Here is a 288358-nt window from a genome sequence, read left to right as displayed (position 1 = left end):
GACATTTCAGTTTATGCAGCAGACACTGTACTTCAGCAAGTACTGGAGTTTTCATCTCACAGGAATCCCTCCAAAACAAATGGGTAAGAGGTAGGCTTCATCTTATAGAATTTTGCACACATCTCATGACAGCTACAGGCATTGTTTTACTCACAGCCTCAGTCAGCTCCAGTTGATCTGGGGGTTTGACTAGAGCCTTTCCTCCTGTCCCTGCATCTGCCACATCTCCTGCTTCAGTGGAGACATCGTCATCCTAGCAAAGGAATGACAAACACATTAGTACACCTCCCAAAGCAGCACTTCTCCAGGCATGGAGCAAGGAGATAAAAATAGCATCCCCCCACCTCATCTGTACTTTGAGAAGAGCAGATAACCTCAAATGGCAGGCCCAAATCTGAAGACTGTTGAATGGCTACGCTTGACAGCAAGAGTTCAGCAATGAGGAGCTGCTGCCTGAAGATAATTCCGGGCCAGTAACAAAACTGGAATAACTCCAATAACAAAACTCAAGTAACTGTACTTCAATTTTGACTTAAAAGTTGGCACTTCTGTTTCTTTTGACCATAAACACCCAAATGAGTCATACCTTAGGACTACTCAAGGGCACAAGTCAAGGATCTGCAATTACTTCCAAAGTGCTATTCTATAAAATACACTTAGAAATTAGTTTGAGATACAAAGCTGCAGCGACGGGGCTCCTGCAGGAATGTTAACCATTTTCTCATGAAGGCCAGCAGGTCTGCATTCTCCCAACACAGAGAGCTGCTCTCCTTAGGTTGTGGTTGGGTTGATGTCATGGTATGATATCCTTAACAGGAAAATGAATCACTGCGGGGATGAATTTCAATTAATTGTCATTACAGATAAACTACCAGAACACAAAGTCGCTGATTAAAGTATTTAACTGCTCCAGGCAAAATTTATCCCTCAGTTAGAAATGTGTAATGGGTTGATTTAAAATAAATCAATCATTCTTTTAAATACAGTTCTCTCAGGTCTGCTAAACATTATAGAGCTGGCGGTGAGTCCAGGGTATAAGTGAAAGCTGGTTGCAGGTACAGATACTGGATCCAGCAAAGCTTTGCTATCTGCAGAGTGCCACAAAGGTAAATAGCACAATGATGTGTAAAACCATGCAGTGGCTGAGAGAATTCTGCATATGCCAGGCATCCAGGAAAAGTCACAGACTGCAGCTTTTTTTGTCCCTAAGGGAGCTGAAATGAGGCAAGCTGTAAGGAAGGTCAGGCGCTCTAGTACATGAGAGATTATGACGGCAGAACAGTTGTTTGTGATTTAATGCTCCTGACCTGCTTGTAGGACATTTATCATTCACAATTCGATGCCAATTAGATCAGTGACTGTTTTCCCTGGTGAATCACATAAGAAGTGTTGTGGGTTTAACGTTTTTATTTATGATTTTCATTTAAAAGTAAACGAAAAGGGTCAAAAGAGAAACGTTTAACAGGACTGTGATTTCTTTTAAGAAAGTGAAAAGCTGTTTATTACCATGTCTGTTTAAAGACACGTAAACTGTCCTTCTTCCATCCATGCCAATATAGCAAAATAAGGGGAAGGTAGATTAAATACGGCTATTCTAAGCGTTTATTTGCCCAACAGTAAAAACATTATAATAAGTATTATAGTAAAAAAGTTTGTTGGTTTTTTTTTTTATGTTTGTATTTCTATGTTAATTAAGTGAATATGGGATATGTTTTGATTTTTCTAAATCAAGCAGTCAGCTTCCTCACAGCCTACATCAGCTGATATTTTGGAATTTACACCCCATACATTTTATTTTAATCTTTTCATATTGCAAGTTACCTATATTGCACCTTTGTTTTAGCTGCAATTTTTATTCTAAAGTGCCAGTGTAATTCCCTTCTCAGTGGAAATCTAGAGCTTCCTAACCTTACTGCTAAATCAATTGGAATGTTACCAACTTCATAAAACAGGCCATTGTTCAGACTGCACCTAATTTTCACCTCATAGATAAAGAATGAAAAAACACTTTTTGAGACTTGTGGATTTGTGGATCTTACCCGTTTTTTAGATGCCGCTCTTGAAATCTTTGGTAGTCCTGCCCTTCCTCCTGAAGGTCCACCTTGGCCCTGAAGCAACAACATACCAAATGTAAACCTTCAAAGCACCTTTTTTTCCTAATTTAACCAAAGCAGAATAAAAGTTCAATGTGTTTAATAATGTTTGCTCCAATGGTATGTTTCAAAAGCCGAACATTCCAGTATTTTGTCTATGAATAATTTGATTGAAAGGCTGTCACTTTAACAAGACAGCAGTTTTCAGGATGAAGAAACGCTAGGCTCTCTCCTTGTTACTGCCTATCTGTGATACCCCTAAATGTCACATACACAGAGGGTTCTAGTGCCTTGCTCAAACACACAGAAAAGCTGCTTTTCTTCAAATGCCTGCATGTCACGGTGAGCCTGGAGACAGCAGATACACACCTACAAATACACAAGTGCTAAAAAAACATGGAAAACACTGATGAGCAGCTAGAAAGTTAACCGCTGCCAACCTCCCCAAGCACAGAAAAACATCTATGACAGGCTTTAAGGAAAACAATGAAATAGTTGTTTATAGGGAGCCTGATAGAGTTTAAGGAATAACAGAAGGGTACGACTGACAAAACTTTATGAAAACTTTACAGAAGGTGGGAGAGGAAATGAAGAGGATCCTTTTGAGAAGACACTGAGAGATAGACAGGACCAAAAACCCAGATGGCAGAGGGAGGGAGAGCTGATAAATCAAACAAAGGAGACAACATTCAAAACCTGGGCAAGAACAGGTTTCAAAATGGATCCCAGAAAAACACTGGATGGGATGGATGGGAAAAGCAAAGGAGGTACCTGGAAAAAGCATTTGTCTTTGTGACAGAAAAGAAAAGAAACTAGAGAAGAGGGAAGGAAAGTGAAGGTGTGGAAGAGCAAGCTCCCAAGGGTTTATTGATTTTCCTTAGAAGAATGTTAGAGTATGCCTTTCAGCTCAGATTAAAAGTCGAACTAGCCAAGTATCTCCCTCCAGCAGTATTCAAAGCAGATATCTATGGAACTTTCTCCAGGATACCCTCTCAGCTTGCCACAGGGACTTAAAACAGAAATGCTGTCTTTTTTATTTCATACCAGTGAACCTTTTTCTCCACAAATTTATTCAGTCCTTTTGGAATCCATGCACATTGTTAGCATGCGCAGCTTCCACAGCAAGGATTCCCATGGTACAACTACATGCAAATGCGAAGAACCCCTGCTTGCTTTTCAAGTTTGCCACTTGCTGTTTTCATCTGGTTTTCCTAGTTATTCTACTCACAATCCCAGCTTTATCATACTATCCATTTTTCATCCCTTTTTCCATACCTCTTATGAACACCTTAAGGAGCATGGTCTCTACAGAGATTCCTAGATGCCTCTCATAGTTCCCCTTCATTAGGAAAATTAAATATTCATTTCTACCATCTGCTTCCTACGTATTAAACAATTAAGCAGCTATAATGACTTCGACCCAGGATCCCCAAGCCTTTTTTCTAAAGTCTTTTTACTTGTTAAGACATGACAATAAGAATTCAGAAAAGAAACATTTTCAGAGAAGAAGAAACAGTAGCAGGGATGTGAGGCTGTGTCTTTCAGTACTACTTCTCTTTGTACCACCTAAGCCACCTAAAACTGCATTTACTTTTATTCTGGAAGATACATATTAAAAGCGATGAAAAATGAAAAGACCGGTACATTTATATGCGTAGAAAATGTGCCTTGCTTTGAAATACAAATTGTTATGACTCAAGTGCAGAAAATAAAGAGTTATGACATTTCCCTTATAATCCTGCAGTGGGCTGGGAGCAGAGCAGATCAGAGAGCCTAAAAGCCCCCACATCACAACCACTGCTGAGACTACTGGATTACACAACTGTCCTGCGTCCCCAGTGTGATTGCTTGGCAACAGGCAATAGCACATCCTAGAGAGCATGCTACATGTGAATTAGAGGTGATTTAAGCAACACAATTTAAGCAACAGATTTTCAGAGCAGAGTTTTATTCAGATCCAAATCAAAATCAAACTCTTGATTTTAAACATGAAACAAAACCTACTCACTATTACCCTTTGTAAATGAGTCTATAAAAGCATTTATCCTGCAGCAAAGGCATTGACAAGGCAATCTGAGAGTAATTGGCTTTGGCAGTTGCAAAGATTTCAATTAACATAATCTGAAAAGCCACCTGTGAATACATATATGCAACAGTATTAAAACACAAAAGTGGCACTGAAGAAAAGCTAGAGTGTACTGGAAGGAGACAGCACAAACACTGCCCTGCTCCCTGCATTGTAGAGTTTGTAGAATAGAACATGAGCAATTTTTCTAATCAACCAGAGGCCTATGGCTAATTTGCTTTATTTCTTTTGTCTTCGTACAGTACCATCATGGTTTTAAGACTGTAACTTAATGATATAATACAGGCCTGATATAATTGGGAGACCCTGAGGAGACCCATGGTGTGGCATAGAGTAGTACAGGCAGGTGATAATAAGAGATGGGGCACAGGCTTGACACAGGGAGACCCCACAGGTGTAAGCATCTCAGCACTGGCCAGTTAGAGAAATGTAGATCTGCAGAGGGAAGAACTGAAGAAAATTGGGTTTAGGGGTAACAAAGAAAACAAAATAATAGCATCTAGCACACTACTATACATCAGGTAACGTCAGGTGTAATGTGAACACCATAGCAATGAAGAAACATGTGGAACTGTGTTAGCTAACACATGAAATAAACTCCAACTGGGTCTAGAACTGTTGGAATCCAGCTGGAAGGTGACACAAACACGAAGAAATGAGATCCTAATATTCCGGCAATATTATCACTAGACAACATGCATCATAACTAGTGGATCTCTAAAATTATTACAGGGAGCAAAATGGGGATCAAACATGATGCTGGGGAGGGACTCTTCATCAGGGACTATAGTGATAGGACAAGGGGTAATGGGTTAAAACTTAAACAGGGGAAGTTCAGGTTAGATATAAGGAGGAAGTTCTTTACTGTTAGGGTGGTGAGGCACTGGAATGGGTTGCCCAAGGAAGCTGTGAATGCTCCATCCCTGGCAGTGTTCAAGGCCAGGTTGGACAGAGCCTTGGATAACATGGTTTAGTGGGAGGTGTCCCAGCCCATGCAGGGGGGTTGGAACTTAGGTCCTTTCCAACCCTAACTGTTCTATGATTCTATGTGTCAGCCAAAAATATAAAGCGTTTTACATCGCCTCCAAACTCAGGAAACAGCACAAAGCCTACTGCTGTGCCACTTGCTGAAAAGGGCAATCCTGACATTCCTTTTTATTGGTGTGCCTGTGCTTTGTCCTTTTGCTATCTCTTTTGCAAGCTCCTGCTCCCTGTAAATCTTTCCCCAAAGCCTGCACACTGTCCTTCTTCACACCTTTCATTAAAACTTCTCTGCCACATCAGCTGTAAAGAGTACTCAACAGCACCCAGGTAGTTGATGACCTTCCACCACAGCTCAGAATGACGGCCATTGCTTCCTTATTCTTCTTTTTAATGTATCCATAAGCTACTATTCAAGATGTAAACCTTTTGCTCTAAAAGCCATTTCTTTGTTCCACGGCACAGCGTTTGTACAACAGGGAGGATGTCACAGATGCACCCACAATACAAATAAACAATAAAGGATAACTGTGAATTAACATAAGGATTGTATATTCACTATCAGGATGCTCACAACAACCAGCCTTCATATACATCTGTAAAATTCAAGCACATTTTTGCTGTTGTTAGCTACAGAAAAAAAAAAAGAAAAGTTAACAGACTATTATCAGCATCTGAAAGAGAAGCATTTCAGAAGTTAGAAAATGTGAGAATTCAGGTTGCTGGGGCAACCTTCAATTCATCCCATAGGGGATAGGCATGGTACACAGCTTAATTCCATAACCATACACTTGGTTTTTTTAAGTTCCCTGCCTCATTTAAGTTCCCCCAGGCTTACAAATATGGACAGAGTTCAGACATTATGTTGCTACTAGCACTTTGGTTAATGTTGTTCAGCATCTAGAATCTTTTCTTTTTTTTAATGCATAGCCTAAATCAGACACCCAGCAAAGAACACTTCAATCACAAGCCAAACACTAACATTTTAGTGAATTCTATATAAACCGAAGATGATTTTGCTACAGAAAAAAATTAACAGTCTTCCCAAATCTTTCTAATAAGTGGTGCTATTATCCCTGCCTTTAATAATAATTAACAAGAGGAGGAGTGTGAATAATTATGAGAGATTTATATTAGGAAAAAAGAGACATTGTTGCTAGGGAACTAAGGAATGGGTAGGAGGCATTAAGGAGCTATAAGGAATTTCTCACCTCCAGGTCACCATCATAACTTTGACCATCCTGGTCGGTGCTCAACTGCTACAGCAAAAAATTCCAGAGTAAGAATTTATGCATGCTAAACATGGTTTACCCTGATGAGCATCTTGCATTGAATAAATTAACAGATTATCATCTTTCCCATAACAGTCACAATATTTAAATTAAGGATATAGAAAACTGAGGTGACTTCTTTTCTGGACCTTTCTTCCAGGACGTGTTAATGATTGCAGCAACTAGAAACTGGGACAGACATCGACTATGCTACAAGACAAATTGACTATTGAATATAGCAAACATACAGTAATACAACAGGATGATATAGATTAAGAGCTGAAAATTGATGCTTTAAATGCATTTAATTTTCCTTCCCCTTGCCACAGCTCCCTTTTACACAGACAAGCCATCAAGAGGTGCAAATAGCTGCAAAATCAAGTCCTTCAGCAGGAAGCTTTCCTATTGCTAAACTATCCAACAAGCATTTCTAATCATATTTTTAGGTTGGATATTTGGGTTGTCTCCAAATGAAATTCTTCTATTTATTTATTTATTTAAGTTATAAACCAGGAAAATAAAAGAAGCTATTGGCTACTTTCCAAAGGACATAGCTGTAAATGAAAAAAGCTCTACCAGGCTGGCATTTCCTAAAAGCTATCTTGTTTCTACATCACAGAAACATGGGATGGAAAGCATCTAAGAGATGCAACGGCTGGTGGAAGTTTTGCTCTCAACACCCTAGCAATTTGAGTCCAGCTTGTCCTGCAATGAGGAAAACAATCACACCCAACCATTCATTCTAGTCTTGTCCTTGTTCTCTCTATCCGCAGTGATTACTACTCTCTTTTTGTTGGCAATGTGACAGCCACAAATAGCTGTTCTGAGACTCATTAACTGAATTTGTACAAAATAGACAAGGACTATCAGTACCTGACTTTTTGACTGAATAGCAAAAGCTCTGAAGCTTTTCTATATCCTGGAACAATCATGTATAATTCTTTTTTAACAGCTATTTTCTACGGCCCAGTTTTTCAACTATTTCATCCTCCACTGCAGAAAACCCCTGATTTGTCAGTGGCAATGCTGATGGCAAATAAATCATCTTAGTGTCCTACTAAGCAGAGATTTAATCTCAAGTGTTCATTCAAGAACTGGATTGAATCCTGACTTTGTGACCATAGAAATCTTTCAGGAAAAAATGTATCCATCCCTCACATTCAGATCCAACGACAAATCAAGTAGGAGACACAATGATGCTACCACATGTGTAGTCCTGCCATCCAGAGTAAGTTCTTCACTACAGCCTTTGCTGGGTGGTACATCTTTCTCCTATACTGTCAGATTAAATTGCCCCTTCCAGACTAGCTCTTGCAGCTTTTCATTATAGTGAGGACCCAGACTCACCACTATACAGTAACTCCTTGAGTAAAGTGAAGTGAAACTAAATGCTTAAAGCATAAGCTGGGCTGAATAGATCTGGATTTGCAGATCCAATCTCAAATACCAGGAAATTCAGGAGGCAGGGATGATGAAGGTTGATTAGTCTGCAAAGCTCAACTGTCAGTTCATATTAAGCAAATTTTCCAAGGCCTGAAAATCAATTACAAAGTAATGAAACACTCGTCAGGGCAACAACAAACCCAAACTATATTTTTTAGGACCATTTAAGAGACATTCCTGCACCTTTCTGCTCCCCATACTAGCCATCACCATAAGACAATCAGACTACAAGGCTGAGCAATCACAGAACACTCTTGCTAAATTTATTTCATCTCTCTGAGAAAAGACATTATCATTCCCACTTCTTCTGAAGCATAGAGGTTAGCATATAGTCCAAAAAGAAGAGAATACAGCTGCTTGAAGGATTCTAAAGTGAAGCAGGAGAGACATTAAGAGCTAAGCCTGACGTTTCTGTAAAACCATTTAATAAATTCCTGCTAGCTTTTTATTCTTGTTTTGGTTATTAGCAGACTACATACCAAACCACCACACAGCACAAGGAGCAAATAACCACATAAATGGAAACAAAGCCAAAGGAAACAAAGTGACTTCCAGCTAGCCCTGCAGTAGACATCCATTTACACACACTAGGGATGCCAACTGAAGAGCTATTTGCCAATACATCTTATAATCTGTTTTCTGAGAAACACTAAACTGTTTATTTTACATTCCGTGGATGGTTTAATGCATGCTTAAGAGCCAGTAAGCACCTTAAAAGCCTTGGCTGGAAAAAAGTAAAATGTGGCCAATTGTTGACTGTGTTTGGGGGGGGGTCTCTGATTCTCTTTGACATCTTGCTGAACGGCAAGGAAGCTGCTGACAGGTCATTGGGTGCAAGACTGTAAATCAAGTGTAACAAGAAACATTTGCTGTCCAAATTCAGATGCTTTCTTAACACTGCATAAGTTATCTGCTGCTGACAGAGGATTTGACCTTAAGTGATAAGACCAGCCAGCCTTGTTTTGCACACAGTAAATGTAAAGAAGTGTGTGCAATGTCAGCTAAGAAACCATAACCAATCTTGCTTCTGCTTGGTGGGAGTTCAGCTAGAGAGGTACACAGCAGCACAGAGCACTCCCCACAGCTCAAAAAAGCCACAAAGCAAAGACAGGGAAATCTGGAACCAACACCTTCAACAGCACACCTGATACCCATGTTTAAAATAATCTCAGGAGCATTGGCCACTTTCTCTCACTGCCCAGGACCACATGGGGGCCTGACACCAGGTTAGGTGCTAATCTCTGCCCTATCAAAAACTTTTTGCATGTCCATGCACATGCCACAAAGGTCAGTGTTTTTAAAGCATACTGCACTTCTCAGTGTCCTGTTTGTCCTAGTCAAGTCGGGAGAGCTGAGAATCTAATTCTCCCATTCCCTTGAGTCTGATGCAGGGATATTGGCTTATGCCTTTCCAAAATCCCGCATCTTTCCAAAATGCTCTGGAGCTCTGTTATTGTCCATAACACATTTCAGACCTGAAAGGAAGGATGTTATGGAAGAACAGAGCATAAGAAAGCTACTTACAAAGCTGCATTGGGAACACAAAGATCCAGGCATACAAATGCATTTCTTATTTATGTACACAAACATGCAAAAGCCTGAAGATGCTTCCAGTCAAGGCTTAGATCAAGTTAAAGATTAATCTGGAAGCCCACAGTCTTTGTCTCTGATGGTCTTTGACATATTTTCACCCAGGAAGATGGGAGATTTCTTTCAAAGAAAAAGACATCCACATGGCTGGAGACTGAACTGGAGGCTTAAGTTACTCAGATAAAGAAAAAAAAAAAGAGTGAAATAAAGCAAGAAACTGAAGTCAGAGAAGAAGGCAGATACAAGACAGGCACAGAAGAAGGGCAAGCAACCACCACCTGTAAGGGAAAAGAAGATGACAAAAAGAATTAATCACAAAGCATTTGAAAAATACACAACCACGAAAGCAGAGGAGGGACTGAAGTGACAGACACTAAAAGAGAAGGACCTGATAGTGTCCAGGTAACTATCTCAGCTTTGAGAACAACCTCAGGAAGAAAATTTTCAAAGTGAAAGCAGTCAGCATTGAAAAAACCTAGGAGGCAAAGCAGAACAAAGCTATATACAGAAACAGAGGAATGAAAAACAGAGGACAGTGGAAAAGAGCAGTAGTAGATGGGAATTAGCAATGAAAGGGACAAGGATGGAAAGCCTAGGGAAATTATGCAGAAAAAGCAGCCTCAGCAGCAAATAGCAGGCTTGTTTCCAGCCTTACTGCAAATACTGGCACACAGAAGGAATGTGTATGAGGGAGAAGTGCAGGAGCTTACATATTTTTAGAGATTTTCTTGTCAAGAACTGGAATCTAGACCCTAACTTACCAATTAACTTTATAGTGGCCATTATGGCTCGGTAAATACCAATCATCAGGCCCTGAGTGGGTAGTAAGAAGCGCAGAGGCACTGCTGTCCACGCCCCGAACTCCCAAATCCACTGAGATGTGGGCTATATTTTGGCTCAGGGAAAACAAAGCAAAAGCCTATGGACTCCAGAGCCAGTTAGTCAACTACAGAATTCATCCACTGCAAGAATATTCTGGTAGATAAAAGGAAATGAAACAGCCTCAGATTTAACAAGCTCAAGGCAAATATAGGAAATGCAGTACAGGAGAAGCTAAAATTACTGTCTTTTAAGTTACTGTAATGAAAGTTATGTGAAAAGCCAAAAATCCTAAGAATTTAAACAGTTTATAATGTTCCAAGATGTTTAAAATAAAATTAATGCCTTCATAGCACATTAATTAAGTTTTTCAAATAACTCATTAATCAAAGCCTCTCTGTTCCAGAATATTTGAGATAATGGCTACTGAAAATGATTGAAAATATTTATGTGGAAATCTAAAAATAAAAGAAACTGAAAGTCAGAGCAAGCATTTCATCTCGTGTTTAGCTTGTGTCATTATTATTATTATTAATGAAGTTACAATTTTAGCATAACATCATAATCTAGGAGTGGATCTGCTTTATGGTTCTGAATTTGTGCCATTTGCAAACTTTATAAAGCCCTTTGTAACATGAAAATTGCTAAATCTCTACTTCTTAGTACAAAATTAGGAATGTTACAGTGACCCCTTCTTTTATTCTTGCCTGCTTTAAAGCCCACAAGCCCTCCTACTACATGTGCAGAAACACCCAGATGGCTCCCAGAGACCTCAGAGACCATGAGGAACTATTTCAGTACTTTTGGATTTTGTGCTCCAACCCTTGGCTGCAGGAGCAAAAAGATGTCTTCAGGCTCTACAAAGCCAGCTCACATTAGTGAGGTTTATTAGCGCAAGCTTCAGAAGTCGCATGGGTCTGTAAGGTCTACACAGCTGCAGCACGGATAGACTGACAAGATGAAACACGCTTGGGTAACTGGAAGGAGATCAGATGATCAGCAAGGGTTGTTGTTCTCTCCTTGAAAGAGCTCCTGCTGTGCAGATCCTCTCGCAGATCACTGGGAGTTGCCCAGGGATCTCAGTTACCATCTCACAGCTTTGGACCATCACGTTGGTCCCTCTTTTTTTCTGCTTTCTTTGATCAGTTACGGCTTTCTGGCACATGTTCTGGACAGAGGAAGGAGGCTGCTTGTTCTCCGTCACTGTGGGCCACCACTGCTAATGCTCTTCTCCCCACCCCAAAGACCAAATATTTTCGGATTGACCTAATCCATTTGTGAATCATAGAATACCAGGTTGGAAGGGACCTCATCTGGTCCAACCTTTACAGGCAAAGCATGAGCTAGACTAATGTTCCAGCACCCTGTCCAGCCAAAACTTAAAAGTGTCCTGTGTTGGGGAATCCACCACTTCCCTAAGGAGATTATTCCAATATCTGACTGTTCTTATTGGGAAAAAATTTTCCTCTTTTGCCCATTCGGAATCTCCCTAGGATAACTTTTGCCCATGACCCCTCATCCTTTATATCTGATTGCTTGCAAAAAGGGAGTCTCCATCTTCTTTGTAGCCACACTTTAAACACTGGAACCTGGTGGAAAGTTCTGCCCTAAGCCATCTTTCTCTAGGCTGAACAAACCCTGTTCTCTCAGCCTTTCCTCCCATGGCTTCCCAGTCCTTTGATCATCTCTGTGGCTCTTCTCTGGACCCACTCCAGCCTGACCACATCTGTTTTGTTTAACAGGGATCTCAACTGAGCACAGTATTCTGGGTGTGGCCTGAAAAGCGCTGAGTAGAGTGGGATAATGACATCTTTGTCTCTGCTGGTGATGCCCTTGTTGATGTAATGTAGTCTCGTGGGATATGAAAAGGGTTTTATCAGCCAGGTCATCTTCTGCTTTTAAATCAAACACTTTGCAAATCCAGTAGATGAGATCCAGAAATTAATCTGACTGGGCCGTTCATCCTGTACAGGCATGCACACAGACATACCCATGCACAGCCTTGAAGGCAGACAGTGAGGTCTCACAGATACATCCCACACCACTACTCCCAGAGTAGGGTTACAGCCCCAAAGGTTAGGACACAACCTCACTTTATTGTCTGAACTGAGCAAAGACCAAATAGTAAAACAAAAGGAAAGCAACAAAACTCACAGCTAGGCGTAATTGAAAGAATTTTTACAAAAGTTTTTAAAAACAGGGATTTCAACCTGTCTACTCAGTGTCCCTGAAAGATTCTCTGGCAGACTGGGGATACCTTAAGTGCATTAAAACCTGCCATGAAAGGAAGTGTCATACGCTGTAACAGTGATGAAACAGCATGAAAACGATCTCAAGACTTTGTAGGGTTGCTATAGTAGTGACACAGAGCTGGGTGCTGCAGCTTTGGGACATGCTGGTTTGCCCGGTGTGTACAATAATACCCAGTTTAGACTGGATATTAAGAAAAAATTCTTTACCAAGAGGGTGTCAGGCATTGGAACAGGCTGCCCAGGGCAGTGGTGGAATAACCAACCCTGCAAGTGTTCACAAACAGTGTAGATGAGGCCCTCAGTGACATGGGTGAGTGGTGAACTTGGCAGTGCTGGGGTAATAGTTGGGCTTGATGATCTTTCCCAACCTTGTTGATTCTTTGATTCTATGAAATGCCACAGAACACACAGATGTCCTGCTGGGGTGATGATGCACCTCAGTGCTGGGACAGTGATGCCACACGGTGTAAACACCCAGTAAGCAGGGTCAAGCCTTGGTGCCTCACCCAGCCCTGCGGGGTTACAGGTCTGCAGGGCACTCTTGGGTGTAAACAAGCCGGGCTACACATGATGACATAACACGCAGTAGCTCTGGGAGCAGCCATGTCACCCTTACACTGTGGCACCCTGTCAGAGCAGGAGCTGAGGGCAGCAGGGCTACAGAAGGAGCTGCGGAGCGCCGTTCCCTCGTGTGAACCGCTGCCTCCCGCTGCACGAGGCACTGCAGTGACGCCAGTCGGGGTGGGCTGACGTCACTCGGCGGCGGTGACGTCACACCGGCACCGCCCTACTGCGATGCCGACACGGGACAAGCCCTTACCTGCCGGTGCTTGTCGGCCGCCTTGGCTGGCATCGCGACTGCCCCTGCGGCTTCCCGACACCAGGCGCTCCTCACCACAGCTGGACGGAAGTTGACAGCTGTAACTATGGCAACGTACCGGAAGCGGCGCGGCCTACCCGGCTGCAGAGAGCCGACGGCCTCAGCTACTTCCCCCCCTCCCCTCCCCTCACCCCAAGTGCCCTCGCTACCTCCCCCGACGTGGGGGAATGGTACGCCCCAGCGGCAGCGGGGCTGGGAGCCTCGCGGAACCGAGCATCCGGGCTCCTGGGGTGCTGACAGTGCCACGCCCCCTTCATGAATATGCAGATGAGGGGTGGGGCGGCGGAGGCCGGACCCGGAAGCGGCGCGGCTGAGTCACCGCGGCGGTGGCGATGAGGCAGTAGCCGCGGCTGGTGGCGGTATTGTCGGTGTCGTCCTTCGGCGTGTAAGGAGCCTCCCTGCGCTTTACCGTCCGCCCGCCTTCCGTCCGCCCGCGCCGCGCCCCAGCCCCGCCGCCACCATGATGGAGGAGATAGACCGGTTCCAGGTGCCCGCCGTGCGCGCCGAGATGCAGCCGCTGGTGAGGGGAGGGAGGGGCGGGCGGGGCCGCGATGTCCCCGGGAGCCGCCGCCGCTGTCTCATCGCGGTGTCCGGGGACGGAGCGGGAGCAGCAGTGCCAGGAGGAAGAGGAGGGGGGGCAATGGGTGTCAGTGCTGGGGTCGGGTCTGCGGGCCGCGACCGTTATGTAACTGCCGTCCCCTCAGCGCCGGCGCCATCCCCGCCGGGCCCCGGGGCTGTGCCCAACGGCGGCTGCTGCTGTGTCATCCCGTGGTCACCGCAGGCACGGCTGCCCCTCCGCTCCGATCGTCCCGTCCTCTTGGCGACGCCGGTAGCTACGGCAGAACCCGCCTGCGGGGAGGGCGGCAGCAGCTGCGCTCCTGCCTCGGTGCAGACGTCGCCTCTCCGGAGCATCATCCCGGCCTGGCTGGCGATGGGGCGGGTGTTTGCCACCGCCTTGGCCGGGCTGCCCGGGGAAGGACGGGCGGCCAGAGCAGCAGGGTGCGCTGGGGACTGCGGGGTTTTAGTTGGCTTTCACAAGATACGTGAGATCTGGGGTGAAAATTAGGTGATGTTTGCGCGCAGCGCGGTCTGGGAGCTGCGGGGCGCGGTGATCCCCAGGGACTGGATTAGCCTCCCGGGATGGGTGTGAAATAAGTGCGGTGCGAGGCGGCAGGACCTTCCCCGTGGCTGGTTTTACAGCCGCTGCTCTCAGTACGGAGCTGCTGTTGAATGCTCGTCGTGTGAAAAGTCCAGGTGTTTTGGAGAGAAACAGCTCTGGAAATCCGTTTTGCTGACAAAATAATTTACATTAAAAAACACACCCCAATCTGCGAGTGCTTGATTTCCGCTCCTTCCCCCCTCCTTCCCTTTGCTAGGGCGTGTGTTCTTCATATCAGGATGTTTTTTCACTTCATAGACGCAATTATACTCAATTAATGAGCTCTGAAGGGGTTGACATAATGGTTACACTACTACATGGGACCCTGGGGAATGTTTGCAGCAAAGGAAGTATATGGCTCATGGGGCTTCACGACTGTGTAAATGGGCAGGTAGAGTGGCCCTGGGCGTTTGGTAGCTTCTGAAATGACAGTTATGAAGGAAGGCCAGCTGGCTGGCAGCCATAGGAGATGCTAGACTAAGCACTCAAAAGACTTCTTATGAGCACGTAGCTGCTTTGCTTTGATGCTGGAGGCTTGCCTTTGTATGATATTGTGCCCCAGCTGCATGCCACAGAACATCTGAATGTTTCCACTTCTGTTTCCCATCTGGGAAAGGTTTTGGTGTGTGTTCCTTTGCTCTTACTCCGGTCTGCCTCGCTCTCTGCTTGGTGTATTATTATGCATAACCTGGGACCTGTTGAAATACAGTTCACCTTGGCATTAAACTAAAAGCTGGATAATGGGCTGACTCACTCAAGTTGCTGATTCCCTTTGGCACCTGAAGTAAGCAAATTCCATCTCAGCCTCTGATTGTGTGAGACAGGAATATGAAACATTTGAAGAGGTGGAAAGAACTTTAATGAAATACTTGCACAGATCCATTTGATAGCAGGTGAGGATAGGTTATTGGCAGGTTTATGTTACCACTGAAGACACTACTGAGATTTCCAGTATATCAAACTTTACATTAGAGTTATCTATCTATCCTTGGTTTCTTGTTGCAGCTAGTGTTTGTAAAAAGTTGAGAACACTGTAATTGTGTCATGAACAGAAGGACCCTGTGAAGGTCTACAAACTCAAATTACCCCTTAGTGGCAAGAAAAAACACTTTTAATGGTGCGAGTGTTGGCAAATTATGAACATGTATTTTAGCTTCATTTTTGTTGTTGTTTGGTTCTTTTCTCACCTTTGTGGTGGGAAAGAAAACTGTCCATTCAAGCTGATACAGACTTGTTGCATGCGCTACTTATTGGCTGAGTTTTTATCAAGCAGAGACAACGGATCACTCTGAACATCCCCACTTCCTCCTTCTTTCCCCAGCTCTGTATGCCGAGCATGACTCCATTTGGTATGGGATATCCCTTGGTTCAGTTGGGGTCAGCTGTCTTGTTTGTGTCCACTCCCAACATCTTGTGCACCCTCAGTCTGCCAGTGATCTGTCTAGAAGCCATCTGACAGACAGGTCTGCTAATCTGCTGATGTTCGAAATCAAGAGACAGGTACAGCTCTTAAATGCTGAAGGGAAGTCATTCTTGCAAGGTAGTCTGAAGCTTTTCTGAGCCCCTCAGCCTCCAAACCTGCCATTGATACTGGCACTTTTGATGAGCTGTCTGTCAGGGATGATAGGACGCTAATATCTGGTGTCCATTGAGTACATCCTGACAATAACCAGTATTGTATTTACTGAACAGTGACAGAGAACTTGACATATCCATGCCTTCTTGCAAAAGTAAGTTCTTTAAAGCTCAAATGTGTCTGGTGGGAGAATCTTTTCTCCTTGACAGCCTTGACCAACCAAGGGGTGCAGTGGCATCACACTGCAAGGCTAAAGGCAGTATCTAGATAGTACAGACAGGAGCTGTGTGGAGTACTGCTTGTTCCAACAAAGCCAGCGAGATCTCTCTGCAGTTTTCTCTCTGCTAATAGCAAGTAGATGGGGATTGTGTTTCTGAGCCATGAAGCATTTGGTCTGCAGTCTCAACGTTGGCCAGCTCTGTCATGTGTGACTTTCTTACCCTACCTACCACTGCATTGGATGCAGTGATGTGAAGTTAAGAAGGTGAGCAACCATTTTCTCCTGTCTCCAGCCTGTTTGGATAAGCATAAGCTGTCTTGATTTTGCTTGACCTCTGCAAATATGTGTAATGAGAACTGTGTACTAATGCAGACCCAGGGAAAGGTTCAGCGCAGGACTTAATGAAGGGGAGTTGCTGTGGGCAGGTGGACAGAGTGGCATATGGACCCTGGTTAAACACTGACAGGCTGTAGGATAGGATGAAGCCTAGTGTTTTGTATCTTTCAAAGACACGTTACTTTGCTTATTTTGATATTGTGGCACAATTCTGTACATATTTGTCAAGGAAGGGAAGAAAGGCTGGTAACCATCAGTTCGCTTTGTTCATGTGGCTCCTTTCCATGAAAATGGGATGGTTTGTTCTGATTCCTATTTCCTCTCTTGGATACTGGTGACTCTTGGCTTCCATCCCAAAAAATGCATGCTTCTTCAAATTAATACAAACTAATTTACAAGGGGTTTGTTTACTCTGAATGCGTAGTGTCACGTCTTCCTTATCAATGTGATGCAATCTCCACTGTGGAAATTCTTAGTTCTGCTTGGTTTCTATTTGATCTTCAACTCAACTTGTCATGATCATTCTGCACTCACAAAAGGGACTCTCTCTTTCTTAACTGCTGGGTAGTGGGTTTGTAACAGGCAGTCCATTCCCAGGATTTCAGGGATGCATGGTGTGATGAGGTCTGAAATTGACTATTTCTGTGACACTTATACTTGGTAGATAGCTGTCTTGGCTGATGGGGTTGGTATTTGAAGTGTTAACTTCAAACTTATGTTGTTGGTGGTGCATTATGATGATTTGTGTTGGTTTTTTTTCTCTAGGTTTTTGGTAGAGTTTTTTTTGTCTGGAAGGTTTCCTAACACGTAATTCTGATTACAGAGGTATGTACATCTTTGAGAGAGAGATGAAGGGACATTTGCACAGTGAGGATGCTGCAGAGAAATAGAATCAAAATACTTTCTGAAATAGGAATGGCAGAGTCTGCAACTATATGTGGACCCATCCTTTCTTTAGCATTGGAGCCTCACTGGATGCTCTCCCTGAGATTTCTAAGTCTGTATTTTGTGATGTTAGCTAAACTCTTGCAAAATCTGTAGTATTTTTGTTGAAATAAAATGTACTGAGCACAATGCAGTGGGGTTGTATCTTGAATTCTGCTGGAATCACACACCAAGTACTTGCTGGCATATGATGGCAAACTGAGAGATGACAGTGTTGGATCACACGTTGCTCCCATACATTGATGCAGGCAGTTTCTGTTCTTAGCACAAAAATGGAATTCAAGTAAAAGTGTGTTTGCCCACATGGCACCAGTATGACTTTTCCTAAGAAAAAGCACCTGTCGAAGTGCAGTAGCTTCTGAGGAGCTTTGACAAAAAACTCCTGAGGCTTTGGCTCATTTCCTGAAGGCAGCAGCTGGAATGCAGCATTTTGGTTTCCCATTTCTCTGCCCACATGAAAAATGGGAACTCTTTCCAGAGAAATTGGGCTTATGGTTCTTTTATCTCATTCTGAAGCATTGTGGCCAGGCTGGTTCCTTGCAGAAGTTTGTCAGGCTGTGGGACCTCAGACTAGTAGCTTTAGTTGTGATGATGACAGCCAACCTAAGGATTTTGGTAACCACATCCTACAGTGATGCTGTAGGCTTTTTAGCTGGGATGCCAAATCTACACTGGTCCTGAAAGTGTAAAATTTTCGGAAACTTTGAAAATACAGAAGATGCATTTCTAGTCTGAATGCTGCAGAGCCAAAAATGTTAATATTAGAAGAGAAAAACAGAAAATAAAAATATGAGATTATCTATTGGATATTTAATTTTAAAAAAATCAAACAAACCAACTATTATTTTGTCAGTGGACAGTGTAAGTGCTCAGCATGCTTACATAATTTGTATTCTTTATTTTTGGAAAATATTGATTATCTCATCCCAAGTAAGTGTGTTATGATCTCTTTGTTTTGTCTTCTGCATCCCTAAAATGGGGAAAAACCTAAAAATAGAAAACTGAAATTAACAAAGAGGTGAAAAGAAAGGTTATACCTCTAGGGCTTAGAAATAGTGGATTAATGTAACATTAGGTCTCTAGTGTAGGTACACAATACGCTCTTCATTTTGGAAGGAAAACACTTCTAAAATAAAAATGTCTGTATGTATATTCATTGTAATGTAGCCCAAGGGTTACACAGCTATATGTTTTGTAAGTGCTTACAGTACATGAGATTTGTAATGTCACAAGACTATGGGTTCTGAAACAGAACTATTTCAGATAGTGCTGCCTTTAGTTATACAACCAGTTTTGATGTGCTGCTGTGTCGTCTTTAGCGGTAGTCTAAGCATTACCTCCCTGAATACTTCAGTTCATTAGGGTTCTCTCATTTCCCCTCCCTGTCTTGTATCAGACCTTCAGGGCAGAGATACAGGAGCACTTCTATTGCCACCCTATGCCAGTCTCAAACTCCAGCAGTGATCCAGCACAGGCTCCCAAATAGCCATGGTGAGGGATGTGGCGGCTATAGCTAGAGGGTGACCTGTCATGACAAAGGAGTGTGTTGTGGCTGGCACTTTCTCTGCAGGCACACTGTTTTGTCTTCTTCACTTTTTTGCACAAGCTCTGACTATGGTTGTTTTGTCAGTCATGTTTGGAAATCGCTTCTTGAATGAAGAAAGATGATTAAAATGGGGCACTGTACTCTTACGAGAAACTCAACCTGCACAGTGCCCTCTTGGGATTCTTCCATGACTCCCAAAAGCTCATTATCTGTATGTAGCTTGATATTAATATGTACTCAGACACCAATTTCTGCTATTGATAGAGCTGTATACTCTTCATGCCAATAGGTATTAGCAGGTCCGTAAAGAGTCAGACAAGATGAGCAAAATGCCAGGGTGAAAGAGGAGAGCAACACGTCCTCAATTCTGCAAGCCTTCATTCAAGAAAAGCCCTCAGCTTACCAGTGAGGCTGTAGGGAATACGTGGCCTCTTTGGAGTTACGTATTCATTGCTGTGAAACTGAAGACTGAACTTGATCAGATTAGAGGAGGAACTCCATCTCTAATCTTTGATTAGAGATCAAACCCCATCACTGGTTCGATCTATGGGGCAGGGGATTAAGAGTGGAGCTGGCTAACATAAGACTGAGAGTTTGTCAGTCATCATGGTGTACCTTTTTTTTCCAGACATTTAAAACCTTGGCTGGAGTAGTTGCCTTTTTGCTTCTACATAGATCAATTATGTGTCACTTTCTTCAGCCAGATAGAAATTTTACATAGAAATGTGTCTATGCCTTCCATTCACAGTTGCTCACGCCGTGCATCTTCGGTGAGGTCTTGTGCCATTTTGAATATAAGGTCCCTCTGGAGTTATTCTTTTATCTGTCACTATAAAATTGACATCATAATGATGCAGCCACTTGCAACTAGTAAATCTGTCAGTCCAGCCTGAACCCTGTGTAGTCTTCTTGGCTGTTATTCTTTCGGAGGTTTAAAGTGTAATCTTGTGAAATGGATGGGTGTCCATTTTGTAGTATGCAGTAGAAAGCAAACGCTTGACTGGTTTGACTGTGAAGGTAGTGAGTTAGAATCAGAGAATCATAGAATAGTTAGGGTTGGAAAGGACCTTAAGATCATCCAGTTCCAACCCCCGTGCCATGGGCAGGGACACCTCACACTAAACCATGTCACCCAAGGTTCTCTCAAACCTGGCCTTGGAACACTGCCAGGGATGGAGCATTTACCAGTTTGGACCACCTGTTCCAGTGCCTCACCACCCTCACAGTAAAGAACTTGTTCCTTATATCTAACCTGAACTTCCCCTGTTTCAGTTGAAACCCATTCACCCTTGTCCTGTTGCTACAGTCCCTGATGAAGAGTCCCTCTTCAGTATCTATTGTATCAGTGAATGGATGTAGTTGGAGTGAATGAAATTGTAGGTGGAAATTTTCTTCATTTTGAACAGTACTTGCTAGGGAATCTGCTTGGCTGTTGAACACGTCTGTCACTGATTGACAGGACAGCAAGGTTTATCACTTTGGGAAAGTCTTTAGAGAAATGCTCTCTTACATACATGCAGAGTATATTGGTGCATCTCAACAGCTTTTACTAGGTGGGTTGCGGTGTCTTGCCTCATACCTGTCTGGCACTGTTTTTCTTAGTTTCTTTCCAGTATCCTTCCTGAACTAACATCCATTAATATGAGTAGCTCACCATTTGGGCTCTGCAGCATTCAGTCTAATAAATCCTGTAGACAGTCCATTTTCCTAAGCCAAGCACAGCAGCGGTATTCTAATGATCATCGTTTCTCTCTCTTGGTGTTCTACTGATTGCATGGGAATGTAGGTTAGTCGTTTAATACACCCATATTCAATTAAAGTGTTTACTTAGGTTATGTCTTGTTTCAGGTTTTTATTATGTGGTCCCAGCTGAAAATAAATCTTGGTTCCTGTTTCAATGTCAGAGATGTTTATGCTAACCTAATTAATATTTCCTTCCCTACCCCCCAGTGAATTTGCGGTGTGTTGCTGTCTACAAAGTTTGCCACAGGCATGGAAAGAGCTTTTGAGCTGGGATGAGGTAGCCTCTCCTGCTCAAATCCTAATGTTTGTGGCCACGGTAGAAATCTTTGAGTATAAAGTAAAGGCTTTTGCCTGCAGCTGTTAATGCAGTAAGGGAATATACCTACTATTAATACTAAAGGTGCTTAATCTTCATTGGTAGTGACTCGACTGTGGGGCTTAACTTTTAATCTCAAACGTGTTTTGTGGTCAGTTGTTGCAAGTAGCTTAAGGTGTAGTAAAAGACAAATTTCAAGATTTATGAAGTCTGCAGGACCTGAACATCCACGGATCAGAGCAGGCTGACCTGAGAAATGGGAGAGGGAAGGAGAGAGCTCTGCATTGCATGGGGTGCCTATTGTTAATGGAAAAGAAAAAACAAATAGGAGTGTTCCTGGCATTGCAGAGCTTTGGTCTGGCAGAATCTTGTGACTGACATGTCTAACAACAATACGCTCCTTTGTGTGAAAGCATGATTTTCTTCCCAACCACATGCACGTGATGCAAATGGAAAATATATTGCATGTGACGGGCAGAGCAAACCCTTCAGTTGAGCACCACATAGATGTTCTGCAGGCATCTCTTTGTCAGCTGAGGCATGGAAAAAGGTGATTGCACCGATGGACCAAAACTAGTGAAGGGTCGTCGTTCCAGGCTCAACTTGTGTAGTTTGGAGTAGGGAGTCTTGGTGTACAGAGAAATGTGCAGTGCAGGGACCAGCGAGGTTGGTACAGCCTCAGCTCTGCAGCAGCACTTCCAGAGCCACACTTCTGTGGAACAGCTTTGCTCCAGTAGGAAAACGGGCACAGTGTAAGTGCAGTCTACATCGTGGAAATGGTGTAGTGTCTTCTGAATTGTAACATTGACCCCTAATGGTTGCAAACATGGATTTATTTTGAAAGCACAAGGGAATGCACAGTACCTGAACCTTGGTTCTTGTAGCATCTAGCTACGGAATACATGTGAAGTAAGAGAAAGCCAAGCACAATATCTCTTGAGACAAGATGGAGGGGTATGAGCACGATAGGGATGTGCAGCAGGATTTTTATAGGATCTATGTGATATGGAAGTAGCAGGGAAACCTTTTTTTCCTTAAGCTTAGGATTCTTAAACTTCAAACAATCTTGCAGCAAAACAGTGTTGTAGTCCAGGGAAACACTTAACCATTCCTGTCTCTCCCCCTGCCAACATCTGTTGGGTCTGTGGATCTATCTAGATACCTAATTTTAATTTCCCATAATGTAAGGGTTAGAGAAAAAGTGAATAGCAGTCACAAGAATAGTTACAGGAACAGCATGTTCACAGGATTTGAAGATGGAGGTCACCTGGCCCACTGGAGCATGTAAAAACTGCACTGCACTTTGTGTTGTTGGCAGTTGATAAGCCTAGGAGAAACTGCTGGCAAATGATTCCATTTCTGTAAATGTGTGTGTCAAAAGTTGGATTTAGATTCCAGTTTTGACCGCTGTGCTAGGATTAAGGGGAATGGGTATGGTAAAAAAGTTAAAAGAAGTCCGACTCTTCTTGAAAATGAATTGTGATGCATCAGTATTGAGGTTTGTCTTACAGGAATTGTCACTTCTGGATGTAATGCAAAGCCTGAAATAGACTCTAGAATTCTGCAAAGCAATAGCAATTCCTCTGCTGTTCTGATGGAGTAAAAAGTAAAACCACTCCTGTCTTCATCTGTTCCAGCAGAGTGAAACCGTCCCTTCGGTGTATATACTTCAGATAGCATATCACAAAAGTACTTCTCCTTGAAAAGAGTATCTTGCAACCCTTGCAAAAATTAGGGCAAAGTGATTGTGAAAATAACTGAGATGATCCATGCTGTGCATGTAAGAATTATTATAAAGAGATTATCTGGTTATGGGAGGATGCTTCATTTGGATTACGTAGCTACACAGAATTTGTAATCTGTGCTTTCTGCAGAAAAGTTTCCTTGTGCTGCAGTGGAAATGTCAAATACACTCTTTCATTAACTCTTAGTTCCTTGTTTTCAACACTGAATTCTTAAAGATCAGTCTCTGAATTTGAGGGGTAAATTTTTTCAGGTAGAAACCAATCCAGCAAAAAAAGTTTGTCCCATGAGGTTAACTGGTAGCAGATGTTAAATCTGGAGGTGCTTATATATTAACTTGCAGAGGTGTGAAATTTGCAGTGCTTGGTACTTGGTTTGTGACCATAGGCTGTGCTCAATTTGACAAATGGAGATGCATGAATTAGGTGCACGTTTAACCTCTTTTCAGTAACAGGACCCTGCTTGTTTTTCAGTCTGCTTATGAGATGGAAAAAGAGTGTGTGTGTTGCCAAGACAGCAGCTTATTTCATCTCTGCTTTGGATAATAGTAGTCCATGATATAGACAGCGCCAAATTTTTCCCTTGCTTGTCCAAATGATTAACCCTTGAAGCAGTGTTTAGTACTATGTGCCTGTGTAGCAGTACTGCTTTGAGTAGCTGGTAGCTAACAGCCTAGCATCCGGCTGGAGAGGCACAAGGTCCTTTTTCTGGTGTTGAGGTGTGTATTTGGTGCTGGCTTACTTAATTTCCTCATCCGTTTTATCATTTTGTGTTATTAGCAAGCAATTTTACTCTTCTTAGTAAGCTTTGGTAGTTTGACAGTGGCTCTGATGGTAAATGGCTGTTGATAACTCTGTAAAAAGTAGAAAAAATCAATGTTAAGTCTTCAGACTTCTCAATTTCTGCATCTGTTAGGTCATTCTAGTGTTGCCAATTCACTTGATAGCACAAGATCCTGACAGCTCTTGTAAATCCTAGTCACCTTGAGGATCAAACACTTCATACTTGGCTTCTGACTTGTCTTTTGTAGAGATTATTTAGAATTATATGAACATATGAGCTTTTTTTTAATAGTTATGTAGGAATTCAGAACCAGTTCTGATGTTTTTGTGGACTCCTTCGAGGCCAGTTGATTTTGGGGTTTTTGAAAGATTTTTCAAATGGCCACTGAAGTCTGGCATGCTATATTAACAACTGATTGAAAGCTAGATGCTTTTACCGTAGGTATCCTCTATTGGTATGGCAGTTGGTAGGTATTGCGGAAGAACCTGCCAGGAGACTTTGCATAAATTCAAAACTCATTAACATCACAGGGAATTGACAGCAGTTGGTTGCAATGGTGATAACATTTTCATGCTGATACGCAGACAGCCAGGAGGCACGATTGAGGCAGGCCTATTAAATGCTGCTCCAAGCTTGACCTTCTGAAGTGTATTAGACTCTTGCTGAGATTTTATTCCCTTGATGTCACAAACTTGTTCTTTTGGTTTAGCAGGGCTGAAGAACTTGCTCTTAATAGTCTGAAGCTGTACTTCAGGCTGTGGTCTTAATTGATAAACATGATGAATCCTTTATTTTTTCAATGTTAAAGTCAGTTCATCCTTTTTATTATGTAAAGATAGAAGTGCTCTTCCTTGGTCATTACTAGGGGCATGGGACTTAATTCCGTTGATTGCCAATGATAAAAACCCCTTTAGCTTAACTGCTAAATCTAAAAACCTCAACGGGAATCACATCCAAAGGAGTGTTCTGATAATTGCTGTTGTCCTCATTCTGTCTTATCTTTTGGAATGACTCCTTAATGTGCCTAAAGGTTAGCTTTTAGATGGACATATGCCTGCTCTTCAAAGACAGGGCTGCTTCCCTGGCAGGTTGCATTGCTCTGCATCCTGTAGTACAGTGAATAGTGAATGTCATTATGGATTTGTCACTGTTACTAGAATCTTCTCAAACTTCAAAATAGTGTTATGCATGTGGAAATACCATTCTTTACTCAAACAGCCTGCTGATAGCAACGTCAATTTCTGTTTTGTACTGCCTGGTCAGATTTTTCAAAAGCTACCTGTTATCTTTCCCTGAATTTCCAGGTAAGTTTTGCTGTATTGGTCATCATGACCTTTAGTTAATACCTCAAGTGCCTGCCCACAGCCAAAGTCTATTGAAAGCAAACACTGTCTGAACTCAAGTTTCATTTTGGATTAACTTGTGCAGGCAGTGCTCATGTGGTGAGCACGTATTGCGCTCTAAACCAGAGATACTTACTTAGTTTTCAATAAAGTCCTGCAAATATGTGCTGCAGCCCAGTCCTCTGTACATATGTTATTGTTTGAAAGAAACAATTGCACTGTGATTTCTTCCAGTGCTGGTGCAATATATCATCCCCTTCACAGGGCAAGAGTCACTCAACAGACATGGCTACTTATGATCAGGATTCAGACTAAACCTTCCTTAAATGTCAGCTATCTCATAACTGTCTCCTAAGTGTCAACTGTTCAAGTTACAGACTTCTTGAAGGCTAGAGCAACCAGATGGGAGTCTTCTGGAGTTATTTTAAAACTACTTACTTTTGTCTTGCAGAAACGTTTGTTGAAAACTGGAAAAACAAAATCTTAAAAAGGAATTGTTGATGATTTTATCAGTTTAATTAGCAGATCTGTCTGAATTTGTCCTGTTTGTACCTGCTAATATTTACAGGTGTCTTGGTAATTCCTCTACAGTAGGATGGAGAAAGGGCTAATAAACCACTGGGGTTTATTCAAAATTGTTTTACTGCTTGCTGAAGTGTAGGAAGTGGTTCTGTAAATCTGGTCATCTTTCAATTTGGCAGAGCACCTGGGAAACTACCAACCGTGTCCAGCAAGTTATTTCAGCCTAATTTATGTTTCCTGAGTTGGGTTGCTGCTCTGAAGTTTGGGTTTGTACCAGGAAAGAGCAAAACCTTTAGGGTTTCAGGCAGAGGGGTGTGCTGAGCAATAAATGTATATCAAAAAGCTCTAAATTGAAAGTAAAGGTGTCTCTTGGGATAGAAGAATTGATCCCCGAGATCTCAGCCGCACTGATGGGGGCAGAGAGAGAATAGTATCTTAACGGAGATTTAAGGAGCTGTTGCCTTATGGTGTGCCTCCAAGTCAGTGGATGTCTTGGTGACATGCTTGAGAACATCATACCTATGAGTCACTAGGTGGAAAGCATTTTGCTTGTTACTGAAATTGGTCTCTGTCCTGTCTTACATCGCTAGGTTGTGCTCTATGGAGAGCTTACAGAGTTGAGGGCCTAAAGAAGACCATCAGGGTGACTGGTACCTCAGGGATAGAACATATGTTAAAAATCTCTGTTAGAGCCACAAAGGAGGACCGTATTAGCCTACAAGTAGCAGATTTTTTCAGAGCTGTAAGAAGGATGGTCTGAGCACAGTGAGACTCATGGCAGGGGAATCCTCCAGCTGAAGGTGAGGAACTGAAAGGAGGTGTAAGGGGAGAGTGGATTGGAAGGAGGATATAGGTATATTCCTCCTGATGAAGACTTTTGCAGCAGTAGGTTGTGAGTGTAGTATGAGGCAAGACAGAGGGCTTAACATGTTTCAATCTGTAATATTCCAAGTACAAATATCATCCAAGTCCTAAGTCCTGTTTTCAGCCTTTAAAAATATGCATGAACACTAGGTTGTATACTTACAGTGCAATGACCAGTCTTTAGCATCCTCAGTGTGTTAAAAGTTCTGTTTACACAGATGTGTAAACTTAGCTGCCTTCCACCCTATGTGGTATTGCTGCGTGCTTCTGTCACTTGTTCCACAGCAAGCTGTATGGTCACAGTCTTTCTTGTATGTTACAGCCAGAGATGAGTTTGTGACCTTATGTGCCAGGAAGCGTCCTAGGACATCAACCAGCCCTAGTGTGTCAGGCTGTGCCTTGTGCTACATATAGAGTGACTTGTGCTAAGCTAGAGTGAAGCTGTGCTAAGCTACAGCTTTTGAAAACAAATCCAGGATGGTGGGTTAAAAGTTGCTGGTAAAGCAACTAGCAGGGATTCTTTATGATCCTCCAGAAGACCTGCACTTTGAAGTCTTTATCTCCTTCTCCATAGGTCAGAGAAGGGTTTCTACAGATTTAGCAGTGTTTGTGGTGATAGGACCTTCCTCCCTAGAACTCAGCCTTTACTATGCTGAATGTCCCTTGAATGCAGAGACCAGGTGGCAAGAAGAAAAGCCAGTATTACTTAGATTGCTTTCTTAAGAAGCTTTTTTCCAGCTTGTACAAAATGCACCAATGGCTCAATGAGCCACGTTCTATTTTTAATACAAACAGCTCCCTTCTGGATACTAATGTTATCCGGAAAATGGGCAAGAGATATAGCAGATTTCAGGGTTTGGTATTTAGACTGGAGAAATTACGCTACATTACAAGATTCACTGAACAGGAATATGGGCTGTCTTATGGTGGCTATGTTGGTGGCTTGCCATCTGGCTGATTAGCCAATGGATAGTGGGGAGGTATATGAGGCAGGTCCTTTTCTACCTGTACTTCAGGGCTGGCAAGGTAAAGCCTTCTTGTAAACTGTCATTTTGCTGTTTTGGCTTAGCAGGCACACACTTAGCTGTGTAAAGAAATCAGAAGATTGTAGACTACTCCAAAAGCACGTGTATAGGACTTGGGATGTAGGCAGTGTGCATCTGATATATGGCCACCAGCTAAAACTATCATACCTGCTCGTGTCATCTCCTATATTGGCTTTGCCTACACTTCTATTTCCATCCATCTGGCCTTGCCCTGAGGAAAGGTTCTTCCCTGGTTAAGGTGAAAATTGTACTCAAGCTCTGTGCATGGTATTCTGTTGAAGGGAGGAGTTTTAAAAACAAAGCAAAATCTTTCTTCTCTGTTCCAAATAGTTCAAATCTGTCCTATCTGTGAACTTGTCTCTGCTAAAGAGCTATTGAAAAAGGGACAAACCTGGACAACTGGTGGTGGAGGGTTTTAGTTCTGTCTATATAGAATCATAGAATCATATAGAATAGTTAGGGTTGGAAAGGACCTTAAGATCATCAAGTTCCAACCCCCCTGCCATGGACAGGAACACCTCACACTAAACCGTGCCACCCAAGGCTCTGTCCAACCTGACCTTGAACACTGCCAGGGATGGAGCATTCACAACCTCCTTGGGCAACCCATTCCAGTGCCTCACCACCCTAACAATAAAGAATTTCTTCGTTATATCCAATCTAAACTTCCTCTGTTTAAGTTTTAACCCAAGAAGGTGGGTAAGAGTCACAGAAACCTGATGAGCCAAAATCAGTAACATTTTCTGGTCACTGAAAGAGACTTTTTGCCCAGACGTCCATGAAAAAAGCTTACGGTCTACTTAGGATGATGTGCCCTCATATTGTGAAAGCTGGTTTCAATATAGTGGGAAAGCCCTCCTGTACCACTCTTTGTTGGCACACTGGACTTCTGTGGGTCCTTATATCTCTAAAAAGAGCTGTAGGGAAGAAACTAGTGACTTCTGCTCTTCTGCTTTCCTGAGGAAGGAAATGGCAGACAGTAGAAACCTCACATGTAAAGTATTTTCTGTAGAATAAAAGAACGTTCTTTGTAAGGTTTAAATTTTCTATATGCAATGTTGATTAAGAAAATGGTCATTCTGTGGTGCTCTACCACTGTATCTTTAAATATTCTCATAAACAGGTCCGGGTGTTAGAAAAATAGCTCTTGAAATAGAAAGTTGTACTTAAATGTCAGCTATGTGTCACGACAAAAATCGGTGATTGGATGTGCACTTAGTTAATATTGATTAAAATTGCAGTCTCAGTTAAATAGTGTCTGGTGATAGTGCCCTTGTGTTGCTATAGGCAACCAACACGTTGTAAACTTACTTAATATTAGATTTATGTTTAATGTTTCCATTGTCTTTCTGCTAAAAACAAGGTTTCTTCCCACAGATGAAGAGAGCTCTGACAGCCCTGTGAGTACACAGAGCCAGTGCTAACAAGATCAGGGGTTTAGATGCCTGCTCTCAATTGATTATTTTTTAAATGTCTTTCCACTGTAGAACAGGTTTTCTGTTTAAGTCTGTCTTTGAATCCTGGGTGGTCAGGGGCAAACACACTGGAACCACACAAAGCTCACCCTGCACGTCTGAGGCTAAAAAGTGAGTTTTGATTTTACACTTAAACAATTGCCTTTGAGATTCTGGCAGGTCCCTCGCAGCAGGTAGTGACTGCCTTCCTAAGAAACTAACAAGGCAGATGAGGGTGAAACAGGGCTAAATGAATAGACGGTTTGCATTAAATGTCCTTCGGAGCAAAGCAGCTTCTGGCTTTCCTGGAAGCAGTGGGGATTCTCCCAACAAAAACAACCCAAATCAAAATTAATCCTATCCTGCCAATGAAGCAGGGTGGGGAGCTGTACGGCTCCTGCATGCTAGGTACTTGTGTTCCACAGATCTCTGTGATCCTGCAGCATTGATTTTTGTCTTTATGCCTTCTGGTTGTTCTCACTGAAGTCAGATGGTGGTCAGCAGCCATCGTAGGCTGGAAACCTCCCTCTGTGATGAGTGTGATGTCCACATCCCCTCTTATTCCTGAACAGCCACCACTCATCTTGTTTCTACAGACAGGATGTTACAAGCTGGCTTAAGATAGGACCTACAATTCTGAAATGGTTTCACTTTTATATAGACAAGAAGTATATGAATGTGCGTTTACCAGAAATGAAAGATATTTCTATACCAGCTTTCATGTCTTACAGCTTAATGATTTGGCCATGTCTTTCAGCTAACTGGCATGAGATGTACCTATCCATTTCATTATGAGTGATGTATCATTTTCTCCTAATGGGTTTCTTAAGTCTCTTTCATGGAGGGAACCTCCTGTCCAGTATAGAACAGGATATTCTGTAAGTGGATAGTCCTTAGTGATGGATAGCCATCACATGGTGGTGCTGGCTGTTAAAACCACTTGGGAAAATGAATGGGTATGTGGTACTGTTCTCCATTTTGAGGAACTTCTGAGGGTGCCTCTCTGCTGTAACCACGTCAACAACTCCAACATGGTGTAGAGATTCCTGATTTAATGCTAAACTAAGTGTCTTTGTCCAGGCAAACCAGCATAGAGCCAACAGGACTGCAAGGTCTTTCCCAAAAGGCAGGTAATTTAGCCTTCAGTGAGCTTTGTGCTTTTGAGATGAAAATATACCTCAGGTAACTTGGTTAAAGCTGCCGTTCAGCTGCACTGCAGTAACCTAGATAGTATCTAGTCCCTCAGAGCACTGTAATTTTCTTAGCCACATGGAAAAGATTTGCCTCTAAGCTATGCAAGAGTGCATGCCAGTTATGCAGAGGTTGTATTGCCTCTTGGTTACATGTCGCCACTTACCAACATATTTAAGCAGCTTCTGGTGAGGTTACTTGTGGACAGAGAGTCTGGAGGGAGATTTTTTTGATGTTCACTGATTCAACTTTAGTTTTATGGGCCTAAAGGATGTTTTTTATAGGTAACTTTCCAGGGGTGCCAGCATGGAAAGCTGAGCACGAGTGTCTTTCCTTAAAGAATATGGGAGAACGCTTGATTTCTCTCATCAGTCACTTTCATAACTCAAGCGTAGTTAAACTTCTTGGAAGTTACTCTTGGAATAATTTTATTCAATAAAACTTTTTCAATAGTTCTAGTGATTTCCGTAGGTGACCCCTATACTGCCATGTTATGCTAGGCTCTGGAGGCAACTGGAAACCAAGGAAGACCTCTACAATGCCCCTGTGACAGCCATAAAATAAGAGTTTTAAATTACCTGAAAGCTTGGGTGTGCCTATAAAATAAGTAAATGCATGGGTGGGCAGATGGAGATTCATGTGAAGATTCCTCCAGCTCCTTTCTGAGGGCTGTGTTAAAAGGAGCAACTACGCAGGACCTTTACTTTAGTAAGAATTTGTTTCAGAACAATCATGTCAAATATAGTAAATGTGTGAGCTAAAATAGAAACTTCTGTTAGATGTTTGCTGGGTCAGTGTGTTGAGTGGGAAAAAAAGACTGATGTAAAAGGTTGGTGCCAATTGATTGTAGTATGGCTGTGCCTTGGTTCTGGCTTCAGGCTGCTTTGCAGGGCTTTGTCTCTCTCAGGCTAGTAGTGCCAAGGACTGAATGTGCAATGTTTCCTGGCCAGTGTGTAAGGCATGAAGCTCTGTGACGCAGCCCTTTTATTCACGAACATCCATACCTCAGCAGAGATGTGAGGGTTTTCTGTGCAGGGGATTGTTTGAGTTGAGACTTTCTCTTGATTAAGATGTCAGCATTTTGCATGACACAGTTCTGCAGATCAGCTAGTTTGCTTTCAAAGGTATCGCTAAACGTGCCTGCCTTAAGCAGTCCTCCTTGCTGCGAGACCTCCTGTTGTTGTGCCCCACCATATTACTTCACATTGCTGTGGGGTCAGATCCTACTTTAAATACTGGGGCACTGCCAAGTGTGTTTATGTGCAATTTGCGGGTTTCTGTCCTGAATGTGAGAGCCACTGAGCTTTATGTGTGCCTGCAAAGGACTGCAGATGAAGCAGCTAAGGAAAGATGGCTTGCAGTTTCCCAGCAGAGGTCTGTATGGGGTTTAGCTTGAGTGTAGCTATTGGCAAGGAGTGACAGCAGACACCAGCAGATAGGTCATGGGACCACCTGAGATGTGACACAGGCTGTTGCATCTCTAAGTTGTAGCAGATAAAAGGAAAAGAGCCCCTGGAGAACTTTTAAAGCAACAACCTGTCCATCAGTCCAACACGCAGAAGATGGATCCACAAGCTTGTCTGGTGTTCAATGGGATGGGATTTCTGCCATGAAAGCAGCAAATAAGCTGTATTTAGGTAGCAGTAAGGCTGATAAAGAAATCCCAGAAGCCAGTGTCCTCCAACAAGGCTTTTGATGGGAAGGCACAGCCCTTGAAAGTCAGATCTTTTCCAAGGTCAGAATTTCTGAAACCTTGGTAGACATAAACCTTCCACCAAAATCTGGTGGGATGGAGGGAGCTTTTTCCACGGGATATTAAATACAATACTTTGGTATATGCATTGGGAGTGGACTTCTGGCTGTGGCTGATGGCTGCAGTGGTCCTCTCAACACAAGCCTCCTTTTTTAAACAAGTCAAGATAAATTTAACAGCCTTTTCAGAATTTACATGAGAAGAAGCGTTTGTTTTCTGCTAGACCCATCATATCCACAAGTCCATGGGACCTGACAAAATCCATCCGCGGGTCCTGAAGGAGCTGGCGAATGAAGTTGCTAAGCCACTGGCCATCATATTTGAAAAATCGTGGCAGTCAGGTGAAGCTCCCAATGACTGGAAAAAGGGAAATATAACCCCCATTTTCAAGAAGGGGAAAATGGATGACCCGGGCAATTACAGAGCAGTCAGTCTCACCTCTGTGCCTGGCAAAATCTTGGAGCAGATTCTCCCGGAAGGCATGCTAAGGCACATGAAAAGCAAGGAGGTGGTTGGTGACAGCCAGCATGGCTTCACTAAGGGGAAATCCTGCCTGACCAATTTGGTGGCCTTCTGTGATGGGGCTACGAAACTGATGGACAGGGGCAGAGCAGTTGATGTCATCTACCTGGATTTGTGCAAAGTGTTCGACACTGTCCCACATGACATCCTTGTCTCTAAATTGGAGAGACATCAATTTGATGGGTGGACCACTCAGTGGATAAAGAACTGGCTGGATGGCTGCACACAAAGAGTTGTGGTCAATGGCTCGATGTCCAGCTGGAGACCGGTAACGAGTGGTGTCCCTCAGGGATCGTGTTGGGACTGGTCTTGTTCAACATCTTTGTCGGTGACATGGACAGTGGTATTGAGTGCGCCCTCAGCAAGTTTGCCGATGACACCAAGCTGTGTGGTTCGGTTGATACGCCAGAGGGAAGGGATGCCATCCAGAGGGACCTTGACACGCTTGTGAGGTGGGCTGATGCCAACCTGATGAAGTTTAACCATGCCAAGTGCAAGGTCCTACACCTGGGTCAGAGCAATCCCAGGCACGGCTATAGGTTGGGCAGAGAAGAGATTCAGAGCAGCCCTGCAGAGAAGGACTTGGGGGTGTTGGTCGATGAGAAACTGAGCATGAGCTGGCTTCAGTGTGCGCTCGCAGCCCAGAAAGCAACCATATCCTGGGCTGCATCAAGAGGAACGTGACCAGCAGGTCAAAGGAGGTGATCCTGCCCCTCTACTCTGCTCTCGTGAGACCTCACTTGGAGCATTGTGTGCAGTTCTGGTGTCCTCAACATCAAAAGGACATGGAAGTGTTGGAACAAGTCCAGAGGAGGGCCATGAGGATGATCAGGGGACTGGAGCACCTCCTGTATGGAGACAGGCTGAGAAAGTTGGGGCTGTTCAGCCTGGAGAAGAGAAGGCTGCGTGGAGACCTCAGAGCAGCCTTCCAGTATCTGAAGGGGGCCTACAAGGATGCTGGGGAGGGACTATTCATCAGGGACTGTAGTGACAGGACAAGGGGTAACGGGTTCAAACTTAAACAGGGGAAGTCAAGAAAGATTTTTGGGAACGATCCTGCAAAAGTAGGGAATGTAGTGGTTACTAAAGGCTCTTTTTAAGAATAGAGGGAGATGCTTCAGGATCTAGTGGAAGAAAAATTGCAAAAATATGTGCAGACACAGTGCTTTGCAGGAAAAATTGGATGATGATATTGCTCATAGTTGCAGTCTCAACCCAGTGACATCTATCTGGTGGTAAGAGATAATCGTATGGAACTTGCCAAGCATTTCATTGCCTAATGTAATTGAATTTGATTTTAAATCAAATCAGCTATTTTAAAATTCAAGACAAATAGTTATTTCAGAATCAACCTGTGTGAAAGAAACTTGCTACTATATAAATAAAACATTCAGAAGAACATGTAACAAAACCGCTTCATGGTCAAACTGGCAAACTGGAAAAGTCACTAGCTGAACACCTGGTGTCTAGGTTTGATGTGGAAAGCCCCACCTTCTTTGGTAATCATCTCTTCAGGGGCATGAGAGAGATTTTTCAGGTTATTAAGCTGAACTAGTTGAATAATAATTTCACAGTTGAGAAATCAGTTGAGAGTTAGTAAAAGTCTTTCCTTTCCTCAAGCTGTGAAAGACCTGTTTATTCTGAAATTTTGTTGGATCTGTGGTCAGAGATTTTATCAATTTTGCAACACGTTGCTTCAAAATGTGCATTTATAATCTTAGACAATGCAGTGGGGTTTAACACTTTTTACTGCTGTTTAAAGTTGGATTTGTGCACTTGCCCTCCAGATCTATTCAAACGTAGCTTCAACAGAAAAGTGGGAATTTGGGGGGAGGGAAATCAGATTAATTTATCATGACACCAGAGACTTGATAAACATATCAGTGAGTGATTACTTTTGTATGCAGACTGTTACCAGTAGCAAAAATAATACTATGATGTAAGGCTAGGTTTAGTGGCAAACTGAAAGTCAACCTTGTCTGAAAAACGGATAGACATCAGTCATCAGAGTGAAAACTAATGCATAAATAGACAGTTAGTGACTTAAAATTATGTTCCGTGCTTGCTGATTTTATTTATAAGTCACTGATGTTACGAGGGTATGAATGACTTACATCCTGCTACCTTTACCATGCAGTTCAATGCAATGAGAACAATCAGTGCTATAAAGAATATACTGGCAGGAGAAAAGACGCGCTTTCCTTGCCAGCACTGTGTACCAGGTTATTCTAACCTGTTGAAACCCTGGATCTTCATGCTTTTCGGAGTAGTACAGCACAACCAGATCTCCACTCTAATGTTCTGTAAAACTTTATGGAGCCCTTATTTCAACATGTTCTGATTTTCTCATTAATAAATGTTTATTTACATCACTTGCTGTTTCATAAAGTTGCTAAAAACTCAACTGTTCTAATACAAGTTTGTTTTTCACTGAAGAAGCATGTATGCTTATGGAATTGCTGCAAATAAACTTTCATCCAAGGAACAGCTGCCTGTGGACTAACAATCATTGTCTTGTGTCTTCATTCATTAGCTTTGGTCCTAATCTTGAGGCATAAAGTTCATGAGTCCTGGCCGTGGAGGGCATGCTGGGAGAACATGCGGGATTTTCTGATAAGACTTAGGTCTGAAAATCCTTCCATTAGCATCATCACAGACACAACACAGTGCCCTATGTAGAACTGGGACAAAGGGCCACAAGGAAGTGCTGCTTTATGCAGTTGCGCATAGGGTAGGCACATTATTCCAGGAAGCTTCCCCCCTCTCTCTGGGCCTTAGTGAGTCAATTAATTTTTTACCACTGACATTTGTGTGATTCAAAGGATGGTTTACTTGAGGAGGTGAGACCTTACTGGGTTTTGTTCTCTGTAAGACTGAAAAACTTCAATGTTTTGGGTACAGAGCACATAAGGAAAAGAATCCAGCATAAAGAGCTGGAACTCTAAACTCGGAAGGATGACTTCAACCTCCAAAATGTTCAACCAAAGAGTGGTCCTGATTTGTATTACCCTTCCATGTCTGGTGGTTGTCTCCTGCATTGGTAGGAAGATGCTCTTTTTATAAGAGCAGCTCAGTCCAGAACTGAATGGCCACAAAAGGTCATCATGCTGCTTCATGCAGCATCACTTATGATGGAAGTGGTGCAGGCTGAATCACGCGCTCCCTGACGCTAGCAGTTCTCTCTTGGCAGTGTATGATTGCTAGTCCTTAAAAGCATTCAGCACTTCAGTTCTAGGTGAGGGAAAGGTTCCTGCCACAGGGTTACACTGCACACTGCTCACCAGGAAAATGTTCCTAGAGAACGTAAGTGGAGTGTGTTTCATCTGGGCCATTTAGATTTGCTAACTTTGAATTCTGCAATGGTATTTTTAGAATTGGTTTCCAAATGTAGAGCCATGCTTTAATTTCTGTGCAGGACCAGAATACCATGTTGGCTGACCCTTATAAATGCTTGAGCGGGTTTGGAAGAAGCACATCTGTGTCTAATGGGTCTAATTAGAAATTAAAAACTTGCTGCTTTATAGCTTTGGGTGAGTAGAAGAGGATTTTAATAGAGAGACTGTGTCTTGATATACACATGGTGGGGAGAGGAAGGAGAAAAGTGACCCTGGGAAACCTCTCACTAGTTTCTTCCAGTTTTTGAGGCATGTGCACAAGAGCCCAATATGTTTCAATCTTTAAATAATGCTCAGATCTCTAGAGGTAAATGCTATTACACACTTCATCTTGGTTAAAATGTAGGTGAATGCCATTGATCTGCCCTGCTTCTTAGCTGTGGTAAATGCTGCTTTCAAGCACTTGTGTCACACAAGAAAATGACAGCATGTTTTCAGCAGCACGTGGAAACATGAAGGCGTATCATAAGATAATTATTGAAGTGTAGAGCCTGCCTCCATAACATAGTTTGGTTGCGGAAGGATAGGAGGCTTATGCGACAGTGAATCTGTCCATTTTCCTCTGGCATATGTTTTTGTTGGCTGATACAAGCCAATTTTATAGCTTTTTTCCGAAGATAATTAGGACACCATATTTCAGGTTCACTGAAAAACAGCAGAAGGTAGAAGAGACCCAAATGAATGCCCCACTGTGGGAAGCACGGATGGAATTCAGGCAGGCTGGGGTCTGTGTGGCATCTGCCTGCAAGCTGGGCCGTGTTCTAGCCTGATCCATGTGATGCTTCCTAACAGTGATGATCTAGAAGGTATATTGCAGAGAGCGGAGGAGAGGTTGGTTAAAGAGCAAAATAAAGAAATCTTAGTGTAACCAAGATTCATTAGTTTTCCTGATTATGGAACAGCCTGTTACTTTTTTTTAGAAGAAAATTAGAAAGGTTGATATTTAGAGAAAAATCTGGCTATGGATCAGTGTAATCTAACAACTTGTGAAGTACAAAGCATGCTAATGAAAGGTGAGCTTTGACCACACGGTAGCAGAGCACCTTGGGGTCAGGACAGTATGAGCTGATTCAGAAAGGGCCCTCTGAGCATCATGTTTTCTTAACTTTAGTCTTGTTTCTGAGGCTGTAACCTTAATTCCTTCCACCCTGTGCTTCTGTTTCTTTGTTGCTGCTTCTGTGATGCATCTCCTATTGTCCCCAGTAGCCCAATGTTCCTCTATGTATTGTTTGGGGTTTTGATGGTTGTGGATTTTTTTGTTGTTTAAATGATAAATCATGATTTCCTTCAGGCAGAAGATGGAAGAAAAATAAAATCTAAGTAACAGATTGAATTGTTCTGTGAAAACCTCAGTTACAATAATGCTGGCATTTCCCTCTCCCACACAGTCTTATATAGGGAGATGTGATTGGGAGAAACCTGCACTAGTGTTTCAGATCCTTTAAATGAATTGGCTGTCCATGACATCACAACAGAACATAGCCACTCAAGTCATGCTGCAGTCCATTTTCATTAGCAGAGTTCTTTTTGCTTGTGCAAATTCATTTCAAAATCTAAGTAAAAATAAAAATTAATCCTTTTCTGCTGCTCTGATGTTCTGGGGCAAAGTGCAAGCACTGTGCTCTTGCACAAAATCATCTGTCACTCAACTTTGGTAGCCTTCACATAGTGCGTATCCCATGTGAGTGGAGAGCCTTGGCAGCCTGGCATGGGCTAGCCTACCAGCCAGATTCAGTGCAAACCATCTGCCCTTCACAGCAGTGCTGGGTAATGATCTCGGCGTGTTTTATGCCCTGGGAACTTTGTGCAAACACTTCCTCATATGGTGGATAGAAAGGAAGTCCTAAGCATTTCCAGCCTGCAGAGAGTCTGAGAAAGCAGTCGCTGAATCCGGCGTGGGTCAGATGCCAGGGGTTAGCAGAGATGGTGATGCCGTGTACTAAAAATAGTCATTCCACCACACACAGCGCTGACAGATTGAGCCCTGGCACACTGAGCTGCTCTTTGCACAGCCACTTCTGCAGGGAAGGCAGTTCACTGCGCTGCTTGTCCCTGTGGCGACAAGCTGTTCTCCCTGCACAGCCCAGAGCATCTCTCCCAGCCCTCTCCTGTTTCTGCTACCAGGCTGCAGCTCCAGAGGTGGTTTTGCTAACCACTAATCTTTTGTTTAATTCAAACAGGGAAGGAAGGGTCTTGGTGGATTTGGCTTTTCTCCCACTATCTTAGATTTCAGAGCTGCTGTCTCTAACATTGCACTGCAGGGGAGGATCATTTTGTACTTTTCAGACGGAGCTATGACATGTAAGTCATCATGACCTGTAAACCCTCATCCTCCTGGGGTCCTCCTTACGGGCTGTGTGTAGACAGAGTGGGGCAGTGTCCTCCAGACTGGCTGAGGATGGTGGAAGATGAAGAGAGAGCACAGTGCTGGAGGACAACAGAGCTGCTTCATTCTGCCATAAATCTGTATCCCCCTTCTCCAAGATTGCACAGTCTGACCTTCAAAAAAGAGAACAAGCTTCATGAAACTCAGACAGAGGCTTTCCATGTGGCAAAGCGCTGGTTAGGCGGAGTAGCACAGCAGTTCTGTAGCTCATATAGGGCTCAAAAGACATACTTATGCACCTCTGAATTCTCAGAGCTGGGACAAAAGACTGGGGGAGAGACATTGCATTGTCTGTCACAGCTGCTGCTGGAATTAAAAGATGTCACAATTCCTGATAAAGTGGTCCTGCTCTTTAGTATGATGGAGTCCCGTTTAGTCAGCACCTGCAGAAATTGAGGTATCTGAGTTGGATCTTCAGTTAGTTTCATTGCTGGAAAGGAGGAGTGTTACATATTTGAAGTCGTGTTTCAGTTGTGAACAAGAGAGATTTTCCATTGGCTTTTCCCCCATCCTTCTTTTTGTTTTTTGACGTTTTTAAATAACAGATAGTTGCTAACCAGACTGTTCCAAAATCAGCAGAGTGAAACAGAGCTAGTTTTGTTAAGTTTTACTGCTCATGATCCTTTTTTCTTCCCTAACAGAAGTACGTAGAACGTCTGTTCTCGCTGTGCTGCTGGTGGGCAAAGCACAGACAGCCGCAGAAGTCCTGTCCATCTGCAGCCGAAAGGCAGCATCACGTTGCCTCACATGTGGAAGCAGTGGGGTCAGGGTTTTACTGCTTTCCCAGTTTGCTTTTCCATCAGGTATGGTCATCTCTGTTAGGGACTGAGTCCTGGGCTGCTGTTCTGTGTTGGCTACATAAATGACTGCTAATAAAATCTACAATTTAAACCAGAGCACCGAGGTGAAAAGTTCTGTCTTCTTTCATCAGCGCCTTACAACATTAAGTCATCAGGGTCAATCTTATGACAGGAATTGACAAATTGACAAGTCATTCTTTTTTTTAATCTAGCTGCCTTTGGATTGTGATGATCAGTTGGATCCACTGACACTTAAATGAGTCAAAACCTTCAGATCACTGTCTTGGACAGTAAATACCTTGACATAGTTTCCAAAACCAATTATAAGCTACAGTTTAAAGGCTCTTTTAATTATTGAAAACACCCCTGAGATAAATACACCTTCAGCATGTTAGATGCCTCCTTCTGAAACTTCTTGTATGTGAGCTGGGACAAATACAAGAGGAGAAGTCAGCTGTAAAAGAGGTAAATCTACTGGCTGCCTTCTAATCTTGTGACTCCCATGTGGTGTTTCAGGCTATGTTCTGATTGGCAAGATGAGTGTACTGGTCCTAAAAAATTTAATAAGCCTTTTGTAAATGAGTTTTAACTTAATTAAGAATTTCTAGCTATGGTTATGACCTGCAGGGAAATGTTTAATTGGCTCTTTTCCCTAGCTGGTTAAATGCCTTCTTACTAGAAGTGTGTATGCTTATGGGATTTGAATGTTTCAAACCTAGTGTAAGCCAGGATTCCTGTACTTAACGCTGCTGCCAAAATTTTCACCAGTGACCTCTGCCAAGTGAACTATTCACTTGAGCACCCACTTGCCTGCCTTGGTCTGCTTTTCCCTCAGAGATGATGCAGGTAGTGGGAGGCAATAAAAACATACTCTGATGAAAGCATGGGCAGAGGTAGAGTTTCCCACAGAGGTGGAGTCTCCATCCCTGGGGATACTCAGAAGCCATCTTGTCATGGTCCTTGAGCAGGGTGGGAGTTGGACCAGATGACCTGCGAGGTCCCTGCAAACTTCAGCCAGCCTGTAGTCCTGCTTGGTTGTGGCTGAAAACAATACGGAGCTTGAATTCATATTTCAGTGGATTGTAGCCAAAACCTGGAAATCTAGTCACGTCTGTGTACAGCCATTATTGAGCTTAATGAGAATTGTGTATCTGCAACAAATGGCTCCCTATTTGTCTTCATAAAATCCTCCACTGCTAAAGTAATCTCAGACAATTTTTGTGTGAATCCCTGGTAGAAAGTAACTGTCTTGTAGCAGTGGCCATCTGGAAATGCCTGTTACAGCATAGCTATGAAGGGTGAAGACAATCTCTCTCATTTCCCATATAAAACTCTAAGTATTGTGTTTCATTTGAGAGAGCAGCCACATGGTAGTTACCACTGTTGCAAACTACTGCACTGATTCAGATGCACCGAGATGAGCAGACAGTGTGAAGAAGTGGATAGAAAATGCCAGAGGACTGTGCGTGCAAGAAAACCTTTAAAGCAAGTGCTGCTGGAAGAGTGAGCAATATTCTGCTTATTAATGTAGATTGGAATTTCCTGCTAGTGCAGAATAATGCAAAGGTCAGTCACCAGCTGCAAGCAAACAGCGTGTGGTTGATTCTGAAATTAGTTAATCTCTAGCATTTCCATTTCTCTTCCCTGCATTCCTTGTTCTACCGTAGGCCTGAGAATCGTGTTAAAGGTACCACAGGATTGAAAGAAAATTCTTTTTTTCTTCTCTGTAAGCTGCTGTAGTTGAGATAACTAGGTGCCTGTTGCATATCGTTATGACCGGGGTGTTATTGTGGCCCTAAAACATTTTCCATAGGCTCAGTGACATGATTTTAACTCTAGAATGGCTTAGTTATCCTTTCCTCCCCATTGGCTGGAGTCTGCTAGCACAGCTGTGCTATCTGCAACCATTTTACCCTAACCTTTCTAAACTATTCTATTTTATCTCTTGAGCCCAGAGATAAGCTCAAAGAGAACCTGAATAATGGCCTCGGGAAACCCTCAATTACTTTCAGCTGATGAGCCAGGAGCTAGTGTGATGATGCAGCACTATGGCCAGTCTGGAGGTGGGAAAATTTTTGGAGCCTTGGATGGAAAGGTGGACAACAGCACTGCAGGCATAAAACTGCCCCTGTGTTACCTGACATGCAAGGCAGTGCTAACTACTGAAGAAAATAACTCCAGAGAGCACCTGCCTCTGCTTTAGGGCATCTTGCAGAATGGTTTTTAACCTGATTGCTGTATAAAATAAACAACTTCAGAGCAGAGGCACTGTCTTGGGACCTGTGTGTGATCCTTTGCCTACAGAGCTAATTTGTATGGCAGAGAGGTAGTGATCCTTAGAAGGACTGTGGCCAGCCAATAACATGGGAAGAACTTGTCACATTCAAGTGAGTCTAAACACTTGAGAGCCATTTGTGCTGTCTGGATATAATAAGCCAAATCCTTCTTGCTGCAGAATATTGTTGGGAAGATGCTGTTTAGTCGGATACACATAGCAGATAATGAATGGATGGCCACTCAGCTGCTGTTCTGTATATGAGCATTGTGTATCTAAGCCTAAGGTGAGACTTGGCACCTCTGTGTTGAGGTGGATCTCACTGCTTTTTAGCATAGATAAAAGTCTCATTTTTTAACGCCCTTGTGGTTGGGAGAACATGATCTGGAATGCTCTGCATCCAGCAAGCACTGCGAACATGAACACTGCTCAAATGCTCACATGAACAAAGCCTTGGGTATCTTTGCTTTTTTCCCAGCCTGTCCATCCGCTGCAGCCTGTTTAGCGGGACAGGCAGTAATATGTTTGATACCTTCTCTGATCTTCTTATTTATGCTGAAACTTGCAAGAATTTTAATTTTAGTCTCCTTTTAACCTTACCTAATCAACAGTCACAGAGTTTTATCAGGTTGTCTAATTCCTAGCTTACTTCCTTAGGCTGGAGGTAATGTTTCCTCAGGTTGCAAAGTCAGAAATTTGCTTTCTTTTCTGTAATAAATGTAAATACAGTTTTAGGATTCAGACTTTCACGCTTTATATACATAAGAGCCAAGATAGCTGCCTCCTGTCATCTCTTCAATATTCTGTGTGTTTAAACAGATCACCTGGCTAGGCAGCCTGATGTGAATTTAATACAAAAGACATTAAATGCAAATATACATTTTAAATGTTGATTGCATAGAGACATTCATGTTCTTATATACAGAAAGAGAAGAGCTTCATCTTAGATGTTACGTTCTCTCGTAATTTTTTTACAGCGATGAAAGTGCTTAACAAGGCAATGGGGGCTGCAGAAGCATGCTGTTATACTAATGTAAAACTTAAGCAATGCCTTTAAAGAAAAGGTTGTTTTTTCCAGTTTCTTTGGTGGACTGCAAGCAGAGTACAATCTACACTCTTTTGTAGCATCTTAAGCATGGAAGTCTTTGTACTGATTGAAGTTACAAAGCAGAAAACCCAGCCATTAGCAATGTGTCCACTTATACAGAGCGCCCGAAAAATAGCAGCAAAAGGGAAAGAAAACCCCCCAAGCCATGTCCCTGTGCTTACTGAACATCTGTGCAGCCTGGATGGGGTGACCCCAGGTACTGCTGGCATCCAGAGCTGCACTCACAGCACTGGCTATGTGTGGCACAGGGTGGGCTGGAGGATGTCGTTTGTTTGTACAGGTTGTAGCGATGCAGCAGGAGGATTTTGCAGCCACACAGAGCTTCTTGGAAGAGGTGGTGTCCGATCTTGTATTTATGTCCAGCTCTGCTTGCTTTATTTAGTAGATTCCTGACCTCCTTTTTTTGATTGATGGGGTGTTGATTGATGAGAAGGTCAACATACACTGGCAATGTGCGCTTCCAGCCCAGAAAGCCAGCCCAGTGCTGAGCTGCATGGAAAGGAGTGTGGCCAGCAGGGGAGGTGATTCTCCCCTTCTACTCTGCTCTTGTGACATACCCCCTGCAATTCTGCATTCAACTCTGGGGCCCCCAACACAAGAGGGCTGTGGACCTGCTGGAGCAAGTCAGAGGAGGCCACAGAGATGCTGCGAGGGCTGGAGCAGCTCTGCTCTGGAGACAGACAGAGGGAGGTGAGCTGGTTCAGCCTGGAGAAGAGAAGGCTCCTTAAGGGGAGACCTTAGAGCAGCTCCAGTGCCTAAAGGGGCTACAAGAAATTTAGAGAGGGGGTTTTTTACAAGGGCAGGTAATGACAAGGACAAGGGGGAATGGCTTTAACCTGAAAGAGGGAAGATTTAAGATTAGGCATTAGGAAGATGTTCTTTCTCTGAGAGGCACTGGTACAAATTGCCCAGAGAAGCTGTGGCCACCCCATCCCTTGCAGTGTTCAAGGCCAGGTTGGACGGGGCTTGGAGGAAGCTACTGTAGTGGAAGGTGTTCCTGCCCGTGACAGGGATTGAAACTGGATGATGTTTAAGGTCCCTTCCAACACAAACCAGTCTGTGATTCTGTTCACAAGATATTTGTGACACATGGCCTTAAGGAGAGCTTATCTGTATCACCCATGACATTCAGGATGCTTGTAGCAACATTCAAACCATGCTAGCAGGGGAAGAGGGAGAGAGTCTTCAGAAGAGTTGATGTGTGGTGCTTGCTTGAATATTCTGGAATGGCAGCCATAACCTTAAACATTTTAAAGCAAAAATAACTCGCCTTGATACAGTTCAGAAAGTAAAGCAATAAGAAATGCTTGCTGCTGAGCATTGTTCAACACCTCGTTTAGGGGCAACAGTAGAAAAGCGTTAAGTCTTAAATTCCGTTCCAAGTTAAAGAATACTTGTATTTTCATTCAACCACCTATTTATAACCCTTCCACTAATCTTGGAACAACCAGCTCAGGGCCTTTTAAATTCAAGCTTCTGTCTTCTGTGTCTTCCCTAGTGTAGTTTTCATAGTCCTTCTCAAGGAGGCAGATTACTGAATCAGAGAACTGATGAGATAGTAGGAAACCTTTCACATTTAAACTGCCAATTCCAGCCCAGTGAAGACAATAACCAAGATTTTGTTACAAAGCTTTTTGGATGGAAAACCACAGCTTTTCGTTAAGACCAAGTTCTGCTCTACCAGAGCCCATGTGAAAAATTACTTATGAAACACATCTTGTACTAATCTCATTCTTGGTCTCACCAAACTAGCTGCAAAGGAAACCAGTGTTGGCCATCACCCCAGGATAATGAATTTGCTGTTTCTTACTAGAAATAGATATGGTTTCACATGGTTATGCTTAACTTGGAGAGACTACAAGGCTCTTCAGGATGTCCTGCCTTGCTCCCACCACTACAGACTGCTATCAGACACTTTTCCCAGGAGAGGCTGGGTTGGTGCCAGTCTGGAGTGTTAGAATTAACTGAGTCTATGAAGTAGCTGGAGGAGCACCTCTAGCTGTTCCAGTGTGTAGGAGCTGCCAGGTTACGCTAGGGTGATGGCTAGCAGTGCACAACATTCGCATGTACCTTTGAAATCTACTGATACACCTATTCACATCTCATAGGTGGGCAAATGGGAACTGATTTCCATTGTCACCTTCTGCTTAATGGACCTCCTGGGAATCAAATGCAGATGCTCATTGTCTGTCCTCACTCCTACGGGTAGATGCTTTGCTTATAAACATCCAGATACTCTGTTGTCTCGGGTTTATTCAGACTCCTCCTATGTAATTGCTTTCTTCCCTGTTTCTTGCTGTACATGTGAATCACTGCGGTTTGTCATAATTTATTTTTACAGCATGCTGAAATGTATAATAGCAAACTTACAATCATGCTAGGGATAAGCCACCTAAAATAGCACATGTTTCTAATTATAAAGTTAAAGCTGCCTTTCTAAGCTATTTGGCTCTTTACTATACCTTGAACAACCCGAAAATGTACTTGGCTACAATTAGACCTCCAGATACAATAGGGGAATTGTAAATGAAAATCATCCAGTGGAAAATTACACTATTAGCCTGGAGCAGTAGCCCTGATCTTTACAGTTTATGATGCTGCACGGCCTACACATCCCATAATGTTCAGTGAGTCCATAAAGTTGAGAGGACAGTCTCTTGAAAGCAGAACAGTTTAATTTTTTGAAAGAATTCTTTTATGATGGGTTTGTTGTGGTATTTTTTTAACATGCCCAGGCTTTTGCACATTAATCTTTTTTTAAATGGAAAATAATTTGTCCTTGCCTTACCAAGATCTGTTAGGCAACGTTCCTGAAAGGGCTACGTTTAATTAGTTTTTCAGACATGGTTTTGGTACCTGCAGGGTAAAAAATCAAAAAGAAATAAAATAATTATATGTAGATTTCTGTACAGGGAAGAGTAATAGTAATTGTAATTTAAAGTTTGTGTGTTCTGCGGCTGTGCTTGGACTTCAATTCCATGTGCAGAGTTGCATCCTGATGGTCCAGGCTGGCTGCTTTATGAGAATGCTTTGCTGACTGCTTATTAAAGGCTGTGGTGCACACCTTCAGCCATCACTGATTCATCACAGTGATCATGGAGAAACAAGAGCAGCAATGTCACAGCTGGCAGAAGAAGAAACAAACTAAAGCTACAAAGGAGTGAGTAGGGATTGGGACCACATGCATCTAGGTTCCAGAGAGCAGTGAATAATTCAGGGTACTCACTGTCTAAAGCTGTAATGTCCTGGTCTCTGAAAGGAAGCCATCATATTGGCTGAGATTGACTTCTGGAGCTAGCAGTCAGAATACAGACTCTTCTTCATCTGCTCACTGCAGTGGGAGCCAAGGGCATTTCAGATGCCATTAGAGATAGTTGGGTAGGGTCTTAAGTAATTATGTTCGTTGGCTTGGGGCACAGGACATTAAAATTGACATCTTGTCCTCCTGCAGGATTTTAATAGGTGCCAGTTTGCGTGAGGCTTGCCCTAGTTGTTCATCAGCAACAGGAGAGGAGCTTTCACTTGGCTAAAAAGAAGAGCTGTAGCTAAGCAGTTCTTGTGCTAGGGAAGAGGTTGGAGATCCTTATGTTTCATTTCGCTTGCTTCCACCTCTGTTTGTAGGTGACATAATATTCGGGGCGTTCCGTTCTGAATGTATCTGTACTTTGGGAGGTATTCTTAGCAGACAAGATCAATACTTTAATACGGTTCTCAAATGTTCTGTTACAGGATGTAATATGTGTTAAATGAAACTCCTTGGGTTATAAGATATAGAAGACCACTGGTGTGTTTCAGATTAAAGTGATGTGCTTTGTTGTTTTCTCCTGAGAAAAAAGAGAAGTTTGCCAGTGGCATTTCCCTTCTTGTTTTTCTGAAATGCAGCAAAAAGAATTATAGTCTTTTTAACCATCTTCTGAAACACACATGATTCTTTCAAATTTGTACTTTTGTCTTCAATTCTTAGAGAACAGCTGTGGAATTGTTATCCAACAACATAAGTGAATGTCTTAGCAGATGGCTGTCACACTGGGATGAAAGCAGCATATTCCATTCTGGTGTAGCTTGTTTGTTCTTAGGCCCTGGTATCTTGACAAGGCTCGAGTAAGACTTCGCTGCTTTCATTGCAGTGTAACTATAGTGCTGCCTCTGTAATTCTGCACTGAAGTCTTGCCCCTCTCCCCATTAATTTTTTTCTTCTAAAACAAGGGAACAAAAGTATTGATATATTTCCTTAAATCTCAGCACTAGTGCAACCTTTCAGTTAGAGAGATCTGAATGGAAATGTAAAGCTCCTCCAGGTGGAAATAGTTTTACAAGGCAGATACTGAGCCAGTTCTGTCAAAGACACTTGTTTTAGCCCTTGAAATGTTCTTCTCCCCATTGCCTTACCTGAGGAAAGTTTATTAAAAAGAAGAGATGGTGTTTGGACCATGTAATACTTTGCATATAAAATAGTAGCTTTGCTCAGATACCATTTAATCTCCTGTTTCTGAAGCAGGGATGAGTCTTCACATTGCAGAGACGCATGCACACTTACCTCACAGACTTACACAGATGTGGGAGTCTTAGAGGCTATTTTTTTCACCTGCGGCATTTTTGACAGTCATCTTGAATATGACATGGGAGGCACCAACCCTCTCCCTTTGATGTGCCAGCAGAATCTGTGAATCAGTGTAGCCCAGCTGCAGTGGCTTCACAGAGCTGGATCCTACCAGTTGATGCAGTCGTGGCTCCAGCAGTAAGCACTTGGGCTGCATGCATGAGCAAGGAGTGATGTGATCCCAGCCTCATTCCGTCCCCCCCAAGGACTGCAGCAGCTGCTCAGGCTGGTGAGCACCACAGCTTTGAGGAGACGATCAGATGATAAGGCAGCCTATGCTGCCAGAAGAGCCATACCTGCCCTGTTTCAAGGAAAAAGCAGCATACCAGCCAGGGCTGCCAGCTGAACTGTGCAGTTGTAAGTGATGGAGGAAATACAAAAACATACTGTGAGCAATGTCACAATTTGTGGGTGAACGACTTGTCAGCTTGGCAGCTGATTGCAGTTGGAGGGGGAATGCGTTGCATTTGCAGTACAAGGCTCTGATTGAGGTTGTTACTGTAGACTGGTTTGTGTTCACCTGCTCTGTTAGTTTGTGCTGTCTGTGGGGATGTGACTGGAAAGTGATTTTCCAAACTTTTCTTTTTGTCCATCATCTGCAGGCGGAAGTCTCAAGGAGTCACACTGACAGAAGGAGCAGGAGGTCCCTCTTCCAGGGGCTCAGTAAGAAACCCTGTTTGCTCCCATAGGAAAACACCTTCACTGGGGTAAAAGCCTTCAGTCAAGTGTATTGATGGTACAAGACCCAGGCTACTTCTGGACCCTTTTAGGAAATAATATTCTTCAGGAGAATCCTTACGGCTGCTACTGGGTATGGCAGGAAGAGAGTGAGGGGTTAGACTGAAGCAACTTTAGCATCCGTGTTCTCCACATGACAACGCTCTTGTGAAATACATCTTGGCTCTGTATGAACCACAATACTAGCTCCTGTTCTACTTGGGGTATTTTTAATTTCTAGATTTAAAACATAACGTGTTAGTGCAGTTGGATGCCCACTGGTGTGATGGAAATATAGAACAATTATTGAAATGTTTATGGAGGATGAACAGGAGTGTTCATGAGTTCAAGGTGCTGGGCATGATTGTAAATGAAAATCTGTTTGGCATGGCTCCTGTATAATTAAGATGCCACACGTTGCCTCTTTGTGCATGTGTCACTGTCAACACCTCAGGATTATTGTGGGGATGATGGCAGGAGGCACCTACCTCCATAATTTACTTGATATAAAAGCTGGACCTAAGAACTTGCAGCTCAAACTGGAGTTCAGCCATTCATATGGTTTTGGAAACTTCAAAAGCAGTCACAAATTCCTTGAACCCTGCTCCATTACAGCTGTGGGAGTAGTTATATCTGAAAACCCTTGGAGCAGTTGGAGTAAATGGCCCTAAACTGTACTGTTTGTGCAATTTAATATCCATTTCTGTTCAAAGCAATTCTGCAGGGATTTCACATAGTGTAAGAGCAGAATAATTTAATTTTGCTATGTTAAAGTCTGTTAGCTCTCCTGCAAACAGGAAAGAGTTCACAGCTTCTTGATAACTCTGAAATGACTGAGGTGGGAAATTTGAGAGAATTACATTTTCTCTGTGTAAGCACAGGTGTATACTCAGTGTTGAATATTGCTCTACTTCAGATGCTTGCAAATTCTGCAGAAGTGGAAGCATAAAAGGCAGAAACAGGGTAGATATACACCGTGCCCTGATGGTAAACATAATTCAGTCTTAATGTCATTCTTTGCATATGATGTTTATTTTGTGGCTGTGCAAACTTGGTAAAACACAGATTACAGCTAAATTATTGATCCTCCTGCCACAGGTGAACCACTTGAGATGTTTTCTGATCGTGACCCGTTTCTGTGACCCTGTTCTGCCCAGGCCACCTCTGTGTGCTGTCTCAGGATCACCCCACATCACACCCCTCAGTTAAAAACTATGTTTCTGCAAATGCTTTACACAAGCTCTTGTGATGATGCCCAGTTTCCAGATATGATAGATGGTCCTGTAGCTTAGATTGAAAACATTGCTTTGAAGTAAAGTAGGTACAAGATGGAATTTTCCTTTGACAGTTGTAGAGATGAAGAAGAGTTGAAGTGGAAATGTAATCAGTTTAAAGTAAATTGAAAGCCTCCAAAGTTTTGTCAAGTTAGAGCACACATTACAAGTAAGGTAGAGGCTGACTGCTTCATGGGAAGTGAGATGTCTCACCCAGGAATTATTATCTCTTTACAAAAGACCCTCTTCAAGACTAATGGGCTCCCATTAGTGAGTGAAAATAAAAGGTCTGGGAGTACGGAGAGGAAAATGGTAAGAGCAAAAGAAGGTATGTGAAAGAGCAGTAAAGAACAAGCCAACCTAAAATCATGTCCTAAGGTAGCTGCACTTAGCTTACAGGCTAATCATTATGATTTGTGTTGTCGGTACATCCTGTGATTATGCATTGTAATGGGCCAGGACTCTGCTGCCTCTTTTGAAGGTCATTACAATGCACTTAGGTATCTTTTGTTTGTACAACATGAGCATCAGCTTAGATCTGTGTGCAGTAAAGTATGCTGAAGATACACCCAGGGGTTAGGCTATATGTAGATGAGCTTTTTAAAACGTGCATTTCATCTAAAGCATCTGAAGCTCTATCTGAGCTGTGGTGCTGGAGGCAGGGACCTAATGAGACTGCTTTAGTACAGCTCTAACATACACATTAGGTAGCGGTCAGAAAGACAGTCCATCTTTCAAGGTTTAAGCAGCACTTTCTGAAAGTGCCTTCAATTATTGGCTAATGACAAGCTTTCTTCCCTGATTCTCTTGTTATCTTGTATAGCCAGATAATGAGAGTGATCACCCAGAGAGACATCAATTTATTTGCCATTTTTTATTTCATTGGGAGGCTTCGGTATATTTGAGCCAGCAACGTTCCTGATTTCTACCTCCTAGATTCGTTCCTCCATAAGTCAAGTGCCCGAGTTCAGCTTCACTATATCATTACTCTGAAGATTTACATTTCAGATAGCTTTTTCCAGCAGCATAGGTGTTGCAAACCTTAAATTAATGCACAAAACTGCTTCTACACCACATAAGATGGAACTAATAGGTAAGGAAAACAGTATGTCTTTCCCATGCCTGTCTTCTTAATGATAATGGCATTTAAAAGATCTACAAAGGGCTGTTTCAGCCAAATATCTTATGTCCACCAGTATTTGAAAAGAGAATAATGAACTGAAAGTGTTTCTGTGCCCACCCATGTGTTAATTGAAAGCTGTGAAGACAAAGAGGTAGAACCAGGCTCAAGGGACTTTCCTTACATAAAGTTTATGTGAACCATCTCTCCTGTGTTTTTCTAAGCTATCCTCATTAAGCTAAAAGGCTTCAGTGGTCATAAGAGGTATCACACAGTATGTTAGAGATTGGAGGGGACCTCAAAAGATCATCTAGTCCAATCCCCCTGCCAGAGCAGGAACACCTAGATAAGGTCACACAGGAATGTGTCCAGGCGGGTTTTGAATGTCTCCAGAGAAGGAGACTCCACAACCCCCCTGGGCAGCCTGTTCCAGTGTTCCGTCACCCTCACTGAGAAGAAGTTTCTTCTCAAGTTTAAGTGGAACCTCTTGTGTTCCAGTTTATACCCATTACCCCTTGTCTTATCATTGTTTGCCATTGAGAAGAGCCTGGCTCCATCCTCATGACACTCCCCCTTTATATATTTATATACACTAATAAGGTCCCCCCGCAGTCTCCTCTTCTCCGAACTATAGAGACCCAGCTCCCTCAGCCTTTCCTCATAAGGGAGATGCTCCACTCCCTTAATCATCTTTGTCGCCCTGCGCTGGACTCTCTCCAGCAGGTCCCTGTCCTTCTTAATGGTCTTCTTAATGCTTCCCCTTGTATTAATTCTATAGTCAACTTACAAACCAGATTGAAACTCTTTGCAGAAGATCCCATGCTTACATTTTGTTGACTCTTCTCTAGTCTCTTCTTTTCTCACACTGTGCACAGCAGAAGAAACAGACACAAACATGGACCTAGCCTCCAAACTTACAACCAAGAAGGCACCTTAGGAGGGTAGCTGTGCATTTTTGCTTGCTTTTTAAGGTCATGTGTTGCTCTTCCCCTTTTAATTGTAAGATCACTATATGAATGAGAACCACAGGAAGAAGAAATATTCAGATGTGACAGATTGGTAGAGAGGCAACTCTTTACATTAATCAGGGATGTGTGACATTGGGGAGCTCTGTCTGCATTACAGTAGTTTGGATGATAATGAGAGTAACTTCCTGAGAAAATTAACTAAGCAAAGAGCATGAAGTTGTTCACAAGGCAATTCTGGAAAAACATTTTGCTGGAAAAGAAAGATGATTGGATGAAGAAAAAAGCCTGTATACTGAGACCAGCCTTCAAAATGTTTGGGGAACAGTCTGGCCTGTGAGACTTGTGATTTGTTTATGTAATTTTCTACTTAATATCAAGTGCTTGCAGGAAAGGACCGCTTTTCAGGATTGCAATACAGCCCTGGAACTGAAGCTCCTGACCACTCTTTTTTTCCCTGCAGTGTAGTTAGAAGTGTAATATTGGTACTTACTGCCTTCTTGTGTACTATCAAATGTATTCAGTAGAAATGCATTTATGAAGATGCTCAGTCACAGGGGCCAGAACCCTGGAGGAGGACCCAGCTCTCTTGATCCTGTGTTGAACAGCCTCACTTTTCTGGATCTCACTTTACCCAAATATAAAATAGGGGATGATTCAGACCTCTCCTGCAAGAACACTTTAAAAGATGACAAAGAGGGTAGAAAGGCTGAGATGCGGGGAAAATAACTTAGTGTCACTGCATGGAACACCAATGAAGCCATCTGTGCATTGTGGTAACAGAGACAAAAGGCAAACAAAAGGTCATGAAGATTAAAATGCAGACAAAATGCCATGAAGTCATTCTAGATCAGTAATGTATTGCTTGGGAACTAAAAAGGATATTGTGGAATCAGGAAGAGTTTGTCTGTAAGAGAGAAAGAAACAATGAAAATACTGAGATTGTTTCGTCTTGAAGAAGCAAATCGTAGGAGGCATTCTAGAGAAAATAATCAAGGAGGTAAAAAAAGAGCTAAGGGGTTAGGAGATACCTGAACTTCTGCTCCAAAATACAAACTGGAACACAAGAGGTTCCACTTAAACTTGAGAAGAAACTTCTTCTCAGTGAGGGTGACGGAACACTGGAACAGGCTGCCCAGGGAGGTTGTGGAGTCTCCTTCTCTGGAGACATTCAAAACCTGCCTGGACACATTCCTGTGTAACCTTATCTAGGTGTTCCTGCTCTGGCAGGGGGATTGGAGTAGATGATCTTTTGAGGTCCCTTCCAATCTCTAACATACTGTGAAAATACAAGATACTAAGACCTTAGTGGGACTAAAAGACACTGATCCCAAAGCTGAGTCAGTGGGGGGAGTGGAGTGGAGGAGGCCGGGGTGCAAATTCATTCCTACAGCTTATGGACCTGCTGGCACAAGATATCAGTTAATGGATAAGGAGGATGCAGGGTTCTACACAAAGTAAAAACAAACAGTCTGAGAAGGAATGCACATTCTCTATTCAGTATCTCTGGCAGCCATCTAATTACTGGAGCTCGAAAGGGAACTTTCCCAAGCACCGTGTCATCCCAAAGACATTTCTTACCTTATCTGGGGTCAATGAGCACAGGCCTTTGGTAAGATGGAGGTAAAGATCAGGGCTGCTGCTCTGATTTGTTATAATTGTTCTCTTGCTCTTACTTGGAGTACTCCCTCTTTCCCAACTCTCAGAGGAGAATGGCTGTGCAGGCACTGGGCATGTTGATGGCAAGAGAACTGGCAGGGTTGCAAATAAGGTTGCAAGACATGCCGGTGCGTTGGGGCAAGGATGGGTCTGCCAGATACAGAGAGACATGGCAGAGCTATGTATACACATGATGAAGGCATAACACCAAAACTCCCCTGGCACCCAAGTAAGTAATTCTGTGGGCTGTTCCATGGCATTTGGTATGACAGATAGTGTCTGAGCACTTCACAAAGTCCTTGTTCATCTCTGCAGCCCTACTGCAAGGTGAGGGATTGGAAAGCATAGATCCCCCTAATCCTTTTAAAATCCCTTCCCTCTCATAATCGTGTGACTGGATGAATAAGGTCTTGAGACAGAGACCTATTAAGGCCTAATGATTTTTTGCCCTCTCCAGAGTTATATCTTTTCACCTACGCAGAGTGCAGCTCCCGCTCACTTTGGTAGCATTTGTTAAGTGCTCAGCATATCACACTGCAGGGCTGTGATCCAGGAGCCCAACAGAGGAGGGAGACTTTATTAGTGACCTTTTGTGGAAAACCTGGTTTTAGAAACTTGGCATATTTCATGTAAGAGCATAAAGCTCCCAATTCTCAAGGACAGCCCCATGTTGTATAACCACATCTTTCCTTCTCTGCGCTTCACTCCCCTGTCCCCTATGTGACTTGTAACTTACACAAGAAACCACATACTTGGGCTTCTGTTCCTTCCTTGTGTAGCCCTGATTCATCCCCAGTGTGGGACCATGCTGGCTTCTGAATTACCAAGGGGAAGGGTTTATATGAATGTGTCTTTAAAGACCAATTTTTAGCATATAGGTTGCAGGGGCTCAAATTAGGCGGCAGTAGATATGTTTGAGAGCTTGGCAAACCAGCCCTGCGAGTGTTTTCTAATATCAGTTCCCTGCAGTGTTAACAGGGGGAAGTGAACCACAAGGGAAACCCAGCGTTGCCCAGCACATCACCTCTGAGCACATTGCTCTGCCACCAGCCTTAGCTGAGTTCAGGCTACAGAGCCAGTTAGGTTCCTAAATGCCTTCAGTGCAAGAACGCTTCTGGAGCTTCACTCAGAGGTAGTCTAGGACCGGCTGGGGAAGTGACGGCTATGGCTGGTTGTTGTAATTCATGGGCACAAGCCCTGGCAGAGCACAGAGGTGCATTGTACCACAGATGTCTGACAGCTATGTCGTCTTAACCCTGGTAGCCTTTCACTGTCCCTGCCCTGTCTCTTCCTTGTCTTCTTGGACCTGTTCTTCTAGCAACATTATTCAGCCATTCCTATTTCCCCTCCTGGCTACCTGTCTAGCCTGTTTCCCTTTCTCCAGTCAGCTCTACTCCTCTTCGCAAAACATGCCTTTCTTCCCTGCTCATCCCCTGTTAGTCCCCTGGCCTCATCAGCCTCAGCCTCAGCCTGCAGATGCTCAGAGGGATATTATTTAGAGGGGAAGGCTCAGGGTGGCAAACTGCGTTCTTAGCACCTCACATCAACAAAAAATAGAAATATATATATAAAAATAAATTATTGTCTATGTAATGTAAAATAATTTTTATATATAATATAAATTATGTAAAAATACATCTATATTTCAAATCAGTCAGAGAGAAGTGTCCAGAATGCAAAATTTCACCCCAAAGAGTAGACATTTGGCAAATGTCAGAATGCAGAGGTTTGTGCAGTCACACTTGCTGAGCAAAGCAGGCAAAACCCTCCATGGCTCACAGCAATCTGCCTTCCAGCAAGGCCTTTGGGAGCCCCAACACACAGTTTTGGGACTGGTCCGTACCTCTGCAGCAGAAGCAGCAGCAGTGCTGAGGGAGCCAAATAAAGAGCAGGAGCGGATGTGCATGTGCCTGAGCCAGTCCCAGGGAGCACCGATGCTGTGGCCACCCTTTCATCTGCCTCCCCAGCTCTAACAGGGATCTGGTTTGGCTTTTTGTGTGTGCAATGAGCTCCCTGGACCTCCTGTTCCCACCTCGAGTGGTGCTTCCTCCCATGCGCTGCAATCTGCTGCGACTCCTCGAAGGGGGCCAGGGACAGATGGCTTGTTTTCGGCTGATAAAGGGGCTGCCTGCAAAGGAGAAGTGAGGCGGAAGCCGTCTGGCCTGATATCTCTTTCTGGTGCTGTCAACAGGAGGCCTAGGAGACAAGCTGGAGCCGGATGGAGATGAGCTCCATTACAAGGAGCACCAAGGGGAGACAAATTCTCCTCTAAAAACCCTCTCCTTGTGCTGCTAAATGGTGTCTGCTTGCCTTTATTTCAGACAGCTCCTGCTAAGCCCAGTTTACCTTAATATTTAAGGTATGCTCTGGTCTTTTCTCAGCCTGATATGCTACGTGAAAGATAACAGCGCTGAGTATCTTCATCCGCTGTCAGGGGATGGCTGGGAATGCCGCTGGGATTTTGTGTGCCGCTGACTTTTAAGTTCAATGTGATAAAATGCTAACCAGGTTTGTCACTGCCCATCTGCAGTATATGGCAGCACTGGGGCTGTCAGACACCTTGCTGACCCCAGCCCCAGCAGATAGCATGGGGCTGGCAGGCTGTCCAAGACCTAAGCTGCAACCCTGCAATAACCGAGGGAATTGGGAGCAAGCTTAGCGAATAGGAGAGATGATAAATCTGCCACTTCTGGGCATAAAAATAGGTTTTTCTTCAGGGTCCTCAGTTTTGCACTTTTTTCTTCAGGATTGGGAGGGCAAGAAGCATCCTTGCCCTTTGGAGACAGAATAATTTATAAGCCATGCTTATAAAAATTAACCATTTCCCTTTAAGTCAGCTCCTGTGCCTTTGTCTCTGCTTCCCTGATTAGTCACATAATGAGGATATTTCTAATACAACGTGTCAGGGGAGAAGGCAGCCACACAGCACTTTATCAGAGGAGAATCTGTATCCCCCCAGATGCCAATTAGCCATGGAGACACAGGCATGGGGAGCAGGGGCAAGGCAAGCTCTTATTTTAGAAGCCCTCACAGTTTTTGTGCCCTCACAGTTCCTTGCGCCAGAGCTGGAAAGCTGTGCCAAGGTAGAGAGTGACTTGAGATCTCCCTCGGCTTTCACATCCCCACCCCTCAGACGTGTTTGCCATGCTGCTGCTCCTGCTGCTGTTTGCGGGGTTATTTCTGTCACAAGCTTGGCTAAACAGAAACTCTCTCCTTATAAATATGGAAATCTGATGATTGAGCTCTCTGTCTCTTGGGACAAGTTGAAAGCATGCTAAAGAGAAAAAGGCTGCTGAGCAGTCAGTTTGGTGGCTTTATTTTCTGTACTAGTGGAGAAAAAACAGTACGGTTTTAATGCTGGGATCCAGTTTTTCAGGATGGACAAATGACTTCTCAGGCCGTGCTCACAGCAATGTGCTGAAGACTTTGAACTGGTGGCCACACTGATCATGGCAAGATGAGGACAAGAACAGTCGTGCCCAGGGCTGCCCTTTCAAAAGCATTGGTGTTACCTACCATGCTCCTGGCTGAACCACTCAGCCTGGGCTGTGGGGTCAGGAGGCAGCACTGGGTAGGTATGAAAGCATGGCCTAGGGTAGTGTCCACCACTGAGATCCCCTCCTGTCTGCAGTGTGACAGATATGCTTGGTGTGTGAGCCTTGAGCAGCTCCTCATCTTTTGGGTTGTGTTGGAAGAAGCTTTGGTTTTAGATTGGTTGAAGATCTTTGGACGCCACTGAGAACCCATTATTATTCCTGAAAAATCTCTTGAAACCTCCATCCTAGGATGGTGGGCCCTCACAGTGCTTCTTCAAGCATTTGTTTGGATCCTGCTTATAGCCTGTCTCCTTTCATTGGTTTTCTCAGCATCCTTCTTTCTTGGGGCTAGAAGTAGCTTTGATCTTGGACAAATGCACAGGTGTTTGCTCTTCCTTCAGCATCCTGACTACATTCAGCATCCTTCTTTCAACATCCTGACGCAGTATTTGCAGATCTTCATCGTCCCTAGCATGCAGGGTGCTGAGTCCTTGAGATTTCCATGCTGGTGACTCTAACTCTTTCCTGACCTAATTTTGGCTGAGCACTCAAGGGGAGATGCAGTGATTCCTTGCTGATAGCACTTACAACATCCATCCGTGCCCTTGATTGTGAGTGCAGGCAAAGTGCAAGTGTACAAGCTCAGCTTGTATAGACAGCAAACACCCTGCTGAGGGTGCCTTGGGTTGAAGGCAATAGACCTGGCAAACATGAAGTAGGTGTGCGATGAGAGGGCATCCTGTGGTTTTGACATGAATCCAGAGGCTGAAAAAATGCTCTGCAGTCTGCACACATTTTCATTCCAGAAATGTCTGACATTAAGCTAACAGTCAGTGGGTGGCATTGTCCATTGTGGGGGTCTCGATGACTGGAGACCTCAGTCAGAGAACCTGCAGAGCCGGATTAGCCCTGCCATCTGGGAGAAGGGAGATTTACTAGGTGCAGGAGAAAGGCAGGATCAAAAATGATTGATGGAGAAGCAGTGAATAGGAGAAGCAATCAAACAGCACAGAAAAGGATCCTGAGGCATTGGATTAAAGGTGCCAGGTGAATTCCAGTAACAAAAAGCAAGACCTCATTCATCATACATGTATAGGAGTTGAACGCGTAAAAATCAGCCAGCTTGCTTAAACTAAAGGTCCTGACTGCTAACTGGAAAAGGACAAGTGGCCCCAGAGGAACGCTAGTAATAGCTGTGATATTGAACCACAGATTGGAGACTTTGGTCTATTGAAAGGTATGGATGTGGAGCTTCTTAGCTTTTCCTGCTATTATTCTTACAGCCAGAGGCTTCGAAAGCTTTGTAACGTCGTATTTGCTACACTGGATCTAGTCCGTAGCTTATAAAAGCTATTATCCAATTTCCAGAGTTTTGGAGGGCACTTGGATCACTGGAACAAAACTCTCCTGCTATTATTTATATTGTGCTGGGATATTTTTGTCAGAATATATCATTTCTGCAATATCTGCCAGAACCAACCAACATTTTTAGTGTTTCCTTTGGGCAGACTTTGATTTCATCTTTCATGTACAGCTCGAACAGCTTAGCTGCATGTGGAGAGGACCTGTAAAGCATTTTGTATATGCCCATGACCATGGCATTTCAGCAGAGATGGCACTGCTTGTCTCGCACCTTCTCAGCCAGTTTCTCCAGATGTCGGAGTTGCCCGTGGGAAGGAAGCACAGTTCCTCTCTGTTACGTGGGGGAGTCTCTGATTGTCTTAATTTCAGCTAGAAAACTCAACTTGCTCTTTGAAAATAGACTTTTCCTCTTGGTGAGGCTCCTTTAAAGCCTTGAAGGAGTAAAGATGGGACACAACTTTGAACGAAGGTCTAAACACTAACCAACAAGCATGAATTCAAATCACTACAAGATCCTGCTGTGGTCCCTTATGGGCAGCACTAGGACTATGTAGAGCATTGAAATTTTCTGTAGGATTCAGCTACAGTTGCCAAGAGCCTGAGCTCCAAATACATCTTGACTTTGTCTCTGACATGCTTCTGAATTTTCAGTGATTTTGAGGGTATCCTTCCTTATGAGTCAAGTTTTAAGAAGCAGTTGTAAAGTTGTTTGGGGGTTTTTGAGATCCTGGTTTGGCCAGATGCCGGTTGCTAAACTGACTCTGACAATAGCTACCAAGGAATTTGTGGTGCTTTATTGCCTTAGATGCTCATATGTCTCCCAAAGTGGTACAAAAGGAAAGGTGTAATGTCCTCATGTATATATCCTTTATAAGGAAGGAAATGTTTTGGTATTGAAGCATCCTGAAAACATACCTCAGTTAATAGCTGGTTTTAAATAGTAATTGCATGCCAGCTGCCTGGCAAGGGCTGCAGGGAGTTAGGGGAGTGCAGTGTGGCATTTCTCTAATTTGCAATGTTAATGATCCAATTTAAGTAATGTAAAGTTAGCACAAGATACCAAACCTATAAAAGCATGTGGTAATAGCGATGGCTTATGTGCGTGAGAAGAGCCTGGAGGGGAATACGGTCTTAAATATACTCTATCATGATTGAAAGGAAAGGACCGGGGGCTGCTTGTGCTGCTGGTTTCTTGGAGGGAAATCTAACAGAAATCGTGTAATTACTCCCATTTTTCTTTGTCACTCAGTTGCTTTCCCAAACCGTTCAGTCTATTTACTGAACTGGTGCTTCCTCTGTTACCGTGGACTCCCAGGATTAGTCATACATCATCATCTAAAAGAACTTTCTTCCCTGCGCTGTGTATGTCTGGTTTGATTAGGAAAACAGACCCTCTGAAACATCTTGTTCCCTTTCCACAGCTTATGCCTTTCTGTTTGCTGCGGTTTTTTCAGCTTGAATGTGGCAGTCAGGCAGACCCTTCGTAGCCATGGCTTCAAGGGAGCATTTCAGCACAAGCGGTGTGGCTCACACAGGCAGATTAGCACTTCTCCTCTGCTCCCATTTGAAACCAAGCTAAGATCTGAACTTACATGCCAGTGAGTCGAGCTACCCCGACTGCAGGTGTACACAGTAAAAGTGTACACAGTAAAAAGTCACTTCAGTGGCGTTCAGTTTAATTGATACGACTTGACATCTTAATCATGCAGAAAATTGATGCTGCTGGCTTTTGAATTGCTGAAAGAAATGGCTTCAAATACCAGTTTGTCTTACAATTATAAATGAATCAGTTTCGAAATTCGGATCTTGTAGGGATATTGCAGGCCTAATTTGTTACTGCTAAGTAAGATCTGTTCAGCGGTTGCTCGAAAGAACAGCAGTGTTGTAACTTGTGCATTGGCAGAGCTGGTAGAAAGTCGATAAACAGTTGTCGTTTATTGCTTTGTTGAAACTGAGTCAGTAGCTATCAGGATGTATTTCAGTGCACCAGTTGCTGTGTCACCAAAATGCATTTATTTTCACTTTGGTACAGGGTGGTGATGCTGAGATGAGCAGTCAGTGCTCTGGATCCAGCAGCACGCACAATGGGATATGAAGTGACAACCATGTCTTCCCAGGAGCCTTCTGCTCTGGTCTCTGTGTGATTCTGGATGTCCTTTAACATGCGAGACTTAGAAAAAAGGTGGTTTTCTTCAGCTCACCCAGAGAGAAGGTGAAGGCCAGCTATGGTCCTTGGCAATAGGTAGGGGAGTTTGGAGAACCTCTCATTCTCAGGATAAACTGATCTTCTGCCTAAATGAGTCTGGCTTAGAAGCAGGCTCCTCTTCTCTTAAGCCAGATGGGGGAAAGGGACCTAAAAAGATCAGGGATCTCATCACCTTGTACCAAATCTTGATCAGGCTGCCTCAAAACCAGATCAGCTCTGTTGACTTTTCTGTGTGACGGATTATTTTCTGATCCAGTCTTGCAGCAGCAATTTCACAACTTCATCGGGCAAATGTACAGCTCCTTACCCTTACCTCTGCAGTTTGCTCTGAAATTGCCTCCCAATCCTGCTGCAATTTAAAGTAATAATTTCTTACTCTGATTATAAGAAATATGAAAAATAAGTATTACTCCCTTTTTCACTGGGGCAGCCCTTTCTGTGTCTGAATGCAGCTATTGTATCTCTCCTTAGTCTTCCCCTTTCTTCTCTGAACAACCCAATTATTCCAGTGTTCCTGTATGGTTGTAGCTTCAAGTTTTATCTATAGGACTGCTGAAGGGATTACATCTTCCATGAAATAATGAGGTCCAAAACTGTATGTTTAAGCATACAGTTGTGTTGAAGCAGAAGCCCAAAGGATGCAGTGAAGAGCATTACAGAGTCTTTTGTGAAGCTTGCAAGTTCAATTCCTGCCATTCATCCACCTGTGACGCTTTCCTTTCTCCTGCTGGACATGCCATTACTGACCATTGTTCATCTGTATGGTGGGTTCAGCTTCATCCACTATAAATCTGACAGCCTTTGAGCTTCTCCTTTTATGGAGTTTCTTACACAGGCAGATGATGCATATCTCGGTTCCCAGTGGTGTTGTTCACAGGGGTTTTTTTAAGCATTTTATGTCCATAGATGTTTGATGCCTGTATTGTAGTGATACCTGGATGCTGCAAAGGTCTGTTGTCCAACATACTGGTGAGATACTGCTTTTACCCGCCTGTGCACATCAGGCTCCCCAGAAGCTTGCTGCCTATAGCTGCATTTCTCAGGATAACCTAGTGCAGTACAGCTTGAGACAGAGGAAATCTGCAAAGGGCATAGGATTTTCTGTTCCCAGGGCAGAGAGACTGAAGGCATAAATATTTATTAGCAGGAGCAATGTTCTTGCCTGAGAGTCTTGGATGACAACATGGGAATGATAGAAACTGCTCAGTGACCTGAATGTACCCCCTGTGTTGGGGATGCATGCAGTTTCTCACTTGTTTTCCTGCGCACTAAGTCTCCCATGCACAGAACATCTATCAGTTTTCTCCAAACTCAATATTTGATGTGGAAAAGAGGCAAAATGCTTGGGCTTGTCCTTTCTTGTTAGCATTTGTTTGCAGCGAGTGAATACACATGGGCAGCTTCAGAAAGCAGGAGTCTGCTGAGCTGCAAGCACTCACTGTAGACTGTCACACATGTTGGTCCTGAGAGTACCGGCGTCTTTAAGTTAGAAGACAGCAAGCACATCATTGCTTGGTAGTGGAGAGAAACAAAGATAGCTGGATGATACTCCTGAGCAGTCAGCTCATACCGGTTCAGTTGATGATCAGAGCAAGATCTCTGAACTATGGAGAGAAGTGGTAAGTAAACCTCTGTATATTGTGTCTTTCCTCAGAATTAGGGGATAAGGGCAATTGTGCCCTTCTGGTTTTTATCAAAAAGCAGAGCTGCTTTAATGATCATAGAATTTCCCACAGACAGCAAAGTGGAGAACATTTTCTTAGGGCTGTAACAGTGACTGATTTTTACACTTGGCAAGGGTGGGCTGGTACAGACATCTCAGTTTCCAGTTATAGAATCAGAATAGTTAGGGTTGGAAAGGACCTTAAGATCATCCAGTTCCAACCCCCATGCCGTGGGCAGGAACACCTCACACTAAACCATGTCATCCAGGGCTCTGTCCAACTTGGCCTTGAACACCGCCAGGATGTTTCTAAGGGAGCTGAAGGGCTCAGAAACTGTGTGTGCCCATTCTCTTCCACATGCACTGGGGTCCCAGAGGATTTGCTGGATGGAAAGAAGAGGTTTGTTAAGTGACTGTCCAGGAAGGCAAAGGAAGCTGCATTTTCCAAGGTGCTACAAAGGTGTGTTTGTACTCAGCACCCAACTCCATTGATCAGGGTGCAACTGGACAGTTTGCTGGCTGTTTGGTACTGTTTCCCCCCTGTAGTCAGTGTGGGTTATTGAGAGAGGTAGATGATTAGAGTAAAAAGGCTACTGACGTGGTGCATTAAGGCAGATGTTGTGGTTTTTGCTAAGTACTGCAAAAACAGAAGCAGGGATTTAGAAAAGGAGGAAGAATAAAAACCCTGCTGTGTGTCATCCTCCTTAAACTCCTGATTTTGGTTTGAAGTGTTTTCAGCTTCTCTCTGTGCTCCTGTATATTGAGGATTCACAGCACTTATGCTCCATGAAGGTTCACTGGAATATCAATTTCTGTTGTTCAGAAACAGCACGTGGTACACACAGAGTAAGACGTGGCCGTACTTAGCAGGAGAGCAGTTTTTGAGGTCCATTTTGTCAAACCTAGAGAAAAAAACAAGCTAGTAAGGAACCATCCCACCGTTTGAATGCTGTGGTTGTGCATACCCAATTAAGCTGTGAGCATGTGGGATGTGGGGAGAAAACTTCGGTTAAACTCTGGTTCTGGCCAAATATTCATGAAGTGGCCTCATTTAATGTATTTTCCCCCTAGGAATGAAATTATAAGGAGGCCTCAGGAACAAAAAAGTCCCTTGAAAGTATTAAATTTCCATTGCCATTTGGAACCCCTGCAGCTACATCTCAGCACTTGCCTTTTGATTGGGAGGGTACCCCCAGCAAGCAGAGAGAAATCACATTGTCTGGCCTGGGACTGGTCTCACCATGTAGCTGAGATTTTGATGTTGGGGTCAGTGCTGAATGCATCAGCCTGGAGAGGCTTGTAAAAAATGACAAAATCACCAAGTTTTGCAGTAGCAAAATTGCAGTAGCAAAAGCCTGCAGTGAGTCTCGGCGTGCTCACAGGCATTCCAAAGCAAGAGGCTAATTAGTCAAGTAAATGTTTCTCTGAGTGGATGAGATACAGAGAAAGAAATGCACCCCTTCCGTATGCACAGAAGAAAAGCGTGTTTGTGCAAAGAGGCAGCTCCAGCCGAGCTGCGTGGGAATGCTGTCGTTCTCGCAGCCAGGGTTGTTACTATGGAGTCTTGTGCGTTGCTGCAGAACATATATGAAGTGATGGATGGGAAATACGACAGTGCCTTGGCACTCCTGGGATGGGGATGGATATCCGCCGTCACTGGGGATGCTGTCTCTGGCCCAGCTTGATTTCCTTTTCAATACATTTTGCTCTCTGGAAAGAGCAATCTTGCCTATGTATACAGTGGTGCTCACCCAGAAGCTTCTGGTGCTTTGTGATCCTTCTGTGCAAGTCATAGGTCTGTTGTGTGGCCGTAACATGTTGCCTTGCAGTTCTGCTGTAGAGATGCCATGCTGCTAGGGCAGAAAAGTGTTGTTCCAAACCTTGGAGATGAATTCCTGGCATGGACTGGCATTACTGTGGACTCTGCTGCTGTGTCCTTCATCTGTCCTATGTCAGAGGCAGGGATGCAGTCTCCACCAGTTGCCAGGCCTCCTCTATAGTCATAGAATCATAGAATAGTTAGGGTTGGAAAGGACCTTAAGATCATCTAGTTCCAAACCCCCTGCCATGGGCAGGGACACTCCACACTAAACCATGTCACCCAAGGCTCTGTCCAACCCAGCCTTGAACACCGACAGGGATGGAGCATTCAAAACTTCCCTGGGCAACCCATTCCAGTGCCTCACCACCCTCACAGTAAAGAATTTCTTCCTTATATCCCCTGTTTAAGTTTGAACCCGTTACCCCAAGGGTTTATTCATCTCCTTTTAAGATGAGTGTTAAAACATGATGGAATGAATTGCTCCTTGAAAATCAGCTGTGTTTTTTTCTGGAGTTCTCGCGATCCTTTCCTGTTTGTTTGGTCTAAAGCCCAGCTTTGAGATTGCTCCAGCTGAGTCTTCTGGTCCAGGACCAGAGTCCAAATCATCACAGGCCCCTCAAAATATTTCTCCTCTCACTCTGTTCATGCAAAATGGATGTCTAATCTCACTGGCAGGTCACCCACAAGGAAAAGCTACTGTCAGCACGTCAGCTTCTGGGAAAAATAAGGTCTGGGTTTGGTTTAAAGAGTTCAATCATGATTCTAGCAATGTGAACCTGAGCTAGTCTGGGTGGCCAGGTTCCTTCTCTGCCATATGAACTGCTGGTTGTGAGCTCACCTGGCTCTATACTGGACTGCACCATCACAGTATATGGTCATCACACCATGTCCTTAACTGTAATATGTCTACTCCCATGCCTTCCTGCAGCCAGCAGATTAGGGCTCCAAGGACTTGTTTGTGTTCAGTAGCACTAAAGAGCATCCACCTCTTGGAGTCATGATTCTTAAAAATGGCTATATCCTGTCTTTTCCCAGACTATTGGATGTAAGATTCTCATCCAGGAAAGCCTGGACTCAGGTGGTGCCACTTATCATCTTACACATTCCTCTAGCAGAGTTTCTAGCATGCCTGGGAAACAGCCATACCCTTGACATTATCTGGCTATTCCCATGAATATCCTTTCCTAGAGCTTGGATTCTAGTCTAGCTCCTATGCCTAGGTGTGTTTGAGACCAATCCCATGCTCAAAGGATACCACATACCACATACTCAGCCTCTTTGGCTGAGATATATCATAGAATAGGTTCTAACACAGAAAATAAGGATGGCTATTTCAAGTCGGATGAAAGGTCTCGCCAACCCCTTTATCATGTCCCCAAGAGTACAAGAACATCATGAGCCTGTGGTGATGCCTCCCTGGTTCTCTCCCTCTGTAGATCTGTGCCTATTATCTGATGGAACCTGTCATCCAAGATCTCTTCCTTGAGTGGTACTAGCTAGCTACAGCTCATAATTTTAATTTATAAAGTTGGGATTGTTGTTCTTTGGTGTACCACTCCACTTTTAGCTTCATTTAATTTCAACTGCTGTGTTTTTGCCATTCAGCTGCTTTATTTTGCTGTTTAGTGTGGTAAATCCAAATTTACATACTCATATAGGTGTACGTATATGCATGCGTGTCCAATTTAGTTTCTAGCTTTGTGTAGGGAAGAAGTGAACTTGTTTGAAAACATTTTTAATTGTCGTGATGGTGCTGAGTAGAGAGAGTTCCAACAGGTGTGAAGTTTGTTTGAAGGGACTTTAAATATTCTTAGATACTGGTAGAACTGCTTGAATTGTTAGTTTGTCTCTCTCTGAACCCTTTGGTGTGCTGTAGCAGAGACTACCTGGATTAGGTTGTGTGTAAGTAGGCCTGATGGGGAGCTTTGGGTTTTGGGAGCATTTTAGTGACAGAGAATGATGCTGTGCTTCTGACAGATAACTGAAATTAAATCTTCCCAGTTAGCCGTGAAAGCGATTCAGAATTGGAAGTACAGGTGTCTTTATTCCTCTCCCAGGAGGACTGGAGATTGAATTCTCCCACTCATTCAGTCCTCATTCCTTCTGAGCTGGACTGTCACAAAGAGCTGGTCACAAACGTTTTAGTTTTAATCATGAGGTTGACTCGTCCACCTGGGACTCGGCTGAAACTGTAAATGCGCGTCATGCAACACCCCAGAGTCATCGCATGAAAATGGTTCAGGACTGTGGCCAACCCAGGCTGAATTTGAACTGGTGACCCACCCTCCACATTATATTCCCAATATCATCCATCATGTAAGTCTGATGTTGAAATCTGGCTTTTCCAGAGGTACTTTTAGCATTCTAAATGTGCTTCCAAAGTCCTGTGGTTTGCCTCTGGGTTTCAGCCATTCAAAACACTAGCATGTTCTTTGTTCACTCTGAATGCGGGTGGGGATGGACTTGCCTAACAGCAAGTTAGAGAAGAGACTTCATAACTTTTAGCTAAACCATTCTGTTTTGTTTCCTTTTCTCTTTCAACAGGATCCAACAGCTGCATCTATTTCGGACAGAGATTGTGATACAAGGGAGGGAGATACTGTAGCCATGAACTATAAGCCGTCCCCACTTCAAGTGAAATTAGGTGAGTCTGCTAATGGAAAGTGAAAAGACTGAATCCAAGGTCTGAAATACAATGAGGTGCTCATGGGATCATATGCAGATCTCCACATATGTGGCTGAGCAAGCCAGCTTGGATCAAACAACTCTCAGAGCAGTTTTATCATTGTGATTCTGCTGGTGAAGGAACTGACCTACAAACATGTAAGGACCCTGTACATTGGGCTGTGGTAGAGGAAGAAAGCTATTCCTTGAAAGGAAGACATAGCTTTTTAAACCCACAGATTTTTATCAAGCTAAGATCAAGGCTTGGCCACATAAAGAATGTAGATAATATAGAGGGACTGTAAAAAAGGAGAGAAGACAGAATAACTGCAAACAAAAGGGAAGGGATCAGAGACTTGGCCCACTACCAGAAAAAGATAGAGCTTGTTACTGTGAGATGGAGGACTTGTAGGTCTGTAAAGGTTCACATACCTCATTCTATTTCTGAGCAATATTTTTTAAGTTCTGGAAGCAGAATCATCCAGTGAGCACAATACACTGCTTCCTTGCAAGGCTAATGCTTACAGAAGGACAGCAGTCCATACACGGCTGTTCTGCCTCCAAAACCTGGGCCACTGTTGTGCCACAGAGCCTCAAGAACCTGATGAAGGAACAGTGTGCTTTTTGCTTAGAATGTGGATCTTAAATCTGAAAAATTTTGCAATGGGATCAGGAAGCAGTGCCCTGGTTGTCCTTCACATCAGTACAAATGACACTGAGAGGATGCTGCTGGAGCTTATTGAGGGTGACTGTGCCATGTTGGGAAGGCTTTGAAAGAAGTGGGTTCCCACATGTTCAGTGGAATAATTTTGGCCCCTACCAAATGAGTGATAGGGAAGGTTATCAGACAGCTAAGATTTGAAAAAGATTGGGGAAAGTTTGGGCATTGGTGTGTGATTATGAAGAGATGTTCTCAACAGATAGGTTTTATCCAAGCACCTGCAATACTACTGCAAACATTAGTGTTGGCCTCATTTTTAAGAGCAGCCTTAAAGGAACACCAGGAAAAGGCTGAGGAGCACTTGAGAAGTCTCAAGGCTCTGCCTGAGTATGTGGTAAATGGAACAGTCAAACAAATGTGGTCATAGCAGTGCAGAAAGAAATGTCACAGAGTAGACCCGTAGACAGCACAGGAAAATACAGTAGTTGAATCGGCAAGATCTCGCTGCAAGTGTGACTAGGAAGGAGAAGACAGGAAGTTGGATATGCAGATGCAGCAAGATTATGCAGCAGAGAGGAGAACCTTGAGCTACTTATATAGGTATGAGCAAGTGCATTGGAACAAGAAGACCTGTCCTGCAGTTGCAGTCATGAATACTCTAAAGCCAGTGGCTGCTTCTCAGGAAAAGGCAGGGAGCAGCACTCTATGTTATTGACAGCACAAGTCACAGTTTGGTTAAGGATTATCACTGCCAGCGTGCCATATGCCACCAGGATCCTTTTTCACTGCCAAGAGAGTTCTGTAATGTTATTAGAATGATAATTACTGCTGCAATAGTTGTTTTAGGTAATTTAACATCAAGAATCAAGTTGGAGAGCAATTGATTCTATTATTGGTAAGTCTGAGATAGTCTTGCATTTGTAGGCAGTAAAAATATCCTCCAGAGATTTGCTGACGTGACTTGGCTTTAGTTAGTGATGAGGACATTATAGGTGATCTGATCATGGGAAATAGATTTGGATTCAGAATTAACAAGTTCAGTTCATGCAAATTAAATGAAAAAGTAATTTGAGGTAGATCTCTAAGTGTTTTAAGCAAAGCCAGTAGGTTGAGAAACCCAGGAACTTAAAACACATCAGATAATGTGTTTTGAGAAGGAGAAAGTATCAGATGAAAGGACATTGCTAATGGAGTGTTTATTAATGACTTTGACACAAAATGCATGAGTCTGCAATGAAAATTTAGTCATAGTGTATTTGGGAGACAGAAGTACAACAAAGACTGTGAAATGCCACAGAGAAAACACATGAAAACTAGAATAATAGAAATGAAAAAAAGATGACAGGGAAAACTCAATCTGATGTAAACTGGAATTTAGCAACTGGAGGTGACTTAAGAGGAAGCCTGTTACATTAGCTGAGTGCAAGACAGCTGATTACTACAATGGATTAATATATGAAAATATGCCACAGTTACATAGCTTACCATATTTTTTCCTAAGCTCAGATACAGTGGAATGATTAGTCTTTCTTCCAGAACTTCTGCTTTTCCACACAGGGAAGATTTTATTTCACTTATCTGCTGCTGAATGCTGCTGTTCATCAGTAGAGAGGCAAAAGGAGATGTTTTTGCTGTAGATGGAGGTGTAGTGTTACCAGGACCTCATTTCCAGCTAGTGATCCTGCCTGGTTTACACTCAATGCACACCACTATGGAATCATAGAATAGTTAGGGTTGGAAAGGACCTTAAGATCATCAAGTTCCAACCCCCCTGCCATGGGCAGGGACACCCCACACTAAACCATGCCTTCCAAGGCTCTGTCCATCCCGGCCTTGAACACCGACAGGGACGGAGCATTCACAACTTCCTTGGGCAACCCATTCCAGTGCCTCACCACCCTTACAGTAAAGAATTTCTTCGTTATATCCAATCTAAACTTCCCCTGCTTAAGTTTTAACCCATTACCCCTTGTCCTATCACTACAGTCCCTGATGAAGAGTCCCTCCCCAGCATCCTTGTAGGTCCCCTTCAGATACTGGAAGGCTGCTATGAGGTCTCCACACAGCTTCTCTTCTCCAGGCTTCTCATGAAGGTAATAGTGGAGGAAACCTACGTGCTTAAGAGGAGTTGTCTTGCAAGGCTGCCAAACATCATCTTGCCTTGTCTCCAGAGAGAAATCTGCTCAAACACCTCTCTCTCTGCCTGTGGAGACAGCATACCTTTTTAATTAGGTGAACACATATCTAGTGGCATTTGGATTGACACTCTACTCTTAGCCATACTCAGATGAGCTCTGAGTTACCTGTGGCAAAATGAGACTAACGGTATTGTCTGTAGCCAGTGTAGTGTGCCTTTAATCCACATCAGCTCTTGCTGCTGTTATTCTTAAAATCTGCCCAGCCTTTACAATTTTCAAGCAGTTTAATGGCTCGCATCTCCTAGCTCTGGCCCCTGCTCCTCCAACTAGACTTTTTTGTCTCTTCTGCATTAAACTTGTCAGGATTTGGGTTGTTTTTTTAATCTCTTTAAAGCTAGAAAAAGTTAAAGTAATACATAAATGTTTGATAGCTTAACTAGCAGAGCCATTATTTGGGATGGTAGCAACTAGGGGTTTAATCCTATTGTGGGTTTTCCATATGGGTAGTGGCATTTTTCACTGTTAAATCAGAATCAATTGTTCAAATGTCAAATGCTCGGATGGAAGGTTGATAAATGTCATTTTTCACCCGTGAAGATTCATATATAAATCTGTCACATGTGCTTGCTGGAAGGTTGGTTCAAGTGAGCTCAGTTAAATACCAACCCAGCATGAATACAACTTTTGCTTCCAGAGGCTGCAGTGATTGAAGTGTGAAAGAAGGAATTTGCTGTGCTGCATGCATAGAACACAGATTCATCCTGCTGCTCGAATGGTCTTTTCCTCTGTTGTTTCTCCCCCTCTGAATAAATACATTTGGCCATGTGTTTGCTTTGGAGGTCAGTTAGATACAAGAAGAATTTTGCAGGTGACTTATTTCTAGTGCATTCCTAAGGATTACACCTGGTTTATAAATGGATCAGTAAAACATTTAGCTTGCTGCTGGGAACATGACAAAAAAGAGGAGAGCCTCACACCCACTGGAAATAACATCTCCCAGTTCATGTAGTTCATCATCCTAAACCTTTATTGATATTATGTCCCTATTAATTATGCATTTCTTACTTTTCTAACACTCCCGTTTCATCTTTCTGTCAGGAACTGCTTCTTTCTGTCTTTAAAATCACTTGATAAAGAGGCTCCTGGCACAGGGGAGAGAAGGAGGGAAGTCTGGGTGTACATTAGTGTTTAGTGTGGATATCTCCAGCCCATCCTTATTAGGAGGCATGTCCAGATGGAGCATATACCACAAGCTTTGTGAAAACAGAAGAGAGTTGTGATAAGGAGAGATGGAGGAACAGAATAATCCCCAAGTGTAAATCTCAGGGGCACCATATCCACTAGAAAGCAATGGATCCTCCTGGGATCCCCAGGAGATGAGATATTATTTTAATGAAGCTTATGCCATCTGTTTTTCTATTTTGCATTTTTAATTTCTCTTCCCTGTGCTGAAATCCCCATGCAGACAGTCTGTCTTATCTAGCAATCAGTGACATTACAGATTGTGTTAAAACAGAATGGGCAATGTGGCAATTGGTTGGAGTGCTGCAGAACAAGCTACGGTGGTGATGAGGGTTTGTGGCAGTGGCATCTTCATCACACCAGGAACTTGGCTGTAAATCCTAACTACCGTTTTGTTCCCCTCCAAGCTTAGATCTCATGCTGGTACTTACCTTGCCAAAAATACTGGAAAGCACAGTGGCTGATTCTGGTCAACCCCATAAGGAGAAGCAAGTGTCATAAAGTTGCTTTTAGTGTAAGCTGCTGTGGATCAAGTATATAATCAATCCACCAGCCTAACCAGGAACTTTCATTGCTTCAAGAGGCAGGAAGCTATTGTAACACTAACAGAGCAGAGCTATTTCACTAATTAATAGGGTATGAACACATTCCTCTTGCCAGCTGCATTGTAGGATGTTGATTTTTTTCTCTAGGAGACACAGTGCAGGTCAGCCACAGCCCAGCTACTGCTAGGAAGGAAATTCTACTCACCAGGAGCCTCAACCTATTGCTAGGGTGAGCATAAAAGCCTCTTGAGTCGCCCCAGTCTGGCCTTTTGGATTTTTGTGTGGCAAGAAGGAGATGAGAGCAAGTGAACGGCCATAGTGGGGCCTGAGCCAAGTGGATGGCTCAGGGAGAGGTGAAGGAAGTCTTGTTATTCACTTAATCTCTTCTCCACCCAAGCTGTAGCTGTGCCTGGGATTGCGCCAACCCAGGTGTAGGACCTTGCACTTGGCATGGTTAAACTTCATAAGGCTGGCATCAGCCCACCTCACAAGCGTGTCAAGGTCCCTCTGGATGGCATCCCTTCCCTCCAGCGTATCAACTGAACCACACAGCTTGGTGCCATCGGCAAACTTGCTGAGGGTGCACTCAATCCCACTGTACATGTTGCTGACAAAGATGTTGGACAGGATTGGTCCCAACAACAACCCGTGAGGGACACCACTCGTTACTGGTCTCCAGCCGGACATCGAGCCATTGACCTCAGCTCTCTGAGTGCAGCCATCCAGCCAGTTCTTTATCCACTAGGTGGTTCATCCATCAAATTGATGTCTCTCCAATTTAGAGACAAGGATGTCATGTGGGACAGTGTTGAATGCTTTGCACAAGTCCAGGTCGATTGACGTCAACTGCTCTGCCCCTGTCCATCACTTCTATACCCCCATCATAGAAGGCCACCAAATTGGTCAGGAAATGTAGCATGTTGTTCTGTGGTGTGCATGATTTGGACAAAACTGAGAATCTGATTTATTTCTGGGTCCCGTCTTGGTGGAGACTGAAGTGGACAGAGGAGATAATCAATTTAGAGACAGAGGCTGATGACAAATCTGTGGTATTAGCTTCTACCCTCCAGCCTGCTGCTGGAAGGTGGAATATGAAGTGGACAGAGGAGATAATTGATTTAGAGACAGAGGCTGGTGGCAAATCTATGGTGTTAGTTTCTACCTTCCAGCCTGCTGCTGTGTATTCATGGCAGATATTGAATTGCTGTACAATCAGGGAGGAGTAGTACTGGGAATATCATTCAATGAGCTGAGAACTACAAAGCCCTCAGGGTTCAACGTAACAAAATTGGTGCATTCCTGGTTGAAACTTTACAGATGGTCTCTAATCCTGGTAAAGAACAGAATGCCTTTATCTCCCTATGTGGCTCATGAGACTGATCTTTCAGTTGATGTAGTTATTTAACCCTCTCCTAGGTTTGACTGTGGGTTCAGAGCTTGCTGTAAAGCATCTCCATTGAAAAACTTAAACAGGTTAAAACTTAAACAGGGGAAGTTTAGACTGGATATAAGGAGGAAGTTATTTACTGTAAGAGTGGTGAGGCACTGACATGGGTTGCCCAAGGAAGTTGTGAATGCTCCATCCCTGTCGATATTCAAGGCCAGGTTGGACAGGGCCTTGGGTGACATGGATTAGTGCGAGGTGTCTCTGCCCACGGCAGGGGGTTGGAGCTATGTGATCTTAAGGTCCTTTCCAACCCAAACTATTCTATGATAAAAGCCACAAAGCACACGACAGAGCATCCTATCCCAGAGCTGTTCAGAAGGATGCCTCGCTCAGAAATCCCATTCCAGGGCTGCTCTTGCAGCAGGTCAAGATGAAAAACTGGCACTGGGAGATGCACCCCAACCCCCAGACTTCTAAACTTTTCACATAGAAGACAGAATTAGTAAGGGGAGGTTGTAGCAGGCTGGACAAATCAATGCCATTACTGTATCCTTTTGTCAGTACCTCAAGTACTGTCTATTCCCAGTTGCGTTTCTGTAACAAGGCGATTAATGCTAATGAGGTATAGCATCTGTTGTTTCTGGGAAGAAGCTCTGCAGGTAAATTAGGGATACGTTTTATAAAAAGGCTCCCACTCTTAAGCTGGGTCCCCGGGTTCCACGTCTATGGACAAAACTGCAGATTTCCATATCCGTAACTGTTTACATGGCGACCTCAAGTGACATCATTACCCTAAGTGCACAAAGCCGTGTTCGTCCCCTAGGAGCACCCATTTCCTTGAACAGAGTCTGTATTTTGTATTGGGGGGAGGTGGATGGTAGTGTGGAAGCCAGAGTACAGTGGCAGTGTAGCACTGCTATTGATTTTCTTCATGAAGATGGAAGTGTAGCCTACCACTCAGAGGCCTCCTGAGGCTTGGGAGGAATTTATTTAAACATTATTTCATGTGTTATTACTCTTCCCATTTATAATAGCAATTGCGTTCACAATTTATTGTAGCATCCTTCCTGTAGGGTATCTCCAGGGTCTTTTTGGAGGGGATGAGAGAATGAACAGTTGCATCACATTAAGGGCAGTAGGGCTGTCTGCAGACAGAACAGCAAAAATGAGGGCAGGAAAACAGTTGTGGCAGGCATATTATTGCAGGTCAGTTAGAGGAGAAATAGAGGAGCAGAAAGGAAAAGGTGTGTGAGACACTGCAGCTGACATAGGCTTGGGTAAACAGTAAAGCCATTAATAGAAACTGGAAGAGAGCAATTCACTGAAGTTCAGCAGAGTGCTCTGGGCAAGAGAATGTTAGTGAGTGAGACAGAAGGAAGGGAGGTACCAGTCAGCAAATCCCAGGAGCAGAGCATAAGTACATGAATATGATGAGCATGATGTGGCATGATGTTCACCAAACGAGCCTACTATTTCTGTCACTACAATTTGTTTGCCACCCCACCAGTATTTTACTGGTCTTTCCCATTCTTCCATCATCATATGTGCACTTCTCCAGTGACGTGTTAGGGGGAACCCACAGACTTAACAAGCCAGTAGACACACATCTTATGTTGTACACATCACTCTTGGATAATACGCATTCAGATAAAAGGTCATGAAGGAGGAAGCTTCAAGTTAGCTGAATAATTTTGTTGGGCATTATAGAATTACAGAATAGTTAGGGTTGGAAAGGACCTTAAGACCGTATAGTTCCAACCCCTGCCATGGGCAGGGACACTTTGCACTAAACCATGTCACCCAAGACTCCGTCTAACCTGGCCTTGAACACTGCCAGGGATGGAACATTCATAACTTTGTTGGGCAACCCCTTTCAGTGCCTCACCACCCTCACAGTAAAGAACTTCCTCCATATATCTAACCTGAACTTCCCCCAAACTTAAACTTATCTGGCCATCCTTTAGCCACTCCAGCTTTTTACAGTACTTACAGGTCTGATGGTCCAGGAAAGAGCTAACCCTGAAGATCTGCTTCTACACAAATTATTTTACTTTGTAATGAGAATAGGCCAAAGCATCTGGTGTCTGAGTGGGGGTTTTTGCCTGAAGCAGAAGACCGGAGCTGCAAATCACAGGTTTTCTGTGTCCTGACCCACCATAATCTGCCACTTTACATAGGAGGAGCAGCTCAGAGGTTGTGAGGCAAAACAAATCAAGTGGATTATTGAGATTCTCTGACAGAAGGAAGGAAAAATTCTGTAATTAAAGTAGTGATGAGAATAAAAACTACCTGGTCTAGCAAAGCCTAACCCCAGCAGGCAGCACCACAGCAGTGATAGGCTGATGGTCTGTTCAGAAGTCTCATTATGCTTTCATCATTGTTCTCTATCAAGTACTTAGAAAACTGGTTTAAAGGAGAGTGATGTCCAAAAGGTGATCTTCATCTTGTGCCTGAAATTAAAAAGTCTAACACCAGCTGAGTTAACAAGTCTGCCTGCTCAGGTGTTGGCATCTTTGACAAAACAACACAGAAAATGGCACTAGTACTTTTTTCTGGCTTCTCAGAACCCTTTGTCCTTAAACGTAGGTTCCACCTGATCCTCTGGCCCACTGCAGGGGAATATTTCCCTGATTCCGAGTCAAGGAATTATCCAGGATATCCGGGAATATCCAGGATTTACTATTTCTGTAATTTCTTTTGATGTCTCCATAGGTAGATGAGTTTAGGCATAGCACTCAATGGAAGCAAGTAGAGCCCAGTGTAATTAAGGTAAACTCGCTCCAGAGCAGATCACAGCATCTGTGGACAGTATTGGATGATAATATTTTTTAATGTGTTTGACTTATTAATGATGAGCCTTAAACTGTAGCTGGTGGTTAATTGAATTTGTTCTGACTATTCAGTGACATGGGCTTGTCCTTTGTCTTCTCTGTGCTGCACACTCAGCTCTTAGCCAGGAAAGGTTACTGTCTGCTTACTGAATGTTGGAGCTAAAGTGCTCCATCAGCAGATAAGGCTCTGTTAAATAGAAATAATACACAGAGTTTTGCTCGTATAGGAAGTTCACTGCAGTTCTTGTTTATCCACTATCCTTACATACAGAGCATGCTCACAGCACCCTGTTAAACTTCGTGTTGCTTCTCTGAGATCTTAAAGGATCCTTTGGAGCTCAGAAAAACACAAAAACCTTGGTGTGACACAGCAGGAGAGCAGAACAGGTGAGGAGGTCTGCAATAGTATGTGTCCTGTCAGTAACAGGGTCCTGGTTAAGTGAGGGTACTGTTGTGGTCTTGAATGGAGAGCTCAGCTGAGCATGACCAGAGAAACACCCAAGGAGCCCTTCTCTGAACCCAGGGGCAGTCGTGGCTCCAAGTATAGCTGACAGCATTACTGGCAGACAGAGCCCAGTATGCCAGGCCCAGCAAGTGATGCAGCTAAAGCACCACCTGCATGGCCAGGTTCTTAATGTGGCAGTTAGGGAGATGAATTACATGAAATAGTGGAGAAGAGGAAGGATGGAAGCAGCAGTAACAAACTAAGAACAATTTTTGCCCAGTTAGTAACTGTCAGACTTCATCATATCCATCATTTTTGGTTCAGACGCCTGGGGAGGAGCAAGTCCCAAAAGCAGGGTACAGCACAGAAGAAACCACAAAGGTTTCATGGAGTGAGGACTGACTGAAGCAGGTCACGGAGCGATATGGATCTATGCTGGGCACATGCAAAAGAGGCTGTTGCCTTGGTCAGCTGACTGTTAGAAGCAACTCTACTGCAACTTCATCTATTCTCAGTATGTCAGCTTCTGGTCAGGCATACCACCAGCCTCTTATACCAACCAACACCACTGCTTTATGGAGTTTGAGGACCAGGAATTAAGCTGCAGTGCAGATGATGGGACTAGTTGTGCAAAGAGGCTTCTGGATCTGTGGGTCTTGGGTGGGATTAAGAGAGACCTTTGCCTGTTCCCTGACAGTTGCTTCACTCCTGGCAGTGACAAGGAAGTGGCTTCTCCAGGGAAGACCACAGCCCGTACCAGTCACTGCCTTTGGGCTCTGCTGTGTGCAGCACCTCTGGCACTTCTCCTCCTTATCTTTCAAACCTTAAACTTTTGGCACTTCTCTTTTTCTGTTCCGGTTGGCAGTCATTCTCTATAAAACAGGTCACTCCGAAGGAAAATAAAGCTGGTTTTATAGATGCCATATATTTACCAAGACAAGATTTTATTTAAGAAGTTGTAAAGTCACAGCAGTAATTGAACAGACTAATCCCATTTCTCCAGGTGTTAAACATAACTATCTTTCAAAAAGCTTTAATTACTGCTTGAATCGTGGCTGAAAGCTTGTGCTGGGGGTAAGCATTTATTGCATCGTCATGGAAATGAGATGTCATGGTCTGGTGCTGTGCAAAATAGCTGCAGTTTGAATCTTCTTCCAGAAGAAGAATTGGGAATTGTTCATCAGATTTTAAAACATTTGAGCATTCCCCACAGCCTTTTTCTAAACTGACCTAAAGAAAAAGCATGCCCCATAAACAACCTTTGCATCCACTCTCCAAGTCCAGTTACAAGGGGAGAGGAAGGGAAACAAATACATTCCTGGCAGGTAGATCCAGTCTTCATATATTTGCTGAAAGAATCATCTCCAGCTTCTCCTGTGTAGCCATTGCAATCCGTTCATCTCTACCTCCAGCCTCAGCACAGGGCCAGTAGCAGATTCATGTCCTCTCCACTCTGCTTTGCAAATTGCTCCTTTTCCAGGCTTCCTCCCACTTTCCATATCAGTGAAATCAGCCATCATCCCCTCCCCTCCCTGTTCGCTGCTTACCTTGAGAAGAGCTTGAAGTGATTCAGCCTAAGCTGTTGCGAATGGGGAACTGTATTGTAAAGTACCACTGTTTATAGCACAATGAAGTAAATTCTCTATGGGGTTTTAAGGCAGTTCTACTGTAAACCCAAAACTATCATGTTATGTTTGCTATAACTGAGGTTTTCTACCTTCTGCTCTAAATGCAAGACACTACCAAATTTTTGCAGGCAATCTACATGCCTCTTTTTTGCTCACTGGTATGAAATTGGTACAATCAAGTCAGCAAGTACTGATGTCTTTTGGAGGAATGATGCAGTTCTCCTGTCCAGCACATGAGCCATGAGTAAACAGTGATCTGGCTATGAGAATGAAGTTTAATCACATCAGGTGTTTCAGAGCTGCAGGTTGCTGGCAGCCCCTTCACTGCAATGGAGCTCCCAAGTAACGCCAGCGACTCCATGCCTGAAAACAGCCCCTCTATCCCCTCTCACCACCCAGCCCAAAACTAAGAGCAGGTTTTCAGAACAGAAAGATTTGCTATGCTTTATTTTAAATATTGGTTGTAGGACTAGGGGCTTGAGAGAAGAGATGAATAGTACAAGTGAGACTATTGTACTTTGTATAAGTTCATCTGAGAAACCGTGTTTGACATATTAAATAACGCTGTGCTAAAAATATATCTTGAACAAGGCTAGCATATTTAATATTTAAAGTGATGCTGTCGGGCATGGGTAGTTTGAGTCCAGAATAGAGGCCACTTTTCAAATTAAGATTTTTTCAGGTTTTGCTTACAATTTTCGAAGAAAAAACAAGTATCTTGGGCTTAAAAACTCCCTAGTAAATCTTAGCACTATTCTTTTAATTATTTGTAATTTCACTTAAAGAATATTTAATTGGGCACAAAATAGCTGTGCCTCTTTGAGCTACTGATTTTCAGCCAGAACATGGATGATGCAAGTTGAATTCCTTCTTTCTGCCTGAATGCTTTAACCACCAGGATGAAATGTGGCTTTACGCAGCCTCTGATCTGTGGGGCAGGGGGTGAAGCAAAATATGAAAGCAAATCTTCAACATAGTTTTTTCTGTGCAGGCAGATGTTATGTTTTTAGTTCCTCTCAGCTCACATAGCTGACTCACTTCTGCCTATGTGCAGAAGAGCTACAATACGTAACAGTCCTTGAATCTGGCTTTGGGTTCTTTGGGCAGTCCCTTGGGTATTTCTCTTCTTGGAATGAGGATAACCAATAACACAAGGAGGTGATCCCAGCTCCTTTGTTGCCAGCGTTCTTCTTTCTATCTGCAATTAAACATCCATGGGTACATGGGAGTTTCCACCTCCCTAGAAAGCAGTGTCATGACTGCATTAGAAAAGGCTATGACTACTTTGGGTCTTACTGAGTTGGTAAATTAAAGCATCCCGGGGGGCTAGGGGACATGCATCTGACCTAGAACTGAGCTGTAATTCCTCTCCTTCAGGGCAGAAAGAGAAAGCAAAAAGGGCAGGAGTAAAGGAGGCAAAGACAGTGACTGCTGTCTGCATTTATCTGGTAATGACCATCAGATAGGAGATAACGAGGGTAATCTGCAGAGATGTAAGAAGAGTGGAAAAGCTTCGTGAAGCTTCATCTGTGCTAGTGAGGAATGATACCAACATGCCTGATTTGGCAGTAAATTGTCTGTAGTATCTATTAGGTGCTTCATTCCCAACCTGTTCCTTTTCTCACCTTTATCACTATAATAACATCCTTTTTCACCATGAGATCAGTCAAGCACTGGAAAACTTTTCCCAGGGAGGTAGTGGCATCTCCATTCTTGAAAGTTTTGAAAACTTGACTGAATAAAGCTGAGTCTGATCCTATAGCTGATCCTGCTTTGAGGAGGACAGGGGCTGGAAAGGTCCTGAGGACCCTTCCAAAGGTCCCTGAGTATCCTGTGAACTTATTCCTAGTTAGGACTGCAGTTATATAAATGTCGTATACTTTCTACTTGCTACTGAAAAAGCCTATCTAAGTCCTGTCTAGTTACTCTCTTCAGTTCCCAACACAAGCATCGTAGGTAGTAATTTCCAGAGGTAAATTTAGGTAACCTGCATACATTTGCACAAAGCAGTCCTCTTCCATCAGCTCTGGTATGCCCACTGGTAAGCAAGAGAAACCCAATTGCTACTTGATTTTCACTCCCTTAAAAATGCTCCTTCTCCTTAACTCACCCTCCTCGATTGTACAGTGATTGAATTTTAGAGTATATTAGAACTAATTTTCTCCTTTGCTTGTATCTCTGGTAAGACTCCACTGTACAGACAGAGAAATTTGTTCTTTTAAAGACACGTTTCCTTACTTGCATTTTGTCCGTAGTTCTTGATGCTGAGTGCTCTTTTAGTAGCGGGAAGCAGCTCATTTCTTGTACCCACTATGTCCTAACAAAACAAGGGCATTCACAGAATGTACCAATGGAATATTACAAAGCAGAACCAAATTCCAGGTGGTTGTGGACATGTTTATGTGAGGTGCAGCACAGGTGACAATCATGCAGCTGCTAAGGCAGCTGTACAACACCGCCCTTTCATAGGACAATTTGTGCTGTTCCTGGCATTGGTGATGTCTCTGCCGGCCAATTGAAAAATGCACTTCAATCTTAGATTGGCAGAGAGGGTTATTTCTGGTGTAATTTGGGGCTTTAAGGGGACTTTACAGGAAAAGATAATGACCCAGAGGCTGGCTGTCAGAGACAGATCCCTACCTGCTGCATGCCAACAATAATTACAAGAAAGAATCCTCCTGAATCCTCCCATCCCATGTTTTATTCTCATTTGCATCCATGTATTTTTTTCTGTAGGGCAGGTGAATGAATGGATTTTAAGCAGAGAAAGTTAAAATCTGTCCTGGAGAATGAGGTCTACTTAATAACTTGAAAAACACTGTTTTGATCTTCTTATAAGGATTTCAGGGCAGGAGTGGAGGCAGTGGGCAGATGTTCAAGATTGCTAAGGGTGTGGAGGTTGCCTTGGGAAAAACTGTATGCTGATGTGTCATCTGTAGCCAAGAAGAAATAAATTCTCTTTCATGGTCTTGGAGTTTGGAACAAAGAGGTGCTTATGAAAAGCTGTTTGTTACATCTAACAAGGTTATAGAACAATACTGAAACTTTTCAAAGGCAGGATACAGCAATAAAGCAACTTGTCATGGACCAGCTCTATTATCCAGAGGCAGAATCACATAATTGTGAAAAACTAAGCAGAGGATATTTGAGGTTCTAAAAGTGAAGATTCGTGGGTCCTTTATCTCAACAAATTATCTCCAGCTTCCTGAGTACTCATCATGTAGCTAGTGCTCAAAAGGGCCCTTAGCAGTGGTTACCAACAGGGCTGTTGAAAAGCTGAGTGCTCTTGAGCTGTGTTCTGTGGTGAAAACGTAGAAACGGGGTTATGTTAGGTGGAAGAAAAGCATAAGTATTGGCATTTGTAAACAACTCCGCTGTAAAACCTGTTCTTCGGGGCAGTCCTTCAGAGCCGCTGTCGTTTACTGCATACAGATCCATGTGCGAGTCCAGCAGAGCTGAAGTCACCCAAGTGACTTCAATTGATAGCCTTTAAGTGGTGGTCCTCAGAGTTTTCCAAAGGGAGAGTGCCCCTCTGGGCACCATCTGCCCAGGCACTGCCTTTTGCTTTCTTCCTTCCCCTGGAGACTGCCAGGCGACACCTGTCGCAGGGTGATGCCTTGCCAGGTCCCCAGCACCTTGCACACAGGTAGATGCTGGTAGACCTTCGTGAGGTCTGTTGCAGATGATCAGGTTATGGACCCAGTGGCGAATCCTGAGTATGATTTTTCACAAGGTCAACCAAAGTAAGCAGAGTGCATTTAACACTGCAAGTAAAGTAAGAAAACCAGTCACTGTCCCAGCCCGCGGGGACAAAGTGTGGTAGATTTAACTCCCAAATTTACCTCTCTGTGTTTGCTGTTGCAGAGCACCCTCATCAGCACAGAACCAGCAGGCGCATTTTGCTGGAGTACTCATTTATTCCAATTCTCTCCTTTTAAGCATCAAATTGATGCATTTACAGAGAAAAGACTTTCTGCCTCTGGTTTCCAATACCATCCTCTCCAGAGATACATGGAAGAGCGATGGCTCTCTGTGCCTTTCCCACATACTCTGCTGCAGAGGTGACACTGTCAGAGCTGCTCTGACAGCTGTGTCACAGTGCGGTCTGGAGAGGAGATGCAGCTTGCCTTCCTGTATATTTTACAGGACCCTGGTGACCTGGTAGGAAGAAAACTTGTTTCTGTCATTGGGGTGAGCCAATGTGACTTAAGGCTCCCAGGGAACAGATGCAGGGGATAGAAAAATGCTAGCTTGAATTGTTTTTCTGTCTCTCCTCATTTTTTATCCTGTGAGCTCCAAGTCAGAACACATCCTCTCAATCAGATGGCTTTGCTGAGTCGTGTGATTGGGAAATGATTCCTCCTCTCATTCCCCCAGTGGACATGCTGCCCAAGGAGAGACTCAGTTGAAGACAGCTCAGCAGGTCCTGTTGCCCCCAGATTTTAGCTTAAGTGCCATCCCTGGAAAGGACAAGGCAGTCTGTCCCTGGGATTCCTCCACATCTCCACTGGTGCTGAGCTGGAGAGAAGTTAAAGGAGTTTTATTCCCTGAAGCTTGGCATCACATTTCTGTTCGCCTTGCAAGCACAGCTATTAGCAGCCACGAAGGCCTATTGAAAGCAGAGACTATTTTCTGCCACCCTTTCCCTCTGTTCATGGCATTTTCCAGTCCTTTTTGAGCACCGAATGTGCCAGCATCGATGGGGTGGAGGGACTATCAGGAAATCTGTTACTGCTATTCCTGTTTGGGTCTTGGCAAAAGACAGGCTCTTTCCAGAATATTGTGCCTGAGAAAGAGGTTACAGGCTTGCGATGAGTCACTGAATGTGTGCGTGTGTACACACCACGGCTCCTTCCTCCTCCCTGCACTTGCTTGAACTTCTTGCCTTAAGGGAACCAGTATCTCGTTCCCACTCCCAGTCTCCTGCAGATGCCCTAGCCCATGCGTTCCGGGAGTCTCTTATGCTGCTTCACACTGAATTTGTCTTCAGGACACATGATCCCATCACCTTCATGTACTGTCCCCCGGGTAATTTGAGATACAGTGTGAGCTAAAAGTTGCTAGTGTTTGTATGGAGAGAAATAATGAGGAAGAAAAGATGACAGTTGATACTAATAGCCCTGTGTGCAGTCGGTTGGCAATGGAAATCTGTGTTCTTGATTCAAACCAGATTATGAACAGGAAAATAAGTTTCTTTACAAAGATGCATAAGGGAGGAAAAAGGAAAAAACTAAACACCAACAACAAAAACCAAACCAATAAAGCAAGCTTCTATCTCTGCAGAGGCTCTCTGAAATCCTGCCATGCCTTAAGATAACAAACCGTGCTCTTCATGTCTTTGGCTCTAAATTGGAGTCTGTAGGGTTTTGTTCCTTGTGCATCCTGCTGCCTGCTCCTTTGGCAGACATGGAGTATCCAGCCAGCATCTCCCCACTGCATCCCTCCCCTTCACCTCTGCAATGCCACTTGGCTGAAGGGCAGGTGGGTCATTTCTTATAAAGTCCCTTAAAAAGGATTGGAATTAGCACAGACTCTGGCGAAGTTTTTTATGAGGGGAAAAAATGCCAACCCTCACTCCACTTTTTCGTCATTAAATTCAACCCGCTTTCACTGTGCTTAAATATCTGTGTGTACAAGTGAAGGCCTGTTGTAAATCTTAAGTATTGAAAGATAATTCAATCTGAAGTTGGAACCAAGAGGTACATCACTGAAATGCCCACCATTTTAGCTGTTTGTACTCCTTATGCACAGTCTGTTTTCTGTCTTGATTTCCTCAGGCAAGGAACTACACGTCTTCTAAACTCACTCACTTGTCCCTTAGCACTTACTGCAATAAAGCCTTGCTTGTTGAGACCCTTAGGCTGTTTCTCTACTCTTTTATTCTACTCTTATAATTCTTTTGTTCCTGTCATCTCACCTCCAGCTCCAGTTAGGTAGCCAAACAGGTAACTGTACAACAATAAGCCTTATGTTTGAATGCAGTTGGCTATTTAGCTCACAAATACGTATGTGGCAAGTGAAGCTGAGGATGTGTACTCGTGGCCCAACACTATCTTGACCCAGGCGTGCAAGGGGCACAGAAATTATGATAATTCTTGTAATTGCTTTTGCTTATCTCTTCCTTTTTCTCTTAGAAATGCTGTAGAAAATCCTTAGCTAATGGTCCTCAGATAAGCAAATCGAAGCTGGGATTTTTCCTTCCTTCAGTGCATACAGCTGGCCATTGAGGAGGGAGGTAAAAATCTGCCAGGGTTTCTGCCTCACTGGGTCATTTAGGAGAGTGGGTCAGATAGGAGGGACTTGGCAGCTGCAGCGTTTCCAGCAATCCCATTTAGTGTTATAGTGTTAAGAGCTGGCAGCTGGGAGGCAGTCAGAAACCTCCCCTGCCTGCTGTCTCCAGGAGGTGGGCTCATTTGCCAATCAGTGGGATCTCATCAGGCATTTAGCTGCAGCAAGACAGGAAAGGGTAAGTCTGTGCAAGATTAGGAACAAGGTCTGACACTCAGAGTACAGGGTATACCAGCCTCCCCTTTGCCTAGACTCCCTTTCATAGTGCCCTTAAAAGCAGCATTAAACCTTGCCCAGGCCATCAGTGCTTTAGCAACCATTCTCTGTCCTTGCGGCTGCCTCTGGTCCAGCAGTGAACGGCGCTGGGATGGCAGTGCCAGAACCACAACCCTGAATGCACACACCAGCACCCAACAGCTTTTGTTAGCAAATCACTCCTGGGAGCGCTGCCCTGACAAAGGGTAACAAAAATGTAAAATACATCAGCATTAAAATACTAAATCATGTTTCAGTGATGTTAGAACTCCATTTTAAGAACTATCATCATCTTTACCTGTATGATACAGCTGCCTTCAGTGTGAGTCAGGTGTTCCCTGAGCCCATGCCACCATAACTGCTGCTGCTTTGACAGAGGCTTCAGCTCAGCAATGGACACATCTGATTTCCAGCTGTGGGGCTCTGCAGTTTGGGTTGACATCTCTCATCCCCCAGCCCTGCTTCCACTCTTGCAGCACTCAAAGCAGATGCAGCCAGTAACCTTGTCTTTCATGTTGTCTTGCAAGCCCTGTTCCCAGGGGTTTCAGCAGGGACACAAATTTTCCCTGGCCAGTCCTGTTTCCCTCTGCCATTTGAGGCATGGCTGTGTTTTGCCACCAGCCCCTTTGAGAGGTGGAAGGAAAAGGCAGTTGCCGAACCCTCAGCCCTGCATCTGGAAGAAGGATGTTATGGAACATAAAATAGCGGGCAACTGCATCATAGCATCCCTTCCACCATCCTCTACTGGCTGAGACTGACAGCAAACCTACCTGAGAAAGGAGACAGGGCATCCCTTGGGGATAGGAAAAGGTTTAATCGTTTAAGATAGATTTGCACTAATCTCTGAGCCTAGTTCTGGTTTCTTTACCAAATCAGGGTCCTAGCTGGAGGAGAAAAGTGGCAACAACCTGCCCCCTCTGCTGAGACACCCTACAAGGAACAGATTGCAGCACCCGGTGAGCCCTATACTTCAGAGCATGTGACAAAGGACAGAGCCGGAGATGAAGCCATCAGCTTTCTCTAAACCCTTTACAAAAAAAAAAAAAGGAAAGGAGTTCCTGCTCTTCCTTGGGGGGGGCCACCCACCCAGACCCCCATGAGAGCAGCATGGGTATCAGAATAACAGCGTAGGCTCTTTGAAACTGTACTTGTGAGGTCTGCGGCTGCCCTAGATAAACCCTGCCTGCCTCTCTCCACACTGTTTGGTGAGACTTCAGAAGAGAGGAGCAGGAATCTTCAAGCTGCATCATGTGTAACAACCAGGCTGCAATGTCAAGCTGCCCCCAAGGGCCACCATGCCCCAGTGACGGCCCAGGCGCCTCCAAACAACTTTTGCAGGTACTGCTGCAGCAGGAGAGAGAATTGCCAGGATACGCTGTACACAGGGACCCACAGAGATCCCTGACCCTGCTCCAAGAGAAAATGTATTAAATTAGGGGCCACTGTCCCTCTAAATAGAATTTCTGCCAACCTAATTAATGAAAGTTTAATCAGCAGATTGGTTAATCATAAACTTATTAAATAACTAATAGAGCTCTAAGGCTGTTCGTCGAATTTCCCAGACAATAGCAGTCTCACTAAGGGAGAGATCAGGTCAGTAATCCTCTTAAGGGAGCAGGTTTGCTGTGCAGGATGGCTCTTTGGCTGAGCCACTGCTGATCCAAGTACTCAGAACTGGGCTGATAAATTGAATAGCAGGAAGAGGCACGCTGGGCTGTACATATCCTGTTCTCCCATAGAGATTCATAATAAACAGGCAATTCATCTAGTGAAACAATGCCTGAAAGTCCTCTTGTGGGGAGCAGAGTTAATAGCACTCTTTCATTCTCTTTTCCAGGGAAGAAAACAGTAGGTATCATACTGCAGAGCAGGGATTTCTCACATTATGGTGGGGTGAGGAATATCCATCCATTCACCATGTTAAGCAGCCTCATTGCCTTTCTCTGTCCGCTTTCATTTTATTCAATAGAAAATACAGAATTTCGTTTCAAATGCACAGGGTTGTAGAAACCCCGTGCAGCAGGTGATGAAGAAGAATGAATCAAATATATAACTTTTTGGTGCTAAATCAAAGGCAGAAACACAGCTGGGAGCATCAGCTGCAGTCCAGTTCTGGCAACAAGAATAATTCCAAGGGTTCTTTCCAAGCAGGAAGCTGGAGTCAGCGACCTGTGAGTCCCTTCCAAGCTCTTTGACTGCCTGTGGCATTAGCACTGCTGTCCTTATTTGTTTTGGCTACTAGATGGGAACTCAACAAGTCCTTGCAAACAGTGGTATCTGCTGGCCAGTGAAAGCTTTCACCATTACAGTATATTTCAAATGAACTAAATCTGTAGTTCATATAGGCTATAAAACAGATGCTGTCTGCCATAGATCAGTTACTTAATGCGCATTTTAGACTCATGCAAGTGTGGACATTTGACTAAGTGTGCATGCCGTTCAAGCCTACTTACGTCAGACTCTATTCAAGTGTTTATTATACAGATATGCACTATATGATGATCTCCTGAGTAACCAAAGGCTCTGAATATTCAGCTAAGCAAGTCTGTATTGTTACTGTCCTAAATATACGCCATACTTAACTACATGCCTCAATGACCTTAATGCTTCTTCAGAGAACATTAGGACCCACAACAAATGTGATGTGGGCGCTAATATTAACTCTGTTTATCTGGCAGATTATGCCATTAGCATGTGATGTTTTAAATGATGAGCGCTATTTAAATGAAGACAGTAAAATGGCACATAATAGATGTTCAGCAGGGTCCAGCAAATGGTTTTGACGTAAACCTCTGTTCAGTTGGGTAGAGATGGGGTATTTGCAGAAGTTTCTTTCTAGATGAAATAACTTCATTCTCTCTGTCCCTTTAAAATATGTTAATGGACAGAGTAGCTGAGCTTTATGGATTACATCTTGTAGAGTTCAGTTTATAAATGGAAACCTTTTAGCTGGGTTTGTCAGGATGCAAACACTTCCCCAGTTATCTAACTTTGTGCTTATTGCTGGTGGGAAAAATATTTGAAAAGTACATGAAAATACCAAATAAATCCCTTTCTGAAGGTAAATGTGAAAAATGAAAAAAAAAAATTAAACTGATTTCATATATTCCAGTTTGACAGTGATAAATGAAATCTTTATATGCAGTATTTTGCAGCCATTAGGAATAAATGTCTCAACCCTTAAAATTATGTGAAAAAGCACAGGTCGAATCACAACAGAATGTCCTTGTGAGCTGGGAGCTGCAACAGTAGGTGCGTTTGAAATCAGTACAGAGGGATGTTCAGAGATGAAGAGAGATGAATTGCTGCTGGCTGCTACATAGTCACAACCTGTCTAAAATGGCTGCAGAGACAGCACAGGCAGAGGACTGGGAGCCAGGAATCCTGGTTTTGTGCTTCCTTGCTGCCACAGATGCTCTACATGGCTTTAAGGTAAAGCAGTTAAATACTTTCTCCTGGCAGTAAAACACAACTTACTGTGTAAGAAAGATGGTTTGTGATTATGTTGTGCCTTGAAGAGGTAAAATGCTCTTTAATAGTGTTCAAAATAGTGATGATTATTTTTTTTTTTTGCCTAAGGGGAGAAGCCGTAAGATTTTCTTTGCTAGATGGCTAATTGCACAGATGCCCTGCTGTCCTACACACTGAAGTCCAATAACAGAGAAGTCACTCCTTCCTATAATCACATGAGGGTCAGATAAATGAGCTTTAGGGATGGGATAGCATGGCTAGGAGATTGGAACATGCTTGCTAGAACATAAAGCCACTTCTGGAGTTGCTTGTAATATAAGTAGGTGATGGCTTTGGTCAGGACCAAAGCACTTATTTACTCATCCTCCTCTGTGCTAACGAATAGCATGGCGCTTCAGTTTGGTGTGTTTTCTGAGGGCAAATGCAAAAAGTAACATCAGCCAGGCCATTATAAACCTCTCTGTAACTTGTGCAGGCAGTGCTTTAGGTGAGCACTGACCCAGTATGAGCCCTGTGTTGCTGTGCATGCAATGCGCTGAGCCCTTGTTGTAGTAGCTCCTGTAGAAGCTAAAGAGCTGTATCCTTGAATAAGAGATGCAAACATTACCCTTGTACTCCCTATGTCATTTACCAGTTCTTTATCTGGTCAGGCCTTCTTGGAAGCTGAAAGGAGCTAAAGCCACCCAAAGCCCATTGTTGTTTGTGCCACTATCAGCCATGCCAAAGGGACAGAACAGCAGCCAGATCAACAAAACGTAAGGAAATGCAGCTACTTGGATGTTTAAAACCTGGTCCAAGAGAGACCTTGGCAGACAGACTTATATGCCTGCTAGCCAGGTCTCACAATTAAATGTAGTTCACTAATTACCCCAAGTTTGGATGGGTCAGCAAAAGTAATGTACTTAAGCTAAAAATACTATGTCTAGCCCAAGTTGAGAGTTGGATAACTTAGCTATCTGACCATTGTTATAGTTTAACCACAGCCAGCAACTAAATACCATGCAATCAGTTGCTCAGCCTCTCCCTGAGGTGGGATGGGGAAGAGAATCAGAAGAAGGTGAAATTAATGGATTGAGATAAAAACAGTTTAATAATTGAAATTAAGTAAAATATAATAATAATAATAGAAAAAATTACAACAACAACAGAAATAAAATTCAGGAAACCCAAGTGGTGCACGATTGCTCACCATGCACTGGCCAGTGACCAGCCCAGCCCCAAGCAGCAATTGGTGGCTCCCAACCAATTCCCCACAGTTTATATACTGAGCAGAACGTTGTACAGAATGCCCCTTCGGCTAATTCAGGTCAGCTGCCATGGCTGTGCTCCCTGCCAGCTTCTTGCCCCCCTCCTCACAAAATGGGAAAGGGAAAAGTCCTGGATTTAGAATAATCACTGCTTAGCAACAGCTAAAACGTCCGTGTGTTGTTAATATTATTCTCACACTAAAGCCAAAACAGCCCTGTACTATCTACTAGGAAGAAAAGTAACTATATCCCAGCTGAAACCAGGACATACATCTCAACAGCTTTTTCTGAAACTAGGAGAAACCATCCTGATTAAGACTCAGATTCAGATGACCTGTCCTGAATAGTCAGCACTGACACCCAGTATCTGTCAGCTTGAAACCATATTCCCTATATTGAGAGCAGAAAGCTGGCCACAGAGAGGTTCCTTCTGCTTCTGCTACCCCTGTTTAGTAAGAATAACTTTTATTTTTCTGTTCTTTGGGATGCGGGGGGCACAGCCATCAGCTGCGCTAATGCCACGCATGTGGTCACATATACACTCTCCAAATCTCCTCAGGGAGTGCAGCCCTCACCAGGACCAGAATGGCTCCAGCACACAGCTTTCTTATTACCTCCCTTTCTATACAGCCTGCAGGCAAAGCTCCTATTGATGTACGTACCCTGAAATCTCTCCAAGAAGTGACACAGTCCTCACTGACAAATACTCTCTGTTAGAGGTGAAAGTTATTGCGGGTTTGAGTGTTAACCAGATGCATGCTAATGTCCCTGCGCTAAATGATGCAAGTGAGCCGAAAGCAGGATTTGGGTTTGAAGAGGAAGTTGTAGTCATCACTTTGTTCTTTTTCCTTCTGTTTGCTCATGACTGTTCATCACTCAGTGGGATCTGAACAGACAGATTAATTTTATTTACTGTGTCATTTAAATTCTCAGCTTGCTTGAGAAGGTAGAATTCATGGGGGAATCGCTGCAGACCTCAGCCTCTGAAACAGTTCGACTGACCCTGGGGAACAGAGGGGCAAATACATCCCCAAATCTCATCTCACAGACCTTGAAGATGGAAAAATACCACTCTGTCACAACAGATTAATTTCTCTTTGTCTTCCCACTGCAGCAAATCCCATGGACCCACACTGCAGTGTCCCCATAGCAGGAAGCTCCATCTCCTCCTGGTCAGGCAGGTCACAAGCAATTGAGTTAGCGAGATTCAGCCAGCAGCTTTCAGCAAAGAGACAGGAGCAGTCAGCATCTGCATGCTTCCAACCCCCAGTGCAAAGGAAGCAAACCAGCCTCGTCTGCCACTGAATGGCGTTTGTGCTGATGAGGCTGCCTCAGTTGAAGGGGATGCACATAGTCAGGGAGCAAAGTGAGAGGCAATGGCATCCTAAAATGCTCTCCACCCACCACTGTCTCACCTTAGCCAGACACTCACTATCTTGGGACAAATGAGAACCATAGATTTGAGGGATCTAACCCTCCAAATAGCAATTCAGCATAGTACAGGGTGATGTTGACCAAATTCTGGGTTGTCTGCTTTGCCTCATATCGCAAAAGAAGCAGGAGACTGAAGCATGTGGCTACTTTTGCCATTTCTGTTTCATGGCAGAATGTAGGGAAAATCAATGCCCCCTCTTCATAGTAACATGTACCAAAGAAGATGTTCAGGTTTTTAAAAAACACGAAGATGTTATTAGAACTGGTTGTGCTTTTGTTTAAACACTGAAACTAAAGGAATAATTTTAAGTATTTATTCTAGTCTGGTTTTCGACATAAATTCATCCATGTTAAGTCCATTCTGCTTCACATACTCCATTACTATTTTCCCCCATCATAAAGTAGCTAGGCACATCCAGCCAGCTGAACAGGTAACCATTTTAAATTGCACTAAGCAGCAGTGCTTGAAATCATCCATTAAGGCTGTAGCTGTTCCCAGTGGTAAGGGGAGAATTCAGCCCCTCTCAACGTTATTTTCTGTAAGAGAGGTTCCCTGTGGGACCGTGCTTAATTTGTCAACATGCCCATCCTCTGACACATCCTGAATCGGGTAGGTGAAAGCACACTGGGATGGTTAGCTGAGTGCTTACCATGCTGGGGCGTCATCTTAATGAGGATCTTTGCGTACAGCTATAATACGAGACCTCTTCCAGACAGGATGAAAGGCTGGGACAGTTGTGATCCTGATTACGTCTGTAAAATGAATTTCCTTTGCTCTGCTATACACAGGTATTATTGCTGCCTTACTGAAAGGTTTTTGGGCTTCTCTGGCTGTGTCGTGTTAACCTGTAGAGCTTACGTTGAAACAGCACTCGGAACAGATGCTGAATGACTCAGATGGGGTCAGGCTAGCTTGAGGCTAGCACAAAGGTAGCAGCTTGCTCATTGAGCAGATTCATGTTCTTTCTTTAGATTATTTTAATGTCATAAGGGGACAAAGTGTCTTAAAGTGGACAAGAAAGGAGGGGCACGATGTGATGCAGTTGCAGGTCCAGACGAAACGCTGCCCTGTGTGCTGTTCACAGCAGTACTGTGGTGTCAAAAGGACACTGGACCCCCTCCTCACATACAAACACACATGTACACACATATGTGTTCCTCTTCTGACACAATGTCCAGGAGTAGCTTAAATAGAACTGATGCAGCTGGATTCCCGTGCATCATGCTGACAGCACAGCTGTCTGTGTTCACAGAGCTCTCCACTGGAACAGAATCATAGAATAGAATCATAGAATAGTTAGGGTTGGAAAGGTCCTTAAGATCATCCAGTTCCAATCCCCTGGCGTGGGCAGACACCTCACACTGAAAGAAGCTAATGCTGCTTCACTCCACTCAAGCACGGAGCAGGTAGATTACCTGTGCTGGGTTGACTCTGGTTGGATATCAGGTGCCCACCAAAGGAGCTCTCTCACTCCCCTCCTCAGCCAGACAGGGGAGAGAAATGAAAAGCTCATGGGTTGAGGTAAGGACAGGGAGAGAACATTCACCAACTGAACATTCACCAATTACTGTCATGGGCAAAACAGACTCAGCTCAGGGAAATTAATTCGTTTTATTGCCAATCAAATCAGAGTAGGGTAATGAGAAATAAAATCAAGTCATAAAAACACCTTCCCCATCACTCCCTTCTTCCTTGGCTCAACTTCACTCATGATTTCTCTACCTACATCCCCACCAAGTAGAGCAGGGAGATGGAGAATGGGGACTGTGGTCAGTTCAACCAGCCTTGGCGCTGGTTGGCGTTGGCTGTATCAGACATGGGGGAAGCTTCTAACACTTCTCACAGAAACTCCCTCTGTAGCCCTGCTGCTACAAAAACCTTGCCCTGCAAACCCAATATATTACTCAACACAGCAACCCTGCTAATGATAAGATAGAATGTTCAGACTCCTAATTGAGCATACTTCCTAATGTCAAAGCCACACACAGGCTGCTTCATGCCCTTCCAACCTCCTCTGCTTTATGCTGCTGCTTCAAAGAAGTGTCTGTCTGGAAAATTAGTGGAAAGCCAGCAGGAACCTGGATTTGGTTAAAGCTTTCGCTCCCCCAGCTGTACCAGCACTGCTGGTATTGCTAATGATTGCCTGTTGGCTCTGCAAGCCATCACACATGTACTCACAGTGTGCTTGGTCACCCATAATCATTTCATGGGAAGGGGCGTCACAAGAGGGTGCATATTTCGCTAGGTACAATGCTAAAAAGTAGAACAGCAAAGTAAAATGAAAGCTAATCAACTTATTTCAAATATTGCAATTGCCATGTAAACAGCAGTATTGGAGCTCTGCTGTTGCACTGCTCTTTTAGTGCCAGTTATTAGTAATTTCTCTGAAGCAGCTGAAGAGCAGCCTTGTTTCATTCTGGCTTCCCCATCTCTAAGTCTCTATACTTCACCTTGTATCTCTGCTGTATTAGCTTTTCATTGATCAGCAGCAGCCAGCTCACTGAACACAAAATAACTAGTGGCTTTAAATCACAGTCTTTTGGTTTTTCGGTTGTTCTTTTATGTCCCATTTTCTCTGTATTTGGCAGGAGTGCCTGTTAACCCTTCTTCATCCTTCTGGTGCCCAAAAGTTGTACAGAATTAGGCAGTTTTGTAGGGCCAGCATCCATTTTCCATCAAGCTGTGTTGCCTTCCCAAAGTTCACTGTGAGTACTGGAACACTGCAGGCAGCACAAACATGGAAACCCTTTCCACACCCAGCACCAGAAACCACCAAGTGCTGAGGACAGACTATGCCTATCCCCTCTGGTGGGATCATGCTCTTAGTGTTTCAAGCTAAGCAGTGGCTTTGAGGCTGGTGGAGACACATGGGAGCACAGGTCTCATCTAAGTCCAATTCAGAATGCTTGACTACCATATCGGAGAGTCTGATATGACCCAGAAGGAAAGAGCATCTTGGCTTTTCATTCCCAGTGAATTGCCCATATACACTGTTGCCAGGTTTCATACAAAGCTCAGCACAACTGGGTCAGTGAGGGGTAGTGAGCTTAGGATTCATGCTTACGTGGGTGTAGCATCAGCCAATATGGGACACATTTTAAAGAAAAATGCCATTTGCGTATCAAGGGTAGGTTGCTGTTCCTTCTCTCACCTTGTCTTTTCTTTCCTGGGTGTGTGTCTGATCACAGATGCTATGAGAAAGACTAATTTGTGAAATTATGGGAGTTTGTTAAGATGCTGGACCTTGAAAGTAACATCTTCAGAAGTCACATTTCTAAAAGAACAGAGGGAAAGAGCTCACTGCCTAGAAATAGGGTTTGCAAACTCCACCTGCTACACCAGAAGGAAGCACCATGCGGAAAACAGGCACTGAAAAACTTCCTCCTTTTGGATGGACCCGAAGGTTGGTGTGCAAAGCTGGAATGTATAGTCCAGAATTACTGCAAGAGATGGGCACCCAAAAGCTCCCTTAGGTGATGGTGGAAGTAGCAGTAGTTCCTGATACTTGTAAAGCTCAAATACTAGGTTTTCTTGCCTCAAAGCCTGACGTGACTCGTGTATCCCCACCATGTTAGGAACTTTTCCTGACACACCAGGGCTGAGCAGGCCTCCCATCTACCCTGGAAGCAATCATGTTTTAGCCACTAGGGCCTCAGGATTCATAGCATCCAAGAGGGAGATGAACTGTTGATTCATGCTTAAGAAATTTGTCTGGGGACACAAGCATGGATGTTCCTACTGCAAATACAGTGCATTGGGATTTTTCACTCCAAGCCACTAAATAAGCGAAAGAAAGGGTTAAATAGGAAATCTGATGCTGTTCAGACCCACATGGTGTGACAGGACTCAGTAATAGCACAGAAATAGTCGTGGAGAGACCTACTGAAGGAAAAAGGCGCTTAGCAAAAGCCCTGATTGATCAGCTGAATGAGTAATCTGAGTTGGAGAAGAGCGTTAGTGCTTGTACCAGGCAATCAATAGACAGCAGAGAGTGCAGCTCCATTTAAAAGGATCAGATAGGCCTTAACTGCCTTGACAGGAAATGAAACCTGTAACCTTGTTTTTGAGTCAGGTGCTCTATGTGATATACACCCTCTTGAAACATTGGCATGTTGTCTCAGCACAGTGAATTTGTGATCAGTGATGGAGCTTCTGGTGTGAATGGGTGGAAGTTGCTTTGTATTTAGGGCTGTACGCATTTGCCTCCATGAATCTCCCTTTATCCCTCTATGTCTGAATACCAAAATTCACATGCCCTGCAAAATGCCAGCCTTTTATGCTGGAGACAGAGATAACCAATGAATTTGCAAGTTCCAGTCCAGAGAAATTACCCAGATTTAAGGTTTTGACTTCAATCTTATATCAGTCTTTGTTGCTCATGCCACAGAGAGTTATTAATCCAATCCTTTTCCTGCCAAGTTCAATGAGCATTTATTCACCTCTGCTGTCAGCAGAGCTGAACATGTTTCGTAGGAGTATGTACTCTTCTCTGCAGGTTCCTCAGCCACTCTCATCCTCATGAGGCATCTCTGCAGCTTATTTGTCCCTCAGAAAAGGCAGCCTTGGACATGTGCCCCCTACTCTTGCCTGTATGGTAAGGGGGGGGGGACATAGACCTTGCACTGGCACACCCTGGTAGGCATGCTGCTTTTGTACCACAAGTGGGGAAAAAGTACTCTTTTTTGCCTCTCCAAGGCAAATGAGATCTGCAATATATCAGCATATTCCACACACCACAGGGGAAGCAAAATGAATTCACTGTTCAGGTTCCTCACCAAGCAGTCTGGTAAACCCCTATTATTCAGGCATGCCACCAAATTAGTCACCAACATTTTCTCAACACCCTGGAGAATGTTTTTAATTGGTCCCTTTCCTGCCTTACTGGCTCCACGCTCAGCTTTTCCCTACAAGCCTTGGCTGGTGTTGTGGGATGAGACTGGGGCAGTTAGCTCCACTTTTGCAACTAATTGCTAACTCAACTCAACTGACTGCCCACAGGAAACAAGGAAAGACTTTGAATCAGAAAACTGAATGTGAGTTTATATGAAAGCCCCATCACCCGTGGGCTCCTATCCCTGCTGGAGTCAGAGCTGTATTAATAAGAGAACAGACACTGCATACCTATTTAGCTTTAGGACCTGAATTCTAGTTGTGATCCTGTGGTAAGAAGTTAAAAGAAACAGTCTGTCCTAAAAGAGAAGCTAATTTAAATCCCGTTTTACACTGAATACATAAAGTTTGCCATACTGTTGGCTTTAAGGTACATTTCAGCAGTAAATAAAACATATCTGAAAATTTATGCGAACAATATGCTGTTTAAAAATACAGTTGCAAAATGTTTCGCTTGTTTGTTTGGGTTTTTTTTAGTGAAGAAAGCATGTTCCCAAGAATCAATGTGAGATAAAAGAGAAAGCCACACAGGGCACATCACATATTGCCCGGAGGAGAAGCAGGAAAGGCAGCAGCACTTTCTGCTGTAGAGTGTGTTGGTCTGGTGAGTTGCCATCTAGGGAAACAGTGGTAACTCAGGCATGGTGTCAAGCTGGGCTGGACTAACACTAAATGATGGTGCTGCTTTTCTATCCCCACTGGTCCTCTCTACAGCAGCCTCAGTAGGAGAAAAGGTAGAAGGATAAATTCCCTTGCCTGGCACAAAGCACAGTCTTCTGGTCCATACAGCATCTGGGTGCAGGTTCAAAGTTCTCTGTCCTTCCTCTGCCTCAGCTGGGTCTCATCCGGAAGCTCCATGAGCATCTTCACGTGGCATTCTCAACAAGCTAGTGTGAATCAAGGTACATGCGTTTTACCCCTAGTGACTTTGGACACAGTGGGACACAGCTCATCCTGCCCTTGCAGTGTCCCTCCTTAGGAGGTGGATAGCTTACATACTTTGCTAGTAATTCTGCTATGCCTTTTGCAGCTGTCAGATCTGGGTTTCTCCAGCTGTATGATGGCCAGTCAGGCTGTTGCCCTGATTTTGCTTTTCCCTTTGTATCCCATATGCAGAGAAGCAGAGAGAGCTGGCTCGAAAGGGCTCCCTGAAGAACGGCAACATGGGAAGCCCAGTTAATCAGCAGCCCAAGAAGAACAACGTGATGGCACGAACAAGGTAAGGGACTGGAAAAGGACGCAGCTGAGCTCTAAGCTGCAATCCCTAATAGACTTAGAATGGGCAAGGTCATGTTCATCACTATTTGACTGCCGCCAGACACACTGGGAAAGCAGTGCTGGCCCTTCCTGGAGCTGGCAGGCCCCAGTGCTCTGTGCTGTGTTGCATCCCATGCCCTGGGGATTTGCAGGGACAGCTGAGCCCGGGACCAGTGGCAGTGCAGCCCAGCCTAGTCAAAGTCAGGGGTTTGATACAGCTGTCTTGCATGTTTTGGGTAGCCTCATGTAACACAAAAACCTGCCAGCTGGAGAGGGCACAATGCTGTTTCATGTAACACAAATTGGTTTAGAGCTTAGTTCTGCTTTGGCTGCTTTTATCACAGTAGTTCCCCTGCTCCTTTTTGATGTGACCCCATGCTGATGGACTTCATTAAGGCTTGTAAATAATCCATGTTTTTGCCATATGACTTTGCCATATACCTCCTCCACACTTTGAATAGCATGGCCATACTTTGCTGGAGCTGCTTTGACACATTTCTGTATGACAGTATCAAACAGTGCTGCAGACCACTGTGAACAAAGAGATTCCTAGCTGAATACTTTGTTTTAGAGTATTTCTATTTTTTTTCATGCAAGCTCCAGTACCCCAGTGTATGACTTACCTGCATTCAGGAGGCAGGAACCCCCCTGTGCCCATGGGACTGCATGCTTTGCATGCAAGTTAGAAAGGTGGCAAGTTTTAGTACAGGACCTCACTTAAAAAGACAGAACAATCTGCATGAATGCTGGGTGGTTACTGATGAATGGGAAAGTTGCATAGATTACCATGTATTAAGTAGAACAGGAGCTGCAGGTCAGACCCTCTCTGCATGCAGCACATCCAACAGATGAAGTTCCTTGTTCCCATTAATTCCCCAAACCCAAACTAGTAGTCATAAATCATGCCAGGACTTTGTCAAGTTTTATTCTGTAAGCCTCTGCAATGTTGGTAGAACATACTGCATTGCTTCCGGCTCTGAGTTTAGTTTTTGTGACCATACAAAGGAGCCAGGTGCTTCGCGGCAGCAAGAAATTCAGCAAATGCAGGGTTTTCCATGCCCACTGTTCCTCCTTGTCTTCCAAATACAAGCTGGAAGGACTTGGCTTCTTTTGGCAATAGGCTGTGTGCTAGCTTCCCAAGAGAAATCATAGCAGACTTGTCACTTGAGAGATTCAGAAGCACTGAAATTAGCAGAGGAAGATGGTAAGGGAGAGAAGATGGAATAAGAACAGCTGCCTACCTGTAAAATCAGTGACTTCTGCTTGGAGAGGCTGTTTCCGAACTGCTGATGAAAGAAGTGATTTGAGTGGGGAAGAGCAAAGCAGTGACAGTGACACCTATTGACCAAAGCTTTCCAGCAGGCAGCTAAGTTTTACTCCACTGGGGACATGTGAGCACTGTTCAGAAGACATGTAGACCCCTCCATAGCCAAGCATAGCCTCCCTGCACTAGCCTTGCTTTTCTTAGTTACTTTTCACACATCTTTTTAGAAGCATCCCTTGAGATCTGCAAAACAGAGGTTTGCAGCTACTGCTTTAGCCAGCTCTATTGTTCCCATATGGCTGGGAGGTTCTGGCACAGAGTCTCACCAGTCCAAGTACCTTCATCCCTCAGCTTCCTTGGCTTTCTGGGAACCAAGCTGTACCATGAGCACAGCCCTAGTAATACCTGGGAATGGTTCGGTCTCTCTTGCCACAGACAGGGCCACCCAAGGAATGCAGAAATGGCACAAGTTTGTTCAAGCAGCTTCTTTTCACAGTGTAACGGTTGCAGTATAACAGAAGATACACTGCAAAACATCCAGGTTATGTTTCAAGTCTTAACTGTTGGCCTTCTCTGGTCTCTGCAGGAGGAAAATAAAATAAATAAATATATAAATAAAGCCATTTCCGCCCCTGTAAGAATTCTGCTGTTCTCATCAAATATGTTTTCCTTCATTCAGGCAAACCACATTGCCTCTTCTAGTCTTTACTTCACCGCCTCCTCCTTCCCCAGGGCTTCTGTTCTTCTGTATTATCTGTATGGATTTCTAACATCCAGCCTCTAGTTCCAGGTTGACTTCACTATTCGTTCTTCTCCTGGAGCAAGTGCACAGCCAACCTTAGAGGTGAAAGGATCTGGATCAGTAACACACTCAGTCTCCCTAAAAGCAAATAAAATGTGACCAAGGTTGGGGTGATGCTGACACACATGCTTTGAGCACAGGCAGAGCCCGCACCACTTGGGCACAGCCAGATATTGCAGTCTACTCTGAGGATAACCTAAACTCAGATATATGTCATATTTCATGTTAAGTGAGCAAAGGCACTGAAACAAGGAGCTCATACTGGAACAGTTGCAGATGAAAGCAGCTACAACTGCTACCCAGCTTTGTTCCAAGGACAGTGGGAAATGAAAATAAGGACAATCAGGATGTGAGGGAAAGAAACATTATCACAGTTTTTGTCTGTTGCAGAAAGACTGAATTTCTGGGTTACTGAGGAGAAAAAAAAGATATTTCTCAACAAAAAGATGTAGTGATTTATTTATTTTATTTTATTTTTTTGTTAAATAGGTAGCATCACAAAAGGTTCTTCTCTTCGATCCCCTGATAGTGCTTTGTTCACTGTTGGTATAGTAACAATCATTAGTGAGTATATATGGACCAGAGACTTCAAAACTGGAGAGCAAGAATGGAAGTCAATACTTCTGATGATTGTATGGAAAGGCTGCTGCTGCCAGGTCACATCTTCTGTTTCACTCCTCTGTGCTTCTTGAGTTCCTTCCTATGTGCTTCAAGAGCAGAAGAATCATCCCAGTGCTATGAGAAGGGGTATTGAATTTTGCAAGTGGGTCCCATTTTCTTCAGCCCCCTGGTGCAGCAAGTTGGAAATAATGCATCAGTTTTTAAATTGATTTCTTTAGTCTTGTGTTTCAATCAACACAGTAAGAAAATACAAGTAGTCGTGAACCTATATATCTGCTTGGTGATAACACTTGATATATTGACTCTCTCTAACTTTACTCCTCTTCAGTTCCTGGCAGGCCTTTGTATTGCTAAGATTGTAATGGCTTCCTGAAATTTTCTGAGCAGAAGCAGGAAAACATTTCAGGTAGTTAGAGAGCAGTTGGAGCATGGACGAGATGGATTATCATCTTTAAATTTCTACCTCCCAAACTAACTGAAGCATCACTGTGCATCATTGTGTGTTGTTAAAGATCAGTCCTTCATCTGAGAGAGAACCCGAGTTAACCCACTTGAGTTGATTTTCATCGCTTTTGCAGTTCCCACCTGATGAACACAGAATGTTACTCCATTTTGTTTGTTTGATCTTATGTTAAATATGAACCGAAGTCTTTGTGCATTTCTGTGGGTCAAAGAACCCTGTTGTGATACCATAGATACCTAGATACCATTGTATTAATGTATTTTCCTTATCCTAGAAGCTCTGAAGCCTGTATTCCATTTTACACACTCTCTCAGGCAATTAAAGGTGCAAAGTCATTGTCAGCCTTTGTAACACTCCTGGTGAAGTGAAAGTCATTATAAAATAATGGGATTTGAAAAAGTGCTAGGCTGAGTGGGCTCTTATGCTGCACCCACCAGCTCGTATGTCTCATGTTTCTAAACTTAGGACTGAGACCTCAGAAGAGTTCAGTTGTGGGAGGCTAGATAGGGACTGAGGCAGAAAGACTACATCCCTGATTTCCAGCAGTAGAATAGCAGGAGCACTGAGCCTATGCCGTTCCCTAGGCAGCCTCCTTCTCCTATTTACTTATTGCTTGTGTCATGTACTCATTGCTAGAAAAAAATAACAACACAAAAACCAGCAATCTGATAAGACAGGCAGTGCTAGCTAGTTCACCAGAATGAAGAGTGGAGTGTCCCAATGTTTTATTTAACCAGGGAAGAGCACGTTCTCAGCGCGTATCCAGCATTCATCTGTGGGAAATTGCGCAAAGCTGCGCAGAGACACAGCTTGCTTTCTCTGATTTACACCTATTTAAACATCTTCGTTGATAAGGGAGGGCCTGCAATGAAGTGGGATGGGAAAAGCCTAACTATCATATAGCTTTACTGTAGACTGTGTGTGGGTACAGAGCTTTACTGTGTGGTTAATGGACATTTAATTGTTTCAGGCTCGTCGTTCCCAATAAAGGCTATTCGTCATTAGACCAGAGTCCAGATGAAAAGCCGCTGGTAGCCCTGGATACGGACAGGTAGGCAAAGTGCTAAGAAGACACTATACATTATGGGGCTAGAAAGTTTTCATGCCAGAGTGCAGCACTGAAGCCAACTCCTGCAGTTACCGCTTTTGTGGACCACTCATTTTGTTCCTTGCTGTGCCCTCTGACATATGCCATACCTGGTCTGTATGTGTAAACAAGTAGGAAGAGATGTGAGTAAGGAGCACTGTGATGAAAACATGAGGGTCATAGATGAAAGTTGCTTTCCAGGCCCCCTTGAAGTTGCTTTCACCCCACCTTGAGGTAACTTCTCTATGCCTCAAGGACAGTTTCACATGAGACAGATAGGTCTAACGAGGGAATACAGGTTTCTTTAACTGTTCTCTTCTGTGCTCTATCTTGTCCTTCCCTGCAGTGATGATGACTTTGACATGTCTAGATATTCCTCCTCGGGATACTCATCAGCTGAGGTGAGTAACACTCTCCTATGTATCTTTGCCATGAATGATAATAGTAGAGCATCCAGAAACAGCCTAGAGTGGCCTCGTACTTCCAGAAATGGCTACACAACAAATTTACCAGCAGTTGTAGACTGTGAGTCTGGAAGGGGCCATTGCAGAAACTGTGTCATGTTTGTTTCTTCCCTGGTGATCCTGTTGGCTCCATCCCCACACTTCTGTGGCACAGAGATCTGCCTGTTGGCTGTTTTCACAGCTACCTTTGGCTTCACTCAGGCTTTTCCCAGTTCTGCTTAGTCCTGTGGTGTTGGTTCGTGTGGTACAGAAGCATCAACTTGGCTGTCATGCCAGCTTAGCAGCCAGATGCTTGCCAAGGATACAAATAAAGGTTCTGAGGGTGTGCTGTGATTTCTAGTTCTTGGGGCAGTCAGGGTCACCCAGTGTGTGTTCATCCAGAGCAGAGACCAGATCAAATGATCTGGGCTGACTGTGGGCCCTGATAAAGTGTGGTTCACCCGGATCTGGTTAGACAGCTCTTGAAACTGAGATTACAAAGAGGCAAAAGGCTTTACCATCTTTCAAGTGCTATAGGGTGCCCCAGGCTGTGAGACGGGTGCCTCACTGCCAGTTGGTTTATTAACATTACTATTACATCAGTTTAAATCGAGGTTTGTCTTCGTTAAAAGATTATCCCACAATATAATAGTTTATCAACCTCTAGATTATCTCACTCTAGACATAGACATTCCTATTCTGGAAGAAGCTAGAATAGAAGGCAGCCTTCACCTGTGGTCAAAAACTGGAATTCTTTCATTGGTGGGGCAGCTGCTAATGATGTGGGAATACATTCCAGAGTAAGGGAGCTCCTTCATCTTCACCTTTTGACGATCAGAAGTCTCAAGTGTTTGACTGTTTGTCCCTTTGTCTGTAGCAGATCAACCAAGACTTGAACATCCAGCTGCTAAAGGATGGGTATCGGTTAGATGAGATCCCAGATGACGAGGACCTCGACCTAATCCCCCCTAAATCGGTCAACCCTACCTGCATGTGTTGCCAAGCCACCTCCTCCACCGCCTGTCACATCCAGTAGTGAGGCCGGCAGGCTGTGATCAATGCTTTCCACTATAACTGTAAAACTTAACAGCCATTGCTTCCTCCTATGGTAGGACGTGCACCTCTTTGTGTTCATGGAGCCAGGAGAAACCAAAAAATTCATTTTATGATTGGTTGATAAGTTATTTTAAATTATGGCTAAACAAAAGTTGCTCAAAGCGCCAGGCAGTGCCTGGCAAAACTGACTGGTCTGGAGAGTGAATGCAGAGTTGTCCAGAGATACCTCCTTGGTTTGTGTAGGCACTGGGGATGTTTTGTAAGGTGTCTGTTACAGAATGGGAAGGGTCAGATGGGGCTGCAGGTAATTGCCCCACCAAAAATAATCCATCTGCAAGATCAGGGGTGAGACTGAGGAGTCAGGAGGTTTTACTAGTGAGAGGATGTCGGATTTTAGTTCACTCACTAACCTTGTTTCACATGGCAATGATACTGGGGCGCAGGAATGAGCAGAGCATCCTTTCTCATGGCAAGGCTAGCCAGGACTAGCATGGCACAATTTGTCCACTTGTAAAGAGGACAAATAGGTAGCATTTCACTGTGAGTCAGTACTAACTGTCGTGTCACATATCCAGTGCAATCTACCCTTAGCTTCACATCAAATTATCACCAAACACATGCAATTTGATTTGCAATCCTTTGGGGAATCAGTCCTTGCCTAGGAACACCATACTCCTGAGTTCAGTCCAGTCACGTATACTGACTCCAGCCTTTAATTCCCATGAGACCCATCTGTTTCCAAAAATCTTAAACTTCATTCGACTAAGAAGAAGTGAGTCCTGCATGAGACAGGTCTGGAGCTGGACAGCCTGAAGGCCAGTGCTGGAAAAGCTACTTAAAGAAAGCACACTTTTACAGTACTCATCTATTGATATTCTCTTGATTCAAGCGCCTCTTGGTGCCTGTGGGAGAGATTTGTTAAGGCTGAAGGCATCTGTGTGCTGGCTTCAGACTTTAGGGGAGTTTTCAGCAACAGCAGGATTATGAGCAGCTTCAGCTGAAAATAAAAACCCATGAGAGGAAACTACTGTTTATCCATTTCTGCCCACCTGTGAGCCAGGCTTGCTCTGTGTTAGAGCTGTCCCATATCAGGAGCAATTGTGTTTACTTGTTGCTGGAATAGTCAGGAGACTTGGCATTACATCTGCTGGACTGGATTGCCAGTTCACCAGCAGATTGTTCTGGATGCAGCATAATTTCTGGAATTAGGAAATATATCCTCTCCTGGCTGGTCTTACACTGCTGGCTTCAGCATGTGTGGGGCTCAGGCAAGGGATGGGCTGGTATTTTTCTCCATGTTGAAATCTTTTGCCACAACTGTGTGATTTTCTGCCCTGCCAGGAGGAAGGACTGCCTGCCTTGGGTCGTCACTTGCTTTATTGCCTGGGGAAGGGAAAAAGCAAGGGCAATCCTGAGCTTCCCATCAGAATTCCTGAGTCACAAGGCAGAGCCTGAGCTCCATCCCTGCAGACAGATTCCCCCATCTGAAATCTGCATGAAGTGAGCTGAGTCTTTAAGAAGTCCTCTTCATGGTTAGGAGAAGATTTATTTGACATCCTGTGGTTTCAGTCTGTGCGGTGTGAAGCACAACACCATCCACCGTGTGAGCAAAAGAGCAGGCACACAAGATTTCTGGGCTCTGTTGTTCACTAGCTGGTATGGAAAACTGTTAAAGCTATGTTTGGCCCCCCATCCCTTAAATAGCATGCTGCCACCCTGGCTCCACAACACAGAAAGAGGACTCAGTGGTGCTGTTTACCAAGCATCCCTGCCTCCTCATGCAGAAGTGCTGCTTAACTTCCCAGCTCCTCTAGGAAGGGTGTTCCTCAAGTAAATTCCTCTCCCTTTCACACCACCTGGTAATGCTGGGGGGAATATATAATAGGTTAGGATGAGGTTAACAAGTTGTCTGGACTTGGGGGGAGAGCTCTAACAACACTGTGTAGAGAGAAAAGATAAAAGAGAAAAAACATTCCTTAAGGAGTCTTTTTAATGGGGATTGTAGTCAAAACCTAACAGAAACACCATGGTCAAACCAAACCCTGTAGGACGTGACCGAGTCTGTTTAAGTCATCACTCCTCTCAAGAAGGACTCTGCAGTTCAGCATTGGTACCATGCAGTATTTTACATCACATTTATCCTTCTAGGTCAGTCTCTGTGCCTTCCAGCCGGGCTGCACACACTGCGCCTTTCCCACAGCCCTTGCTCAGGAGCATTTCGGTGTGCCTGCTAGAGCAACAAACCATCTGTTTACATGGGTCAGCCATGGAGGGCTGCAGGTCCCACAGGTCTCTGTCACGCTGCCATTGTGTTTGATCTAAGACAGAATGAGGCTTGCTGACACTGTATCTCCCAGGGTTAACACCTCCCCTCCGACGGACAGACCTTCCCTGATAACCCCATGGCACAATGACCAAGTCCTTTTAATGCCCCCATTGCTCGTTTTTGCCTGCCGTGTGCCCTGAGGCATTCCTCAACCCTGCGACTGCCCTCAGCCCTTTGCATTGTGTAATGTGCATCTACTTCTTGCACAACCCTTTAGGGAGGGAGATGAATTTAAATGTTACAGCCAGTGCTTTCACCAAATACAGACCAAAGCACAGGCCAAGTGTTTTTCCGTGCACACACAGGAGTTGGTTGCACAAATAGCTGTTTTGGCATGACAGTACAGGACCATAAAATGGCAATTTTTTGGCTTCTCCTCTCTATGCTTTGTGTTCGTATATTTTATCAGGGGGATAAAGTAGAAGGGGTGGGGAAAAGTAGTTACCTGTGTAGGGTTGTTATCAGGAAGGCTGAATGGATTAAGGCAATGCACATGTGGCTATCATAGAAAATTGAACACTAACCCTTCTGAACCACAGCCCCTTAAGCAGGTTACAACCATGTGGCATGTTTGTTGGCTCATTATGGAATGTGGTGGACAGCCTGTCAGTCTGTATTAATGGCAGATAAGGCTGGCTCTCCCTATCTGGTCTCATCTCATGTTCAGACCTTTGCTTCTGCCAGGTTTTCTGTGTGCCCTCAGTGCAGGTTATGCTGTAGTGACTTTGTGGGAAGGTGTACAGATACATGGCCATTCTGGCGCTGCTCTCCTTAGACCAGTCTTTGCTACCTTGGCCTGGAAAAACAGAGTATAAGCCCTGACTCTCTGACATAGTATTATAAAGACCTAAAATCTGCAGAGCTGCTAGGCACTCTCCTAAATGCAGGTTGCATGCAAAAAAGCAAATTATTCTGTGTTCCAGTCTTTGCACCAAACCATATAGTCTTCTCAGGCCCCATTTTCAGGCCAAAGTTGTACAGAATACCAAGGAGAGGAGCACAATGAAAGACATTGCTGTCCATCTAAATTACCATGCAAATAGGACTTAAGGATATTGATCTGGTGTCTTCACAAAGGAGCTTGCATTTGATTCCTGCTAAAGCCAGACTGGCTTTTTGTTAGGACTTTATGTAATTTCAGTCACGAAATTACTCAAGTTTAAGCAAAGTTCCTTTTATCACATGATAATTTTGCTCTTTAATGTAAGCTGGCTTTGAACTCCAGTGTCTCAGCACTTATCTCTTGTCCACAAACTCCCCATTTCCAGATGTCTGTGTGAGGAGGAACATCCTCCTAATGTTGAGGAAGGTCTTTAGATGTCATGGTTTAGTCATGGTGGTTGTAAATAAACTTTGGCTGAAAGGAGGCTGATGTTCAGGCAACCACCCTTAAGGCTCGCTTGATGTCTTACTGGACATATCTTGAATCCAGCCCTTGGAAGAGCCACTGGATCATATCTGATGTTGCTACACATCTACCCCCAACATGTATGCTTGGTCACTGTGTCTGCTATGCTATTCTGGATGTCTTGCCTGCAGATGCCTTGTGACTGCAAAAACAGGTGACCAAGCCTGCTGCATGAACTTAGAAAGGGACTTCAGGATGCTCCCCCATGGGCAGGATGGACTCAGCTGCTTCTGGTTTGTCTTTCCAGCTCCTTTCCCAAAAGGAAGCACCCACTTGGCTCAGCTGCGTGCTGGCTGGCACACTGGTCCATGATACTGAGCAGAATCATTTCCTTTCCATGCAGAGTATGTCCTCAGGCTGGCCTGCAAGATGTACAACAGCAGGCAGGAGGCTTGAAAAGTACAGCTCCCTATGTGTGACTCAACAGAAACATGAAGATGCTTTTGAAGAAAGGAAGGACCCAGCTGGGCACCAGATGGAACAACAGGAAAGGGAAAACAAGCAGTAACTAGAAAGGTTGCCAAGTGCTGTCTTGGCCTAGGGCAGATCCCAGTTGTCCCAGTTAATCTATCTCAGTGCAGTGCTGAAACCAGCAGGGAGAAAAGCTCACTTTCAGATGCACACACCAGAAACACCATGTGCCCGAGCCAGCACTGCAGCCAGATACAACTGTGGAGAGTCTGATGGACTGTTAGAGCACAGGAATGAGATCTGGTGTTCCTTGCTGCTGTTGGCACATGGTAAACATTTGCTCTAACCACAGGCAAGTCACGTACCCTCTTGATGTCTGTTCCCTTCTACAGCACAGAAGGGAATGGACAGGAAACCTGCCTTTCGAAGATGCTACCACCACCCTGCATGGATGTTGCCAAATGTGTGACAGGAATCACTGGTAGGATAGCTCTGCCAGATGTAAAAAGCATGCTATAGACATTTTATGGATATTTTCAAAGCACTAATTTGCTTTCCTCTGTTTATCAGCTTCTGGTGTTGCTTGCATGTGCCAGAAGGCTGCAGGGTAGAAGTTAGTAGAGAGATTAAATATTTGGCATCATGTGTTTCCCAGTTATCTGGAAACTGGCTCTTGCACAACTGGCTTCTTAAGCTCCATGATGGCACAGAGAACATGTAAGAAGATTTGGCATCCCAACAGCTCTATCCCTTGCTAGTAGAATTAAGGAATTTAGGAGAACAACTGGGATAGAGAGTGCTCACAAGAGGGAAGAGAGCATTGAAGGGCTCAGTTGGCAGTTTCACACTCTTACTTTTAGCATCCATGTAACCATCTGAGGGTATAGACTGGCAGTTTTGCCTACGCTCCTTCACTTTTCCATTCTTTAAGGCTCACATAGGCTCACATCTACATTGATGGGCAGTGCCACAGGGCAAGCTGGGCTAGGTTGAGTATAAGGGGAACGCGTGGAAAGGTCTTGATTTTAAGGTGTTTTTCACCTCTAGGAGGACACTGCATCCTTGTCACTTCCTTTCACAGCTCTCCTGTGAGAGGACTTGCTCCAAACCTTGGATATCTCATTAGACAAAGCCACATCTGTTACAGAGCCACACGAGCCCTGAAGGAGAAGGACCAGGAATTTAGCATAGAGGAAATGGTTGTGACCTGGAATTACCTACAGAAGATTAATGCAGGTTTCTCACAGGTGCTGGCATCCATATTTTAACTCCCTGTATTATGCAGCTGAGCTGAGGCATTGCTCCCAAAAATCTACAGCTACATCCCCTCTTTTGCCTGCCTTGACATTGGTGGCAATCCCAGGACCACAGCAGCTAAATGGTGGCTGAGCAGTCCTTTGACAGCTTGCAAGGGAGGCAAAAGCCAGGGACTAATTGAGATTACATGGAGCAGAGCATCATGGTCCATGCAGACAGTGGCAGGACAGGTTGCAGCTTTTGCTGATTGTGCCTGGTGTGTGCAGCCATTTCTATAGTAAAAGATGGTGATACAGGTGGTGGTGGGACTGCAACAGGGAGTGGAAAGTACAAAAGAGGCCTCATTATGTCACTGGAAACCAGCACAGTAAGCACCAGGAAAAGAAAAGGCCAACAAAATGCCATGCTGAGATAAGTCCAGTTACTTGCTGAGATGTTTGCCCTCCTGGAGCAGCATTCCCATGCTAGTTGCCCATCCAGCTGCCCCAGGTGAGCTCATTGGAAAGCACTGCTGTCCACCCAGGTTGCCTTCTTGCTTCTGCACCCCAAAAAATGCTGTGAGTCCATTTGTTACCCACCTTCCTCAAGCCTGCATGATTTGGGGGACGCAAAGATGTAATACAGACACATGGAGAGGGCTGGAAAACTTAGACAACCTCTTCACAGCAGCCTTTATAGGTTTTGTCATCTTCACCTCCATCCCCAGCTCACTGACTTCTTTGCTCATTTTTTTACGTGGAAAACCTGCAGTAGCAGCTGTGTTCATCTTGTAGCTGAGACAAACCCAAACATCAGACCAGTGGGAGATCCAACAAGCGTGATGGTGGGTGAGCCAGGGAGCAAGCTGGGATTTTCTCTTCGCCCTCCTGAAGGCTGTGGAGCTGAGGGTTCACCAGGCCCATGTGAAGACTTGGTGTGATGCAGCAAACTGAGCCAGCCACCTTCACCCTCGACGTTTCGGAGATGCAGAAGGTCTGGGACCCACAAACCAGGTCCCAGTGATGACAGTGCATGTACTGTCATGGTGCAGGCTGCAGACCTGCAGCAGAAGCACGGGAGGGATGCCTGTGGGCTGTGCTGAGGCCCACAGGATGCTGTAAGGCTCGCTGGTAGGGCTGTCGTTCTTTAGGGAGAAAGACTCTTGCAGAGGATGAAGTCTTTGCAGTGGAGTAAGTTCAGAAGGTTGCTCTTTTTCCCCTCCCTTTTTGCACATTTTTAAACCATTTTTACTCCTTCCACAGAGGTTATTGAACCTTCAGTTTAATAAGGGAAACGAGCCACCATTAAAAAGCTTTTTGAAGGGTCTGAAAGCAGGTGCTGCTTGTATGCAGAGCTGGTCTGTGCTGAACATGCAGCTTCCAGACCTCACTCTACATCCTGTAGCTGAGTCACCACGTGTGCTGTGCAGTGTTGGGGTAGGAGAGTCAGTGCTGGCCATCATGCCAACCAGCCACAGCTTCCCAAACTGAAGAAGAATCAAACCAAGAAGTGGAGGAAGGAGCAGCAATGGTAGGATAGCTAGTTGTCACAGGTAATCTTTGGTATCCGTGTCCAGTGGTTAGTCCTAGAATTGCAAGCCTTGTTATATTGCACATGTCCTTCCCATCTCTTTTCTCAAAGCAGCCATTGCCTTTCCTCCTCCCTGCCACATGCACTAGTGATGAGCATCAGAGGCAGTTGCACCAAAGTGACTCAGTCCAGTTCTGCATCCCCCTCTCCCATCCGAACCCAAGGCAGCCTCAAGTAGTTGTTGGCCATCATCTAGTAACCCCGCTTGGGTTTCTTTCCTTGTGTACCATAGCTTCATGCACACCCTAGCAGGGCAGTACAGGAGGCTCTGACCATGTCCCAAGAAGCTTCCTTGCCCCCTGACAGCACCTTGCAGACATGCACCTTACTGGGAATGTACTGGGTCGATGCTGATGAGATCTTGCACTGCTCATCTCGTGTAGTTGGCAGCTGATGGGGATCCACTGGGGGAAGCTGGCAGAAAGTGGCTGCTGTCCTTTTTCTTTTCTTTAATGAAGAAGAGGGGGATTTTTCTGGCATTGTGATTATAGTCCACCTTTCAGTGGCCAAGTTCAGGGCTGCATTAATAATTGGGGATCATTGGCTGTCCAAGCAGGTATGGAGCTTCACGCCAACCTTAACGGCAAATGTTGCGGCTGTATCCAGGGCCTGGATACAGGCAGGGTTTCTCTCATGCTGGCAAAGTGCTTTCAGGAGGCTCCAGACAGACATTTACGGGAGGCAGGGAAACTGCACTCTGAGTCCGGATCAAATCTGCACCTCCATTTCATATCCTCAGCTTGGGAAGAATTCAACCCAAGCAAATGCTTCCCAGGTCTCCTTTCCCTGTGCAGTGCCCAGGGGAGGGGGTGGTGGGATGCATTTCAGGATCACCAAAGGAGAGATCCTTTTTGGATGTGTTGAATGGAAATATCTTTCAGGAGGAGAAACCTTCTGACCTTTGCGTTAGTATCAAGAGCAGGAGATGGATTTTCGGCTGTCCTTGCATATAGTGAAACATAGCTGAAACAGCCGAATGCAAAGTAGAGTTAAATGTAGGGTTTGACCTGAGTAACCTTTTAATTAGGAAGATAAATTTGTCGTAGCTTGACCTTAGTCCGTGTTAGGAACCTGCTAATCATTTGACATGCAGAGCGTATTAATGCTGCACTTAACTTGGCCATTGGTTTTATTAGCTGGTTTGGGGAGATTTTTCACTCCCCAAGCATCAGTCTGCATCTTGTAAAGGTTTTCTTTTCTCTCTTTCTTTCTCATTCAGAACATGTAGCACACTGTTGTACTTCTGTTCCTGTCTGCGTAGAGTATTGCCTTAAACAGATCATTTGTGTTGTGGTTTGTTTGGGGTTTTCTTTTTTTCTACCATCAGTTTTATGCATTAATTTATTTTTAAAAATGTGGGTTGGTTTTGGTTTTTTTTTTCCCCAAAATCATGAAACATGTATAATATTTTTTTTTTAACATTTCCATTGCAGTATTTATCATTGTTACTGGTTGTGTGTAGTGTAACAGAATTAATGATATTAAAAAGCATACATATGAAAACCAGCCTGCCAGCCTTTCTCATTGGAGCGAACCGCGGTTAGAGGATACGAACTGCACCATCTCCCTTGGCCCCTGGCAGTCACGGATACTGAAATCAGGGGGTGCCAGCCCTCATGCCTGTGTGTCTGGGCTGTGACAGAAGCAGAAGTGCTGTATCTATATGATATCAATGGGTAAAATAACCTTTTCTCCAGCATTGAAGCCATTTTGGTCTCCCAAAGCTGTTGGCACAAAAGCCAAGCGCTGAATGTGAAGTCCAACACCTGGAAACCCCAGGAGACAGCCATAAGGGAGGCAGTGGCGCATGCTGACAGTCTGTGCAGTGCAGGATTAATCCCTCCTCAACAGGGAGGCTCGGAGACCACATCTCTGCAGAGTGGTGCTGCCCAGATAATAGAATCGTAGACTTACAGAATGGTTTGGGTTGGAAAGGACCTTAAGATCATTAAGTTCCAACCCCCTGCCATGGGCAGGGACACCTCACACTAGACGGTGTCATGGTTTAAGCCCAGCCGGTAACTCAGGATCACACAGCCGCTCGCTCACTCTCCCTCTTCTTCCTCCCCCCTGCTACCAGAGGGATGGGGAGGAGAATCAAAAGAATGTAACTCCCATGGGTTGAGATTAAGAACAGTCCAGTAACTAAGGTATAACACAAATCACTACTGCTACCACCAATAATAATAATGATAAGGGGAATAACAAGGAAAGAGAATACAACTGCTCACCACCCACCAACCAATACCCAGCCTGACCAGAGCAGTGATCCAGCCCGTCTGGGTAACTGCTCCCAGTTTCTATACTAGGCATGACATGCTGTGGTATGGAATACCTCTTTGGTTAGTTTGGGTCAGGTGTCCTGTCTTTGCTTCCTCCCGGCTTCCCCTCCTCCCTGGCAGAGCATGAGACTCAGAAAGTCCTTAGTCAGAGTAAACATCACTGAGCAGCAACTAAAAACGTCGGTGTTATCAGCGGTGTTCCCAGGCTGAAAGTCAAAAAACACAGCACTGCACCAGCTACTAAGAAGGAGAAAAATGACTGCTATGCTGAACCCAGGACAGTACCCAGCTGCCCAGCTCCACCAGCAAACAGAGCAGGGCTCTGCAGCCCTTCAAGGGGGTAAAGGGGTTGGCATCCAGCCTGCCAAGATGGATGGTCATATCCAAGGACATGCAGCAGAAGGGCCAGACGCATGAACAGAGCAGGGCTCTGAGTTGGCATTGTGTGACAAGCCAGGTTTCTGCAGGGGATTCCGCTCCACTCCCTAGCTCAGGGAAAAGCAAACCCACTTCATGCACATCCCTCCCTGGCATAACCCAGCTGCCTCTCTGCAGCTGAGGTGGATGAGGATCGCTCACTGACTGCAGAACCCATCACTCGGGACACAAGAGCAAACAAACCACACAGGATCGCCTGAATTCAGCTTTTTAATTAAAAAGGAGAAACACAGCAGGCAGTAATTCCCCTGTCTACCCCAAGAGCCATGGGTACCACTGTGCCTGGTGATGTGCCCTGGCATTGGTGCGGTGCTGTGTGCATGGAGCTGGGTTGCTGCAGTATTTCCAAGGAAACATGGAAGAGAGGGGCTGGAAATGTCACAATCACTGTTTGTGCACCTCCCAAAATAAAATTATCTTGACTAAGACCAGCTGAAACAGTTTCCTACCATTGTTAAGGTAATCGCCTGCAGGAGGGGAGGAAGCAGGGGCCAGAACAAAGCCAGGACGGTGCAGCCTGTGGAGGGCTGCAGACGGTAATTGCTGTGCCCCAGGCTGGAACCAGCACGCAGCCATAGAACTGACACAGACACCAAATACCCCTGCTCCTGTGTTATGACATCACTGATGACACAAGCACCACCCTGGGCTGGCAGAGCACTGAGTGCCACCAGCCCCATTCCCTCTCCTGCATTGGCTGCAAGTCCCCAGCCCCGTGCAGTGCAGCACATCCAGGCGGGGCATCTCCTGCACATTCTGGCATTCCGAGAGCTCCCACCCTGGCAGGCTGCTGCACCATGTTCCTCTTCTCCAAAAAGCACAAGACCCCCGTCAGCACTTACACTGACTCCTACCGCCCACCATACTCTGTCAAAAAGGCCATATGTGACAAGGGGCTGCTGGAGGCCAGGAAAGAAAACAAGTTCCTAACACAGGTAAGAGCTGTATGAGGAGGAAACCTCAGCATTTCTGCCCCTGCGCAGCTGTGGATGCTCAGGGCCAGGCAGGACAATGGCTCAGGGACTCATGGGGTGCTTTGCTGCATGTGTGTAATGGGGGTGGGAGGGTTGTGCTCCCTGGTTAGGACAGAGTTTGACACTCAGAGTCTGTGCTTGCTGCTGGCTCCTTGTCTCCTGGAGCTGCACCCTGCAGTGGCTTCAGGCTCTTCGGGCTGGCTGTCACCTGTGCAAGCTCTCACACTGCCCATCGGTGGGTTTCAGAGTGAACAGTGTCTGTGGGACATGTATCTTTCCCCACACGTGTCAGTGCCTGTAGTTGTACAATGCAAACTGGCTCATCTGTTGCAGCCTCCTTTGCATGTGCATTATGATAAGGGAGCCAGCAGAGGGCACAGAGAGGGATGCCACCACTGTGCAGGGACAGAAATGGCTCCTTGAAACCGGGCACCCATCTGCCCAGCAAGACCCCAGTCCTCTTGGGCTTGCCAGCTGTAGGACATTGCTTTGGCCCTGTAACTCCCTTCCCAGCCTCTGCTGGCCATATACTTATCAGTCCCAGTACGCCCACACCATGTCCCACTCTGCAAAGTGCCCGGATGCCTATGGACACCCTGGGTGCAGGGGGAAAGGACTCAGTGATGCCAAGCCGTAGAATCATAGAATGGTTTGTGTTGGAAAGGACCTAAAGATCCTTCAGTTCCAACCCCTGCCATGTGCAAGGACACCTCACACTAGATCACGTCCCCAGTTCTGGGGAGCAGGGATCCTGGGAGGTGGGATCACAGTGTTGCTATGACCCCCGTATCCACCACTGTGAAGGGAGTCTTGGTGCTCGGATCTCCATAATCGGCTTCACTGTGTGCCCTGACGTGTGAAGGCAGACGCTGCCGCACGGCCGGGGTGCCTCTCCTCACTTGCTGCTGTCTGCAGGGATTAACGATGCCTCCGGAGCCAAGCCCCACAATCCAAGTTCCGCCCGATCTGAGGGCAGCTATGCGGGAGTACTACAAGAGCACCATGTACCCTGCTGCCTACAGTCCTGGGAACTTCACATCCAAAGGTACTGCCAAGGTCACAGCTGTGCCCCAGTCACACAGGGCACATCCCCATTGGGTCAGGGGGATCAAGGTGCACACAGCGGCTCTGTTCATCCCCTTTTTAGATCTCTCATCCCCTCCCGCAATGGGAAAGGGATCCATGCTCAGCATCTGCACTTGTGGCTTTGTCGTAGCCGCCTGTTCCCATCACTGCACTGAGACTATCCCTGTCCCAGCCATGCCCACAAGTACCCAGGGTTCTCCCCTTCTATAGCCCCTAAATACCCCCTGCTGGTAGGTGCTGCTTGGGGGGACCCCCTCTTGGTATCCCACAACCCCCAGGGACCAAGGCTGTCCCCAGCACCACTGGACACTGCTGTCTGTCACTTCCGCATTGCAGAGAAGTACAGGCCAGTTTTTGTCAATGAAAACAAATACATGTCCTGGAGAACAAGTCCGAGCACTACAGCCTGGAGTATGGAATCTTCTTCCCTCCCTCTCCTGCCCAAGGTAGAGTCAACTCCTCCTGAGTCCACAAAACTGGAGCCACATCAGGTCTGCTGGACCTCAGGCTCTGCAGCAGAAGGGTGGCAATCCTGACAGGGCTGTCATTGCTCCTTGCAGGAGACAAGGATGAACACCTTGCTGTACAGCATACCCGTGATGTGCCCCCTGAGACCCACCTGCCTCAATCAGTATGGTAATTACCCTCTCCCTGTCCCTGTACTCCGGCTGTAGTTGTGCCTGTACCATGCCAGTGTCCATTCAGCTGACAGGCTGGCTGCTGCTTCTACCACTCACCTTCCCTCACCATCCCCCTGCTTCAGAGAAGGTGGTGGTTGCTGACATGCTGCACAGGGTGCCAGTGTACACCGTGACAGGGAGGATACCCTTCCAGAGCTACTACATCCCCTGCTCTGGGCGCCACTGCTGCCTGCGAGGGATTGACTACTACCTTGATGGGACACCCATCACCAGAAGGAAACTCTTTGCAATAGAAGAGGATGCTGTAAGGTTTGGATGGCTTTGCTTGGGATGGGATGGGATGTGATGGGATGGCTTGGGGTAGGAGGGGATGGGATGGGATGCCTTAGGATGAGGTATGTTAATCATTAAGGGGGCTGGAGCATCTCCCATACAAAAACAGGCTAGGAAAATTGAGGCTGTTCAGCCTGGAGAAGAGAAGCTGCGTGGAGACCTCAGAGCAGCCTTCCAGTATCTGAAGGGGGCCTACAAGGATGCTGGGGAAGGACTCTTCATCAGGGACTGTAGTGACAGGACAAGGGGTAACGGGTTCAAACTTAAACAGGGGAAGTTTAGATTGGATATAAGGAAGAAATTCTTTACTGAGAGGGTGGTGAGGCACTGGAATGGGTTGCCCAGGGAAGTTGTGAGTGCTCCATCCTTGGCGGTGTTCAAGGCCAGGTTGGATGAGGCCTTGGGTGACATGGTTTAGTGTGAGGTGTCCCTGCCCATGGCAGGGGGTTTGGAACTAGATGATCTTAAGGTCCTTTCCAACCCAAACCATTCTGTGCTGCCTTGGGTTTGAATGGGTTTGGATGGACATGACCTCCCTTGTTCTCAGGGCCACCGCTCACTCTGTTTCCTCTGTCTCTTGCAGGACCATCCCGTGCCACCATCAGAGGCCCAGAGCAATTTTCTGTGCCAGTGCTCATTGCCACCAGCCGTCCTCGCAGTGCAGGATACCTAGGTGCATACAGCTTCAGTGGGGCACTGCTCCATGCTAGTTGCCCTAGGGAAAAGCCTGTCATTTGTAACCAATGCCAGCCAGCCACTATCTCTCTCTTCATTAGGGTTTCACACACAATTCCTCAGAGGGTTATTCTGGGGACAATGACGCAGACTGCCTAGCCTGAGTGGTAGCAGGTCTCACCACGGTGTCCATGCAGGCAGCAATGCAGCCACTGCACTTCCATTTCTCACGCTCAGTGGATGTGAGCAGGGAGGGCAGGACACCCTGGTGCTGGGCTGTGGACTGTATGGCACCCCAAATCTTGCCTGGCTGCACATAGCTTTGCATCTCCTTGGTTTTGGGACCACATCAATTTTTCTTGCGCCATTATTGTATTTTCTGTTGTCACTGTTTGCTCTTTTCATCCAAGAACCTGTTCCCTGCTCATGCTGCTCATTCCATGGTAATCAGCCCTGTCCTTTACCCCTGCAGGTCCAGCAGCACCTTTTAATCCTTGCATGTTTACCTTTAGGATGTCTCCATTGCTGAGGCAGCTATTTCAGCACTGGGAAAGCAGTGAAGGAAGAGAGGAGGCTGTTCAACCATCACTCTGCTACTGCGTCTGTACCCCAAGGGCAAAAATTAGGCCTCAGGCTTTGCAGAAAATGTGATTGGCTTTGAATTCGTGTGCCCAGAAACTAAAAGCAAATGAGAACAAAAAGGAAGCACTGAGTTCTCCAAAGCTGTCCCTCAGCCTGAGACTCAGAGAGAGGTTTCTCAAGGTCTCCTCCACTAAGAAACAGGAAGATTTTCCTGGACTCTATCCCTGGTGGTGTTCAAGGCCAGGTTGGACAGAGCCTTGGGTGACATGGTCTAGTGTGAAGTGTTCCTGCCCATGGCAGGGTGTTGGAACTGGATGATGTTAAGGTCCTTTCCAACCCTAACTATTCCATGATCCTATGACTGGCATAGCTTCTTTTTTCTTCTTCCTCACTGGAGTTTTTTCCTCCCATGGCTGATAACATTCTCTGCTTTCCTAGGTGGAACTCAAGCTTCTTCGCACATACAGCAGGAGTCCAGAGAGCCAGCTACACCATCCACCCCGAGTTTGTGTCCGAGGATCTGTATATTCCTGCCTATTGAAGAGCAAAGAGGAGCTTTCATTAAAACTGGCTCGAACAGGAGTTCCCCTCTTGCTCTCTCCTACAGCCTGGGCAAGTTCCTAGGAATGAGGGATAAACTTCAGGGAATGCTTCCACAGCCCTCAGGGGCTGGTACCTGCCACCATTCGCAAGCTGGAGACCAAGAAAGCACGCACAGAAAAGCTCTCAGAGCACAGTAACACAGACAGAAAATAGCAGCAGTCAGGCACTGTCATCCGTGTTTGTCAGCTTCATGCTGAGCTGCTCAGGACGTGCTTGCTTTTGCCAAGTTATCCAGGAAGATCTGCCATCCATCTGGGATACCGAGCACGGGCTAAATAAGGAGGGGGATTTGAAAGCAGCACATAATTAATGAAGCCATGAAATGCCCTTCTGTGACTATGATCTGGGAGCCCAGTCTCGACAGGCAACACCACCCAGGGTTTTTCACATGTGCTGCACATCATACCCTCACAGGCTGCGGTACCCACGGTAAGGAAGATCCAGCACAGAGCCATCTGGGGCTTCACATTCCTGCTTGGAGCAGGGAAAACCCCAGGAAAACCCCATCTTGACCCAAAAATGTCCTGGCAGAGCCCCACCATTGCCAAACCCCAAGTGCCCCCAGCAGAGCCACAAGGGTAGCCCCATCTCCAAGCTCCTCTGGGCATTCCCAGTGGCTCCAACAAAATAGAAAACAAAATACTCAACTACTAAAATACTCTATGAAAACACTGGACTTGTTAAACAAACAGTGAAGACTACACCTCCTCTTATAGTTCCACTAAACAGCTCAGAAAAATGAGAGGACTTAAATCTCTATCCCCAACTCCCAAAGCTGGTATTTTACATTAAACTATTTCCTGTTCCTCCTTCCCTCCCATCCCTAAACTGCCCAAATAGCTCCAGGAGATAAACCTCGCACAAGCTCCAGCACGACAAACTGAGTTAACAACAGGTCTCACTCTGCCACTAAAAGTATTCCCACTTCACGTGATTAAAATACAGCCACCCCACTAAAATCCAATGGAACAAAAAATATAGCTCCACTATCAGCAGTACTAACTTTCCATTCTCAATAAGCCCCCCAGTAATGACTCCCACAAGAAGCATGAAGAGCTACACCATACCCCATGTCAATCTCCCCAGGCTTGTGGAAAAGGCTCGGTTGCCATGAGAAAGAATAAACACAACCCTCCAACATGCCATCCAAATGAACCATAAATCATGCTACAGATATAAAAAGATACAGCCTTCCAGTATGTAAAGGGGGGCTACAGGAAATCTGAAGAGGGACCTTTTACAAAGTCAGGTAGGGACAGGACAAGGGGAATGGCTTTAACCTGACAGAGGGGAGATTGAGATGAGCTCTTAGGCACAAGTTCTTCCCTGTGAGGGTGCTGAGGCCCTGGCACAGGGTGCCCAGAGAAGCTGTGGCTGCCCCATCCCTGGCAGTGTTCAAGGCCAGGCTGGACGGGGCTTGGAGCAATCTGCTCTAGTGGAAGGTGTCCCTGTCCGTGGCAGAGGGCTGGAGCTGGATGAGCTTTTAAGTCCCTCCCAACAAAACCATCCTGTGATCCTATGAAAAGAAGCCCCCAAACTCAATAACCACCTATATCCCGCTGTAGATACCAAAATCAAACCACCCACCCTGTAACAGGGCAAGGGGTTAGATGCAACAGGGAACTCACCCAAAACAAAACATACCCCTAAAAATAAAGTACAAATTAGGTCACATCAGTTCCTGCTCGGCTTTTCCGCAAGGTCTATGGCCTGAAAAACACATCGTCACAGCCCCAGCTACAAGAACACAAACAGAACGTCCCCCCGCTATTAACCTTAACGTGACCGGCCGCCGGCGGGTGGCGGGCACCGAACTGCCGGTCCCAGCGGGGAGCTCCGGGCCGGGAGGGGGCCGGTCCGTGGCTGAGGGGCCGGTCCGAGGCGGGGCGGGGCTGCGCCGCGGGGAGCGCCCAACCCCGGAACCGCTGCGGCCGCCGCCGGCAGCGCCCGGCCCCGGTACCCCGCTGCCGGTAAGTGCGGAGCCCCCGGCGCTGCGCTCGCGGTGGGGAGGATGCACCAGCCCCCGGGGGGGTTTAGGGTGCGCCTCCCCGGGGGGGTGAGCGGTGACCGGGGCTGGAGGCAGAGACGGGGGTGCCCCGTCCCGCAGAGCGCAGGTAGTGGGGTCGGGAGGGCCCGTGGGAGCGGGGTGTCACGGTCACCCTGACGCGCGCACTCCGGGGGTTAGGAGCTGCACAAGCGTTTGTCGTGGTGGGTAGGAGGCTTGCCGCCTGGGGAACGTTAGCAGAGCCCGGAGACACGTCCCCGGCGCCTCTTGCAAGGTGCGGCTCCAACTTCTGCCGCTAGACAGATGCTTGGCAGCGAAAACTTGAGCAGATGGGGTTTGCAGCGCGTTGTGCAATGTACTGGATTGGGTTTGGAGTGCTTTCTGGGGCGGCCCTGCCATCAGCAAGTGCTGGCAGAGGCAATGAATGGCCAAAACTGGTTTAGGAAGCACGAATCCTTCCTTCTCTTTCCTTCTTGGGATCCCCTTGTTATAAAAATTTCGTCTCAGTCTTAATTTGGTTTAATTAATTTATTTACAATCGATTAATATTTAGAGGCAATAAGCAAGCAGCGCCGGGTGCGCCGGGGAGTCTCTGCTCCACCAAAGATGCGCACACCCGGGTCCTTGGGAGGCTGTCTTTTATACTTCCCGGTCTTGGACTTCAGCCAATTCTGTTGTCTTTTTTGCTCGGATATTAACGTGGCTCTCGACCGTTGCTTCCCTCTTGTTGCTGGGGTCTCATCTCCGAGTGAAGAAACATCTTCGAGAAGTTTCCAGAAGCGTCTGTCAAGCCTAACCACCATCTTAACCTCTACCCCTCATATGGCCATTTGTTCAACGCATAGATTTCACTTTTTTTTTTTTTTTTTTTTTAACAGGATATAACTCTAAATTACCTCCCCCCCCCCCCCCTTTTTCTCCCTAAAAGCATTTAAGCAACTTTAACAAAGTGTAATCCTTTGCACAATAACACGGTTGACCAAGGGAATTATTCCCTTGTTTCTTTCCGCCCCTCACAATGGCATTGACAGAGACTTTCATCATATTCTTTGCACAAAGTACAATAATCACAAAAGATTTTAGTTCCACACAAAGTACAGTAATTACTAGGACTTCTTTTTAGTTGTTGACACGAATCACTTCCATGTAACTCACACCCCAAAGGGCACCTGGTGCAGCAGGTGCCCACAGCCCAATGGGGGATGAGGCCTGGGGGTTGTGTCTGCATGGCTGCATCTGCACACGAAAGAGCTACCAGGGGGAGCACTTTAAGGGACTGATGATTGCATTGGGCCTAAGGTTGTCCAGCATCCTTGACTGTTGTATACAGATGCAAATTTGGAGTCCTGGGTCACCAGCTCAGCTCCCTTGCCACTCTCTGGAGCTGGAGTTTCATGGTGATTCAATGTCTGGAAAATCGCAGGGGCTGTGCCACACCGATGTGCTTAGGTTTCCATTTCTTCCCCATATCGCATTGTAGCACTTTGATGTTGAAGTGAGCTTGTGTTTCAACTTGCCTCAGCATCTGAAATGTTGAGTGCTCCCAAAGCACTGAATCAGCTCTTTAAAGAAGGGATCTGGGGAGAGTAAAATGGGGCACCAAGCCCCACTGTGGGGTGGTTTTGTGTTGGAGAATGGAGACAACCAAGAGTGAGATGAATGCTGGCGGCAGCACTTGGGAGAAGGCTCTTGGAGTGATAGGGTGGTAGATGAAGCACATCTCGTAGCATCAGAAAGTGGACTGGGGTAACAAAAGACACCGAAATTTTCATGGCTGTGTATCATACACAGCACATGTGGTAAATGAAATAAGCTAATAGAATCATAGAATCATAGAATGGTTTGGGTTGAAAAGGACCTTATGATCACCCAGTTCCAACACCCTGCCATGGACAGGGACACCTCACATTATATCATGTTGCCCAAGGCTCTGTCCAACCTGGCCTTGAACACTGCCAAGGATGGAGCAGCCACAGCTTCCTTGGGCAACTTGTTCTAGTGCCTCACCACCCCCACAGGGAAGAACTTCCTTATATCTAACCTAAATCTCCCATTTAAGCTTGTACACATTATCCTATGTACTATCGCTACAGTCCCTGATGAATAGTCCCTCCCCAGCATCCTCATAGGCCCCCTTCAGATACTGGAAGGCTGCTCTGAGGTCTCCACGCAGCCTTCTCTTCTCCAGGCTGAACAGCCCCAACTTTCTCAGCCTATCTTCATACAGGAGATGCTCCAGCCCCTGATCATCCTCATGGCCTCCTCTGGACTTGCTCCAACAGTTCCATGTCCTTCTTATGATGGGGACACCAGAACTGCACACAGCGCTCCAAGTGAGGTCTCACAAGAGCAGAGGGGCAGGATCACCTCCCTCAACCTGATAGTCATGCTTTTTTCAACAGCAGACTGATGCTTTGCGCTGGGGGTTCATAAGCCTGCCTGCTGGACCAGCCCTACTGGGCCACAACCTTGCCTCATCCTGTCTCCTTTGATGGGAGCAATGAAATTACACTGCAGTTACTGCTTTTCTTTCTTTTTTGGGTAGAGATTTATACCATCCCAGTATGCTGGCAGGTAGAACTCCTTGTATTTGATGTTTCACCACTGTCAGGTGCAAGCTGGGTGGGTTTAGTTGATGCCTCCCCAAGAGCCGCTGGCCCCACAAGTACCTAGGAGCTGGCTGCTGGGCTCAGGGCTACCCTGTGGATAGCAGCTTTGGGGCCAGGCTGCCTCCTGCTTCCCCAGGCACTGTAGGACATCTCCGAGGTGGACACAGATATGTCCTTGAAGGGAGAGCACTGAAGCTTTCTCTCCCACATGTCCAATGCACTTTGGACCAGGAGAGCTGTCTTTGTTTTCAGTCTCCACAAATCCTTGCAGCTCAGACAAGCTGATGTGCCTCCAGGCAGGGCAAAGCGGGAGCCCTTGGTCATGGTTTAGTCATGAGCAGGCAGCACTGCAAGTGGTGTGCAGGGTTAAAGTGAAAACCCAGCTGATTAAGACTTCATCTTGCTAATTAGCACAGGGTGAAGAACAAAGTCGGTGTTGTAAAGGGGGAATTGTCAAGGATCTTAAATATTAAGTCATCTGCTGCCACAGCTGACTCCAGCAACTTTCATGTATTCATGGCCAGACACTAGACGAGGTGTCTAAATGGGTTTGGAGCATCCCTTGACATTGGCAGCTTTAAGGAACATAACTGGGCTGTAAACTGATGATTCCTACAATATAGGTGGATGTATTTAAGGCTGGGCAGGGCTGATACCACAGCTTCAAATCTCCTGTCTGCTCTTGCAGACAGAGCAAGGTGCTGTCAGCCTGTCTGCACTTGCAGATGAGCTCTGTATCCACGTGGCCACCTCGGATTTGGGGTTTATCCTCTGGGTGCCCGATGCTGTTTACTCCTGGCTTACAAACCAGCCAGCAGCAGCGGGGGCTGCTTGTTTCCTTTCACTCAAGGCACCCTCGTTACCCTGCTGAATCATGACTCTGCTTAAAACCACAACACTTGAGAAAGGAAAGAAGGAAAACCCCGGGTTGGTTTTTACTTTGCTTTCTGATTCCGGAGAGCCTGTGAATGCAAGAGGGGACGAGCCTTTGCCAGTTCACCTGGCAGGAAGGAGAGATGCCATCCTGAATCCCACATCTCCGAGTGCTCATGCCCTTTGCATCACAGTGATGTCTGCGGCAGCCGCCTCTTGTCTGGGTGTCGCTGCCTCAGCACATCCCAACCGGAGGGTTGGCTGCTCAAGCATCCGTCACGGTGCCTGAGGAAACACGCCGGTGACGTGCTGGTCCCCTCCTCCTGCCCAGGACACACGCTGCTCGGGCCGCAGCCAGCTCGTAGCCCCGAGACACCCTGAGATATGGAGAGGACGGAGCTGGTGGGGACGTGGAGACGTAGCAGCAATCAGTTTTTGTGTGCTTAAAAAGACATCCGTGTTGGACACAGGCAGCAGGCAGTGATCCCCGGGAGGCAATGGATGGGTGAGTACCAGCCCCAGGTCCCCAGCGGGATGAGCTGCCTCCTCAGGGCTCTCCTTAGCCAGCACCTGAGTGATATGCAAGCAGCAGCCCCAAAAGCAAGCATGGGTCACTTTGCAGGAGTGACCCCACTGCACCCCTAGCACAGCCTTTTAAACCAGGCAGTGTCATTCCCTGCTGCGACCTCAGCAGGGACGGTGAAGGTGGGGATCCCCTTGGAAGGGGGCACTGTATCCCCCACACTGTCCCTGTCCTGCTAGAGCAGAGTCACTGCCGTTGGCGCAGGGACAGGGGTCTCTGCCACCCACATTAACCCCAGGGTGGGTTGTGTGCTGCAGGGACAAACCCAGGGCCCCGGTGTGATCCTGTGCGGTACTTGAGGAGATCCTTGTGGTTGGCTGTGTGGGGCTGGGGGAGGAACTGGTGTCTCTGACCCACGGTGGGAGCTCATGGGGTGTATATGGAGCAGTGTGGGGATCAGCCCTGTGCCCTGTTCTGGTACCGGGTACCCCTGCCTGTTCTACCCGTTCCCATCAGTGACAAGCGGCTGGAATGGTGATTTCACACTTCATCACTCCAGAAAGCCCTACAGAGAACTCCAGTGGTGCTAGAGACCCTTCAAAGGGAAATTAAACCCATGGGGAGTGTTTGCTCATCCCCCATCTCAGGTTTCCAAAGTCCCTTTTGTAAGGCTCATACCCCGTGGCAGATTGCAGAGTGGGCACGTGGAAGTTTTTCATCCCCACAGCTGTTCTGCAGGGAAGTAATTTCCCCTTTAATTTGCCATCCTAATTCCCTGCTCTTTTATGGAGTTGGAGATGCCTCCCTATGAAATCTGAAGCGTTTCCTCAGCTCAACTCCTGTCAAGATGTTTGGGGAGGAGGTGGCAGCACCTTGCACCAGACGGGAGGTTTTCCCAGCATCCCGGTGTGCAAAATGCATATGAGTCCCTGGCACAACCATTACCCCAGCATGGTTCAGACCTGACCCTGCCAGGGCAATAGGGACCAATTACATGTTATTGACCCTCTTTAAACGCATGTCCTAATTGCAAAGTTGCTGGTTAGTGGTGCTGTGGGTCTCACAGCCTGTGGTTAGCAGCAGTGTTGGTAAAAATAGAAGCGGTCAAAAAATGGAGTTTTATTTTTACTCCTTAAAGTGTGTCCTGCTCAGATGTGTTGCTTTCACCTCGAGCTGAGGCAAGATGCCTCGCTGCTCCCACAGAGCAGGAAAAAAAAGCTGTGTTTTGGGTCAGCTGGGACGCTCCAGCGCAGCAAGCTGCAAACATGCTGTTTGGCTTTGAAACCCTCCCATTTTCTGTTTTATGGTTTTGTTTCCTTGAGGAGCTAGAGGTCACCGCAATGTCATCTTGGAGCAAAATAACACGTTAGCATTAAGGATAAAAGGTGTTGAAACAGGCTTTGCATAAGCAAAGGCACCTCTGCGGGCTGCAGCTCGTGAGTGTGAAGCAGGAGGCATCTCCAGGGAGCTTGGGACTGGGAGACTTCCCAAATCACCAACTGGAGAACATACATTTTGTTAACACTGCAAAAAAATAGAGGGGCTGGATGGGTATAAAGCAGATCTGGGGTTTGGAGACCTCCCTAGTGCATTGGTGTGCTGGGTGATGCCTGCAAATACCCTTCTCCGTGTCTTTGCTGGGGTGGCATCCAAGTGGGTGACATCCATCAGCCCCGGGCAGCCACAGGGGTTTGATCCTGGCCCAGACAGCAACAGGAGCAGGATTAAATCCACCAGCTCAGACACCCGGCTTGCACATCCCTCTGAGCAGATTTGTGCCCAAGAGCCACACAAAACTGCAAAACCTGTCTTAAAAAACGCATTACTTCTCTACTGGCAGCGCCATTGACAGCTCCTTCTTGCATGTCAGGAGCTCCAGCCCATGGCAGGGAAAAGAAAGAAACAGCCTAAAAATAGAGCAGCTTTGAAGCAGTTCATAAATAATAAACTGGTTTCTTGAAAGGGAGAAGAATATCCAGAAATCTTACATGGAGTGAGGAGGTGGCTGCCCCCACAGTGCCAATATCGGCCATTTTGGGGGCTTACAGTCCTAAATGAGAGCTGGGAGAGAAAACACCACTTATTTCCTCCTTTTTTTCTTGGAAAACTTGAAAACTTTAAAAAATTATTTTCCCAAATAATTTGCAAGTCCTGCTCGGTGGGGGCTGCATTTTACATATTCCTCCCTTGAGCATTGCAGTCCCCAGATATCACACGCATGAGACAGAGGCGTAGTGACAGGTATTTGCATCTCCCTCTCCAGCATCCCAAAAATTCCCAGTGCTGAGAGGGAGGGAGCTCATTTGGGATCAGCATACCCGTCTGTATTTCCAGAAGCATCCTGCTACTTGCAGCTTTGCTCATCTGTGCTGAATCTGGCCAAGACCCTTCTTCAATTATTATGTATGTCCCATTAAAATAGTAGTATTATGCCCCTTAAATTATTATATATGCCCCATCCCTGGGGCAGGTTGGATAGGGCTTGAAGCAACCTGGTCTAATGGAAGGTGTCCCTGCCCGTGGTAGGAGATTGGAACTGGGTGAGCTTTGAGGTCCCTTCCAACTGAAACCACTCTATGATTTTATGATTCAATCCTTCCTTCCCGCCATCACTGGTACAATCCTGCGCTGCTTCTGGTTCACTCTAAATGCCAAAGTGGGGTTAATAGAGGGGATGAAGGCTTATCCCAATCACAGCATCTTCCCACCACCATCTCTCCTTGCCTTTATTGCCCAATTCTTGCTGGGCTCAGCTGGCCTCGCATCACGCATGCTGGTGGTGGGGGCCCCGTTCCCCTCCTGGGGGGCAGGATCCTGCTCTGGGTGACACAGTTGTGACACAGGGGTGACTGGAGCTGACCCCATCCCATGCTGGAGCTCACTGCTGGCGAGTGAGGGCTCTGTGGGACTTGGACACGGGACAAGTCATTTAACTAAACCTATCGCCTGTTCAGGCTAATCGCTTCCTAATGCCACTGTAATCCCATTTAAAGCAACTGGCAGTCTAGAAAGTTACCAGCTCCCACGGGAAGGTTAAAGTGACACTGCCAGCAGAAAAAAAGTATCCCCAGCTGCAAAGTCTGGCCCAATATATGGTTCAAGATGAATATAAAATACTGTATGTTTTGTTGAGCCTGTGCAAAGATGTCATGCTGGGTTTACACTGGGGCATACCCACAGTGGAGTAGGAGCCCTTTCTGCTTTAATTGTCTTGTTTAGGGGAGACAGATCTGGTTTGAGTTACAGGGTAAATGTGCTCCAGCTTGTCACACCTGTGGCAGGGAGAGGGTTCAGTATTTCATTCTGGATCTTTTTCTTCTTCTCTTTTAAAAACCACAACCCATTCAGAGGGAGTGGCTGCAACCAGGATCGTTTGTGCCCACATAGAGTGGGTTTTTTCCTCCTTTTTGCCCTGAGCTGACAGGCTTATGGCCAGGTACTGGCCAGTGTGTCTGCAGCCATACAGCTCCTCTCCTTCCCCTGCTCCTGCAGACAGGCTCTTTTCTCACTCCTCTCTGTCCTTACTTTACTTTTCCCCTCTGGATCCCAGGCTCTGTGCTTGGCTGAGCCCAGCCAGCCCGAGGCCAAGGAAAAGCCATTAGGCTCCTGGCACAGCCCGCTTCCCTGGGGCCGCACAGGGGGAGCAGACTGGAGCCGAAACACAGCACAGAGCCGTGCTGGATAGAGGAAGAGCCCTTTGGAGGCCCTGCGCCACTCACTCCCCAATACATTAGCTTTTCTCTCATCTGGAGCCATTGCAGGGGTCTGTGTGCATGGCAGGAGCAAACCATTCCAATGGTGGTGCAGTCCCCCCCCCCACACCCCATCCATGCAACCCCCAAACCGGCGATGAGCCACCAGTTCCTCAGCCCCATCTGGCCATCCTGGAGCTGTGGAGATGCAGGGATTTACCTACCTTCACTGCAAAGCATCAGCAGACTGGAGCAGCTAGGACATGCCGGGGACGGGGAGGGGATGGTGCTGCGGATAAACTGAGTTAAATCTGCCAGGGAGGCAGTTTGATTAAAATTAGGCGTGCTGCCTGGAATTCATTATATGGTGTCTTTTTCCATGGCTCTTAGTTAGCCCTGTCCCTTAATCTGTCAGTGGGGCTGAGGGATCTGTTCATCCTCCTTCTGCCCACTCCCTGTCTCCACTGAAAGTCTTCCCAACAAAACAACAGTAATTATGGCAATGATTTGGTCCTTGTTGCCCTGGGGTTGTTATACGTGTGCGGCTCAAGGCTGTTCTTTGCACGTGTCGTCTGACCAGGGTTACTGGAGATGGTATCTGGTACTCGGCGTATAGCTACAGGCAGTGAGGGGACAAGGGGAGCTAGTGAAATTGAGATGGCAAATGGATGACAAGCCATACCTTGATTCAGAAGTTCTGCTGAGACTATTTATATATCCTCTTCTTTTTCAGAGACAGGTGCTCTGGGACTCAGTGGAGGTGGGAACTTTCCTAACAACCCGTTTTCTTCTGAGAGCACCAGGATTGCTGCAAAGAGATCTTCCTTCCCACACCTCTGAAAAAAGCTATAGGGAAAAAGGGAGCACAATGTACACCTTCCTGCCTGAGAACTTCACACCAGTGAAGCAGAAGCCGTCCAAAGAGCTGAGGCCCATGCTCGGGGCCGTCTTGCTGGGCCTCATCCTGTTCATTGCTGCGGTGGTGGCCTGGTGCTACTACACGGTGTCCCTGCGGAAGGCGGAGCGGCTCAAGACGGAGCTGATGGACCTGCGTGCGGACGGCTTCGTCATCAGGAACCAGCACGGGGAGGTGGTGTTCCGGCTGGCGTTCCGCTCGGGCAGCCTGGACCTGGAGTCGTGCTCCAAGGAGGGCGAGATCCTGAGCTGCACGCGCTCGGGCCGGGGGCCGCTCAACTTCTTCATCCAGACGGTGAAGCCCAAGGACACGGTGATGTGCTACCGCGTGCGCTGGGAGGAGCTGGCGGACGGCCCCGCCGTGGAGCACACCATGTTCTGGGAGGACGCGCACTGGTACGGGGGCTCCGAGATGAGCACCCAGCACTGGCCCATCCGCCTGGCCGGCTACCAGGAGCCCGTGCCCTACGTGACCAGCGACGTCTACTCCTTCCGCGACAGCTTCGGCGGCATCCTCGAGCGCTACTGGCTCTCCTCCAAGGCGGCCGCCATCAAGATCAACGACTCCGTGCCCTTCCACCTGGGCTTCAACGCCACCGAGCGCACCCTCTTCTTCCAGGCGCGCTACAAGGACTCTCCCTACAAGCCCCCGCCGGGGCAGAAGCCCTTCCCTGAGCTCAGCTACCGCGTCTGCGTGGGCTCTGACATCACCTCCATCCACAAGTACATGGTGCGCAGGTACTTCAACAAGCCCTCCAAGATCCCTGCCGAGAACGCCTTCCGATACCCCATATGGTCCACATGGGCCCTCTACAAGAATGATATCGACCAGGATAAACTCTTGCGATTCGCTGAAAAGATCAGAAAGTACCGTTTTAACTGCAGCCACATAGAAATTGATGACATGTACACACAAGCCTATGGGGACTTTGACTTTGACCCTGCCAAGTTCCCCAATGTGACAGAGATGTTTGCAAAACTAAGGGAAGATGGGTTTAAGGTCACCCTGTGGACTCACCCTTTCATAAACTACAATTCCTCCAATTTTGGGGTGGGAATCGAGCGTCAGCTCTTCATCAAGGAGCCTTCAGGGCGACTGCCGGCCATGGTGGAGTGGTGGAATGGCATTGGGGCCATCCTGGACTTCACCAACCCGGCAGCCCGGGACTGGTTCCAGAGCCACCTGCGCCAGCTCCGACACAAGTACGGCATCTCGTCCTTCAAGTTTGATGCGGGCGAGACCAGCTACCTGCCCAAGCAGTTCAGCACCTTCCGCCCGCTCTCGGACCCCAGCATTTGGTCACGGCGCTACACGGAGATGGCCATCCCCTTCTACGAGCTGGCCGAGGTGCGTGTGGGCTACCAGTCACAGAACATCTCCTGCTTCTTCCGCATTATTGACCGTGACTCTGTCTGGGGCTATGAGCTTGGCCTCAAGTCCCTCATCCCCACCGTGCTCACCATCAGCATGCTGGGGTACCCCTTCATATCTGCTGACATGATTGGGGGGAATTTTTTCCCCAATAAGACAGATGGAGCGGTGGAGATCCCAGACCGGGAGCTGTACGTGCGGTGGCTGGAGCTGTCGGCCTTCATGCCCTCCATGCAGTTCTCCATCCCTCCCTGGCTCTATGACAAGGAAGTGGTGGAGATTGCACAGAAGTTCACGGAGCTCCATGAGTCGCTGGTGGCCCCGCTGCTGCTGGAGCTGGCCGGGGAGGTCACCGACACGGGGGACCCCATCATCCGCCCCATCTGGTGGATCTCGCCCCGCGACGAGGCCACGCACAGGATCGACTCCCAGTTCCTCATCGGGGACACCCTCATGGTGGCTCCTGTGCTGGAGATGGGCAAGCAGGAGCGTGACGTCTACCTGCCGGCGGGCAAGTGGCGCAGCTACAAGGGGGAGTTGTTTGAGAAGACCCCGGTGCTGCTCACGGACTATCCTGTTGACCTGGATGAAGTCGCCTATTTCCTCTGGGTTTCCTAAGAGCTTTCTGCATCACTTTTGGGGATCACCATGCCTTACCTAGGACTATGTCATACATAACAATTCTAATTGCACATTTAGTTTGAAACTGGGGATAAGGAATGGAATTAAATGGACTCACTGTCCTTGGGGTAATTTTTTTATTTGAAGGGGGGTGAATTTTCCTATCAATTCGGTTCACATGGGAGACTCCAGTTGGATTCTGGTGGGCAGAATTTTCTCTGTACAGGTCAAGAAGGAGTTGTCAGTCTGTCTGCAGGCACATAGTAAACCCAATTCCTTTTCAGTTCCCAAGGATTTCAAGAGGTGGAGGTTGGTTAGTGCCAGTGGGAATGTTTCTTATCTCGTGGGAAGGCATGGGAGTGTGTGACGTGGGAGGGTTGCTACAGCAGAGCCTGCCATAAGTTTTATAATAAGGCAAGTATATTTAAAAAGGCCTTTTTAAGAGCAGAAGACAAACTAGAGATACACATACATGCACATTTTTTCCCCCTTTTGGTCTAGTGTTCCACTGGACTAACATTGCCCCATGCTCCTGCTTTCCTGGGTACCAGGCAGGCCAGGTTACTCGCATGATATCCAGGTATTAATTGTACAGGCTGCGTGTTGCTTCCTGCACCCACCTCCTTGCCCGTTTAACCCCAGCTGCCAGGCACTTGCCTTTGTGTTTTGCCTCGGGTGTCAACATTGCCTTTCCTAGAACAGCACCGTCCCTACCAGCATGCCCCATTAGTCTTTATAAAGCATTTATGTCCCCGCGTCATTACATGATTATCCTGCTGATACCATCCGCTTTGGTTTTTAAGGACAGATGAGCTTTCAGGTTTGTTGCTGGCCAGACTGCCTGGAGCAAAGCTCTGCTCAAAAAGAACATGCGGCTCTTCCCTGGCAACAGCCGGTTCCCGCGAGGGAGCGGCACACGCCTGGGGTTGGTGGTGACGTTTGATGCTAGCCAGCTTGCTGGTGGGTGGAAAACACCGGCTTTGAGCTGATGGGTCTGTGCCAGCAGGTGTTCTCACTGCACCCGTGGAAATGTCCTCATCTACCGTGAATTTAACCTAATATCCATCTCCGTCTCAGGTTAGAGGTGATCATTATGTTGAGGTTTTCTTCTGAAGCAGCCCTCCTCTCACCCTGGGAGAATTAGGAACCTTCGTTAAGCAGTGTTTGTGGTGCTGGAGGCGGCGTGGTTGTCAGAGTTGCTTGAGGGGACATGGGGTGATGTGGTCCTGCATCCCAAGTCCCTGCAGCCAGGATGGAGCTGCAGAGATGTCTCTTTTCCAGCTTTTCCATTTTGTTTTTTACGGGAAGATGCATTTACAGAGAGCTGTGGGCAATCTCTGAGACAAAGAAAACAGGAGTGAGATCTGGCAGCCTTCCTCCCCAGGGCAGGACATTCCCAGCTGTGCCCTGTTTGGGAACACGGTTCAGCCCCTGAATTTGTAATGAGCCTCTGTATAATTGAACTGTGTTGGGTAGGAAGGTTTGGGGCACCCTGCCCAGGCTGTGGCCAGCCAAGAAGAGTTCAGCATCTGTGGGGTCTCCCATGGGATTGTGTCTGGGGTGAACATGGGCCTGGTCTGAGTCTGCCACTCAGGGAGGTGGTGCTGTGTTTTGGCTAGGGTTGGGTACCAGTGAGGATTTTTCTCAAAGCCCTTCTCCTGCCACTGGGCTTTGTAGGAGGCAGAGAAGGAGATGCATTAAACCTAGGGGTGAGTTGTAGTGGGGTCCAGGAATAGAAATTTAGGTGCTTGTTTGGGGAAAAATATGAAGTGCTTTCATAGTTAGAAGTTAGGAAGTTAGTTAGGAAGTCCAGTTTGATGGACTCTTCAGAGCATCCCTTGAGGTCTGAATCTGCCCTGCATCATTCAGCGTTTCAGCCTGAATGAGATGCAGGGCAGCCCTGTAGTCCCTGCCCAGTTGGAGCACAAGCATGTCTCAAAGACACTTTCTTGTGGCTTTTAACTATGAAGGACTCAGGTTTTTCCCTGCCACCAGTGCAAATAGTGGTTATATTACAAGCTACAGACAGCCTCTGCCAAAGAGTTCATCCTGGAGCCCTACCATCAGTCGTTAGGGCACTGGCAGAATTTGGCCATTGGACTGGAGTGTGGAGGTGAAGGTGAGGATCTCCTGGAGGTGAATCTGACCACATCCTCCAAGGACAGGGTGGAGAGTAGGCTTCTCCAGTCACAGAAATGCATAAAGGCCACACTTTGAGAGGCTCCGGCTTTTCCCTTTCCAACTTTGCTTGTGTAATACATGTCCTCTTTTGGCATGGGAGTCACTGGATGGAGGAGATGTTGTTGCATGGCTCATCTGCCAGTAAAGAAGTGGGATCCTTCACACAGGACTTCATGGGAAGGACCCCAGTGTGACCAGGAGATGTTGCATGTCCTCTTCTGTCTCTGCTGTGCCACCTTTTGCATCCCTCACTTATAAGGCGTGAGGCTACGTGAATGAAAACAGCATTCCTGTTAGTATGCCTTTATCATTAAAATGATAAGAGCAGTCAGACGAGTGCCTTCAATCTCCTCGCAGTGATTTTGGGCACTGGCAGGAAGGTCGTGGAGGAAATTCTCCGTTAGACACACCATCTTCCTTCCCCTCCCCTCAAAAGAAAGGATTTTATTATCAAACTTTTCATTTTCTTTTATTTAACTGTATGAATAAATGGGTAAGATTATGGAGTACCCTTATTTTTCTTAATGCTGTAGTTAGGGCACATTCAGTGTTCCAGCTACGAGAAAGGGAAAGAGGTGACAAAAGACGATGCTGAAAAATGGGTGGCTCTTTGTGGGTGCATGGCACGAAGCCTTCCCTGCATGTTGGACAGAGTCTCAGCAGTGGTGCCTCAACAGCAGGCTTTTAGGTGCCCTTTCCATCCAACTCTACCAAAACCACTGTTTCTAACACTATGCTGTAGCACTGCAGGACTTGAGAACCTCTAGGACCTCACAGACCACAAGCATTCTGTGCACAGACACCTTGGGAACTGCTACTAGGGAGATTTCTGTGATTGCCACTATGAGTCACTGACCAAAGCAGTGTTTAGTTTGACTCGGCCAAGGAAAAGGCTAAAACAGTTTTGGGAGCTGATTCAGTCTTTTCCACTCCAGCCCACTGAGCAGCAGGCCAAAGTGCTGCCTGTGTGATTGAAGGTTGAAGCTTGCAGTGTTGTGTATCGAGTTTTCTGGATGCTTGTGTTTGTACGTGCTGTTGTGTGTTGGACTGTTATGCTGGTGGGTTTGTTTTTAACCACTTTTCTAATTCTTAATTGTCATTAAGACAGAACTGTAACATGAATTGCCTTGACTGATATAAAATTTTGGAAAACAAAAAGCAGTTTGACTGTGTCCATCTGTACCAAGTACATGGGTCTGGTGGTGCAGGCAGATTTGGGGCTTTTTTCACCATAGACTTCATTGAAATCAGAATTGAGGTTGCTGGTTTATTTAAAGCTTGCATCTTGCAGCTTTGGTGTGTGTTTCAAAGGGAGGAGCTGGCGGCCACCCCACTCTTGTGTCTGCAGTGGTGGCAGGAGATGAGAATCTGGAGACAACCCACTGGATCACCCTCCTTTGGGTACCAACAGCAAAGGGAATAACTGTTCTTTGGGGCTGGAGAATACCATGTTCAGGCAAAGCCCCATGTTGCAACTGCCCCCAGGAGTGGGGACCAGACCGTCACAACCCTATTTCTGCTGACATCCACCCAAAAAAGGCCCATTGACACTGACTGGGGGGTTTGTAGGTGCTGAAGAAGAGGAGCCCACTCTTGGCTTCCCTTGGGCACTCCAGGAGTGTCCACCCAGGCTCTGCCTGTCCCCAGTGCTCCTGGTGTCCCCCTTACCAGATGGTGCTGATGGTCAGGATAGAGTAGACATTTGAGGCCACGGCAGTGGCATAAAAGGAGTGCGTGAAACTCATTTGTCGCCTTGACCCACACTACCCACTTTGCCCCACACAATGTTTTTCTTGCCCTTCACAGAATCACAGAATCACAGAATATTAGGAATTGGAAGGGACCTCAAAAGATCATCTACTCCAATCCCCCTGCCAGAGCAGGAACACCTAGATAAGGTTACACAGGAATGTGTCCAGGCAGGTTTTAAATGTCTCCAGAGAAGGAGACTCCACAACCCCCCTGGGCAGCCTGTTCCAGTGTTCTGTCACCCTCACTGAGAAGAAGTTTCTTCTCAAGTTTAAGTGGAACCTCTTGTGTTCCAGTTTATACCCATTACCCCTTGTCTTACCATTGGTTGTCACCGAGAAGAGCCTGGCTCCATTCTTGTGACACTCACCCTTTATATATTTATAAACGTTAATGAGGTCACCCCTCAGTCTCCTCTTTTCCAAACTATAGAGACCCAGCTCCCTCAGCCTTTCCTCATAAGGGAGATGCTCCACTCCCTTAATCATCTTCCTGTTGTTACGGCACAAACCACAGCCTGCCTAGTGTTCGAGGAGGTGCCTATGGGTGACAGCAGAGCAGTGGCTGCTGACCCATGAGATCCTGGCGAGGAGCATCTCCATCCCTGCCCAAAATCATAGTTTTTATTAAAAGTAAGAAAAAAAACAACAGATCGGCAGGCAGAAACCAAGGCTGGGGAGCACTATGGTGAAAGGACAGCCTGACAGCAGCAGAGTCCGGTTATCCTGTGCTGTTGGGCACATGGCCAGGCTGCCAGCCTCAAGCAAAAACCAACCTCCTCAATCGCAGCTCATCCTGAGCTGGGTGGAAGCTGCCAGCCTGCAAATCCCTCGCACTGGGAGAGCCATAAAGATGCAAAATCCCAGAGGCCAAGTAGAGAAAAGCAGTGATTTTAAGTTATTCTGTTATTATTATTTTTGTCAGTAGGGATGGATGATTTTTTTGTTCAGCGATCATTAAAGATTTAAGGGCAATATACACTCCCTTCACTAGAAAACAGGCAGCCTGTGCTAAGCAGCGGGCTGGGGAGAGTCCCCTCTCACCAGCACCTCCAGGAAACAGCCTTTGCTTAGTGCTGGGAGTGCAAAAAACCAACCAGGACTGAAGCTAGCAAGGCAAACAAGATGTCCTTCTGGCAGCACACAGTTGCAGTGCAGACAGGAGGCCACGGTGCCACCTGCACACAGAGTGCTTCTGGCACTGGTCCCCTGTGGCTCCCTGTGGCTTGGCTGGCCAGGAGGAAAAGGCACTGGGGGAAAGATTGGAAGGGATGGTGATTTGGGTGAGATATTTTTCAGCCAAAGGGTACCAGGCAGCTCGAAACACCCCTGGAGTTTGCAGGAAGTCTCTGTGATGCTTGTTTAATTCCCCCTAGCCTGTGACGCAGGTGGGTGGAAGAGCTGTGTGTTTGCGTACAGAGCACACTGATTATAGGACAGACATGCGGTGTGATGTGGCTGAAGCCTGGCTCTCCCATCTCTCCCCACACCGTGACCATCAGCTTTCCAGGAAGCGTTTTTCTTGCTGCAACAACAGCCAGAGGAAATTTGCTGGCGCCCGCCTTGGACTTACTGGTTACCCCAAGCCCAGCTGTTGGGGACCCCTTGGGGCTTCAAAACAGCAGCTGGGAGATAAAGCATTTCTGAATGCTTTCTCATCCTCAGGGGAGATACATTAGTGGAAACCACCATCCTGGAGTGGAAGAAAGCCCATGGTAAGGAACCAGACATAGTGTGTGATCACTGGACAGCACTGACAGACCGACACTGCTTTCCCTTTCACATCCCTGGGTTAAAGTGGGGTTCTCCTTCTTCATCACCATACCAGTGATAGCATTGTTGTGGCTTGAGCTGCTTTCATAGGCATCTAGAAGATGTTCTGGCCCATCCCACATGGCACTTCTCTCGTGCCACTGTGACCATGCAGGGTCTTGGTGGCATAGTAGACCCACTGATGGGTGATAGGGGTCTGAGCTGGTTTTGAAGTGCTTCACCTGGGCACCAAACCAGCTCTGGAGTTAGTGTGATGTTCTCCAGCTCCTATTTACTTTTTATATGGACCAGCTCTTGGCAAACCCCTAAACAAAGGAGCTTTCTTCTGCCTGGGGGCCACACACAGCTTTACCTCTCAGATGCCTACTAGCAGCATGCTGGGGTCAGAGAAGAAATCATCAGTCTCTCGCTCTGGGATGATGCATTGCAGCCCAGAGACCCCAGGACTCTCCTAAACTGCTCAGTCATGTCACTTCTAAACTTCTCTTTGCCTAAACCCAGAGAAAATTGGACCAAAAGTGGAGTGCACACTCCAAGCCTGCAGGTACCGCTGAGACACCTAGTGGGAGAAGTCACCTCCATGAGCAGAAGGATGTCACCTCATGTGGATCCCCATCAACACAGCTGGTGGCATGGGGAAACTGAGGCATCAAGGCATTTGGGCTGGTTTCCTAATTGTCTGAACCCTGTCAGGAGGATGATGGCTGAGTCGTCTCCTGGTACCTGACAGATTGCACACTTTGGCTCTAAATGTGGTCCCAAAAGACAAATGGATCCTATTAGGTCCTAACCTGTGCATGCCTTGATGCTGGATTTTAATCTTGACTGCCATGAAATTTCACCACAAGCCTACAGGCTCAGCTGAATCCATGCCACGTGCTATAGCTTTGTTCTCCTTGCTCAGATAGATCAAGCCGTGGGAAATACAAACCCCCTTTCTCCTGCATCAGCACCCACCTGACAAGCAGGCTGGAAACTGGGTGCCTTCATCTTTAGGATAATCACAGACTGCTTTGATAAAAATATACTCTGCTGCAACTGCCACTTTCACCAAGTAAATGAAATTATAAATATCTCAACGATCACCCGTTAAACTGGGTAACAAAGGGCTGCATGTAAATTCCTCTATAAACCAGAAGGGTGCATGGCATTTCTTGCTGGGAAAAGATTACGAGCAGAAACTGTTTCTATACATTGTGTTTGTCAAACTGTAGTAATAAGGACAGCAATCCAATAGATTTTAATAAGTAAGTTATTCTACAGCACTTGCCACACAAAACGAGGTCATGGTGTTTTCCTCAGATTTCATACTGAGGTATTTCTACTTTAAAAACTGTTAAAATTCCCAGGCCATTAAAGTCACTGGTTCATTAATCCCTGAAGCCATTCCACAGCTAATGGAGGAGGCTGTTAGGAAACCAAGAAGAAATAAGCGACTTCATCCAGGTCAACAGGATAGTCCGTGAGCAGCACCGGGGTCTTCTCAAACAACTCCCCCTTGTAGCTGCGCCACTTGCCCGCCGGCAGGTAGACGTCACGCTCCTGCTTGCCCATCTCCAGCACAGGAGCCACCATGAGGGTGTCCCCGATGAGGAACTGGGAGTCGATCCTGTGCGTGGCCTCGTCGCGGGGCGAGATCCACCAGATGGGGCGGATGATGGGGTCCCCCGTGTCGGTGACCTCCCCGGCCAGCTCCAGCAGCAGCGGGGCCACCAGCGACTCATGGAGCTCCGTGAACTTCTGTGCAATCTCCACCACTTCCTTGTCATAGAGCCAGGGAGGGATGGAGAACTGCATGGAGGGCATGAAGGCCGACAGCTCCAGCCACCGCACGTACAGCTCCCGGTCTGGGATCTCCACCGCTCCATCTGTCTTACCAGAGAGGAAGTTTCCTCCAATCATATCTGGAAGTACAAATGGGTACCCCAGCATGCTGATGGTGAGCACGGTGGGGATGAGGGACTTGAGGCCGAGCTCATAGCCCCAGACAGAGTCACGGTCAATGATGCGGAAGAAGCAGGAGATGTTCTGTGACTGGTAGCCCACACGCACCTCGGCCAGCTCGTAGAAGGGGATGGCCATCTCCGTGTAGCGCCGTGACCAAATGCTGGGGTCCGAGAGCGGGCGGAAGGTGCTGAACTGCTTGGGCAGGTAGCTGGTCTCGCCCGCATCAAACTTGAAGGACGAGATGCCGTACTTGTGTCGGAGCTGGCGCAGGTGGCTCTGGAACCAGTCCCGGGCTGCTGGGTTGGTGAAGTCCAGGATGGCCCCAATGCCATTCCACCACTCCACCATGGCCGGCAGTCGCCCTGAAGGCTCCTTGATGAAGAGCTGACGCTCGATTCCCACCCCAAAATTGGAGGAATCTGTGTGTATAAAGGGATGGATCCACAGGGTGACCTTAAACCCATCTTCCCTTAGTTTTGCAAACATCTCTGTCACATTGGGGAACTTGGCAGGGTCAAAGTCAAAGTCCCCATAGGCTTGTGTGTACATGTCATCAATTTCTATGTGGCTGCAGTTAAAACGGTACTTCTTAATGTTTCCTGCAAAATGCAGCACTTTCTCCTGGCTGATGTCTTTTTTGTAGAGGGCCCATGTGGACCACATGGGGTATCGGAAGGCGTTCTCGGCAGGGATCTTGGAGGGCTTGTTGAAGTACCTGCGCACCATGTACTTGTGGATGGAGGTGATGTCAGAGCCCACGCAGACGCGGTAGCTGAGCTCAGGGAAGGGCTTCTGCCCCGGCGGGGGCTTGTAGGGAGAGTCCTTGTAGCGCGCCTGGAAGAAGAGGGTGCGCTCGGTGGCGTTGAAGCCCAGGTGGAAGGGCACGGAGTCGTTGATCTTGATGGCGGCCGCCTTGGAGGAGAGCCAGTAGCGCTCGAGGATGCCGCCGAAGCTGTCGCGGAAGGAGTAGACGTCGCTGGTCACGTAGGGCACGGGCTCCTGGTAGCCGGCCAGGCGGATGGGCCAGTGCTGGGTGCTCATCTCGGAGCCCCCGTACCAGTGCGCGTCCTCCCAGAACATGGTGTGCTCCACGGCGGGGCCGTCCGCCAGCTCCTCCCAGCGCACGCGGTAGCACATCACCGTGTCCTTGGGCTTCACCGTCTGGATGAAGAAGTTGAGCGGCCCCCGGCCCGAGCGCGTGCAGCTCAGGATCTCGCCCTCCTTGGAGCACGACTCCAGGTCCAGGCTGCCCGAGCGGAACGCCAGCCGGAACACCACCTCCCCGTGCTGGTTCCTGATGACGAAGCCGTCCGCACGCAGGTCCATCAGCTCCGTCTTGAGCCGCTCCGCCTTCCGCAGGGACACCGTGTAGTAGCACCAGGCCACCACCGCAGCAATGAACAGGATGAGGCCCAGCAGGATGGCCCCGAGCATGGGCCTCAGCTCTTTGGACGGCTTCTGCTTCACTGGTGTGACATTTTCAGGCAAACACGTTTCTTTGCCATCCCCCTTTTGAGCATCCCCATGTTTTCCCACACGGTGTGTAATCATGCTGTCCATTACTCCTTTTTATAGCGTCAATGCCTATTTAGAAGCTTTGCTGCTGATTTTGCTTTTCTCCAACTGGTGGGCAGATAATCCAAGATGCTGCATGAGGATACTCACAGTCTCCTTTCCAAAGCCTGGCCACTCACACCTGCAGTGTAATTTCATGAAACAGAAGGTTATAAACAGCAGAAAACCAGTTAAATCTTGCTAATGGCCATAGCTCCTCTCCTCTTGTCCCTGCAGCTCTGGCTTTCTCTGCTCTGTGCAGTGACAGCCTGTTCACTGGCAGCTGGGCTGAGCTTTTTTGGAGCAGGGATATGCCAGCATTCCCATGACCCTCTCTTGGCTGCAGCCTTGCTGCGTCCTGCAGAGGAAGGGTAAAGGGGTGGATGTCAAGCCAGAGCCTGGAGGAGAATGGGGCCAGGGAAAGGGGCTGCTACCCAAGCGTACAAACTGGATACCTCAAGCTGATCTGTTTTTACATTAATTATATGCCTTGCTGGATTTCTCTAGTTGTCCACTTCTCCACATCAAATGCAGGCAGAGAAATACAGCACTGAAGTGTCCAGCCTCTGCCTGCTGTTCCCCAACATCCTCCTGCGATGCAGACAAGGAGTGATGTTTTATCTCCCTGCACTTTGCTCCTGCATGGGAACAGGGGGATGCACACACTTTGTGGCACTGCGCTGCTTCAGGATGGCTGGGCAGAGCCCTGACTGCTGTTAGTCCTGGAGCCATCACCCTAGGACAGCCCTTCTTGGCAATGGGAAAATAGGATGTTTCCCTACATCCGCCCCCCTGTTTTTTATCCTAATTCAGTTCCTGTAACTCCCAGGCTCGTGCCAGGCAAGACATTATGATTCAGTGGGGGTGGATGATATTTAGGCAGAGTCTGAAGATGGGAGTGTTAAACTGAAGTTTTTGCAAGACCAGCACTACATTAAAGCCAGTTTTGCTGAGAAATGCACAAGAGGGTGACACACACCCCAGCTGCATCAAGCATCACCAAGCCAGGCAGTGCAGTGCAGCTCACAGCATCTGATAGAGCATCTGCTGCCAACAAAAACAACAGGCAGGAAAACTGAAGCAGGTGGCTCAAAGCAATGCGTTCCATGTAGCTGGGCTCCCTCCCGGCTTCCCTGTCCACATCCTGAGGCCTGCGTGCTCTGACAGGATGAAAATGTGCAGGAGCAGCCTGTATGGAGAGGAGGAAAAAGAGCTAGCTTGCTCATGCAAGCTGTGCCCAGCTATATGTACCAGGCATATTCACCCTCACTGCCATGACATCAGTATCTAAGTATACAGAGATGATAAGCCACACCGGGAACCATTAAAATACCAGAGGTCACCAAGCTTGGTGTCAATTGCAGCAGCCTCCCAACCACCTGAATAAGCCACTCGACCAATATTTGTAATCCAGTCTCAGTGTGAGCAAGGCTTTGCCGAGAAAAAGAGGAAGAAAGGATAAAAGTGTTCCCAAGCAAGCCCTGGGCAGGGTAGGAGGTGAGAGAAGGAAGGTCAGCGCTGCTGCAGCGACGGTTCTGGGGAGCAGGTTGGGTTACATGCGTGCTCAGGGCATTCTGCCAGCCCAGAGAGCTCAGAGCTCGCAGCCTCCCCATGCTAAGCTGGCTTCTGACACAGCTGCGTAGCTCCAGCACGGGGGGTGGTGGTTTCCAGCCAAACCATGGTGTTATTGCAAAATAACCCTTTTGCTTTGAAGCTGCTTGGATGTGCTGGATCAGTCCCTGGCTGCTGCCCTCTGGGCTTTCCCCCTCTTCTTCCTTCCTCCTTTTGCCCTCCCAGTCAGCCTGGAGGCAGGAGTCTCCTTTAACTTGAGCCCCATCATTTCTCAAGGTGAAAAACAAGGAAGGGGAAGGGAGAGAGAAGCAGGGCAAGTCGATTTACCAGGAATTCTGCTTTTTCTTTTTATTTTTTTTTTATTTCTTTATGTTAAACATCACATTAAAAACCAAAGCCAGAAACAAAACAAAACCAAAAAAAAACCAAAAAACAAACACACAGAAAAAAAATACTCAAAAAAACAAAACAAAAAAAAAAAACCCCACAAAACCAAACCTAAAGCAAACAAACAAAAACAAAACCAAAAAACCCAAACCAAAAGAAAGCAAAAATCGCACCAAAACACAGGGACTCAGCAGGACTCAAAAGTCCCTATATGAATAAAGGATGTGTGAGATGTTTCCCAGCTTCCTATGCAGTGATTTCTCTCCCAGACAATTGCTTTAAATCTCTCGATTTCCCCAGGGGCAGATCAGTGGCAGAAAGATGGTATATAAGGGAATCAGGGCTCCTGGGCCAAGCTGTACTGTCCCAAGAGCCGTTTGGATTTCCCTCCTTCCTGTGATGTGGTGGGCACCCCAGGCCTGCCCCTCATGGAGGAGAGGTGAGATGTGGGATGTCAGTGGAAAGAGTAGACACATCTGGTGGCAGAGCAGGATACAACTGGGATTCCTGGGATAGATCCCACCAGGATAAGGGAGTCTCTGAAGCTGCTAACTCCTGAGCTTCAAGGCTTGTGTTTCATGAAAACATTAAATATCCACTGCCAAGCTGGCACCGTGAGTGCTGCTTAGGGCTGATGAGAAGGAGTCCTGACAAGCGGTGCACATAGGTGACCCAGAGCCTAGATCCAGCCTTTTCCTTGCTCCATCCATGGGGTTATGGCATCACAGTGTCCCTTTCCTGTGAATAGTAACAAAGCCTCTGTGCTCTGGTGAGTACTTAATTAACCCACAAAAAGTGCAACCGCTCCGAAGCAAGAATGGGCTGAAGGCTCCCATAGCAACCAAAATCCAGATGCCCCAGGCATGCATGCACTGCTGTGTTATATTTGGGCTTCTTTACCAGATCTTAATCTGATAGGGGTCTGGCCCCATCGAACCCCAAGGCCTTCCTCCAAAAGGAGCTGGGATTCCACACCCCAAGGATCTAAGCAGCCCTTAGCATGCACAGATTAAACATTGACATATCCAGCACTGTGATATGCAGAAAACGAGCCAGGACTTTAGACCCTCTTACAGTTAAATAGGAGCTAAGCAAGGGTTTCGAGTGATGAACCATACATCAGCCAGCTCAAAGGGCAGCTACACACTTAAACCCCTTTTACATGTACCCTCAGAACCTTCTTCCTCCAGACCAAATCTATATCCAGCAACCCAACTCTCGTGGCACATGTGGCCCAAGCTTGTCAGTCCTCAGTTAAGGTCTCAGATATGTTAACTCCTGAATCCTCAGACTTTCACCTTTCAAATATATTTATCTACCTGCTGGTGCAGGGAGAGTATCACTCATCAAACAACCCATCAGGAAATAATTCTGTCTTCAAAGGGATAGTTTTCTATATTAAGATTCTTTTTATAAGGGGTTATCAAACACTTAGGAGTCACTAACAGGCACTCATAGGGAGAGTACACAGCACATTCTAGCAGAAAGTGCTATAGGTAGCTATAAGTCATGATCATAAACAATTGCCCTGTCAAACTCCGCATGAACTGATTAATCATTTACTGAGGTCTTTTAGGACTGTTTCAAATGGGGCATTTTAGCAGAAAACACACACAAAGCAGAAAGCAGTTCCCATCACCTCTCATTTCCCATGGCTGCCTGGCACACGCAGGCATTGTATGGGTGATTTATTGCTAGAAGGGGCTCAGGAGAGGTTTGCTCACCATTTTTGCTGTGTGTATAGATGACGTGACAAAAGAAGTATCTGCTATCGCTGCAGTCAAGGAGGGCGAGCGAGGGACAGCCAAGGTTATCGCATGAGCTGCCACAGATTGGCTACAAAGCTAACATGTCTTAACGCAAGGGGGAAGTGGCTGGGGGATGGATGCAGAAGGCTAGGTGACTTTGCCATTGCTCTGCAGGCCATGTGGTGCAGGTAGTGGCACCAGCGTTCCTGCCAGCAGTACCCAGTGCTGATGAAGCTCCTGCGGCAACCTAATCAGGTGGCTGAAGAGGGATACAGACAGAACCTCTCCCTTGGACTGGTGCAGAATCCTGCTCCTCCTGCTAAAAAAGCTCACTTGTGTCCTGAAGCAGGGGGGATATTATCCACAGCACTGTGTGCAGCCCTCACCTCAGCTCTGGGCTTTGAGCAATTGATGATAGCTCCAGCCAGGGCAACAGCGATGCCTTGACCTTTGGTCCATGGGGATCTCACCCAGATCTTTGGGCTGAAACAGCAGTTTGGGTCGTATTAACCCCATATCAGCAGCAGAGTCTGACCTCCTAGGAGGATTGCGGCTGTGTCCTGCAGGGATGCACTAGGCATGGAGAGACCTGCACCAGCTCAGACACACCAGTCTGTTCTGAGCAGGTTTATTCCTGGCAGCTGTGCTGATCTGGGGGTCTGTGCTCTGCTCCCCATGGCTCCTGATGCCTGGAGGGGTTTTAGCTGATCTCACTGTGAAGGCGGCTGCGCAGACTGATGTCTTGTCCCTGTAGAAAGTGCTGATGCAAAGCTGGTAACCTCCTGCAAGCCTGAAAGTGGTATAAGATCCTTAAAGCCATGCAAATCCAGCTCAGGTCTGGAGCAGAAATATTAGCTGGGGTTTTCCTTATCCAGAAGATCCTGGTCCCTCACCACTGGAAATAAAGTGAAATTTAATGAACAGGTCTTTCAGTCCTAATTGCTATACGAGCAGGTAGCAGAAGTCCCAATCCCATCCTCTTATATGAATAAACTCCTTTCCAAATTGTCAGAAAAACAAAACCCTGCAAAATCTACTTTGTTTTCCCTTTTCAGGTCTCTCCCTTGACTCCTGAGCCTGCTGCACACCGTGTCCATCCATGTGCTGCTCCTAACTGCAAGTAGTGGCCACAGCTTCCCACTGCATGCTGAGAGCTGCTCTGCCCGCATCCTTGGGAAGGAGCTCCATCTGCTGAGTCAGTGACTGAGATTGAAGCCCAAGAAGCATTGCCAGGCTTGTCCCAGGCTGCTTGGTGACTGGTCATCGGGCATCCCCTAGGCAGCAGCGGGCCATCAGACCCTGTTCCATCAGGATCGGTGCTTGTAAGGAGCTCCAGGGAGTTTTTGAGGTTCCTCCCCCTGATGAAGAAGCAAACTGAGCAGAGAGCAATAAGCAAAGCATAGGCAAGGGGGGAAAAAAGGTCACTGTGTGCCTCAGCTGCAATCATGTGAGCAAGCTGAGAACAGTGGAAATACAAGAAAAAGTGGGGGGAAAAAGGATGCTGTCATCTCAGGCTGCTCTGAATGAAGTCAGTGAGTTGGGCTTGTGCCATGTGAAGGAATAAGCCTGGAAGGGATCTGGGTCTAAGATGGGCTTTCTCCCACTTAGACCCAGGCTCAGCTGGAGGCTCTGCTCCAAAGGGAACCCTTGGGAGCTGCCTGCAATAGCAGTGAGAGAGAGGTGAGATAGCTTGAAGGCTTTCACCTTGGTGCAGAATCTGTGACCCAAAGACCTACCATGAGGTCCAGGTAGGTCCTTAAGGGGATGCTTCAGGCTCTGCATGGATTCAGCCAACTGCCTGCCAGGGTGAGGAATCCTGGGCAATTTATCTCATACCTGCCCCTGTGGGAATTCTTGTGGCAAATATGTACCCAAAGTGGGAGATGAGGCTCTCAGGCAGGCTGAGGGCATCTGCTCTGGGCTTCCCACAGTCTCAGCTTGCTGCCCACATCGTAGCATAGATGCAAGGACCACATCTAACCCAGACATCTCTGGAGAAGCTGCTTTACCCAAAACCAGCTCCACTTTGCCATATTGGAGAATTTTGGTATGTACAAATCTCTTTCTCCTTTTGCACTCCTTTTCAGAGACACAGGATCTTTACTGTGGCTGTTTTCCTAAATATTTGATGCCAAGGGCTCCTCTGTGGCCAAAGGTTTCACTGCAGACAACCCCAAGATGGCCAGACCCCTCAGCTGCCTCAGCTTTTACCAAGGCAATGAAAGCCCATTTTCAAAGCAGACGTAGATGGAAGGATGAATGGTGATTAGTGCAAGCTGGCAGCCAGAGGGATGTGGAAGGGATCTTACCAACAAAACTCAGCCTGGTCATAAGCAAGACAGACTTCGCTGGGTTTTCAGAAGTCACCCTGCATGGCTGAAGCTGTTCCTTTCACAAGCACTTTGAAGCAGTGGAAAAAGGCCAGACAGCTGAAAAGAAAGCTAATGAGGATTTGTACCTTGCCCAAAGGAAGTTACCCAGGGAGAAAGGAAGATTTCGTCTCTAAAACACTGAACAGATGGAGAACCCCCCAGAGCCCCAGCCTTCCTTACCCCAGGGACCTGGTGCCATCCCTGTCCTCATGACACTGAGGGTACAGGGCTGAGCTCAGATTTTAAGCACTGCTGATGTCCTGTGTGTTGTACAATACCTTGCTGGCTTAAAGGCTGGGATGTCTGAGCTATTCCTGAGCATCCCACGAGTTTTAGGCTAGCAAAATATTTGTCTCTGCTTGTTCTTCCAGTTTCTGTGTGCCTGAAAGCAGTGCCTAACAGGCAGGACTGAATGCGCATGTCTGGTGAGTGATCCTTGTGTTTGAAGATGTGGTGGGTAACACCACAACCCTATCAGGTGGTGAAGTTTTGTTCGATCATCACTTCACTCTGGTTAAATTCAACAAGAGCAACAAAATGATGAGAAAAACTAATGCATCCATCAAACTGACGATGGAGCCAAGAACAAGGCTGCTCTATGGGACTCAGGTCACCGAGGACTAATCAACATGGAAATTACGTGACTGAGATCCAGCAATTATGGGACTATTCTGCTTCACGTGGGAGGGATCACAGCTGGAAAGTAGTTTGCTCTCTTCTAGGTGCAGCCCAGGAAAAGCTGTGGAAATGATTTGAAGAAAGCATCTCTACACATGAGGCTATAGCACACCATAAGCAAGCCAACGCATCACAGAAGAATTAACTTCAAGCCTACAGAGCAATATTACATGCAAATATTTTCTTGCATGTATAAGAAAAAGACCAAAGTGGTGTCTGAAACCCTGAAAATCTCAGCGGCTGATGTTTGACTGGTTCATTTTGGTCTGTGCTGACACATCATTCTTTAGACTGACCACTTTTCACCAGGGCTTAAATATAGCATCAGTTTCTGGGTTAGGCTCTCCTCAGTCCAGTGCTGGTGGGGGTTTCAGCGGCAGCCTGAGCATCCTGTATCTCATTAAAAGATTGCCAAATCCAGAAAAACAGGATTTGCCTTTGGATTTGGTGTTAAGTTGCATGTCTGGATGGAGCACATCTGGCTGGCACTGGAAGTGACAAGGGATGCCACAGCACAGAACCTAGCTGCTCTCCTTGCTGCCCACCGCCATGCCCTGAGGTGCTGGACCAGAGGTCTGCTTCGTTTGCAGATCTGCTCCATATAGAGATGTGCAGATCTCTGGATGGAGCATCTCTCTAGCAAGATTATAACGCCGGCTTCCCCTATCTCTGTTTCACAGCCTTTGCTGCTGTTTCTCAAGGCAGGATATATGGTTTTCATAGAATCACAAAATGGTTTGGGTTGGAAGGGACCGTAAAGCTCATATAGTTCCAATACCCTGCCACAGGCAGGGACACCTTCCACTAGACCAGATTGCTCCAAGCCCTGTCAAACCTGGCCTTGAACACTGCCAGGGATGGGGCAGCCACAGCTTCTCTGGGCAACCTGTGCCAGCGCCTCAGCACCCTCACAGGGAACAATTTCTTCCTTGTATCTAATCTAAATCTCTCCTGTTCAAATTTTAACCCATTACTCCTTGTCCTGTTGCCTTCCCCTGTGCAGAACCAAAATGGATGCATAAAAGCCAAACTCAACCGGAGCATCCTCCAGGGTGATCATCAGGGCAGACCCACAGCAGGGCTCTGCTCCATAGCCAGGAGCTCAGCTTCTCCTTCCATCACCTTCTGACTCCAGGACCCCTGCAGCCAGTTTGTGAGGTTTTATCGCCAGCATGATGTATAATGGTGCTTCAACTCACCTTGTCTGCGATAGTTCTCCCTAAAGAGAAAACAACTCCGTGTGACAGCAGGGTTGCAGCACACACATCCCACGCCTCTCTGGGCACTCCTGACGAACTTTGCCTTTCCTTGCCAGGCCAGCCCCGCATCCTCCTCTGCTCCTAGCCCTGGTGAAGGCAGCCCGCCAGCCTGCTTGGCATTCAGCTCTCATTGCTGGGAGAAACACAGCTGCTAAGGAGCTGAGTTCAGTGGCTGCGAGCATCTCGGTCCAGGATTCCCCCCGCCCTGGCTCGTCATACGATTTCTCCTAAGGGATAACCGCTGAGTGGGACTGTGTCTACAAGCTGATCCTTTGCTGATAAGACAGCTGCCAAGTCTCCAGCGCTAAGACAAAAGAGTTTTTCTCTTCCCAGCAGGTTTTTCTGCTGTGAATGACAGAGGCTGCCTGGCACTCCAGGTTGACTAGAGGCTACAGGGGCTCCTTCCCCCTGCTGTGCTGGCAGATCATGGAGCTTTTCAGGCTGAGCCTAGGATGTATTTGCCTCCTTCCTTGGCTTGAGGGTAAGTTTCTCTTTCTTTGGGGTAGCTGGAAAGTTGGAAGTGAACTTCCTCTCTGGTTTTAACCTGCTTTGCTGCTGAAGTGTTGCTTGGGCTGCAAAGCTCTGAACCCACCAAGCTGTGAAACAAGTGCCTCCGGGCACATTTCAAGGCAGCTTTTGAAATGGAATTAAACACGGGGGTACAGGAGACTGAGAGACAGCCTGGCAAGGTGCTGGGATGGTTTGGCCAGGGACACCGTGACATCGTGCTGGCTGCTTTTATAAAGTGCTTTTATACTGCTAAGAGTAGTGGATGAATAAACCTGCTCTGGGAGTGAAACAGGCACCAAGTGACCTCTCAAGGAGCACTCTGTTTGCTCCCTGCTCCTTCATGGCAGATGTGAGTGGGTAGGGGAGCAGGACCTCATTGCTTTAGTCCTGCTCCTGTGCCAGTTGGCTGTAGTGGGATGTGCTGGGGAGCTGCAGAGTCTGCACCACTCATTTCCATGGAGCAAACTTGGTAGTGGCTCATGTTAATATTCAGCTGCTTGCTGAGGTTCCTGGAATCCTGTATCCTGCCTGTGAACAGGAGTATTTTGAATCTAACCACCCTTGGCTTTGCCATGCACGGGTAGATGAGGAAAGCAGAAGTCCTGCCGAGCATCATCCTGTGGAGCTGGAGCAGTGCTACCCAGGAACAGACCCTTCCCACGATCTCTCCCATCCCATCATGGGCACTGGGTCTATTTTCTTTGTTATATTTCTATATGATATATATGTTAAATATGTTTATATCTACTCTATATTTATATCTATTTTCTTTAAAAATGGGCAAAGCCCCTGAGTGAAGAAACAATCCCTTTTTATTTCGCCCTTATGCCTGAGATGCCAGGTTGAAAGGGACTCACTGAAATAAATCCCTGAAGTGTTTCAAGGCTCATCCAGTCCCTGTAGCTGCAAAAAGGACAGCCCTGCAGTTTTACAGGTTACCTACTCAGAGCTTATCAAGCTCCCTAGATCAGAAGACTGCAATTGTTTGGGCTGCACAGCTAGGATGGTTATTCCTTAAAGACAGACCTCAGACTGACCAGCTGCTTTCCATTCCCTGCTCCATGACCTTTAAGTGCGTGTTCCCTGGGCTGCTTTGAGCAGCCAGCCCTCAGTTTGCTCTGCAGCACGGTCAAAGGAGAGGTTGTTTGTGCTCCTACAGATTTAAGTTTTTCTCCATCCGCTGCTGTTTTTTGTACCCCAAATCTTGCCAATTAAAGTAAATCCAGTGAGTTGAAACTCTAATTTTTTTAAGTCCCAAGGCTGAATATGGCACTGTACTAATGAGCCATGAAGACACATGTGCATCTTTTAAAAGCCACAGGAGATCTGTTTAGGACCTGGAGAAGATACCATTGTAGGATGCCAGGAGAGCACAACAGCCTTCAGGGTCTTGCTCTTTCTCTTGCTCTAATACAGACCTTGTCCAGTGTTGGAAGAAATTGGTTCTTTTACTGGTGCCATACAACAGGAGCCCCATGTCTCTGGTTTATTATCACATTAAGGAGGACCACAGGACATTTCCTTTCCACCGAAATGCTTTTGGTGCAATCACACTATCAGCCGCTGTACTTGAGTCAGACCACTAATAAGAATACAACTGTTTTGCAAGAAAGGAATTTGTCTTCCCAAAACCTGGCAGTGCCCAAAGCAAGCTCAAAGAGCAGAGAGCAAACATGTTCTTGCTTGGGGCTGATCTTTTCCTGCAGCAGCCTCTCCACATCCCATCCTGCCTGGGGCTGCTGGGTTTTAAGGCTGCCAGCAGGACAGAGGTGATTGCTCTTGACAGGCCTTGAAGGGTTCAGTTCCCTGCTGGAAAACAAAATCCTGGAATTGCCTACGCTGGTCCTGACGGTGGTTTCTTTGGAAAGTCCCTGCAAGCAGGGAGGGAGCTGAAGGGTTTTCTTAAGAAATCAGGCCTAATGGTAACACAGTGAGGTACAATGGGTGGTGGGAAGCTGGGCACCAGCAGGATCTGTGCATAGACAAGCAGAAAGAAAACTGCTGAAATAATACTACATTTGACACTGGCTCTTGATTCACACGCACTAACTGTGAGGCTGGTGATGGCTCTTTGTGGCATCCTGTCCTGATCCCCTATCCCAGGGACCACTCTCTTCCCTCCCAAGCCCATGCACAGTGCTGGCTGCTCCCTGCTCTCCTAAGGCAGCCTTAAGCATCTTGTGTTGCAGAGGCAGAAAGGCTGAGCTTATCTGATACTTTTCTTCTCCCTATGCTTTTCCAGCCTCCAGCTATTTTCTGCTGGGGGGATTTCCTGATGCTGGTGTGTTTAACTCTTCATTAGCTATCAGATCTCCTCCCTCGACTTGTGCAGGCTGTCCCTGCTGGCAGCAAAGATACACAGCTGTTGGGCGCAGTCACCTCCTGCACACTATGAGCCTTCCCTTGGCTCCCCTTGTCCCATCTGGGATCAGTCCTTGATCAGTCAGCCCCTACTCATCCTCTTCAGACCTTTATGGATTTTATAGACCTCCATCATACCTCCCCAGGGGCTGGTTTTCCCCACAAGCATCAGCATCAACCTTCCCTGCTCCCCATCATTTACCCATGTGTTTTTCCATGCCAAAGCCTTTCTTCCTTTGCTATGGCTGTTCTGCTCCCTTGGAGGCCTTTGATGAGACTCTTGGTGAAAAGTGGACCTTGCAGTAATATGGGAAGCTTTGTTGGTCAGCCAAAAGTAAGATACTCTTAAGAAAGCAGCAGTGGTTGGGAAGAAACACAGCCCAGTGTGGTTGCCAGGAGCAATAGCTGAAAACTGCTCTTGGAGAGACGTGTTACTGGAAAATAATGAGTGCAGACCAACAAGTATTTGCAATGAGGTACTTGCACTGACAAACTGTTTGCCAGCTAATTACTGCTGGTTACGAGTAGGCTTTGTTGACTTCTCTATAAAAATGACACAGCTTGATAAGAGCTGAGCCTGAAGTGGTGGAGATTGTGCTCCCATAAACCCAGAGATCTCAGTTGCCAGGTAGCTGCTCACCCAGCTCCAGCTCTGCTCGTTCTGCTGGGCCTGATGGGCAGGCACATGTTTGCTCATCAACAAGGACTCACCCTGCTCTACTCAGCATCACCCCCTCCAGAGGTAGATTGGCCATGGATGTTTATGAGTCTAAACTTTACATTCAGGTAAGTATAGCTGTAGGCTGAGGGAGGACCAGAGCAAAATAAAGCTAATGTTGGTTCCAGTCAACAGCCCGTTTGCAAAAATCCCTAAACTAATCTCACCTCCTGCCACGCTGGTCTTGGGTATAAATTCAGGAGAGCCATCTCTGAGAGCTCATTATGGGCTGTGAGGTGTCCCTGCAAAAGGTGCTGTGGCTGGTGCAGATGCATGCCTGCCTTTGAGGACAGGTAGGGGCAGGAAAAGGTTAATTCCTGACTGTGACTCAGCGGTCATCTTACAGAAAACACCTGCTTGGCAAGAGAATTTGAGGTAATTAAAGGATTTTTTCCAAGAGTTAGGAACCAGAGAGGGCAAAGAAGGCCACAGATGAGGTTCCCAGGTGACCTGGAGTGTTTTGGGAACCTCTGCTTATACAGCTCTAACTTACCTCTCCCCTCCACAGAGTCTTTAGAGGGAGCAACCCCTCCCCAAGTGATTTGCAAATGGCTTTGATCAAGCCATCACAGGCACTGCTTAGAAACAGCAGGAACTTTCCAGCCAGACTGGGATTACTGGTAACCAAGGCTTTCTTGGTGGCATTACCTTAATTAGGAACGTTGCATGAGTTTTGCTTCTAATTCTAAGAGGAACGGCATGTCCCATGGGTGACCATGCTGTGGAGAAGCAGGGGGCTATGTTTGCTTGCTTTTCTTGTAACCAGAGTGGCAGTATCATAGGACAAATGAGCTGGCATCAAGTGTCTTTGCTAGAAATTGTTTACTTTGTTCCTAAAAATACGAAGAGGCCAAAATGTTCAAACACAAGCAGCTCAAAGCAGGCATCTACTCAGGCTCTCTGGGTAGGGCTGGCATTTTCCAGAGATGCTGAGTCCCATCCCCAGGGAGCACACTGGATGCTCTGCTTGCTCCAGGTTAACATTTCTAACATTATTAGGGCTGATGGCCTTTATTTGCAGGGCTGCTGGACAGTCAGACTTGGCAGTGTTGGGACAAAAAAGATGTTTTGCTTCCTGAGCAAGTTTCCTGGTGTCTGATGCGCATCCCAAAGTAATTACACTCCAGCTTTGTGGGTCTACCCATTATGACTGTGTGGAGCATGTGCAATGATTACTGCTGGTTACTTGAATTTAATCGTAAGTTGCTCACTTAGCGGCTTCTTAAGCTCAGGAAAGCAATAATGCATAGGTAGAGGGTGGTGAACCTGTATGATTGACACAGGTTCACATCTGGAACGGCAAGGATCATGCAGAACACCACAAGGAAACTCCTGTTGTTGACAGCTGTCTTTACAGAGAGCTCAATATCACTATTGGTAGGGAAGACACTCAGACTGCAGTTCAGAGTAGAAGGATATGGCTATAGCTTTGCTGTCACCTTTCCATGCAATGTTGAACCAAGAAGAGTTTAGTTATACCTCTGTTCCCAAGCTGTAAAATGGAGGTTACACTTTTGGACCTAAGGTATGGTGTGAAGATAAAAATCTACTAATAAACTAGTGCCGTATGCTGCTGAGAAGCTATAAAAATCTCAGAGTAAAGCACTTCAGTTGCAGCTTTAAGGTTCCTCAGCTCACATGTATTCCCATGGCAGATGAGCTGCCTGGACCTTCAGTGGAATGAGTTAGTGCAAACTGAGACATGCATAAAAACCAAGAAAGCTGGTAGAAAAGGGCAGCTCAAAAGTGCAACAGGCTGGTAGACAACATGGAGGCACTCAATGCTTGCTGCTAACATGCAGGTAGCACGGCAGACTTTTAGAGGGGAACATATATACCACCAGGGACTGTACACAGAGAACAAAACACAAATCTGCTGCCTGGATTAAACAGCAATGCTCTTCAAAATTCAATATAAAATTTAAACTTTCAAATGGGCAATCATTGCCAAGCAAGGAAAAGAAAACACAGCAATGATATAGCATGTTTAATATGAAAACCCACAATAAAACACATGAGAAAAAGATTTAGAGGAGCATCTTAGAAAGAGCCTAAAAAAACTAGCAAGAGAAGTTTTTAAACATAACTGAAGAATTTGTTGGGGATGAGGAGGCAAATAAATAACTGACATTTATGTAAGAAGGACAACCAAAGCAGGGCAGTGTAGAAAGGCTGAGTGGATTATTGCTTTCAGCACTCACTTCAGACATGGTCCTCACACAGCAGTCATTCTGCATTCTGAAGAGTTATCTAACAAAATTGCCAATAGAGAAAGTTTTAGGGGGAAAAAAAGAGATAAATTATCTGTGGCATATTACCAGCCCAGATGGCATTCATACTGAGTTACAGGAAACTAGAGATTGCAATTCTTAAACTTCTAAGGAGTATGGAAACTTAATTAAAGCAACCTCAGCACAAAAGACTGCATTACAGCAATTATGCCCCTCTTCAGAAGGATCCTTGCAGAGCATGGGGGAATAAACGCAGGTCACTAGGTTTGATTTTGGCATCACGCAAGCCCATAGAAACAAAGAACAGAATTTGCAGACAGGCAGATAAAAGTCAGTACAGCTTTTGTAGTAGGAATATCTGATATCTGATATCTGCAATGGCATCAATGAGCATATAAATGCGGTGACCTGATCTAGATCTTGTGCTTGTGTTTGCAAAAGGCTTTTGATAAGATTGTTCCACCAATGCCCTTAAGAAACTGTTCTCATGGAGTAAGAGAAAGACTTAGCCCATAGGCTGGAGAAAAGAGTTGGAGAAAGTTAACAATGATGACAGCAGAGTAAAGGTATCAGCAAGTGCCAACAAAGATCAGAAGGAGTGAATAATGAAGTAAGTAAGTTTGCTGATGGCACAAAATTATGAAGAATAACAAAACCTTAAGTTGACTGTGCAAAGCTGCAGAAAGAGGTCATGACACAGACGGAGCAACAAAATGGGTTTTAAACTTCAGAGTTGAAAAATACAATGTACTGTACATGGCCAAAATCATGCCCCATCCCTGGCAGTGTTCAAGGCTAGGTTGGACGGGGCTTGGAGCAACCTGGTTTAGCAGAAGGTGTCCCTGCCCGTGTCAGGCGGTTGGAAGTGGATGAGCTTTAAGGTCCTTTCCAACCTAAACCATCCTGTGATCCTCTGAGTCTATGATTTTAATCACAAATGCCCGGCAATGCTCTTTTAACTAGTTGCCACGTTTTAGGAAGGAGGCAGTGGTGAGCTCTTTACTTTTCTGATTCTTATCCTCTTCAGCTATTAGCAAATGGTAATGCTCAGTGCTGGAGACAGGATACCGGGCTTAGCGGATATCTTATCTGACCCAGCACAGTTCTCATGTTCCACTGTTACATTTCTATGCAGTTCTCAAAGCATTACTTTGGAAATGGTTTTCTCCCACTTAAGACAGAGCAAAGAAGTGAGAATCCTGGATTCCAGGTCCTAGAAAAAAAAACCATGGTGGGGGGATTGTATTTATCCATTTGAATTTTCTAAAGATCATGGGAGATTATATATGGGACATTTCTCCTGCCTTTGGAAGCTGGCAGAAACTCAAGCCCAACATTCATTAAACATCTTCCCTCCATCCAGTCCTCAGTAAGGGGTAAAAAGGACAGGACTCTCGAGCTGTCCACAGATCTCCCAGGAATTTAATTTCCACTTAGGCAGGAACACAGGTTTGGCAGGAATTGTCTGGATTAGTGGCTATTACAGGTCTACAGAACTCATATCCCAGCGCAGACACATCCATCCTCATCTCAGAGCTGACGCAGGAGATGTACAGTGGGGTTTGGCTGCTTCTACCCATGCATTCATGCTGATCAAAAAGCTCTGAGCTGTTTCTGATTTAACAACCCACAAGCACTATCAATCTAGCAGACCCTCAGAATTTCCTGAGAGAAAACATAAGGGCTCTTTTAAGCTATTGTTCATACCCTCAGTATTGTGTACCGGCTCCTGTTTACATTGTCATTAGTTTTTTCAGGTACTGAGCCAAATATTTGCTGTCAGGGAAAAGTATTGTTCTTTGCTTTGGGAGGGGAAACTCTACTGAAATAGTTGTTTAGATAAACATCAGTGTTCTTGTCTAACATCACTTTTCAGTCTCCTGTTATTCTTTATACTCAATACTGTATGCTGATGGGGCTATTATAACTGTAGCTCCTGGAGAAAAGAGGGGGGAAAAGCACTGCAAAAGCTGGAGTTACCATGAATTAATTGTAATTAAAATTAAAATATTTCTGAGAATGTCCAGAAACTTTAAACTTGTATTTCCAGCCAACTATCTTAGGCATAAAATCACAGTGACAGATGGTTTAGCATTTAACATTTTGTTCAGGATGTTGACAGGCCACACCTGATGATTTTGCACTGAAAATGGAGTCAGGTGTCCAGCTAACAGGATGATATCCATCTTAAGTCATCAGAGATGTTGGGATCCATTGCTATTAAAAGCAACAAGCAATTTCAGAAAATGCTTCAAAATATGTGTCTGTTGTGGGGCAGCTGTAATGTCTTTCTCTTGAAAACGGATCCTTAAAAAGGGTACCTTCATGCCTGAGGAGCACAGAACAATGTCAACTAAACCCAAGTTGATTTCAATACTTACATGACTTGTGTCAGCCAAGTACTTCCAGACATCTGATAGGGTATAGTTTTATCTCAGTTGCTTTAATATCACCAGAAGCCATTTAATGGAAACAGTGGCCCAAGGTGGCCTAACTGGTCCCAGATGAATTGCACCTAGGGAACCCAGGGGTTTTAGTTGGGTTTTTTTATAAGAAAGGTTTGATCCAAATAGGGGCAAAAAAACCCTAAACCATCCAATTAGTTTGCAGGTAGGAAATGATGGGGTGCCTATTTAAAACAGTTGAAATATTGAATTAAATCTATATAGGAAGATATTTCGTAACAAGATGATTTTCCAAGAACAGTGAGATTTTACCCCACTAATTACTTATGTCATTGGGGTTTTTCCTATAATTTATATGCTCCTGGCTATTTGCATGCCCTGTATTTTAAAGAAATGTCATTCTGGGGAATTAGGAAGCTGGAGCAACTGTTTATCTAGGCAACCTATCCAGGAAGGGATTGGTGGGTTATGCTTCCCCTTCCCCATGGCATATATAATGTCTGGTGCTCTGAAGACACACACAGTACTAAACCATGCTCTGATTGTACTGCAGTAGCAGAGGGACAAGGCTTTCTCATAAGGAACACTCGGCTGGAAAAGTGCATTTGCGTCTCCCGTCACAAGCCCAACAGCATCAACCTGACTGACTGCAAGGAGCAATCCCAGCAGCAGCAGTGGAGCTGGGACCCCAACACCTGGACCATTGTCAGCCTTCAAACGAAGCAGTGCTTGTCTGCCCACAAGACACGTGAGAATGCTCTGGTGAAGCTGGAGCCCTGCGGGGACTGGGAACGCCAAGTGTGGTCCTGCAGCAAGAAGGGACACTTGACTCTGCAGAGCTTGCGCTTCCACCTCAGCACCAATGAAGGAGGACACAAGGTCTTTGTCTCGAGGAAAAAGGACAAATTCAGCAGGTGGAAGACGTTAGCAGAGGAAACCGTCTGTGCTGCTGCCCAGACAGCAGCTCCAAGGCACAGCACACCAACACAACAAGCTGCAGACTTGCGTGTGTGGATCCATAAAAGTAAGATGAGGTAGATGTAGCATTAGACAACACCTAACCTTACATGTCATCCAAGGCACCTAACACCAGGCTTGCATCCATCATTCTAACTTATGTTCACTTCGACCCCATATAGAGAGATACCAAATGGCTCCAAATCAGCTTAACTACTTAATGCCACACTTTTCCGGTAGTTACTGTTCAGTGTTTTCCACAAAGTATGCAACACCTCAAGGGATCGGGTCTCTAAACCCCAGCTGCATTTCTAATGACAGGCAAAAGCCATTTTTCCAAAACTATTTCAGAAAGTCCATATGAATCAGTGCCCAGAGCTAAGAATAGTTGAAATCGTGTGAGCCTCACCCGTCCAAAACAACCAAGAAAGTTTCATAAAGCCTCATAAAGCTTCGAAGGGCCTTTGGTACTTTGTACTTTGGAATGTCATTTTTGGTAACATGAAAACTGGAGGCACCTCTTTTAAACTTGTATGAATTGCTGAGCAGCAGCTATATTTGTAATGAGAAATTGTTTCTCCAGTTTCTAAGCAACACACTACAGTTATCTCCTGCAAGACCCCAACAGTGCACCTATAACTTATGAAACCACAGTTCTTAACCTTCATCTCATGCTTTCATGATACTCCAAAGCGAACGTTGCTGATGGTGCCTGATGTAACCATAAAGAGAATAGGGAACACAGCAAGTAGTGGTAGTTAAAGTGCTGCCCTCCGTTTGCATGAAGAAAACCTAGAACAAATCAAAAAGTATAAAAAGTCTGGTTTGTATTATCTGCTTCATGGCCTTGGCCTCTACTAAAAAGAATCTAATCTCTGTCTTCATGACTGTTCACTGTCTTCTGCCTGGACACAAAAAGGGCAGAAACCCTGGTCCTATCATAGCATTAGGTGCTGGACACCAGACTGACAGACATCAGGCATGGCCACTGCACCAAGGTGTGACTGTCATCCTTTGCCAGATGCCCCGTGATGCTTATTGCCAGCCACTGATCATTCATGATCCAGTGTGTTTCCCTTTTTCATTTAGCCCCTTGTGCTTTCAGGATATTTCTTGTGAGGTTGTGTGAAGAACTGAGACCTGAAAAATCACACACAATTCCTTCTGTCCCTTCCTCCACTCCAGAGACCAGAAAATAGCTGGTGTTTGTAATGGTGTTTGTCCACTCTGTAGGTGATAAGATTCCCAACCTTCTCAGGGAAAATTATTTTCTTTCCATAAAGCTATTCCTCACATTAAGGCTTGATGGCCCCAATGAGATTTTCAGCTTTGCAGAAATGAGTAAAGAGAAAATAGGATGAATTTTTTTGACATAAGCAAACGGATTATGAATATAACCTTTTGACTCAGAGGTGGTATCTAATTTGAAATAAAAAGAGCTTTTTTGGCTGCCATGTGCAGATAAGATGGCCTTTTTAATGAGGTTTTTAATTAGCCAACTAGAAGGTTAGCATGTAATTACCACAGTAGTCACAAGTGTTAGTGTTTATTTAATATGAAGGTAAATACAGCCAATACGAATTCAATACAATAATAAGCTAGTTAAATATAGGCTAGGAAATGCATGGAACATTTAAGATACGGGAAAAGGCATGTGAAAAGGGCATTTGCATTCCCCAACGCAATGTCCCTGGCAGCCCAGGGCTGCCACGGAGCCAGGCTCCCCAAATAAGGCTGTAAGAGTAAACACAGAGCAGGCTTTGAATCAGGTTGTGCCAGTTAGTGTGTCTTGTGCAAACTGGTAATTTTCCTATCAGTCTACTGGAAGGAGCCTCTGACTATTCAGTAACATCAAAGTTCTATGTGTTTGTTTAGGCCTTTCTTACCCAAGTTTCAGTTGACCATCGACAGACAGCTTTTACTTCCGTGGGTTATTTGCTCTATAAGTTACATCTATGTACCTGTGGATGCTTGTGCCACAGGAAGGGATGGGGTTAGGATAACTCCAGCAGCAGGAGCCCTGTGCAGACATGGGTTTCTTGATCATGCCACATGCACGACAGGGATGACAACTGCTGCTACAAGATTTCCCACAACCTAGCCTCTAGCTGTAGTTGCTACCCCACTTACCCAACTTCTGCAGCACAACTGGCAAGGCAAAGGATGCCATGGAGCCTTGCAAGAGGTATGGACTATTTACCACCCTTTTGATCCCATTTTTTCATCTGCTGTGTTGGTAATACCTGTGATGCTTCCACTTGCCTCTTTCCCACATTTCATCTTTTAACAGCTGGGGTTACACTCATACTTTTTAGACCAATAACCTTATTTATCACCAGAAAACAAGATCTGTTTGGCGGTGGATTCCATATTGAAAGGTTCACTTCATCTTTGAAATCTATGAGAATGGAAGGCCCTGATAAACAGGAAGGTGATTGCTATTGTGCCACATTGCCTTCACCTTGCAGGGTAGAGGACTAAAGCAGCAGGGCTGGGTTCCCTTCCCTTCTGTACAAAAAGTAAATGATAATCACACACATCTTTGCTTTATTTTTTTACAAGCTAAAACCATTGATTCATCAAAGACCAGTGCTGTGGACAGAGAATCTTCTGTGAGCCTGACTGACCCACCGCTGGCTAACGAACTTAACGGCACAGTGTCTCCTGTGAAGACCAAACAGCCGTACTTCCCAGCAAATGAGGGTGAGCACTTTTCTGAATGCATATGTGAGAAGAGCAGGAAGGAAAGTGTGGGTGGCATCCAGAGATTACTCAAGTATTTTCAGTGGTGGTAAGTACCTGAGTACTTCTGAAGGACTTCCATGTGTACCACTGAATGGTTCAAGGCTTCACTTTCACACAACATGTTGAGATGTTTTCCCTGGCAGGCAGTTCAGTGATACACTCATATCCTTAACCTGGAGGCACAGCCAGATGTTCTAGCAGTAAAAATTATCTGGTGGCTGGGGAATGCGGAGGAACAAGAAAGTTTCTTTTTCCCTTCCTGCTCTGTACAAAGGGGATCTGTGCAGCTCCAGAAGGAAGTTGGAGTCTCCTCCTGTCCAACAGTGGAAGCTGCTAATCTGAGTTTCTCTTCTTCCCTCAGATGCATCCCATAATCACTCGAAAAAGCACCATGGAAATAGAGGGAAAAATGCTGGGGCCAGGCTTGCAGGTAGGTCCAAGGATCAGACAGAGGAAGAGACCAGGTAGATGAAGGTTCATCAGTGCCCCTGACCTCCCATCTGAGGAGGGTGCTCAGTAGGGAACTAAGGCACCAAATTACCTGTCAAAAAACCTCCTTTTAAAGGTTTATTTAATCTTCCCAGGCCTTGAGTGAAAAAGTGAGCAAAACCATGCAAATCCTTTGTCCCAGCTCACCAGGAGAAGTAGATATCCACTACACTGGTGCCTTCCCCCAGCCCTTCTTATTTTGTATCAGAGAGCTGCAGAGTGCAGAAGCATGAATAGGCATTGTATTCCTAGTGAGAAAGAAAACCTTTTTGTGGCCGTTTTCAACAGAGGGATGCTGTGAGGTGTTAAGCAGCTGTATGATGTTGGTCTCATAGGAAAAGCACTTTTCCTGTTATCAGATAGTCATCAGGGACACTACAGGTGTTTTTTGTGGCAATCATGGCTATTGTATAAGCATGGGAATAGATACAGCAAACACATGATTGTTTTCCATCATATCCTTTCAGGCACCAACTGGAAGACAGCCATGCTGGTCCTCAGTCCCTTGGCGTTCATACTGGGATTAATAATACTGACACTCAATGTCCATTACAACAAGTAAGTTGAGATTTAGATTCACCCAATTTGCCACATCCCTGTACAGCATTTCAAAACAGAAGTCTTGATCTTGGCACTCTTCCCCATTCAGATGGGTCTGCTCACCCAGGATGTCACCCTTGATGATTTTTCCTCTTTGCCACCCTGTTTCTCTCTCTCATTCAGCCCCGTCCAAATGCACTCGATAATGTTGGCTCCTCCTTTCCTGAACACCTCACGCCACCCCTGAAGGGCAATTTAGATAATGTGGGCACTGTGGCTGCTGAACCAGTTGACATGGAGAAGCAACCAAGTGTCAGGCAGATGCAGTTACATACCCTCTTCTCTCTTCTCTTAGGAAGAAGAAAATCCTCTCTGCTCTGAAGAGCTCCCCAGCCAGCAGCAGCAGAGCTGACTTACGGGAGCCGTCTCCTTTACAAAGAGGTCCCCGGACGTACCTTCCACCATCTCGCTCCCCTTCCCTGAGGCGTGGAGAGATCCTCATTGAGTGGAAAGACGGGACTGTCACTCCTCTTTTTGATAATGCCAATTATCAAATGGACTAGCTCCAAACCAACAGAGCTGTTGTTCCATGCTGTGTCACCCTTCCCACCAGGAAGAGTGCCACCACTGCCAATCTCCTCCCTAGCCTTGCTGTTTTGACAGGGAGTTGTAAACACTGTTTGGGGATTTTTTTAACACTTGAGAACAATCTCCTTGCACAGCACAAGGTTGAAGCAAGCAGAGCAGATTATTTGGTTCATCTAGACACACGCTGCTTAGCTCTTCCAGAGCTTTTCTAACCCATAACAAAAACCAGATTTAGCTTAATAAAGCCAAGACTCTTGCCAGCTGCAACTGTCCTTTGCCCCTAAATTCAGAGCTACTGAGCATGTAAGAAACTAAATCTTTGGATTCAAAGTGTAAGCTGAAAAACAGAAGTCCTGATGATCCATAAATCCTTTTTTAAGCTAAAACTAGCTGCCAACAGGCACAGAATGCTGTCAGTTACTCTGTCAGTGTGAGAACATAACTAATAAGCACTGTCTTCGGGACTCAGAAGATTAAAGTCTCTTTCAGATATCTGCCAAAATACTCTCCTCACTAAGTTATCAGCAAGTAATTTTTCTAACTTAATAGGCAGCATTCCATTGTCCTCTCTGCATCGCTGTAAGAGTCCTTCTGAGAGAGTACGTGTCTCTTGAAATATTTCCATATTTAAGACACATTAGACCTTATTATAGGACACATCTTCTTCCTGTATGTGGAATGACAAGTAGCATCAGTGGTGCTTGTTGGGGATATGGTATTACCCAGCCATTTTATACCAGCTGCAGTCTCTGACATCCCATAGTCATATGGAATAGTCAATGAACAGATACATTGCTCCCATCAACAGGAGTAACAGTTTTTTCCTAGAAAGGAGTAAAGCACTGTTTCCAGCCTTTACACTTCTTGTCTGAGCATAGCTACCTGTGACCATCACACTCAATCCTGATTTTTTCTCAGTGAAACTTGCAATGTCTTAGTGCTTTCCTAATACTAATGAATTTATGCTTTCCTTCTCACTGATCTTGTGACAATGTAAACTGTAATCACAGCTATAATCAGGAATTATGTGGAAAAAGAAATACTAACACCAGGAAATAATAAGCATGAGCTGCATCAGTGTATTTATTCAACAAAGCAAGAGAAACCATATCCTAACCTGTCTCTTACTCAGACTTAACCAACACTTCTCACTTTACCTATATTAAGTTGTACTATTTCAGCGGAGCTTGGACTTCTCTGGAGTATGATTTTATTTACCCTAACGCAGAAGTAAGGTCTCTAAGGAATTTAAAATCTCTGAGTATTTTTACTGTTTTCTAAACATAGATCCGCAGCCTGGTAAAAAGTTAACTGCTATGAGATACTATTATGACCAAAAACTTAGCTGGTCTCAAGAAAGACAATACAAACCTTATTGGTTTAGGGGATAAAAATCACAGAGGTTGGAAATAAATGTCTTCTCCTGGCAGATTATTCCACAATTATTTAATGGAGGGTTTCCCACATGCTCCTAAGGAAAACATTTTATTACTAGACATGGGCAGAGGAAGAACTCTTTTTTTCCACCAGTGAACAGTGAACACAAACAAGAGTCAGAATTAAATTCTGACCTTCCAATGTTTCCACTTTAAAACAAATACAAAGCCTTTTGGGTCAACTTTCCAACTGCATTAGCACCATTTTACACACAAAATTGATGTGAACACATTCTGTCCATAAATCTCTCAAAACGCACAGGCAGTGCCTCACCAATTATGACAGTTACATCCCTTGTACCTTTTCCTACCACAACTGAGATGCCAGCCTTTGAAATTTTGTCCAAAGAGCACATCACGTTACAGTGCACAGCATTCATTATTCCAAAACCTTGAAGCCCTTTGAGAACTCTAATGTATGCAGTGCCGTTAAAACGGAAATACTTCCTTAGAGTTCAGCTAATGCGCTTTTCAAAGCATCAAATGTTTATATTCATTATTGCCGAATGGACAGAAGAGATTACTTGTTAATGACCGTCTATAATTCATGCTTAATATGCTAATCTTGATCATAAACATGAAGGCAGTTAACACCATTGTTTACATAGCACTGATGAAATGGTAGCTCAAATGATAATTAAAAAATAAGACTGTGAAGCAGCCCAAGCTTGTAACTGTTTTCTCCCCCTCTCTTACTGGTTGTTATCTTTCAGTTATTTCTCACTGGTTTACACCAGAGACCAAATTTTCCAAGGTATGGACAGAGGAGCTGAGGTTGTGAGCCTTTATCAGGTCTTGAAAATCATGTTAGCCAAACATCCATCAGGAAAGACTCCGAAATAGCCAATTCTGCCTTGTGGCTGGACCTGGTGACAGTGGGAGACACCTTCCATCCTCTGCTTCTAAAGCTAGCTCAGAAACACTAAAAGCAATTGCACAACCTGCGTGCTGCTCACTCTTTAGCACCACCTGAACGCAATAAAGAGTATTCATAATCCAAATATAATCTGACTATAAAGTTAAGGAACACTAAAATTGTTTATGTGTGTGTATATATATACACTAAAAGCCTCCTTCTAGTGCATCTTTTTTTGTGTATGTATGTATATATTCACACACTGTCACAGTAGTATTAACATTATTAATACATGCTGCACCAAAGGATGGGCGCTGCGTAACTGGAGAATAACACAACACTAACTGCCACCCATATTTCCCAGCCCGGTAATGATGCATCTCTCGTATTGTACTCATGCACTAATGTGATGCTGATGATCCTCACTTCACTCCTGCAGCCAGGAGGAAGGCAAAGTGTGAGTGTAACCGACTTTCTCATGCACTCATTTGCTCTGCAAGGTCCATGTGCATAGGCAACAAAGGCTAGAGAAGTAGGGAAGAAGGGACACTTGTCCCTCCCCAGAGTTCACTGGGATTCAGAAAACCCCATTCCTCATCTAAAAATATTAATAATGCCATCACGGTTTTTTGCTATTTTGTACCAAAACAGCCAAAAAATTATGACCCATCATTATGAATGGAACATGCACAATCATACTGAGAGCTAACAACTTCAGCTTCCACCAATGCCAGTTGACAAGAGAGAGGCCAACAGGAAATCTGACGCAGGTGAGTTCCTTGGTACTATCATGGGTTTCTGCAGTCATCAGCGTGAGTACCCACAGCTCAGCACTGTCACCGCACATGGGTGCTGGCTGCAACCACAGAAACACAGATGCTAGCAGACAGACACAAGATTGCACATTAGCTTAGCTGTTCTGTGCAAAAAATGCTGTATTAGGCAGATACACTTCCCTTTCCCAACCCCCTGAATAATGCATGGGTAAGGTATCAGTTCAAGAGCGAAAAGCAAAAGAAAGGGCAAAAGAAAAACTTCAACGTTACAATTTAAATATTGTAGATCAAGTGTTTACTAAGACTTCGGATGGAGAATGTTTTCATAACAGTACATTATTGATGTACATAAATTCATGATACAAACAAACAAGATCTGAAATGATTTTGACAAGTTATCACAGCATAATTGTGGAGGAGGTGGGAACAGAACTATTGCTTCTCTATTTGAAATGCAAGGTACACCTTCTGCAGTAAATATGTTGCTATTAAAAATCTCCACATGCTCATTTTATCAACTCTGCAATTTTACTTTAGCAAGTCAAGAAATATCAGGGGTTTGATTTTTCAAAAAGACCTTTGGTTGCTCAGCACTTCAAGGAGGGGGAAAAAAAGAAGGGAAAAGGAGACTGGAACAGAGGAAGTCCTTGTTAGCTCTGGGTTTCAATTCAGACATCTCTGGCTCATGCTTCAATCACACTTTTTTGCATGAGCTAGGGGAGACAAAAGCACAAGCTCTTCAAAAGCTTCAAGTATCTTCACTGAATTTGTATAATTTAAGGAATTTAAATTTCTGCAGCCATGTAGTTCTTCCCCTGATTGAAAAAATAAAGCAAAAAGAAAAAAAAACAATTACAAAAAGAAAAAAAGGCAGGCCATGTTTCTTCATAAATTCCCCCTATCCTTCACAAATGCATTTATTTTTTTGAGCAGAGAAACTCATGTGCTTCTTTCAGAGTCGCTTGCATGTCCTCATATTCTGCAAACTTGCAAGCATCCTCCAGCTTCAGCCACTGGAAAGCTTGGTGCTCCTCAGAGAGCTTTATTTCTGTGTTACAGTCCTTCACTTCTGCCAGCCAGTAAACAACGGTCTTCGGTTTGCCATGGGCAGGATAGCGCAGTTCTTTCTTGTACCCCTCTATGAGGGTGAGCTGACTGGCCTGAAGACCAGCCTCCTCCTGTGTTTCCCGGAAGGCTGTCTGCAAGTCATCCTCTCCTGGGTCCACATGGCCTGTCAAGAAGGTGAAAAAGTAAATTGCTGAGAAGGAAACTCAGACTTTGTTTCATTTACTTAACTAGGAAACACTGGGACACAGGGATGAGAGTACACTGTAGCTGATACAGAATCGAACAGAAACTGGAGAAGTCAGATTGCTTTTCCGACTCTTACATCTTGATTTGTCTTTGTCTTGAGGATTTTAAGATTGTTGTTTATCTCATCTTCAGAAACTCTCAGTGGCTTGTCAAGCACTAGACATCTTTTCTTCAAGTCCTCCTCTTGTCTTCTAAAGTCTGTAATGTCCCACCTTGAATTGTACTGAGGACCGAGTGCCTCTTGAGTGCCCTTCCTTTATCCCATTAGAGGGGAAACTGCTCATCTGAAATGTTCGTAGTCCTCTCTCAACCCTTCCCTCCCACAGAAGCTTAAGGCTCAGTTCTGCAAAACTCTTACTCTTGCCCACAGCCCAGAAACAACAGGAGCAAGCCTAAAAGCCAGTCCTTTCACCAGCTGTGCAGTTCTTCTAAGACACATCATTTATTTTATGCTACTCAGAACGAGAGGTGCCATTACAAACAACGGATAAATATAACACATCCCCAGCTGCTTATACTTTTGTTGAGAAATGTCAAATTTAGTTTTCTCATGAAAGCTCCAGACCAGAACATAAATAGAACAAGCCAAGCAAGATCTCAAAAAAACCAACGCAGAAAGAGTTGCGAGGTTTCAAAAGGAAAAAGAAAAGGTTAAGCTTCGTTTTGCTCCTGGTGTCATTCCGTTTTCTATGTAGCTGGCTGCATATAGTCATAATTTCATCAGAGAGACGAATCTTTCCTCAGGGCTCAGGTATCCAAAGACACCCTTTAGTACTAGAACTGGGATATGTGAAAAGCTCATTTTGCTTTCCCAGCAGGTCTTGCTCACTTCTTTCCTATCAGAAGCTCAAACACCTCTTGCAACTTGGCACCACCTCAAACCTAAAATATGCTTCGATTTCAAGCAGCAACTGTGCAGAAAACCGCATTAGATGTTCCATTTGATGTCTCAGATATTTGACATCAAATACACCGAGACTTTAAGTAAAAGTATTTCCCCCCCACTCCCCCCCAAGCCTCAACAGTGCAGTCTCGTTTTTGACAAAGTATGTATTTTCATAGCTGGGACTTACAGCTAACAGAAATAGAAACAGAATCCACTTGGCCTTGTACAGCTGGACTACTTTTACAGTACCCACAGCAAATGCCCACAGAACATCCACGAAGAGTAAGTAACCACTATGTTTTATGATAGTCGTGATCTGTAGACACCAAATGTGCAATGAGTTGAGGCAGCAATAACGCTGGAGGGCTGAGATCCAGTTTCAACTCAAAGAACACCTGTGCGACCTCCTGTGCTCCAGCACACCAAAAGGCAATCATCTCACCCTGCTGTTGACAACATCAGGTCTAAGATCAGTAAGTTTCCAACTTTGTGTAGTACAGTCTATCTACTGGGAGGAAAAAGGGCTGCCGGCAGTACCTCACAACTTCCAGATCCTCCCAGCCATTCGCATCAATGCAGTTCCAATATGCTGAGGAGAAAATGAACCCTGCACCCCCCTCCCGTCAGCCTCAGCTAAAGCAAAGTCACAGTTCTGGGAGCAAGAGATGAAACTGATAAAGCTCATGTGGGGAGATCCAAGCAAGTCCAATTTAATCCCATAAGTGTTGCAGCTGCTTAGGGAACTTTTAAAATACCAGTGTACAGCTGCAGCTGTAAATTGCCTTCTGAATGTTCTGGGTTAGACTCTTACAACCTCTCATTCTGGCTCCTGCCACATTAAATTCTATGTCTGCATCACATACAAGTTATGTTACTGCATCACACAACCTTAGGCTGCCTCTGAAAACCACTCATAAAACAGAATACATTAAATGTTAATAGCTCCCCTCCATTTATTGCCCCCAATCTGTACCAAGCTACTATTGAAGACTGACATCAAACTATGCCTTTTGATCTATAAATCTTAAACAATACTCAGAGGGAGGTGAGTCTTCCCCTCTATAATCTGTTCTGGTGAGCCCCCAGCTGGAGTTATGCGTTCAGCTCTGGGACCCTCTGCATAGGAAAGACATAGACCAGTTCAGACAGATCCAGAGGAGGGACACAAAACTGATCAGAAGGATGGAACACCTCTCTATAAGGACAGGCTGAGAAAGCTGGAGTTCTTCAGTCTGGAGAAGGCTCCAGGGACACCTTCTGTCAGCCTTTCAGGCCTGACAGGTAGCTTCTAAGAACGGTGGGGACATGCTTTGGAATAGGACCTGTGCCAGGCAGACAAGGGGCAAGGGTTTTACACTTACAATAGCCAACATTCAGGCAAGCTACAAGGAGAGCACTGTTTACCATGACAATGCTGAAACACTCCAACAGGTTGCCCAGACAGCTGAGAGATGCCCAGGACTCTGGGAACATTCCAGGTCAGGCTGCTAGGGGCTTGAAGACAATCTCATCTAGTGGCAGGAGTCCCTGCTCAGTGCTGGGCAGCTGGACCAGATGAACGTCTCAAGGCCCCCTCACTCCAAACCATTCCACAATTCTATGATTTTTTCTTTATTTCCACTCCCTACTGAAATGCCTACAAGTAACTTCAAACACTTGTCCAGAACTGCTGTGTTCCCAGTGAACATTTCCATATGGGTCTCTCCTCCTACAACAACCAATCATGTGCCAGCACATATTTTTTAGCTACAAACTGTACTCCCTTAGGCTTTTGGTAAAGGGGACAAAGGGGCAGGTTTGGAAAGTTTTGTTCTTTCCCTTAATAGGACAGCACAGCTGATACTGTCACAAGCTTTTTTTGCTATTTGTGAATTCCTGGTTACAGGCTGCTCCTGCAGTATGCTTTAAGAGCACTGCATTTTACAAAACAAGTAGTAGAAACTAGCAGAAAGACATCTCAGGGGATAAAGAAGGATAAGAGGGTTATGAGGGGCAGTCAACATGGCTTTACCAAGGGGAAGTCATGCTTGACCAACCTCATAGCCTTTTATGAGGAAATAACATTGTGGATGGATGATGGCAGAGCGGTGGACGTGGTCTACCTTGACTTCAGCAAAGCATTTGACACAGTCTCCCACAGCATCCTCATAGCTAAATTGAGGAAGTGTGGCCTGGATGATCAGGTAGTGACGTGGACTGCGAACTGGCTGAAGGAGAGAAGCCAGAGAGTTGTAGTCTATGGGGCGGAGTCTAGTTGGAGGCCTGTATCTAGTGGAGTGCCTCAAGGGTCAGTACTGGGACCAGTATTATTTAATATATTCATCAATGATTTAGATGAGGGAATTGAGTGTACTGTCAGCAAGTTTGCTGATGACACTAAGCTGGGAGGAGTGGCTGACACGCCAGAAGGCTGTGCTGCCATCCAGCGGGACCTGGACAGGCTGGAGAGTTGGGCAGGGAGAAACTTGATGAAATATAACAAGGGAAAGTGTAGAGTTCTGCATCTGGGCAGGAACAACCCCAGGTTCCAGTATAGGTTGGGGAACGACCTGTTAGAGAGTAGTGTAGGGGAGAGGGACCTGGGGGTCCTAGTGGATGGCAGGATGACCATGAGCCAACACTGTGCCCTTGTGGCCAAGAAGGCCAATGGCATCCTGGGGTGTATTAGAAGGGGGATGGTCAGTAGGTCGAGAGAGGTCCTCCTTCCCCTCTACTCTGCCCTGGTGAGACCGCATCTGGAATACTGTGTCCAGTTCTGGGCCCCTCAGTTCAAGAAGGACAGGGACCTGCTGGAGAGAGTCCAGCGCAGGGCGACAAAGATGATTAAGGGAGTGGAGCATCTCCCTTATGAGGAAAGGCTGAGGGAGCTGGGTCTCTATAGTTTGGAGAAGAGGAGACTGCAGGGGGACCTTATTAGTGTATATAAATATATAAAGGGGGAGTGTTATGAGGATGGAGCCAGGCTCTTCTCAATGGCAAACAATGATAGGACAAGGGGTAATGGGTATAAACTGGAACACAAGAGGTTCCACTTAAACTTGAGAAGAAACTTCTTCTCAGTGAGGGTGACAGAACACTGGAACAGGCTGCCCAGGGCGGTTGTGGAGTCTCCTTCTCTGGAGACATTCAAAACCTGCCTGGACACATTCCTATGTAACCTTATCTAGGTGTTCCTGCTCTGGCAGGGGGATTGGACTAGATGATCTTTTGAGGTCCCTTCCAATCTCTAACATACTGTGATACTGTGATACTGTGATATAAGACCACATACAAGGAACCTGAAATACTTCTGTGCAATGCTTTTCCTGGTACCAGGGCTGCAGCTATGTATTACCAAACACTGGCTCTGCCATGTGTATTTACAGACAAGGTGCTCCTGCATGTCTTGAGGCACAGGTCTTGCTGTCTCCTTTGGGGCACCACTGATAAGTAAGGATGGCTTAGTTAAAGATGCCTGGTAATGTTAATTCTCCTATAATTCCCTTTCGTCTCTGCTGTATAGGTAATGTGCTCTTTACCAATGATCTCCTGAACATAAAGAAACTCCTGCATCTTCTAAGAAAGGTGTTTTAAAGTAAATCATCACCCATTTCAGTTTTCCCTTTAATACGGAGCTGCAAAGCGTGACCCTTCTTTTACACACAGGTCAGACAACACATTGGTAACAGTGATATCCACTGGAGGGTCAGATCCTGAGTAAGAAGGTAGAAATTTCCTTAGCTGCCTAATTTCAGTTGTCTGCTCAATATCTGCCAGAAACATCAGATATCTGAGGAGCATGGTGTGTGACCCCCTCAACCCCAATCAGTCCTGCACAATAGTTTACACAATCATAACTTGCAAAGAATTTTGGCCACAAAACTCCCCACCTAGCTGCACAAACAGCACAATCAGACAAAACGCATCATGAGTGGCTACTTTCAACTGATAAGCTGCCCCTCAAAGCTGACTTTTGCAGCATTCAGCCAAAGTTCAGTCTATAAGCTCACTCACTTGGACACAAACAACCTTGAAGTGTGTTATCAGAACAAACATCACCTTTGGGTGGGGTCCAGTGATGGGTCCCATAGGATGTCTGAAGGAGGAGGTATTCAATACCATCAGTGACCTTAGAAGATGGTGATGACTGCAGCCTCCTGTAGATGATCAAGCCACAGGCTCTCACAGCCATGCCCTGCTGTTAACTGCACTGTGGAAGAGCAGAGAGGATCAAGCAGCAACAACACAGAACTTGGAGCTCAAACAGACTCACTGTATTTAGCCAGCAAACATATCTCAGCATGCACTGAAAGTCATCCATCCCATCATAGTTACTACACAATTAAGCTGCGTCTTATTAACTATATTTGAATTGTAAAAATCTGAGTCCTTTCCTTTTAAGACAAGGAAGCAGGAACCAATATAAAAGCTTTTCTTAAAAATAAAGTTATCAGAAGAATGAAATGTGACCTACGTGTAATTTCTCTGCTGCTGATATATTACAAACCACATTGCAGAAAGGAAAAAAAAAAAAAAAGATGCTAAGGCAAAACGAAAGCCACTAATTAGCACCCTGAGGCTTTTCCACTGCAAAAATCCAAGGGCCCTGTGCAAAGATAATACCTCAACATCATTGGAAGTAACAGAGAAATAACTCCCCAAGACAGATTCCCTGCAGCAGAGAACTCCACAGGATGTCAGTGGAATGCTGAGGAAACAAATGACAAAAGATGGGCCCCTGCTGTCTGGGCTTGGCATGAGGCTGCTGCACAAAATCGAAATCTTCTTGGCATATGTGTTAAGCATTAATTTGATGTAGATAGAAAGGAACACACCTCTTGAGTGATAAATACTGTGATCAATAAGTGACACAGCCAGGTCAGCTGGTCCTATACAGAAAAAGGGAGAAAACAATTAAGAAATCCATGTCGCAGTGATTCCCAGTTCCAGGCAGAGCTTTGCATTTTGACAGAACGGCACATCTCAATAAGTAATAAATTTACACAACACCATTTTTCCCTGGAATGCATCGTGACACCTCTGGTTTCCAAACCGCAGCACGGATTCTCTCTCCACCACCCAAGTCCCAGGGCGGTGCTCAACTCTCTCGGTTAACCCCGCTTTAACTGCCTCAATTAGTCCCAATCAGATCAGACACTCCAAAGACAATCCCCGCTGCCTGTCACACCCCACACCCCCCCCCCCCGGGCAGCGCGGGGATCATTCCCGGCTGCTATGGTGCCAAGAGGCCGCCCAAGCCGTGAGACCAGCACCACCTTCCGAGCATGCCTGGAAACGCCGCGCTCGGATGCGACAACCGAGGAGGACAAACCTCACCGCGGGCGGGTGGGACACCGACCCCAAATGTCTCCTACACTGCTGCCGGTCCCCCGGGGCCCCGCTCCCCTCTCTCCGTCCCGCCGTGCCCACAGTGGTGACAAGCGGCTCCCAGGGGCACCGGGCTAGGGTGGAGATCAGGCCCGGCGGCCTGGGGCGGGCGGGCGGGCGGGCAGGCAGGCAGGCAGGCAGGCAGGCAGGCAGGCAGGCAGGCCCTCCCCGGGTGTTGCCATAACAGCGGGGCGGCCCCGATACGCTGCGGCAACTCAGAGCCCCCTCTACCGCGGCCAGCCTGACCCTCCGCCCTCACCTTCACTTCCGGGACAGGGAGTAGGCGGGGCGCAGCGCATGACAGAAAGCAGCTCCAACCAATCACAGCAGCCTCTCCCTTCCCGTTCCGTCCTCCCGCACCCCCCCCGGCCTGTCCCTGGGCTCCGCCCCCTCCGGCCTCAGAGATCTTTGATTGGTTTCTCCCCGCCGGGACACGCCCCATCCGTGTCGTCCCCTCTTCCTATTTGTTAGTTGCGGGTGCGAGGCTGCGCGCGAGGGTTTGAAGCGGGAAAAGCGTGGTTACTATGGAGACGTGGCCTAGTCGGTGCTGCTGAGTGGCGCCGCGGACGGTGAGTGCTCGCGGGGGCTACGGGCAGGGGGTGTCCGCCGTGAGGCGAAGGGTGGTGGGGAGTCGTCCCGGGGCCACCACCACCGTCTCCGGGAGGCGGGACAGCCCCGCAGCTTCCCTCATCCCCGTCCCCGGCGGACCCCGAGCTGGCTGCAGGGCTCTCTGCAGGGCCGCTCCTTCCCTCGGGCCCTGCCGCGCTTTGGTGTGTGCGGAAGGGGAGGGGAAATACGGCATGACCAGGGCAGGGGAGACGGATGAGAGCCCGCAAGCAGCGGAGTGCAGGGGTGAGGGGCTGCAGCAGGAGGGGTTTGGCAGCTGGCACGGTGCCCATGCCTCAGTCCTACACCATTTCTTTTCATGAGGTTCAGCCAGGCTCAGTGCCGCGTCCTTCACTTGTGCCACAACAACCCCATGCAATGGTCCAGGCTGGGGAAAGAGTGGCTGAAAACTGCTCAAGGAAAAGGACCTGGGGCTGCTGATTGACAGAGCTGAACATGAGCAGCTTGTGCCCAGGCAGCCAAGACGGCCAACAGCATCCTGGCCTGTACCAGCAATAGTGTGGCAGCAGGGCCAGGGCAGTGATCATCCCCCTGCACTGGGCACTGCTGAGGCCGCACTTCGAATCCTGTGTTCAGCTCTGGGCCCCTCATTACAAGAAAGACATTGAGGTGCTGGAGTGGGACCAGAGAAGAGCAATGGAGCTGGTGCAGGGCCTGGAGCACAAGTGTGATCGGGAACGGCTGAGAGACCTGGGGGGGTTTAGTCTGGAGAAGAGGAGGCTCAGGGGGGACCTTGTCGCTCCCTACAACTGCCTGAAAGGAGGTTGTAGTGAGATGGGGTCGATCTCTTCTTCCAAGTACAAGAGACAGGACAAGAGGAAACAGCCTCAAGCTGTGCCAGAGGAGGTTTAGGTTGAATATTGGGAACAATTTCTTCACAGAGAGGGTGGTCAGACACAGGCTGCCCAGGGTGGAATCACTGTCCCTTAAAGTGTTCAGAAACCATGTAGACAAGGCCCTCAGTGACATGATTTAGTGGTGGCCTTTGCAGGGCTGGAGCAGAGGTTGGAGTTGATGATCTTAAAGGTCATTTCCAACCTTGTTGATTCTATGATTCTTTCAGTGATGAAGCTATAAGATTCCTCAGTCTGGGGCTAAATTCAATGAGGGAAACTGTAAATGCCTATGGGGCTAAATTCAGTAACCATGTGCCCCCTCAGTCATACAGTGTAATTCCAGATGCACTGCAGTTTATTTTGGTAAAATTATAAAATAAATTTTGAAAGCCATTTGGTAAACCTTACTGTCGGGAGACGCTTGGGCACAATTTTCAAATAATCAGCATCCCAATATAACTCATAGATTATTTTCTAGGCGTGTGGTTGAATATTAGACACTTCCCATTCCCATGCAGCTGTTGTTTTAAGCAGTTGTCAGGGATCAGCTGTAGGATGGATTCTCTTCTGCTGAGGTCACCAGGCTATAGTTAGAATGAAGGGGTGAATATAAAAAATAGCAGCGTCTTGCCGTTTGAAAAAAACCATGTCAGAAAACAAAAAAAAACAACCCAGTATTCAGCTGTTGTTTTTAAGCCTGATTCAGAAAGCAATGAAATGAACTGTGGTTTTAGTAACCAACTCTGTGCTGGTATGTCAGTAGAAAAGGAAGTAGGAATGTTGCTGCAGGGAGAAGACTGTCATCATGGTCTATCTGCAAAATAGCTGTCATTTAACATTAAAATTATTCCCTCCTCTCCATTTGCTTTTAACTGTACTGAAACTAAGTGGTTACCTGTTGTGAGTGTTCAGCTTTGTTCCTTCAAAACAGGCTGCTACAACATTCATTCCATTGAGCAACAAAATGTTTAATCCCATGTTGTGTACATGCAGTGGGAGTTGTGTAGTGCAATCGTATGATCTTACAAAGGGATCTGCTGCAATGTCAAACACTGATTCATGGGTACCTACCTATGAATACCCTAATTTCCAAGGAATGAGGCCAGAATGATTAAAGGTAAAACATTTTGTGTGGTGCTCTGGAAAAGCAAATTATCTGCTCACTTCTGGAGGGCTAAGTCACCTTTGGCTTTGGATCACAGTTAAAAAAGAGCGTAATGGCCAGGTGAATGACTGGTGGTGTGAGTTAATAAGTCTCCCTTTTCTCTTGTATGATTACTGGATACGATTTTTTTTCTGGGCTTCTGCTTCTATACTTAAAAAACTAGCAAACACTTTGGCACGGATGGATCCTGTGCAGAAGGCTTGTTTGGGTTAATGTGGTTACAAGTAATGGGTACAATACACTGCTATATTAGTTGTGGTCAGGAGAAGAATCATACCTACCTGCTACATCTGCTTACAAGTCTTTTAAGTTCTTAACTTTTGCTTTTATAAGGTACTTGTAAAGCAAAGTGATTTACATAATATGAAGTGACAGGCAGGAAAACAAGGCGCTGTTTAGGTTTTGTACTGTAAGTAACAATTACTATGTTTATCAAACGCCTTTGAAAATTGTGCCAAATAAAAATTTTTAATGATCAGACCAAAGTTTATGATTCAGAATGGTTATCTTAGATGCATTAGTTTGCAGTTGTAGGAGTGCCACTCACAATTTCTTTACTTTGCCATGACTTAATTTCCCCAGTTTAAAATACAGATATAGTGATCCTTGTGTCATGTCTTGGCCGTGACACTCAGGACTATCAGTGGAAGTCAGCTAAAATTGTCAGTTAAATATGAGTGAGCTACAATGGGACAACAGGGCATAGGAGCGTTATTCAAATCAACAGTGCTCTGAGATCTTTGATATATCAGATGTTAATAAGGATCAAGACTAATGCTGCTTCATTCTTATAATAGTCTATGTAGGGATGTTACATGATACATTTTGTTCACAGTGACTGAGCCTCACTGAGTATCTTTGAAGGCCTTTTCTCCACTTTAAAAAATACATTGAGAATGAAAAGATCTGTGTAAGAGCTAATTAACAATTAAAAGCATTTTAAAATGGAGGATCAGCTCATAGAGTGTAATTTTGTGGTAAGTTAATTTCCTTTAGAATACATAAAATGGAACCACTTGTTTCTACTGTTTACATCTGACTTCTTTTTTTCCCCACCTTTATGACTTTTAAAAAGCCTGAAAGTACTGAAACAGAGGAGTTCTGTGATGACAAGTTGCAATCTTGTTTTGTGCTTTTGGTCCTTTTATAAAATTCTAATGCTTTCCTACAATAAGTACTTATCTGCTACCAGCACTTGGCAGGCTTTTAAAATCATTGTAAAAATCACTTGCTTAAGAAGTAAGTTGTAGAGAACTCAGATTTGCCACATAAAGATGATGGGCTGACTGGTCCCCTGGTCAGACATGTTCCAGCAGTAAGGTATATCGCCATTAACTGTTTCTCCCTCACTGCTAGCTTGTGTATAAGCAAGTAAAGATGCTCTGGACTCTGACTTCACAGTTTCACTGATTAGCTTCAGTATCTCTTTTTCATTAGTGGCAAAGTAGGTCCCTTGTGTGAGAAAGTGATGAAAACTTCAAAGTGATGTTGAGTCTTCCTGCCAGCTAAAATGAGAAAAGCAACCACTGAACAGCAAAGAATTAACAAGCGATGTCGTAATAAAGATTCAGTGACCTTACAATTGAGATTGATTGACCTTATAACTGGGTGCCCATGGAGAATTATACCTCCACAGTGACTCACTTTTTTCCCAAAATACGTTATATCCAACTATTTTTAGAAGTCTTAGGCTTTTGTCTCAACCCTGTTTTCAATAAAGGATTATGTTTTCTCCATAGCTCTGCAGGGAGCAAAACCTGGGGTTTGATATGAAACTACCACACTGAAGAATGTCATATTTTTCTGCCCTAGGACACTATGTTCTCTTAAGTGAACAAACAAAATTAGTTCGTGGCAATAACTGAAGGAATGCTGGCTGTTATTGTAAAAAAGTAAAAGTCTTCCCTTTTTTTGCCAGAAGATGGCATTATCATTAACAATTTAGGATTCCTGAAAACCTACCAATGCTCCTCTCATTTCTTTACAAAGCCAATTTATATTGAAGAATTATGTTTGTTTTAGAAATTCCACAGTGCTGGATGAGTTGAAGTATTCTTTTAATAAGTAGAAAGGCACTCTTTTCTTTTAGAATGTCACCAGTTAAAAGGCCAGAAGGGTTTCACTGACAACTGCAATTTTCCCTGGATTTTCTCATGTAGGAACCACACCAAATTTTTTAGAAGATTGTCTTCTCTTGAGTTTTAAAGTAATCAGAAGTTCTGAAAACCATCACCATGATGGCTGGTTAAACTCTTGTATCTATGGTTGATTAATTTGTTACTCCTTTATTAGTCAATGTTTGGTTTCTCTAGGTTGAAACCACTTAGATCCAGCAAGATGTATTATATCTGGGGGAGGAGAAGTACTTACATTACTTCCCAGACCAGCTGCCATTAAGAAGTCATTTAATTGCTTTCACAAGGCACAGAGCCTTAGCTAGTAAGCCTTGCAGAGCTGCTTACGAGTCTCAGTACTAATCTTCTGGCATGTTCTGCAATACTTATATTGTTCACAATACTTTTTGTATTTTGAGAAGCCTAGCCCCCTTCTTACCCCAGAAAATAGAAACTTGTCTGTACAGGCATTTCTAACTATGTAAATCCATTTTTTTGTTTAATTTTTAATTAGAATCTTGACATTAACATTCTTATTTCTTTCCTCTTGTCTGCTGCTCTTGTTTTGGAAAATGCCTTGGTTTTTTAGCTTTTTATCCTCTATCTTCTCTCCTGTGCTCAACATTATAATTCAAAGAGAGGTTAATAATAAATTGATTCTTGCACTGGTCTTTGGCCTCTGTATTTAACTTATGCATATCTAAAGATGTAGGTGTAACCTAGGATACAGAGTGAGATTAGACAAAAAAAAAAAAATCAAAATAAATTTGTGTATTGTGTTCATCTTTATCAGATTCTCAGACAGCGCTGTCTTGGCTTTTTGTTCTAGCTACTCCTTCTGTCAAACAAAGTAAGTTTCCCATGGCAATGCATACATCAGTTATGGAGGACCTGCAGTGTATTTACATTTTAAGCCCCTTATGCAAGATAGGCTTTTTTTTTTTTTTTTTTTCAAGAACATAATCCTTGAAATGGAGCCTGAAGGTCTTGTGGAATTTTGTATTAGAGAAGTTGGTAAATTGTGAATGCTTGTGAAAACCCTTGCACATGTGTTCTTTGAGTTTCCTATTGAAGCACAGAATCAGACTCTACAACTCAAAGAGAGTTATAAAGCAGTTATGTTTATTACGGTGCTGGGTGCAGGGGGATCGCTCCTCCTAACTTGCATGCTGAGGGGTTAAGCAAGCAGATATTTATTACACACAAACATGCATATTCATTAGGTTCCTGAGAGTTCGGGGGGATATTACAATTAGTTTCCTCCCTTTTGGTGCTTGCGCACTGCCCTCAGATGGTCGTGGGCAGGGGTCTTCAAGATGAAGTAAGTAGTCTTCCTCACAGTGCACTTTTCACCTTTGGCACAGTTGTATGCCCCAGTAATCACAAATTAGCTGAAACCAACCGTATCTGCAAGTTTCTGATAGCTGGCAAAGATTTAGAACAGTGTGACCTTTGTCTACAAAATTTGTTGCCTCTCAGACTAGCAGATACTTGGGAGTCACTGTCTCCAAACTAACATAATCAGAAGATTAGAAGATGGTAAGAAATACTTCACTCATTAGAAGGATGAAAGGAAACAATTCACTCTTGTTAGTAAGACTACTAAATTCTGTTATCACACCACAGACTTACAACACAAACATTGCTCTCTATCTTAGACCTAAGTTAAGTTAAAAGTATTTTAACCCTATGTTTTCCAGGCACTTGCTTTCCTTATATCACTATCATCTCTCAATTCTGATTTCCCTCTCGAGGATCTAACAATCTCAGCAGTGGCTCTGATTTTATTTCAAGATTCATAATTACATTACATACACGTTAAATAAGTCTGCCTCCATACCAATATTTTGATCTTGAAGCTTGTACTGCTGAAATTCATAATTTTATTATAGCTATCTACAGCTTAGACTCTAGCTTCTAAGTCATTTTAGATGTCCTCTACTGCACATTTTAGCCTGTGTAATATCTTAATGGGCACCTTAAAATAATCTTTATTGGTGTTACTATTATTTCAACATAATGTGTTAATTAATGATATTGAACCAAATTCTTGGGTGATATTTGGTGACCAGCTTTTTTAATATTCATAGAATCATAGGATAGTTAGGGTTGGAGAGGACCTTAAGATCATCTAGAGATTATAGAGATACTTGAAAAATCCTGCCAAAGAACTTACCCTGAATGATGGAGGTGGGGGGGTGGGGGGAATTAGTCTTAAGTAAGTTGGTTTTCTTGAATGTTATTGTAATCTCCAAACATGAGTAACAGCTGTATTTGTGAAAGACCTAGAATGAACAAAGATATAAAAAGGCAGTCGGCAACAGATACTTGAAGTGCTATCATTTTTCCATTTTATGGAACAAGTAAAAATATCTGCAGATATTAATCCATCTGGATACAGACAGCTGCACAATGCCTTGCTAGGGAGATATGAGTGAAGGAGTTGAAGGGGTTTTGGCATACCTTTCAGTGATGCATGTTGGTTTTTTGGGTTTCCCAAGAATGCAAGTATGGCGTTCCAATAACATACATAGATTTAGAGAAATTCTGTCTTTCAGATTTTGCAGAATGTTTTGGGTATTCTATCAAGGACACTCACAAATGCTCACAAGATTCAAGACTGAAGAGAGAGTATGCAACAAAACTACAACTTTGCTGTAGTTCATCTATAAGATGAATGATCTTAATTATTCAGCTTGACGTGAGGACAAAAGCAATTTCTTCTGCTTTGGTTCGTTAACCAGGCATAGCTGAACCACATTAGACCACATGCCCTGATATTAAATTGAGTGTCTAAAATTAGGCATTTTACATTCTGTAGCTTGAGGACAGGGTTTCAGTAGCTGTGGCATTCATCAAGTAGACATCAGGCGTCTAGGAGCTCTGCAGCAGTAAGTAACATTGCATTGTGCAGTTTTTACACGTTGTTGTCTATTGTCTGTAACTTAAAAATATAATTTCATAGATAAACTATGTTTCATGTTTCATTTATTGTCATTATTTCCATATTCTGGAGTGCTTGGCAATCTAATGTATTGTACACTTGGAGTTAACAAGCTTCCAGCCTAATTGCAGGTAATGGCAACAGAAAATGTGTACTTTCTTCATTAGTAATTTTGTCAGATGTGATGCTTCATATGATTCTAATACTTACTCTGTTTGATTTCTTGTAGGTGTCAGCTTGAAAATGGCATCATGCCTTTATGAATGCCTTTGTGAGGCAGAACTTGAAAAATACTATCCCCATTTTGCTGCCTTTGGCCTTCAGAAGATTGATGAGCTTGCCAAAGTTACCATGAAGGACTATACCAAACTGGGAGTTCACGACATGAATGATCGCAAACGACTCTTTCAGCTCATTAGAATAATCAAAATTATGCAAGAGGAAGACATTGCAGACTTAAGCAAGAAAGATTTTCAACCAAGTGGTCTTTTCATTCAGCCTCAGGTGACCAGATCAGGTCCCCGTAGACAGCTGCATTTTGAGTCCTTCTTTGAAGAAAATGATGGAACGGTTAAAGACTCTGAATCTGAACCATATGGTTTATCTGATTTCGGTGCCAATGAAGAGAGCAGTGTTGGGGAAATGTTGGGACACATTCAACCACATGATTCAGAGGTCATCAGATTAACTAGAAGAGATCTAAATACTCCTGGAATATGCACAAAAAAAGGCCTGAGCTGTCCAACAGTTTCTGGTGATATTGCTCCACTCCTGGGGGATTCTGAAGCTCCTATTGTACAAAGAATAACTCATATTTCAGGGTATAATTATGGGCTACCTCATTCCTGTATCAGGTAATAATCAGTTGCCTTTATTTTGCTATATTTCAAGTTGGTCATAATTAATTCTTTCTTCCTAGTGGAGGAGAATCTGTCTTCATCACCTCCAAATGAGCAATCCTACCACTACAGAGCAATGCAGAATCCTATGCTGAAGAGAGTTATTAATGAGCACTTGGGACTCTCCAAGTCTGTAGAAGTAATCAGGTGAATTTCACCAGCTGCTGCTCACCAAGGTTTTCTAAGAATAGTCTTTATTGTCTTTTAGGATATAAGGCTTTGTTTTCATGGTGTTTTGGCCAATCTTTCTTACTCTTTATCTCTCCATGAGACTATAGTGAAAAACGTTGTTTTTCCAAAATACGGCATTGTCTGTTGATAAGCTTGTCAAGTTTTTCCATGTGAAAAGGATAAATTTTGTGATGGCTTTCTTTATAAAAAAATTTCTATGATGGAGCTTTAAGAAGAAACAGAATGAATATACCTGTTTTAGGATATAGATATGGTGGTGAGAGGGATGCCTTGCAGCTGCTCCCCAACCACATGATCTGTAGAATCCATACTTCTACCAGCATATGGTAACAGAAGGGCTATGGTTATCTTGAAGCATGGGAAAATCTACCCTGCAAAATATTTTAAAGCACAAAATATGTTTTTCCTGCCTCAGCAGCAGAGCACATACCCCTCTGCACACATGCTACCAGCATCTACCACCTTGCAGTGCAGTTGTGGCACTTCTGTTTAAAAATGCAATGAGGAGGGGCAGCTGTATGAAAATGGAACTTGGTCTGAGAAGGCTGTAGGGAAAGATCTGGTATATGGGAGAATCCATGGAGTCAGGGTGTCAATTATATCTCCCGTTGAGCATGCATGTAGCCTGGAGGAACAGATGCTGTTGCCACAGTGGAGAAGTACTATGATGACATAGTAGTCAGAGAATTTAAACTGGGAAATGCAAGGCAGAGGTTTATAACTCCCTTTTGCTGGAAAAAAAGTCATTCCCACCTTCCAGAGAAGCACTCTAACCTCATACCTATATTGGCATCTTAGTGCATTTCTGCCTCCTCTAGTTGAGCCAAGGTGCAACTAAAGGGCAGGATTCCTAGTGCTTCTCTGGTAAAAGTAAAGCAAGTAAAAAAATGATAAAATATAACCTAATGGCTCAGCTAGAGGAGTTCAAGGGTTTTAATCCTGTGATAGAGCTGTGTTCTCCATTGTTTTCACTTTGTTTACTTGTTCTTCTCTCTTTTTCCTAAGCACATTGTTCTGTGCCTAACATTATGGTTCAGCTTATTAATGAGCATTATGGTGGGCTTTCTGCATCCTCCTACCGACATGCCTGAGTTTCTCATTCTCCTGTTTTGACCACAGAGTACGTGTTGTGCATTCGAGGCTTGAGCCAGTCTGCTGACACTTGGGTTTGTGATTCCTGTTTTGCAAGTGCTCCTTCACTGAATCCGTCCATTCCCATGTCACCTTGTCATTTGATCACTGCAAAGCCTAATCTAATCTCATCTATGAGAAATACTGGAAACCACTGGCGTGATTTCAGATGGCAGAAAGATTGAGAACTCTTTCAACATGTTTCAATATATTTTCTACTTGCCTACACCAAATGGCTTGATTCTGACAGCGACAGACAGGGCATGGTTATTCTTCTGACCTATTGTCTAATCAGGTTTCTAATGATCTGTGTCAAGATTTTTCTTTTTTTTAGTAATTTAAAAAAAAATTTGTTAAAAATACAATTACTACTTACGAAAGATTAATAAAAAATCTAAACTTCATGTTCAGCATATAGAATTAAAATTCATTCTGTTCCCATACAAAGCATATTCAACTAAGTGTGTGTCTGTACTAGAAAGAATTTATGCCTTTTCTCTCAAAAATGGAGCCTCCAAGTCTTCATTTTTTACTTTCCCCAAATTTTATAATCAGTGCTTCCTCTGCAGCCTCTGAGAGCACACCAGACTCTTTCTGTAGGTAATCAAATCCAGCCTATGCCATGAGAATTAAACTTCAGAGCCTCTGATCATTTGTTGGACGACATTTGGTGCCTAGTGATATCCTTAAGCTCACACTAGCTTTTGAAGCGTCTTATTTCGAGTATCATTGCCTTTCTTTACAGGGGAAAGAATTTTCCATCTTAATGTAGGGCCAGATCCTAGTCTGCATGGGAAAGCTTTGCTAAAATTAAAGGGATTCCAGTTACAAATAAAGATTACTTGTGTGTAGTTTTCAAAGACTGCATCTTGAGATTTATATCAGCATGTTGTGTGTTTCTGTGGAATTGTGCTGCACAATAGCAATGATACTACAAGCTTGGAGTTGTAATGAAATACTGAGTAACTTGTGGGTTTGGTTTTAATTTATTAGATAACCAGTATGTGTTAGTTTTTGGTTGCTACATTAAAAGATTTTGGAAGGGCATTTGGGCAGCATGGCAGAAACACTAATTCTGGGCAAGTTGGGGCTTGATTAAAAGTTGGTTTGTTTAGGGGTTTTTGTTTCACAACTTGACATTCAAATCCAGGCTGAACATCATTACTCATTTGGCTGAAAACAGCTTGAAAAGGGAAAGGCAGAATGAATACATTTTGGTTGAATTCAAGCATATTCTCTATGCTGCATCGCAAAATGTTTTATACTGCAGGTTAATCAGTGAAAAGGAAATGACCTCATGTTTCTGGGTTGTCTGGAAGGAAACTAAAGGAGAGTTGCCAAAACACAATAGCACAACTTTGCCTGTGGTCTGAAACCACATATTATTTTTATGAAAAAAGACCATAGGGGAAACAATGACAAGATCAATATTTCAAATTTTCTTTGAGCTGAATAGGAACATTATGATATGGCACACAATGACATGGTCTTTTTTCCCAGTTTGAGTCATTTACTTGTAACCTGCTTGACATTCCATAATAGGAAGAATGAAACTCAGTGTAAAAGGAAAAGCAACTAAATATTATACCCTCTCCTGTTCAAGATTTGTTCATATTTGTATCTATACATTATTGACTAATTACAGCTGTGAATAACTTCAGCAAGATTAAATTTCATTATGCTAACTTGCATATTATGCCAGCTTCAATCACATCTTTGTTGTCAACTGAAAATATGTCAGGACAGCAACAAGTTCAGGAATGAAGCTGTAAAAACACTAGTATTCTTTCAACAGAAGTGCACAAAAGGCATCAGTCTATAGGAAAAAAAAACACAGAAACTTCACTGTGTAACAATGAGACATATTTTGGGTCTTCTTTTTATATGCCATGAAAGATGGAAACATTTATTGATAAAGCTAATAAATTTATGCATATTCTAGATTCTGTGGTAACCTCATTTTAAAATGTAAACCTACTCTATTGTTGTAGATCCAGTGCTTCTGAGAAAGAGACACCATGGACAGAGAGTGAAAAAATCAGAGTGTGTGTCCGAAAACGTCCTCTGGGCCTGAGAGAGGAGCGACGTGGGGAGGTTAATATCATCACAGTGAAAGATAAGGAAACTTTACTTCTTCATGAGAAGAAGGAGGCAGTTGATCTCACCCAATATATTTTACAGGTAACATATTCCACTTTTAAATTGTGGGTTTGGGCCAGTCACTTGCATGGACACGATAAAGCAGATTGTGCTTGGAGTTTCCATGGGGTGAAGCAGAAAAGGCCTTTCTCCATTTCTTGCACTTGAGCTCAGCGAACTATATTTGAGTTACTTCTACTTATGCCAGCCTGTGGCAGAAAACCCAAACCCGGAATTTTAAGCTTCAAAAACATGTCTTTTGCAGCTTTCTTTGCATGTGGCAAAATAAAACCCTCTGCTACATGCCGTTGCTGCAGGAGATTTGCCTGCTGCAGAGTCTCCTCATAGCTTTCCTGAGTGGTCCAGTGAGCAGTTCCCTTTATCCTGTTTCAGCACTGTAGGTCTGTTTCAATGAATCACGTACACCCTTTATCCCTTCCCTTCTTTTGTTCTCAAATGCTTTTGAAAATTAAGTTCCCTTTTGGCCTTTGTTTCTTAATCCCAAAAACCTTGTGCTGTCATAGTTCAAATTCTCACTTTTGAATGACAGCACCAGGAACACAACTGATTTCTGGACAGCAGCAAGCCAGTCTCACTCTACTGGGTGTTATTTTTACAGTCTGGTTCCTAGGAGCAACTGTTTGGAGTATCCAGTAAAATTTCAGATTGCAGCTCTCTGGGGCCTGGTTCATATACCACATTTTACAGTGTGACAAATGCAGCAACTCCACCCCACTCCCTCCATCTGACTACCTATATTTGGCATTTATGTGGTGCTTATCACCTTAGTAGCTCAATGCTGAAATAACCACTAATTAACTTTGTTATATCAGTACAGACAAATGAAATACTGCTATCAGTTAACTTAGTCCAAATAAAAGTATGCCATGGCAAAGACTGTGTCTATTCTGTAGGACCCAGGAGAACTTCCAAGTCTTGCTATTCGCCCTGCCTCCACCTCTGGTTCCTACAGAAAGAACAGCAAGGGGTACAGAGTGAATGGGAGGCAGTGGAGCATATTCCAGCTCTACAACTGCAGGCCCATCACAGAGCACATCTGCCCTTTGAGCTGAGTGTAAGTGCTGAGACTCTCTGATTTAACCTGCCTGTGTGCTCATGTGGTTTGTTTGCGCAACATTGAAATGATTCTCAGCCCTAGACATCTACCACTTTAGTTTGCACTGCAGGGGATTTATCAGAGCACAGTGTTAAGATGCCAGGTCATGGAGGCTCTTTTGAAAATGTTGTGTTTGTGACTGTACCTACAAACACTAGAAGAACCCCATAACAAGCTCTGCTGCAGTGTTTCCAGAGCCGCTGATGCTTTGAGTCAGATCTCGAGTGTGGGAATTTGGGTTTTTCTTGACCCCTTCTAAGATAATAGAATCCAGCTTTATTTAGGAATAACTTCTTTCTCCTTTGGCACAAACAGTTTTTAAGTCTGCAGAACAGATGCGATTAACCACAACTGAGGACTAATTTTGAGAAAGGCAATAGCCGACTCTGAGTTCTTTTTACTGTTTTGGTCTTACTGTACATCTGTACAGGGTGAGTCATTTCAAGAATAGTTTTCTTTAATTAGCATTTTTCTTGTCAGAAGGCTGTGGTATGTTCTGCTTCAGAATGATGGGAAATTAAGGCATCTTTGTTTCTCTTTATTTTTTCCCTTTTTTATTTTTCCTACCTTCAGTCTCTTGATTAGTCATAATCTGTTTCTGCATGTGTCTTGCTGCTAAATGGGTTAAATCACTTTGTACCTCATCCAAAGCCATATGAAGTCATTGGAAAGATTTCTGTTATTTAACTTTGCATTTAAATGGGGGTGAAGGAGAAGTGAAACATACTCATTTTCATGTAAATCATATTTATTTTTCAGCATGTTTTTTATTTTGATGAAGTCTTTGGGGAGTCATGTACCAATCAGGATGTGTATATGAAGACAGCTCATCCTCTCATTGAGCACATTTTCAATGGGTAGGGCATCACTGCTTACATTTCTTATTTTTTTGCCTTGTTGTTTGCAAATTTCAAATACTGCTTTAATTTTCCTTTACGCTTCTCATCTTTTGAAAAAATACATTCATTTCACTTTTGCCTCATACCTTCCCCCTTTTAGAATGTCTTTGATTGCAGTTTTGACAACATAAATCAGGGAAAACTTTCTTCACATTTTGTGAGAAATTTAAATCAGAGAGGAAGTTAGAATTGGACCTCAGAGAAGCCATGGCCAGCCTAGAACAGAAAATGTGCTCCAGCATTTCTGAAGTCTAATCTCCACTCTAACAAAGAGGTGTTTAGCACACTCATCTGTAGGAGAATAATATTACCCCTTTCATGAGACTGCTGTGAGATATTTTTTCATGTATTTTTACAGTTCATAGGGCAATAGAAATTATTAGTAATCTTATGATTTACTTTATTTATGTTTGCTTAGAGGCTTAATCATAATGACGTACTTCCTGATTAAGGGGAAATTGATGGTGGCTTTACAAGAATAATCTTATTTTCATGCAAAGTATCAAGCTTGAATATAATTACACTTTTGAGTCTTTGAAAGAAAGAATTATGTATCCATGCTGAAAATTAACAAAATGGTGCATTCTGTTACTGAAAATCTCCAAGTATAATCAGCATAGACAGAGAATGTCATGCTTTTGAGAAAAGGAAAGTAGAAAAGGAGAATGATGCTTGTTGCTTGCTGCATAATAATCGCTAAGAGCACAATTCACATTACAGCTACTACAGTAATGCCACCAGGAGAGATGCCACTGTTTTTTCTCAGCTTCCCCTAAATTTCCTGTCCCTCCTGCTGCATCCGCTTCATTAACATTGGTCTAATGTGACACTGTGGTAAGCTAATTCTGCAATCCAAGATGGCAAGAAATTCTTCACTGTGCTTACTGCAGCCTGACATTTTTACCCATTTCTTCTTAGGGTACTGAGCCAGCTAAAAGGTCTTTTTTTAAGGAGGGGAGGAGCAAATAATTTGTTCTGTATTATTTCTTTTATGGCTGACTCAGTTCCCTGAATTTGTTCACATCATACTTGTAGGTTCAGCCCCTGTAAACGACCAAGGATGGGGAAGAAGTAGTCACATAGAAACCTCAACTTAGATGGGCTTGAAGGGCATTGGAGCCATATCCTGGGACCTTGGCGCTTCATGTGCATTGCCACTATAATCTTAAGGTGATATGATGACAAAGCTGGAGCAATCTGGAATAAGACAAGACTGTGGTTGACAAGCTGGAGTGAGATAACCAAACAGCTTCCTACCACTGAAAGGGGATGATCATCTTCCTTACCTCCAGCTAGACACATTCCCATAGGTCATGTGAAGCCAGCTTGAGTATATTTTGTGATCTTCTGTGATGTGCTTTAATTCACTGAAGCAGCAAAAATTAGCTTGCAAAAAAAGTGGAAAGCTTTCTGTTGTTTCAGTGGAGTAAAATCTAATGTGAGAGCCAGCACAGCCAGGAGTGGGTCAGTGGGGGTAGGTCACACAGCTGGGAGCAGAGGAAAGGAAGAACAAGACCTTCCCCTAGGCAACAACAGCTCTTCAGACTGATACAGCTGTGTGCACCCTGAGACAAAGTAACCTTGCTTAGTATAGTGCTGGGGTGTTAATTTTCATCAAGTACAACACGTTTATAAAGATCCTGACTTGTGGCTGGTTTGCATCTCATGTCAGTAATTTTTCTCTGTGATTCATAATCAGTAGGATTCCTATTCATAATTCTAGGATACTTCTGAAGCATCTAAGCAGCTGGAAGAAGAATAATGAATTTTTGTTTCCTTAAATGCATTTTTGGCATCTGGAAGAAAGGAAGAGAGCCAGCACTCTGTGACATGCCAGGTCTCCATAGGACACTCTTGGGAATCAATGTTAAATGTTCTGCATTTTCTCAGATACGATAGCAAACCAAATTTGCTAAGTGGCCTTGCTAAGAGGCCACTATAGATAGAAATTTACATTGCAGAAGCTTTTTTAATAGATATGAATAAATTAGATATGACACTAAAAATACAAGTTATCTTCACAGAGGCAATGCAACCTGCTTTGCGTATGGGCAGACTGGTGCTGGCAAGACTTACACTATGATAGGTACTCAGCGGAACCCAGGACTCTACGCCTTGGCTGCTAAGGACATCTTTAGACAGTTGGAAGCATCACAGTCAAAGAAAGATCTCCTTGTTTTGATCAGTTTTTATGAGATCTACTGTGGACAGCTTTATGACCTGCTAAATGGAAGGAAGAGGTATTTAAATAAAAGTACATTTTACTATAAAGCTATGGTTATGAATCACTTAGTTACTGTTTATAAATCAATTACTGTTATATGCAATTTCATTTACCATGTTACCATTTACAGTAAATGTTAGTAATTTAATTAGAGTTGTTCCTAGGTCTAGTGGAAGGTGTCCCTGCCCATGGCAGAGGGGTTGTAACTGTATGATCTTTAAGATCCCTTCCGAACCAAACCATTCTGTGATTCTATGATTCTAGGAGCTACTTAGAGAAGGCAGAATTTGACACTAAATACTGTGGTGTTGATAGGGGCTCCTAGTTTTTACTATTGGGGGAGGAGAGGAATAAGTAAGAACAGATATGAACTCATGCTGTTTTGCTTACACTATAATAATACAATAACTGAACACCACAGGTAGAGAAAGAACCTTCTTGTGGCCAGTTCTTATGCCAACCATTGTGGAGTCCCTGTCTTTGCCTACTCAAACATAATCTCTGGCTGTTCCTCATGCCTCCCTAGCATCTGATGATCCCGCTGATCTCCCAGTTGTCACGCTTGACACTGCAAAGTCTGCTCACCTTCTCATCCAGCAGCCCAATGACACAACTGAAGAAAGCTTCTGCAGGTGATGCTGCCATCACCTCAGCCCCAGACTCTTTTGGGTGGATGTATACTCCATCAGGAGCTCCATCCAGAATGGAAATCAGACAACACAGTACATGGTATAAAAAAAAAAAAAAATCACTGTGGTCTGAAATCTCTGAATAAAGTAATAGTCAATTAAGGTCTCAGTAGTGAAATCTTTTCAATGATCTTGAAGGAACATTACCTGTCAGCTGGAACCTTTAGGAGCCTTGAGAGCACTGTCCTTAGAGCACACAGGAGGGCTCAAGAGGGAGGCTTTCTCCCTGAGTGCAAGGTGTCCCTGCCTATGGAAGGGGCGTTGGACCTTGATGATCTTAAGGTCCTTTCCATCCCTAACTATTCTATGATTCTATGATTCTGAGGAAGTGAGCATCTATTCACAAAGGAAGCACCTATTTCTGTGCACGTGTGTGCCCTCTCTCCAAAAGTCTTTAAGGAGCAGGTAATACAATCTGCTATGTAAGGGGTCAAGTTACTAAGGCAAAAGGAGTGTCCTTATAATCCTTGAGATGTCTACTAGCTATCCTGCATATCACTGAAGGAGATTAAACTTCCTCCTATAGGCACCATGTCTACATTCTTCCTGTATACTGTAATGCTTCTGTGTGATTCACAGCAGAGGTGCTCTGAAATCTGACTGTGGCTATGGGAACTGCTTTGAAATCCTGTGGAAGAATCTTGAGAACTTGAACAGAGCATAACTTACAGTCTGAACTTCTTAGGAGAATCCCAAGATGCAGCTGAAAGAGAGACAAGAACTCTAGAATGTAAACATGATAATTTACTTCCCTGCTTTATTATATTCCTGAAAGAGCATAAATGCATTGCTAATGTCTCTAATAGTGAAGTATCAATGGTACATGTTACAAAAGAAATACCTCTTCAGCTGTGAAAATAAATTAATGACAGTGGTGCTTCTCCCGAGTCAGCAGCCTTGATTGCTTTTTCACAGTGTCATAGCACTGACATATGTTTTCATTGCTGCTATTTGAGATTTCAGAAATCCTCTTTCTGCACTGTTTTCAGACTTTTTGCAAGAGAAGATAGCAAGCACGTTGTTCAAATAGTTGGACTGCGGGAGGTTCAGGTGAACTCTGTAGATCTACTGCTGGAGGTAACCTCTATGTTTGTGATTATTTTTTATCTTCTACAGCCTCATTTGCTGATTTGCGAGATATGTTACTTACAGAGGTTGTTATTTGTTGAGTAGTACATGTGTATGTTCCTGTTTAAGGTTCTGAAAGCAGCAATCCTAGCAGAGCACCAAGGAGCACTGTTAGAAGTGCCTTTATTCAGTAAGCTTCTTGGGTCACTGTGACTTGTGTCATTGACGTGCAAGCTGCTGATTTACAGCTGTTGCTTCTATTGCCACTCCTTATGAGAAGATCTTTGCCAAGAAATAGACTGCTATCACTATTCCAGAAATTAAATTGTGTCTCAGCAAGGGACCCTTAAAGCTGGATAAGTATTTTCTCCCAATGTGGTTGGGTTGTTTTTGCTTCTGTGAACTTAAATTTTCTATTTTAAAGGTACGTGGATGTGGGACAACATATGTAAATTTGAAAATTAATAGAATTATAAATTAGAAAATACTGAAGATTGAGGTTTTGATCTGAATTAGGATTAAGCCCCTGCTTAGACAATGATGGGTGATAGCAAGTAAAATTAGGATCTTTAAACAGCAGCTGATATTCAGTACAAGCAAGGCTTCAGTCTTCCTTCCCTGCCTGGCTGACCCTAAAAAGGCACTGGCAAATTTTCTGCATTGCCTTGCAGCCAGCAAACTGGTTAGGTCTGCTTTCTATTTAACTTGACTTCTCATAGTTTAATTCCTTTCTCAGTGAGGAAATTACAAGTGCCTGATAGTATAATTGACTCATTAAAACTGGCATAGTGTTGCCCATGAATATTCCATTTAATTTTTATCCTCATCTTCCATTAACTCCAAGCTTCAGGACATCTGGTGATGCTTCTCCAAATTAATACGTAAATTTGCTATATGATTGATTAACACATTCGTCTGTATTATCACATTTCACACACGGAAGAGCTATGAAATGACTTTATTATTACATGTATCTCAACAAAAAAAGAATTTGATATTGTCCACAGACCCCTTTGAACACAGGAATGTCAGTGGCTTGACTTAGAGCTTACTAATAGTCTACAACAGGTATATGGGAAGAGTCTTGAATACATCCCTGGTTATTTACCATTCATTAATGTTAGCTTTGGTTCAGAAATTATCTGCATTTAGCACTAATGTAATGCTTGGGAGCTGCTGGTTAGGTTTCTGTTGGTTAGGTTTCTGATTGAGAACTGGCCACTGAAAGGCAAGAATAATGTACATCTGTCAACTAAGAATTTATGTATTTGGCTAGATACTGATTTAATTTGTTCTTACAGCCAGAAACAAAATTAATGACTTTTATGAATGTCCTGCTGCAGTTGGCTGCTAGACTTTCTGTGAGTCCTTAGAAGTTTTCAAAAGAGAACTATCCAGATATGTATTATGAAGGAGCCTTTGTCCTTTTGCTTTGCCTCTCTTCCTTGTTTTCCTGTTTTATTATTGTATTGAGTATAATCTATCTTTTAACCTTGTTCCTTACTTTGGCACAATTTCTTTTAGTTATGGAAATGCAGAAAGGTTTTGGCACATTGTAATTTTTGTGTTACTTTCTGGGTAACAGTTACATGAGAAAGGGCAATGTTAAAAGAACACCACAAATAGTTATTTTATGAGTCTGTTAGGTTATGTCTGCAGTTTTTCTTTCTTTCATTGCTAATATACTACTGGTTTTAATTTTATAGTTTGTATATTTTGCAAATCCAAGTGAATGTGTGATGCAACAACTGCTCACCTGCAGTATCCTCCCAAAGCTCTGTAGTGTTATTGCAAGCAGGTCCATATACAAAGTTCTAAAGAAACATTGGAGGGGATCCAGTCTAACTTAACATCCACCTTGCACCAAATTTTAAGGCTGGAATGAACTATTCTTCTTAATGTTTCCTCATCTTACGAGAACAACATCTCTTTCTGAGAGATTCTGTTTTTATTTACAATTTACACTCGGATTTTGTCCCCCTCATTTTGCAGGTGATTTTGAAGGGGGGGAAAGAACGTAGCACAGGCGCTACTGGAGTCAACTCAGATTCCTCTCGATCTCATGCTATCATCCAAATTCAAATTAAAGACCCAGCCAACAGGACATTTGGAAGGTAAGATGAGAAGTGGACTGCTTGGGGCTGATGAGGACGTCAAGCCCAGGGATATCCATAAGGTAAACAAACAGGAGGTGTTGAGTTAGTGGGCAGCTGTGAGTGAAATCAGAAGATAGGGTTCAGAGGGACTTTGAGAAGTTTCACTCCTTTCTCTGTTCCCAGGGAGAGCACTTAAGCCACATCTGATGTAAATGTAGATGCAGGTAAATGTCTGCAATGGGCATACTGATGTTTGAGCTCATCACCTTTGAAGTCAATAGGAACAGTAATTTCTGCCATCCACCTCATGCTACCTAAACTAGGTTAGGTGGATTTGCCCCTCAAAGCAGCTCTGTCCTGTAATTGACTAGAAAGGGAGCCTGTGATGACTAGGGCAGGTGGAGATGATTCCATTAGAGAAGTTTGCCTGTGGTCAGAAGAATCCCAGTACCTCACCTAAACCTCCCTGATAATTTAAGAGTGTGGCTCTGATGCTATCTGCAGTAGCCAAAAAGAGCAGTTTACTTCAACTTGTAACAGCTATTTTATGTATTTGAAGACTGTAATTGTGCCTTTTCTCAGTCATTTTTTCGCCAGACTAAACAACCCCAAGAAAGAGGTCTGAGGAAAGAGAGATCTAGGTATTTGTGTTACTGCTGAGTGTCAAAAAACCATGCTGACACACCCTTCCAGCAACCACCATGCAGTTTTGCTTCCCAGGACCTTCTTTTAAATACAAGGCAAAATGGAATAGCCATAAATAGTGGAGAAAGGAAAAGGCAGAACAGTCAGGCTTAGAAAAAGAAGTGTATGCGATTATGTAGGTGTGGCATTTGTGCTTTGTTTGGTTTTTTGTTACTGAAAGTGAGCCAGAGTGAGGAAAGGATCCCAAGATATGCCTGTAAGAGATGTCAGGGCTGTTCCAGAAACAGAAAACAGCAAAGAAAAAGATACAGTGCAACAGTCAGTGACAGCAGCTGCCACCTAGAGCTAGAGAACATGAGAGGGAGTAACTGAGTTTAATGGAAGGAAGGGACAAGGAACACTGAAAGCTCAGTCTATTACTTACTTCAGTGGAAATTTCTGTTCATATTGCCCTGAATTCCAATTTGACAAGGCAGTTGTCCCTGGTACCTGGAAGGATAATTTAAAAACCTACAGTTTCTTTAACTGTGTTCTTAGGAAACCACAAGCACAGTGATTATCTGGAGAGATTAATGTGTTAAACTTTAAACAGCACATCCATGAAACTGTGGAGCACTCTCATCACATGCAATTGCACTTTCTATGGCAAATGTGTTAGTGTCAGGATGCTCTGACATTGCTCCTAATGCTATGCCTATCATGGTGCCTGAGATATTTCCAGTGAGTATTTCTCTTTGTTCAGAAGTAGTTGTTTCTAATCATTCTTCTGATGTCATGTGTTAGAGTACTTCAGTTTAAAAAATAAAAGAAAAATGTAAAAACTAACCCCTAAGATAAATGAAACTCTGTTTTTTCTAGGATATCATTCATAGACTTGGCTGGCAGTGAAAGGGCAGCTGATGCCAGAGACTCAGATCGACAAACAAAAATGGAAGGAGCAGAAATAAACCAAAGTCTTTTAGCAGTAAGCTACTAGCATTTCTGGGGAAGGTTTTGTGTTTAATTATTAGCATGTGTTTTAGAAAAAATGAACCACAGAATAATGCATGTATGTATTCCATGGAGGGGGAAAAATAACCAAAGTACTAAGTGCGTGCATTTTAATTCTTCTCATGCCTGAAAGACAATTTAAAAGGGAAAAGGTTTTCTGATTAAGTCTTTTTAAGCCATTCTGACAGCCAGCCAGGTAAACACAGCATAGAGAATATTAGGTATAGTATAGTAAGTGTCCTGTATTTTACAGAGAAAGTTTTGTCCCTTTTAATTCCAGAGAGTATTTCCTGAGATTACCATATTTGTTTCATAAAAGCACATCTCTTCCTGCTCGTTATTTTCACTTAAACTTTTTCAAATCAGGAGTAAAGGACTTAAATACTCAAAAGCACAGAAACTAATAATTCATGTATGGGGAGGAAGGAACAGGAAGCAATGCCCGCATAATGCAACTTTTTTTAAGTGTACACAGTTATGTAAAGAGGGAAAAGGAGCAGAGAAATGCCATCTATGAAAAAGGTGAAGTGCCTGTAAGTATAAATTGTGCAGAAGCCTTTGCACCTCCTTTACTTCAAATGAACAATGCTCACTGGTGACTGAGGGCTTCTCTGAGTGAGACTGAAAGTGCTATGCAGTTATCAATGAACAGTGCAGAAGTCAGTGCACACAACCGTACCTTTTAGTGTGCAGTAAGTAGGAGGTGGTTCGCTTTTATTGAGAACGTAGAATGTGCTTTTGCACAGAGGCTTTCCTGCTGTGTAATAGTGGTATTTGTATTGAGAGACAGCCTGTAAAATGGATGTGTTTCTCTACTTTATGCTTTCTTGAGTACTTGCCGGTCAATAATTGAGTGAGATGGGGAGTCAGAACCTGAACAGAAAGATTCCTGAAAAGTGAGGCTTTATGTAAGATCATGAAACTCTTCTTTTAAAAGGAACTTTAAAATCAGAGTGTGTGTACTTTTGGTATTGTGTTAAACCGAGTAAATACTTACAGTCTCCAATTAGTGACTGAGTTAACTATATAGGCATCTTTGGGTAAGTCTACATGACCTGCAGGCTGTAGAATTTAGCTCTGCTCTCAGTTATGATACCACACTGTTCAGGCCTTAAGACACATTAAGTTTGAAGTTTGCTCCTGTTTTGAATATTCATGTTGATTTCAAGTAGAAGATACTCAGATACTGCAATTATGAGAAGTGGAATAAAAAATTAGAATAGTTTGATCTCTTTACTTGTTAGATGTGTGATTTTTAATAAAATATAGTAAAAGTGAGAAATATGTCATTTTAAGTGGGTGTATGTAGAATGTAGTAAGGCTTTAAACGTACAATGGTTGCTTCATGATAGAATCACCATGACAATGCTGTAATCTGCTTAGTTTTCCTTCGATATTTGCTCTAAATGACTTGTTTCATGGATATACAGTCAATTTCTGCCAATTTAAGAGTATCCAGGCTTGATAAGCAGTGTGATGCTATTGTGCTTATCTCAGTGGAAATAAGGCGAGGAAGTGCACATCTCTGAGTCTGAACATGACATCTTCTTCCAAGGCTGGTAATAAATCAAGGGATGTCCCTTCAAGCTACAGGCTACCTCTGTTGATGGTTATTAACAATAGGAAGATCTAGTGAGTTCTGTGAAAGGCATGAGTCTAGCTAGCTGCTCATGTTCTGTCAGTTTTAATGGAAGTTCTGCGGCTGTATCTCCACTCCCTGAGTAGTCTGTTGTTCCATTCTCAGTATTTTGTGTATAGTTCTTAGCCTGCCAGAGGCCACAGTGACATATTTGTTTAGATAGGCTGTACCTATGCTACGTTCTGACTGTGGCCTTGAACCTGGGCTTGAACACAGCCCACCTCACCGCTCATTGGTCCATGCTTTCCCAAAGGTTTTGGTTTTGCACTGGTGTAAAGAGGAACTGATTTGAGACCAACTGCCTTCCCATACAGCTCAGTGTATCCACGCATAGGTGGGACATCTAGACTGCATATCATACTCATAATGGGGAGAAAGATGCACTTACTAGCCTGTGCTATCTCTGACTAAGGTATGAAAATATTGCCAGAGTGACATAAGAGATTTGCAATGCTGTTGTCCAAACTGTTGGGGTATTTGGGCAGAGGAAGAACTTTCAGAAGAAGGAAATTTTTAAGACATGGAGCTGAAGAAGCTCTGTTATTGGGGTACACCTGCCCTGCAAGCTGCAGTATACTCTTGGGTACACCTAACTTGGCTTCAAACTCATTAGCTATGGTGCAGGCAGCAGCAGGTCCACACTAGTGTGGAGCTCTGTGTGTGCTAAACACGTGTATTTACCCAGTTTCTTGGGTTTATGTAGCCCACAGAGCCATCAGGCAAGGCTAGCTGTGCTCTGTGCTACAGCTTTGCTCTCTTTGAGTGCAGCTAAACTGCTGCTGCTGACTGAACTGGCTGAAGCTATTTGTGGCTCTGGCAGCAGCAAACTCCCCTTGCAACAAGGGACATCATGTAGTAGGAGTTAAAGGTACCACAAAGGAAATTGTACATTTTGTAGGTTAGGTTTGATGCAGTTCAGATTCTCGCCAGTGTGTGACTAACACACTTTTTCCCCTCTGATTTTTGTTCTGTTTTATTTTTGGTAGCTAAAGGAATGCATTCGGGCACTGGATCAGGAACATGCACATACTCCTTTCCGGCAAAGCAAATTAACTCAGGTAAAATGAGCAGAAAGGCAACAGCAGAGGTTTCCCTGTTGAGGACAAAATAATCAATAAATAATGATTTTAACAAAGGGCATAATTCAATAACTGCTGTTAAACTCTTGAAGAAAAGAGAAAAACATAACTTTTGCAAACATAAATTTTAAAGGTAATCACAGAATTAAGGCCAACTGCCAGATCCCCCAGCCAGTCCTGGGGACTGGCATGGTCAAAACCAAATAAACCCAAACCTAAAACCAAACAAAACCCCCAAACACTGCCTTCCAGATTCATTCAGAGTTACCATCCATTTCCACCCAGTCTGCAACCAATCTTGCATCTTCTCTGCAGTAACAGTCGTGTGAGTTTTCAGTACTTCTTCACTCCAGTTGTAATATTTACTTTATTCTTCAAAACATAAGAGCACCCTTATGGCACCTGGTGCAAGGGCTTGTTCAGAGCCCTTATTAACACTTGTGTAAATTGTAAACAAAGAATTGCAAGACAAATTAAGATGAGGACTACATTAAAAAAAACAAATAAACAAACAACAAAAAGAGATGGTAAATCATGTTCAACTGCTTCTGTACACATTGCTAACTTATGGGAAAAGCAAGGTACATAAATTGCTAAGAATCTTATTGTTTTCCTCCAACATTAGGTGCTAAAGGATTCTTTCATTGGCAACTCCAAGACGTGTATGATAGCCAATGTGTCACCAAGCCACATAGCTACAGAGCATACCCTGAACACTTTAAGATATGCTGACAGGTAGGTGATAAAGCTCAATCTTGCCAAGGTGAAGAGCACAAAGAAAAAAGTAATGTATGAAGTTTGTGGTTACATTTTATTTTGGTTTCAATGGAAGTGCTGATTTAGGCAAGAAATTCAGTTTTCACAATGTAAATACAATCCAGGAGCCCTGTAGCCCTGTACACCTGAGCTAAGTACCCCCACTGCAACTACTCCAACAGCCCTAATTTGTGTTTGTGGGACAATGTGATATGCTATGGAGAGTACTGGCTTGTCTTCAGCCGCCGCTGTGCCATGCTGCATTATAAAGTGTGTAAATGCAGCCCAACAGAGGCTATCTTCACTCATTTAACCTGTTATGCACTGTTCAAGGAAGCACTACAGAATACTGCTATAGCTCTTTGCAGAAGTTCAGGCATTTTGGAAGGCTCTTGATGCCTGTGTGGATAACTACACAGTTAAAACAGAAATCATGACACTGGATTCAGTGGATAGTCTTAGTATGTGAAAGCATTAGTTTGTTCTGATGACATTTATCTGAAAGCATGACATCTTCTAAAGGCAACTTCATTCACAGGGTCAAGGAGCTGAAGAAAGGGATCAAATGTTCTACCCCCACCACAAACAAGCGTCGGACAGCTGGAAATGTATCTCCAAAACGTGTCCAAAACAATCCCTCTTTGCCACCTGGGGAAAAGAGCTCTCCAAAGAAAGTGAAGCTAGGCCTCCAGCATCCCTCAAATGCCACAAAAACAAAAGCATGTCCTGCAGCACTCCAGCCATCAAGTGTCCCTTTTACCTCTACCCCTAGGGCAATCAACAAAGGACATGCCCACAGAGGAAATCCCAGCTCACCATGGTTCCACCATGCCAGCCCAGTTAAGGGAGTTCTACGGATAGCACATCCCCTGAAGAAGAAAAATGATGATCTGCCTCCCCACTCTGAAAAGAACCCCACTGCAAAGGATGCTGCCACAGCAGAAATGAAAGAAAGTGGCCAGAGAGACAAGTATGTGCAAGACAGACCACCTGCCCAGGGCCTGAAAGTCCAGACAGTGCAACCTGTTCAGAAAGAGCTTGTTCCTAGAGATGATTTTTCCTTTGGAGATGGAAATCTGCTGTCCAATGGGAGACAGGAATGGGGAAACACCTTTGCTAAACAATGTGTTGAAACCTGGACAAATCTGCCTCCATTTCAGAAGGAAAGGGAAGAGCATTTACGTCTTTATCACCAGCAGTTTCAGCAGCCACCTATTCTACAGCAAAAACTGAATTATCAACCGTTTGAGAGGTTTTTAACGCAGTACAAGCCCCAGGAGATTCAAGTGAAGCAGGAGCTGAGCCTTCCTCCCACAGAAGTACAGAGCAAAGAGGGGATGCAGCTGGAAGACCTGGATGACAGTGATTTCAGTGAAGATTCTTTCTCACCTATCTGTAGTCAAAAGAGTGTGAAAAGAAAAAACACCAACAAATGCAGTCAACATTCATTTTTCCTCCATCAAAGAGAACAAGAAACTGAAGAAGAGCAAGAAGGCCAAAAGAGACAGGATTTATTTTTCAAATATGCAGCATCCATGCAAGAACATGAACTAGATGAGAGCTGGGATTGCAGTGAGGGCAGCCCAAAGACAGAGGAATCCATTAAAAATACAGGCTGCAGCAAAACTCCAGCAGACTGGAACTACGACTTCACTATTGAGCCCTCTTCAAGCAATGCTGCTGAAAAACCTTACTGCCTGCAGGATGATCCTGCTTGTAACTGGAAAAACGGCAAAGATTTCCTAGCTGATCACAAACAGTGCAAATCCAAACACAGATGTCTTGTTTACTCCAGTGAAGAACCCTTGACTGCAGAAAAGGAAGCTTCAAACTCATATGTTTCTCCTGTATTGAAACTGGGAACTCCAGAGAGCAAAGAGGTCGACCTTCAGCATGAAGAGAAGGAAGAATCCACTTTGGATAGACATGCTGTCCTTGCAGGAGATGTAAAATGGAAAGCTCTAAAAAATGGTGTTAACCATTGCGGATCTTCCAGTTGTTCCTCAGAGTTCTCCTCTGAGCTGATGGCCCCTCTCATATCCCTTCTTGACTATGAAGAAACAACTGGTACAGAGAAAATGTCCTCCAACCAAGAGACATCCCCTTGTGTGAAGAGCACACACGGCTCCCAGAGCAGGTTTGCAGAAGAGAGCTGGCAGTGCACAAGAAGCAGAGCTCTGACGGACAGCATGCTGGAACTGGGGGAGCAAACGCGTCGTGGTGGAAGACACTGCACCCTGCTGCATTCCCCACAAACAGGGAACAAGAGGCTCTCACCCCTGGGCTGTGATGTGAAGCCTTGCCACTGCCTACTGGGCTCAGCTTCACCAAAGCAAGGGGTCGCTCACAGCTTATCTGCTGGACGTGACCTGACAGAAACATCCACGGCTGAATCCACAGGCTCCAGGGGACACAGAGAGTGTGGTTTGTTTCCCAGTGACTCAACGTGCAACGAATACTTGTGTGGCAGACAGTGTGGTGCAGATGTTAAAGATAATACGGGTAATTCAGGAAGATCCAACTCAAATCAAGGACCCAGTGCTGAGCCCATGGCTCAGGAAATAAATGCTGATATACCCAAAAAGAGCTATTTTTCAGGTGCACCATGCTTTCTCAGTGTGGGACATACGGATTACACAGTCCAGTCCCCCTCTCAGGAAAGCAGCCTGCTACTGCAGCCCAAGTCAGGACTGAAGAATGAGGACTTCAGTCATTCTGAAGACTCAGCCAAGTCATCATTCAGCAATGAGGAAAGAGGATTGCTAAAGAACAAGTTAATGAAGAATCTTTTTACACAAGAGACTTTTGTGGCAGATTCAGGATTTGCAACTAAAGATAAGCAGCCATTAGCAAATGCAAAGAGCCCCTCTGGCGTGCCCAGCAGCAGCTCTGCCAGTGCTGCATCAGAGATGGGAAAATGGCAAAGGGAAGCCCTAGAAAACGCACAGTAAGTCTTGCTCATCACTGAAGCTTGTCACGAAGCTTAGAAGTTCTAGGCATGTGATACATTTGCTGTTATTTGTGTATCGTACTCATATGTACTTTAAAAACTGATGGGAATCAATCTATGAACTAATTATTTAATAAGGTTAATGATAATTTATGGTGATATTTTAAAATCTCACAGGAAACCAATTATTCTCTTAGAGCTTCCTAGGATAATGAAGAATTAGTTACTGAGAACTGCAGTTCTCAATAACTAATTGGTTTCCTATAAGCTCTCAAGTACTAAAATATATCAAAACTTCCCATCAAGAATCAGGTGACAGCTGTTCCATCCCTACCGAAAGCAAAACAGCCAGAGCAGCTGCGCAGTTACTGAAGATGTGCATGTAAAGCTTCAAAGTCCTAGGAGCTGCCAGTGTCAGCTCCCAAGGACTGGACTGCGTTCACATGACTGAAAATAGGTGGCTGGTCAGAGAAGCTTGCCCAGAGGAATGGAAGCAGCACTGCCTTCCTGCTCTGCCTGTTTTTCGCCAAAACAACGTTCAGCCTCATGGCTGTAAGCGATTTCACCAATTAATTACACAATTTTTTTGCTCCTAGATTTCCCTATGGTAAAAATCAGTACGTGCTCCTGTGCTGCTTGTGCTAACAGAGGCTGTAGTCACTCCTCTGTGAGCAATCCTGAGACATCAAGGTCATCTTTAACCCCAAACCAGTGCAGTCCACTGCAATTCAGGGAGCACTGGTGTGCACTTTGAGTGTCAGGAACAGAGGACAGCAAGGCTTCCTCTGGGATATTTCCCCTTCTTAAAGGTTTATTGAGTAATTATAGGCAGCACAGCAGGCTGTGTAACTCGTGGTGTATTTTATGTTAATCAGACAGGCTGTAATTCGGGCCCATCGGCAGCAGCTGGATGAAATGGCATCCTTGTGCTTCAAGGAAGAGTGCTTAATAAATCAGATGTCAGCAACGGTAAGTGTTTCAGATGATGATTGCAGTGCCCGCTGAACCTGCATAAATTAAGAGATTATTAACTTTAATTAGCGATGTGGCATTCCTCATCAGTTGTTCCTCTTACTCTCTGATGCCTCCCTGTGGCGGCTCATTTTCAGTGCCTGTTACGTCTTTGCCAGTCTCCACACTGCCAGGTCCTTGGGAGAGAAAGAGACTGATGGGCCAACTCTGAACAACTTGTGCCTGATCAGACAGCTTTCTCTTATCTTGCATCATGCGTACCAGACTGTACCAAACAGGGTGTCTTCCCGTATGATGTTTTTCTCTTACAGGCTGGAGCAAGTAAGTCAATACTAGAGAAAACAGCACACCCCTAAAGCATGATGCTGGGATGTCACAGTTTGTGGTGTAGTGCCACATTGCCTCTTCTGAGAGTCCCTCCTTTGCCTACCATGCTGCAGATGGCCCCACTCACACAGGCTCTTCACTTTTGTCACTCAAGTGTTCGCTTATCCTTGTCTCTGATAACAGTAGTGCAGGCTAGACCTGCATAGCCCCACTGCTGGACAGGCAATCCCAGTTCTCTGCTTCTCCTGCATCCCATAGGCGCATGTCACAGCTCTGTGAGAACTCCCATTCACCCAGACTATTAACATTTCCCAGGAAGAACCTCCTGCCTTACCACTTCCCTCATCAATAAAGCTAAGCTCCATTACTGCATTACATTATCAAACCATTTCAGTTCCTATCACAGCTCACATCTGAAATGCAGCTGCACTTCAGATGTATTTCAGAATGGAGCCACCATGTGGCTTATTTGTGTGATTTACAGCTGCATGTGATGTGTCACCAGGTAACACCTGAAAGTTCACAAAGCAGCACAAGAGTGAAAAACTGTATCAGTTTTGGGGCAGACAATGCAGTGGTATAAAGGAAGCTTGTATTTTTTTTATTTCTTTTTAATTTTTTAAGTCTCTTAGGGTCATTCTTCCTAAGTCTGTTGGTCACTGGACACCAACCAGCTTTCCCCCTCTGACCTCCGTTTATCTGCCCCTTGCCGCAAGCAATCATTTTCTACTTAGCAGAATAATGACAAGCCTGCCAGGCCTCCCAGCAGTGTGTGAATACCTTGTATCCTGTAGTGTTGTTTCACAGCATGACCTTTCTTTGGGCAGTGAAATCACCTTGGACTTCCCGTTATTAGTTTCTCTCCTTCCACTTTCAGATGGTTCCAATTTCTCCAGCCATGAAACTCTGGCTGCAGGAGAGACTCCTGCCAAGACCATCCAAATACTCAACTAAGCAGTATTTAAAGTGCTTAAGAACAGCAGGGCAGCTGGGCTGGACATTGCAGTCCTGATGTCCCTGCTAGACAAAGATGGAGTGCAGGAGATAACTGGAGTCCATGGAGTCCTGCCAAATAAGCTTTTCAATGACTGATTTCCAAATGGTAGCAGTTAAAACCCCTGGCCCTGAGGATGCTGACCTCCCAGCTCCTTAGATACTGATCTCTGAACAGAGGCATCAAACACTGCTCTTAGCTGGAGAGCAGAACAGGTCTGAATGGACCCTTATTAATACAAGCCCTACTCGCCTTCATTTCAGTTTTAATCAGTTTCACATTATTTTGTTTATCCATGTGGCAGGTTGCTGCGGAAGGTAGAGCTCCCCTCAGCTGAGGCTATACACACTGCTGATACTTCTCATGTCAGATCTAGCAGATCTGTAGCCACGCAGGAGTTGGACCTGTGACCTGATGTGAAATAATTCTTTCCATCTCCCAGGAATGGGATGTTCTTGGGCTATTATGTCTGATCAATGAGTGGCTCAACTCACCATTTATTTTCATGACTGCTAGATCCCACATGAGAGGTGTCAGGAACAGAGCTCAGCACGATGTTAAAACTGCACATCAGACAACCAGTCCCTAACCTTTGTAAGGCTAACTGGTGTAGAAGGTGCTTTATACAGACAGATAAAATTACAAGTGTAAGTAAACCTCACTATTTAGAAGCATTGGTCTGGGTCTGTGAGGGTCAGAAATTCAGTAGGGAAATGCCAACTTAATCTACTACACTGCAAAATGGAAAATACGCTTTTAGGTACTGCTGCAGTGCATAAAATATGCTGACTTTTCACCAACATGCTGCTCCTGCTGTTCCCTAAACTTTCTTTTTGCCTTCCTCATCAGGATTTTCAGAACTTCATGACCAAGCTGGATGAAATCTTGATACTGAAGTCAAAGTGTATCCAAACGATGCGAGACCAGCTTCAGCTCTATTTAGCTTCTCCTGGCACTGATACCTCTCTGCAAACACCACCACCAGTTTAAAATGTCTTTGCTTGCATGTGCACAAGAACAGCTACAGAAGCAGCCAGCTAGTGTTTGACCACACTTGTGCTGCAGAGTTTTGAGTGGGTAGGGGATAGCTTTTGGTTTGATGTTTGTTGATTAGTGTGTATTTTACATAAGGATGGAGAGAATGCTGAGTAAATGAGGGATGACTACTTGGCACCACAAGCTTTTGTATCTCCTTAATACCAGTAAGCCATTTTCTTAAGAGCAGCAACGCATCAGCCTCTAAGTATCTCACCAAGCAACAGGGAGCCCTGTCCACAGTATTCATAGCAGCTTTGCACATGCTAAAGGCACTTCTGTGTTTTCAAGAAAATGAGGCCAGACACAGGTCTGAAGAGAAATGCTCAAAAGTTACCCAGAACAGTATTTGCAAACATAAGCCAGGAAAGAGGAGCCACTGTTTGTTAAGTACACAAATGTAACTAGACTGTAAGTAAATGGAAATCAAGGCAGGAGAAGTGCTGTCACTTTCAGAAGACAAAAGGGTATTATTGCAGTTGTTCTTTGCTGAGGACAAAGACTCCAGAGCTTCTGAACTCTGGTTGGCTGAAGTCAGGCGTAACAAGTGATTTAGTAGGGACTTTTTATCAAAGCTTCATCTAGCATGTTAATAAGCATGTGGGTTCATACTGCTGCCAGCAGCATATCCACTGCAAACGATGGCACAGCTGTAGAGCGTTCACTGGCTGGGGTCTGGTGAAAGGCACTGGGCTTTCAGAAGCTGCTAACACTGCTGTTAATGTGAAGCTGGTATTTGAATCAAGAACTATGGAATGATCAGCTGGAGCCCTGCAAAAGCTCTGGTGCTCTGTGCAGTCACATCAGAACCACAGAACAAGTCCACCTGCTGAAGCCACAAGTGACCCCCGACAATGTGCTGTGCAAGCACTTCCACTCCAAAATTAGGGCTGTCACAGCACATTCAGCCATCTCTGTCTTCTCAGTGATGCGGGCTGTAGCTCAATCAAAGCTGGCTCAGTAGCTAGAAATGCCGAGGGTAAGGGAACACTGCTGTCTGACCAGCTGTGAATGTCACTGCCTGCTTCTACAGCTACCCTGAGGAGCCCACGTTTGGCCAAGCAGCAACAGAGCCACCACAGTGACAGTTATCTGGGTGGTATATTTGGTGCACACACTCCCAGGAATGTCACTCAGATAGCCCTGGGGTACAACAGTGCAAGGAGAGAACTTTAACAGAAGACTAAAGTCCTACATTAGTACCCTGGCTGGGGCTCTTTTAGCATGGGTTGGTCTCTGTCTTACAACTGGGACCAGATTACTCTGTGGAGCAGACATCCTCTCAGGTCTGAGTTTATGGATCTCAAGATGGTTCCTGTGTCCAGGCCAGCAGCAGTTCAGTCACACCCAAACCCAGGGCTTCAGTGCCCTGTTACAGAATACTTCCTCACCCAGAGAAATCAGGCTTCCAGGAGCAAGAATGCTGGTGTCAGTGGTACTTCAGTGTTTGCGCTTGACAGCCACCAGAAAGCTATAAAGCAGCACTATAAAACCCACTGTCTTGTTAAAACCATGGCGGAAAGAGCAGGCATTAAAGTAAGCTTCCCTTTAAAATAACCAGCCCTTAAGAAGCCTCCTTCCAGCTCCCTGGGTCAGGGAGAGCCTTCCTGTGACTAAGGTGAGAATATGTGGCAGCTGGGTAGTCCTTGTCCTCACTGAAAGAATAAATGGATGTGAGCACTTGCAGTGGTTTCCCAAGCACTTTCTCAGCAAGCACACAGAAAACAGGGCTGCTGAGGAGCTCTGCACTTTCATTTGGAGCTGAAAAAACATCAGGTACACAGGTCACAGGGAAAGGAGATGCCCAGCCAGTAATGCAGTGCTAGGGAGGAAAACTTTCCTTCCGCATACTCTGACATCCGGGAGATGAATATTGGTTGATTGTACTTTCTGTTTTTAAAGAGCCACTCAGCAAAGGACATTCAGCCTCTCATCCAAGCTGGCCCTTTCTAAAGACCTATTCACACACCCCACAGTGCCATGTCCCGGCTGCTGCGTATTGAGAAGTACTTGTAACAAGACAGATGAGTGACCAAAAATTTCCATGAGCAGAGTAGATGTGAGTTAAGTCAGCCACCAAATATAAGCCATTTGATTCCTACCCAGCCTCTTGGGAGAAAGGCAAGTCCCTTTGGCAGATCTGAGCCCCAGAGCAAGCTCCCAGAGCAGGAGCTAATCACTCCCTGGAGGAATGGCTAGGAACACTGAGAAACAAAAGAACAAAGCAGATTTTCAAGTCCTGATGACATTTTTTAACCTGTAGGCTGTATCTTGTTAAGATTCTGTTACCACTGTTCTTTGCATTTTATTTTCTCTACTGCATGTGAGATGATTTAACTAAAAAATGGAAATAATAAAACAGCCTCAGCTGTGAAAATCCACCATCCTTGGCAATAATAGGACTGCAGACATTGCCTGCATAGCCAGGCAATACAGAAAATGGGCTCCCAATATGCAATGGAAACTACTAAAGCTATTACCAAAAAGGGTGATGTTTTTCTCTCCAGTCTTGAGGTTCTTACCTAGATGCTGCGTTAACTCTTGTGTGAAAATGTGCTAAATGAGCATTTCTGAAGCATCATCCCCTTCCTGCTCTTTGATACTGGTCTGACACCTGATACAAATGGCTTTTGTTTCAACCTGAGGAACATATCTGAAATTGTCATTACACCATTCTAGGGGATTAAAAGAGCCTGGCCACATACAATCAAACACAGAACTAAAGTGGTTTCAATTCTGTTTTCAGGTGCAATAAAGACAATTACAGCTCATGGCAGATGCTTGATATTTTATTTGAATAATTGACATTATTTAAAATAAAATTCAATTTGCTACAGAACTCTGGTAGAATTTGTTTTATAGTAAATGCGATCAAAATGCCAGTTTGATTGATTACATAAAGATTAACTGGGGCTGGGAATGGGTAGAGATCCCCTTCACACCTGGCCTGTTGACATGGCTGGTGTTTCGCAAGCTGTCCTTCAGGCACCCGAGGCCAACCTGAACAACCCTTGCACCAGGTTTCACTGCACCACCAGCAGAATGGGCTGTCTGCCCAGCATGGAAAGTTGCCCTGCCACACACCATGCAGCAGAGCTGCTGATGCAGGCCCTGGGGTGCTCCAGCAGAGCCAAGCCACTGGAAGAGCCATGAAGCCCACTGAAGAAAGCCTCAGGGCTCCCACAGTGTCACCCTCAAAACAAGGCAACGAGCACAGGAGCACTTTTTATCCCAGTGGGCAGAGTGGGAGCCCTCAGCTCAGAGTCCCCGCCAGGCTGCTGCTCTCCAGAACTGTCAGGAGGCAGCTTTGGGAGTCACTGGCTCAAAGGACAACCACCAGTTTCGGCTCTGCATCCATACTTCTCACAAGCCTTTCCACCAAGGTATCCAGGCCTTGGTACATGGCAGCAGCTAGCACAAGGCAGCAGAGCAGCCTCCGACAAAGTCAAAACAGTGCCAGGTACGTAAATCAGGTACATAAATCAATCTGACATGAGAAGCTACAGTCCTGGAGTAACTATTGATCCCCAGCACAACACTGAAGTCTCATCACATTGTGTCACTTGTTACACAGTTCTTCAGAAGTGCCTCTCCCCTAAATCACCATGTTAATCCCCATACTCCATGGTCTTCCCTTCTGTGAGAGGTTGCCCAGAAACATGCTTCCAGCCTTCAGCTGCAAAATGCCCTTCTCAGACAAGTTTTAACTTCAGCCCCACCACTATAAACTGGTGAAGCTGAACACGACAGGATATGATGCAAGGCAACGTGCCGCGGTCGTAGTCATGATCCATCTCCACATCTCCTGCATACTGGCCAGCTACATGTCTCCTCACCATCATTTTAAGTAATGTAATTAACACAGTTGAGCACCCCACAGAGAATTCCAGGAGGTAACACTGGACTTGGATTAGATGTTTTGGTCATATAAAGTTTAACAACATAATGTCTCCTTCAGAGTCCTGACGAGCCAAAACCTCCTACTGAAACACCTACTCAGGCAACGAGCCAAGCAGTCTTCCCCTCCTGAAGTCCAATGCTCCCAGCTCCATGCTGTAACATGAGTTTGGATCCCGAGATTTGGTTTTTGTAACAACACAAAAATAAGCCACAGGAAAAAGCAGCACATTCTCTCACTGCAGCTGCTTGCCCAGAGACCTCCTTGTTCTTCCTGACATGTACAGTTCATGTGTGCCTACAGGAGCAGGCAGGATCCAGCAAGTTCTTCATCTGCTGAAGTCAAATAGCATGAGAGATGGGAACCATGACACTGGGAGTCATATTTGAGGGCTTTATTAGTTGTCCTTCTGCAGAATCATAATATTTAGCAAATTACTTTAAAGATTCCTCAAGACTGCTGATACTTGAAGTATTTAGAACTTGAACAATGTACAACTTAATAGTTTGAGCTATCAAAAACAACCCAAAACTTGGTTTCTAGTACTAGATGTTATAATGTAATTCTATAGCAGTGTGAAAAATGGAACTAATGCAGTGAGTATATTTGTTTTAAAGAAAGTGCTTGAAAGAAACTTCCTGCATCACACTATTATGTAAAATGAAAAGATAACTGATATCCTAGCAGGGCATTGTCTTAAATAGCCTACAAGCCTGGGGGATTAAGAATACTGAGCCCCAGCTCTCTGCTTTCAGGTTCAAGAACCAATACAAGCTGCAGATCCAAGCAGAGTTCACAGCTTACCTGTTGCAAGAGAACTTACACACCACTCAGCATTGGCAGAAGTGTTGGATGCATGGGTAAAAATAAAACCAAACCAAACCAAAGAAAACCCACAAGAGGAACTGCTTCTCTCTTTATGCATAGCGACAGCTTCTGAACCAGTGTTTTACTAAGTTACATACTAACTTTTGACCAAAAAAATAAAACTCCATTGCACTAAAGGTCAAATTTACCCAGATAATCTGGACTGTGACACAGTCAAGTAATTCAGTACAAGCAGACAAGACACCATGAAAGCAGCTTCAAAGAACCAAAGCATCCTATTTTCAGAACCAACTTAGTAGCTCTTCTGTCCAACTCCAGTGCAACAGTGAGGGGAGGAAACCACTCCTGTCTCTACCTACGTACAATTCCAGTAGAGGCTGGGCAGTCTAAACTCTCCGTGGCCAAGCTGGAAAAAGGAAACTTAGGAAAGGACACTTTAAAAATTTAATTTAAGAAAGAAAGTTGGCTTTCAGTGGAAAGAGAAATGCTAGAGTGATGCACGCGGGCGGGCTTGCTCAGTCACTCTCCCCTGCATGTGAAAAGCTGGGCTCCCTCCTGCAGAGAGCGAGTCACACTGGATGTGGAGGTGGCAGGGCTGGCCCTGCTCCGCTGCACGCCAAGAATCCAGGAACGTGATTTCAGCTGGCTCCTGCACGAGCCATTAGATCTTCCAAAGCGTTGTGTTGGTCGTTGTTATGTAATAATAAGACCTCCTTAATGTCTTTTAGTTCAAAGCCCATTTCTTTAAATTGACTCATTAGCTGGAGGAGTTCTGTGATCTGAAAGACACAGACAGTCCATTATTTGCAAGGAGAAAGAGGATGATCGGTGCTTGGTGCAGGTTTAGCACAGAGCCTGCCTTCAGCGACTTGGGCATCCCATGGAGTGGATGCCTGTTCCCCAAGTACAGCCTGTTCTGGCTCCACTGGGACAAAGTCACCCACATTAGAGCCTCCAGAGTCTCACCTGTGTTTGCAGCCCTGCATTTCCAAAACCCTCTTCAGCAACAGGATCAAAGCTCAGCCTGTGGGGGCCCTCTCTCCCAGTGTTTTCTCTCCACAGCAGGAAATTTACCAGCCTGGCCCAATTTGGGCTCCCAAAATTGGAGATTAACAGCACCCTGCTCCCCCATCCACCATCCTGCTGTATCTGAACCTCTTTTTAATTTACTTCGATTTCAGGAACAGTACCGTATCTCTCACCATCAAATGGCTTCTCAGAACTAGGGCAGACTTGGAGGATTAGCACAAACCCTATAGGACACGTTGTCATCAACCATGAATCCTCCATGAGCTCTGGAAAAATTAAGTGGCCACAAGTGGATTAGCTGATCAGACTTTCATGAACCCTCTGTCATTTACAGGGCCTCAGCTGCACTTGAGGGGAAAGGAAAAAAAAAAAAAAAAAAAAAACACAAAAAGAAGCAAGCAGGTTGAAATGGGTGATCAGGAGATTGGCCATTTCCAAGTTCAGGGTTAAGCTAGTAGCAAATGTGTTTCCTGAATCAGTCACTTCTCCCATATTTGCACTGTCGTTCCTCCATTTGCAAACATCACTAAAGGCAGGAAGACATACATATTTGGTGCGTATGGTGGGGGTGGGCTGCACCTCTAAAGCATGCAGAGTTGTCTAAAAGATCCTGCTGTCCTCTGTCATGGCTACCTGCTCCTGCCTCTGTACCTTTGGTGCTGATAAAACAGCCAAACAATGAACCAGATCCAAAAAACAGATTTCCTAGCTTCCAGAGCAAGCCCTAACCCAGTTGGCTGAGCAGCCTGGCAGATGCATTCATACAAGGGAGAAAATCCATGGCCAGGGCACACTGGCAGGGTTTGAAAGATAACTTGCTGCTTCTGAAGTTAACTGGCTCTGTATCAAGCACCTTGCACGCAAGAGAACTCTGGGTTCAAAAATATACCCAGAAATAAGCAGGGTCTTTAAAAAACATCCAGTCCCCATAAAAATGCATGCAAGTGAGAGCAATAAAACAATACAGAAGAATTCTAATGCTTCAACACATATTTGGTTTATCATTACAAAGATGTCCTTCGGCAGTCAGTTTTGGAAACAAGGCAGCATTACCACAAAAGCCAGAATTACATCAGCCAGAGGAACTGCTGCTGGAATTCCCCATCACTGCACATTCTCTCTATGGCTTAGCACACTGCATGCTCACCTTCTCCTCTGAACACTGATGCATTTCCAAAGCTGCTTCAACAAGAAGTGGATCAAAGCCCTTCTCGCAAAGCTGTCCATGTGTAAACAGGTAATCCAGAACCTGTGGGGAACAAAGAAAAGAAACTAAGTTTGCAGAGTGGCATTTGAAGCACATGGTTGAATACCATCTCTGTACAGAGGGGCTGAGCACAACTCTACCCCAAGCCTCACCAGGGACCGAGATAAAGTCCTTCTTAGTAGAGCTGGGAAAGTCTTTATGCAAGAGCTTGTTTAGAGAAAACAGGAAAGTCCTTCTGTCCTCCTGTGTTCTCTCACCAGCTCTGAAGGTCATCTTCCACTTGAGTCACAGCAGCTTCAGAAGCCTATCTTTGGCCTTCCATGCCTGATCATTGAGCAGAACGCACACGTTTAACTGTGCTTTTTATACTAAAAGTTTTTAAAGTGAAACTGTAGGTCCAGCAGTCAAGATGTGTCAGCTTTGAGCTTCCTCTCAGACAGCCACAAGAGCTGATGCAAACTGAAAGCAGTCAGCCTTTTCAGATCAACTCAGCACACTGGTGAGTGAGCTGCAAATCCCAGCTCATGTGCCCAGAAACCACTGCCAGATTTCTTACCTCTGCTCAGCTCTGAGGTGCAGGGAAAAGGTCAGATTGGTAACGCTATGTGCAAACACAGCAGGATTTAAAACCGCCCTCCTAAGTGACTTTTATTCCACTTGATACTACAGTTCATTCCAGTGCACACATTAAACCACTTTCACTGTGTAGGCAGATCAGGCAACACATCAGCTCCACAACCAGAAGTCCCTGGGGCCAGCCCTCTTCCCCAGGCACAGGCTTGGCCATGCCTAGAGCCAGCATGGAAAGTTAAAGAGGCCATGCTCTCCCTGCCTTAAAATGTTTGTTTGAAGCTATTCCAAGCCCCAGAGCCATGCTTCACCCTGCAGCTCTTTATGTGCTGTGACCTGGTTTTAGCAAGTGTTTGAGGCAGCGCATAAGGAAGTAAGCACCACAACCAGGGCATGCAGAAGAAAGTCGGTCAGTGGTGCCTCCCTAAGAGCTGTTGTAAGCCTGCAGAGGCCAATCTCTCTGCAAGGAGAGACGTCAGCATCATAACCCCTTGTAATAAGAACAAGGGAAGATGGCTGCTCTTTTATCATATGGCACCAAGCATGGCGTAGAGCCGCACTAAGCTTCCTTCGGATGGTTCTATGACTCCTAGGAAGACCTAGTACCTCTCCCAGGTTCAGGTGCAGCTAAGGGCCCATTCCAACCTCAGCAGAGCCCTGGCCCAGCACCCCACAGTTATGGCTGGCTTAAGCAGTCTCTCATCAGAAACAGGCACAGACACTCTTGTTTTGAGAGCCTCTACTGCTAGGTGGCAACTTCTCTAGTGGTTAACATCACAGTGGCTGTGGGCTGCAGCTCCCTGTTAGAATCAAAATATTCCTCCCTATGCATTTAGCAAACCCAAGGTTGTTTCTCAGCAGAATCAGCATCCAACCAACGGTTTCTTTCCCACCGCACAAGCTCTTACCTGGTCTATGTTCTGTCCCTTCTTCTTCATTGCTTTCAGGACGTTCTCAGGTGAGTACCCCATGTTTACGACTGTCTCTATGCACTGCCTCTCGCTAGCAGAGAGCGCCTGCTGTAGCTCTGGAGCAGGGCCACCTGGCCACTTTGCACGGCTGGTGTTATTGGGCACTTTAGACACCGGGAAATTTTGGTGTGTTACCTAAAGGGGAAAACTCAGATGCTAAGGTGATGGTCATCTTCTGCATCCCCATACCCTGTTCCTGGCTAGCACAGCACCCATGTAATTAACCCAAGAGGATTTCCAGAATGTCCTTGGGAAGTTACTCACTGCTAGGATGAAACCAAGCAGTGTACAGTCTGACTCCCACCAAACAACAACCAGCAACCTAGACTCTCCACAATATACCCTCTCCTACCAGTGGGACTCAAAACCTTTCAATACCCAACCTTTGCAAAAGTGAAGATCTTTATGACATAGCCAAACCCTGTACTTCAAAAGCAGCATACAGATTGCTTCCTTCAACCCAAGTTTACTTAGCACTATGATCTTCTGCACTCACAGGAACACTGTTTCTGGAGATTCTCAAAAACACAACCCAGTGCAAGCACATAGGTATTTGTGAACTTACCACAGGGATTTCTGTTTCCTTGTAGTCTGGGTGTACCTGTTGGACAACACACAAATAAGATGACCGTAAACATTACACACCAGTAACCAGAGTTTGCTGCAGCAAAGAGGAGAGATTCAGGAACAAGTCTACCATACTGGGGAAACCTGTGGTCTGATAAGTCTTCCCATGTGAGATGCAGACCTTACACAGTTGTGTGCAGTTACAGAACAGCCATCGTAAGGATTGTTTCTTCTTTTAGCACACTACAAACAGATTATACTCCAAGAAGTATCTGTGTGTATCCCTTGTAACTACTGACTTCTTTATTCAGTCACTGTGACGGCTACAAGTTCATATATCTCAGTGTAGCATGCTGGCTGCTGCTAAGCTCTTGACCCAGTACTCTGCTTCCTGACAGCAATAATTTAGAAGTTACCACCCAGAGACTTCAGGTTAATGCATTTTGTAATACTACTTATGCCAACATAGACAGATTGCTTGAAGAGTTGGTCACTTCTCTGGGACCGAACTAAACAACAAAAATACCTGTTTACTGAAAACCAATCCTGAGAATATCTTTAAGAATTCTGAAAAATTCCATTTATCTGCAAAAACACCCAAACCACCACCACTAAGGTGCAGTGGTATATATTCTGAATCATCCACCACGAGTGTCCCATGCTGCCATAACCAGAGATTTCTGCAAATAAAATGCATCATACTAGTCAGCTCTCTGATCAGCTCCATTTAATTACAACCTGTTGTCCTCACTAATTGTTTCTCCCTCTGTCAGTGCTGCAAAAAGCAAACTAGTGAGCTTCAAGAAAACAAGAAGAGGAGGGGAGAACCAGAATCAGTGAAGCCTCAGAGAATCACAGGCTTATTTCCATCAAAACAACCCCCTAGATTCAATTCACTGCTAAAGCATAAACTCCAGTGGCAACTCCAGATCCAAAGTTAAAATTTCTAGTCTTGTGAGATTAAAAAAAAAAAAAAAAAAAAAATCATTGTGGACTACACTGGGACATAAAATTTCTGAAGACTTCCTAAAAGGCTGGGCAGCCATTGTAACAATAGGAGCCTTGAGAAGAACAACTTCGGGATGTTGGCTGACAAAATGGTTAACATGACCAGGCATCGTGCACCTGCAGCTCAAACTAACCCTATGCTGGGCTGCACCAAAAGGAGTGTGACCAGCAGGTTGAGGGAGGCAATTCTCCCTCTCTGCTCCACTCTCGTGGCACCTCGCCTGCAGTCCTGCCTCCAGCTCTGGAGCCACCACCTGCATAACTGAGGCCAGAGGAGGCCATGAAGATGCTGCGAGGACTGGAGCACCTCTATTCTGGGGACAGGCTGAGACAGCTGGGCTTGTTCAGCCTGTAGAAGAGAAGGCTCCAGGGAGACCTTAGAGCAGCTTCAGTGCCTAAAGGGGGCTACAAGAAACCTGGAGAGGGATTTATTACAAGTGCATGTAGTGACAGGACAAGGCAGAATGGCTTTAACCTGACACAGGAGAGATTCAGATCAGGTACTGGGAAGAAATTCTTCCCTGTGAAGGTGCTGAGGCGCTGGCACAGGTTGCCCAGAGAAGCTGTGGCTGCCCCATCCCTGACAGTGTAAGGCTAGGTTGGACGGGGCTTGGAGCACCCTGCTCTACTGGAAGGTGTCCCTGCCCGTGGCAGTCCCTTTGAGCTACACAGTCATACAACCACCTCTCCAACCTATGATCTACAGCAGCAAGCACTTGCTCAGCACATTGCTGCTTCTGACAGAGTTCACTGTATTAAATTTGCTCTAGTTGTCAGTAAAGAGCTGTTCTGCTGTGCTCTGACAAATACACTAGTTGCCAGAATACTGTATTTCACCATTAGCACTATATTTATCTAAGCCTGAAAGAGGTGAAAGAACAATGGGAGAGAAGTGGTGTCACTTGCTTTAGAGCACATGATGTCACACAAAAACTTACAGCATGCCAGTAAGGCCACAGAACCGGTGAAGCACTGCTTAGACTGGACAGAAGAAACCAGGTTAGTATGGAGCCAGCTAGAGGATTTGGTTACAAATCTTTCACTAGGCTTCAAGACACTGGTGTCCAGATCTTAGGTTCTTCAGGAAAAGAGCTCACAAGCGTACCCAAATCTCTGCACTTACTCACAAAGAGACAAAGACGATGACTAGTGTGAAGTTAAGTGTCCTCAAAGTCATTTTAGAACTTTCTACAGGTTTCACAGGAAATGAAGGGTCAACCTCCATCCCAGAGCCACAGGGCAACCAACTAACTAGAGCAATCTGAGGCGACCTTCAGGACTGCTTTTGGCATCCACCAAGCAATCATTCCACCCTTCTTCACAAGGAAAAGGGTCAATACCAGATTTGACCCATCATTTTCTTCCTTTTAAAGATTATATTTTAAAAGGATCTCAGGAAGAAATAGAATAAAATTTAAAAAAACATTTATTTCACCACATGTCAACTGCAAGCACTTTTTTCTCTGCTGAATGAAACAGCACATCTGTGTTTTTTAAAGTATTCCTTCCCTTTCCTGAAAAGCCTGCATTTCAAATTATTTCTAGCAAATAAAGAAGCAAGCCAAGGAACAAATCTAGAAAATATTTGACTCAAAACCTAACAGCACTTCAGAATATGATGTATTTCAGCTGGGTAAGACAGAAAGCAGAGCTGTGCAAAGAAGGTGTCTTACACGCTTTGCTCAAAGATGTGAAGTTATGAACAGAGCTGGAAAGCTGAAAATTGCCAGAAGTGATCTAAAAATATCACATATTGGGGAAACCTGCAGAGCAATAATCTGAGGTTCAGAACTACAAGCATGAAGGCCTGTTGGACTGAAAAATTTGTTGTGTGAATAAAGAGGACCTACACATTACTCCCGTTTAATGAACTAAAAGGAAAGCCACAGGACATTTCAGAAGCAACATTTGCCTCCACACCTCCATATCTTCCCATTAACCCAAATTCTAATCCATCTTTACCGTAGTCGCTGTGCTTTGAGGTGGTTCTTCTTCTGTACAAACTGTCGACACAGCCAGGGAAGGCAGCCTGGATGAAGAGGATAATGTTGATGTCTCCATGCCACTGTCCTCATTTAGAGCAGAAAAACCAACCATGTGGTGTCCGTTCAGTTCACTAGCTTTGCTCTGAGCACAGGTCTGCAAAGAGCTGAGCAAAGTGCCATTGCGGAGACAGGTAGTGCTATGGAAAGTGCTTGTGAGCTTTGATGATTTCTGATCATTCTCATCGGAGTCAAGTTTAGGAAAGGACAGGGATTTGATATTGCTCACTGAAGTGATAGGGGACAGGGACACTTTGGAAGACAAGGACATCTTTTCACAGTTTCCCAACTGCGGTAAAGTGATAAAGCCATTGGGTTTGTGAAGGGGCTTGAAGTCCAACGTGGCCCTTTCTATGGATGCCAGAACTTCCTCATCTTGCAGTACAGACTCAGATCCTCCTTTGGGTAAGGTGTTATCTAACAGCTGGGCAACAATTGGCCCAGTAGTACCAACATGAATTTCAAGAATATTTTTTAATTCCTCCTTGTCATCAATAGTTTTTAATTCCAGTTTATCAAATGGGTCTTCTTCACATTCAAAATCAGCTGGGTTGAAGTCTGTTTTTGGACGAGGTGGACTGAGAACCTTCTGCTTCACAGCACTGCTGTTGGCTGGCGTGGGAGTAAGGATATTATTGTGCTGCAGGCTAGCAAGGACAGGGTTGATAGGAGGAGGCATGGTCTCAGGGCAAGGTCCCTCTGAGAATCCCCTCTTGTTGCTGTCTTCTGGAGCTGATTTTGAGCTCGCTAGTCCTTCCACTTCCGCCTTGCGTTCAGCTTCCCTCTGGGCAGCTTGGATTTTTTTGATGTCTTCAGACCACTCGATTGTTTTCTTTTCCAGTGAGAAGTCATACTGACCAAGGGTGGAGGGGAAAGCAGAAAAATAAAGAGTAAGTTACAAGGATCACAGCCACTACGTCTAATAGCAATGAAAGTAACAAAGACGAAGAGCAACATGAATTACCATGGACTCGCATAGAATCACAGAATCATGGAATGGTTTGGGTTGGAAAGGACCTTAAGATCATCTAGTCCCAAATCCCTGTCATGGGCAGGGACACCTCACATTAGACCACTCTGTCCAGTCGGGCCTTGAACACTGCCAGGAATGGAGCATTCACAGCTTCCCTGGACAGCCCACTCCAGTGCCTACCACCCTCTCAGTAAAGAATTTCTTCCTTATATCTAACCTGAACTTCCCCTGTTTAAGTTTTAACCCATTACTGCCCATTACTGTCCTATCGCTACAGTCCCTAATGAAGAGTCCTTCCCCAGCATCCTTGTAGGCCCCCTTCAGACACTGGAAGGCGGCTATGAGGTCTCCACACAGCCTTCTCTTCTCCAGGCTGAACAGCCCCAACTTTCTCAGCCTATTTTCATATGGGAGGTGCTCCAGTCCCCTGATCATCCTTATGACCTCCTCTGGACTTGTTCCAACAGTTCTGTGTCCTTTTTATGTTGAGGACACCAGAACTGCACACAATACTCCAAGTGAGGTCTCACGAGAGCAGAGTAGAGGGGCAGGATCACCTCCTTTGACCTGCTGGTCACGTTCCTCTTGATGCAGCCCAGGATACGGTTGGCTTTCTGGGCTGCAAGCGCACACTGGAGCCTGCTCATGTTCAGTTTCTCATCAACCAAAAACCCCAAGTCCACATCATTTTTTTTACTCAGTATCTCTTGTCAACTACAGACTGGCAAAGCTAGAAGATCCCCGAAGTACTTCATTTTGCCTCTACCAGCAAAACCTGGCTATAGTCTGGATGAGAATATCATGTTTTGCCTCCTTCCTATATTTATTTTTGCTTTAGAACTACTGAACATCCCAAGATCAGTTTCACATTCCTGTCACCCTCTCCCCCCACAACAATGGACCTAGCAAGAGCAAATCTAACGTGTTACTAGATGGAAGATCATACCCAGATCTGGCAACACTGAACTACCCACTTTCCACAAGTTCCACAAGTCATTCAAGACTCCAACACAGTAAATCTACATCCTAAGACTAACACAGTATTACTCAGTTCCCCCTAAAGGATTCCTAAGGAACCTGAGTTTTATATCACTGGTTTAAGAGGTATTGGTATTCTTACCCACTGCCAATGGCTCACCAGCCAAAGCTATTCACCCTAGTGGCCTAGTTGAGAGGACAAAAATCTGAGCAGGCTAAACGTACTTCAAGCTTTAGTATCTTCTGAAGAATGAATGGCCTCAAATGCTCTATAATGTGGTTTAAAAAAAACCACAAAATGCTCAGAGAGACAACCTACAAGCTAAGTCCTGGATATAACCTACTTCTGACCCACACAAAGTCACAAGATATCCTTGCCAGGATAATGGCACATAATCAAACAGGAATGCTCTTGCCATGAGACTGCTAGTTCATGCAAATCCCTAGTTCTAAAGAGCCACAAGCCAGCAAGGCTTCCTAAGCCTCTATGAGGCTTTTCTGGGACTTGCTATGTGTTATGTCACATCCCATCCTACAACGGGCTCTAGTGAGATTCTGGAGACATGTTGTCTCAACCGTATTAACAGTTTTCCCTTCCCTTTGCTCTAAGACACCAAGAAGTGTGATACACAATTTACCAGCAAGGTAATTAACTCACAGACAGAAGTGCTGAGCACTACTCATTAGATGTTCTTTGCTATCTGAGCAGAGTTATCATAGTTTTCTCTGCATATGTGGCCATATATAGCCAAAATTGACCCAAGCCATGTATTTTTTTATAATAAGGAAATGGGGGGTATTTATATAAATATATATGGATTTGGTTAATTGTGCTTCCCTGCTCTTTCGATTCTTTTTAACAGCTGTCACTACAGCCGTAAAAAAGTCAAACTGCACTGCAAAATGCACAGTCTACATCATGACATGATGTTAATCAAGGTGTTGCAGTCCAATTGGGCACACATACTTGAGCCTCAGCTGGGCAGGAAAATGGAGACAGCACAATGAAGCTAGAAATAGGACATTAAAGTCTCCTACAGCTCTCCCACACTGGCCTAACTGGGCGGAAATATGTGTATTAAGACAATCAGGTCTTAATCAATCATTTAATGGTTATAATGAAAAAGCCATGATGGTACTAGGGTAATATGCAGGGCAGGAAAAAAGGCAAAAGAGAGCAGAATCATCTGCAGCGATCTGTCACAGCTGAAGCAAAAACAATCATCAGCTGGGACTGATCAGGGAAAGTCATGGATTAAAATGAGAAAACATAACTCAATTATATTTCATGTATCACAACCTGCATTTGAAGATTAGATTTTCAACAGTTATGCTAAAGTGATCAATTTTGTGCTAAAAGAGATGTGATCCTCAAAGATCTGGAAATCGTCTATACCAAGATGTAGCCTGTTTGCCCTACAGCTCGAAAAGGATTCCCACTCAGAATGGCACAGAAAACAAGAACTGGAAATTTATTTCTTCATCACAGTATCATAAGAACCCATGAAATACAGTCATAAAAACACTTGTTATCCTTAAGCAAGGTTCTGCAAGTGTGCCATAGCATGCATGTATCAGTTTTTTCTGGTTTTCCTCTTAAACATGCTATTCAAAAGTAGTCAGGGTAACATCTAGACTAGTAACAATGACACACTCTGCTTTTTTGAAGTAGATATACTAAAATAAGTCCTATTAGTTTTTTTTAAAGCAGTGAGAAGTAGCTTTTTGCACCACCTACCGTATTTTTGTCTATCATTCTGATAGATCTTCTACAACTACAGCCTGGTGTACAAAATGACACTACAGGACCAACAAGACTAACATTTGGATACATGTGCAAACTGACTACCTGCAACACGTGCGGGAGGCCAGGGTGAGGGAATAGAAAGGCAAAGCACATCACTTACCTGGGCTTCCCTGACAAGCTGAGAAGAATCAGGCAGGCAGAAACCAATGGGCAATCCAACCTTCGCTGGGGTTTTGAATTTGTCTCCTATCTTAAATGGAACATCATCGAGATAACTGAAGGGCCCTGGGATCAAAAGCAGAAATTGTCTTAAGAGTCTAATGAATTCAATTACAACTCACATTTCTGTATTTGGGAGCTATTCTATCTCTGCTGCCCCAGCTACACCAGACGACTCAATACAAAGGGAGTTGCTTGATCAGATACACACTGAACCTGTCTGGACTTCACTGCCTCAGTTTTGGGGTTGTGTTTTTGTTTGGTTTGCTTGTTTGTGGTTGTGTTGTTTCTTTTTTATGTTCTAGCCTGCAATTATTTAAAAATAAAAACACAAGAACAAACACACAACCTAACAATTGGAACAGATTTTGAACTTAATGTACCAAACTTCTTAGCTCCCATAGTGACAAGACTACGTTCACACAACTGGAAGCTGACATTCTCCTGAACACTGTTATTCTGCTATGTGTCTATAAAAAGATCTATCACTTTTTGTTGCATTCAAGAGGCTTTAAAATTACCCAGCTTTAGAGCAGCTACAACAAACTAAAATCCAGGTTTTGACATACACATAGGAGGTAATATTTGGACAGAAGTGGTCACAAGGGCAAAGTGGCCCAAAGTCTAGACACTCCACTTTAACCAAAACACTGAAATATCTCAAGACTATTTAGCACAGCAGTTCTGATTTTTGAAACAAGGCAATCTAATTTAATCAGCTATCTGATTTCTGGTCACTCCAAAGAGAAGCTTCAGACCTATTTCATGGTCCTCCATTTGTCCTTTGTCACACATGATATTTCAACAGCGTTTTAGGATTAAACTCTTACAGGCACCCTGCAAAATCATGACACAGAGTCACTTAGAGCTTAACCACCTCCAAGAATCATAGAATCATAGTGTAAACCAGGTTGGAAAAGACCTTTAAGATCATCAAGTCCAACCATTACCCCAGCTCTGCCAAGCCCACCACTAAACCATGTCACTGAGGGACTCATCTACACTGTTTGTGAATGCTTCCAGGGATGGTGACTCCACCACTGCCTTGAGTAGCCTGTTCCAATGCCTGAGCACCCTCTCTGTGAAGAAATTGTTCCCAATATCCAATCTAAACCTCTCCTGGCACAGCTTGAGGCCATTTCCTCTTATCCTATCACTTGTATGTGGGAGAAGAAACCCCACCTCAGTCCATCCTCCCATCAGGCAGTTGTAGAGAACAATAAGGTCTCCTCTGAGCCTTTTCTTCTCCAGACTAAACCCCCCAGGTCTCTCAGCTGTTCCTCATCACACTGTGCTCCAGGCTCTGCACCAGTTCTGTTGTCCTCCTCTGGCCCTGCTCCAGCACCTCAATGTCTCTCTTGTAGTGAGAGGTCCAGAACTGAACACAGGATTCGAAGTGCAGCCCCACCAGTGCCCAGTGCAGGGGGATGATCACTGCCCTGGCCCTGCTGCCACACTATTGCTGGTACAGGCTAGGATGCTGTTGGCCTTCTTGGCTGCCTGGGCACAGAAGAAGCCAAATTTTAGGTGTGTTTCCCTTGAGCTGCTGTGCATAAGTAGTAGAAACCCCACAATATTAGTTGCACTTAGTTTTTCAATTAACTAAAAGGGGTCTCTTGGATCACTGGTCTAAGATTCTGGAATTACAGGTAAGGTTTCTGGCTGTGTAGAACAATCTGAAGTGTGTCTTTAGCACTGTCTGTGACCTCACTTTGTTACAGAGCCAAAAAGACATTAGTGGCAACATCTAAGATGGTTTTCAGAGACTAACCTCTAGCTCAGTGAGCTGTGACTTGCCATTTTTATCTGACCCATTTTCATACTCAGATGACAGTAAGTACTGTTTGTGTTCCCTCAATGTTGACTCATCTATAACAAGGCAGCCACAGGCTCAGAAATGACAAACAGCTTTTGAAAACAGGAACATCCTGTTAATTTTGAGTTAAATGTTTATGTGCTGTCATCACTTGAGCTCCCATACTATGCACTACACTGGCTGTTCCCAGAGTCCTGTTAGGACACAGGTGGTATTTCCTTCAGCTTTGAAACAATCAGGCTGAATAACCTATATCCCACCTGCACAACAACCAGCATGCAAAACTGCTCCAAGCAGAATATAACAAGTGTTTTCATTGATCATTACTGAGAAGCACACATTCAAGCATTACACAGCACAACATCCAGATGGCACCTCACTGGCCACCAACACCACTACCTGCCACACAGCATCCAAATTGCATTTGAGCTGACAATTTGAGAACCTGGATATTCCAAAGTGTTTTCTTATGCAGAAACAGCAACTGTGGCAGCCTTTGCACTGAGATTGGCAAGTCATGGCCAGGTCAGAGACAGCAAACAGATCTCCCAACTCCTTGGTGTGGTGTGACTGCTGCTACTATGACTTGCTTAGTCCTGCTTAGATCAGGACTTGTGCCAGAGGATGAACCAAGTGATGATCCAGGATTACTCTCTGTACCAATCTCACAGCCCAAATTGCTCAGTGTGCAAACACTTGTCTTACTAGACCTACTGACACTGCAAGTGGTAGGCACCTCTCACTGCACCACTGCCTGAAATAGATACTAGCCACAGAGGGTACAAGCACGCACTGTGTGGTATTTACGCAGCAACACTTTGTTTTGGTGTAGTAAAAACTTGAACACATGAAGACTAGATGGGCTGCCAGTTTAACCTCAGAAGCTGGACTAAGGAATAAAAACCTTCCAGCGTCTTCCCAGCATACTGATTTTTTTAATAGCAACTACTGCTATAACCTCATCTTGAATATAACTTTGCCACAAAAACCACAAGAACATGTTAAGGGACACACCACGTGGTTTAGGACATTTGACGGTAAAGTCTTTTTGAGGCAAAACACTGATGTACATAGTATTCACTTTGTTCCAACTGAATCAGAACAGTACTAGTCTAGTGAAGTTAAAATCTGATCCAGAAAGCCAAGAACCCTTTTGTGTTTGTAAACAGATGAACCTTCTGCCTGAATACGGCTGGGTAAGGGTGGAAACTGATATAAATGGCAAATTCTAAAGCAATAAGGAAAATCTACATATAGAAAGTATCATGCAAGCTACTGTTTCAGTAGTCCAAATGAAGCAATTAAATGGGGTTTTGAACTGTTATTTAATATGGTGCTCAGCCACTTCATCCTTTTAGAAGTTAAAAGCAGGATGTTCTGAAAATAGCCCTGGCAAAACTGGTACCTGTCAGTCTAGTCTGACAATGCATACTATATGATATTCCAGGCCCAACAAGAGTAAGATCTCCCTCCACTTTAGTGCAACGCAGAAGACACTGACGAACTCAAAGAAGCATCTTCCAGCTTGACAGCAAAATTGAAACATTTCAGGTAAAACAAGTTACCAGCTATGAATACGGAACAGTTCTGAAACCAAGCAAAACTGTTTCCGTGGTCACACAAACCAAACTTCTGTAATTTTCAGAAATAGGAGTTAAAAGCTCTCAAGTTGTATAATGACAGTGACAATACAACAGGAATGCTAATGTCCCTGTACAACCCACACTTTCTGTGCAACAGATGAGAGCTGCATTTCTAGATGCCACTAATTACCAGAACTTGAGTTTGACCTTCCAATTATTCAAATGACAGGAAAGCATCTGAAGCTTTATGGTTAGGCACAGTTACAGGTGTGTGCTAAGAACACTCTTTGAGACAGGAAAAGGCTTCCCTTCTCTCCACCTATTCCTTATGTTCTCATCTTCATGTGAACATGGTGCTGAGCAGCCTGCTCTATGTGGCTTTGCTTGAGGAAGGGATTTGGTCACTTTGATCTCCAGAGGTCCCTTCCAACCACTCTGTGATCCAGTGGCAGTCCTCTAACCTCTGATAAGCAGCTCAACAAAAAATACAAGACATGAATCAGCTATGTTGAGCAACTTCATCAGTCTCTCAGAATCACCAAGCTAAAGGGAGGTGTTGGGCTAGATACTTTACAGTAAGCCAAAATTCACTTAGTGGGATTAATTCTTCAACAACCCTGGAGAAAACTGAAACAATTGCCCTGCTGATTTCTTAAGACACAGTAAGTCAAGGAAGTACTCCTCAGAAACAGTACTGTGACAGTGTCACTGGCACCATCAGAAACACAAAAAGGTAGAAGCAGTCAGCAACTTACAGCATCATTTGTTTAGATTTTGTCATTTTAAAGCCTGAAGCATATTCCACCAAACCATACTGTTTTGAGAAATATTTGAGACAGGCTGAATTCTAGCTCTGAGTAGTATCTCTGCCAGTCTGGTTTAGGAAGCAGAAGAGAGAAAAACAGACTCAAAAGACAAGCAGTTCAGAGTGTTTAGAGACCATTCACAAATACAAAAGCAACTGCTGAAGATCTAGCAGCTAGCTAGTAAAGGAATTAATTGTCTTGCAGCAGGATCACTGGGCCACAGTAAAGGACACTGCCTAAAAATTAAGTTTTGATAGGCTATTTTTATTAATCCTTAACCATGTACTTAAGTGAGGAATTTCTTACTCTGCTTCAGCTTCACACTTGCAGGACTGAATAAAAAGCTCAAGGAAAAATGGAGTTCCCCAAGACTCTCTTATCTGGAAGATTATCCAGGAAGAGGAAGGCTGACTTTCTAAAAGGAGAACTTTTTATAGGATGAAAAATCATGTTGGAAATTTCACATGAATGTCCTAGTACCAGCTTGAATGATTACTGATTTGAAGAAGCTACATTATGTACAAATTGAACTTTAATGTTCCACAGAAATATTAATCCTCTCAAATTATATCCCATTTTCTAAAAGATCAGCACATACAGAGACAAATAATTATGATACCAATCATCTGCATGACATTACACATCTCAAATTTAGATTGTAGCTGAATGAGATTAGTCCAATTTAGGAAAAAAAAAAAAAACAACCACAAGAAACCACTGCTGAGCAAAAAGCAAGCACAGCTCAATGATATATTAAAAGCTTCACTTTCAAAGTCACAACTTCTCATGTGACTTCCACAGAAAGGAGCTACAGATCTACTGTCAACTTCAACTAACATCAGACAAGTATCACAACTGCAGTGCAGCTTTGATTTTTAAGGGGTAAGTGTGGGAAGGAGAAGGTATCGTTCCGCCATGAAGGAGTGGGGAACAGCCATAGGACGAATTTCAGTTTTACCAGAACAGGCACAGCATCAGGAAGCAACTATGCAAGAAGGAAGCCAAGGCACTTAGTTCCTAAGAAAAAACTACTCAGAGGCTGAACGGATTAAGTCTCTATGGACTGCCCAGGTAGGGACATTAGTCAGCAGCAGTAGTGGGATTCATCCTATTGGAAAGACAAGGTTGTCAAGTTTCACTTACCATGAGAGTCCGAGCCCAACTTCTTAGAAGCCATTTAGAACCTGGAAAAAAAAAAAATAAAAAGAAAAACATTTTAAAAGAGCTTTAACAACTTCACACATGTAGCACAGCATAAGCCTAAGCAGTTCTACAGCATCTTATCTCTGGATTACAGGACTTGTTATGGGCACTTGCTGTTTGTCTTGTTTGCAAGATGGATTTATTTTATAGCTTTGAGAATTGATTGATCAGACATAACTTAGCACAAGGTCTGACAATCTAAATAGCAAAATGAAGGAAAAAACCCCAAACCACACAAAAAGCCAATAAAACCAGCCAAGAAGCAGCCACAAATGATCAGGAAGACAGAGTTCCAGATCACAGTGCCTAGAGACCATTCCGTTTCAGCCCTGTGTAGAACACCCTGCCTACCCTGGCATTAAGAATAGCCCTTCCTACTGGAAATACCACACTGATCCTCCTCAGTTTAATCCTTGCTGCTCTAATAAAGGGATACTATCATATTGGGTACACAGTCAGTTAGCCAGTGTGGCACTTGTCTAGACACACTGGGTAATGCACAGGTAACAAAAGGTATACAATAAATGGAGATATTTTCAGATACACACAAGGAAATAATACTAACAACTGTCCTCATCCACTGCCCACAGAATTCTACTAACAACTTTTAAAGTTTGGATGCTAGTCCTACCTGGCCAAGATGTTAAAACACAGAAGTGCCTAGCAAGCTTTTAACACACAGCAGGTCTGTCCTGAGAAAGAGTTAAGATAGTTGTCTCATTAGTTGTCAGTTAAAACCCTGCCCAAGGATGCTTATGCTGTTCAATAACATTCCGGATTCTTTTTCTAGATTAGAAGTACAATACAACATCTATCTCTAGACACCAGAGCGTAATTCTTCAAATAGCTGAATCTATAAGGCCTCCTTTGACATTATGCATGACACAGAATCAGAGTTGCCCTTTGTTCCTGAAGTCCTCTAGCTCACAGATGGGAATGCCCAAAAGCCGTTCTTCAAAACCATGAAGTTACCTGCTACAGCCCCACTGCAGCAGACAGCACTCAAAGTACAACTCGAATCAGATCTAACATTCACACTGTCATTCCTCAGTCAAGGTTTAACTCTCAGCCTCCCTGTTTTCACTGCAGATTCCAACTGTAAATGTTAACATATAGGAAGGGTTTCATAAGGTGAGGATTACACAGACAGCTTAGCTATTCCTCCTGGCAGCTGAAGACATAATTGGGGTCAAGAAGAGCTACTTCTAAGTAGCTCAGGAAATTACATTTTGCTCTGCAGAGCTCCCTTTCAACACTAGATGAAAATCAATTATGTACACCAACCCTACTGGTTACAGGAACTCAACACACAGCTAAAGCCAAAGCTCTATGTAGAAGGTTACCTGGTGCAACAGAATTAATAAAATGTGATGAGCAGATGCTAGGTGATGGGGAAGTGAGTCATGCTGGGCAACTCCAGGCATACTTTGTACATAAAAGCTGTTAGTCATTTGATGTTTGTCAGGTTCTCTGGGAAGTTCATCATGAGGCAGCAGTGTGTGCCTGCAGCCCAATTGGCCAATCCTGTGCTGTACTGCATCAAAAGGAGTGTGACCAGCAGGTCAAAGGAAGTGATTCTCCCTCTCTGCTCCACTCTCATGACACGCCCCTGCAGTCCAGCAGCCAGGTCTGGAACCCCAACACTAGAGGGATGTGGACCTGCTCAAGCAAGTCCAGAGGAGGCCATGAAGATGCTGCGAGGACTGAAGTGCCTCTGCTGAGGGTGCTGGGCTTGTTCAGCCTGGAGAAGAGAATGCTCCAGGGAGACCTTGTAACAGCCTTCCAGTACCTAAAGGGGGCTTCGAGAAACCTAGAGAGGGGCTTTTTACAAGAGCATGTAGTGACAGGACAAGGGGGAATGACTTTGAACTGACACAGGGGAGACTGAGATACTAAGAAGTTCTTTACTGTAAGGGTGCTGAGGCGCTGGCACATGCTGCCCAGAGAAGCTGTGGCTGCTCCATCCCTAGCAGCACTCAAAGCCAGGTGGGAGAGGGGTTGGAGCAACCTGCTCTAGTGGAAGCCGTCCCTGCTCATGGCAGGGGTCTGGAACTGGATGAGCTTTAAGGTCCCTTCCAATACAAACCATTCTATGATTCTACACTTGTCAGCACATCTCACCATCTCTCTCAACATTGGTATTACATCCAAAACTACCGCATTAACCTAGAGAACTGGTTTTGACACTAGATGGTAACTTCTTCTCAGAAATAAACAAAACTCTGAGGCTTCAAAGAGGAGGTGAAACACTGCCAAGCCTGCTACCTCAGGAAGGCTGTCCAGGGCAAAGCTATAGGACCACTCAGTACAGCTGTGTGTCAACTACTGGCACTGAATGTGCTATACCAGCCCCAGTGCTGCAGAGGAGGAGACCATACTGCAGTACATGAAAAAGGCTATACCTTTTAGACCCAAATCACACAATCAGAAAAGCAGCTACGTTGCTAGTTCCTCTGCACAAGAGCAGCAATTAAGACATCAACTTGATTTGTTATTATCGAACAAGCCAGGCCACATGTCAAATCATGCAGCCTTCATCTCATTGGTCTTCAGTATGTCACCAGAGACTGTGAAGCACTGCCTGCAAGAATGTGCTATGGCTGCCAATCATCCACTACTATTACAGTGGAGCTGAACCAGGGAGAAGGCCTCTACACACTTCACAGAATGAAAAGCAAGTGATCCTTTTCTGTAAGATTTCAGAACTTCTGATGAGAGGAAGTAACTTCCTCATTTTGGCAATTTGAGTTGACAAAGTAGTCTTTTCAATGTAGCACCAGTTATTTGCAGGCAATAGGGTTTACACTGTCCACCCCATTCACCAGAAGCAGCTTACTCCAGACTGTACCTAAAGCACAGTGAAAAGAAAACTCAAAAATGACATTTTTAGAATGTTACTTTATATTATTCCCTCTCCAGCAGGCTGCTGCAAGGACATACTAAGTTACCACCTCACACACTGATCTCAGGTTAACTGAATGCCAAGTTAACTGTGACACAATCCATTTGCTCCAGGGATATTAGTAGCAATGCACACAAATCCCACAGAACCAAAGACATGCATATCTAGCACCCAGGGAATTTCACAGCAGTGTATCAACCTGGAGCTGCATAAAGCCTTGGATGTATTCTCAGTTTCAATTTGTTGACAATCCTGCAGTAAAATCCTAGTGCACACCAGGCACCTCTATTAACTTTAACGTGCAATAGGAAAATGGATTCCTCCGCCATATGCAACACCTTACTTTAGCTAGAGAATTAGCTAAGGCATATCAACAGCAAGCTAATAATGAATTTACTATTTCCATAGAGACAGTCACACTTGATATTCAGGTAGCATTTGTGTTTTTATCACACTAGCTCTTCCTGATGCACTATGAGCATGCACTCACAAAGATACCATTATTGCAGCACCGTCAGCAAACAGAATTGCTAAGCACTGCACACAGTGATGCTAGGACAGGCTGCCAACCACATTTCATCACCTCCATTCCAAAGAGGGTTTAATTAAAATAGTTGTCTTGTGACTAATCAGATTTGATGAGCTATTTGGGGACCACTGTATCAAGCATCTTGCTGTTGCCCTGTCCTGCTGGATGGAAAAAACCCCATATTTGCAGCCAGGTAGGTTAATGATGCTGCCACTACACGTCTGGGCATTATCTGAACCATTATGTGCTTAGTCAAGGCCGTTACACTGCGCAGTAAAGGTCTGCTTAACTTTGTTACCTCTATTTTACAAATTTAAAGGACTTGCTCACAAAGTCTTATCAGCTAATAGACAGCTGCCAAGCCCTATCAGTGTTGCCTTTGACCAGCCCTATCACTGTGTTGCCTTCAATCTCCAGGCTCCAGAACAGGATGCTGAAGGGCATCAGTGGGAACCATGCATGGATGCACATTTTAAACTGACAAAGAACATCCTCTACTGCATGTGAACTTTTTCAATACTTTTGCTGGGCTACGTAAACAAGTTAGTTGCACAGTACTACAAGGTTTTCTTACAGCCACCTACAAGCATTCTTCTGTAAATTTAGACTTCCTTAGTCCCATTACCTTGCTTTTGGTTCTGGATAACTCTCCGAAGAGAAGACCAGGGTAGCAAGTGTCTAAACATTACAAGCAACTTTAACAGCAACAGCCACTGAAGCAACCTGATGTGAACTCTTCCCTTTCTGTATGTTCATTGTTCACTTAATAACACTGAGGCAACAGGGCAACATTCTTAAAACCAGCCAGCCAGAGAAACAGAGCATAGCAGAGCCCAGGATGAGGGCAGAGAACCTCAGAGTGATGATACAAGGGGATAGGGGGACAGGGAAACAAACAGAACAGCAAAAAATTCTGATTTTTTGATGTTCAGATACAGCAGAGAAGCGACGAGGTAACACTGACAACAGAAACTGGCACAGAGAGATAGATAACAAGGTAAAAGGGCTTGAAAAGACAGCGTTGAGATGACCAAAACAGTACCTGGCATGTAATCACTTAAACTTGAATGACTACTTTGATGTGCTGCCAGACAGGAGAACACAGAAGAGCATGATTTGGTGCAGTCAAGCAATACTAAAGGGACAGTCACATCAACAGGTAAGAAAAAAAAGTTACCACCGAGACTGACCCATGAGGAGCTCTGGGAACTTGGGGTGGTTTTTATTCCCATGTTCCTTCTATTGGTGTTTTCTCTGGAGTTTATATCTCCATTCCTCTTCTTCTGAAAGAGTTCTGATGAAAACATCCTACAACTAACAGCACCTATAGCTTTCTCAGTGATAAGTTAAGCCAGTTTAACTACTTGTCAAAAGGAACCGGTCTCTTATTACTACATCCCTCCTTCTGGGGTGCAAGTATATTAGGTTGCAGACACATGAATTCTCTGAATTAACTCCCATCTAAGACTCAGATAAATGAGAAATGTACTTATTATGGGTCAGAAGAAACAAAAATGCCTCAAGTTATCAACCATAATCAAACCAGCACATCTATGATTTTCAGAGACAAGACCCCTGATCTTGCAACTTCCATTTTGCCTGCTAACACTCATTATGTAGTCTAAATACATGGAATTGAGGATGCATACGTTCACTCTGAAAACCACAAAAAAGACAAAGAAATCAAAAAGAAAAAGTAATTTTGTTGCCCATATTACATTAACGAACTACTAATGATTTTACACCAAGAAACAGGTGAGAAGATGTTCTGCTCAAGTCGTTGATTTTCTAATGCATTACAGGTATTCCACATTCAGATTTGGTTTAAGTTTTCGCTACAACTACTTGTTCCAGTGCAAGTGAAAGGCTGTAACCAACATCAGGATTCTGTATCTAGCCTCATACAATAAAAAGAGAAGACAGTGCCTGTTGGCAAGATAAAACAAACATTAAGATTCCCCTATCAAAGCTACCCACCTATGTAAGCGTTCAATCATTGCTACACAACCGAGGTATCTTAGTCTGACGGCAAAAAGCTGATCACAGAAGTTTACTACAGCACAAAAACAGATTTCGTTTTCATTTACTGCAGTCTCTAGACAGATGACACAACCCCAAAATCTGCAGCAAATGCTTCTGCTTTGTACTTTCAAACAGTCCTGCAAACAATAAGCAGAGTCAACTGCATGAAGGTACTCCCATTTCATAAAGGACAATGATGTTAGCCGCTGATAACAGCTCTTTGGCTAAAATTCTTGTAAAACTATATTTGATGTGCTGCAATTTCATGCCCTGCAGAGGAAATAAAAAGAAAAACCAATTTTCACTAGTCATCACAGAAAAGTTTTAAGTATATCCACAGTGATTCCTTTAGAGTAGCACTTTAAAGTGCTACTGCAATCCAGGAGATTAGGGTTCTGGGTCTACGGTAAAACAAGCAAAGCCAAACCAGACCCTTCCTGAAGCAGTCACTTACAGTTTCCATCCAATTTTCAATGGCCACAGGTTAAAACAAATCTAATGATATGCCTTCATCTTGTGGGACTATCGTGGTTTAAGCCCAGCCAGTAACCAGAACCATGCAGCTGCTCACTCAGTCCTCCCCTCTTCTCCCCCCAGCAGGCTGAGATAAGAACACTCCAATATTTAAAGCATAATAAAAAACTACTAATAATAATAACAGAAATAACAACAGGAGAGAATATGAAACTAAACGGGGAAAAGGAAAAGACCACAATAAACACAAGTGATGCACAACACAGTTACTCACTGCCCACCAACCAATACCCAGCCCGACCCAAGCAGTGATCTGGGCCTTAGAATCATAGAATAGTTAGGGTTGAAAAGGACCTTAAGATCATCCAGTTTCAACCCCCTGCCATGGGCAGGGACACCTCACAATAAACCACGCCACCCAAGGCTTTGTCCAACCTAGGCTTGAACACCACCAGGGATGGAGCATTCACAACTCCTCTGGGCAGCCCATTCCAGTGCCTCACCACCCTCACAGTAAAGAATTTCTTCCTTATATCCAACCTAAACTTCCCCTGTTTAAGTTTGAACCCGTTACCCCTTGTTCTGTCACTACAGTCCCTAATGAAGAGTCCATCCCCAGCATCCTTGTAGGCCCCCTTCAGATACTGGAAGGCTGCTCTGAGGTCTCCACGCAGCCTTCTCTTCTCCAGGCTGAACAGCCCCAACTTTCTCAGCCTGTCTTCATACGGGAGGTGCTCCAGTCCCCTGATCATCCTTATGACCTCCTCTGGACTTGTTCCAACAGTTCCATGTCCTTTTTATGTTGAGGACACCAGAACTGCACACAATACTCCAAGTGAGGTCTCCCGAGAGCAGAGTAGAGGGGCAGGATCACCTCCTTCGACCTGCTGGTCACGTTCCTCTTGATGCAGCCCAGGATACGGTTGGCTTTCTCGGCTGCGAGCACACACTGAAGCCAGCTCATGTTCATTTTTTCATCAACCAACACCCCCAAGTCCTTCTCCGCAGGGCTGCTCTGAATCTCTTCTCTGCCCAACCTGTAGCTCTGCCTGGGATTGCGCCAACCCAGGTGTAGGACCTTGCACTTGGCATGGTTAAACTTCATAAGGTTGGCATCAGCCCACCTCACAGGCGTGTCGAGGTCCCTCTGGATGGCATCCCTTCCCTCCAGCGTATCAACTGAACCACACAGCTTGGTGTCATCGGCAAACTTGCTGAGGGCACACTCAATCCCACTGCCCATGTCACCGACAAAGATGTTGAACAAGACCGGTACCAACACGATCCCTGAGGGACACCACTCATTACCGGTCTCCAGCCGAACATCGAGCCATTGACCACAACTCTTTGCGTGCGGCCATCCAGCCAGTTCTTTATCCACCGAGTGGTCCACCCATCAAATTGATGTCTCTCCAATTTAGAGACAAGGATGTCGTGTGGGACAGTGTCAAACACTTTGCACAAGTCCAGGTAGATGACATCAACTGCTCTGCCCCTGTCCATCAGTTCCGTAGCCCCATCATAGAAGGCCACTACATTGGTCAGGCAGGATTTCCCCTTAGTGCAGCCATGCTGGCTGTCACCAATCACCTCCTTGTTTTTCATGTGCCTTAGCATGCCTTCCAGGAGAATCTGCTCCAAGAGTTTGCCAGGCACAGAGGTGAGACTGACTGCTCTGTAATTCCCCAGGTCATCCATTTTCCCCTTCTTGAAAATGGGGGTTATATTTCCCTTTTTCCAGTCATCGGGAACTTCACCTGACGCCATGATTTTTCAAATATGATGGCCAGTGGCTTAGCAACTTCATTCGCCAGCTCCTTCAGGACCCACGGATGGATTTCATCAGGTCCCATGGACTTGTGTACGTTTAGGTTTTTAAGATGGTCTCAAACCAGATCCTCTCCTACAGTGGGCCTAGGGTCTTCATTCTCACAGTCCCTGCGTCCGCCTTCTAAGACTTGGGTGGTGCAGTCAGAGCCTTTGCCAGTGAAGACCGAGGCAAAGAAGTCATTAAGAACCTCAGCCTTCCCCAAATCCAGGGTAGCCAGTTCTCCCGGAAGCTTCCAGAAGGGGCTCACGTTGTTCCTAGTCTGTCTTTTATTCACTACGTACCTATAGAATCCCTTCCTGTTATCCTTAACATCCCTAGCCAAGTTCAATTCTAACTGGACCTTAGCCTTCCTCACCTGGTCCCTAGCTTCCCGGACTGCATCCCTGTATTTTTCCCAGGCCACCTTCCTTGCTTCCACCTTTTATAAGCCTCTTTTTTCCTTTGAATTTTCCTCAGCAGCTCCTTATCCATCCAAGGAGGTTTCCTGGCCCTTCCGCTGCCCTTCCTTCTAGTTGGGATGCAACACTCCTGAGCTTGGAGCAGGTGATCATTGAATGTCAACCAACAGTCTTGGGCCCCCCTGCCCTCTAGGGCTATATCCCATGGAACCTTACTAAGCAGGCTCCTGAAGAGGCCAAAGTCTGCTCTCTTGAAGTCCAGGGCAGTGAGCTTGCTGCACGCTCTTCTCACTGTCCTGAGGATCTCAAATTCGACCATCTCGTGACTGCTGCATCCAAGGCTGCCCTGGAGCGTCACGTTTCAAACGAGCCCTTCCCTGTTGGTGAACACAAGGTCAAGCATGGCACCTCTCCTTGTAGGCTCCTCTATTACTTGAAGAAGGAAGTTTTCTTCCACATAATCGAGGAACCTCCTGGATTGCTTGTGTCGGGCCGTACCTTCACTCCAACAGATGTCAGGGTGGTTGAAGTCCCTCATGAGAACAAGGGCCTGTGAGCGTGAGGCTTTTCCTATCTGTCTGTAGAGTGTTTCATCAGCAGATTTCTCTTGATCAGGCAGTCTGTAACAAATCCTCACAGTAATGTCCCCCATAGCTGTTCTCCCTTTAACCTTGATCCACAAACTCTCTGTCGACTGCTCACCTGTCCCCAGACAGAGTTCCATACTCTCCAGCCTATCCCTAACATAAATAGCAACTCCCCCTCTCCGCCTGCCAGGCCTGTCTTTTCTAAAGAGCCTGTAACCTTCCATTCCAACATTCCAGTCATAGGAGCCATCCCACCATGTTTCTGTGATGCCTATTATATCATACCCCCATAGATGTGCACACATCTCTAATTCCTCGTTTGTTCCCCATGCTATGGGCATTTGTATAGAGGCATCTGAGCCGAGCTCCAAATGAAGCCAGCTCATTGGCTGGAGCGGCTGGAATATCTCTGCATCGCTCTGAGGATTTATTATAGGTGCTGGCAACTGACTGGGTGTGTTGGGATGGAACAATGCCCCCCTCCCCCAACAAATCTAGCTTAAAGCAACCTTTTCCAGTCTGGCAAGCCTCCTACCAAAACCACTCTTCCCCTTCTTTATCAGAGCAGCTCCACCAGCCCCCAGTAGACCTGGCCTACAAACTTGGGTCCTGTGTTCAAGACACCCAAACCCCTGACTATGGCACCAACCTTTTGACCATTTATTAACCTGGCCAATCCTCCTAGCTTTTTTAAGGTCCTCCCCTGTATCCTGGAGAATTGACGAAAAGATTATCTGAGCTTGAGAGCCCCTAACCACCTCACCCAGAGCTCTGTAGTCCTTCTTTATGTTCTCCAGCCTACTGCTATCTACATCACTAGCACCCACACGATTCACTAGAAGTGGGTAAGAGTCTGTGGGACTTACTAGAGCAGGCAGCCTCTCTGCAACATCCCTGATCCGTGCCCCAGGTAGGCAACACACCTCCCTTGAGACTGGGTCAGGCTGACAGATGAGTGCTTCTGTCCCTTTCAAAGTCGAGTCCCCTACTACTACAACCCACCACTTTTTCCTCACAGCACCAGTAGAGATCTTCTTTACCAGTACACCAGCAGGTTGTTTCTGGTGCAGGTGTGTTTCCTCATCAGCCCCTTGCAGGACAGCAAAGCGGCACTGGGTGGGGACAACAGATTAAGGAGGAAGCCCCTTGCTTTTAATTGTCCTCTTCCTCCTTTTTTTGTTGGTTTTCTTTGTTACTGTTTCCCAGCTTCCTCGGTTAGCAGCCTCCTTCTTTTCTCCATGAACTACAGTGGACACTTGAAGCCCCTGCACAGTTTAGGCCTGGAGCAAGCAGTCCTGCTTCCTCTCAGCTTCCCTGACATCTTGCAGTCTATTAATAGCATCCCACAGCTCAGCCACCTGCTGCAGGAGGACCTCCACCAGGGAGCACCGAGTGCAGCCCTGCCCATTGTGCACTGTTCCCTCACAAGATCAGTGCAGGTACTCTCTACAGTCCGAGCTCTGCACTGCAGCCTCCCCTCTCATCTGCTCTGTCTGAGTTCCTACACTGGCTACTGCCGGGGTAGCTGGAGCAGAACTCTCAGACCGGCCCTGGTCATGCAAGGGGTGCTCACCATCCCGCTTGCCTGTGCAAGCTGCCTCGACCCGCCCTGTTCCCCACGCTCCTGGTCGCTGGCACTCCCAGGGGCAGGTTTTTACCCAGCCAGTGCTGGTGCCACTTCTCCTGGCTCCACCCCCTGTGAGTCCCTGCTCCCCTCAGCTGAGCTGCCAGCTCCTGACCAAGCCCTGTCGAGGACTTGAGGCCCTCTCAGTGGCTCTGGCCGCTCTGAGTTGAGGCTCCTGGACGCTGATCTCCCCCCTGCTCTGGTGTTGAAGGCGTCCTCTCTCGAGCTACTCACCTCAGCAATTGACCCTTCTGGGTGACTCCCCCCAGTTTCTACACTGGGCATGACATGCTGTGGTATGGAATACCCATTTGGCTAGTGTGGATCAAGGATCCTGTCTCTGCTCCGTACTGGCTTCTTGTGCCCCTCCTCACCAGCAGAGCATGAGAGACTAGAAAGTCCTTGATTAGGGTAAACATTACAGAGCAACAATTAAAACATCCATGTGTTATCAGCGCTGTTGTCAGACTAAAGCCAAAACGCAGCCCAGCACCAGCTATTAGAAAGGAGAATAATAACTGTTAGAGCTGAGCCCAGAACAGGGATGAAAGTGCAAATGGTCATCATACATTTACTCAATTGCAGAGTAGGGATTACATTAACAACAGGGGAAAGAGGAAGATACGACATATCTTTGCTGCATACACACCCCATGGATCAAAGAGCTATTATGAGAAATCTAAATTTTGAAAGACAGCCTGTAAAAAATCAAAGTGACTCAGTTTGTTACTTTCAGTGCAATGACTGAGGTGCAGAGAGATAGGAACCAATAAAACAGCACTTTAAAAACATTTCCAGAATACATGAGTAGGAAAGACAAGGAAAAAGAGCCCCTGAAGAGTAGGTCTATGTGCAGATCACATCATTGAATTTACAAGACAACACTCTTTAGTGATGGCAGTAACATCCATTATTGGGTTTTACATGCAGATGTTGAATAGCACCTTCCTAGAAGCCACAAAGATTCGGAGAAATTGATTTTTCAAATTGTGCCATTGCTTAATGTGACACAGTGGGCAATTAGACCTTCTGCTTCAGTACACATCAATCAATGGGAAGTTAAAAGACAGCTCTTCCACAGACTCTTAGAAAAACACAGCATCTCTGGTGCTATTGTTCCATATGAATTCATTACATCAATATCTGACACCTTTAGTTACATAGCTACTCTCATGTCATGACTCACTTTGTGCATTGAAGACACTGTACTCGTTAAAAGCATTAACTATTTGGGTTATTTAACGATTTATGGCTCTTAGATGACAATGCATAGCTCTATTCCTCATTTAAGATCCTGACTTTATTTTTGGGACAAAGTAATTTGACATACATTTCACCCAGAAATAAGAGAAAAAACCCTACAATGGCTGAGGACATGCAGTACACTAATGCACTAGTTTTTCAATCACTATCACCTGCCATACAAGTTTTCAATGAAGCTGAAGCTTATATACCACACAAGCCTCCGGAAGTACAGGTTTCACAGGCAAGACAATAAGGAGACTGAAAATTACCTATAGACAGCCCTGTGGTCAAGACAGATCTGCACAAGGTTTTCCTTTGACCAGAAGCTGATGCGCCAAACAAGAGCATAAAAGATGCAGCTGTTCTAAATTCATATTTAACTGTTGCAGAAAATAGGTGACCTTTTTAAAATGGAGTCTTGGGGAAAAAAAAAAAAAAAAAAAAAAAAAAACAACAAAACAAAAAACCGACCTGTCAGAAGAGAAAACCATGTGCAACTAACATCTAAGGCTGCCCTGACTTTCAGACCCTGCAAACAAGGGGATAGCACAGATTCTGTCAACTCTGAGAGCAGGTGATTTTAGAGTGCTGTTCCTACTACTGATTGTTACTTAAGTTATTTAAAGATCATACAAACAGAGGGGGAAAAAAGGTATATGGGTTTACATTATCTTTTGCTTTTTACAATCAGCTTCACTAATCTAGAAGATACAACCAAGGAAATGGTGGTAAACCAGAAGGACCAACTTCCCCTCCTTGAGGCATAACAGAAGCAAGACAAACATTTGCAAGATAAGCCATAGCAGGAAAATATAAATATGCTGTGCAACTCCTACATTCTAGGAAAAAGGCAAGAAATTATGATCCAGCCACCCATGAGGGTTATAATAATCTCACAATACAGTATTGAAGCAAGTCCCCAACTTGACGAGCAAAGCAACTGCTTCTAACTATTATTTTCCTATATCTAAAGTTTGTATTGCAAATACCTACCACTTCTGAGAGCTTACAATAGTCAGACTGAAATAATCTAGTAACTTGACAAATTTAGCTACTTCAGCTTAATAAGCACAAGACTTCATACTACTATGAACAAATCAAACCTTTAAGAGCAATCTTAGCACTAGCCAGAGTGTACATGTTGTACACACACGTATGTACACTTGCCTTTCAGCTAATCCTAGCACTTCAGAAGAAAGCTAAAATTTCAGCACAACTCTTCTCAAATGAGAGGCTGCTAGCTACAGAAAGTTACTAGCTTCAACAACAAAATAGCCCACTTACCCCGTTCTTTCTGGAAAGGTGTATGGAAAAAAACAGTGGAATATCCTGCGCATACAAAATGTATGACAGGAACCCAGAGCAGCAAAAAGTAATTAAAATGCTGCTCTGTTTGTTGCAGTGTTTCTTCAATATGCAACAAGCTGACTCTGTAATTCTTGAATATTATTAATACTTCAGACTTGTCCCAGTTATGAATGAGGAGAACTAGACAAACATTCCCAGAATTTTGCCAATGTAATAGAGTAAAACAGCTTTTGCTATTAATCAGAACATCCCCTTTTTAATTCAAAAATAACAGGATTGTGTGGTTTTAAGCTACTGCTTCTTATACTCTTTGACCAAGAGAGGTGAACAAGTAGCTGCAGGTCTTACAATTAGAAACAAGTTCAGCTCTCGTTGACCATACCAAGATCTACTCCCAACAGAGACAAGAACTCTATTATACTGCAGAAAGCAATTTGTATTCTTTTGATAATTATTAATCAAAAATTTAATCCATTTAAATACACAACAATTAAATGATTAAATTTAAAAAAATCCATCCTAACAAAAGCTACACAACTGTCGTCTTTTCCCTGTCTAAGCTCAGAAGGGAAATGATACTGATCATTGAGAGGTATGGGTTTTGTTAGAAATTTGGTGAAAGGTGAATGCTTATGGAATTATTTTAACAAAGTGGACAAAAAACATCTAGGAAGAAATCAAGTTTGATTAAAGTTTTAAAATGGAAAAATTAAATCTTACAGCAGGTCAAACATCAGTTGTCATTTTGTATTCTTCAACTCAGCCAAAATATGCGTATACTGCACTGTACAAGAATAATGGCACCAGTGTTAAGACTACTACAGATTCATCAATTTTTCCTCTTACATTACAGTCACATGCACTACCCACTCTCACCACACATTTAGTTTTTTCCAGCAACGTTCAGTGTGGTACCGGCAGAAAATACAGGCTGTTAAATTAGCTATCCCACCTACAAACAACTCTGCCTGCCTTGCAGCAAACAGGCTAAAACCTTAACTCTGCATGGGAGCTGCAGCCTCAAATCCTCATTGCTTCCTCAGTCCAAGAATTTTAAATACACGTAAGGCCAGCAGAAGCCTTTGCCCACTCCCTACAGGATCTCACCCATAATGTGGTTAGAACTTCTTAACTTTTCCAGCCATCTTATACCCCTGTTTTCCACTAATACACCTTTATGTCTCAACTAGAAGAGCCATGTTCTGAGAACACAAGTGCCCCGCAAATTCACTTAATTTACTCATGGAATGGTTTGGGATGGAAGGGGCCTTTGAAGTTTATATAGTCCGCATCCCCCTCCACAGGCAGGGACATCTTTCACTAGATCACATTGCTCAAAGTCCCATATAACTTAGTTTTGAACACTTCTGATGATGGAACATACACAACTTCTCTACATAACCTGTTCCACTGTCTTCTTCCTTATGTCCAATCTAAATCTACCCTCTTCCACTTTAATCTCCCAGTGTTGCCTGTTTTCACCATATGTTACTCTCTCACCAAACACACCCTTTGACAGATATGAAAGCAAAAGTCCTAAAAACTGCTTACTATTGAAGCACCGAATAGGTGACCACAGCATACTTGGAAAAGTGTGCTCACCAAAACCCATTTCTGCAAAGTCACAATAAAAAAATTCACATTTCTCAAAGCTCCCTGATTTTCAAAATATACTTTACAAGCTTGGTTTGCCTTTGTCTTGACAGTGCTAATGTGAGAAATGTGAATTCTATCTTAGGTGCTACAGATGTGATATTCTTCGCACACTTAAAGACTTTCTTGAGGTTTTATGCATCGTCTTCCACCATAATGTCACTGGTACAGCTTCAGCTTCCAACGCTAGCTCATTTTGTCCATAATTCATGTGTCACTCTTACTAAACCAACATTTCCCTTCATTTATCCCTTCTTATCAACACTGAGACAAGACAGTAAGTATAGACATAAACATACATCTGAAAAGATCTGTGACAAGAAAATAAGTATAGACATAAACATACATCTGAAAAGATCCCAGGTGTTGCTGCACTTAAGGATAAAACTAACAGACAAGGAAAAAGCCCTCATCACTGTTCAAGGTGAACACTCACTTCAGCTCTTTTCACATTTTTTTGATCTCAGGTCTCTTCAGAGACACACTCATTCCCAGATTAACTCAACAGAACAAAGGAATCAAGCTGAAATACAAAAAAGTGAATCCAGCAAAGAAAAATATGGTCCCATGGCAATAAATGCCTAAATAAAAACCTATCTTATTTCATCTCCAGATACAGTCTCTGTTAAGCCTGCTTTCATGTTTTTCCACCCAGTCCAAACAGGACTGAATGGCTGAATTAAAAAGATGACCCAGATGGGAAACAGCAGTCAACACTGAATTAAATTCTACTAGTAGAAGTCATATTTTAAATTAGCAAGTACCTGTTTTAATTAAACATAGATCTGGTACATAACAGAGCATTTAAGAGCAGGAAACAGCTTTCAAATGAATACATATGCCTTATTTCTTAAAAAGGCTTGTTAACTTTAGAGAAAACCAGAGCTGCTAGCAAAAATTAAGTTCTTGTCTTTAAAAGTAAACAGCATTATTACCAGCTATCAAAAAAAACCCCATACTCTGATATATGAAAACAGCAGCAGACATTTGAACAAGTTCAGCAAACTGGTGGTATCCACACCAGGCAGAGTCATAGAAGGGTTTGGGTTAGAAGGGACCTTCACAGGTCATCTAATCCACCACACACACACAATGAGCAGGGACATTTTCAACCAGATCAGGTTGCCCAGAACCACATCCAGCCTGGCCTTGAATGTCTCCAGGGATGGTGCATCCACCACCTCTCTGGGCAATCTGTGCCAGGATTTTACCTCCCTCGTTGTAAAAAAAAAAAAAAAAAAAAAAAAAAAGAAAAAATCTCTTTCTCATATCCAGCCCGAGTCTCCTCTCTTTTAGTCTAAAACCATCACCCCTTGTCCTATTGCAACAGGCCCTGCTAAAAAGTCTCTCTCCATTTTTCTTATAGTCCTTACAATTTTAAGAATTTTTAAGTACTGAAAGGCCCCAATAACATCTCCTGGAATTGAATTCATGGGGAATACAGGAAATTAAGTTGTCTTGAATAAATTTGCCTAGTGTAGAAAAGTAGAAATTTGGCTTTGAGCAGAGAAGTCAAACTCAGGTTGCCCTCAGCTATATGGATATATTACAAAACCAGAATATGATAAGTAAATGAGCTGCTTGCCGTGTTGTACACTAGAAAGCTTCAATGACCTACGGCAGTACATTTGTTAAACAGGTTTCATTCTCTGTGTGCAACTGACACAGGTGAGGTTACTAGCACTAAAGATACACAAACATGAAGACAATCCTCACCCTCTGAGCAGGAAAGCAGAGCAACCAGCCAGCCCCTGAGATTTAAATTTCAAGGATGCTCCATTTGCTATGCTCACCTTTACATACTGTTCCAGAAAGCCCTCCCGTATCACAGCTGTCGTACAGCGGTCACCAGCTACATTTAGACAAGATACTCAGTAAGTCCCTAAGCATCATAAAATAACCTCTACACACACTTAAATCCTATTGTTTTTATAAAATTAATTTCAAGATTTACATAGCCTTACTTAAAAACTGAACAGGTTTGCTTTCTCTCTGTGTAAGACAACAATTCAGTCTGCATTCACAGCACTGCAGTCCTACACATATAGTTCGTATTCAGAACAGATTAGTTTAAGGGCTAGTATGGACTGAAAACCTGCACTTCACTACAAACACAGAATGATCTTCCTGTCATTAATGCACAGAACAAAATACAGAAACTGAAGGTACTGGGAGCAGACACATACACAATTACAAGCCTCTCAATTATAAGAATGTATGAAGACTGAACTAGAGTTTCATGTTGAACTGGAAGGGAAAATGGGAAAGAAACCATAGCCATAGAAAGACACTGCCTTAAAATGAAATCTAGAAGGCTACAAGATATTCATATGCCAGAAACTGAATACCCTTACACACATGCACACATTTTTCACTCATTACCTTTCCTCTGACCAGAAAGTAGTTTTGCAACAATTTCCTTAGACCCTCAGCACTGCCTAGCTCTTACATGAGACTTCAAAATACTTGTCAAGACACTTAATCAGCAGTAAAACTATTTCTCTTTTGTAGGTGTGGGGAACATGGCACAAGGATGAAGCAGTCTGCCCACAAGCATCTAGCTCAGTCAGTAACAAACCCAAACAGAACCTGTATTTCCTGAATCCCAAATCCACAGCTACCCCAGGAGTCTCACTGCATTCTCTCAAGTTTGGACCAGTATCTTTGTCTCCCAATTTTCCCTATCAAATCATTCCTGTTCAGCTTTCCATTTTACTATAAAAGCCTTAAGGATGTTCTTCCAAATTGGTAACACAAACCTGGATTTAGTCCAAACTTAGTTACTACCTCAAATTAATTTAAGTCTGCAGTTTTGTTATACACTATATATAGTCTCACTTAGTGGTACAGACTTTTTTCCCTGCATTTCAGAAACTATTTCAGCAGCTACAGTAACGAATGCAACCCCTGAAACATTTAAAGCAATAAATAAACAGAAACAGTTCATTTCATGTGCCAAAGCAGCCTTCAGAGATGCATTAGCTTCATTTCCTCAGGACGTTTTGACAGATATGACGCAGCTTCAGCAATCAAGCCTCACTTCTACTTCATAACTAGACGAGAGTAGGCTGCTGGAGGAGGCTGCCCCACAACCATACAGCAGTCATGCACATTGGCTTTTCCTCTCCAAGCACCTAACAGACTGGTAACAATATAAGGCTGCTAAGAGTACAGAGATCTACCTCAGTGGACCATCATTACTGTGACAACGCAGCAAGATTACCTCTTTTCATAGAAAATAAGTGGAGAGACTATAAGATGAGTGCTCCTCAACTGAGACACTAGGTTTTCTCCTACAACCCAAGAATGAGTCCCAGCCTGCCTCTTCTAAAACCCGCATGATGTCTGATTCTATCCAGCTTACTGCAGCAAATAAGCTCAGCACTGCCTAATGACAGAACAACAGCATCGCATTTACATTCCTGCAGTAGCACCAAATTACATGAGAAATATGCCTTGAAGGTGGCTTCTAGTAAGTAAAATGGATACGCAGATTCTGTCCTTCCCTTCAAACTGGCAGAGAAAAACTTTTAAGTTATTCAATAGCATCAATTTATCCATTGTATGGTCAGATGCCTGCACTGAATACTGGTGTATTTCAAATGTTCATCTTCTTGGGAGAGGAGAGAAGGCAGAGAGGAAGAAGGCAGAACTTCTTCATCAGTCCAAGATCATAACACATACAGAACATCCCAAGGGACAGGCAGACCTTCAGAGCCACGTACTATTTGTGTACACAATACTGAAGCTCAGGTATGAAAAGGACAATATTATGTCTACAAACAGATGTGATGGCCATTCTGCCAACCAAATGTGTATTTCTAGAGTCCACTCCCAGCTCCAAAAGCAGCTTAAACCACCTAGCCATTCATGTCACATTCAACTTCTTCACCTTCATCTACCTTCATTTATCGCATCTTACTATATGCTTGGGGATTCTTAAAAATAAAGCTGTGTTTATTATGGCTTTTCCAGCTGAAGATCTTCATTTAGAAGAGATTACAGAATACAACAGTACTATATTTATGTTCTCACTTGAATCTGCTAGCTTTCCTCTTATATACAAATTAAGAAATACTCAAGTGTTGGTTCAAAGCAACGAGTTCTTTACCAATTTACTTGCATTTTCTTTGCAAAGAAATTACATTACTAAGCACAGGCACTCACTGATCTAGGAATACACTGTAAATTTTAAAAGCTATCAAAAGATTTCCAGGTAAGTCAACAGAAATCATGTATTAAACCCGCCTCTACAAAAAAAAAAAAAAAAGGAATCCTATAACTACAGATATTTTGAAAACTGACCTCTGGCAAGACACTAATCTGAATCTGGCAATTCTTCTTCCACATACAGTTCTTTCACAGACAGCTTAAAGGAACTGCACTTTGCATTTGTGCAGGCATGACACTCCTTGTCAGCTATGGGAATCCCAAAACAGTCCCAAAATGGATCTCCCCCTCCAAAAAGTCTGTCAGGTCTTCAGATTAATATGGTAACACAAATAGTTGGCTGATTAAAACTTGACAAAAAATTTTCTTACTCAAATACTTTCTTTAAATTATTCCTCAGAATACAGAATATTCCTCAGAACTGTCTTCCTCTAGAAGACAATACCTCAAGTGGGATATAGCTCTAGGGGGCAGGTGGGCCCAAGACTGTTGGTTGATATTCAAGGATCACCTGCTACAAGCTCAAAAGTAACTCAACACACAGCATTTTTTATGGGGGCATCCTTCATCCCCACAGGGAGAAGGGGCAGTTGTGGTGTGCTGCTGGCTTTAGCCTGACAGCCAGCAATGGGCAGGAGAGCTTTGTGTGCTCAGGACAAAGGAAGACATCTCCCCTTGTTTCTTGTTCCTCTGGGCTTTTGCTTACATGATTTGGTCATTCTGGTGTCCTCAACATAAGAAGGACATGGAGCTGCTGGAGCAAGCCCAGAGGAGGCCATGAGGATCATGAGGGGCTGGAGCACATGCTGTACAACGACAGGCTGAGAAAGTTGGGGCTGTTCAGCCTGGAGAAGAGAAGGCTGCGTGGAGATCTCAGAGCAGCCTTCCAGTACCTGAAGGTTGTCTACAGGGATGCTGTGGAGGGACTCTTTATTAGGGACTGTAGTGATAGGACAAGGGGTGATAGTTCGAAACTGAGACAGGGGAAGTTCAGGTTAGATATAAGGAAGAAGTTCTTTACTGTGAGGGTGGTGAGGTCCTGGAACGGGTTGCCCAAAGAACTGGTAAATGCTGCATTCCTGGCAGTGTTCAAGGCCAGGCTGGACAGAGTCTTGGGTGACATGGCTTACTGCAATGTGTCCCTACCCATGACAGGGGGGTTGAAACAAGATGATCTTAAGGTCCTTTCCAACCCTAACTATTCTATGATTCTAAGTAGTTATATGCTTAGATGTGAAAGTAATTGCTGATAGATATCCCTGCCAGCCACTGGTCACAGACAGAATTACAGTTTAACAAATCTAGGTTTATAAGGAGTTCATAAATCCCAGAGACATGTAATACAGAAATCTGCCCTAACCTTTCTTTATGGTTCACTACACCCCCAAGTGCAAACTTATTTTATACTACTGTAATTTTTCTATCCATTTGTGCTTCGAAAATTCCAACTAACACCCAATTTAGGGGATATATTCATTTACTTATTCCCCCTCTTCCCAACAAAGAACCTAAAGGTATGTTCTGAAAAGCACAATAAAATCCTTATTTTTTATACTGTTACATACACAGCAAGCAAAATAAAACTATAAAGTTTAAGGTATTTTATATCAAGAAGTCAAATAGACTGGCAACGAACTGCTTGTTGTGACCTAATACTTAATTAAAAGATTAAGAACACATTCCTTTCTCAGAGGGTATGCAGCATAAAGCTTTTCTATCTTTTTTCACCACATGCAATTTTATTCCAGATTATTAATAGTGATTTTATTCCTATAAACTCCTTTCCCTACTACGTGTGCCTCCTATATTTCTATGTCAAATTATTATGTACTACTGTGGAAGGACACCACATGATGGTGTTAGTCATCAGGGTGGATCTCAGTGTGGTTTTGCTGTATCAGAAAAGAAAATACATATGTTTTAATAATTACTATGCAGAATGCTTATAAACTAGGAATATAGTTTTACTTTAGAGTTCAGAATTGATGGGCAAATTAAGTTGAACACATAAGCACATCTTCATGTCTAGATTAAGTCCACTGCTAACACCTGACACAGTACAACTAGTAATACACATACTGCCAGAAATATAACTACCCAAACCCAGCCTCCCAAACTCAGGGAATAAATCTCACCAGTCATTTCAGTCACAGCTTCATCTGCTGTTCACCTAGAAACGTCAAACAGAGCAAGCAAAAAAACATGCACATTAGGAAAGGGCTTATATGAAGTATTTCCCATAACCTAGTAGTTAGTTACCATGAATGCTGATCTCCAGCAACACAGAGCAGGTTAACTCTGAGCTCACAACTCTTTATTACTAATTTCCATAACACTAGATACCAATAGCTAAGTGGCTTCAGTATAACCATATTCAGACCATCTTCAGCTGAAGAACTGACCACTTCTTGGATAGGACTCTTGTTCTTCCGATTTAAAATGTTACTGTGGTGTAAGAGTTTCTGACATAAAACACAGCCGACAAAATACAAGCTCAGAATTTCTATTTGAACTCAGTCAGCTAGTTAGAAACTATAACAAGTGCTAATGAAGAAGAGTATTTTGACTCCCTCTGCTTTCCCCTTTTAGAAAAGACTATTTAAATCCAAGCAATGCTATTCTGTTCTGCCTTTTATATACTTCCGTGCTTCAAGTACGTAGCAAGCTTAAAGGATTCTGAAAAAACCTTGCAGCCTTCAGAGAAAAATAAATTAAATAAACAAACCCCACAACCAAGTCTGGGCATACAAGCTGCTCTTTCAAAATTTTCCAAACATAGGAAAGACAGTATTTCTTAAGAAAATGCCTTCCCTATACAAGCAAGGATTTGAAATAAATCTGACCATTTAAGAGATGGGAAAAAAACCCAATGCTCAGTTCCTCTTAGAGGCCACAAAACAAGACTACATTGACTACAAAAGGTCACTAGGAACACAGAATATGAGCTTATTCAAATCAAGTCAGAGGGTCAAAGCATTAAGCAATGCACTTGCATTCCAGAGAAGATTACCTACCTAAGTAGTTAACACACACAAAAATGTGAACTCAGGCTTGTATTGATCAACTGCAATCCCAGTGATGGAGTGGTACATGCTGTGAGACCAACAGTTATCAGAGCAAGCAGACACAATACAGGCGAAGGGAAACCAACCTGTCACACACCCTAGAAGACCTACTTTTTCAAACAGAAAAGCCTTATAATTTGTAAACAACCTTTCTTTGCCTTTCCTTAAAAGAAGTTTTCAAAAACATCTTCCAGAGCTTTCCAGTTACAGTTCCACTAGACCTTTTTAACACTGACGGTGATCTGAATCTCATTGATCAGTTTTAAATAGACAGTAATACCTTTAGGTGGAGATCCTTGTAAAATGACAGCTCAATCTCTGGAATTTGATTGAAGAGACTGGAAGTGATCATGTTAAAAACAATACTGGAGAAGGCCAGACAGAAGTTCTGTTCAGTAAGTAAAACTAAATTTCTCACAGACCAAGTCATAAAGATGTTCAACCCAGTACCAACTGCAAAATACAGGAAAAGGCTGATGTCAAGCACTTATAATATAGAGGCTGGACACTGACAACAATATTGCATGTCCTGAATAAAACTCCTGAATTCTGTGGAAGAAACAGGAAATCGTAAGCTTGTACAATTAAAAAGGAGGATGAGTAAGGCGATGGCACTTTTCCCACCAGCACGAGCCAAAACAGCTCTGGCTGATGTCATGACAGAAGTAGATGAGGTGGTCTTCTGGATTGGTCTAGAAACCTGACTCCTATTCTATTAGTTAGAGATTTTGGTCTCTAGGAAAACAAGTGCTGTGCACTGCAAAACACCATGTGAAAAATGGATACTGAGCTCTTTCTGTGTTTTTGATGATTTTTCACCGTTAAGATTTTTCTATCCACCAAAATAAACCATGCATTGTCTTCCAGGTAATCAGCATATTCTCTACACTGATCAGTGTACTCCTAAAATATTCTGAAAATTTAAGTTCAATTCATTAAAGAGAAACTAACATTTATTCATTCACGCATCTTACACCTTAGATTTCCTTCGTTTTCCCTTTGAAGTTTCTGGTACTTTTGTTTCAGCTTACACTTGACTTATGCAGTGTCTGACCTTAGTACAAGCAATTTCTTCCCAGTCTCTTTTGTTCTGCAGTGCATTCACGGGGGCAGGGGGAAAACCAGTCAAACTTGCCAGCCAGATATAGCTGTTGCAGCAACGAAAGTCTGATCACTTTCAGTTTTGCTTTTGAGACTAAAACCACAAGCTTGCAAAAGGTAAGCTCGAAGTCTACATGTCTTCTAAACCCCATACTTAGACTTAAGATTTTGCCTAAAATGTTTAAGTCATCGAGCTGCAATAGTGATCTAAAGAGTCACTGTTATTTTTGAATCACAGCTCTGCATGTACAGAAAACTGAAGTCATTAAGCAGCAGTAATACTGTATTACAGCAACAAAACACCGTCCTGCATATGGCCCTGAATACATCAGTTCAACTCTACTATGTCACTACCACATGTACCATCTGAACCCTATTCCTCTCCAAGGACAAGTGCAGAGCTACACACATAGCTCTGATCTGTATAGAGAAAGTAAAAGAAGGCAGCCAAAAAGCTTTTTCCCTGAAAATTGCTGTTGCAGAGATGCCAAGTCAACCCTAGGAATCCAGCAGTTGCAGAAGTGCCTTTGCACAGGGGCAAAGTCCCATGCTCTGAGGATAAGGGAATGAAGGCAAGAAACAGGTGTGGCTAATTCCAGTACTTCTTTCTTCCTTAACACCCCAGACCACAGCTAGTGTTAGATGCCCCTCACCAAGCTCCCACAAAAGCCTCTTACCCTGTAACAGTCTGTAAGCTACAGTATGCCTTCTATCAGTAGCACAGCCTCTGAAGTTACACCACCAGTCACAACCCAGTTGTTCCTCAATTTGGCAATACTCACATGTCACTTAGAAATACCCACCTCAGTGTTTAAATTCAACATGTATACATTAAGTCCAGGATAGCAGCTGTATCAGTTGTACAGCCAAGTGCCAGAGTCCACCTGCTTATTTCTATTCTACTAAGGCAGCATCGGTGTTATAAAGATTACTGTCAGCTACTTTTTTCTGAATTTTTAAATTATGTGGGGAATAAAAACACTTGATAACGGGATTACTCATTTCCACCTATTGTAAGCAATCCTAGCTTTCTTTCCCTTTAAAATGACAGATTGAGCTAACAAAACTCAGTAGGACAGCTCTTGAATTATGCTGAACAGTTTCACAGAAGTGCTAAATGTTCTACTTCTAGTAAGCACCAAGATAAACACAACACAAGGAAGCTAGAAACTACAAAACTAAAGTATTCTCACGGTAGTGTATACACCCATGGTATGTCTGCATTTCAAATGCAGAGAAAGAGATGATCCTCTCCCCCATTCAAAAGCAGAACAGCTAACTGGAAAAGATCCCGAAATAGGTAATTTGCATAAACAGAAATGTGAAGGGCTACAACCCACGAACTAAACAAGACTTTGGCTTTTCAGCCCACAAGATGCAAGAAAAAAGTGAACACAGGAGAAATCTAAAGTGACCAGTGGCAAAGGCAAGAGAAGTACTACGGTTTTCACAACACAAGAGGCAGAAATTAACAAATTACCTGACGGCAGGCTTGATAAAAACCACACACACAAGCACCCCAAAGCAAAAGTAAACATTTTGCTCCTTCACAAATTTAGTTACTATGGAGAGAAACTTACAAATATCACGGCCCGTTTACTCAGATCTCAACAGCAATCAGCTCTCCGAAGGCAAAAGATCATTATCAAAGATTATTATCAAAGATTATTAAGCGCAAAGGCATTCCCTTGACTCAGGCAGTCCCGAAACTGCTGGAAAGCAGGCGAGTGCAGGGAGAGGAACATCACTCCCTCTGCCTGACCCACCTCTGCTCCCCGGAACGGAGCGGCACGACTCCGTCCCTTCGCGCTGACCATGCGGGTTCTCATCGCCATTAACTGGCATCGCCATTAACTGGCATCCCCAACGGCGGTATCGAGACGTCGCCAAGGCGGAGCGAGGCCACACACTGAGGCAGCGCCCACAGGCTCGCTCCCGTTCACGCCCGGTGGAGCGGCCCTCGGTCTGCGACCCGTCCAACCCGCCCCGAGACCCCAGCAGGCCCACAGCCACCCCGCCGGCGCTTCACATCCACCAAACCAAGACGGAGGTACAAAGAGTCCTCTCACCCCGGACGAGGAGAAGCGGCGGCGGGGCGGAGGGCCCGGGGAGCGGCCGGCTGCACCCTCCCCCTCCCAGGCCTCGTTACGAATAGGACCAGCACACTATCTCCCTCCTCCCCTCCTGGCCCGGTCGTTACCTGCGCGGCGCCTGGCGGCCCCTGGCTGTCGGCTCCGTCTGTCCCCGCGGACCACTGCGCACCGCCCGCCCCTACGACACCCGCACAGCACTGTTACCACCAGCCTCGCCGCCGGGCGACGCCATCTTGTCTACCTGCCCTCAGCCTCGCTTCCCAGGCGACGCGCTAGCGTCACACCGCCAGGTCATCTGCTACCCCCCCCACCAACGGACCAATCTGGAGGCGCTCCCAGTGACGACATTACAGCGGCAGGGAGAGGGGCGGGGCGATGGCGAGGGGAGCCACGCCCCCTCCCGTGAGGGGACGGGAGGGGGGGCGGTGCCAGGGACTCCCTATGTCTCTATCAGTGTCTATATCCCTGGAGGTGTCCCAGCAGCTCCTGCTCCTTTCCCACTTGGACACAGCCATAGGGACCCCCGAGAACTGGATGAAGGCGTCGAGCCGGGTCTAGAGGGATGTTTCCCCCCGTATTCATCGGCCCCTTCCCTCAGCAGCCATGGCTGCCTCATACCCTGCCCTCATCCCCTCACAAGGGGCTGTGCTTCCACCCAGCACCAAAGCACGGCGTTTCCTTCTAACAGCAGCTTTGCTACTGGGTTTTCAGCCTTTGGAGAAGGCTTTGATCCAAAACAGTGGGGTTTGGTCCAGAATGCAGGTGGTGGTTGTGCGTGTTTGTGAGGGAGGGTGGGGAGAGGGGGATTAATGGCGGTAAATCATGGCTGAAAACAGTCAACGAGATTATCCTTTGGGGTTTTATCCTTGGAGGAAGATGGAAAGCCTGTGGGGTTATTTTATAGGGTTTGGGGTTTTTTTTCTCTTTGGCTTCTCACAGCACCCTTGTTTGAGGTTTCTTAGATAAACCCCCCAAAATAAGTCATAAAATAAACACCTTCTTTATCAAGGCAATGGTACTTTGACTGGTTTCACGTCACTCAGGCACTGGAGGGTTTTGAGTTGTCAGCAGCTGACTGGTCTTATGGCCTTTCTGCACATCATATAGAATTGTAGAATAGTGTTGGAATGGACCTTAAGATCATCCAGTTCCAACCCCCCCTGCCATGGGCAGGGACACCTCACTCTAAACCATGCCACCCAAGGCCTCATCCAACCTGGCCTTGAACACCGCCAAGGATGGAGCATTCACAACTTCCCTGGGCAACCCATTCCAGTGCCTCACCACCCTCACAGTAAAGAATTTCTTCCTTATATCCAATCTAAACTTCCCCTGTTGAAGTTTGAACCCATCACCCCTTGTCCTGTCACTACAGTCCCTAATGAAGAGTCCATCCCCAGCATCCTTGTAGGCCCCCTTCAGATACTGGAAGGCTGCTCTGAGGTCTCCACGCAGCCTTCTCTTCTCCAGGCTGAACAGCCCCAACTTTCTCAGCCTGTCTTCATACGGGAGGTGCTCCAGTCCCCTGATCATCCTCGTGGCCTCCTCTGCACTTGTTCCAACAGTCCCATGTCCTTTTGATGTTGAGGACACCAGAACTGCACACAATACTCCAAGTGAGATCTCCCGAGAGCAGAGTAGAGGGGCAGGATCACCTCCTTCGACCTGCTGGTCACGTTCCTCTTGATGCAGCCCAGGATACGATTGGCTTTCTGGGCTGCGAGCGCACACTGAAGCTGGCTCATGTTCATTTTCTTATCGACCAACACCCCCAAGTCCTTCTCCGCAGGGCTGCTCTGAATCTTTTCTCTGCCCAATCTGTAGCTGTGCCTGAGATTGCTCCGAGCCAGGTTAATACATCACACATGTCCCTCATTCCTCCTCATCCTTTTCATTTTGCTTTATGGCGTTTACAAAACATTGATCATTGGGTTTGGGTTACTCTTATTTTTTTGCCTCTATAAGCACAGGAAAAGGTGTGTATGAGCCATGGGGATACAAGGAAAGCATGGATTTATCAATACAGGTTTCAAAGTAGCATGAACAAATACAGATGTCGAGCATGCCCTTCAGTTCACCACAATAAGGGATTTTCATGGTGGAATGAAGCTCCTCAGCCTCACTGTGGAATCTGGACAAGCTGCATCACTGGGCTGTGGTTAATGGTATGAAGTTCAACAACAAAAAGTGTCAGGTCCTGCACTTGGGCCACAACAACCCCATGCAACACTCCAGGCTTGGGAAAGAGTGGCTGGAAACTGCTCAGGTGAAAGGACCTGTGGGTGCTGATTGATGGAACTGAACATGAGCAGTTTGTGTCCAGGCAGCCAAGAAGGCCAACAGCATCCTGGCCTGTACCAGCAATAGTGTGACAGCAGGGCCAGGGCAGTGATCATCCCCCTGCACTGGGAACTGGTGAGGCTGCACCTCAAACCCTGTGTCCAGTGCTGGGACCCTCAGAGGTGCTGGAGTGGGTCCAGAGAAGGGCAACGGACCTGGTGAAGCGTCTGGAGCACAAGTGTGATGGGGAACGGCTGAGAGACCTGAAGGGTTTAGTCTGGAGAAGAGAACGCTCAGGGGGACTTTATTGCTCTCTACAACTGCCTGAAAGGAGGATGCACTGAGGTGGGATTGGTTTCTTCTCTCAAGTACAAGTGATAGGATAAGAAGAAACAGCCTCAAGCTGTTCCAGAAGAGGTTTAGATTGGATATTAGGAACTATTTCTTCCCCAGAGGGTGCCCAGGCATTGGAACAGGCTGCCCAGGGCAGTGGTGGAATCACCATCCCTGGAAGCATTAGCATTCAAAACCCGTGTAGATGAGTCCCTCAGTGACACGGTTTAGTGGTGGGCTTGGCAGAGCTGGGATAAAGGTTGGACTTGATGATCTTAAAGGTCTTTTCCAACCTGGTTGGTTCTATGATTCTATGAAGCCCAGCTCTCAGAGCCCCACGGAGGAGCCAGGTGATGAAGCCAGGCTGCCTACTTAAACGGGTCTCCCTGCAGGAGCTGCCCGTCCAGCTTCGGCTGCTTAAAAATAGAAGAAAGAAGGAAAAAAAGAAACAATAAAAGAAGGAAGAAAAGCCCCTTCCTACGCTCCCCCGAGCGCCTCCTAGCCGCCAGGGGGCACTACTCCAACTGTAACCGGGACCGCTCTGCCTCCTCCGGTTGCTAGGACACAGGGCTCTCGGGCGGGGACGGGGAGCTGCCGTAAAACTGTGACACGACTGTCGTAAAGCGGGGGGGGAGAAGTCGTGTGGAAGATGTCGTGACGCGCGGTCGGCGGGGCCTGTGGCGGCGAGAGCGACCGGGCTCGGCTCCCGCGCTTGTATGCCCCGTCTCGCGGCGGCCGCCCACCCCTCCTGCTCCATGTGGGGCCCGGGCCCGGCTGTCGGCCTCTCCTCCTCCTATTCCTACTCCTTCTTCTACTATGTCCCGGAAAACAGTTAGCAGGAAGCGGAAAGCGGCGGCTGCCGCTGCCGCAGGGCCCGGGGGGCTCCAAGGGGAGCCGGTAGGTCGGGGGCGCGGGAATTGGTCTGTGATGTGGGGCGGGGGGAAGCCGTTTTCCCCGGTGTGGGGGGAACGTGGCGGTGCCTCGGAGAAGGGGTGACCCTGACCAGGCTGTGCCGTGTCCTGGTGCTCAGTTGGGGCGGGCGGGGGAGTCCCGTTTTATAAGGGATATGGGGGGGAGTGAAGAGTAGTCCCGTCCCCTGTGCTGGGGGGGTGTCCCGGTGCGATGCAGCTCTCGCCGCTTCCCGCCCCGCCGGCGCCAGGAGTTCACCTGACCTCCTGCCGCCCCGCGCTGCCCCTGTTGGGTTCAGCCGTTCGGCTCATAACGGCCGGGGCCCCGGTGCCCCCGGGTTGAGAGATGCTGCAGGGCTGTCCCACACCGGGGCGGAGGAAGAGACCGATGAACGGCAAGGTCGGTACCGGGTGGTCCCCTGGAGTCACCCCCCTCAAACCTGTCGAGCTGACGTGGGGGGGGGGGGGGCTGTCGGGCTGCCCTCTCGGTTCCCTCTTGTTACTATAAGAGTCTGGCGTCTCAGCGGTGCCAAACCGGTGAGGACTGGTTTTAATGTCTTCACAGTGTTGCTTCTTTAAATTTTACGCTGCTAAAGGCTGTATAAGCATTTCCGGGTTTATTTTTGTGTACGGTACTCCACAGATACCTTGGAAAATGTCAGTATTTCCCTGAGAATACCTTTGAGTTTGGAAGGGTCATGCCTTAAGTTTGTTCTAGTAGCTTTATCTCATTTCTGTGTTTATTTTCCACAGTATGGGTGGGATCACTCAGTTCACAAAAGGAAAAGGCTCCCCCCAGTGAAAAGGTCTCTGGTGTACTACCTGAAAGGTAGAGAGGTCAGGATGCAGAATGACTCCAGCTATCACCGTTTGTTATATGGATATGCAGCCCAGCAGCTTCCCAGCCTCCTGAAGGAGAGAGAATTTCATCTCGGAACCCTTAACAAAGTGTTTGCCTCCCAGTGGCTGAACCATCGACAAGTGGTGTGTGGAACAAAATGCAACACAGTAAGTGCCACCTCTCTGTTCTTTCCCCTCTGTTAAGTATGCCACCTCCATCCCTAAATGATGCTTACTGTAATCAAAGTACATAGACTGCCAAGGAAAATATTAGTGAGTAATTAGGAGTGGAGTCAAGATCACTCACAATTAATTTAGAATGAAGGTAATGCTTAATGATGACCCCTTCTCATCTGAAAATATGGCACTGTGCAGACAGCTGTGAACTCAAGCACCACGCCTGTACCTCATGCAGCGTCTGTCTGATCTGCGTCAAGTGATACACATCTGTGGGATGGAAAGCAGCAGTGGGGTTGAATATTTCTTGTCCTGAGAATGGAGATTTAATTTTTAGCTTTGCTAAATGTTAGCTGTCTGCCTAGCAGGTGTTGCTGTTTTTCTTGAAGTCAGTCTTAGCCCAGTTTGGTTTTATATGTGGGTTTGTGCTGATGAATTTGAAAAGCTGCTGCAAACTCAAAACTGTGGGTAAATTCCAGATATTTGTCAGAGTAGTGGGAAACATTCCTAGCTTAAAAAGTAAATTTCAGATCTTCAGGATTATCCTTTGCTTGTTGACTACATGATTTTTCACTCTAAATTTGTTTCCAGTGTTCAAATAACTTCTCTTGCTTATGTACCTTCATGTGCTTCAACAAAAATTGAAACCTTTGCAGCCTGTTACAGTGATGCTTTGGATATGAAACATGATAGGGGAATCTTAAAATTATGTCCTATGTGATTAATAAATGAAGGAAATCATGCCTTACTCTGCTGGAGTAAGTAGCCCAACTTCATTGGCTAAGGTTGCAATTTCACGTATACAGTTCTGATTGAATTAGTTTCAAAATCCCAGATTTGTTCTTGGAAGCTGCTTAGTGACACAGAAATTAATCAAGTGTTGTAAGGAATGTATAGATCAAGCAGTCCTTAAACCTCAGTTTATCAGTAGGTCTGACTGCTTCTTTGGCTAGGATTCTTTAGTGCTGAAGCTGTGTTCAGTGATCTGACCTGCAAGGGAAAGTGGTGTGGTTTTGCTTTCTTTTTTATTTCAGATGTTCTGTTATTCATACTTACACAGCAGGAGGCTTTCATGCAGTAGCTTTTAAGAAGCAAGGATTAGCTGTATAAACAAAACAATCTTTTCACTGGAATAAGCCTGAAATTGAATCTTTCTCCCTTTTTTCTCCCTGTGTGTTCATAGTCCTGGCTGGGCAGCAGCCAGCACTGCTCGTGGAACAGCTTTACAGGAGACAAACTCCTGCTGAAACACAAGCTTTTGAAAATCTTGCTTAGTCTAGCAAGATGACTGTGTTTTATAGAGCTGGGACAGTTTTGCTGTGTTCTGTAACTTCTGCAGTTACAACGCTGCTGCAGCAAAGATAGATGGGCAAGTGTGTTACTAACGCAACCTGGCAGAAAATTGTTTGGAACGAAACAATTGTGGAACTGAAAAGGGATTCAACCGTATTGTTATTCCCACTGCATATGCTGCAACGAAGTGTATGCTTCCACAGCTAGACTTAACATTATAGGTGGGCCTCAGCTTTTATTAAGCAAAATGTAGTGATTACGAAAGAATTCACTTTAGCACTATGAAAGATTGTGTATGAATTATGAATACTGTAATAGCTTTAGCTTAGCTGCTTTGTGTTCACATTTGAACAAGTAGAGCAATGAACCTACACTCTAATTATGAGATTTTCTCTCTCATCTCCTGAGTAAGCGACCTAATAAAGAAGAATTCCTTTGCCAATTCTCATATGCTGAAGTTGTAGCGTTTAAGTTGGGAGTAAATCTAAAACAATGTGGTTGACTTGAATGGCATTTGCTGCACTGGAGTTGCATATAATTGTTATGTTAATGCAACAGAAAAATACAAACCATAGCAGTTATTTTAATCAAAGCTTAAGAGCTTTTAGCATTTAATTTAAAAACTGCCCTTGGCAATGCTATGCCAGAAGGATTCACTGTTTTTAATAACAAAACAGAAATGTGCTGTTGTTGTAGAGGAGTAGGTTTGCTTTTAGTCAGCTGACAGTGCTAGTCACTATAAACATTGAAGAGACTATGGAGCTCTCTATTTCTCTTGTTTTTAATGATGATTATAACTTGCTTAATTATTTGGTGTAACTTCTTAGCCTTAAAAATATCCCTGAGTATGATTGTGTATATGAAATAATTTCATTGTTCTGCAGTGAGTCTGGGTGTTCACAGTTGGCCAGCTGTGAATCCAATGTTTGTCTTTTTTAAAGGTGCCCACTTTTTCTGATAAATTTACAATTACCGAACCTATGCAAGCATTCAAGTGTCTAAAAATTCAAACACCATCACCTGTACTTTTCTGAGGCTAGATTCATGCTTGCAAGAATCTCCTAAATCTTGTATGCAATGGGCTTCTTAATGTTTTCTGAATTCAGATGAATGAGTGGGCAAACCTCTGAGAGGTGCAAGCATTTAGGGTGTGTCACCATGGCATCTAAATTACCAAAGGCTGATTCTGAGAATCTCAGAAGAAGATTGTCTGTAATCAGCATCTTCTGTTCAGGCTTCTTAGAAAAACTTTGAGGTTTATGTAAGAGACAGCTTATGGCAAACCAGAACACTGAATATGAGATTGCTGTAGGGGTTTTTTTGCTTTATATTTCAGGAAATTATGAAGAATAAAGCAGCTTCTAATAAGTTTCAATAATCATTTTGAAGCTTCTTTTGTTCCCTTAGTTCCGTGTTCAGGACATAATTCTTTTGCTAATTGTGAAGTTAAGGGTGAAAATATACAAAAGCTCTGAGTAATTCCCTGTATACAAGAAACTTATTAGTATCTAATTGCTTAAGAATATAACTGCCTGGAATATAATTTTTATATTTTTTTAGGCAGGTCTGATAGATATATTTGTGTTTAAAAACTTCTTTATGGAATGTTCTATTCTGATTTTGGCTTTTCCAAGGCATGAATGGATTGCTTTCTGAGTGCTTCTGATGCCTTTTCTGTCTTTGGTAGATTCATGTGTTACCTTGAGCGCCCTCCTGTAAATCACCAGCTCTTGTTTCTTCTTAGAGATTTCATATTTGTTTGAGAGATCCCAATCTGTTTGGTACATCTAAGACTATTATAACCTAGTCTTGTTGTTCTGGGGGTGTAGTGATAAGAATACGGTGCATAGTTACTCTTCCATCCATGAATATGTATCCGCTATGGGGAAAATGGTTGTTGCTTGTTCTGCAAGTTAACAGATCTTCTGGTTTTGCACATGTAATGAAGAATTAAGAGACTGTTAGTTTCTGAACCCAGGGAAGGAATGAGAAGTCAAGCTCCTGCAGTTTGTAACTCTACTGAAAGTCCACTGAACAGTGACAGAAACTCAGTGTAAATAAACCTCAGATGCCTATAACTGACACTTCCATTCAGCCTTCTTTAGTGATGTATATGTAAATAGCCAGGTGTTGTTTCTTGTCTCAAGAGCATTTGTCTTTCTATCAACTGCATGTGATAGCCATGTGTGTCTTCAGAGCCTGGTAGTTTCTGTGCCAGGTATGGTGTGGATGGTAGAGATGTGCTCAGGCAGCTGAAGTCTCTCACTTCTCCATCCTTTGACATCTGTCAACATGTGTTAACTGTCTGCCAGCCTCCTGAAATAAAACACAGAGGGCAAGGCACAAATAAAAACCCGACTAATATGATTTTATCAGTTAACAAATTCAGTGACATCAAAGTGACTAGCCTGTTAGCTAGTAGTGCTTCAGTTTCATAGCAAGGTGGAATGCCTGTTTGCATCATGTTTTCTCTGGAAATATGAATTCAGTGTCAGTGAAGTTCTAGTGGAGGGTGTCCCTTCCAACCCTAAGCATTCTATGATTCTGTGAACTGGCTGCTTTTACTGCTGCTCACTTCTTGGGGGGTTCTTTTGTTATGCCTTAGTTCCTTTCAAGGAGGATGTTTGAGGCCATTACCCACTTGTGTCACCTGTACTGCAGAACCTGTGAGTAGTTTTTCTCCTAAGATTAGTGAACAGCTGATGTACTTTACAAACTTCTCTCTATGATACTTGAAAAGTCATAGCAGTCACGTGAAGTCCCTGGTGACTGGTAAATGGAAACATTGCACCCATTTTTGAAAAGGAGGACCCTGGGAACTACTGACCTGTTAGCCTCACCTCTGTGCCTGGGAAGATCATGGAACAGATCCTCCCAGAAGCTGTGCTAGGACGCAAGGAGGACAGGGAGATGATTTGTGACAGCCATCACTTTACCAAGAGCAAGTCCTGTGTGATCAACCTTGTGATGAAACTACTACATCTGTGAACAGGGGAAGAGCTACTGATGTCAACTGTTTGTACTTCTGTAAGGCTTTCGACATGGTCCCTCACAACATCCTTCTCTCTGCACTGGAGAGATACAGATTGGGTGGATGGATGGACTGACTGTTTGGTGGGTGAGGAATTGGTTGGATGTTCACATCAAGAGGGTAGTGGTCAGCAGCTCAATGTCCAGATGGAGACTGGTGACAAGTGGTGTCACTCAAGGTAAATACAGTCTGGGGATGAAGGGATTGAGAGAGCCCAGTGGAGAAGGACTTGAGGGTACTTGTGGATGAAAAGCTGGACATAAACTCATAGAGTGGTTTGAAGTGGAAGGGACCTTAAATATCATCTAGTTCCAAACCACCTGCCATGGACAGGGACAGTTTCCAATATTGTTTGTTCTGATCCCCACTGCAAGGAGGACATAGAAGCTTGATATATTAGTCTTTAAAGAGTTCATGTTTCTTGAGGCTTGTCATATACTATAAATCTGTATTGCAAAAAAATGGAAGAACATTATGCCAAGCATTTTATGAACATAAAGATGTTTATAATCTGAGTAAAAGGCAAGACTTGAGAACTGCAAAAAATTAAACTGTGCTACTCAGAGTGACCAGCCATAGTAGTGGTGTATTGACACTGTAAGCGTTGTCTTACCTTTGTTAGCAAAAAACATATCTGGAGAACAGTGATGTCATTTTTGCAGCTTGGTTGATGTTGAAGTTTCTGTGACCAGGTTCAGCTGGTCAGGAGTTGTGTGGTTGTATAATGGTATGTTTCCACCTTCTTGTTCTTGCTGTCACTGACAGGCGTGTGGCTGGGGAGTCAGTGGAATGAGTTGGTTTTTGCTCAGATGGGTTTTCTTGTAGGGTTACTTTCCACCAAAGACAGAGATAGGATCCAGCTGACCTTGCAGCTACCTGAGGACTAGCTGCTATCAGAAGGGTGCTGAGACTGTTTGGGTGTGTGAGGAGGAAGCACTTGAATTCTCAAAGATTGGTTTAAGCCAATTGTGAAACTTCATCATGATTGATTCTCTCTTAGGGACTCTATTTTTTAGCAAGGTAATGAGTTTTTCTTTGCTTTGTTTCAAACATTAGTATGAATGACAAGAGTATGCCTGTTAATTTCTGAGAGCAGTATGTGAGGAGCTGTGGCACACAGCATATTTTGAATGTTTCTTCTGTTAAGAATAAGCAGTCTTTCATGCATGTTCTTTGTGCCTTGTAAATCCATGCCCATCCTTGTGTAATAAAAACATGATGCAGATCAGGTTGCCACCCTACAACTAACTCAAGAATAAGGCTGCCTGTTCCTCTGCAGTTCTGTGTGCAGGGGCAGCAGTGGAAGACATGAGAGAGCCTACGTGCTGCCTTGAAATGGCATTTCAGAGGTCTGGTTTTTATCTGGTATAAAGTCAGTGCTTTCAGTTACAGGTGTGTGGGAAGGGTGCTTATGTTTAGTGTCTGTCTTGATCCTTGAGTTGGCCTTGGTTAGAGGCCATGTGCCCACCAACCTGCTCTCTCTTCCTCAGCAGGATAGTGGAGAAAATAAGATGCAAAAACCTCATGAGTCAAGCAAGATAAAGGCAGGAAAAGCAAGGCACAAGGAAGCAAAGGAAAGCAAAATGATTTGTCAGATATTCCAAGATCTTGACAACCCTCTGCATGATGGTGAGGGGGAATGTTGGGGAACCAGCCAAGATGCTGTACAAACCCTGCTCAGCTGTAGTCAAAACACTGGTGTGTTATCAATACCTTTGTAGCTGCCAATACAAAGCTCAACACTGTGGTGACTGCTATAGGGAAAATTAACTCAGTCTCAGCCAGACTCAATGCAGATGGCACTGTTGCAAGCTGTACATCTGAATTACTTAAAATAATACAGGAAGATGGGTTTCTCTATGTCATGTCATCCAGTCAGCTTCCTTGTTAGAACAAGGTTGCCGTGCAGAGGACATAATAGCTGAGTCTGCTCCATTTCTCACAGATGAAGTATGGTCTTTGGACTTCTGGCAGCAGTTGACCAGAGCGATCCTGGCTTAGTAACCCTGGATGTTAAGTTATTTGGCATGCTGACATGCATACATTTTACTAGCAGGAGGAACTGAATTGTCTGCAGAGCTTAAAATCAATAGACAAATATCCACAGCTCACTGTTTCGAGTTTGATGGGAGTTCACTGCATCCAGGAGAAGGTTTTGGGGCTGTTTTTCAATGTCTATGTAATGAGTAGCTGGAAAATAAGTTCTTATTCCTGCTACTGAGAAAGAAAAACAATAAATGTACTGTTGAGCTATGTCGTGGTTTAAGCCAGTCGGCAAGTCAGCCATGCAGTTTCTGCTCCCCCCACCCCCACTGCAGAGGGATGGGGAGGAGAATCAAAAGAATGTAACTCCCACGGGTTGAGATAAAAACAGTCCAGTAACTAAGGTATAACACAAATCACTACTGCTACCACCAATAATAATAATGATAAGAGAAATAACAAGGGAAGAGAATACGATACCACCCGCCGGAAATGAGCCTGACAAACAAAAGGACATGCCCTTCCGGGTAACTCCCAGTTACATCCCTGGGCATGACGTGCTGTGGTATGGAATACCTCTTTGGCTAGCTTGGGTCAGGTGTCCTGTCCCTGCTTGCTCCCGGCTTTTCCTCCTCCCTGGCACAGCATGAGACTCACAAAGCCCTTGGTCAGGGTAAACATTCTGACCAGCAACTGAAAACATCGGCTTTATCAGTATTATTCCCAGGCTGAAAGTCAAAAACACAGTGCTGCAACAGCTACTAAGAAGGAGAAAAACTGACTGCTGCTGCTGAACCCAGGACAAGCTATCAGGACTTTGTAAAGACTCTTGGATTCCAGGCTGGTTTGGTGTTATTTGCAGATGTACTTATTTCAAGAGTGGTGAAAGTACCTGTTTGCTTGGAAAAAGTAGGCCAAGCGATGGTTTTTTTTTCAGATCTGTGCCATTGTATGCTGCAATTTTGGCTGCACTTGTTTAAAAGCAGTCAGATAATTTGTACTGTATTTAGTGTAGTGTCTTTAAAACTCTAAATCAGTATTCAGATTTTGTGCATTTTTAGCTGAGTGCCTGTCTTTATATTTCTCCCTGTTTTTGCTTTAGAAGCGTCTAGGAACTATTTGGCTTCTCTTGGCTTTTATTGGCTGGATTTGCAGGGACGATTTCTTGACAATCAGTGATGCAGGTGTGAGCTTCTGGCTTCCTGTCCTGCCCCATGTGATACAGGACACTAGCACATGTAGACAGTGCTTCCTTATTTTATTCTAGGTTGGTAGTGGTTGGTTTTAAACTGGCCACACTGTGCTAAGTTCCTTCCCAAACGAGGGGAGAGGTTACTGCTTAGAATTTACAGCTGAAACTTCAAAGCCAGGCCCCTTAACTGTGCAAAGTTTCTTGCTGTAAGAACAGTTGCTGTTCTGGTTGCACTAATGCTGTGCATGAGGAAAGTGAGAAAACAATAAAGCAGTTCAAGGGCTGACGATGTATTAGAGTGGGGCACAAGTAGGTGAAAGCACTGCAAGAAATATGTCCTGTTGCTGCTTCTGAGAACAGCTTAATTTGGAAACTTCCTATAGGAAAATGAATATGAATCTCTTGCAGCTGAAGCACGATTTCTCTGGATCCATGGATATCCTGAGCTGTGGATGTGCTTTCCCTAATGGGCTCTTCTGATGCCAGCTTAACGTTGCAGATGACACCTGCAAGCATTAATATTAGGTACTTAACTGTTGATTTTGTGGTTGGCTTATTTTTCAGTAGTTGAAGGAGGATAGGGGGTGGAATTGGATGTTTCTGCTGGAAGGAAATGCTGAGGAGGAGAAGAGAATATGCACTCACAGGGGAAGGACAAAGGAGGATGAGAGGAAGGGGAATTACTGGTCCTGTCGTGCAAGTATTGATGTTCAGGGATGTGATTAGGGCAGAGGGGCTGCTGTGTGTTTTGTTTTTTTCACTAGCTGTCTCTGTCAGTGAACTGCATTGAAAGGCCTGGGAGAGAAGTGAGAAGTGCCTCCTTCCTGTTCACCTACATTTCAGCTGCTGGCTGACTTCACACCTGCATGCAAAATAAAGAACTAAACACAGAAGTTCAGTCCCTGTAGGACCTCTCATCTGTTTGTGCAGGACTGCTGCCTACCAAGGACCCCTGCCCATGGCAGGGGGGTTGGAACTAGATGATCTCAAGGTCCTTTCCAACCCTAACTATTCTATAATTCTATGATCAGTTTGGGTAGAAGGTATGCATACTTCAAACACAACTCACGAATAGGCATGAGTAGATTTCAGCTTTCTCTGCAGAATGAGTTTAACACACCACACAGTATCAGGTTTTGATTTGACATTAATATTGTGATAGCTCGGTAGATCAAGAATAATAGTTATGCTGCTAAATTTTCTTCTTTTTTTACACTTCTTAAAGAACAGATCTGCAGTCTGTGGGAGTTCACCTAACGAAACTTGTATGTATAACTTCTCTCTGAGAACCCCTAGATTTCTTTTCTGTCCTTCTAGAAATGTCTGACAAACCATTTCAGAACAATTTCCTTGATGATGGTGCACTCTGTGTAAGTTTCTGCCACGTGGGTCGTGTGCATTTGACTTCATTTGGATCTACTGATGTATTCCCGGCATTCGGCCTATGATAGATCATCTCTAGAATGGCTGATTCCCTCAGGGACTGGATGCCTCTCTCTACCGTTGTCCAGTTGGCTGAACAACTCATAACATTGTCCTTGTAGGGAGATGTTTCCTTCACAGCTGCAAAGAGCTGCCTCCAAAGGCTGAGGGCCTATTTCTCTTTTACAATCGCTTTGTCAATTCCCCCTTTCCTAGCAAGTGATCCCAGCTTGGCTTCCCTACCTTCTAGTTCGTGGCCATCAGGCCCCATTGTCCCAGCATTGGAGCAACCAGGTGACGATGTGCTCACCTGGAAGATGGCTAAAATCTTTTTTGCATATTCTGTAGGTCGGTCGAGTCGAGGTCTGGGATCGAGAAGTCACCTCTTCTTCATCCTCTTCCTCTGATTCACATAATAATAGCTCTTGTTCAGATGCTGTCCCCTGTAGTAAGTGCATTGGTTCTTCATCTTAACTGCACGGGTTGCTCTTTGTGCCTCTTGTTTGCTTTTCCCCTTGCTCACAGGGGCAACTGATATTAGCATGAATTGGTCCTTTGGTTTAGCTGCAGTGACTATCACTGTGGTTGGAGTGACTGCAGTGTCTGCCATGGGGGGTGGAGTGGCTGCAGTATCTGTTGTCAGGGTTGGTGCAGCCAGTGCGGTTGGGGCTTGAGTAGCACCAGCAAGTTGCGTTGTCTGTTGCTGTCAGGGTTTGAGTAGTGCTGTACTTGTCACTGATGTTGATGTAGTTGCTGTGCTTGGAGTTGGAGCAGCTGCGTTGCCTGTTGCAGTCAGAGTTTGAGTAGCTGCTGTACTTGTCACTAGGGTTGGTGTAGCTGCTGTGCTTGGAGTTGAAGTAGCTGCATTGTCTCTTGCTTTGCCATCAGATCCAGAGATATCTTTTTCCCTTTGAAGGTGTTGGATGGTGTTGAACAGAGCTCTGTAGGCGTAGGCCAAGCCCCAGCATGTTGACATGATTCGTCCCTCTCTGGTATGACCAGGATGACAACACACCTCATTTAAGTGTTTTATTAGTTTTTTTCTGGATTTTGCACTTTTTCAGTGGTGAAGTTCCAAAGGACTGGAGGGCTCCACTGGTCCAGATACTTGCCCACACACCCTGCCACTCATGACTGTCCAGCCTCAGGGAAAATCTCTTTGTTCTGCTATATCGTCATCTAACCCTAGGCCAGAGCCAAACCCGCCTAACTTTCGAGATCAGACGACATGACCACGAGTAAAACACACTCTGTATGTGTGCCAGCATGGTGATCCGCATCACAATCAGCAGGCAGGTCTCAAGGGTATTCAAAGGCCATCCAAAACCTTCAGAACTCTCAAGTGGTGCTGTACATAGTCTGGTGGGGGAGCTGGAGGTGTAAGGGAATGTCTCCTTCATAGGCTGACCACCCAAGGAGGAAAAAAATGATATGTAATGGCTAAACAATTGCATTATATACCTCCTAAAATATAGAGATGATGACCACACTGAGAACGCAAGCCAGACCAGTTTCATGATCAATGAATCTATTGTATTACCATAGTCATTAACATAAAGTACAGTGAAACAAGAACCTTAGCCCAGGCCCCCCCAGCCGATAAACACTAACTCAGCAAATACCGGCTGTAAGTAAGGTACGACATGCTGAAACTGTGAGATCAAGCGCAACAACTTTTGAGAGCCAATAAATCAGCATTGTGATGAGTGACTATTAATCCGAAACAATAAATGCTTATCACAAGTACGATTAGACACACTCTGATCACATCTGTAATTATCTCAACCCTTTGTGCCTCACGTTGGGTGGCACAAAGAGCTGTCATGGTTTAAGCCCAGCTGGTAACTCAGAACCATGCAGCCACTCGCTCACTCTCTCGCTTTTTCCTCCCCCTGCTCTTGGAGGGGTGAGGAGGAGAGTCGAAAGAATGTAACTCCCACAGGCTGAGATGAGAACGGTCCAGTAACTAAGGTATAACACAAACCACTTGTGCTACCACCAATAATAATAATGATAAGGGGAATAACAAGGGAACCGAATACCATTTCTCATCACCCACCGACCAATACCCAGCCGAACCCCAGCAGCGATCTGGACCTTCCAGGTGACTCCCCTCAGTTTCCATACTGGGCATGATGTGCTGTGGAATACCCCTTTGGCCAGTTTGGGTCAGCTGTCCTGTCTCTGCTTCATTCCGGCTTCCCTTCCTCCCTGGTGGAGCATGAGACTCAGAAAGTCCTTGGTCAGAGTAAACATTACTGAGCAGCAACTAAAAACATCAGTGTTATCAGCAGTGTTCCCAGGCTGAAAGTCAAAAATACAGCACTGCACCAGCTACTAAGAAGGAGAAAAATGACTGCTATGCTGAACCCAGGACAGGTCTGTATTTTTTTAAATTTCATTGAAGAGGGTTTTTTAATTTGTTTGTTTTCGGGTTTTGTTTTGGGTTGTTGTTGTCGTTGTTGCCTTTTCCATCTTCAGTTCACTTCCAGAGGCTTTGGTTATAGAAGGAATGAATTTGGAGGTTAGGAGGTGGATTTTAATTATACCTCAGGGCTGTGATTCTACATCACTTTCCTTAGTGCCAAGTCAGCTCCAGATCTTCTATTTCCTCGCTTCACTCACATCCCTTCACAGGGCTTTGTGCCCTCTGTTATATGTATTTCACTGTTAGTGCAGCTGCCCTCCAAACATCATCTGTGAAATGATCCAACACAAGAGCTTCCCAAATTAAAGTGCAGTTTGTCAGGCGATGTAAACCTTAGTTCTGCTTTAGACTGTAACCACATAATGTTTTATGTTTTACCTGACATAACTGTGGGTGAAATGCTGTCTGTTTGAAGAGTTGTAAGCCTTTAACTGAGATTTTTGCCAAGGGAGCAATGACAGAGAGCTCCAACTTTTTTGTAGGATGAGGTATGTAGCTAGATGCCTTTTTTCAGATGTTTGCACTGGGGGTGCTGTATTTAATTACTAATCTCTGTATATTTCCAGAAGACAAACTCCAATTATGTAAATTTATCAAGTGTCTTGTTTGCCAAAACATAAAACTTCATCTTATCTGGGAGGTAGGAGACTTGTGACAAGCCCCGTAGGGCTTACTGCCTATTTTGAGGTGGGTCTCTTTCTCACTGTGGTACAGAGAAACAGAAAACCAATATTGTTTTGTCACAGTATTGAACAGTGTAAAGAGTTTCAGATTCAAGGGCTTTGTTAAGTGGGAAACCTCCCATGACAAATCTCTCCTCTGTCTGCCATTACTGTGAAAACCAAATGGAAATAAACCACTCTGTAATTAAATTTATTTGGTTTAAGAAGAAATTCATGCGTTTTTCAGCCATACTTGCAGCATTTGTGGATTTTAACTTGTAAAGAATATCAGTTCAAAAGAGGAACAGTATTTGACCATCTCATTTTTCTGGCTTGTTCAGTGATAACTTATATCTCCTGGTTTTGTTTTTTGTTTGTTTATTTTCTCAGTTATTTGTCGTAGATGTCCAGACTGGTCAAATTACCAAGATTCCTATTCTGAAAGATCGTGAGCCCGGCATGGTGAACCAGCAGGGATGTGGTATTCATGCCATTGAGCTCAACCCCTCCAGGACCCTTTTGGCCACTGGTGGAGACAACCCCAACAGTCTTGCAGTTTATCGTCTGCCTACACTCGATCCTGTCTGTGTGGGAGATGTAAGTTTATTCTGTCATCTACAAGAAGTTCTACTTTGAAGTGATGAATTTCAGAACAAAGCAGAGATTTGGAAGTCTTGTAGCAGAATTTCGAAAAGCTTGAAAACATTCCTGATTAAGTTGTCTCAAATATGAGTATGTACACAAACATCTGAGAAGATTCTCAGGGTTGTAACTCAGATTTCTTCTTCTTCACACTGATTCAGGTCTACTTCAGTTTACTTTTAAGCACTGAAAATGTTACAGAATCCTAAGTGTTAAGGTCTAATTGTGGTGATGACCTCTGAAACTAGCTTTAGTGAAAAAGCTCTTTTGAGAAATTGAAGAGATGATACAAGTTCTTCAAATTTTCCTCTTCTCCAGTGCAGCTTATTGTTCTGCTGACAGGCAAGATATGCAACAAAATGACCACACAGTAGCTGTATAAGATGCAGTTTATTAAACAAGCACACTAATGCGGATCTGATATATATCTCTCATATATGGTAAATAAGTACAATAAAGCAAACCAGATATATGTAAGTAAAGTACAGAGGAAAATTAGCAATGCATCAACTCATTACTGGATAGACAGAATAGTGATTAAGAGGAAATACATCACCAAATACTACGGAATCGTCATCCAGGCCCACACTTCCAGCTGGGAAGCCCCATTGTAGCTGATGCCAGGTGTCTCAGGCAACTAGGAAAATTCCTACACACATAGGTGAGGCTTTGGGTCCAGCTACTAGAGGGTCCTCCTTTTTTACCCTTTGAAAATCAACTGGCTTTATGCCAGATCTCTCTTTATTCCTGGGGCCAAGCAGCTTCTCATCATCTCGCTATTGTCCACGCTGAGAGCGTTGGCCACATGCTCTGGTGCAGCAGAGTGTGAAGGTCATAGAACAGCTTCACACATGTGTTTTCCTGCCTCTTTCCAACAAACAGTCATGATGAGCATAAACAGATATACTCCACCTAATACACTTTGACAAAAACATACTTTGTTATGTCTCTCAGTTATGAGAGGGAATCAACTGTTCAGCCAGGTTCCTGTCCATTTTACTTATATATGTATTATTCCAGAGGTGGAACTTGGCTTTGAGGATTAGTTCTAACCCAGTGGCTTATGGCTGTTTGATAGACTCTGGTACTGCTAATATTTCTGAAACATTGTGAGTGCTTTTTAAATAGCCAGTCTTAAAAAAGGCTGAAATGAATATGGTGGTGTCGCTGAGAGCTTGTCTCTCATTCCTCCTCTTTAGTCTGGACTTCATATAGATGTTAGCAGCAGAGTTCAGGTCAGCATTTCTGCAGTAGCAGATAATCAGCTGCAGAAAGACTCAAGCCTGAAGATTTATGTGTCTTACTATAAATTTGTGTGCTGCTATGATTTTACAGCTTTTCAAATAGAACTAAAGCCTTATGGCCTTCCCCCCTCTGCCCCTCCAGGTTTCTGTAAATAAAAGACAACTGAAATAATACTCTTGAAAAATTAATCTAAAGGTCATATATTGTAAGCTAAGGTTTTGTTACTTTTTATAGTAGAGATATAGCTACTTTATAGAAGTAAAGAATGCTGCTTTCAAAATAGAAAATATAAGTCCTTAGAACTGAGATCAACTTGTCATTGGTCAGAGACCTGTTTTTCTGTAACCTACTGCTTGCTATCAGTAATACACTTCAAAGTCAAACCAAGTTAACATTACTGTTGGGTATTTCCAACTACTCCAGCTTGATACTGGGATCTTATCTGTATGTTTTTTAATGTAGAACTGTCCTTCTGAGTTTGTGCTAAAATTCAGAGTGAGGAATAGCTCTCTGATTTGAAACTACTCTAGAGTATAACGAGACAGAAAAATCTGTCATTTCTTCCTTTTAGGATGGACATAAGGACTGGATATTTTCAATTGCATGGATCAGTGATACTATGGCTGTTTCTGGTAAAGTCAATTTTTTCCTTCTTTTTTTTCCCTCCATGATTTTACACTGATGCACAGCACTTGATAGGTCTTAGGAGATGCACCTTTGTTACGGCATTTGAAACCACTTGGCAGTACCGTGGCTATTTAAACCTTACTTAGTCTTAGTATGGTGCTTCACTTTGTTCCATTTGTAAGTCCTGGTCTAGATTTGATTTCTCTAGTGTCAGAGGGAATATTCCTGTCTTTCCTATCATGGCAAAACCTACTGCATCTCTAAACACAATGAGTTACAGGGAAGGACCCTACACAAGAAAGATAGAAGGGATATTGGTTATGAGTTAATAACTTTGGAACACAGCAGAGCAGTGTTAGTTTCCTGAAATCCTATGAAAGGCTAATAAACGAAAACTCAAATTTGTTTTGTCAAGCTATCTGTACAGCTGTGTGCGTGTGTATATGTGTGTGTGTGCATGTGTTCATATATGCATGTATACAATGGCAGTTAATACAGTAGACATAGTAGAAAAGGTCGGTTATTTACTTTTTAGTAACTAGTTTGATAATTAATGTAATTTCAAGTAATAACAAAGTATTACTTAGATAAGGCAGCAATGCTAATATACTATTGCATTAATTTAGTAGTTTACTGTCTTCCTGTGCTGACAGGGTGTAGTATCCTGCGCAAGGAGGTGTCAAACTGCAGGTTACACAAAATCATAATAGCCTTACATAAAAAGCAAATACTTCAATTGCTAGTTCGGTAAGATTCCTCCCCACCCATCCAAGAAAAGACCCAAAAAATTTAATCCTGAAATTTGCTTTTGAATTTAATATAAATTGATCCTTGAAAGTCTCCAACCCAAATAGCTGCATCAGAAATACACTGTCAGCCTAGTAAGCTTGAAGAGAACATCAGAGATTATTACAGATACCCAAGGGAAACCTAAGGATCTGATGGAATAGAAGCACAAGATGTGAGATTAAACTGTATTGCTCTTGGTGTTTTCTACATGCTCAAGGGTGGAGGTGTGAGTAGAAGACTGCTGTGTTCCCTGTTGTAGGATGCTTACAGCAGGATGTAGGAACTTGACTCCAGACCTGAGACACCAGGGAAAACTTGTTGAAAGCAATTAGTGTGTCTGATTGCTAAACTGAGCTCTTCAGAACTTTGATCATCTTAATCAGGAGGAAAGAAACAACTGACTTCTGACATTGTTTTAATCTTGCAGATTTCCATTATGTCTGTATCTGAAGGTGTGGAACACAAATACTTGAACTCCAAACACTGAGGATATAGCAAATACCATTATCTGAATTAAGACACTAAATGCAAATTTTTTTGTGACTTTCTTGGGGCAGTTTAAATGCTACAGGAAGACAAAACAGCATTTGGTCCAATGGCAAGCCACACAGATCATACAGCCTGAGGTTGAGAGATTTGCCAGTGTACTTTCTCACTGCCCTCAAAACTGCTGAGCATGTATGAATAGGACATGGGGCTTGATTATTCCTCTTGCTTGTATTAAGCTCAACAAAATGAGGCAGGGGTCTGTTTATAGAACCTTCAGGAGTGCATTTCAGTAGTCCAAAACCATATAATGAAACTCTTGACTAAGCAGCCATATTAGAGGCAGAATGCATCAGTCCACTCAGTTGTACTGGCTGGCCAAAAAAGATTTCCATAGCAAAAGCTTCAGATGGAATGAATAATTCCCAGGATGGCAAAAGCCTAGGATAACATGATATTCTCATTAGCTTCGGAGCTAACTAGTTGAACTACATACAGTGACTTTTTCCTCTCCTAGGGCTATTAAGAGGACAGCTTCCTCATAAAGTATGTGAAAATATTTAGAAATTCTACTGCTGAGTATTCAGCCTCCATGACAAACAAGATTAGGTGCCATTAAAAACCATCAGCATGTAAGTTGAGTGGCAGGATGATGTGTCACGTGCTGTCTGCTGCTATGCAAGTGCAATTAGGAAGCTCCTTTTTTATTTGCCTGTAGTAGGTGATAGTGGCAAATAACCTCCGTCTCCGTGGGGGCAAAGCCACCTCTGTTGTGCTTGGCCACCTGAATTGCAACAAGATGTTTTGCTTAACTGTTTTTGCATGTTATTCCCTCTGCTGTATCAAACCCTATAAATTTAATAGTCTAATCACATAGTCATAGAATGGTTTGGGTTGGAAAGGACCTTCAGATCATCAAGTTCCAACCCCCTGCCGTGGGTAGTGATGCCTCACACTAGACCATGTTGCCCAAGGCTCTGTCCAGCCTGGCCTTGAACACTGCTAGAGATGGAGCATTTACCACTTCTTTGGGCAATCCGTTCCAGTGCCTTACTACCCTCACAGTAAAAAACTTCTTCCTTATATCTAACCCGAACTTCCCCTGTTTCACTTTAAACCCATTACCCCTTGCCTTATTGCTACAGTCCCTGATGAAGAGTCCCTCCCGAGCATCCTTGTAGGACCCCTTCAGACACTGGAAGGCTGCTCTGAGGTCTCCATGCAGCTTCTCTTCTCAAGGCCGAACAGCCCCAACTTTCTCAGCCTGGCTCTGTATATGAGGTTCTCCAGCCCCTGATCATCCTTATGACCTTCTCTGGACTTGTTCCAACAGCTCCATGTCCTTTTTATGTTGAGAACACCAGAACTGCACACAGTGCTCTAAGTGAGGTCTCATGAGAGCAGAGTAGAGGGGCAGGATCACCTTCTTCAACCTGCTGGTCATGCTTATCTTGATGCAGCCCAGGATACGGTTGGTTTCTGGGCTACGAGTGCACGCTGAAGCCAGCTCGTGTTAAATTTCTCATCGACCAACACCCCCAAGTCCTTCTCCGCAGGGCTGCTCTGAATCTCTTCTCTGCCCAACCTGTAGCTCTGCCTGGGATTGCGCCAACCCAGGTGTAGGACCTTGCACTTGGCATGGTTAAACTTCATAAGGTTGGCATCAGCCCACCTCACAAGCGTGTCAAGGTCCCTCTGGATGGCATCCCTTCCCTCCGGCGTATCAACCGAACCACACAGCTTGGTGTCATCAGCAAACTTGCTGAGGGCACACTCAATCCCACTGTCCATATCCATATCCATATCCACACACTGTACATATCCATAAGCACTTTGGTAGAAATTAACCAAAACTGACAAAAACACAACTGAGTTTTCTTGGTGGTTTTTCATATTGGTATAACAGACTGTCAGCTTCGGCCTTGGTAAGCCAGGCCCAATATTTGGGCTATTCATTTGCCACAGAGTTTATTCTATATGTGAATCTGTAGTGGTGATCATTCTACAAGATTGTGTTTTTTGATGCATCACAATCAGTTTGAAAACAGATGAGGTGATCTTGCTGCTTAGAGGCCATGTAGACAAACCATCTGACAGTGATTTCACAATGTGAAGATCTTTAGAGCTCAGTAAAATTGCATTTTTGTTAATAGTAAGTAATATATAGATATCAGCAGTGTGTTCAGTTAGATTAACAGTATCCTTTCTTTCAGACACTATTGTTTATTCCTTTTTTTAAAATGGGGGTTATATGTGAGATATATGAGATGGACTATTCATTTATGGACCATTTATTCATGGATTCAGGTTCCCGGGATGGTTCAATGGGTCTCTGGGAAGTCACAGAGGATGTGCTGTCCAAGAGTGATGCCAGACATAATCTCTCGCAAGTTCCTGTGTATGCCCACATAACACACAGGGCTCTGAAGGATATCCCAAAGGAGAACACCAATCCAGACAACTGCAAAGTTCGAGCATTGGCTTTCAACAATAAGAACAAGGTGAGTAAGATAAGCAAGTCAGTTGAGAAATCTTAAAACTGCCTGTATTTATTAGAAAAAGAAAAAAGTTATTAAATATTGAAGAAGCAAGCTGATATCTTTTCCTCTGATCTTTTCGCATCTTTATCATGTCGCCTTCGTCTGCTATGTCTGTTCTGCCCCAGGTGAATGGAGAAGTTCAGTAGGGGGAAAAATAAATCTTTTTTTTTTTTCAGAAGGAACAATTTTCCTATGGGTTTGATTTTGTTGCATCCTAAGAGGGAGAGACAGAGAGTGTTTAGAAGAAGCAGATGAAGCACCAAAACACCTCTTGCAGCTTGAATCCTGCTCTTGAGTGTGGTTACTGCTTTCCTTCCCCTTTCGTGAAGACCAGCTGACATTCAGGCAGTTCCTGTTTTGGTGCCTGAATCCTTCCTGAATTGCTCAACGGGTGAGGTAGCTGACACACAGGGCAGGTACAAGTGCCTGCTTCAGTGTTGCTTTGACAAACAGTAAATACTAACCTCCCCCATGCTGGTCTCTTGTTATTACTAGTGGGAGTAGCAGTTCATCTTCCACTTCTTTCTGCACTCAAAGAACAGCAACGGTTTGAAGCAGAGGTGGGTGTACTGTCACAAGCACAGTGCTTCTGAAGGCTTTATTTTTCACTATAACTGTTAATTACTCCTGTGTAATGGAGACTTCATATAGCTTTCTCAGTAGAGTAGTACCTGGAAATAAATATTTGCTTCAGGGTCAGAATCAGTGTGGGAGCTGCTGAAAAGAATTCTCCACTCTAGATTGTGCTGTCTAATAATTTGTTACATGATTGTCTGACAAGACCTATACTTTTGAAAGTTACTTTTTGTTATTTATTTTATTTTTATTCTTATTCTTCGTGGCACCTTTGTACTGTATTGCATTCTATCAAGGTAAGTATAAAATGAAAATGTATCTTGATAAGCACATACAGGTTTATGGACAAGTTCAATTGGAGTATTCAGCCTGCCTAGTGGAGAGTGTAAGTTTGTAAGGATATCTATAATAGAGAAACTAATTCTCTTTTTTTTTTATTATAGGAGCTGGGGGCTGTGTCGCTGGATGGGTATTTTCATCTTTGGAAAGCAGAGCACACACTATCAAAGGTGCTTTTCTGTTTGTTGGTATTAAATTTAGAAAATTGCCGAACAGTTAAGGCTGTTTACTCTTCTTCAGTCTCTCCTTTAAATGCTTGCAGAAAGAGCAGCAGCATTGGTAAAACAGTGAAAAGCTTTATGTAAGATGAAATGTCCTAAAAATTAGAACTTGAGGAGGGGAAACTCCCAGCTCTAATTATTTTGGAGGGTGGGAAGTGCTCTTAACATCCTGCCAGTTCTGCGTGAGCTGAAGTGAACTCTTGCATAGAATATGATGGATACTTGTTTGCAGAGTTCATAGAGAAAGTTGCACTGGCTTAAGTTGCAGATTAAACCCAGACATACCTATGCAGGTGTATGAGGTAAGCCTTTTCAGCTGAGAGCTGATGTCTCTGCACAGCGGCTGAAGAAACAGCAGCAGCTTAGATCTAAAACAATTTGCTAAAATATCTATTGTTCTTTGCATACTACTTGGCTTCAGCCTTTATCATCTCAGTTTGGTTCAGGTAAGGCATACCATTGCCTTCATTTTTTTATCTCTGGGTCAGGTTGTAGCTTTTTTTTAAAAGTTCTCTTTTTGTGGTGAACTTATTTTTCAGCTGCATTTTGGGTTTTTTTCACTTCAACTTCCTTGAACATAGCTTACAGAATTATTCTATTAACATCTTGCTCTTTTCTCATAATGGGTTGATTTTTTATTTCTTCTCTTCCCAGTTACTTTCCACAAAGTTGCCATACTGCAGGGAGAACGTGTGTTTGGCTTATGGTCAGGAGTGGTCAGTGTATGCAGTAGGATCACAGGCACATGTCTCGTTTCTGGATCCCAGGCAGCCTTCTCACAATGTTAAATCCGTTTGTTCCAAAGAACGAGGCAGCGGTAAGAAACTTGTCAAAGGGTGCTTCAAATGGTTTGCTTGCAGAAGTAGCTATTAAGACAGCAGTGAGATATGCTTTTAATAAACAGGAAAAGGTTTTCATGCAGTAGACTAAATTATTAATATGTAGGTTTTGCTTTTGACAGTATTCCTGAGCAACCAACAAACCAAATGTGAAAGCAACTCTGAAATCTAATGATAGAAAACATCAGTGCTTTTATGATCAATTGAATTGTACACCTCCAAACGTTACTGAACTTTTAGAAGTGTTAATTTTAATTCTACTTGATTTTACTGTGTCGTATTCTTTTTTACTTCATCTCCAAAGCAAATCCAGTCTTTGTACTGCTGTTGATACTGTCTATTGTTGCATTTTGCTCTGGCAATGGGAGAAAAAAGCATGTTGTCTGCTCTGTGCTGGAGTGAATGCTTATTTTGTAATTTTAAAGCCATGAGTGAGACTTGGCTTGCAGATTTGAGTGTTGTTTTCCCTTTCTGATGTGGATGCAGTATGTCCAGTTAAATATCAGACTAGAGCCAAGCATGAGGCCTCGCAGGGTGCATGGTAGCATAAGCTTCTTCCCACATCCTTTAGCTTCAAGCATGAGAAGGCACTGTGCTGTGTTGCCCATTTTAAACCACATTAATCCCAGACTGATATGTTGCAGTCCTTACGTAGCTTGGCTCTAGCCATCCGTATCTTGGTCGGGCAAGTTATCAAAAGAAAATGCATGTAGGCAAAGATTAGGAAAGTTTTATTTATGTGGTTACTGGAGTTTGAATAGTGTTGTCTAGATAAGCACCAGCATCTGCTTCTTTCAGATACAGGAGAAGTATATATAATATGAGAAAAGGTGCTTCACCAGCTCATGTTGTCACCAGGACATTTTAGCAGGAAGAGCCCTTGTCCTGACCTGCTGTTAGTAAGGGCTCTGTGAAGGTCCTGACACTGTCACCCATCAGTGTCATCAGGAAGAAATAGGAAGATACTGGAGAGTGGTGCCCAGTGTTGGCTGGTGGCTGAAAGCTGCCGCCTTGAGTGTATGATCATCCCTGATGGGGGCATGATCATGGTAGTATTGCTGAGGCATCTCCAGTTCATGTCTGGAGGAAGCCTTTGCTCAACACTCTTTCCTGTTCTGCATAGTAGGCAGATCTTTTTTTTTTTTTCATGGTGGTAGAGGCACTTAAGTAATATTAATTGCCAAGATACCAAGTGTTTCAACTTTGTTGATCTCACTGGGACTTGGAGCAGTTCAGTACCTCTAGAAAGTAGGCTCTTTATTGATTGCAGACTAAAATGTGATGCTTTGAAGCATTCCCTGAATGCACTTTCAGCTTCCAAATGCACCTGCTGAAAGTGATAAACCCACATTAACTTCAGATCGCCAGTGTTGTACACAAAAGCAGGTCAGAGAAGGGTTATTGCTCAGTGAGACTGGAACTGAGGTCAGTTTATATGCAGTGTAAGCAGTTGCACTGTATGTACAGTGTACGGGTACACTGTACCTCTTACTACAGGAGAAGGCTTTTCTTGGCAGCTGTACAGGGAAGTGCAGGCCCTAGACTCTGGTTCTTGATCTCTGAGAACAACTGCTTTCTGCTCCACTGGCATGCAGCACAATGTCACGTGCCCTTGACTTTATATCCTAAAGGCAGCAATGTTAATGCAGGGGGCAGAGCTTGCGTGGCACAGGCTCTGTGTCTGCTCCTTATTTAGGACACGTTACTGTGTCTTCATTTCCTTCCAGGATGTGTAAAGCCTCCCTGCCTCTTGGGAGTAGCAAGACTCAGTTTGCTGACCCAAATAGTCCCAGTCCACAGGTGGTAGAATGCTGACTGTGTTGGAGAGCATACCATGATCAGTGCTAGGCACAGGTTGTGCTTTTAGTTTGATGGAAATGATTATTCTGAGGTACTTCAGCCCTTCAGGAGGCAGTTTGAAGTGCTGCTCTTGAAAGCCTGTTCTAAACATCCTCTTAGTAGCAGGTACATGATGGATTCCTTCAGTTAATTCTTTTGATCAGAGAAAGAGCCACACTTGTTCTGCATTTTATAGCCTTTTTTTTTTTAATTAATAAACTGCATTGAAAAGTTTACACCACCTGCCTTCCTATTCCATCATCTGTTTCTGTTAAATGAGTGTTCTGCTGGGTTGCTTGTCAAGAGCACTTCTGCAGCAAAAATAAGAAAAGCTCCCTTCTTATGCCTTCCTCTGCTTATCCAAGTGACTGCTCTTGCTGATTGCAGAGGGCTTAAAACTTTCTGCATGTATTTGCCAGAGCCAGGCCCTTGCAATGGGAGTGACGGGAGTTGTCTCAACTTCCTCAGATGCATTTGTAGTTTTCTGAATTAAAGTGTAGATCCTCTTTAAGAATCTGGTAAATCTACTTCAGCAGGTGTGAGACTGCTCAGTGGTTTCCCACATATTTAGCTTGCAGCCAAAACTTCACCTTGCATCTGGAGCTCGACAATGTGGTCATGCCTGTTCTAAATGTGTGTCACAGATGCTGCTGGCTGTGGATGTAACATCAGGTTATGGAAGTGGAAGGGTGAGGGTGTGCTTCTAGTTAGGACTCTGTACAGAGGGAAAGGGGAAACTCCCTGGCTGCTTCTACACCTCTCGGGTGTCTGCTGTCACGTGTATACTGCTGGGTGTATTCCAGTATGTTCTGAGTTTTGTGCTGTTCAGTCCCACTTGGTATGGTGACAGCAGCTGGCACATGGATGTAGGTGGCATAACTCATTCTTTTCTCCTCCTGTTTGAATGCTTGTTTAGGCTGTAATTCAGTGGTACTTTAAAGAAGGCTTAAAAAGCCCCAGGGTTTATAACCTGGTGACACCTTGTGCAGTAAGGAGAAACATAGATGTGGTGGGGTTTAGTCTGTGTAGAAGAGTTGTTTGAGATAAAATGCTTACATAGAACAAGCCTTTTACACAATAAATAGAGGAAAGATGACAGGACATCTTGCAAATTGCAAATACTGTACACACACTGTATCCCCAAGACTGTTTCCAAGGGATCCTTGTTTAGCTGAGACACCAGGTTTAGATATTGTGAAAACAAAATCTACTCTTTTACTCCATCTAATGGCATAACTCAGATGTGGCAGAAAGTTTTGTCTGTAGCTTCCCAAGTGCTGGTGGAACATGGTGTTGCTTAGGTTGCAGGATTCCTGGTTGTTTCATTGCTGGTTGAAGTACTAAAAGTGCCAGCCACAAAGAATAATGTATCCTTGTTTCTAAATATTTGGGTAGAGATAGCTTCAAAATTATTTAAAAGCCTGATGTATCTTAGCAGCAAAGTGACTAGTGATTATTATGGTTGCACTTGCTTATAGCTAGCCTGCTGATTAGCAAAATGCACTTGGAGGCAGCTGGGACAGTAATTTTTTTTCTCCCATGGTCGCTTGACACAGCCTGACAGGTAGGTGAGTGTGAGCTCATGGAGGAAACCAGTGTGATGTTCTTTCCTCTGCTGCCACATACTTGCTCATGGTGTGCTCACTTACAAGTCGTGGCATATAGAACAAAGCTGCTCTTGATTCTAAATGGCTTATGATCTTTGCTTGTTTGGCAGAGCTGTGGCCTGCTGAGAAAAGAATCTTCTGAATTGTACACCATCAGTGTACCTGATGGCCTCAGAGACAAAGGGAAATAGTATAGGCAATTGAAGATGCTGTTTCAGTGGCATCAGTGGGCTTAGTCTGCACTGCTCCATAGCAGTGGGTAAACTTGTGTGTGGTAGAGCATACTGATAGGTAGTTCCTCTTAAACAAAATATTAGATATCAAGCAGCATCACTGCAGAGCCAAAGCACCCATCGTCCTTACTGCATTGTATGTCCCTTCTCTATTTGACAGGTATTCGATCAGTGAGCTTCTATGAGCACATCATTACAGTGGGAACAGGGCAAGGTTCCCTGTTGTTCTACGATATCAGAGCCCAGAGGTTCCTGGATGAAAAGCCCGCACGTGGCTCCTATGGGCAGAAGCAGAAATTAGGAGGAGGTGAAATTTTGAAGTTGACTACTGGGAAAGGCTGGCTGGTGAGTAGCTTGAGGCTGTAGGAGGCCCTTTATGCAGGAGTGAGAGTTCATGCGTTAGTGCTCAAGAGCTGGTTCTTTCTGTAGTAATGGGAGCTATTGTATGAATGCATCCCAGCTACAGTGATCATGTAGCTGATAACTGTAATCATGAAAAGCAAGAAGTGCTGCAGAATCAGTTTGTACAAAAGCCTTCGGAAGGGTATTGAAGGTTGGTTGCTTGCGTGTAAGGCATACTGACTACTGTTCTCATGCAGTGATTTATAAATGAACTATTTTATATCAAGGTATTTCTGAATGTAATCTTTCAGTTTTCACAACCTCAAACACAAAATACATTGTCTTCCTTTAAAACTGTGCTACTCTAATGTGGTACTTAGAGATATTTAATTTGTGTGCAGTTTTAAAACTGGCTTCCTGAGGTAACGCCATGTCAGGCACTTGAGTTCAATTTCCTGTATGTTATCATAAAGCAGTTAATGGCTTTGTCTAACTTCTCTCCATTATCTTTCGTATCATTGTGATGTCACTTTAAAAACTGATGGGACATGGTATCTTTCCTACCTTTCACCTTCCTACCTCCTATGTCGGGCCCAAACGTCCTTAGAAAAAGTTTCAGGACAACTCTGGTATCTTCATGTTGATCTGTTTGAAACTTCAGGGAGTATTAACAGCAAAGATCCCTTTTTAGGCTCTGGAAGCCACCTTCTGCTTTTTGTGAAACAAGTTTTTTGGTTTTTGGGGTTTTTTTTTGCAAAAATAACACTCTGAACTTTCCTTTAACAGAATCATGATGAGACCTGGAGGAATTATTTTTCTGACATAAATTTCTTCCCAAATGCTGTTTACACCCACTGCTACGACTCGTCTGGAACAAAACTCTTTGTGGCAGGAGGCCCCCTTCCATCAGGACTTCACGGGAATTACGCTGGTCTCTGGAGCTAATGATAACTCTTTATAAATGCTGATCTTTACACAGATTTCCTCTTTTCCTTTTTTTAACAACAAAAATGTGTGATGCCATTCATTTCTGATTTAAATGCAAGTTAATTTTTTGGCAGAGTTTTCTGTTGGTCCCCAACAGTTTTGTACTTGTTTTTGAACCAGTTTTTTGTTTTAACCTCCTTGATCCTTTATATGAAGAGGTTTTGAAACCCCTTTTTATTGTATTTACTCCAGATAACTCTTCCCCCACATTTAGGCTATCTTCCCCATGTGCCCTCTCCCCTACTTTGCTGTGAGGTAGGATTCCTTTCTTATAGAGTGGTTGCTCCTGGGCTTTCTGTGAAAGTCTGAGGGCTGCATGTGTGCAGGTACTTTGTGTCAGTTACATTACCTGGAGTGAGGACTACTTGTAATTAAAAAGATATTAAAAATATTTATAAGAGATAAGCTGCTATATCTGCAGAGCCTGGCCCTGGCCTGGGTTGATCTTATTTTTTAGAAGTACAAGTCTAATGACACTGTTTATACATAGAGGAATATGATAAATTTAAGCTGAACTCAATTGGAGCCCAGGGACTGATTCCACAGGGTTACTGCCCATCAAGCCCAAACTGCAAAAGTGGAGAAGTTGCAAAACGCACATTTGTATTTGAGTTGTAGTTCCAGCAGTGCCAGGAGCAAAAATTGATCTTCTGTTCCTTCTCTGCCTCTCCCAGATATCAGCTTGCACATCTTGGGTTTGTGTAGTCTGTTCTGCAGGGTGATGTTACATTGAAGGCCTACAGAGGTGCTAAGAGGAAGTGAGGGCTAGGGAGTGTTCTTGTTGTTCAAAATTAACTAAATCTATCCATTCTCTGGATGAGCCAAGGTTCCTGAGTGTGCTGCTGCAGTAGCTCACAGGTTTTTCATAAATTGGTTAAAAACCAGGAGCTTTTTTTGTCCCAAGCTGTGGAAACTTTTCCCATTTTAGCTGTTCTGGATGGCCATCTCGTCTGATAAGCCAGTGGAATAAAGTGGGGTTTTTTATAAAGTTAGAGGACCTCTTGGACTTCACTAACACAAGCTAGAAGTTCTCCATGAAGCAAGGTAACTCACACTGCACTAGCATCTGCTGTCATCCTATTAGCTATAGGCGAAGCTCTGTCTTTCCCCAAATCCGCTGCTGCCTTCTGCATTCAGACTCTCTAGAGCTTCGTGTGGGACCAGGTGGGGAAAATAGGTCCAATGTCCTTCAGGTCCAAATGTGAAGCATGTGCATCACTGGGTGATGGTCTCACCTAATACTCAGCTAAAATGCAGGACAAGGGTGTTCCTCCTAGTTTGGTTTCTCCACCAAACTCTCAACATGTTACTGAGTCTCTGTTCTCTGCTGGGATGAAGGCCTTTCCACTGCCCCTGTCACCAGCAGAGCAGAACGTGCCTGTGCTGCCCTGCTTTTGTGCCAAATGGGCAGTTGGTGGAAGCTGAGAGGACAGACAAGGCTGGGAGAATGCTCTGTTCCCCTATCTCTGCAGGACATCACAGCCACCACTGCAGAGCAGCTCCAGTCCCTTGTGCAGTTCCTGCCAGACTGCCTGGAGCTAGCCTGCATGTGTAACTTGCAATCCCTCTTGTCTTTGTACTCAGTATCGTCATCAGTAACCCAAGCAGTGAGCCTCAGGCTTAATTTCCAGTTAGTAGTGGAGACTTGTATGCAAATCCTGCAAGGAATGCAGTTCACTCCCGTCTGGATGGAAATCCTGGCAAGAAAAGAGCTCTCCATGATGTGCATCTGCCCCAGAAGTATCATTTACTCCATACTGACACGAGTGCTTCACAAACAGATCTTCCTGCTGTGTTTCATAATTCTACTTCCCTTGTGGGTTGTCTGCTTAAACGATCAGTTTGTGGTGCTCCGTGTATGCCTCTTCAGGTTTTTCTCTGAAACGGGGCAAATTATATACCACAGGGTAGCAAAGGACCACTCAAATTTTATTTCGATGTTATTGGTTCTTAAAGATGTTGACATGCTGTCTATTTTGTTCTGTGGTGGTGATGTACTGCTTTGGTTATTTTAGAGGTTTTGGGAAGTGGAAGTATACAGGGAAAACCAAATTTTGGTGAAGTATGGCAGGATGTGTATTTCTAGGATTACTCCTCCAGCTACTGTGTAAAATCAGTATGTCACAGGGAACATGGTCTGCTTTTTGTTTGATGGAGAGCTTGGGTTTGGGTGCTGCTTTTTACAATAGGAGCTACACACTTGAATCTACTTGTGTCTTCCAGTTCTTCTGAGACAACAGTTACTAGTTGGGTGCTTAGTGTCACTAGTACTGTTTCTGCACTGATCTGGAAGTCCTAGCCTTGATGTCAATCTATTAATTGAAGCATATTTCAGGTCTGGGTGAGGGGGCAGAAGGAGCATTTGTATGGACTGAGGTTTCGAGCCTCCAAACACATAGACTAATCTTCTTGCAGAGACGACAGTCTCTAGTTAGGGAAGAGGCACTCCTGGGAAGTGTCCCTCTGTGCTGACTCTTATCTCTCCTAGTACCCCAGTGTGTGGTCCTAAAGCCTGGTAGTGTGAGTGCCCTTTTTCTCTTTTTGGTTTTGGGTGTTGGGTTTGTTTGGTTTTGTTTTTTTTTTCTTTTGGGAAACTTTGGCCAAATCTCAGAAGAATCTGGACAATGATGTAAAATTTCTCAAGTCTGACGTGCTCTGTGTTCTGCTTTCAGGGTGCTTTCTTGCAAAAGTAATTTCTCACGGGGAGGGAGCAGTCCCTGCTGCTGTATGAAAACCCCCTCCCCCCAAAAAACTGGAAACAAACTAGATGGTGCTGCAAGGATCCAAACAAATTGGCCCAAGGACACTTAATTTCTAGCCAGTTTCAGTGGGTTTCAATGCTTGTAGCAATACAGTTGTTAAGTTTCAGAATATTTTGTGGCTGGTTATATGTCATGCTTAGTCCAGTCAGTGTTAGAAACCAAGGCAGAGAAGGGCACCAATATGCCAACACTGGCCAAAGGTAAGTGATAGAAAAAATAGGAGGAAAAACCAGGTTTTCTTCCTTGGTGTTATTTTTTTTTTGTTGCTCTGTTGGGTTAGATATCAGAATTGAAATCCACTATCATAGTGAGGAACTATGCAGGGGTTTCCCATCAGAGTGGAGGAGAACAGCAGGGACTCTCTGGGTTCCCATAGAGGTGAGCAGTGCACCTTGCTGTTCAAATGGAAGATACAGCCCTGTGATGGATGGAGTTCAGTCTGATGACTGTGCTTCAGTAGCTTCTTAAACAGCTCACCGTGCTCTGCTCAGACCCAGTGGCATTTTCAGACTGTCTTACCTTTTTCAATGTTCCTTCATGATTTCTCTCTTCTGCTCTTTCATGCCTTCCTGAATGGTCTGTTTGGGATCAGCGTCTCTACCCTAAATCATCCCAGTCTTCAGTGTAGCAATATTGTGCTTACAGAGGTGACCTCAGTCAAGCAGAAATGGGCTTGCTGACATTTTACCAAGCCATGCCCAAGACCTTCAATTTGTTTTAAATTTGGTGTAAGGCTGGTTTGGATAGTAGAACTGGACAGTTCTCTTGTACATGTTTGACTGATGGGGTTAGACACTAATGGTCTGTTCCTGGGGTTTATCTCTGGTTTATCTCATGTTAGGCACTTGGAGAAAAGAACTTTTAATCATAACAGAACTTCAAACTTTTCTTCCTGCTGTTCACTTCTCAGTCATGTTGGATCTTTTGTGCTGCTGGTGAGTGTAGGAAGCAGTTAATTTTACCACTCAGCTCTTTTCAGTAACTACCATGTTAATTTGGGTATTTGGGGTATTACATACCCAGTATTCATAATCACAGGTAACTAAACTAGTGAGTGAATTATGGGTTTGGTAATACCCAGCTTGTAAGTACTAAGTAGCAACCCTGCAGTACTACTGGGTGTTACATGATGGACATTCACAAGGAAGCAGAGGCTACTTTCAGTTGTTGGCTTGAGCATAGCACTGAGGGTGGTGCTCACCCTTTTCACCAGACACCTTATTCCTGATAATTCCTCTAGTTTTCTCCCTTGCACAGTCAAGTCATTCAGGGAGAACTGATAGCGGTCTTTTCAGGTGGTTTTGGGGATTGCAGTAAAGAATTGAGCCCATTTGTTTGGTTCCATCATCAGTGCTGCTGGTGTTAGCCCAAGATGAGTAGATTACCAAAGAATAGTCAATAGGTGTTTGTTTGTAGTCTCAGTTGTTCATTTTCCATGTAGCTCCATTTTTAAGATTCATCGCAAGAGTGACCAGTGATCTTACAGTGCTTAGTCTGTCCACAAAGGTTACATTCATGTTGTGAGTGACTCTTGTGATGCCCTTCCCTCTTGTGACCCCCACCCTGGGGGGCGGGGGGATTGTTGAATTTCATTATGGGGATATATTTGCTGCCTGTGTTTCAAATCTGTGGCAGATTTTTGTATCTTAAAGATTAAGATACTTAAGAACCAGATATTCTAATACAGATTTCCTTCATTTTCCTTTACCTGAGCACTTGCTTTGTATATAGTTTGCAGTTGCAGAGTTAACAGACTAAAGTTATGATCCATCTATGTTGAGTGGTGGTTTGTGTCTTAATTTCTGCCTCTCGGCTGAAGGGCACTTACTGAGTTTGTGAACTGATGTCCCTCGCCTGATGCAGATGTGAAATAAAGCAGGCTTGCCTAGACCCTTCATGGAGATCACCTCTTTTGTTTGCTTGCAAGAAGCAGTAACAAATGGGCTGCTGATTGTTGCAGCCAGGATTGTTGCAGCTCTGAGGTCTGTTGGTGGTGGTCTCATGCCCTTATTTTCAATAAACTCACTTTTCCAAGGTGTCCGAGAGTCTCTTAATTACCTTCTGTCACTATTGCTGCTATGGCTGAATTACTGAACTAGAGTACAGCTCGTTCCGAAGAACACTGTTGCGAAGCTGTGTGTGATGCAGGCAGAGCTAGTGCTCTGGCCAGCCCATAATGACCCCTGGACTCCACTCCTAGCCAGGAACACACTTCTTTAGCTTAAAGCCAAGTGGAAATCCCACTGTGTGCTGCTGGCCACCCACTGCTGGATCCCATGGTGTGACCTCAACTTAAAATGAGTTTCTGAGTGTTGCTGTGCCTTCAGTAACTTACTTGGAAGTCTCTGAAGTGCAGACACCAGGAATTTGTCTGTGTTGCAGGCAAGGCAAGGGGGAAAGGAGAATACAGCTACATCTTGCCCGAAGGGATCTCCTGCATATGCTCTGCTGCTCTCCGTTGCCTCTGCAAGCGGGCACTTGTGTGAGTGGTGAGGATGGGCAAAGGGCACAAGAGAAACAGGGAAAGCCCAACAATGTTTGGCATTGCTCTCAGGATTCCTGAGGAGTTTAAAAACAGAGGGGATACTTGTTCATTGCTCAGGAGGTACATGTGAAAGGGCTTAATCAGAACCATTTCCAGAGAGGTCAAGTCTATACCCATCTCGTTCTTGTTTCTACATGTTAATTTTCAAGTATTTAGATTAGGAAGTGGTTTTTTGCTTGTGATGGTGGGTTTCTTTATGAAAACCATGTGGTACTTGGCTAATTAAAAAAATGCTTTTACAGAAAGGAATCTTCCCAATTAATAATGGAGCACTGTTTTCTAACAGCCTTTCCCTCTATGATCCTGCAGGGAGCGATATGCCCTAAGAAGATGCACACGGATCTAAACCAGGGTGCCAGGGTTGGCAAAGTTAGGAAGATGTGGCTTGCCTCACCCTTTCTGTACCCCGAAAAACACCAAGTAAAACACTTGATTGTATACCAATTCTGGTCACAGGCTTGAAACTGAGAATGTGTGTAAACCTCTTCACACCATAGTGCAATTTCTGTAGTCCTAGATGTTGATTCTTTGACTTCGGAATAAAAATCTAAGAGTCAATATGTTGTTTTCTTAGGAACTGCTTTTCTAGATTCCCTTATTAAAAGGGAAAAATCAGGTGCTGAATCTTAAAATCTCATTAAACTTGTACTTTTTATTTGCCCATTCACCTGGTCTCCTTTCCTTTTCAAGGCCTCCCACAGTCTCAGGGTATATATATCACTATGGCTCATCCAAATAATACTGAAATGGACCAACCAGAGGTTAATGTGCCTTCCTCTTCTGGTACCTTGATCTTTGTAAAGTTATCTCAGACTTGTCAATGTCTTAGGGCTGGGTACATGCATTCTCTTTTTCTAAGATGTATGTATTGAAATTGCAACAGGTTTGTACTGTTACTCATAAGTTGTTCCATTTGTTTTGAGGATGTGGTGTAGACACAAATCAGTGCTGTGGTTTGTCCTGAGATCAACCTTACCTGTGACATCTGTCAGTGCTTACTTGTATGTTAACGTGTACACAAATGCTGGATCTTCCCCATTGCCTATGATGTATACGATGCACCAACTACACCACGTGTTTTAAAACATGCAGTGATCACTTGTTGCCTGAGAGTAGAATGTGCTACAGTGAACTGGTTTTAATGATTTTTCCAAATTTATTTAATAAGATCCAAAGCTTTTGGCGTAAAGCAAAAATGATCAGGACTCGCTGATGCTTGCTGGCTTTTGTTCTGGATCCAGGTTTCTGATGTTTGTTAGCAACTCTTGCAATTCCATCCATTTAAGAGCCCTTCTCAGCTTGCTGTTTCTGTTGTGAGCTGTGTCAGAAACTGGATCCTGAACTGTCACAGAACCTGCCAAGTAGTAACAGCTCTCTTCAAATGTTACACTGCACGACTGTAAGGTAAACCTGTTCAAAGCTATTGATGCAGATTGCAAATGGAACAGGCGGAAATTGCAGGTCATGTGTGAAACCAGCTTGTCTGCACATGAGGCATTGTGTTCAATTACCTTGTAAATTGTCTCTCCTCTCTGAAAAGTTATTTCCCCCCCAATACAAAGACATTACAAGTTTTGCTTTGTCTTCTGAATTGGAAATGGGTATCTGAAACTCAAACTGACATTTGGAATTTGGGTTGAGTTTCTGTCTCTTACACAGATAGGAGAGAATATGTGTCCTTTCCCAGCTGTAACGTTAATTTGATCATAAGAGTGTGGAAACAGGAATGCTTCTCACTCACTGTGGCCTTCAGTGGGCATGCATATCCATAATTAAATGCACAGTACTGCACTCTGTTGATCCATGAGGCTACCTTTCCATTGAATCAACATGATTAGTCAATACCTGGTCAAGGAGCTCTAATGTATGTGTATTTCCTGTGCTGACTGTTCTCTCTGTACCCTGGTGCAGACTTAATCTGGAGTTCTCTCTTTTTGCTAGCTTCAGAGTTTCTTTAAATTCAGTAAGGTTCTGTTTTTATCGCGGTCACTTTTCAGAGTAGAACAGATGAGCTTAACTTTCTGATCTTTAGCATGTTCCTCTTTTCCCATTTCTTCCTAGTTCACCTTTAACAATCAGTGCAAAGCTGCTTGCCTAGTCTGAAAAATACTAAGTTGTAATAAAGAGAAAACCTGTAGCCCTCTGTAGAAAGATCACTCTGTGCTTTTACTATAAACTTGAGTGGCTGCTTTCAAAGTGGATACTCCACTCCTGTGCAATCTACAGAAGCTGAAATTCTCTCACATCCCTACTATGTGGTGGATGTCAGCAGATCAGGAAGTGGATGTGCCCTGTGTCTGCTCCCAGTGTGTTTAGCTGGTCAGTGGTGGTTTAGTCAACCAGAGAACTGGCATCTTTGGCTGCTACTCAATGTAATAACTGAAGATTTCATTGAAAGCAAAGCCAGAAGGCTGCATCACTGACTTTCTGCTGACTTGATCCCATTTATCTACAGATTTGTCTTTTGCTATAGTAGGGCTCTGAGCTAAACTCTAACCCTGTGCTCAAAAGGCAAAAGTTATTATAATGAGCTTTGGCCAAAGACTGGCTACAGTCATAGGTGAACTGGTAATGAAGTGTTCCACTGGGAAGCTGTGAGGTTTTGCTCCATCATGCCTGTGCTTGTGCAGCTGCAGGTTAGTTGTTCTCAGAGCTTGCGAAACTGCTGGTCATCCATCTTCAGATGAGATGAGAAGATGCATGGGGAAGAACCAGTTTCCTCAGAGGTCACTCACTCTCACTCAAGTTTACTTGTCTGTTATCATGGCTGCTTACAACAGGTACAGCTGCCACCAGCAACCTTCTCGTGCTTCCTGCCAGGATGATGGAGTGAAAAGGCCTTGTCTGCAACTCCCTCCACCTGGTTGGTTGATGACAGCACAGGGGTGTAACAGGCCAGCTTCAGCTGGCTGCTCAGGGCTCCCCTCACAGCTCATGGGTGATGTGGGACCATTACAGAAAGCTCTAGATAAGTACCTTATAACAAGCTGTCACTCTTGTTCAGAATGCTGTGTCTCCAGTCTCACCCTCTCATCCCTTCCTCGCTCCCATATTGCCACTCCTGCCCCTCGGGACTGGAGCAAGTTCTCTGTCCTCTCATGGCTTTACTAGTTCAGGTACCAGTTCTGCAAAGCCTGGGGCCCCTGCTAAAACCCTACTGCAGTCTGAGACTCCCACACTCACTTAGGCAGTAGCTCTCTGTGGTGGGGCCTTGTTCACAATCTTCCTGTTAATTTGACTCAGCCCTGAATGTCTCCCTGGACTGTTACTCCCCTGCCACTCTGAAAGGCTTTGCTCCAAACTCATTCTTGCTCCATGAAGGAGCTGATTCCTGGACTGCTGGCTTTAATTTTTCCCATTGTTTATTCACTGCATATGTAGGAAACCATACTGGCTGTCTCAGCTCTCCTGAATGTGGTACAGGAGCCCACCTGCAAGGCATCAGAATTACCTGTCTACTTCCAAGGTGCACAGAAACAAAGATCTCTTATACAAACAAGTTTTAGGGAGGAAAAGCATCTGCATATACACAAGTGGAAAGGTATCTCTGGGTAGAATAGGTGAGGGAGCAGTTTAGGAATTTGAAATAGAACAGTAACTGAGGTTTTTCATTTCTTCTTAAATAATTGTTTTAACTGGAGGTTTGTTGGTGTTCTAATCCACAGAAATCTGCAATGTAAACTAGGGGTTTTCTGTTCATCAATGCGAAATGTGCCTCTCAACTATAATGCAAAAGCCACTCTCTATCGCGCTGTTTGCAATGGAAGAAATTTAACAAAGACTGATTTTAAGGTGTTTTGTGCTTCTACACATAGCCATCCACACAGCAGTCCTTGCTGGTCTTTTGCAAGCACCATACAGCACTATCCCTATTTAAAAGCAAAATGAGGATTGCACTGAGTAGTGGAACCTGCTGAACTTCCTTGGTTTGAGAGACACAGTGGAGAGAAGAGTCCAGGTTCCATGTGTTTTAAATACAACTATAAACCAATGCAGCTACTCTCTCAGATCAGCACCACTTCCTTTGTTTCCCTCCATCTAGATGGAAATTTCAAAGTAAACTCAGCAATATGTGACTCAGTTGACACGCTTGCAGGTGGAACATGGGGTTTTTAAATTTGAGGATTGAGATTCCTCCTGTGGAAGAACCCAGTGTGGGCGCAAGAGCTTGGATCTCAGATTGCACTCTTCTGCTAATTGGCTAAATGCAATCAAGTACTCCGGACTCTTCTGAAGATGACTGTGGTGGAAGAGCTCTGAAGGTGTAGGCTGGAACTGATAATTTTGGGTGATCTGTGTGTTGCTTGACTACATGGACAATGTTAACAGTGATTTTTACTGATTGCTTTCTATGTGTCGGTCACAAATAACTCTTTAATTTGCCTTTTGGAGCAAAACCGTTAATAGATAACATTTCCAGATCAAATTAAGAGCCTAATTTTCCATCTTGCATTAACCGGGTTACTGTGTTCACATGCCAGAAAGATGTTGCTCTTTGAAAAAGCATGTTGGTGTATGTGGCAATGACCCATGCACTTTTTAAATACCTAGATCTGTATATTCTCACCTGAGTATTGTTAACCATGCTGTAGTCTGACAAATGGATCTTTTACTACTGCCCTATGATATAGATCATTGTAATTAACTGCAGTTTGTTTTTTCCACTACTTGAAGTTGTGTGATCTGAAACTGGTGAACAAAAAGTATTTGTGCATCTTACTTATGGGTATCTCTAAATAAAATGTATTTGTATAGTGTGCTGAGTTTGCTGATGGTTTCCTTTATTTCCTACTGCAAGTAAATCCAGGGTGGTTTGAGATCAAGTGGGCTTGGGGTTCTCCCGGTGGGTCCAGCCTCTGCGTTGACAGGACTGATTCAAAGGACATAGAGTGAGCTGTTGTTTTTCCCTTCACCAGTGAGTGGACTGATATCCCAAGGCCAAGTTCTCAGCTTATTCCTGCTTTTCATAGCTTACGCATGGTCTTTGTACAGCTGCAGTAACACTCCTTGCTTCTACAGGAAATACATCTAATGGCAGAGCTGGGACTGTTGCACTCTTCAAAGAATCTCCTTCCTGACTTCTTCTTCTGGAACCTCATCTGTTTTAGACTAGAGTTTCCTTTCAACCACTGTATTTT

The 288358-nt window shown here is 44.5% G+C and overlaps 8 protein-coding genes and 1 pseudogene across 16 annotated transcripts in view; 5 read left to right on the top strand and 4 right to left on the bottom strand.

Annotated features, from left to right (window-relative positions):
• DNAI1 (dynein axonemal intermediate chain 1) overlaps positions 1 to 13388 on the bottom strand; it is a gene marked incomplete at its 5' end in the record, with an annotated part of 158188 nt that extends 144800 nt beyond the window's left edge. The window contains 3 exons of the mRNA XM_080637471.1: positions 155 to 253; positions 2040 to 2108; positions 13356 to 13388. Coding sequence (XP_080493597.1) covers positions 155 to 253; positions 2040 to 2108; positions 13356 to 13388 — 201 coding nt within the window. The remainder of the gene's footprint in view (positions 1 to 154; positions 254 to 2039; positions 2109 to 13355) is intronic.
• A 77-nt stretch (positions 13389 to 13465) lies between these two features.
• Positions 13466 to 102681, top strand: FAM219A (family with sequence similarity 219 member A). Of its 2 annotated transcripts, none has more exons than XM_080636554.1 (6): positions 13466 to 13935; positions 65910 to 66009; positions 95609 to 95711; positions 99870 to 99950; positions 100333 to 100387; positions 101310 to 102681. In XM_080636554.1, the coding sequence occupies exons 1-6, from the start codon at positions 13876 to 13878 to the stop codon at positions 101463 to 101465; spliced, it is 555 nt and encodes a 184-aa protein (XP_080492680.1). In that variant the 5' UTR covers positions 13466 to 13875; the 3' UTR covers positions 101466 to 102681. The 2 variants fall into 2 exon arrangements, with proteins under 2 accessions (XP_080492680.1, XP_080492679.1); XM_080636553.1 differs by having other exon boundaries at positions 101307 to 102681.
• Positions 102682 to 111973: 9292 nt separating this feature from the next.
• Positions 111974 to 116008, top strand: SPMIP6 (sperm microtubule inner protein 6; the record flags this gene model as incomplete). The annotated part of the gene is made up of 6 exons (XM_080637343.1): positions 111974 to 112111; positions 113066 to 113195; positions 113298 to 113420; positions 114000 to 114186; positions 114794 to 114883; positions 115906 to 116008. 6 exons carry the CDS (start codon positions 111974 to 111976, stop codon positions 116006 to 116008), a joined length of 771 nt encoding a protein of 256 aa, XP_080493469.1.
• Positions 116009 to 126640: 10632 nt separating this feature from the next.
• On the top strand, positions 126641 to 128677 carry LOC308231419 (myogenesis-regulating glycosidase-like; the record flags this gene model as incomplete). The annotated part of the gene is made up of 1 exon (XM_080636788.1): positions 126641 to 128677. The coding sequence occupies one exon, from the start codon at positions 126641 to 126643 to the stop codon at positions 128675 to 128677; it is 2037 nt and encodes a 678-aa protein (XP_080492914.1).
• A 7115-nt stretch (positions 128678 to 135792) lies between these two features.
• Positions 135793 to 137889, bottom strand: LOC308232063 (myogenesis-regulating glycosidase pseudogene; annotated as a pseudogene). Its single transcript has one exon. The product of its transcript is annotated as a myogenesis-regulating glycosidase pseudogene (transcript).
• A 25042-nt stretch (positions 137890 to 162931) lies between these two features.
• Positions 162932 to 170154, bottom strand: NUDT2 (nudix hydrolase 2). The gene is made up of 4 exons (XM_080637234.1): positions 170050 to 170154; positions 169526 to 169579; positions 168750 to 168895; positions 162932 to 163742 (listed from the first exon to the last, which is right to left on the bottom strand). The coding sequence occupies exons 3-4, from the start codon at positions 168880 to 168882 to the stop codon at positions 163429 to 163431; spliced, it is 447 nt and encodes a 148-aa protein (XP_080493360.1). The 5' UTR covers positions 168883 to 168895; positions 169526 to 169579; positions 170050 to 170154; the 3' UTR covers positions 162932 to 163428.
• Positions 170155 to 178007: 7853 nt separating this feature from the next.
• On the top strand, positions 178008 to 201786 carry KIF24 (kinesin family member 24; the record flags this gene model as incomplete). Its single annotated transcript, XM_080638442.1, has 12 exons — positions 178008 to 178618; positions 181978 to 182167; positions 184002 to 184099; positions 186166 to 186381; positions 188044 to 188131; positions 190115 to 190236; positions 191722 to 191827; positions 194479 to 194550; positions 195197 to 195306; positions 195866 to 198274; positions 199153 to 199246; positions 201420 to 201786. 12 exons carry the CDS (start codon positions 178008 to 178010, stop codon positions 201558 to 201560), a joined length of 4257 nt encoding a protein of 1418 aa, XP_080494568.1. The 3' UTR covers positions 201561 to 201786.
• A 4090-nt stretch (positions 201787 to 205876) lies between these two features.
• On the bottom strand, positions 205877 to 248752 carry UBAP1 (ubiquitin associated protein 1). Of its 6 annotated transcripts, XM_080638115.1 has the most exons (10): positions 248160 to 248751; positions 245139 to 245311; positions 243929 to 243963; positions 222991 to 223031; positions 217584 to 217708; positions 213646 to 214578; positions 210674 to 210709; positions 210046 to 210243; positions 208508 to 208609; positions 205877 to 207110 (listed from the first exon to the last, which is right to left on the bottom strand). In XM_080638115.1, exons 4-10 carry the CDS (start codon positions 223022 to 223024, stop codon positions 206970 to 206972), a joined length of 1569 nt encoding a protein of 522 aa, XP_080494241.1. In that variant the 5' UTR covers positions 223025 to 223031; positions 243929 to 243963; positions 245139 to 245311; positions 248160 to 248751; the 3' UTR covers positions 205877 to 206969. The 6 variants fall into 6 exon arrangements, 5 of the variants coding, with proteins under 5 accessions (XP_080494241.1, XP_080494240.1, XP_080494242.1 ...); XM_080638114.1 differs by lacking the exon at positions 245139 to 245311; XR_013958802.1 differs by lacking the exons at positions 243929 to 243963; positions 245139 to 245311 and adding an exon at positions 207298 to 207626 and having other exon boundaries at positions 206984 to 207110; positions 248160 to 248752.
• Positions 248753 to 251288: 2536 nt separating this feature from the next.
• On the top strand, positions 251289 to 287979 carry DCAF12 (DDB1 and CUL4 associated factor 12). 2 transcript variants are annotated; one of them, XR_013958717.1, is made up of 10 exons: positions 251289 to 251562; positions 252327 to 252581; positions 264992 to 265198; positions 267060 to 267120; positions 270698 to 270891; positions 271950 to 272015; positions 272721 to 272883; positions 276745 to 276929; positions 277713 to 283157; positions 283530 to 287979. XR_013958717.1 is itself a non-coding variant. In XM_080637295.1 (9 exons), the coding sequence occupies exons 1-9, from the start codon at positions 251482 to 251484 to the stop codon at positions 277869 to 277871; spliced, it is 1371 nt and encodes a 456-aa protein (XP_080493421.1). In that variant the 5' UTR covers positions 251289 to 251481; the 3' UTR covers positions 277872 to 287979. The 2 variants fall into 2 exon arrangements, 1 of the variants encoding a protein (XP_080493421.1); XM_080637295.1 differs by having other exon boundaries at positions 277713 to 287979.
• Positions 287980 to 288358: the final 379 nt, after the last annotated feature.

The sequence above is a fragment of the Psittacula echo genome (genome assembly GCF_963264785.1).
Source record: "Psittacula echo genome assembly, chromosome: Z".
NCBI classification, from domain to species: domain Eukaryota; kingdom Metazoa; phylum Chordata; class Aves; order Psittaciformes; family Psittacidae; genus Psittacula; species Psittacula echo.
Note: the sequence above shows the minus strand (reverse complement) of the source record. Positions and strands in the feature narration are given on the sequence as shown.

Excerpts from the sequence above, each read along its gene's own strand:
- FAM219A (XM_080636553.1), top strand. The coding sequence starts at position 13,876 with ATGATGGAGGAGATAGACCGGTTCCAGGTGCCCGCCGTGCGCGCCGAG. Across the intron at positions 13,936-65,909 it reads GCGCCGAGATGCAGCCGCTG|GATCCAACAGCTGCATCTAT; the intron begins GTGAGGGGAGGG and ends CTCTTTCAACAG. Across the intron at positions 66,010-95,608 it reads CCCACTTCAAGTGAAATTAG|AGAAGCAGAGAGAGCTGGCT; the intron begins GTGAGTCTGCTA and ends TCCCATATGCAG.
- UBAP1 (XM_080638115.1), bottom strand. The coding sequence starts at position 223,024 with ATGGCTTCTAAGAAGTTGGGCTCGGACTCTCATG. Across the intron at positions 208,610-210,045 it reads AGGGACAGAACATAGACCAG|GTTCTGGATTACCTGTTTAC; the intron begins GTAAGAGCTTGT and ends TGTTCCCCACAG. Across the intron at positions 207,111-208,507 it reads ATCAGTGTTCAGAGGAGAAG|ATCACAGAACTCCTCCAGCT; the intron begins GTGAGCATGCAG and ends TGTGTCTTTCAG.
- DCAF12 (XM_080637295.1), top strand. The coding sequence starts at position 251,482 with ATGTCCCGGAAAACAGTTAGCAGGAAGCGGAAAGCGGCGGCTGCCGCT. Across the intron at positions 251,563-252,326 it reads GGGGGCTCCAAGGGGAGCCG|TATGGGTGGGATCACTCAGT; the intron begins GTAGGTCGGGGG and ends TATTTTCCACAG. Across the intron at positions 276,930-277,712 it reads CTACTGGGAAAGGCTGGCTG|AATCATGATGAGACCTGGAG; the intron begins GTGAGTAGCTTG and ends TTCCTTTAACAG.
- NUDT2 (XM_080637234.1), bottom strand. The coding sequence starts at position 168,882 with ATGGCTGTGAGAGCCTGTGGCTTGATCATCTACAGGAGGCTGCAGTCA. Across the intron at positions 163,743-168,749 it reads TCACTGGACCCCACCCAAAG|GCCATGTGGACCCAGGAGAG; the intron begins GTGATGTTTGTT and ends CCTTCTTGACAG.